Source organism: Telopea speciosissima, chromosome 11 (assembly GCF_018873765.1).
Source record: "Telopea speciosissima isolate NSW1024214 ecotype Mountain lineage chromosome 11, Tspe_v1, whole genome shotgun sequence".
In the NCBI taxonomy this organism is placed as follows: Eukaryota; Viridiplantae; Streptophyta; class Magnoliopsida; order Proteales; family Proteaceae; genus Telopea; species Telopea speciosissima.
In genome coordinates this window covers 55,322,323-55,547,533 of record NC_057926.1, presented here as the reverse complement: position 1 = coordinate 55,547,533, position 225,211 = coordinate 55,322,323, and the positions used below count along the sequence as shown (strand labels likewise).

At 38.9% G+C, this 225,211-nt stretch overlaps 19 protein-coding genes, 2 long non-coding RNA genes and 1 other non-coding gene across 40 annotated transcripts in view; 13 read left to right on the top strand and 9 right to left on the bottom strand.

Moving 5' to 3' along the window:
• Positions 1-14,128: 14,128 nt before the first annotated feature.
• On the bottom strand, positions 14,129-16,779 carry LOC122646678 (receptor protein kinase-like protein ZAR1). Its single transcript, XM_043840269.1, has 2 exons — positions 15,206-16,779; positions 14,129-15,083 (listed from the first exon to the last, which is right to left on the bottom strand). The coding sequence occupies exons 1-2, from the start codon at positions 16,683-16,685 to the stop codon at positions 14,413-14,415; spliced, it is 2,151 nt and encodes a 716-aa protein (XP_043696204.1). The 5' UTR covers positions 16,686-16,779; the 3' UTR covers positions 14,129-14,412.
• Positions 16,780-22,406: 5,627 nt separating this feature from the next.
• Positions 22,407-24,339, bottom strand: LOC122644677. Its single transcript, XR_006330433.1, has 2 exons — positions 24,248-24,339; positions 22,407-22,537 (listed from the first exon to the last, which is right to left on the bottom strand). It is a non-coding gene; the product is annotated as an uncharacterized LOC122644677 (long non-coding RNA).
• Positions 24,340-24,409: 70 nt separating this feature from the next.
• Positions 24,410-26,485, bottom strand: LOC122645527 (protein PLASTID MOVEMENT IMPAIRED 2-like). 2 transcript variants are annotated; one of them, XM_043838838.1, is made up of 4 exons: positions 26,229-26,485; positions 25,369-26,067; positions 24,550-25,323; positions 24,410-24,516 (listed from the first exon to the last, which is right to left on the bottom strand). In XM_043838838.1, exons 1-4 carry the CDS (start codon positions 26,388-26,390, stop codon positions 24,505-24,507), a joined length of 1,647 nt encoding a protein of 548 aa, XP_043694773.1. In that variant the 5' UTR covers positions 26,391-26,485; the 3' UTR covers positions 24,410-24,504. The 2 variants fall into 2 exon arrangements, with proteins under 2 accessions (XP_043694773.1, XP_043694772.1); XM_043838837.1 differs by having other exon boundaries at positions 24,550-26,067.
• A 7,373-nt stretch (positions 26,486-33,858) lies between these two features.
• Positions 33,859-46,886, top strand: LOC122646310 (RAB11-binding protein RELCH homolog). 3 transcript variants are annotated; one of them, XR_006330591.1, is made up of 21 exons: positions 33,859-34,119; positions 37,435-37,587; positions 38,429-38,607; positions 39,300-39,407; positions 40,215-40,385; positions 40,473-41,039; positions 41,155-41,229; positions 41,314-41,442; positions 41,570-41,644; positions 41,745-41,954; positions 42,168-42,320; positions 42,496-42,728; positions 42,874-42,991; positions 43,292-43,424; positions 43,804-44,005; positions 44,131-44,236; positions 44,321-44,461; positions 44,553-44,676; positions 44,817-44,933; positions 45,781-45,912; positions 46,270-46,406. XR_006330591.1 is itself a non-coding variant. In XM_043839840.1 (20 exons), the coding sequence occupies exons 1-20, from the start codon at positions 33,921-33,923 to the stop codon at positions 45,843-45,845; spliced, it is 3,258 nt and encodes a 1,085-aa protein (XP_043695775.1). In that variant the 5' UTR covers positions 33,859-33,920; the 3' UTR covers positions 45,846-45,956. The 3 variants fall into 3 exon arrangements, 2 of the variants coding, with proteins under 2 accessions (XP_043695775.1, XP_043695774.1); XM_043839840.1 differs by lacking the exon at positions 46,270-46,406 and having other exon boundaries at positions 45,781-45,956; XM_043839839.1 differs by lacking the exon at positions 45,781-45,912 and having other exon boundaries at positions 33,861-34,119; positions 46,270-46,886.
• A 1,993-nt stretch (positions 46,887-48,879) lies between these two features.
• On the bottom strand, positions 48,880-48,960 carry TRNAL-CAG. The gene has a single exon. It is a non-coding gene; the product is annotated as a tRNA-Leu (tRNA).
• Positions 48,961-49,999: 1,039 nt separating this feature from the next.
• LOC122645400 lies at positions 50,000-52,946 on the bottom strand. The gene is made up of 3 exons (XM_043838707.1): positions 52,445-52,946; positions 51,592-52,099; positions 50,000-51,491 (listed from the first exon to the last, which is right to left on the bottom strand). Exons 1-3 carry the CDS (start codon positions 52,944-52,946, stop codon positions 50,000-50,002), a joined length of 2,502 nt encoding a protein of 833 aa, XP_043694642.1.
• A 700-nt stretch (positions 52,947-53,646) lies between these two features.
• On the top strand, positions 53,647-65,254 carry LOC122646256 (transcription factor APG-like). Of its 7 annotated transcripts, none has more exons than XM_043839775.1 (5): positions 53,647-54,032; positions 54,117-54,209; positions 54,382-54,447; positions 63,696-63,753; positions 63,848-65,254. In XM_043839775.1, the coding sequence occupies exons 1-4, from the start codon at positions 53,658-53,660 to the stop codon at positions 63,738-63,740; spliced, it is 579 nt and encodes a 192-aa protein (XP_043695710.1). In that variant the 5' UTR covers positions 53,647-53,657; the 3' UTR covers positions 63,741-63,753; positions 63,848-65,254. The 7 variants fall into 7 exon arrangements, with proteins under 7 accessions (XP_043695710.1, XP_043695709.1, XP_043695711.1 ...); XM_043839774.1 differs by having other exon boundaries at positions 63,692-63,753; XM_043839776.1 differs by having other exon boundaries at positions 63,688-63,753.
• Positions 65,255-65,645: 391 nt separating this feature from the next.
• On the bottom strand, positions 65,646-67,264 carry LOC122646255 (reticulon-like protein B9). The gene is made up of 5 exons (XM_043839772.1): positions 67,044-67,264; positions 66,736-66,916; positions 66,259-66,400; positions 66,100-66,169; positions 65,646-66,008 (listed from the first exon to the last, which is right to left on the bottom strand). The coding sequence occupies exons 1-5, from the start codon at positions 67,144-67,146 to the stop codon at positions 65,842-65,844; spliced, it is 663 nt and encodes a 220-aa protein (XP_043695707.1). The 5' UTR covers positions 67,147-67,264; the 3' UTR covers positions 65,646-65,841.
• A 6,601-nt stretch (positions 67,265-73,865) lies between these two features.
• On the top strand, positions 73,866-84,973 carry LOC122646254 (L-Ala-D/L-amino acid epimerase). Of its 5 annotated transcripts, none has more exons than XM_043839770.1 (8): positions 73,866-74,446; positions 74,881-74,991; positions 75,097-75,313; positions 75,633-75,966; positions 76,176-76,237; positions 76,396-76,468; positions 81,697-81,724; positions 84,635-84,973. In XM_043839770.1, coding segments are annotated over exons 1-7 (1,308 nt in total). In that variant the 5' UTR covers positions 73,866-73,936; the 3' UTR covers positions 81,698-81,724; positions 84,635-84,973. The 5 variants fall into 5 exon arrangements, with proteins under 5 accessions (XP_043695705.1, XP_043695706.1, XP_043695703.1 ...); XM_043839771.1 differs by having other exon boundaries at positions 81,694-81,724; XM_043839768.1 differs by having other exon boundaries at positions 81,688-81,724.
• An 8,706-nt stretch (positions 84,974-93,679) lies between these two features.
• LOC122646063 lies at positions 93,680-93,996 on the top strand. The gene is made up of 2 exons (XR_006330556.1): positions 93,680-93,813; positions 93,966-93,996. It is a non-coding gene; the product is annotated as an uncharacterized LOC122646063 (long non-coding RNA).
• A 4,692-nt stretch (positions 93,997-98,688) lies between these two features.
• Positions 98,689-99,004, top strand: LOC122645398 (non-specific lipid-transfer protein 2-like). The gene has a single exon (XM_043838706.1). The coding sequence runs from the start codon at positions 98,689-98,691 to the stop codon at positions 98,998-99,000; it is 312 nt and encodes a 103-aa protein (XP_043694641.1). The 3' UTR covers positions 99,001-99,004.
• Positions 99,005-104,956: 5,952 nt separating this feature from the next.
• Positions 104,957-106,506, top strand: LOC122646062 (putative glutamine amidotransferase GAT1_2.1). The gene is made up of 4 exons (XM_043839532.1): positions 104,957-105,056; positions 105,140-105,873; positions 105,940-106,146; positions 106,257-106,506. The coding sequence occupies exons 1-4, from the start codon at positions 104,963-104,965 to the stop codon at positions 106,488-106,490; spliced, it is 1,269 nt and encodes a 422-aa protein (XP_043695467.1). The 5' UTR covers positions 104,957-104,962; the 3' UTR covers positions 106,491-106,506.
• A 1,925-nt stretch (positions 106,507-108,431) lies between these two features.
• LOC122646060 (kinesin-like protein NACK1) lies at positions 108,432-113,790 on the bottom strand. 2 transcript variants are annotated; one of them, XM_043839526.1, is made up of 14 exons: positions 113,383-113,790; positions 113,179-113,265; positions 112,985-113,085; positions 112,749-112,865; positions 112,577-112,658; positions 112,405-112,472; positions 112,249-112,308; positions 112,041-112,165; positions 110,895-111,093; positions 110,700-110,810; positions 110,524-110,613; positions 109,483-110,436; positions 109,053-109,375; positions 108,432-108,965 (listed from the first exon to the last, which is right to left on the bottom strand). In XM_043839526.1, the coding sequence occupies exons 1-14, from the start codon at positions 113,618-113,620 to the stop codon at positions 108,638-108,640; spliced, it is 2,883 nt and encodes a 960-aa protein (XP_043695461.1). In that variant the 5' UTR covers positions 113,621-113,790; the 3' UTR covers positions 108,432-108,637. The 2 variants fall into 2 exon arrangements, with proteins under 2 accessions (XP_043695461.1, XP_043695462.1); XM_043839527.1 differs by having other exon boundaries at positions 113,179-113,260; positions 113,383-113,586.
• An 8,143-nt stretch (positions 113,791-121,933) lies between these two features.
• LOC122646061 (probable serine/threonine-protein kinase DDB_G0280111) lies at positions 121,934-138,578 on the bottom strand. 3 transcript variants are annotated; one of them, XM_043839528.1, is made up of 6 exons: positions 137,995-138,578; positions 137,661-137,869; positions 123,249-123,540; positions 123,049-123,134; positions 122,874-122,965; positions 121,934-122,609 (listed from the first exon to the last, which is right to left on the bottom strand). In XM_043839528.1, exons 1-6 carry the CDS (start codon positions 138,397-138,399, stop codon positions 122,362-122,364), a joined length of 1,332 nt encoding a protein of 443 aa, XP_043695463.1. In that variant the 5' UTR covers positions 138,400-138,578; the 3' UTR covers positions 121,934-122,361. The 3 variants fall into 3 exon arrangements, with proteins under 3 accessions (XP_043695463.1, XP_043695464.1, XP_043695466.1); XM_043839529.1 differs by having other exon boundaries at positions 123,249-123,504; XM_043839531.1 differs by having other exon boundaries at positions 123,249-123,390.
• Positions 138,579-161,921: 23,343 nt separating this feature from the next.
• Positions 161,922-162,842, top strand: LOC122645397 (LEAF RUST 10 DISEASE-RESISTANCE LOCUS RECEPTOR-LIKE PROTEIN KINASE-like 2.7). Its single transcript, XM_043838705.1, has one exon. The coding sequence runs from the start codon at positions 161,922-161,924 to the stop codon at positions 162,840-162,842; it is 921 nt and encodes a 306-aa protein (XP_043694640.1).
• A 3,455-nt stretch (positions 162,843-166,297) lies between these two features.
• LOC122645396 (LEAF RUST 10 DISEASE-RESISTANCE LOCUS RECEPTOR-LIKE PROTEIN KINASE-like 2.7) lies at positions 166,298-167,257 on the top strand. The gene has a single exon (XM_043838704.1). The coding sequence runs from the start codon at positions 166,298-166,300 to the stop codon at positions 167,255-167,257; it is 960 nt and encodes a 319-aa protein (XP_043694639.1).
• Positions 167,258-168,880: 1,623 nt separating this feature from the next.
• On the top strand, positions 168,881-173,622 carry LOC122645395 (LEAF RUST 10 DISEASE-RESISTANCE LOCUS RECEPTOR-LIKE PROTEIN KINASE-like 1.2). The gene is made up of 3 exons (XM_043838703.1): positions 168,881-170,042; positions 172,012-172,302; positions 172,432-173,622. The coding sequence occupies exons 1-3, from the start codon at positions 169,238-169,240 to the stop codon at positions 173,355-173,357; spliced, it is 2,022 nt and encodes a 673-aa protein (XP_043694638.1). The 5' UTR covers positions 168,881-169,237; the 3' UTR covers positions 173,358-173,622.
• Positions 173,623-178,827: 5,205 nt separating this feature from the next.
• Positions 178,828-189,983, top strand: LOC122645394 (LEAF RUST 10 DISEASE-RESISTANCE LOCUS RECEPTOR-LIKE PROTEIN KINASE-like 1.4). Its single transcript, XM_043838702.1, has 3 exons — positions 178,828-178,865; positions 179,027-179,290; positions 189,019-189,983. The coding sequence occupies exon 3, from the start codon at positions 189,093-189,095 to the stop codon at positions 189,981-189,983; it is 891 nt and encodes a 296-aa protein (XP_043694637.1). The 5' UTR covers positions 178,828-178,865; positions 179,027-179,290; positions 189,019-189,092.
• A 2,303-nt stretch (positions 189,984-192,286) lies between these two features.
• On the top strand, positions 192,287-195,953 carry LOC122645393 (LEAF RUST 10 DISEASE-RESISTANCE LOCUS RECEPTOR-LIKE PROTEIN KINASE-like 1.1). Its single transcript, XM_043838701.1, has 3 exons — positions 192,287-193,049; positions 194,554-194,799; positions 195,121-195,953. The coding sequence occupies exons 1-3, from the start codon at positions 192,287-192,289 to the stop codon at positions 195,951-195,953; spliced, it is 1,842 nt and encodes a 613-aa protein (XP_043694636.1).
• Positions 195,954-197,063: 1,110 nt separating this feature from the next.
• Positions 197,064-200,415, top strand: LOC122645392 (LEAF RUST 10 DISEASE-RESISTANCE LOCUS RECEPTOR-LIKE PROTEIN KINASE-like 1.1). Its single transcript, XM_043838700.1, has 4 exons — positions 197,064-197,925; positions 198,138-198,170; positions 198,632-198,874; positions 199,472-200,415. Exons 1-4 carry the CDS (start codon positions 197,064-197,066, stop codon positions 200,413-200,415), a joined length of 2,082 nt encoding a protein of 693 aa, XP_043694635.1.
• A 12,383-nt stretch (positions 200,416-212,798) lies between these two features.
• Positions 212,799-215,512, top strand: LOC122645390 (LEAF RUST 10 DISEASE-RESISTANCE LOCUS RECEPTOR-LIKE PROTEIN KINASE-like 1.1). Its single transcript, XM_043838699.1, has 3 exons — positions 212,799-213,693; positions 214,124-214,372; positions 214,587-215,512. Exons 1-3 carry the CDS (start codon positions 212,799-212,801, stop codon positions 215,510-215,512), a joined length of 2,070 nt encoding a protein of 689 aa, XP_043694634.1.
• Positions 215,513-220,890: 5,378 nt separating this feature from the next.
• Positions 220,891-225,211, bottom strand: part of LOC122645758 (nicotinamide adenine dinucleotide transporter 1, chloroplastic-like) — a 10,325-nt gene continuing 6,004 nt past the window's right edge. For all 3 annotated transcript variants that reach the window (XM_043839115.1, XM_043839114.1, XM_043839116.1), the window contains 6 exons: positions 224,668-224,716; positions 224,351-224,463; positions 222,229-222,323; positions 221,821-221,909; positions 221,641-221,735; positions 220,891-221,518 (listed from right to left, as the gene is read on the bottom strand). In XM_043839115.1, the coding sequence (XP_043695050.1) occupies positions 221,120-221,518; positions 221,641-221,735; positions 221,821-221,909; positions 222,229-222,323; positions 224,351-224,463; positions 224,668-224,716 (840 nt within the window). In that variant the 3' untranslated portion in view covers positions 220,891-221,119. The remainder of the gene's footprint in view (positions 221,519-221,640; positions 221,736-221,820; positions 221,910-222,228; positions 222,324-224,350; positions 224,464-224,667; positions 224,717-225,211) is intronic.

The window sequence follows — 225,211 nt, the reverse complement described above, 5'->3', positions numbered from 1 at the left end:
CCATGATTTGATGTTTTGTGACTTTGGCCAGTGAGAATAAGTGGGTGTATTTGAACCAAACCCAGAGAGGCAGAGAGAGAGAGAGAGAGAGAGAGAGAGAGAGGCATCTTCCATGGGTTCCTCTGTATATGCGAACAGAACTGTCTTATCGATTGCGTTTCCATAGAAAGGCCAACTAATTGCAATCATGTGATGATGAGGTTGAAATTTTTTTTTTCTTTGCCTCTTTTTGACTCTCTCTCTCTCTCTCTCTCTCTGTAATTTCTTAGGTGGAAAGCATCCAATTAGTTATTAGTCGGTCGTCTTCCACAGTACTACATGACATGTGAACCATATGGTCTTTCTCTTTCTTATTTTCAGACGGTAACTCTCAATTAATTCTGTAGTTATACCTTCATTTGTGGCGTAATTGTTTGCTTACTGTCACTAGAGTCACAAATGAAAATGGCATCCCTTCTCTTTCTTTCATGGAATGACATCTCTACCCCTTATATACGAATCTGTTCTATTGCTCTTGTTAATGGGAGAATCGATATTAACTATCAATATCGGATTTAGATACGGGGATGATATCGATTGATATCGGCCATATTAGATAATTTTACCCTCAAAGATACCGACACCATGGGATATTTTGATAATTATATTCTTATGTCTGTACTACGCACCGATCTAGTATTGATCAAGTAGTAGTATGAATGTAAATCGATATCAATATATATCGGCCATGGCCGAGGCTGATATCTAAAACAATGAGCACAGGAGGGGACGTGGCATGGTTCTTATACAAGTTCCATGTGTCAAGAGGAAAAAAAGTCTCAAGGAAAGGAGAATTGTGAGAGGACAGGATGGCTCTATAATCCAATCCGTTGCCAAAAGAGTAGAGATTTTTTTCACCATGGGTGAATGAGAATCTAGCCATTAGGGTGTATTATTCGGGTATTCCCTCTACCCTCTTATTGTATGAAGTTCGAAATGCCTTTAGATTCATATCCAACCATTGGAATCTGTGGATTAAGAATTCTCTTTTCACAAAATTAAAATACCAAAATCAGAAATAAGAAATAAAAAGAGAGGTTCATTTCAAGGTCATATCACAAGCAATGGAGGCTATTTGATTTATTTCAAATTTTAAGCGATAACCTAATGACTTGGCACCCTTAGGATAAGCCTTCTTGTTGGCATTACCTCAATAACTTAACACTTGAGGGTGAAGCAATCACGTATTGTAGGAGAATTTTATACACGAACGAAAATCATGAACACTTGATGGGATTGAGTCATGCCACTAGTTATTTTCCTTAAAATCGTAATCGCTCCCTTATGATGTAGTAATAAGGGTGCGGTTCTTACAAATTAACCTCTAAGATGAAGCAGCCCCTTGGCTTTTCAATAGTTGTTGCACTCACTTATTTGGTCAGGACAAGACACACTTACGTTGTGCTCAATCCACAAGTGGAATGAAACTTGTAAAACTTTTGAAAACAATAATCTAAAAATTAAAACATAAAGAAAAAATAAATGAGAGAGAAGGAATAGAACACTTTAGAATATCATATCTAAAGTATCAAAGACATTTTCTATTTAGAGAGATTTCCCTTAGAAACACCCATCCAAAGAGGGTTTAAAAAAAGTCACTCTTAGAGAGAGAGAGAAAGAAGACAAAAAAAAAACTAATCGTTTCCAACGTCCAATGCGTTATGGACAATGCATAACAAAACATCACCAACATCGGCTATGTGTTGGACAACACTCATCTGAGTCGGTAAAACTTCATTAGCGTCAGACATAGTGTAAAGTATGTTGGTACGTTCTTGACAAACCCTGACTTAGAGCATACTCTGATTGGTATTCAACATACAAAAACCGACATCGAAAAAACTTTATCCGATATTGGCAAAATTAAAGAGATCTGAATACAAGCTTCACATTAAGAAAAATGACACCATACACACTTAGGCATCGCTTCTCCTCATGATGACTAGCCCGGCTCAATGTCACACATATGAAAATAACCTTGAACCTCCCAAAGACAAAAATGTATAGTGAACCTTTCTTTCATAAAACTCTACATTTGTGACCAATATAAGACTAAAGAGTGAACCTTACTCTATTCTTTTCCATTACCAAAATGTGACTAAAGAGCTCCAACTATTTTACTTTACTAAAAGTAACAGCGGGGAAATCATGAATTCAAAACTTCCAAGAAATAAAAACTAAGAAAATAAAAAAACAATATTTTGAAAAATTTTTTATAATACATTTAGGGAGAAAAAGAATACTACCTGGTCGGCTGGTTATGTATGGTGGATGAGCCTTTCGTTCAGACAAAGGGCCATGTGAAATGACTATCGTGCCTTCATGGAAAGGCAAAAATCCCTGAAAAAGCGACAGTCATTTTACACGACCTTGTATCTGAACGCAAGAACCAAGCACTGCAAACGACCAGATAGCGTTCTCTTTCCCATATATTTAATACAACATTTCTTGAACTATTAATACTCCCACGTAATCCTTAAAGGGGCAAATCTGATTCCTACACATTTGTACCATTGTATAAACTAGCTTGAGGGCGGTCTAAGTTGAGTCTTTTGAGTATGTAGAGCTGGTTTATTTGGATTCAAAACAGTTCATCCAGAGTCAACTAAAATCATCATTGCCTAGGTCAAGCCGTTAGGTCAAGAGTTGCCACCCTTTGATGTCCATTATTAATGGCATCAGTAATAACAACCCAAATGTGGACTAAAGAGCTGGAATGGAAGGAGAGTTCGCTGGATTGTTCAATTCATTAAATTCAGGTTGGTTCAATTTTAAGTTTCAATTATAAATGCAAACCCAAATTCTACCCAAAAAAATAATAATAAATGCAAACCCAAAGATGACCCACTTATTAATTACCTTTTTTGACATCCCAACATCCTTACAACCCAACCTAATTGCACATTCAAAGGAGTAACAAAGAAAGGAGTTTTTTTTTTTTTATGAAAAACAAAGAAAGATCACTAAACAACAGTGTCCATACAAGCACTACGAGCTAAGTTCCTAACCACAGCCCTACTAATTTTACAATTGATAAGATGAAAGGATACACGCTGAGTTAGATCAGAAATTTGCATCAACTTAGGAACTAAGTGCCAAGGCCATTGGCATTTGACTGGAGATGGAAGAGATTTAGTGATCCAGAGATTATCACACCAAATCTCCTTAATCTGCAACCCAATGCAGGCGGCACGACTGAGATAATTAAGTATTGCCACAACATAAGTATCTATATCCTCTGTACAGAGCAACTTCCCTGCATCAAAAAACCTAAATCTGCCGTCAACCAAAAGGAGATAAGCCCACCCCGCCCCTGTCAGTCCAGGCGAACTGAATCCTGCACAGATCAAAATAGGGAAGTCAGAACGAGGTAAAGTAAAAACTGACGGGGTGAGAGAAATACTATCATTAGGGGTACACCCTCGATTGTGTGAAGTTTGGCTGGAAAGCATGGATATGCAAATCAGCCAGCCATTGTGAAACCACCTGTAAAACCTTTGAGGGATTGGGTTGTGAAGACTGTAGAAGTAGCTTATTTCGAGAAGACCATATAAAATAGCAAGTGATGATGAAAGTGCTAAAAAACCATTTTAACAAAAACTTATCAGTACGGAATTGTAAATAGAAAAACTGACAGCACTGGAGTATGTTATCAAAGGCCAGAGAGTCGGTCCACAGCCCCAAAGGTCCAATTGCCCAAAGTTGTTTAACCCAATCATAAGAAAGGAAAAGGTGCCATAGTGATTCAACCCCATTTCCACAGAGGGCACATGTCAAGTCAATCTGGCTCCATTTGGATAAAATATCCTTGGTAGGAAGTCCTGCATTAAGCAAACACCAAAAGAAAGCTTTAAATTTAGGATGAATCGGAAGTTTCCAAAAAAATTTCCACCAGAAAGTCGCATTGTCCGAACTTGTACTAGAGCAAGAATTTAAATGCTTTACAGCAAGCTTAGTAGTGAAACTTCCTGTAGTGGAGTGCAGGCAAAACCATTGGTCAGTAGAATCAGAAAAAGAGATGGATTGAATGAGAGGCACAATAGCTGGAGGAATATGTCGATTGATGAGGTCAAAGTTCCAAGTAGACCCTCTTTAAAATGGCAAACCGTTAGTAATTTAGTATTAGCGAAAATATGATTAGAAGCAGCGTAAGCAAGATTAGCAGAAAGCGAGGGGAGCCACTTATCATACCAGAAAGAGGTAGTGCGTCCATCCCCAATCCGCCTACAAAGCATCTTCTGAAGAATAGGGGTTACCTGCGTGAAGCTATTCCAGGTCCACGAACCCTTCTTGGCCGTTGTTTTAGGATAAAAAAAAACTAGTTTTGGGAAAGTATTTGGCCTTTAAAACCTTGGCCCACAGTGATGAAGGCTCAGTCAGCAATCTCCAACCAAGCTTTGAAAGTAAAGCCTGATTATGATGATCAGCCTTTCTAAAGCCCCAACCCTCCAGTCGCTTTAGGATGACACATCTTGTCCCAAGAGATGAGGGAAGGTTTTCTCTTGGTCCCACAATTTCCTAACCAAAACTGGAGACAAATGGAGTCAATCTTGCAGCAAATTTTGATAGGAAAATGAAAACATTGCATCAAGTAAGCAGGTGTAGAAGCCAAGACTGACTTAATCAGAACTTCTCGCCCAACGAAAGATAAAGATTTGGATTTCCAGAGAGAAAGCTTACCCTGAAGGCGCGCAATCAACCCGTCCAATTCCGCCGTCTTAGATCTCCCATGGAAAAGATTAGAACCTAAGTAACCAGACTTACTAGAAATTTCCTTAATACCCAAAACAGAGGAAAGAGAGGCCCATGTAGAAGCCGACACATTTCTACTAAAATGTAAACCACTCTTAGCATAATTAATCTCTTGGCCCGATAGATCTGCAAAAAGATCCAACACAGCCCTAATCGAAAGCAAATCCTCCTGGGTAGCACGACAAAAGATGAAAATGTCATTCGCAAAAAGAAGGTGAGATATCTCAGGGCCGGATCTAGAGATTTTGACACCCCGAAATAAATCAAGATCTCTATAGACCAAAATTAAGCGGGACAGGACTTCCATGGCCAAAATAAAGAGAAACGGACTTAAAGGACAGCCCTGGCGTAGTCCTCTAGAAGCCAAAAAATAGTCAAAGGGACTACCATGTAATTTAATGGAGAAGGAGGTATTAGAAATTAAAGAGGAAACAAGTTGAATCCAATGATCACCGAAGCCCAAAAAACCAAACAAGGAAGTGAGAAGATTCTACTCGGCCTTGTCATAGGCTTTAGACATATCAATTTTAATGGCAATAAAACCCACCTTTCCTTTGTGTTTCAATTAAGCTTTAGTTTTTCTTCACTCATGGTGAAAGAGGAATCTCTTCATTGATGGCAATCTTTGTGTTTCAATTCATATCTAAGGAACAATGAAGGATACTTCGGATCATGGATCAAGGTATCGGCAGATACAGATCGGGAGTATCGATAAAAAAGTGATGCATTTTTATTTTACACCTAATACGGGTTCAATTCGGATTGATGCAACCCAATTTGTATCATATCAATATCAATATCAATGGTGATTGATACGGCCAACGATGCCGAAACCTATAACCATGTTTTGAACCTCCAACGTATAAGGGGCAGGTAAATTTTGACAATAAAATCGTTGGTGAAGGAAAACATCAATATACCTACAAGCTATCATACTACTATACTATACCAAAGACATATATCCATCCTCCTTTATACATCCTACAAAAGAGCAGACATTTTTGGGCAAAGTAAATGAAACCATAACCATAATAGATGTATGAAACAAACCATAACCATCTAAAACCAACCAATTATTTCAAGTTATTTGATATTAGCTTGTACTATGTTGAGCTCTTCAATTATTACAAAACAACAATAAACCTAGACAATAACTAAAAAGTCATATTCAAAAAATAAAAATCAAATAATCCATATTACTAGTCATGTCAAGATTTTCCATTGCCATACGTAGTGTGTAATAGTATTTTTAGTAGTTTAAGCATTACGGGAAAAAGTAGAGGTTTGGATGGATTGTCAAGAAATAGTAGAGTAATTAATGTTGGATATTCTTAAGGATGGCCATGACCGCTTTTTTCTTTGTTATATGATACTTTTGAATTCATAAAGTCTTTTGATATTGTTTGTATTTTAAAGGAGAACATAAATATTATTGTATCAATCACCTATAAGTGGGTGGGCAAGCAGGGCTAGAATATCTAAGTTGGAGCTTCTATTATTGTGGATGTTAAACAGTTCTTCTTTATTAGCTAGTTTATTTTCTTTTCATAAAAGAAATAATTAAATCGTTGTCTATATTATCTTGATTTTGCCAGAAATTCAAAGTCAAGAGTAGATGCACACCACAATTATTAAAAACAAACAAGGAAAAGTCAAACTAAATTGGTAAAAAAAAAATCCTAAGATGCTCTGAAGTTGGGGAGAAATTCACACATACTCTTACAGAGTTTACAGTGATATTTTTACTCTGGAAAAGAGAATGCCACTCGATTGTATGCATGTCACCCCTATGCTTTGATATAGGATCGCGTAAAATGATCACCGTACCCTTAAAACCTGAGAAATTTCCCGGAGTGTTTGATGCAATCGAATGATTCTCCATTTCACTTTTCAATCAATATGTGGGTTTTCTTTTGAACGATTTATCTCATCTCCCCGTCCTCTTATTGGTGGAACTAGAAATATCAAAATACATTGAGTGATTGATGACTGATAATCATTAATATTAAATTAAGACTTCTTAAGCCATCTGTTTAACAGATAATTGATTTATAGGATTTGATGCCAAGATGTCGTCACCCGAGGAGGTTCGGTTTGGTAGAGAGGGAAAGGGACAGAATGTTTTTTACTGTAATTAATTCTTGTCCTAATGTGTTCTTGAGATTCTTTCCCTTTGGTAGGTGTGGGGCTGGTAGAAGCGTGTTTAAGTGCCTCTTTGCTTTCTGTGATGCTAACGGACAAAAGACTAGGTCAGCGGGTGTGTCTTTTTATTTTGGTTGAAAGGTCAGAGGGTGTCATGGTATTTAAATAAGGGAGTGTTATGGTATTTACATTAACAGAGTGTCTAAATGATAATTCTATAAGTGTACTAAGAATTTGACATCTTCTTTTATTCTAAAAACTATGATTTTTAAAATAATTTAAAAATTATTTATCACTATGTAATTATCAAAAAGGAGAAATGTTTCTTATGTAGTAATGTATTGCCTATGTTGAGGCATAGATGGGAGAAATGAATATCCCGTCCCATGAAAGGTAAAAATGTCTGCCCGCCTGATGCTTTTGTGTACGTTTCCATTGGCCCCTGCTCTCCAGTAAAAAATATTTTCCTTTATCAAAATGTGTCATTGTCCTCATCCCGCCAATTTCTCAAATACACATATAAAATGACTATAACGTACCCTCATTAAAAAAAAATTCATATTATCAAACAAAAAGTAAGGTTACATATAGTATTATGAGAACTACAAAGGTAGGTTTCTTCAGAAGAAAAGCTCCCTAAGATCTCCTATAGCCGGGGAAGTCTGAAATCAAACCACTTATACAAGCGAAAGAATACAAGATATGATATCCCTAACAATTTCATCTTGGAGGTCGACTGATTAGAACTTGTATATATAGCACCGTAAGAGGTGACTACGATCTTAAAGAGAGTGACCGGTGGCATGGCTTAGCCTCAATTCGTGTTTCAAGCTCTCCTATTGTACGTCTATACTTGGTTGCCCCATTCAAAGGTTAAATAGTTAAGATAAAGTTCTATATTTGCAATTTATTTACAATAATATTTTTTAAAAAGAATAAAAATATATTATCCGGTCCTAGAGGTTTCATACTGAATGCAGCGGCTTTCAATTCATCCTCTGATATGGTAGGCAAAGCTCTTTATTCATATTTTCTGTAAACTAAGTTTTGTTTTTTTGATGGTGGGGGCAGAAGTAATCTAATATTTCAAAGTCCGTCTTTGCTTCTTTTTCCATCTGAACTCCATTCTTTGCTTTTTGCCTAAAAAAGTTTATTCCTACTCAAGATAGGAATGAATTTTCTGCTAGGAAAATTAAGATATCCCTAGGGCATTTCGTGATGAGGGAAAGCTGATAAAGATAGTTTCATTGTGTACTAATGTACAGAAAAAAGTATCTGACCTTGATCACATCAAAATGTACAAGATGAACATAGACTTTTTTTAAAGGGAGAGGGGGAGGAGGTTCTTAACTAAAAACTCAAGATACGCATTTCTATGGAGGACTGAACAATGTTTCATATTTTTGAAAGTTTCAAAAGATCGTTGGCATTTTGCACACTCTTGGTCATTTCTGGGGTTTCAAGGTTTACGATGATCATTTTACGTGTCCCTATGTCAAGACGTAGGGGTGACGTGTATTGCACGATCGGATGACGTCCAACTCTGAGACTTTAAATGATTTTATATACCAATTGGGCCTCTCCATTTAATAATTTAAGCTTTTAGATTAGACCATCCAACATCATATCATAACCCATGTTCATTTGTCGTCCTTCCTAATGGTTAATTTAGGTCTTTGTGTCTTCTGAGGTTGGAGGAGATACTAGGGTTACCAAGGCATGCAACACCTCTTTGATGGGTGGACAGGAAAACCATTGCCCTTAATAAAATAACTCTTAGTGTGAAACAGGTATCGTATAGAAATGTGGGAGCTAGGATCTGGTAGGGGTTCTTTTCTTCTCCCATATCATGAGTCGCTATCTATTGGGCCAAAGTTTCCCACAATAAAGGGTAAATTAAGGGTTCATTTCATTGGAACCTGAACCACTATTGTAATATTGTCTCACCATGAAGTCTCTTTCTTACGTTATTCATCTAATTCACACATTTATTATTGGGAAACTTTTCGAAGGTTGAAGGACTGTCTCTTATCTCTAGTATCAGGTTTAGGATATTTGTCCTTCTTCCACTCCCATCTCTTTTTAAAGTAAACATTGTTGTTCTGATAAGTTTTTTCCTTATTTTAGGGATGGGTGGGGTTAACGATTTTAAACTCGAAATCGGAGTTCAATCAGTCCGCAGAATCTATTCTGGATGACCTTTTAAGGGTTTCTTGGAGAGCAGAGAGTAGTTTGGTGATTGGTGAATGTGGGTCATGTACTGCCCAAAGGAGGGCCAAAAGAGAAAGGTAAGTGCACACTCGCAGGATTGTTTCGGGTAGCCGGGTAGGTGTAGAATGGTAAACGTAACCCCTACTCCCACCATCTATGGAATCCAAGAGAGGTGGGTCTCACATCTCTTGGATCATGCGGCTCAGTTCTCGTATGAGAATCTATGCGACTGTGCCAGTCTCAGCAGGTAACCAGCAAATCTTCTCTTCGGTCTCCGCGCTTCATTGGTTGGATCCATTTTCTGACATTCAAGGTGCCCCATCCGAAGCTTTATTTTTCAAAAGAATGTTTCTGACTTTTCAACACAAAAATCATTAATTTTAAGAAGAAAGGCAAGTGTTTTACATTAGTATTTGTATGTTTAAGAATTAGGTAGAGAGGTTTTACAGGATGTCAGATTGGGAAATCAGTCTAACAAGGGGATGGGAGTTGGATTGGTTTAGCAAGGGCTCACATTTTGTCTGAGAAGAGAAGAGAATGTCATATGAACTCTATGGCTCACTATGTGAGAGGGCATGGGAAGAAATCCCTAACTCCATGGTTCTCATCTTCTCTCCCAATCCCACTCCAATCTGGATTAGGATCGGTTCTAGGAGTCCAGTGTTTAGGAGACATCTAACGGTTGAACTGTGTCGCACACATCTTGACATTCATCTAAGAATATGTAATCTCAATGACTGACAGCTCCTTGAAGACGAGCTAAATTCCCACCCCACCCCACCCCACCCCACCCCACCCCACCAATTTCAATCTAGATCTTGCAACCATGGTAATAAGGACCTCGTGGCTTGAGGGAAACTCGATCCCTGTCTTGTGCCCATAAAAATATTAAGCTACTTAGTTCGTTATTGGGATTTGATTTTGTTTTCTTTTATTCTTTCTTTAATAGCAACTGATTACTAAAGTTCATTGTAATGAGTCTCGGGACTTGAAAATTTAAGAATGTGAAAGACAGATTAGTGATCAAAGGGTGGGGACGACGAGGAGTACTCTTGTCTTCGAAGTACCATTCTTTCACTTGATTAAAAACAAAAGCTTTTGTACATGATCATTCGCATAACCGTTGGATGGGGGATGAGATCTATGCTGCACTCCCTCTTAGCTGACCTATGTAGATTCTATATGAGGCGCACAACTCGATTGATACTATGACATTTTTAATATTAGAAACTGGAAAAATACAAATCTGTATTATAACGGTATGTTTTTTGGCAAGATGTATTAGGAAAATAATCGTTTCCAATTCCTTAAATTTGTGCAGTACAGTAGTGTTAGGTGGAGATGTTGATACGTGGCAGCTCAGACATCCAACGGTCCGAGCTCATTGACTTATATTGAGTTCGGACCGTTGGATGTTCGATTTGTTAGGTATCGACATCTCTACCTAGTACTACCGCACTGCACGACTTTAGGAATTGGAGAGGATTAAAATCCATATGTATTATAGCATGTTAATATTGATGAATTGTGTAGCTTGGTGTTTTGATTAGAAAAATTTCTTTGCATTAGGCTTATAGTTCAAACCATTTGTTTATCGTTTTTAAAATTTTAATAAAAATTTACTTTGAAAAAACTCATATGACATAAATCTAAACATAACCTAACAGGACCCTTTGATCCAAAACTTATATAATATTAACTTGATATGGGTTGACACTCACATAACCTGTTAATCAATAGGTACTGTTATGGTTGGGATACTTTGCCACCATCACAGATTTTCCCTTGAGATAGACTCACACAATCATGCTTTAGTTTGGAAATTTTAGAATACTTTTTTACTTTGAAAATTAAATTGCTCCTCCTTTGAAGAATTAATTCGAGAATTCATTCTCAATGGAGGAATGGCCGAATGGGTTCTTTTGATCTGAAATTGCAGTATCAGATGTATTGGTCCGATACGAGATCAAAATTCCATTTTTTAAAATCAAAATACAATATCTGTATCGACTGATTTGTATCAATCAGATATCGATATCGATTGCACTCGAAACCGATACAAATCGACCGATACCTAAAACTGTGTTCCAAAGTCCTACTCTTCTTTTTGGCCTTTAATTCAGTGGAATACAAGTCACAAATATTTGTGGAATGATGCCAATGACTCCACAAGCCACAGGTGATTAAAAATCTTCCATGTTTTTTTTTTTTCTTTTAAATCATTGATCATTTTTTTTAGGGCAAGGGACCCAAAAATCCTCCTCCAAATCTGGCACTAAATCCTCTGATTTTGGTGACAAACATTATCATCATCATCATCCATCGTCCAAAAGGTTACCACTTTAGTTCTTTACTCTTTAGAAACGACTTTGGGGCCAACTTAATTTGCACAGTTGTAGTTCACGGTATTGGATCATGTATCGGCCAGTTTTAAACTGATATTGATATTGAAATGTATCGATTTTATCAGCTGTATTGAGAATTTTTTACCCCGAAAATGATGATTGATTCAATATTGGCTAGGTATCGGTATCCGTGTCAATCAATAACACACATCAATATAGATATGGTCAAATCCGATACTGATTCCTCAAACCATCGCTACTCAATACTCACCATTTCTCGCGTTATGGTCAGGAAGATAAAGGCATCAATTCAAAAAAGGGGGGGGAAAAAACAGAAGAAGATGGTAGGAAGTATGTGGGCTAGATCTCGTTCTAGCACTCACGACCCTTGAATCCTCCAGGTAACAAAATCCTAATTCTAACTTGGAAGAAAAGCAAACAACTGAATCGAATCAAAACTTCAAGATACTTCATTATGTTCAAAACGATCCTTATATAAGAAGGTCGGATTACAAAGGAAAAGAAAACCTAAATAAATCAAGAAACAAATTAATATAGAAAAATAAAATAGGAAACTAAGATTCCTAAGTTGCATGCAAAACTTCAGAGGCTCGGTATAGCCCTTAAACTTGCGAATTTGACCCCAAAACTTGTGGATTAATGAATTAATTCAATAGACAACTTGTAGAGCATTTGTTGACGTTTCTGAAAAAGATATTATGACTCCTATAATTCCACCGGAGTTGATAGTTATAGCTTTCGAAAGTTGCGTTTGCAAATTTGTACTTTCGACATGATCATGTGGACTTCTGTTGGTCCCACCAATCTGGAGATTCTTTAGAAATCTTCTCTAAATCAAAGCGACATAAGGGAAGTGCACTAATGAGGTGTGGTAAATTAGTACAGTACATAAAAGGACAGTGAGATTATTTCATGTGTATTGGCATGCACCCCATGTATGTCCCAATACATGCCTAAAATACTCTGCGGCTCTGCCCACTACTACTACTACTATCTTCTCTCTCCCATAGCCTTGGATTTTTATATCTCTACGTGCAAAGATCTAATCATTTCCCTGATTCAAAAGTGGGGATACAATGTCCAAGATCTCTCCTGAAAAAGGCGGATCGAAAAACAGCTATCCGGGCTAGAAAGAGCCCATTTAGAAACATTATGGGCTAAGCCATTCTCAGTTCGATTGACATGGGCAAAACTACAAAAGGAGAATGAAGATTTCAGGATGCAAATATCCTGCACAATACAAGAATAGAAGGAGGAGTGGGAGAGGGGGAGAGACATTTGATGAGGGAGAGACAATCCGATGATAAAGAGATCGAGCTAATTCCAAACCTGCGAGCAGACAAGAGAGCCAATCAGATTGCCAAAACTTCACCAACCACTGCCGGCGCCAAGGCAAGTTAAAACTTGTCATGTGAGTCGAGGACCTAAAGATCTATCTATCCACAACATTTGGGTGACCTATCGAACTATCATAGTTGACATTTCACATAGAACTACTCTCCTATATGTATATATGTGTAGACAGTGAATTTTTTAAGTTCATATGTTGTCTTGTCATTGAGTCCGTGCCATTATACATTGCCCACATAGACTTTTGCCATATGGAAAGCCCAAATGTTAAAATCCAAGTTACATGGGCAGTGTGTTGGATAAATCCCAGCCACAATGTCCATGCTCATACCAATAAAGCCTATATCCACACACTTTGGTGACCCATATTCAAAATCCATCGATGCAGCCCATATCCATAAAGGCAACCCAAAGTCTAAACCATTTTGGCTGATTCATATCCATATTTAGAGACCAGGATAAAGAACAAAGAGGAGGGAGTTCCCCACCAATCACAAAGAAGGAAAGAAGTGAAGACTATTTCAATATGTAGACCAAAATTCTATCAATCCCAAACCCCTGATAACTATCAGCCTTATCTTAAACCCTAATACGAACCAAAAATCCTCTCCCTATAATGAACAATCCTTCAGCAATTATTATTAATTTATTATCATTTGATCCTTTACATCCCTAAAGGATACATCCCCAAAGGATCCCCTTCAAACTAGGGCTGTAAATAGATAACCAAAAATCCAAATTCGAAAGCTAATTGGACGCTGTACTGTGATTTCAATTTCAGATTTACCCAAAAAAATAAAAAGATTTCAATTTCAGATCAGATATTATGTGATCCATTTAGGTCTGATTATAATAATGATTAAATATAATTTTATAAATATTACATAAAAAAAACAACTTGTCACCAAACTGAAGTTTAAACCTACTTTTAATTGCCACCCTTGTTTTAATCTCACAAGTATTTTAAAAAAATTAAAAAAATATTTAATATTCTAAAAGGGCACTAAAATAAAATTACAATCTTGTTGTAACCAGCCTTGGTTACAACAAGATTTTCCCTCAAAAATTAACAATACAAACAAGTGGGGCAATTAAAGTAGGTTAAAACTTCAGACATCTTGAAGTTTTAACCTAATACAAACCTAATACTCATGAAGATAAACCATGCATGACATCAGATATCACAATCACCCATAACAAAACAAACTAAACTTTGATGGAAACTTATTCCCTCCCAAATCCCCATGTCCCACAAGAGAAAAATTACATTTTTAATCAACAAATAACATACATTATTCATTAACAGAATGACCTGGTTTTTAAGTACCAAACCAGAATTTATTATATCCATATCTATTCAACCAAGTTATGGAAAAGTTATTGTTGTTTCATTTTACTTTCTTTTCTTCAACCAAACAATAGATCAAGTTTTCACTGAGAACTCCAGCCTCATGGGTATCTCACCAGTACTCAATTCTTCTGCTGCTCCTGAATTACAAATTTCAAGATCGTTCATGGAATTGGATTTAATGCGCCAATTGTGCTTTCTTTCTCAATTTGTAGAGGTGGTCAATTTAGCCATAGCATCTGAGACATATCTCATAGAAGGTCTCCTCTCAGGACTGGTCTGAATGCAGGCCAGAGCAATTTTCAGAACTGCAACCATCTCCTCTTCCCTGTCAGATTCTCCAGCCAAAAAGGGGTCCAAGACATCTGATAATGGCTTTTTTTCCTCAATGCAGAGCTGTATCCACCGAACCAGATCCATTTCTGATGTGCCCATTTGGATCACTGATGATCGTCCAGAAATCAATTCCAGTAAAATCACCCCATATGAGTAAACATCCCACTTCTGTGATGGCTTCACCATTTTCATGGCTTCAGGAGCTTGATAACAAGATCCTGAGCTTATGGATGGAGTTGGACTAATTGTAATAACTTCGGATGGTGCACTCTGTTGTTGCATTGGTTTCTCTGAAGACATTCGATTGGATTGCAGTGTTGGAGAGCCTCCAGCTATATTGGCGAGGCGCCCAAGTCCAAAGTCAGCAATTCGAGGCTCCAAGTTCTGTCCAAGTAGTATATTGTTTGGCTTCAGATCGCCATGAACATACTTTTTGGGGCTGAATTCATGTAGATAAGTTAGACCTTTCGCTATTCCTCTCATGATTCTGAGTCTAACAGACCACCTCAGGGGTGTAAACGATGGTATACCAGCCTTCCCTGATAAAATTTGAGAACCCATTACATCATCAATGTTAAAAATGGTCACCAAGATGGAAAAACATTAGCAGCAGATCAAAATAAACAGAAATGAGTGTTAATTTGAGCTTGAGTTGGCTTACCATGAATAGCAGTGGCAAGGTTGCCATTAGGTATGTAATCATAGATGAGTAGCTTCTCATCGACAGACCAGTAATAGGCTCTAAGACTTATAATGTTGGGATGCCTGAGCTTCCCTATCGCTTCTACTTCAGTCTGAAATTCCTTAAACCTTTGAGAACCTCCTTCACCCAATCTCCTCACAGCTAAGGTAATCCCATCTTCAAGCACAACTTTATATACAATGCCAATTCCACTTTTACCCAAAACAAAGGCAGATGCCTTCAGAAGCATATCCAGATCGAAACCCACCTGCGTATCCAGTGGAACAAGATCGTACTGCTCGATATTTTCTGATAAAGTCTCAGATTCATCTTTCCTAAAGCACAACCACTCCTTTCTCCCCTTTGATCCTTTCTCAAAATTATTACCACGGGCATCTTTACCTTTCCCACCATCGCACACTTTTAAGTAACAGTAAGAGAACAACAACCCAATGAGGAAAATTCCAACTACATCACTCACCACAATCGCAATCACGGCACTCTTACTCAGTCCTCTGCTTCTTCCACTCTTACCAGAGCCATTGTCCGGTGTTGTAGATGAGTTATTGGGTATGAAGGGGGACGAAGATGGAGCACCGTCAGCAGTGGTGTCTGAAGAACAGGGGTCCTTCAATGGAGGTCCACAGAGCCCTGAGTTCCCAATGAAGGCCGTAGGTCCTCTGTTCACGAGAGCACCACTCTGAGGTATCGGCCCACTTAGATTGTTGTAAGAAAGATCGATGTAAACCTTCTCCGGAAGATTCCCAAGACTGGATGGTATTGGACCACTGAACAAATTATGAGATAGGTCAACAGTTCCTTGCAAGCTCGAGAGATTACCCATGTCGCTAGGAATGGAACCGCTCAATTTATTGTATGAAAGATTGAGTTTTTCCAGAGCAACCAGAGCAGTACCAAACCCAGATGGCAAAGAACCAGTGAAACTGTTTTGGCTGAGATCGAGAGATCTTAATCTCTTGCATTGAATTAGCGAAGTGGGTAACGACCCATTCAAAAAGTTCTGCGATAAATCTAAATTCTGAAGGTAACTAAGCTTGCCAATATCAGGAGGGATAGACCCAGAAAAAGCATTCCCATAAAGAACCAAACTTTGGAGCCCCTGCGCATTAAACAAACCTACGGGCAAGCTCCCATAGAACTTATTGTTCCTGAGATTGACATGCCGGAGCACAGTGAGGGATTCTAGAGCAGAAGGAAGAAACCCAAGAAGCTTCTTCTTAGGTATGCTAATAGAAACAACTTTACCTTCTGTGCAAGTAATCCCATTCCATGAACACGGGTTGTCATCAGATGAGTTCCAGTTATTCAATGACCTTTCTGGGTCATCACTAACGGACCGTTTGAGTGACAAAAGAGCAACGCCTTCATCATTCAAAGAGCCCACAAGAACAGACGAGTTGCAGAGAAGAAGAAATAACCATACAAGAGTCAGAACCATTACCGCAAATTCTGCGACTCGTGGAGAGAAATGACCGTTGCAGCAAATCCAAAGCACAGGAGAATGAGGAGATGAGGTCTCTTGCAGTGCTTACCTTCCCGACCGAAGAAACTAAAGCAGAGAGAAAGAGAGAGAGAACAAGTAAACAGGTCTTTGAACTCTTGGTTCTTGAGGCTTTGGTAGGAATGAAGGAAAGAAGAGAAGGGTTTAGAGAATGGGAAAGTGGTTCAGCTTGCAGAGCCACGGGAAGAAAGACTATGGAAGTGTACAAAAAGACCAGATGAAAGAATCTCATATTATTACACAGTTAGCAATATCTCGTGATTGAATGATTATTTAGCTTTGCGAATTTATCGTGATTTTGTTATTTGATATTATATGTTGTCGATCACAGAGAGAAGGGAAAGGGTGAGGAACCGGAACCTTTATTCTTCCTCAACCTCAATGGAGAGAACCCACAAAAAAAGTTTCCAAAGCCTTGTGACAGAATGACAGATTGTAAAGGTCCATGGGCCCCCCATGTATGGGTCCAGACTCCAGAGGACTCCACTCCTCATCATTCCCATAACTAAGATCACCATAAAGAAGGGTTGCTGCTAACTTGATTACAGAGCTTCAATCAGACCAAACGGTTGAACCAGAGCAATTGTGAATCGGCCACCCCACTCACAAGAACGAACCAGTTCTGTGTTAATGAAACAAGGGTTCAACCAATGTTATAAGTATTGGTATTGGTGTCCATATCAATCTTACTATCGGTTTCGGACTTGGCTAATATCAATACCGATGTCGATTGGATTGTATCTGGCTGAAATTGGGGACGTAAATTTTAGACCAAACTTATTGGCCATTGCAACAAACTCGTATTAGTATTGTAATGGTACATATTCTCCAACCAGTTGATTTCCCAGAGGAACTTTGTAAATTGGTTAAGGGGGATGTTGATTTCTGTATCTACTATCGGTTGTAACTTCTTTGTTTTTGGCACTTTGGTTGATACGGAATCTGTCCCGTTTTAGTTAGGGGCCTCCCATGTTCTTCTTTAAATATTTTAAAGAGATTTTAGGTGGTTTTTTGTTTTTTTATACATTTATTTTTTTATTTTTTTTATTAATATAATTTATTTATCCAAAAAAAAAAGATTTAAATCACGATATTGAGATTGATATTTATCTTGATCGATATTGATACTGAGATAGATCAAAAGTTGATATGAACTCTATTGAATGGTTTTGCCATCACTTTTTGAAAATGAAAAACTACTTTATACAACATTTTTCCATTAGTATGTATCGATATATTGCATCACACCGATATAAATATTGTATTGGTTTCAGATATTGACGATACTATATATATTAGATACATCTAATAGATATTTGTACTTTGAATTGGATCGAGATCCTCAATGAGGAGATTGCCCAATGAACATTCAACAGTTGGGTTGATTGGGCATGCTGATTGGGCGTATACTAGGATGTGTGTCAACTAATCCAACCGTTAGATACCTCATTGAGCATTAATTGGAGAGGGGTCGGATCCCCTTGAACCCTGGTCCAACTCCAACTGTTGATCTGGATCATGTAGTACAGTACGTTCTGCATGAAAGCCACGTGGACAGAAAAACAAGAAATGAAAGAACATATTAGGTTACCAGTACTGTACATTTGACTCGTTAAACTCACTATCTCGTGAGAAGTTTAAAGCAAAATCCGAGAAATTAGAATAGTTGGGTAAAATTAACATGTGAATGAGAATGCCAAATGGAAGTAGCCGTTTGTAGAGTGGCAGTGTGAACCCCACTTGCTTGGGTACTTTCGTAATAATGATATTGGGTGTGTGAAGAGTGAAGAGTGAAGAGTGTGCCTTCTTGATTAAATAAATACATAGAAGGAGAAAATTGGATTATATCACATAAACAAACCTACTGACACAAAAGTTCTCATTTTCTGGCTTTTGAGATGCTTTGATTCTTTGAATTATATATTGGTCCTATTTTGCCTCATCCAATGCAAATGAAATTTACGGGTATAATCAAAACCTTAAAAGCAGCATTAACTGGATAGAGATCCTCCGTTGGGGTGTCAATCCGTCGGTTTCGGTCGGGTTGGATTGCGTCAAATCTAAGCTGACCCAACGAAGGAATGTTCGATATCAGACTCGATCTGATTCGATATACCATGGTTTTTTTGTTTTTTTAATCTAAATATTCTCTAAGACCCGGACTGGTCTCTAAGATTTTATTAAAATAAAACCAGAGAAATAGAATACACATGGGGGACATATCCACCTTACCTCTTTCCCAAATCAAATAATCAAATAGTTCGCTCAATCGCTCAACAGCTCACACCCACCCCTTACAAAGTGCTCTAGCATCTAATCACCAGCCTCTCAATTACATCTTCGTGTGCAATTTGTCGTAGTTCTTGGGGCAAATGTGGTCACCGATCTAATTCGATATACCATGTTTATATATAAACAAGTCTGGGAAAAACAATATTTTTTTCTAGATTTTCTGACTTGTATCAGTTTTGATCGATCATCGAAATCAATTCACTAGTAAATTAGTTTGGATACATAACTTAAGAAGAATAACAAATAGATTCGAACTATGATATCAATATCTCAACATTCCCTGAATGGTGGGAATATGGAGATTTCTTCCGAAATGCTATGAGGGATGACCACGTACAGCTCAAGTAATTAGTATCACTACAGCTTGTCTTCTCAAGTCCCAACCCTACAGCACGAGCAGAGCGGGCCATCGCCCACCCACGTCAATAATAACTTAGCAAAGAGGTCGGAGGTTGAGACATGGTATCTTCTGCTTTACAACTCATAACTAACTCAATAACTATCTTTTCTTCCGTTAATTGACTTAATTATGCTTTATATATAAAACAGTAGAATAGATACGCATATATAGTTTAAGAAAGAAGGCAGCCTTTCGCTACAGATCATCCACGCAGTTGATAACTTTAGATATATCAAAAACTAAATCCAAGTAGATGGCTGGTACAGAGTCTTCAGACCCTTGGATTTAGGTATCGATATATCAGTATCGGCGATACAACACCAATACATATTGATTGATACGATCAAAAAGCTGATTTGTGTACTGAAATCAGACCGATACAGCCTATCAGTATCAGTCTCGACGGCGAACAATAATGAAGCCAATTTCACCGTGATTAGTGGCGGTGTCAAGTGCACGGATGGGGAGCGGAGCGTACAACACTTGGACTTGGACTTCCACAGTACTCTAACTTGGACAAAGGGGTCGCCCACCACTGTTAAGTTCTTTCTCACTAACTATAACATAAATGGATTTGGTCTTCCTTGATAATATGATGCTTGTTTTGTTAAGACACATTCCTATCGTGGTTTTAGGAACTAGGAGCACAATCGGCCGATCCCAATCCTGATTTTGATCCTGATTCTGATCCTGATTCTAAGGTTTTTTGACTGATTCCAATCAATTCTATCTAGATGGAGATCGATGGAGACTGAATTCATTGCAGATTCCGCTTCCTTTAACCATGATTCCTATGGTTCCATTTGGTTCTTTTGATCCACAAATCCCACATTGTAAGTCTAATTGCAAAGCTTTTAAGTCTTGATGTGCCCCTTAATTGCACTGGTATTTAGAAAATGCTCCCTAAAATTTGACCATCCCTCATCTATATCCCTCCCAAAAATATCAACATTTCCTTCCGTCAATTATACCATGCATGACCTAAGAAAGTAAGGATGGATGGAATGAAATTAAATTCTTAGATCTTATCTTATCTTATCTTATCTAGTCACAAATTAGCAGATTACAGTCTCTAAGAAGTAAGAACCATTCCATAAGCCAGATGGCCATCTCACTGTGTCCACACTCCACAGGTTATGGCAATCTTGGGTCTTTTACGTTAAGATTTTAACTAATCTGGGTTTTGGATTAAGATTTACAATAGGTTCTGTTTGTTTCACAGTACAATAATTTATGGGATATGTTAAAAATCAATACAAATTTATATATATAATAAGAATTAGAGAAGGAAGAAATGCTTTACTCAAATGCAATATAAGAATTGTTAAATATAATTCATTTCAAAGTTCGGGTTTGTTTTCCAAAAATAGTGATACTATCATGAGGTTTCTTGGCACGCATGGAGGACTTCATTCCATCATACTCAAATGTACTTCTTGTTCATCTACAACTCTGAAAATGTCAAATGACAGAAAATTTATAAAATAAATATATAAATAAAATATAAATTATCGTGGTCTGGAGCACCAGATGACGCAAATCATCTATATCTCTCCCTTATTGAATGAAGGTTCGAAAATACCCTCCCAATGTCACTTTTTTTTTACCCCTTCCATGCCCCCTAAGTACCGTGATCTGCTAGACCACAAAATGCCTTCCCTAATTATTTTTTCATAAAATATTTTACGGTGAAACAAATACAGCTTTAATGATAAATGAAACCCCACACTCATCTGGCTTAGAGTTCAATTATTATATATAGGAAACTCTTCTAATTGAAGTACACATGAATTCTAGCATCACCTCTTGCAGTGAAGTTTAGAATTTGTTGGATTAAAGTATGAAGACAACCCCACCCCCCCCCCCCCCCCAAAAAAAAAAAAAAAAACAAAAAAAGAGGAAGGAGAGAGAGTGCCAATAAACCCATGTATCCTTACTTGCGGAGTGGCATACCGGAAAAAAAGGAATGACTTTCTATATCCCCTGTAGAAAATCCCTAGAAAAAGTCAAAGGTCTCCCTGATCTCTTTTCTGCCAAAAAGACTGAAAGAACTATTTCCTACATGTGCACTATTTTTTGCCCTAAAAAAATATGATTTTGCATGATACAAAATTCCAAACTCGCAAACGTCAAATTTGGTTACCCATTTCAAAAGCACAGCCCACCATCAATGGTCTTTCTCCTTTGTTTTTTCAACAGTCACTATTTGAACTTTCAGATTATCACAAGAGCAAGAGGAGAAGCTAAAATCATCGGAATTAAATACATCAATAGATAATGACATGGACAACATGTCAAGTGAATTTGGTCACAAACCTGCCACATTACAGTCATAGAGTGTTGTGGAAAAAGGTTCTTTGCAGAAATCCTATCTCCAAAAAAAAGGAATAACTCTCTCTCTCTCTCTCTCTCTCTCTCTGTGTTTTATCTTTAAGGTGCTACTAAGGCCTCATTACTGATTATCAACAACCACATTATAAAGTCATCCAAAAAAATAAAAAAATGATTATATGACCCGAAGTAAAATCCAAGTACATCAAAAATAACTTCCAGAAAACTGCAACACCAATTGCTTAATGACTTAGTAACTTCAAGCCTCATAAGTGGCAACATCATTGATCCGATGCATGTAATCAGTTTGAGCCAGAGGCCAAGAAGTTGAAAAACTATTGAACAAACTCCAAAATATAAGTGTTCACTAATGCCAAATTTTCATGAGTTGTGTATATAGATAAAAAGCTCATAGTCATAACTGGTAGGTATTTTTTGAACTCTTAACAAATCAAAAGATGATAAATTCATAACCAGCTGTATAGAGACAATGATTTCTTTTATCATTGCCTTGCCTGCAATTGAAGTTGATACAAGCCAAAATTTTCATATCAACAAAAAGGACACCATAGCTGCTACTGGCTATATTTTCCATGTCAAGCATCTGAATGTAATATGGAATCATGCAAATCGAATCCGGATGAAAAATTACATATGTTCATTATTTTGCAAAAAATTGGATATATATACAACCAGATTAACAACATTGTCCACTCACTGATAGAGGAAAATAACGAATGGAATTCAACATGGTTGATGGCAACCACTGTTGGCCAAACAACGTTCCAGGGATCAAACCATGGTTCCCTAGGGAGACCAAGATATTTATTCTTAGGGTTTTGCACGCCCTGGGTTAGCCCATGGTGTCCCATGGGTGCCCCATTTTAATTTTTAGGGTTTCCCATGGTCGCCCATGAGAACCCTGGTGCATCCCTATTAGGGTTTCTCCTTCCCTATTACGTCCCATAAAATTAATTATCACAATAGGGACAGAGAAATTCTTCTCTAGTCCATCACATGGCAAGAGGGATCCATCCCATACTCGAATGCGCAGCGAAAATTAATCAATTCAAGTTTCTTTCGTATCCCATAAATATTAATAATCAATGAACAGAAGGAATTAATAAAGAACTGCTAACCTGGTGAGCCTCAAGTCCTGCTCCTCCAATAGACAGTGGTTCTTCCTCCAATGAACGCTTCAAGCAAACAGATTTGAACCTCCAATGGTGCTACCAAGGTTCTACACGCCAATCCCAGATGCCCTCAAACTCCTCAGCACATATCTAGGGTTTCATAAACCCTAACTCTCAAACACAAGTGAGAGAAGCAAGAAGAAGAAGAGAGATCACAAGAGGGAGAGAGAGAAACCAAAAACGTAGGAGAGAGAGTGTCTGCTCCAAAAACGTGGAGAGCTTCCTCTTTTGCGTTTTTTGGTCCCCTATTTATAATAATAGGGTTTAATTAAATCCTAGATAGATTTAATAGAGCCCTAGTGAGAGTCTGACTCTCTCTCTCTCAGTCTGGCAGTTATGTTTAAACTCAAAGTGCTACACAGGTGAAGAAACAGAATCTAATAGGGAAAGTATTAATTATATTCTTTATTTAATTATTAATGGATAATTACAATTAGCACCAAATCCATTAATTAAATAAAAAGCCAATTAAATTAGCAAATTCCAAATAACTCCCTATATGAAAACAATTTATCATATACAACCCCCCCCACTAATCAACACCATCATTATAGAATCTAGGGCATATACACATGTACTGCCAAACCCCAATCCATAGTACATGTCCATATAAGAGCGTCTGTGCATCCGATCGGTCCCATAAAACTCGATAAAACACTTTATTTGAAATAACTATAAATAATGTATCATTTTATGTAAAATAAATTTTGCAAAACTATTTCCAAAAGCAGTCATTGGATCCAGTTACGATCCGACCATGCATAGACAGTCTCTATCTTGGTGTTCCCCAATCGGGCAGTGGTGACCGTGTTGGATAACTCCTTCACTCACAAAGTGTTCACGTATTCCCAGAACACCGGCTTTGACTTGCTTGAGTCTCAGTCATTGATGAACCAAAGAATGCGATCACACTTTGCAGTGACAGGGTTCCCTCAGGTATAGGGTATCGATGACACATGTCTATCCCTTTCTACATCGGCGGAATACATGAGGGAATCGACAAAGTAGATTCTTCGCCAATGCACACATCAAACATGTGAGCACTCGCATTCGTACCCGACATCACATGTCTAGGCATACCCAATGCGACGACCATATGATAAGGGTGTCCAGCCCAAACCCTAGTTGTGACTACCATTTTAAGTATAACTTACGAACACATAATGCTCAAAAAGTTTATATCGCATGTGACAATATTAAACTAAAATGTATAAATGTTCAATACAAAAGTGAACCGAATTGAACCGGACCAAACTGGGTTTGATGGACACACACTTACAAACACATTATTGCCCAATGGCCTACAGCTTAATACAGAACAATGCAATTCATATTAAATTCTGCAATAACAGATCCCTAGACATAGATTGGACATTTTAAAAAAAAAATTCATGCTGGGGAAAAAAAAAACTTGACTAAGGAACTACCTTCCTGGCTTTGCAGTGTTCCAGAGCTAGGCCTTCTTGGTTTTGCTGCCATTGTCTTAATAGACTTTTGGCAGTGCTTTCTCAAGCTGCATGTTTGTAGCTTCTCGGTGTTACTAATGTTGCCATTCCCAATTGTGTAGTTCATCCTCACTTTATACCTTCACCTTCATTGACTTCTCTGTTCTGTATACCTCTTGCTTTTTCACCGGCATTAACTCTCTGATTTCTCGCTGAGCTGTTTCACAGTTTATCAATATCTCTTTCTCAGAGGCCTTTAGTGCGTCAGTCCATGCCTGAGCTGCCACAATCTTCTTATCTGCAATTTCTTTAGCCCCTTCTGCGCAGCTAGTCAAGTATTCATATTCAAAAGTTGAGATGGTTACTGAAGACTTGTGCTGAGATTCTGAAGCTCTTGCCTTCAAGGTTTTCTCCCTAAGAGCTTTTAATCTCTCAAGAGTGATTGCTTCTGATGCTTTGACTGCTTCAAGCTCCTTCATGGCAGCTTGTAACATGTCCTCTGCTAAGCCATTCTTAGACTCTGTCTCTTGAATTTCTGTTCTGATGCTAGCAGCTTCTTCACTAACAAGTTCTCTCTCCCTATTTGCAGCCTTTGCTTCTGCTTGTAACTGTTGAAGTGTCGCTGAAAGATTGGACACGATTGTTTTTGCCTTCTCTTCAGCAGTAAATGCAGCTTTCAACTTGGATTTGCCCCTAAAGAGTTTAGAATTTAAGCTCCGTAGAAGCAAGTCTGCATTCTCTTCTAATGTCCTCAGCTGAGTACTTTCTTCAGACACATGCTGGAGTTCATCTCGTATTATGTCCATAGAGGCCATTAATTGAAATTCTTCTTCTCTGATTCGTGCTAATTCTTTCTTTGCAGCATCCAATTCTCCAGTAATTGGCTGTAATAACCTTGAAGTTTGTGGTTCCTCTTCCCTTCCTTTATGGACTTCGATATCACCTGATTTTTTATTCTCAACCCTTTCTTTCATTGCCTTAACTAGTTTCAATTCATTTTGTAAGACATCAACATCTGAAATAGTAATGGCCAGTTCGCTCTCCAGTTCCTTTGCATGGTCTAGTTCTTGGGTTGTGTCCTTGATTCTATTTCTGATTCTTTCCAATTTCTCTGAGAAATGAGAGGCCTTTGCTTCTCTTTGGGCTTCAATTGTTCCAAGTTCTTTAACTGCTTCTATCCTAGCTAGCTGAACAAGTATTTGCTCTTCATTGATTTCCTCAATCTCTTTCATTAGTGATTCCACGGTGCTTGAATGCGACTTCAATCTAGAAAACGAGTCTTCAAATTCCTTGTCTGCCAGCAATTTTGCTTCCAGGACAGAATCCCTCTCAAGCTTAAGCTTACTCAATTTTTGTTTTACAAACTCCAATTCCCTCATCACTTGTGCATACTGGTAATCATCTGCTTTTCTGAAAGTGACTGTCAACACATTATCATGTTTTCCTTGCTTCTGCAGCTTTTCAACTTCGCATTTCTGAGCTTTTGCTTTTAAATTTGATTCTTCAATCCTCGAAGTGAGACCCTTCACCCTCATCCTAGCACTGTAGAGCTCAGATTCTGCTTGGTCTTTTACAGATTCGGCTACCATTCTATTCTCATTCAATAGACCAATGTCCCTCTTCGCCAAATGCAGTTCTTTCGCTCTTGAAGTAGATTTCTTCAGTGCAAAAAATTCACAAGTTTATTGGCTCAAGAGACCATTAAACTAAATAAAAATAATGACGGATAGCTTTTGCAAAAGAATGAGCAGCTAAATAGAAATCTATACATTCACCAAAAAATTAAAAAAAAATAGAAATCTATACTACTATTTTGTACCTGTACATCAGAGAATGCCATCTGGGTTTTCTTTCGCTGCGGATTTTCTTCATTCATTCGTTCTGCATACAAACCAACCACTGTTTTACCGGACCCAATTTGCATTCTATCGGTGGCCTCTGCTCTGTCCATTGCATCTCTGTTGTCATATTCAAAGTACATGAATCCTCATTCATAATTCACCCGTTTCATAGATGATAGTATGAATCTAATTCTTTGATTGAAACCGTTTCCATCTTCCAACGCTTAACCCGTAAGGCTCAGGAGAACTAAGAATCAAATTCTTGAGTTTGATTCTCTGTTTTTGAAAGCATATGGGCCTCCCAACTTCCCAACCAAGATTCCAGTTTGGGAGCCGAGGGTTTCTGCTCATTTCAGCGGCATTTTAACCCAAAAAAAAAAAACAGAGGACAAAGTAGAAATTAGCGCGAGGAGGGACAATGCTTACCTTATAATACTTATCAGTTGTGATCTCTTTCCATGCACTGGAGTTAGTACTGTGTTTCCTTTCGTTTATCTTCAACTGGACGACAAGTCTACGTATGAGCAGAAAGGATAACAGAGAGACTGAGACTCTGTGTGTGTCTGAGAGAGAGATACTACAAGAGACAAGGACAGAAGGATCGACATTAATGCGACAACCCCAACAAAAATTTTCATCACTTTTGGCACTGGTAGGATCGATGGTTGTAGAACTTGTAGTAACCAGCAAGTAGCTTCCAAAATTAAGAGACGGAGTAATTGCCACGTCATAAAAATATCTGTGACAGAGATCTTCAACAGACTAACATTACGGTGGCGTAATTGCCACGTCTTTGTATGTTACACCTCATCTCCATGATCGCCCACAGAAGGGCAGGGATGTGTAGGTTATTTTATAGGGACAATTGTTTAGATCTAGATTAAAAAAAGATTTATCCATCCGACGCACTTTAAATTTGTTTTACACGAATTAGTTTTAAGGTAGAAAAGATTTACAAAAATCCCAACCCATTAGAAAAAGTTGAATGAATTTCTTACAATACCCTCAACATCTTTGTAATTTATCAAGTCTCACTCACTCTCTCGCTCTCGACTTTATTGGAATCTTTCATCCTTGACAATTTCTTCGATGACTAAGGAACATTTCTGCATTCTTCTACTACTAGAGTTATCGTATAGTGTTCTGGGTCCAATTGTTTCAATTTTATTCCTACTCCATCTCAAGTCAAATCTCCTCTTATTACTCTCTCTGTTTCTCTTCTTTTCTTCCCTCAGTTTTCCCTTGCTTTTTAAGCCAGTCGAAACCTCTATTTTTTGGTCAACTTTCAGTTCGCTTGAACTATTTATTTTCCTCATCCTAGATACTAAAAGACTAATCTCTCTGAAATTTTAAAATTGATTCTAGTTTTTTAAATATGAAAATACAGAAGAACCATTTTCCATACTGTGTTTCTAAGTTTTTTCTGCAACCAACACATTGCACCATTTTCAACTCTATTAAAATATTATTTTCTGGCCTGGAAGTCATCAAGAGAGCCAGACTATTCTGTTGGTAAAAACTCAGCCTTATTTGATACTGCTTTGAGAAGTTACAATTCTCATTTAATATTCTTGTTTACCGTCCCATCTCTTCTTTTTATTTCTGAGGTCTCTGAAATATTTGGCCATACGTAAATTAGAAAAAGAATTAGTGCAGAGTAGCAAAGCTTTGGAAGACCTCTAAGCCACTGTTGACAGCAAAGTTGTCCCAACTCCAATACCACAGAAGCATCCTCATCTAAACCGATCACTCTTCCCACAGTTCAACTCCAAATCAACATCACGCACGACCTTCCACACCATAGACGAACTCAATTTGAAGCTTTCATCTCCCAAGCCAACCCAATTCAAGAAAGTCGAGCACATCGTTCCGGTGGATTTAACCCAGGGTGCAATCGAGCACGAAGAAGAGAAGGGGAGAGAGAGGCACAATGCTTAATTCGAAAGCAATTCTGATTGAAATAAAAGATCAAAGAGAAGGAAGGCGGGAGTTGTGAAGCGGTTGAATTAAAAATTTGTGAGAGAAGAAGAAGGTGGGTTGTGGGGGTATTTTAGGTTGTTTATTTTAGTTTTTTTTTTTAATTTGACGGGGTTATGTAAATCTTTTCAACATCGTAATTTGTAACTGCAAAACATAATTTATATATTCCAGTTTTGTAAATCTTTTTGTTGTTAAGTAGATCCAGGAAATTTTCCCTATTTTATATCCGAACTGTGTTTGGACTAGGCGTAAAAATACATCACTGCACACGACGGGGAGGCGTTCTTTTCTTCTAATTATATTGGCTCTCCTTTGGTTGTGGTAGGAGCTGGAGGATTCAACCCAGCAAAAACAGGGAGGGGGTGGCTTGGTCTGCATAGGCTGCCCATGTGCCTAGGCACAGCCTGCACTGTGGCACAGAGAACATTCTCCCTATAATTATATAAGACTTATAAGAGACGTTGTGCCTATATCATGTTATTTAGGGAAGTGGTTGTGAGTTGTGACTGAATCCTAGTCTGGATGACCCAGTCAATGACATATGAGACCGAGTCAATTTTTACCCCATGGTTTTGCATTTATCATGTTTTTTATCTGTTTTATATATTTTTTTTTCCTTTGTTTGTTGTTGGACACGCATGCTTGAATAGCCTATTCTCTATTAAAAAAAAAAAAAATTGAATTCAAAAGGAAAATATCCTTTTTTCGGGGATGTTTGAGTTACAGAGTCCTAGGAAAAATCATGGACACAAGTAAGAGTGTCAATCAGTTTAGTACCAGCTTATTGATTCGATTCAAAATGCAATGAATATAAATCATGGGAGGTGGGTTAAACGTGAGGTTATATGCAACACTTGAAATCTTATCCGTTGATTTCTAATGTAAAATCCTAACCGTTCATTATTTTACCTGTAACCGGCTAACCTAAACTCCATCTTCCCTTATATGTATATAAACCCTCAATCTTCCAACCGACAATATACGGTGGAAGGCGGAGGGCGGAGGTCGGAGGTGGGAGGAGTGAACCTTGTTTTCATCGTTTAGCCTGAAGGTTGCCAGATCCAGATCTGTGGGGTGGGGTAGTCGGAATGAAACGATCCGAGAAGGATAGGAAAACCAAACCCCCACCGGAACTCAAAACCCACTCAAACCCTAACAGCAGCAATACCCCCGTCTACATCCCTCTCGGAAAGACCAGGCCTCTGCAAACCAGCCATTCACGTTTCGAGATCAGGAACTGCCCCTGTACTGAATAAAACCCATTTAAACAATACAATGGATCTGGAAGGTAACAAGACAATGTCCACATACGCCCAATAAAAACCTTATAACAACTTCTGAGCTAAAAGGTCGAGTAAAACATTCTTTATTCATTCCATGAAGATGAAGAACTCAAAATGAATACTCACGAACTCCGTCCAAAATCCCAACACGGGAACCCTATTCACTTTAATTCTTTCTTCTTCCTCCTCAGCGGCCCAAAGAAATGCAAATCTCTCCTTCGAGATAGAATGCTGTCATTCTAAGCTCTCATTACCAAAAGAACGTAAAAAGACAAAATGCAATAAAGAATCACTGGAACACAAACTCCATCAACCGTATTCAATGTTCCATCCCAAGCCCCTCGAAATCTTCAATCCTCGCAAATCCAGCCCAATCAGAAAACACCATTTAAAGCCTAAAGAAGGGGAAATTAATGTAGACAACTAATGTCTTTACCTATATTGCGTGAACAATTGAAGGATCGGCCAATAATCTGCCATTTTCAACAAATCTCAGGTCGATTAGCTTCAATCAGAGAGGAGAAACAATGATTGAAGAAGAGCTAAGGGGTTCTGATTCAAAGATATTGCGGATATCGCTTGGCGTAGAATGTTTCTGTATGAAACAAAGAGGAGCCTTCCAGCTTTCGATTAAGGCAACCAGTTCGAGAAGGAGATGAAGCTCCCCACCCAGTTCGAGACTCGGGTGTCTTGGGGTTTCAACAGAGATTTGCAGGACCTAACCCACCACCGGAGAGGATGATTGTTTTCTGATCGGCGAAGAAAGGAAGAGTTGGAAAAAAAAGAAACCTATTGTCACGGTGAGCAGGTTACAACCTTTTTTTTTTCAACGGTTATGATTAAAAAATAAAAAAATAAACGAGTCGTTAAGTTTAGTGTCGTGTTTAAATAAAATACCCATTGCACTGCTACCAGTCACTCATAAATCATAGTGGATATGACATGGTGACGAGAGATGATAGAACGAGAGACCAAGAAATAGAAAGAAAGGGGTTCAGTCTCAATCAATCACTCTCATTCTCCCTCCTTGTTTTAGCTCATAAGAAATAATATAATATGTAATCATGTTTACCGATTTAAAGGTTTTAATCGGTTAATCTGTCTGGAATGGTTTTCTGTTTTAAAATTGAAATCAACCGATTATTAAGACTTTTAAAATTGAAATGAACTGATTTTTGCGGTTTGATTTGATTTTAAATGGACAATTTTGGTTTGTTTATCTATTCCGGTTCATAGTTGACACCTTTATTGCACACTATAGAAAAACAATCTTTTGATGAGGAGATCTTAAGGTAATTTAGGGATATGGAATTATCGGAGGAGGAAGGGAAATGAAAATTTGTTTTCCTAAAGAGACAAAAGAAGTATGAAGTATGAGTGTTTGAGTGATATAGGGCAAATATAGGGAAGTGATTGATTTTCGCAAGTAATTTTTCAGTAATGGGAAATTCACTCAGATAAACGAGTTATATTTTTGAATACTGTAACCAATTGACCAGTAAAATAGGAATTGGACTTAGTCCAAACCTTAGTTAGTAAGTTCAGGAACAGCAATTGAACGGGAACGGATACGTACGGCAATTAAACGGACTAGATGGCAATAATATTTTTCAATAATTCGGTGTAATAAAATGCATACGACAATTATACGATACGCATTTAATACGTGTTTAATATGACTTAGATGGTAATAATACTTTTAAAAAAAACGAACATATATTCATTATGTAAGTTACATAATGTAACATACATTCACCACCTAATGAACAAAATAATAATAGATACACAATGATTTTATCAACTAAAATAAACACAATATAATATGCTTAATTTTTGTATTCTCTCTCTCTCTCTCTCTCTCTCTCTCTCTCTCTCTCATTGATTCAGGGCCACCTAACAAGTGAACCACAAATTACATCAAAGAGAAAGTTGTTCAATCTTCAAAATTTTTAACCATTTGAGTAGTTAATTTATTTCTTTTAAATGGATGGTATAGTTGCAGTAAAATCACACATAGCCTCAACTAATTCGTTCCTTGTAGATGTCCCCAAATCTCTCTCTCTCTCTCTCTCTCTCTCTCTCTCGCTTGCAGGGCTTCAGAGAAGAAAATTCAGGGAAGTATTACTAGCTGAGCTGCCAAGTCTTGAGTCAACCCATGAATAATTTTCGAAAGTAAAATCACAAACTTACACAGTAGCCGAAGGAATACAAACGAAACCCAGATTTTATACAAGGGAAAAAGCATTAAAAAAAGATCCACTAAAAGTGAACATCCAAATCTAGCCTAAAGGGAAAAGAAACATAAATAAGAAAACACTAAAGGGAAAAAGGACAAACCTTCCGAACAGAGACAGAGAAGAAGAGGAGGAACAACCGAACTATAATGAAACGAGAAGAGAAGCTGTTGCCGCCGTCGCCGTCGCCGTTGCCTTGGCCTTCACCGTCGCCGGTGGTGAAGATGATTGGAGATTGGGGTGGGGTGGGGGGGGGGGGCAGCAGGAAGCAGCGGCAGCAGCCCAGTAGAGTTTGTTCGAAGTTCAAAAGAATGGGAAGGGAAAGTGAAACGAACTTGCTTAGGTTAAGTTTAGTTTTATTATTATTATTTTTTTAAGTTTTAAAAAGTATTAAACGCGTATAATATGGTATTATTCGTGTTTAATACTCTAACTTTTAAAAAGCGCATATTTTAATAAAAATACGAAAAAATGCGACAACAAAACTATTTTTGATTTAAACGTTAGGGTTTGCGTATAATACGCGCAGTATATGCAAATTTACTAACTAAGGTCCAAACCAATGAACCATCCTACTCGTTAAAGATATTTGCCCTCCTCACAAGAGAACCAACAACATAAATAAGAGAGATTTTCACTAATAATTAATCCTATCTTTTAGATGAAACGTTAAGATACACATGCCAGTTTTTTTAACCACATATGGCTACAAAGAGAGTACCAACTACCAACTCAATTCAACCAATCTTGGTTGGCCGCTTGGTCCATCCACGAACTGGTTTATTAGGAAAAAACACTTATAAAAATGGAGGAAAATTTTTGTGGGGGGGAAATGTAACGCTCAAGCGTCCAAGGCCAGACTCAATTCAACTCAATTCAACCAATCTTGGTTGGCCGCTTGGTCCATCCACGAACTGGTTTATTAGGAAAAAAACCACTTATAAAAATGGAGAAAATTTTTTGTGGGGGTAATGCAACGCTCAAGCGTCCAAGCCTAGACATAAAGGGGGTGAAATGACTGCCTCATCCCCGTGATGCCAATGTGGTACCAGTTGTTGCTTTATTGAATTTGCTTCATTAATAGGCTCACGATTCGACTTTGATCATTATAGACTGGTACCAAGATCGAGTCCTAGACAAGCGGATCTCATTTTAACAGCCGGCACGATAACAAGGAAAATGGCCCCTTCTTTAGTGAGATTATATGAGCAAATGCTTGAACCAAAATATGTCATTACTATGGGAGCCTGTACTATTACGGGAGGGATGTTCAGTACCGATTCTTATAGTACTGTTCGGGGAGTCGATAAGCTAATTTCTATGGATGGCTATTTGCTGGGTTGCTCACCTAAACCAGAAGCAGCTTTTGATGCTATAACAAAACTTTGTAAGAAGGTATCTCGAGAAATCTATAAAGATAGAATTGAGTGTTCTCATTGGCCCCCCACACAGACACAACATGATGTGAAAAGACCAATGCTACCCCTAGTCCTTTTTGCCTTTCCAGAGGCAGCACCGCCGCACCGGTCTTATCGCTCTAGGCTGTGTTTGGGCGCAGGTACACACTGTCGAGGCATTTAGCGTTCCTTTTCTAATAAATATAGAAATATAAAATTGTCTAATCCTACTCTCACGTGATCGTACTCTCTAGTGCTCCCCGGTTCACAATCAAAGAGGTCTTTAAAATAAGGGAGAGTACAACAGTATATTATCTAGTTCAAGGCATTAAAAATTCTGGATCAACGGTAAAAAACTATAGCTCACTCGATCAGGCGGTCCATTTTAGGGAGAGTAGTCCAATTAAAAAGTACGGGCTCCACCAAAGCAAAATGTCTTTACCCCGCTGCCTCGTTGCTCACTTTTTGGACTCGTGGCACGCGTGTGGATTTCGTCACGCGAATGACTTGGGCCCATTGCAAACGTGGAAAGCCTATACGGGAGAACCAACATGAAATCTGATGTATTCCTTCCTGCTGGCTGCTGCTATGCGAAATCCGAAGCGAAATTGAGGATTTCTCTGTTCACCGCTGGGGTCTGTTTACGTCTTTACGAGTTGCGACGAAGCTCTGCTCCGCCTCCGCCTGCGCCTGTGTTCGAGCACAATTTATTAGAAATGCATCTCTCGACTTCGACGATACATTGATCCGCTGTTTGGGATACGGCGCGCGAATCAATGGACGTGGAGAGAACATCGCTCTGCAACTGTGTCGTCAATTTCCTTCTCGAAGAGAACTACTTGCTGACTGCGTTTGAGCTGCTTCATGAGCTTCTCGAGGACGGACGAGATGCGCAGGCTATCAGGCTCAAGGAGTTCTTCGCAGATATATCTCAGTTCCCGCCGGATCAGATCTCTCGTTTCAACGCTCTCCGAGGTACTAATCCTTTCCGCCATTTCTCCTTCCCGCCTTTTCTCTGCCTTAAAGCTAATGCGGTAGCAATTCAATGTTGAAGTTCTCCCATTCGATCTGGTATAAGTTTAGTTTTTCTCTTTCTTTTTTTGTTCTTCTTACTTTCAAATTTTCCAGTCACTGTTGATTCTTGAATCTCGTCTCTTCCGAGTGTTATTCTTTCAAATTTTATTAAGTGAACACTTCGTTTTTTTTCTTTTACGTCCTCCAATCGGTCTAATTATGAGATCCAACTCTGGATAATGGATGTTACGTGACAGAGTCACCTCTATTTGGCTGCCTGAGATAATGTGTTAGCTATCAGCATCCAAGATCTCATTATTAGTTGAGAGAAATACTGTAGCATTCAGTTGGTTGCCTTGGATGCCAGTATGCAGATATTACCAAAGTTGAATCCGTATGTGCACGGTATTGGAGTGTAATCCGTTATCATGATAATTTATGAAGAATCATGGTCCTCGTCTATTATGGCGCTTTTTTTTTTTTTTTTGCTTAGCATGATGTATTTGGTTAAAATTGAACATAGTGCACTGCACAGGACAGTTGGATTGATGGAATCTAATAGACTGGAAATGCAAGCTTGTTCCTGTCATTGTTTTGTTCTCTTGGCTGGGAGGCTTTCGGCTTTATTAACTTATTTTTATCATTATTAGGGTCACTTTTTTTCAGCCATTTTCTGTTTTATCTCTTATAATCTTTCCAACATACTGTCCTTTTACCTCATTAGTCCTAAAATGAAAAATCACACTTAACTACAAAATTCATTACAAACTGTACGTAAATAAAAATAAGTGAAACTTTCTGCTTGTAAAGAATTGACCTTCTTTTCATATGAAAAGCTTATGAAGTATGAACTAGCAATTTGTTAGAGTTGAGTTGCATATACACTCAAATGCATGCATGAAAGCATATCCAAGTTCTGTGTCATATACGAACAAATGCAATGACTACAAAAAATGTGGTAGGAAATTCATTTTATAGGTTGATGTGCAGTAAAGGGGTTGTAACCATTGGTGTGATGAGATGGTGTTTTCATTGAGAAGCCCATGCATTTAAAGATATATGCACAAAACTACTATTTCGTCAAAAGCATAGATATATTTTACCACCATCACTGCTGCAACAATTTTTGTATGGTTTTCTCTTCAGTTTCCTGCCTGGAAGTAAACAAAAACGAGGACATCAATTTTATGTAGCAAAGTATAACACCTCATAAGTATACAAAAAGTCACCACTAAAGAAGCGTATAAATTAATGAAAACATACATATTTCTTCTGTGGATTAGTATTCCTCTTGAAGAATGACTGCAGTTGAATTTTTACAGATACAAATGTAAGATTGAAGATCAGGATATAGAGAGGTGAGGTGTTACTTAGTAAGAAAGTATCAAGAACTGATATTGGTATCATATCATGTGGATACAGTTACATTAAGCTTGTATAAGCATCAGATTCCTAGATTCACAGTCTCTCTGTTTCAAATCAATATTAGTCCTCTTCCTTAATCAAGTTGTCCAATGCGTACTAAAAAGTAATAAATGGGTTGAAATTTAAGTTTCCTCAACTTGATGAGCATGCATTTGTGTATATTGTTGTATTACCTGGTGCTCTAGTCTTCATTTTGCAAGTTGGAATGGTTTTGCCTGAAAGGAAATGTTGAAGGAAATGAAAAAGAAACATACATGAGAAAGCAGCCACCAAAATTTTTGCAAAATGTGAGAAAGAGGAAATGCATAAGAAACTCCAAAAGAATTGGAAAAGAAACATAAAGGGTGCATCACATAGTTCCAGCATACGTTTGAAAATTTGTAGGAAGCCCAAAAATGACTTGGGTGACTGGTGAGGAAAGACATGAGTGACCCTAAATAGAGGGGAGTGACAGAACATGGTTTCTATTTCCCACACCAAGTAATTAGGGTTATACTTAGTGAGTGGCCCTTGCCTTCCTCCATCTCAGATGATGCTTGGTTGAGTTAAGTTAATACAGCTTGATACTTTTACATGTCAATATTTATCTCTTTCTCTCAACTCAACAAAATAATCCCAACTAAATGCGGTTGACTAGAATCCCATTTCATGATTCAACTCTATTGAAAGTCATACCTGTCCTCAAAAAATATTGTTCTCTTTATTAGTTGATAATTTTTAATGGTTCTGAGCCCTATTAATTTATCACTTGGTTCCATCATCTAGGATCCAACTTTGAGGCTTCTTTGTTCTTTTGGAATGTCATGTTGTACCCTGGATCCTTGGGTTCCCTGTAAAACTTAGGTAACGTAAGAGAATCTCCTGAAGTTATCTGACAAGTGAAAACTTATCAACAAATTCTTACATCTGGCAAGGTAAAACAATATAGCAGGTGTATAGTTACCTGACATGAGATTTTCTTTTATTGGTTCTTTTTATTCCTGAAAATAGTATTTTAGGAGATATAATTTCAATAACACATGCCCGCACTCACATTTTTTCTATTTAGGTTGCTAGTACACGATAAATAGTGGCAGGGGAAGAAAAAGAATACTCTTTTGTGAAATACAGGAAAACAACATGGACTACAATTTTGATTTCAGGATTCGGGCTTTGATAAAACCAATGCTCTTCAAATCAACCAAGAGCGAGAATCCTTTTAACAGAAAATGGAAGAAAGAAATTATATAGATAAACCTGAAATTTTTGTTGGGAAAAGCAATCCTTCGGTGATTAATTGGCAGAATGTGCTTCATGTGCAAGTATTTATTTATTTATTTTTTATGATGGGGGGGGGGGGGGAGAAACATAGCTGACTTATACACATGAAGTCTTCTATCTGGTTTCAAAAATAAATTTATATTCCATCTGCTATAGCATGCGAAGATCCAATTTTTCTCCACCCCCCCCACCTTTCCTTTGATTTTGCTTTTGTAATAGTTGTGTACTTGTGTTATTATGAGGGTGGGCCTTGGTGCAATGGTAAATTTGCTCCGTTTTGACCTAGTGGTCACGGGTTCGAGTCTGGAAACAGCCTCTTTGCGAAAGCAGGGGTAAGGCTGCATACATTATGACCCTCCCCAGACCCTGCAGTTGCGGGAGCCTCGTGCACTGGGTACACCCTTTAATAGTTGTGTTATTATCTCGTTCTTCATCCTTATTTTGCGTTTATGAACTGATGCTGGAAACTTCTGGGTTGTATATGGGGTATTTTCTTACAAATAAATCAATTTATATCTTATTTTTGAATTATGATTAATGACTTTTGAAGCATAACTGGAAAAAAAATCCCCTTTCTTTTTCTGTGACCAGTTGCAGACCCTCAGAGTTTACTAGAAGAGAAAGAGACAGTTGAAGAAAAATTGGCACTGCGTGAATATGAGCTTCGTTTAGCACAAGAAGACATTTTAAGACTGAAGACAGAATTGCAAAAGAGAACTGAATACTCTCCAGATGATTTGAGTGGTATGCCTTCCTTATCTTTCAGTCATTATTATAGTCACTGATGTGCCTTCTTGCATTTCTCCTGTCTTAAGTGTAAAAAATTCTTCCTACATAGCTTGTTTGGTGTTCCATGCTCAATTGAACATGAGAAATTTCAATGCATGTGAACATATACTATCATAAGACGGTTATTTACAAATTGATTGAGGGCTCATAATCATGATTCAATATTTGTCAGTTTCTAGAAGTTTTGGATTTGGGAAAGATTCTAGGAGATTTCATATGAAGTAGAAGGTAATGCTTAATTTCATTGTGTTGTCACAATAGAACAAATTCTGGATTGTTGCTTTTAGTGCTTCCCTTCTTTTCTGTTTGTGGGCTCCTGATACATGACCAGCCCCGAAAAATCATTTGTGGTAAAATCTGCCAAATCATTTGATGCAAAATTAACCAGGGAGAATTATATTTAGAGAGTTATAGAATTAATTTTCACTTAAATGGTTGGTCATTGGAATCTTGGACCTTTAAAATTAGTGGACGTTTTCTTCTTCTTCTTCTTTTTTTTTTTTGGGGGGGGGGGGGGGGAGGTGGATTGTGGTGGCACCATAAATGGATTTTATTATATTGTTAGGATAAGGAAATTTGGTTAGAGAGACAGAGAGAGTTGATTTGAAATGGAATGAAACTTTATGCATCAAACTGACACTGCAAGTCTGCAACTATTACTAGTGTTGTGCTGTAGGAGTTATTATATAAAATCCGTGTTCACTCTGATCAATCAGTCATACTTTCTCATGAATGCTTCTGGTTTCCTTACATATCTAGGCTTATAACTTCTTTCCTTCCTGTTTATATTTTGCAGGGTCTAATATAGATGTTTCTGTGGAAGATGGGCCTACTTTGCAGCAGGGAAAGAGGAATACTTCCTTTTCTGATTTGGGCCCTCTGAAGGACAGTGAGCGTAAAGATGTTAATTGTGCTATAAAGGAATATTTGCTTCTAGCTGGATATCGGCTTACTGCCATGACATTCTATGAAGAGGTAGCTAAGATTATCCCTAGTCTACTCTCTCTCTTTCTCTATATCTCTCTGTCCGTGTCTCTGTGTGTGTCCCTCCCTCCCTCTATCTATGTATATATTTTTGGTTATAGCATGCAACCCCGTATGTATGTGCATGTGTGTGTTATTTTATTGTATCTGTAAAACCTTGGCCTATCTGGTTGGTGGTGACGCATTTAAGCACAGATGATTGCTTCGTGGATAACCAGAAGGCTGTCATTGTTGCCAAGTTTTCCTATATCTGTGTCCAAGTATTTGGCTTAAAGGCCTCAAAGCATCAGGGAAATTTTTCATAGATTTAATGATTATTAATAAAAATATAAAATTTACATGTTAGTTAAAAATATTCTTTTCTATGAGTTTAGTTCTGGTTAGGACCAAATTGCATGACTCGTAATTTCAAACATGACAGCTGCCGTCAGCAATATGCATGCAATAGCTCACTCAAGATATTGTTTTCTGACATGAACATTAAATATTTTTTATCTACAGATTCCTTAAAAGGATTATAAAAGACTGTCATCTTATTAAAAATATGTGTGTTTACTTTGCTTCCCATGCTCTTCAATGTTTACTTTGCTTCCCATGCTCTTCAATGATTTATTCTGGCTGCAAATTCTTGTTTATTTAAAATATTGTGACATCATTACAACTTGTCAATACCTTTCATGCAGGTTGCAGGCAAAGACCTTGATGTTTGGCAGAACACGACCGCTTGTGTACCAGATGCTTTACGCCGTTATTATTATCAATATCTTTTATCCACTCCAGAGGCAGCTGAGGTATTTGTCGAGTCAGAATCGAGTTTTGGCCCTTGCTCATCAATAATTTATTAGATCACATATGGCATGATAAGTTTATTGGAATTATATATCTGAATAGTTTATATGTCTTTTTCATTCATTAGCATTAGGAGCTTTCCACTTTAACCTTAAACTTTGCATCGTTTATGTTTAGAACTTATTTTCAATACCTTGTATGGCACATTCAGCTTGTGGTATCATTATGTTCCTCAAATAATTAATTCATTCATTAAAGTAATCGAAAATCTCTTAACCCCAACTCCACAATTCCAATTGCTTTTTGATCTTTTGACTAACCATTTCTCACAATTTGATTATGTTTGGTCATGTCTCTTTCCAAAACTGTGAGGATCTGAGATCAGGAAATTCATAGTATGTACCTTGAATTTCTATATGTGGCTTACACAATTTAATGAAAAATTAGTCCATCGTTTATATTTTGGAAAAGATTTGTTATTAATAAAAATATGTCACAAGGAGCTTTGTAACTTTCATTTTGGTTTTAGCTATGAAACAATGTAAATGTCTTTATACACTTTAATCCTGTAAATGCATTCAAATAATTAGAACTTAAATTTTATACTAGTGCAATCAGTTTTACATGAGTGATGCTATAGAGGGATCGATTTCCTGGAAATCTGGTTCCTGCCACCTGGAGGGATTGATTGATGTCAGCCAGAAAGAAATTGGGTGCCCACCATTCACTCGACATGCTAGTTATGCTTGATTTGGATAATTTGCTGCATGTACAAATCAAATAAAAGTTTGAGGCTACTTGTACTGCAGGAGAAAATCTCTCTTATTCGAGAAAATGAGTCATTGATCAAAACAATTGAGAAGCTGAATTCTGAAAAGGAGACCTTCCTGAAGAGTAAGGAAGTGGCTGATGGACAAATAATGGCCCTTATGAAGTCGTTAGAAGCTCTGCAGAAGGATCTTAAGGACAGAGAAATTCAGGTAGTCCTCTGTCTGAATTGTTTCCTTTGGACTGCTTAATTATGTCACTTTATTGAAGCATAGGTTTTTGTAATATCTTGTTTGCAGGTTCAAGACTTAAAGCAATCACTGGAGCTTCAAAGAAAGGAACTCAATGACTGCAGAGCTGAAATCACTTCACTGAAAATGCACATCGAAGGATCTAGATCTGGTAGACGTTGGGTATCCGCAGATTTTGAACAGTTGCCATCCCAGTCAGTGAACTATCATGCAGAAATAAAATCTTTGCAATTGGAAATAGAGAACTTAAAAGCAAAGAATTCTGTTACTGAAAATCCTGTACAGCCTATCAATTGTGAGAAAGAATACACAAAGACGGAAGAAAAGGTTGTTGAGATCCATGAAGATGGAGCTGTGCTGTCTCATCCTATGGACTTGGCATGTGGCAAGTCAGATGTTGAAGATGGTGAACATCAGCGAACTCAGACCTCTAAAGAAAATGCAGCTCAGCCTCAGGAAATTTCACAAGAGACAGTACAACTTGCTTCAAATGGTAACTGTACAGTTGAAAAGGATGAGAATATCGACAAAAAATATTCTGAATTACCACCAGATGACAGTGGGATCATCATTAAATTAGATAACCAATTAATCAAGCCTGCTTCTGAAAAGATGGTGAGCTTTTGATGGGACAGAATACATTCCTTAGGAGCATTTTTGGCCTTATCCATTGGTGGCACTTTCACCCACTTGAGTGCCCTCATATTTTTTTTTCCCCCTTTTTTGACAGGGTTTGGAAACTATTCAGATCCTTTCAGATGCCTTGCCTAAAATTGTACCTTATGTTTTGATCAACCATCGTGAGGTTTTTTTCTGAATCTCTTATTAACTTTTCATTCATCTATCCATGTTCTTGGTTTTCCACTGATGATGCTGTTCATACCTACAGGAACTCCTTCCTCTAATAATGTGTGCAATTGAGCGCCATCCAGACAGTAGCACACGTGATTCCTTAACACATACTCTTTTTAATTTAATTAAACGTCCGGATGAACAGCAGAGACAAATTATAATGGATGTAAGTTGACATCTGAAGCCCCAACTATTCTTTTGCCATCTTATATGTAGTGGAACCTGATCCTACCATCTTTCGACATCTTTATGATCTGGACATAATGCTGAATCTTGCTCAAATATTATTTCAGGCCTGCGTAAGCCTTGCTAAGAATGTAGGAGAGATGAGAACTGAATCAGAACTGCTTCCACAGTGTTGGGAACAAGTGAGTTAAATCCATTTTGTGCAAATATGCTTAACTAAGTTTTTCCATCATTTTCTGTCCAAGGATGACAATTTCATATTTACCTTTCCCTTAATTGCAGATAAATCACATGTATGAGGAGCGAAGGCTGCTTGTTGCTGAATCATGTGGGGAGCTTGCAGAATTTGTTCGACCTGAGATTCGTGATTCTCTCATTTTGTCCATTGTTCAACAACTTGTTGAGGATTCTGCAACAGTTGTCCGAGAGGCTGCTTCTCATAACCTGGCGTTGCTGCTTCCACTCTTTCCGAATATGGACAAATATTTCAAGGTCAGCCTCACTAAATATGCTCAGAGGCACTCATGGAGCAGAAAATTGAGTTGGCAGGATTGGCTGCAATGTAAGCTCTAGAACAGGTTTAAAACATGAATCTGGGAATGGAAGAGGAGCTTTTTCCCTAATGATAATATCATGATATTTGTTAAAAATAAGAAAGGATAAGAAAGAAACTTCTCCAAAATTTATTTTTCCCTTGTTGAATAGGTTGAGGAGTTGATGTTCCAACTGGTCTGTGATCCGTCGGGTGTGGTTGTGGAAACTTCACTCAAACAATTAGTTCCATCGGTAATTAATTGGGGGAACAAATTGGACCATATCCAGCAAGTTTTACTTTCTCATGTTGTCGGCTCTGCTCAGGTGTGTTTCCTTCTAACAAGTGCTTACTGACCTCTCTCTCCATTTTGTGTTATATATATGTTCTTTTTTTTCTTGGAGGGGGGAGGGGAGGGGGGAAGGTATTAATGCTTGACTACCTTAGGAACTGGAAATTGTTTCAATCTGAGATTCTGATACTTACTGTCTAACTTGCCAGCGGTGTCCTCCTGTTTCGGGGGTCGAAGATTCTTTGGAGTCGCATCTTCGTGTTTTAGGTGAACGTGAACGCTGGAATGTTGATGTTTTACTGTGCATGCTGACAGAGCTGCTTCCATTTGTGTACCGGAAAGCAATTGAGACATGCCCATTTCCTTCTGTTATTGGTCATCTTGCAACTTCAGAAACAGGGGGTGCATTTTTTTCCACTCCCTTGCTTGAACTGTATGCAGGGTGTGGTTAACTTCTCTGATCCTTCATTTATATATCATTTCTTTTGTCCCAGGTGGAGCAAAACCTTTTAACAATTTAGGTTGAGAGAATGGAATGAAAATCTGACTGCTCCTATTTACTTCTTTTTCTTTTTGGCTCTGGTCAGGAGATATGTGGAGTGGCCTGCATTTGATTGGGTGCATGTTGACTGCTTGCCAGTTTTGATTCAACTTGCCTGCTTGTTACCTCAAAAGGAAGATTATCTAAAAAATCGTATGACAAAGGTAAAAAACCAATTCAGTATTCATTTATGATATTGTCCTTGATTTTCACCAGTTTCTATAGCAAAAACTGTTGAAGCTTCAATTTTGGTTTATTTTGTTGTGGGGTTTAGGTGATGAGGCCTAAATTTATCAAAATTGGGAATATTATTGCAATATTCAGGGATTTTTTGAGGCAGCTGGAGGGGGGGGGGGAAGGACTCATTTGTTTTGGTTTGGGGTGATGAAATAATATATAAAATTTTTAAATATATAGTACCATGCTTTACATAGGTGTTGCTGATGTTGATATTGCTAATGCAGTTTTTGCTGGCTGTATCCGAAAGCTTTGGAGATCATTATTTGACTCACATAATGTTGCCGATTTTCTTGGTAGCAGTTGGGGATACGTATGATTTAAAAAGTTTTCCCCAGACTATCCGGTCAAGAATCAAAGGTAGAGGGATTTCAAATGTGTATAAGAACTTGAGTGGATGGAGTCAAATGTGTGACAATCCATATCCACTGGTGCATGACACGTCAAGTAGGTTTAAAGGGTAAATATTTGGTAAATACACTAGGCTACTGTATGTCTGTATTCCATGTGTGTTTACTGGAACATATTTTCAAGTTAAAAAAAATACACTGCCCAACATTTTTTGATGTGTCATTTGCTTATTGGGAATGGAAAACTGAACTATTCCGCACTAAACTGGATCCAGTCTTCACAGTTACTCACACAGTGATGCTTAACTACAGGTCTAGCTATAAGTTTTCTCATCCAGTCCAGGTAGGTCTTCACTATTATATGGTCACATGGTGTTGCTTAATTGCAGGTTTATGGCCTAAAACTGTGGTGGCTGAGAGGCTTGCGATAATGTGTCTCCTTCCACTTCTCTTGGCGGGCATTCTGGGTGTTCGTAGTAGGCATGAACAATTAGCAGAATACCTAAGAAAACTTTTAGTTCAGGGCCTGATGAAGGAGGATAGGCCCATAAATATGAATGCTGAGATCATTGATGCAGTTCGCTTCCTATGGTTGGTATTTTTGCCATCTGACATTTCATTGTTTGTCAACTCTTTTTTTTTTTTGAGTAAATTTTGGTGAACAGGCTTTTGGCTGTATCTGTCCTTTTGTCTGATAGCTCATTACCTTGATGCAGCACATTTGAAGAACATCATGGCATAGTTTTCAATATTTTATGGGAAATGGTTGTCAGTGCCAATGTAAATATGAAGATAAGTGCTGCCAATCTGCTGAAAGTTCTTGTATGCACAACAACACATCTGGAATAGAAGTTCTCACTTACACCCTATTCATTTATAACACAACTTTGTACACGCTGTGAATAGGTTCCGTATATTGATGCGAAACTTGCATCAACTCATGTTTTGCCTGCCCTTGTCACACTTGGGTCTGATCAAAACCTCAATGTAAAGTATGCAAGTATAGATGCTTTTGGAGCTGTAGCCCAGCATTTAAAAAGTGACATGGTAACCATTTTTTTTATTCTTATTTTGGTTTAATGAATCTTATTGAGCAGTTCCATCCTAGAGTTTTCTTACCAAAATTTTCATCTTTCAGATAATCGATAAAATACGTGTTCAGATGGATGCCTTTCTTGAGGATGGATCCCATGAAGCTACCATTGCTGTTGTTCGTGCATTGGTGGTGGCTGTACCTCATACAACAGACAGACTACGAGATTATATCCTCAAATTCTTCCAATTTAAATAGAACTAATTCCATGTTTTTAATCATTTTATTTTTTGTTCTGGTTCATTTTTAAATTCTGTGAAAATATCTTGATGTTCTCGTCATGAAATTTGTTCCTTTGACATGATGCACATCTTTTATCTAAGATATTTCAACTTTCAGCCATGGCTACAACTGGAAATGATATGATGCGACGCTGTGAGAGGGCTAATGCTTTTTGTGAATCAATTCGTGCTCTAGATGCTACAGGTTTGCTTTTCCCAAGAACTAATACTATACTTTCCTTTTTCCCCCACCCTTTCTTCTAATGCTCAACATCAACTGATTTCAACTATTCATCTGATGATTGTTTTGTGTTGTGCATCTGTGTCCCCCCCCAAAACAACCACCAAACAAAAAAAAAAAAGGCATAGGGCATATTGTATGCCTTTGTTGTAAAATCCATTCCTTAATGTCCAGGTAAGCTACAGTTCCTATAAAATAAATAAAAATGTAAAATCAGACTTTAGCTTTTGTTGAGTCACATCTCTATTACTGAGTCACACTGGTTTCAGCTCTGAGATTTTTTGACGTTAGGTCATAGTTGCCAGGAATTGGTATGAGATACCGGTATGGATACTGGTTCTGCTACTGGTACCTCCACTTAAAAATAGTTTTAGTTACAGTTTATTTGGACATTATATGATACCTTATTGGTACTGTATTGATACTCTAATGGGTATTCAGTATTCTATTTTGCACTTTACTGGTATTTGTTTGATAAGGTTAATGGTACAGAAATAAAAAGATGCAAGATAAGAAATATTAGCATAAGATTAAATCCAAGTACACAATAATGAAACACATCTTCTTAAGTGAGATAATGTCTAACAATGAGGGTGGACCTCGGCGCAACGATAAGGTTGCTCCATTACAACCTAGTGGTCGTGGGTTCAAGTCGGAAAACAGCCTCTCCGCAAAGCTATGCAGGGGTAAGGCTGCGTACATTATGACCCTCCCAGACCCCGCAGTGGTGTGAGCCTCGTGCATTGGGTATGCCCTTTATAATGGCTAACAATATTATTTCAATCCCACATTTGTACATGTTTCGGAAAAGTTTCCAAAACATCCCCGACATGTTATCATATCAGTCCCTCAGGATGGGTATGCTGGCTCAAATAAGATACCGATGCAACCATGGTTGGGATGCAATAGCTGGTCACTGCTTAAGCTTTCTTGATGTCAGCAGGTAACCCCTTTTTCTTGAACCATTTTTTACAATGTCCAATCTGTTCAATGAATAGTTCAAAAACTCGTTCGGTCGAAATTCCGGTAAATTTTGATCATTTTGGCCAGGCCAAAATGAGACCAAAACTTGAGTTTTTGAACTATGGTTCAACGTGACTTTAACTGACCTACCTCCCAATATTATTGGTGAACTCTTCAATGAATCAACTTTCAATCTTTATATGGTGGTTGATTTCTATTGTTGTGACTTTCCATTGGGAAGCTTAATCAACCCCATTGATGCATGTGAACGTGACTGCATTCATTTTTATGTTTATTAGGTGGTTTGTGATGCTAAATTCTTCTTCTACTGGCACAGATATTCCTACAACTAGTGTAAGGGATTTCCTCCTACCAGCAGTACAAAACTTGTTAAAAGAACCTGACACACTTGATCCAGCACATAAAGAAGCCCTTGAAATCATAATGAGGGAAAGATCAGGAGGAACTTTTGAAACATTCAGTAAGGTGATGGGTGCCCATCTTGGAATTGCATCCTCAGTGACCAGTTTCTTTGGTGAAGGAGGGTTGCTTGGAAAGAAAGAGAGTGGAGATCAACCTGCAGAACCAGTTGAGTCTCCAAAGGCGGCCATGCTACAATCCCCACCGGAAGACACAAGGTTCAGACGAATCATGAGAGGAAGTTTCACTGACATGCTTAGGGGGAAAGCCAAGAGTAACGAGGAAGCTCCCCAGAAGCAATCAAGTTAGAATTTACCTCTAACCTTGGTAGTTATCAGAGCTTGTTTACGTTTTTTCATTTCCTTCTATGTTACATTTGGATGGTTCTTTTGATTACTTACTCCAATACAAGGTTTACATGAGCAGAATGCCGAGAATGACAAATTTTTTGTCATATTCATCATATTCATTTTCCTTGAGAATATGAATTAATCATTTTGAATAAATATGGTCTGGCATCTCGTGCATTAGAGTTTTTCAGTATTTGCTTATAGGCCTTATCCAATCTACTTGGTGTTGCCATTTCTTAAGACAATTTTGGATAGATTTCATAGAAATGATGAATCTATTTGGTATTTTGGTATTTGCTTATAGGCCTTATCCAGATCCGGATCTCCGACTCCGATTTTTGAACCCTACTTAGTCATCATAATTCTTTACTGCCTACAATATGGAATAGGTTGTTAGATTTCCCCCACATACAGTTAGCATGTGTTCTCGCAAAAAACAGCTGCAGCTGATCCTGTGGTTGGTACATAGAAATCTACCCACAGGCTATTTTCCAAGCTATTCAGCTTTATACTGTTGAAATTGCCACCCAATTTTGGTTTATGTAGTCATGCGATTGTAAGGTGTCGGCCTAGCAGGTTGGTAAGGACCAAGGACTGTGAGCTACATTCACCCAGGCTCTATTCTTCTACGAAGTATTTTAACAGATTTAAATTGTTTAGAGAGACAAATAACATCCATCATTAAAGGGAAAAACTTCACTTGGCCATTTAAAAAAACTCCCTAACTCACCCGATTTATATTTTATGAGAAGCAAAGATAAATTAATAAAATAAAAAATATATCTACATTGTCTTCTATAGACATAGATAACTTACTCTAGCCATATTTGCTACTATACCCTGTTAGCTACAAATATCATATACTGTTCCTTACAGGTTAAAATTATATTCCATTTTAGACATAATTACAGATATTTTCAAAAGGATATCAAAAAGACCCCAAGGACACCTCTTTGGTTCCCGTGTCAACCAAGTTCGTAGATCATCTTTATCCAGCCACACCTCTATTTGCCTGAATCCTTTAGCCACTGTTTGGAGCGGACCCTGCATGACACTACTTCTTGCCTTTGACGCCAACACATTCCTTCCATGAAAAACCATAATTTAAGGAAACATGGTGAAACTATGGGGGGCCTATTAGGTGTGGGAAAAGAGAGTATCAATGTGGGATCCCCCGATTAGAATGTTACAAGGCACGATAAGGAATCCCCACATAGGCATTGTGGGGTTCTTTTTCCTAAACTGTTATTCTAATAGGAAATAAAAATGTTGGACATGAATATTTGGGGTTGATTTATTTATTTTTTGAAAATTTCAGATTGATTAGATTGTTTCAAATTTTGCTAAATACGAATTCAATGTTGTACTGTGGAGTGAATATGAAGTGAATTTTTTGCTAAATTTCATATGAATGTATGGTGGGGAATATTGCGCAGTTAAAAAGCATCATATAGACAAACTCAGTGTGAATAAATATGAACCGAAACTTTTACTAAATTTCAGATGGATGTATGGTTCGGAATGTTGGGCAGTTTTGAAGCGTCTTATAGATAAACTCAGTGTAGTAGAGATGAAAATGTTGTAATGGATGAGTGGCAAAACTAGGAGGGATAAGGTAATGAATGATCATATTAGAGCTAATTTGAGAGTAGCTCCGATGCATGATAAGCTACGAAAAAATCTTTTGAGGTGGCATGGCCAAGTTTAACAGAGACTTTTGAATACTCTACTACAGAGGAGTGATTTGATTCAGGTTAAACGAATTGAAAGAGTCAATCAACAGAGGCTTTTTGATGTTCCAGTACAAAAGAATGATTTGATTTAAATTGAAGGACCTAATAGAGTCGATCAACAAAGGCTTTTGGATGCTCTAATATGAAGAAATGATTTGATTCAGATTAAAAGAATTGAACGAACCAAAGTTAGACTTAAATGACCCTAGGAAAAGTAAAGAAAGACATGCATAGCTTAGGCCTTGTATTAAATATAACTTCAAATAAAGTTGATTGGAGGACAATGATTTATGCTCTAGTATGAATTTGAGTCACCATGTTATATTTGGATGTCAAGAAAAGAGAAGAAAAGAACGATAATGAGACAAAATCTTGATAATGCAAAATAGCCAAATTCTTATGGTAATGGTAAAGCACTCAAAAGGAGCGGATAGATAAAACAACTGTCAAGAATGGGATTCGAACCCATGCCCTTTCGGACTAGTACCTGAAACTAGCGCGTTAGACCAACTCGGCCATCTTGACTCGATCGTTAAAAATGTCCGTAACATATTTACTGACATATTTTAATAAAATATTTTCGCCCTTTCAAGCTTTTGGGCAGGGGGATAGAAACAATGGACTTGGAAAATCAACCACTGACAACATGAAAAATTCAATTAAAAATTTTCTTCTCCTTCTAACGCTCTCATCATGATTATAATAGTTATTGTCGAATAAGTCAAAAATTAGCTAATTCATAATGGTATCGGTAGAGGCGAGTAGCGATTCCTAGCGGACTCAGATCCTCTGTGGCACGATAGGGCAGGAGCATCCGAGCACACAGCTCAATACACGGGCATTGCATGCCCGGGTGTTCCTGGCCGTTCGATGTTTGTCATCAGATGCTTTGCTGCACCACAAAGGTGTCCCATCCATTCTTAGTTGATCTTAGGCTAGGGAATGGGGGATTGGTTGGATTAGCCGATTCGATTTGATTAAGATCAAATCATCAAAATCCTTACAGGTCTATTTGGGCCAAACAGGTCGATACTAGGTCTTGATATTAGATCGATCGATATGAATAATACTGGGCCGATCCAGATCGAAACAGGTTGATCTGAAGTGGTATTAATGGAGACATAATGGAGACACTGATTACTAAAATCATGGCTCTCATTACTTGAAAATTTAATGTTGTGTACCACACGTGTTTAGTACACGCACAACACTAGTACTAAAAAAAAAAGCCGGAGGAGGGTTGTTAAGGTCTTACATTGTTTTCCTTTAAATAATGGATCTTTATCCTCTTAGGTTTCTGTGTCCGGTATAGTTTATCCGATTCCTTTCATAAGAGGCGAAAATAATCTTCTTACCCCCTGTTCGAACACACTACCCTACCCCAACTCTTATTAGAGGCACTAGAAAACTGTATGGGACAGAGAACCTGAGAGGGACTTCGTTGGTGGCCAATGTATGGATTAAAGTTTCTATTGAATTGGTCGGTTATTGATTCATAATCGTGCTATAATTGGGTTATAATCGGACTTTAAATGTTCAATTTTTTTTATAAAAGGAGCTTATATTATATTACTGAAATAAACTGATTACAATTGGGATACTTCTTTCCCCGAGCATCATTCTGTATCATAACAGAAAGTGCAGAAGTGAGAGAGTCCATAGAAAAAGAAAACTCAACACAAGTGTCCACCAAGCCTGCTAAGTAGTCTGCGCACGAATTTGCCTCACGAACCTGATGAGCAAACGAACAACTAACAAAAGATTCGTGCAATATTCTGATGTTCTCTATCAGCCACCTAACTTCCCATGACAAAGCAAAGGTACCCACAATCATCTTAATGGCCAAAATGGAGTCTGACCGCACCTGCACCCGGGAAAGATTGGAGCTGCTGGCCTTTAAAAGACCTATTTTAATGGCTTGCAGTTCCATATGGACGATGCTAACCTCACGCGCACCACCAGCAATAGCAAACAAAGGGTTCCCTAAATGATCCCGCCCAATTGCATCATAACCCCCACGATCTTGCTTAACCGATCCATCACAGTTGATAGCAACCCAACCAAGGGGAGGAGGCGACCAGACATGATAACTCACTTTTGGGTGAACCAAAGAAACATTAATACCCCAATCACGAAAAAAGGACCGGTTCCACATGCTGTCCATACACACCTTGGGGCAATTTGAGAATGCACCTTGAGTATCTGTAATAATACGTTGAATTACTGACTTCTCATAATTGCTGCAACTTGAAAAAAGCCGTGAATTCCTCTCCTGCCACAGCCTGTAAACTGTGGAAGTAAAGCTGAAGCGCCTGATCCTGCTAGGAATGGAATCACCTGAAGAATGTGTGCCTAACCACTGAAGTTCCTCCTGCCATGAACACATAGGTTCTCTCCTGAAACCATTCAAACTAAGAATGTCCTTCCAAACAACAGCCGAGAAAGCACATTGGAATAGGAGATGATCCAAACAATCCACCCCATTCCGGCATAAGACACAAGAAGTGTCCACCAACATACCCCATTGCGCAAGCAGCCATCGAGTCGTCAACCTACCCAAGCATGCCAACCAAGTAATGAAGGAGAAACGAGGTTGAGAAGAAGGGAACCATACCAAATTACACCATGCCAACTTGTCACTCCTAGTGCGGACTGCATCCCATGCAGATCGAAGGGTAAACAAACCATTAGCTGATGGAGTCCAGATCACTAAATCCTCTTGAAGATGCGAATGTACCTTGGTACCAACTATCTCCTCCCACCGATTAGATATCACAGGGTCATCATTCGGGTTCACCCAAGAATTCCCACTAACCAAGAGCATGCCAACACGATCAAAAAGACTTCGGCCAAGAGCCTCAGCCAACAGAATACACTGCACACCTAGTGGGCCAGCCGGCAGCCACGGATCAGCCCAAACAAGAGTACCATCACTATCCTTGATCAGATGTCGGACACATCCAACTGCAACATCTCGTGTATGAAGAATTTCACGAAATGTAGAAGAACACAAAGCTGGAACAGGGAGGGACCAAATAGAATGTCGTCTCAACCACCTATACTTCACAAAAACAACCCAACAAGATTTTCCTTTAGATGCCACAGTCCATATGACGCATTAAGGAAGCCGTATTCAAATCACGCAGCCGACGTAACCCCAAACCACCCTCGTCTTTCGGACAGCATGCAGCCAACCAAGAGACCTTGTAGGAGCCCACATCTGAACAACCCTTCCAAAGGAACTTGGCCATCATCTTCTCCAAAGTAGCGATAGTCCCACATGGAAGTCTAAAAACACTGAGCCAATAATTGATGGTACCCATAAGAACAGACTGAATGAGGGCTGGCCGTCCAGCAAAAGAGAGAAACTTGGATGACCAGGATCCAATTTTGTCCTGTACTTTAGTAATCAACCCCAAAAAATGAGAACTCTTAAGCCGCTTAGAGGCAAGTGGTACACCCAAATAACGGATCGGGAGTGACCCAGCAGCAATCCCTGTAGCACTCTCAAAAAAAACCTGCACCTCAAGGGGTGTATTTGCAAACAAGATAGAGGACTTCCCACTATTAACAGTAAGACCAGACTGCTTTGAAAAGTCAGATAAAAGCCGCACCAGCTCATTGGCATTAGCTACAGTAGCTTTACCAAAAACAAAAAGATCATCTGCAAAACAAACTGAAGTAATCTTTGGCTTTTCACAGAACTAATGATAACCAAACGATCTTGATCATACAGGGACCTTCAAAGAGTCACAGAAAACCTGTTGAACAATATTGAACAATAAGGGAGACATCAGGCACCCCTGCCTCAAACCCCTGTTCGCAGAAAAACACGGTGATTGGGAACCATTCAAGAAGACCACATAGCCAGGGTTAACAATACAGGTTGCAACCCAATTAATAAAACACGGTGGGAACTTCAATCTGTTTAAGAGAGTGAAGAGAAAGCTCCACTGAACAGAGTCATAAGCCTTCATTAAATCAATTTTTGCAGCAAGCCTTGGCATACCTGCACTAATGTGATAGCCATTCAAGAGCTCTTGACACAAGAGTACATTTTCAGCTATGTATCTCCCCTCCACAAAGGCTGATTGATTATAATCAACCAATTTATTAATCACTAGCTTCATTCTATTAGCCAACAACTTAAAAATAAAACGGTAAACAAGGGAACTCACAACAATAGGGCGGAAATCACTAAAAGTGCTCTGTGTCACACCTTTCGGCACCAGCGTCAGTCTAGAGAGTTTAAGCTGATCCAGAAGATTGAGGTTATCAAAAAAATCCCAAATTGCCCTACAGATATCATCACCAATAATGCTCCAAGTCTTCTTGAAAAAATAAACACCAAAGCCATCCGTTCCAAGGGTACTGTCATCATCAGCTGAGAAAACCACCCCCTTAGTCTCCTTCCTACTAAACTCCTTGGAAAGCAATGCACATTCACTAACATCAAGGGAGCGATCTATAGGAAGATCAAAAGAAGAGCACACAATCTGTGGTGATCCCATAAAGGCAGTCTCAAAATGCCGTGAAGCCTCGAGCCTAATGGACTCAAGGGGCAATGCTTGAGCTTGGCACGTTTAAGAGAGCAATCTCGTGCTTCAATCAGTCCGTTAAGATTAAATCTCCCTGTTCCGACAAATTTTGAAACGCTATTAAACAACACGTGGAAATCAGGTTTTTTTATTTTAATGAAGCAAAAATAGAATCTTTTAAGTAAAAGAGATAAAGGGTTGAAAATTCTCTTCTTTGAATGGCTTGCATGAGACTGTGTTGTCCTTCCTCTCTGCCAGAGGACAAGAAGACGAAAGACAGAGATCAGAATCAGATCGATGAGATTGCGTGATGGTTTCCCAATTTCCAACCTCTTTTAACCTTAATAAGCAAACAGTAGCGACTAGCGATAGCAACTAGCTAGCAGCAGTTAAGTCCCATCGCGTGTCCTCATTCCTTCACCGCTTCTCAACTTTGCTTGTTTCATTGATTGGTTGCTTCGTTTTCGCCGTCCAAGTGTTTGAAGATTTTCATTTACACGTTCTCTGCGCCAACAACTCCCAACTTTACTACTACTACTACTAGTCCCAAGTACCGACCCTCTTGGTCACTTGTGTTCTCTGTTTTTCTTTTTTTGGTTTTTTTCATAAGAACACTCGAGTCACTTCACGTTGTTATTTGCGTTTCTTCTCTCTGGGTTTAATTTCGCTCCTTTGTATAATAACATGAGCCACCTAGTGCCGAATTGGGACCTTTTCACCGCCTCTGAAGAAGAAGATGGTGAGTCCCAGCAACCAGCACCGACTCACCTAGACTTCGCGGTTATCCCTGAGCTTCATTTCCCCGAGCCATCTTCTTGGGTTCAGACTTCCTTCCCTCCTTTTGATTCTTCTGTTGATGATGTTAATAGTTGTTCCGACATTTTCGACGCTTTGTCGGATGTCGAGCTGAACCTGAATTTACCACTGGAGCAGAATAGAGCCACGCTTGCTCCTACTCCTGACTCTTCATGTTTAGCTTTGGATAGAGGGAACTCTTCAAGTGAGAGCAAAGGGAAATCTATCGTCTCCGAGGATCGGGTGCCCCAAATCTTCGGCGAGGTAAAGAGATGTCAATTTTAAGACTTCTATTATGCACTTTTCCTTCGGGTTTGTTTGTGAAGTCATTCAATTTTCCGGGCATAGGAGTTTTTGAGCATATTGGACGTTTTGAAGAGAAAGCAAGCTAGCTCGTGCAAGCGTAACCGGACTGCCGAGGTTCACAACCTGTCTGAGAGGGTGAGGGAACAGAGGGACTACATGATTTTGCTTCTAATAACTGTTTTTCTCTCATATTTGCCCAAAAATAAAATAAAAAAATTAAATAACTGCTTTTCTCTTTCTGCTGGATTTGTTTTAAAGAAGAAGAAATTGGTTTCCTTTCTCCCAAATACTTTTCACTTGTGAGCAGAAGCGGAGGGATCGAATCAATGAGAAGATCAGAACATTGCAGGAACTTATACCCAACTGTAACAAGGTCAGTGAATTTGGATTTTGGACTTGCCTTCTGTTTGAAATTTGAATGCCAATTCCTTTATATCCTTTGTAGCCTGAATTTTCGATAAAAAATGTTATTAATTGCACATATTCCTGGACAGAACCTCCCTGATAATTATGGGTTCCTATGACTTAATCATAGTTGTCAAGGGGCCCCCTTGGTGTCCTGACGGTTTTCTTGGGGTCCAGGCGAATTATTGGTATCCAATCAGGTTTGACACTTATTAATGCTAAATATCATCAAGTAATTGTTATAACAATATTTACTTAAGATATTATTAATAAATAAATAAATACTCCCCTATTTGAATCCAATAAAATTAGTTAAAAAATAAAATTGTAGAAGGATAAAAAGTCAACCACCAATTCAAGAACAAAAACTAGATTTTTCGGTGGTAGGTGAAATTTTCAACTTTCTAGTAGTGGGGTTTTTCTCAAATATAAAAATTCTATAAATCTTATTATACAAAAAAACATCAATAAAAACCAAAATAGCGATAAAATAATCTTTTGATTTGATGTTTAAAAATTTCCATTCAAGGCGTTTAAACAACATTTGTGCACACCAAATTAGATTTTTTGATCAGAAAATACCTCATTCAATACAAATTAGATTTAAACAATCTTGGATTTGTTGGAAAGTTGATTTTGTACTCAACCTAATACAAAAAGTCTCATTAAAAATAAAATCATTTGACTAGTTAAACTTATTAGAGAACAAGAACATTTCTTTAAATCGAGTTGCAGTTTAATTACTTAAAGATAAGATCATATTTTCTAAAAACAATATAAACCAAATGTGAGACTAGGCATACTAGGACAATGATCATTTCCAAGAAAAATATAAACCAAATGTATGCTTTGATTATTTCAAACTTCCAGTAGCTTGCTTCTTGAGTTCTATTGTATTATTTTATGTTGATTTTTGATGACTTGATGTGGCTTAATGTTGATTTTTTATGACATGATATGGATTAATATTGAATTTTGATGATTTGACGTGGCTTAATGTTGATTTTTGATGACTTGATGTGACTTAATGTTGATTTTTGATGACATGATATGGCTTAATATTGAATGTTGATGATTTGATGTGGCTTAATGTTGATTTTTGATGATATATATATATATATGTTGTAGCATACTAAATAATGTCAGAAAAGAGGAGAAATAAAAAATAACACTTGAGTGCCTAGGCGGCGGCGGTGGGGGGGGGGGGGGCTAAATTTAAGCGTTTAGGCATTCTCCACCGCCTTGGGTCACCTTGTTGCCTTGACAATTATGGACCTAATCCATCATCAAATTAATATGTGTTAAGCCTCTACATGTACTAAATTTTGTTACTCAGCAGAAGTTGATGCTATGCTCTTTCTGTCTATAAAATCAAGTATCCCAAAAGTTCCCCTTTGCTAAATGTGTTGACCCAGTCAATGTTAAATCAGTCAAAGTTTCCCACATACTCTCAATTAAGGCTACAGTACACGTAAACCCCCTGGTTGTCCATGAAACTGTGCTGCTATTCGGAATAATGCTTGCTTGGTATGTAAGTTAGAGCTATAATATTTGCTAGAATGAAATTCTATCTTAATTTTTATCAGGTATTGCTGAACTATCAAAGTTGATTTCGAAGATTCTTGAATTAGCTCGGTTTGTATCTAACCTACTGTTTTGGTTTTTGCATCTAGCTGTTTGGAGTTCAGATGCTATTTAATTTTTCTGGATTCATTGGGATGGAGAGCATAATTTCTTAGGGCAAAGGTTTCTTACATGTACACTTAGGAAGCCTTACCTAAACGGCTCTATAAACCTTCCATATGGCAGATCAGATGGGTTTCAAATTTTGTGAACAGGTAGACCCTTGACACCTTTGCTCACATGTCAAGTTTCAGCCCAATCGGAACTGGCCAAATAGAAAAATAAGCTTTGAAAATATATGACTATGGGAGAGTGCACAGTAGTGGTCAGAGTATTGTAGGTGTGCATGATGAGCACATTTATGTGTGAAATCTTAGGGCATAAATCATACATTTTACCACATTGGACAGAGTTACTCGGTGTTTTCTTGTGCTTTTTAGGTTTTAGGTGAATTCTTGAGAAAATGGAAGAGATGATGCTAAAGAAATGTTTTTAAGTTGTTTAAAGGTGTTAATGGCTTGGATGTGTAGCCCATCGAGTCAGCTTCGTAACGGTTCAAACGGCACTTGATTCCGAGTTGAAACGAAGAAGTTAAGGTCGTTTCCGTAACGAAGCGTGAAAATGGTCTATAGGGGTTTATTTGTAATTATTGACAGTCGGCCGGAGATAAAGTGAAGCGAAAGTTCGGATTCTAGGGGCCTTAACGCAATAACCAGAAGTTATATTTCCTGTACCCGAAAGATTCCATTTGGAGGGCTCTGGACAGTCCAACTTCAACTTGAGATATCTTGGGCTCCCGAACTCCAAATTGGACGAAATTTGGGTCTATTTTGGGTGATTTTTCGTAAGGAACACAGTGGTGAGGCCTATATAAGCACCCCATGCTCCACGTTTTCTGAAAGACAGAATGGGTATTTTATTTATTCTTGAAAGAATCATAGTCATCACCCTTACTCTCTCTCTCCTCCAACTTCTCAAGGGTACTTCTGGAATTCTATTTGGGATAGATTTATTTTGAAAGATATTCTCTCACCTATGGAAAGTTGAAAAATCAAAGATGCTTTGATTTTATTTCTTGGAGAAGATATCTACAAAGAAAAGGAAGCACTTGTTAGAATTGGAAGTTTACTTTTCTAGAAATAGAAGGTCTATGCAAACAATTTTCTCTTCTTCTTCTTTCTATTTTTTTCTTTTTTTCTTAGGATTCAATGCATTGTAAAAGAGGAAGGAGAAGAGAATATTCTCTTTTCTTAGGGAATATTTCTCCTACACTTCCCTCTTCTCTCTTCTCCTCTCTTCCTCTTATAAATACCCCTTACCCTCTGGGTTGTAAGGAGTTAGTAGTTTTTTTAGTTCAGTTTTTAGTTAGTTTCTAGTTCAATTTTAATTCAGTTTTTTTGTGTAATTTTTATTTCATTCACTTAGTGAAATTTTCTCTTCTTTTCCTATTTTTGGCTTAAGTTCTTAGTTTTGATTTCATAAGTCTAGTTTAATGGTTGTAATAGTTTTAGTTTAAAGCTTCCTAGTCTAAGTTCCTATGTTGATGACAAGACATGGAGATTTAGAAGAGGAAGCCATGGTGAGTTTATTCAAGTATTCAAGCACATCAAGGTATCTCATTCTCTAAACCCTTAATCTCATTCTCCCTTTCCTCTATCTCTCTCTATCTTCTTCTTCTTCTCCCTCTATTTCTTTTATTTTTTTTATATGGTTGTGGTATGTGGATGCACTTTTATTCCCTTATTTCTTTTTATGTGATTATGAAGTGTGGCTACGTTTTTGTTATTCCTTTCAATTCGCTTTAGTTTGATAGGTTAGATGCTCATGTGTTAGGACGCCAATTTAATCCCTTAATTTTGTTAGATGCTTATGAGTTAGGATGCATTAATTTTCATTAGTTTAATTAGTTTAATTTAACACTTTAATTTGGTCCACTTTGCATTACTTTTAAGTTAATTAAATAGAGTGGCGTATATCTCCTCGTGTTCGACCCGTAGCTACGATTGACCCGTACGCTTGCGGTATTATTTTAACTCAAACAAGTTTTTGGCGCCGTTGCCGGGGAGATTATTGACCACTTTATTTTTCTGATTTTTAAGTAATTCGAAGTGCTTTAGTTTCTTCTCTTTCTCCTCTTCTCTTAAAAAAAAAAAAAAAAAAGGTTTTTGAAAACCTCTTCTTGTTTCTCTCTTCTGTTTCAAATAGTGTGCGCCCAATCTAAAGTCTTTCATATGCCCAAACCCAGCCAATCTTGGTGCCCCTTGATTCGTTGGGTGGTTTGGATTGGCATGTGACTTATCTTTGGAGGTGACCACTCTTGATAACAGGAAAGCGACATAGTGAGAGCGTTGGAAACATAAACGTATAGTAGTCCTCCACCCTACATCAGATTCCATTTGGAGTCGCCCGTAGGTGGCTCGTGAAGACTATACGGGTTCCCTTGCTGTCAACCTATATGGCAACCTTACAGCTTTGGAATCATTGTTTCGATTTCTGAGGGATAGATACACTATCTACCTTGGGCTCCCTCTTGTTTTTAGTATTTTTTTTTCTAGTCTTTTATTTTTCTTTAAATTTTTATTTTTACTTTTATGGGAGACCTCAATTTGGGATAGGTGGTTAGTTTAGAATTATGGCAAATACACTTCCAAATAAGACTTTGGGGGAAAGATGGACCTATGCTAAGGCAACCATGATTTTGGAGGAAATGTTTAAACAGGTTAGGGAAGCCAAAAGTAGTGAGATAGAGAACAATTTTGCACCACCTCAGTACAATTTTGCTCCCCAACCCAACTATGGGTTTTCCAAAAATTTTGATTGGTCACATCCCCAAACAATCCATGTTATGGAAGGACGTCCTAATCTTTATGGGGGTAACTATGGTGAAGAGAATGTGAGTCTTCAATTTCAATACAATTCTTTTGGCACTTACAATCAGGGGTGGAGTGATCATCCCGATTTCTTGTGGAATCAATGGAATAACCAAGCTGGACCACCCAATTTCCAATATCATGGTCAGTTTGGTCCTCCAATGCCCAACCCTCCATTAAATCTCAATGGGCCACCTCTCCTTGAACCATATCACCAACCCCTTGAGTTTCAAAACATGGGTGAGGAGGCCAGACTGAATGAGCTTGAGAAATACATAGACCTTCTCACAACAAGTCAAAATACCATGGAGAAGCAACTCTCTCAACTGATAACCATGTTACAGGAGGAGGAAACGGGTACATTACCTAGTCAGCCTGAACCTCCCCATCCCCAATTTAATGATATTGAAAGTCCACCACCCCAGTTTGAGGTTAATGAGAGTCCTTCCCAACAAGCTGCTTTTCATGATGATTTATTTGTTGAGATTGAGTCTCCTCAAGATATTAGTGAAGCGAGGTTTGATGAGCTACCTGGGGAAGTCCACCTTTTGCCTGAAATTTTTGATTTTAGTGAGCCTAGTGAATTTATTGATTTAGAATCAGATTTTCATGATAACATAGAAAGCCAGGAAATTCGATCTCCCCCTCTCTCTTTGGAAAACTTAGATAATTGTCATTTTGAGGATTCCATTGTCTCACATATTGATTTTTTCAAACCTCCTAGGTTTGACAATTTTATTGAGGAGGACAATGTTAGTCATAATGCCTTTCAAGCATATTTTCATGATCCTTATTTGACAAACCAAGTTATGCAAAGAGCGGATAGTTGTATTGCTAGGATTGATTTGAGTAAACCTCCAATTTTTGATGATTATTTAGATGTGGTTATTCATAATCCTTTTTATGCTTATTGTGATCCGTTTTTGGTTGATTTTTCAAAGAATGATAGGTGTTCTACATTACAAATGGGAGAGAAGGGAAGGATTTATGGCCGAGTTTTATTGCCTTCATTTTCACTGTCCCATAAGGACCGATTTTTCTATTGGATATTTCTCGTTGTGCTTAACTTCCGTATTATTTCTCGTTTTACTAAAATTCATGGTCGAGTGTTTTCTGGTTCGAAAGCTATTTCTCCATTTACTGGCCATGGATTGAGATTTCTATTGCTGCTCCTAGCACTTTTTGTAGAGCTCATGACTCTTTATGATCCTCTTTGTTGATTATATCTGGTAAGCCCCTTCATCTCCTCCCTTGTGCTTATATTTTTTTCTTTTATGCATGCATTGAGGACACTGCATGAATTAAGTGCGGGGGGGGATGTTGGGCTTAATTGGTGAATTTTGATTGTGGCAATAGTTTGGTTTTGTGCATATGCCTCTTTGATTGCAAAACGAGAGAGAGAGGGAATTAGGTGTCCTAGCATACGAAATAATAAAAAATCCCTTTTCAAGGACGGTAGTTGGTTTATATCCGGTGATGGGGATTGAGTTTGAAAATATGAGCGTTATTTCATTTGATGGCTAGATTACTCTATGTGTTTTATGGACCCTTTGATCTTTTGGCTAGTAGTTGAGACCAATTTGTTTGTGGCAAGGCAAGGCATGAAAGTGGAAGTGAATGAAAAAAAAAGAAAAAAAAGAAAAAGAAAAAAAACAAGGAATAGAAAAGAAAGTGGAATTCCTTGGGACTAGACAGGGCACTGTGCCTCATGAAGCAGGGTGACTTGATCGAAATTCCTTGGAAGGAAACTCAAAAAAAAAAAAACTCTTGCATCAATGTCTCAATGTCTTATGGATATATGCAATAAGCGAAGCTACCAAGTATTTGGGTGTCTGGTGTATGCTCCACCATGTCATTCAGAGAACAGTAGTGGAGTAGAAATCGAGTTTGTGGTTGAGAAAAAAAAAAACTTTTGCCTTAATGCCTGAAGAAAAAAAAAGTATGGTCAACATTACTCAATGCCTAAGTCTTTGGTTCCATCGATGCTATGGGGGGTTTACTTGAAGGTGAGTAGTGTTCAGAAAATATGAGGAGATCCCTTGAACTTGATGCATGCTTGTTACTTGAATTGATGTGGGGTAATAAAATTCAAATGTAGGGGAACCTTGGGCTCCTTGATCTTTAGTTGAGCACTTTTTTGGATTATGTGCACTGTCCTACTTATGCCATGATTAAAATTTACATCATTCATTTACAATTGAATTTTGGGTGTATATTCACTGCAAACACTCACGAGACACAACTCGTCCACTAGGGGTAACCTAGGGGTTTAAAGGCTTGTTGCACATGCTAAGTGCAACCGTGATTCCTACGAAAGTGAGTTAGGATTTTCTACATTCTATGTTAGTTTTTGTTTTTGCTTTACTTGAGGACAAGTAACGTTCAAGTGTGGGGGAATCTGATGAGCACATTTATGTGTGAAATCTTAGGGCATAAATCATACATTTTACCACATTGGACAGAGTTACTCGGTGTTTTTTTGTGCTTTTTAGGTTTTAGGTGAATTCTTGAGAAAATGGAAGAGATGATGCTAAAGAAATGTTTTTAAGTTGTTTAAAGGTGTTAATGGCTTGGATGTGTAGCCCATCGAGTCAGCTTCGTAACGGTTCAAACGGCACTTGATTCCGAGTTGAAACGAAGAAGTTACGGCCGTTTCCGTAACGAAGCGTGAAAATGGTCTATAGGGGTTTATTTGCAATTATTGACAGTCGGCCGGAGATAAAGTGAAGCGAAAGTTCGGATTCTAGGGGCCTTAACGCAATAACCAGAAGTTATATTTCCTGTACCCGAAAGATTCCATTTGGAGGGCTCTGGACAGTCCAACTTCAACTTGAGATATCTTGGGCTCCCGAACTCCAAATTGGACGAAATTTGGGTCTATTTTGGGTGATTTTTCGTAAGGAACACAGTGGTGAGGCCTATATAAGCACCCCATGCTCCACGTTTTCTGAAGGACAGAATGGATATTTTATTTATTCTTGAAAGAATCCTAGTCATCACCCTTACTCTCTCTCTCCTCCAACTTCTCAAGGGTACTTCTGGAATTCTATTTGGGATAGATTTATTTTGAAAGATATTCTCTCACCTATGGAAAGTTGAAAAATCAAAGATGCTTTGATTTTATTGCTTGGAGAAGATATCTACAAAGAAAAGGAAGCACTTGTTAGAATTGGAAGTTTACTTTTCTAGAAATAGAAGGTCTATGTAAACAATTTTCTCTTCTTCTTCTTTCTATTTTTTTCTTTTTTCTTAGGATTCAAGGCATTGTAAAAGAGGAAGGAGAAGAGAATATTCTCTTTTCTTAGGGAATATTTCTCCTACACTTCCCTCTTCTCTCTTCTCCTCTCTTCCTCTTATAAATACCCCTTACCCTCTGGGTTGTAAGGAGTTAGTAGTTTTTTTAGTTCAGTTTTTAGTTAGTTTCTAGTTCAATTTTAATTCAGTTTTTTTGTGTAATTTTTATTTCATTCACTTAGTGAAATTTTCTCTTCTTTTCCTATTTTTGGCTTAAGTTCTTAGTTTTGATTTCATAAGTCTAGTTTAATGGTTGTAATAGTTTTAGTTTAAAGCTTCCTAGTCTAAGTTCCTATGTTGATGACAAGACATGGAGATTTAGAAGAGGAAGCCATGGTGAGTTTATTCAAGTATTCAAGCACATCAAGGTATCTCATTCTCTAAACCCTTAATCTCATTCTCCCTTTCCTCTATCTCTCTCTATCTTCTTCTTCTTCTCCCTCTATTTCTTTTATTTTTTTTATATGGTTGTGGTATGTGCATGCACTTTTATTCCCTTATTTCTTTTTATGTGATTATGAAGTGTGGCTACGTTTTTGTTATTCCTTTCAATTCGCTTTAGTTTGATAGGTTAGATGCTCATGTGTTAGGACGCCAATTTAATCCCTTAATTTTGTTAGATGCTTATGAGTTAGGATGCATTAATTTTCATTAGTTTAATTAGTTTAATTTAATACTTTAATTTGGTCCACTTTGCATTACTTTTAAGTTAATTAAATAGAGTGGCGTATATCTCCTCGTGTTCGACCCGTAGCTACGATTGACCCGTACGCTTGCGGTATTATTTTAACTCAAACAGTGCATAAGCATATATGGGGATGCATGCCAATACTTTGACGGTATTTGGTTTAAATTAGTCTCTGAAAGTAAACAGGTGGCTGATCCAGACCATGTCCTCTCTGTCCAGTGGTTGGAAGTGCTATATTGTCAGTCCACATTCCTCAAAATGGTTGACCATTTAAGAAGCCCTTCCAAAACAGAGTTGTGTAAAATGGAATTTTGCCAACCTTTTAATACTGGAAATTACTGCTGGAACGCAGCTGTGTAGATTTATCTTTTTGTTTTTCATCAATTCTATCTGCTCCCTCTATTAAATTTGCTAGTACTTTAAATGGATTTGTGATAACCAGATTCATTATTTTCCCTGTTCTGTTTCAATGCATAAAGAACCATGTGAAAGTTTGCCAACACTAAACAATTCTGTTTTTCACATTGAAAATACACAAACGATGGTATCCCCAAGGCTAGATATGTAAAATATGGTTACATTAGTGAGGCTGTTGCTAAGAGCTTGTGTTTCAGACCCATATAAGCCCTACTCACCTAAGTTTTATCCAACTATGATCTTCAGCTCCCAACGCTTTCCCAAAAGATTGTTAAATGTTATACTGATTACAAACTGAATTTGTGCTGCATTTCAGTCAGACAGAGCTTCAGTGTTGGATCGGACCATTCAATAGCTCAAAGCCCTTAAACTGCAAGTGGAGGTAAGGAAAATCCACCATGTATATCTATTTTTGTTGCTGTGTTATTCTTTTAACTAGGTTTAATGCAATTGCTTTTTGTGCTTCCATTCATCAGATGATGTCGATGGGGGGAGGTAGCCTGAAAGCTCCATATGTTTCACCAGCTGGTGTTCAAAGTGTACATCCGCCCCAGTTTTCTCCATTCATGCCCAGAAGCCTGAACATTGGCACAGGAGGTGGAGTAGGGATGGGTTTTGGAATGGGCATGGTTGGAATGTGTTATCAACCCATGGGTATTCCCCTGATTGCAGTCCCCTCACAGAGTCCCTGTTCACCGGTGACAACAGCTGCAAGTTTGCCACAGACGCCAAGGTCAGGAGTTGTTCCCATTACCCCATTAGTTCCAATGAAGTATATGCCCTTCACAGCTCTTACTTCGACACCAGCTATAGTTACTCCATCCATTTCCCCAGAATGTCCAGCTTTAAAATTGTTCCAAGATGTTAATTCTTCCAACCAAGCACGTTGTAGCTCTCAGAGGATGAAGAGATCTGTTAATTATGTCCAGCAGGTTCCAGTAATTAGCCAGGTTCATTTCAAACTTGAATACTTTAATCAGTTAAAATTGCACATCCTCAAGCTCCTCATATTTATCTTTAATTCCTCCATTAAGTTTGTCAATTATGTGATGCAACAAACATCATTCTCTAATATCCTAGTTGTTGGAGAATAGGTGTTGTGGTGTGTCACATGTTTTTGAATCCCACATAGTGCTGTTTGTTTTTTTTTTTTCTAGAAGTCTACACAAACTGGTTTACATTCTATAAGTCCACCAAGCACCTCTCTCTTTCTTCATTTGGTGATATTTTACAGTACTGCTTCTCTTATTGCTGAGGAGGCAGGTTGTGGCAGCTGCCATTCTCTCTCAATCTGGTTTGGTTTGAACATTTAGGCATTTGAATCTCAACTAATCTTTTTTTTATATGTAATTACTGCATAGGTGGTCTCATATTTAGGATTGACATCCTTGACGCTGTATGTTTTGATTGGTGGCAGGCCAAAAGGGCAAACCTTCATGTTGAAGGCTACCTTCTCGACAGTAACAAGTGAACCATTCAGTCCTGTATCCGTATGATGCGCTATAGAAAATTTGCTAACTTGTAGTTATCAGCAAAGGTCACAAGCAAACTTACAACAATGGGGTCGCAGGATATATTCTTGTTTACCTATCTGAGAAGTAACTCACCAGGTATTATTGTGTATTTTTGTAGTCAGTACCGAGTTCAACCCCCTACTGTAAGTCATGTGAGAGCATTGTTCTCAATTGCATGTTGTGCCTTGTTTTTAGGTATTATCAATTCCATTTTGTTCATCTTTTCCTTAATCAAGACTGCTAAACGTGATCTTTATATTAGCTGAATCATGTCCATGTTGGATTGGAAAGTCAGAATGGACACTTTATGTTGCATGAACAACAGTGTTCATAATTTATTACATAGGCGATGTGGACATCATTTCAGCATCTATACCATTGTTTGGATATAATGTATCAGGTTGTGATTCATACTGGGCTTTATGCATCGCGTGCATCCATCCCTTAGTCCTTACAGAAGTGGAGCCAAGAGTATGCTGTCAAATGATGAGAAGAATATTTTATCACTACGCCTCAAGATTCTCTACGCCCTTGGAATAAAATTCATCTTCCCTTTTGTTTCGAGTTTTCTTCCATTGCGGTCTTCATGGGCATTGTTTTACTTGACACAGAGAAACAAAACACATCATGAAATTTATCTCTGAATACAAAGAAGAGAAAAAAGGGTGGCGGTTGAGGTGGGGTGGAGAAAAAACAGAAATGGCAAATGATTCCAGATTGTTCGTGCCTTGCCTTCCTGCATGTTATGGATGGGCTTGAATTTCCAACCAAGATTGAGGGATTCTTTATTATTGAATAAATATTTATATTAAATTATTAGGAAGTTCCATGGAAATTTGGATCTCTTAACAAAGATTAGAGATCTCATTTTAATCCCACATTAACAACTCTCTTATCTTGAATGAAATTGTTACCCATAATTTTCAACAGATTATCATCGAACATGCATCTCCACTCTATTTGAATTTCTTATTAACCGGACCTCTGGGAATCTTGTTAAGAACTTCCGAGTCAAATTTCTTGTATAATTTTTTCATGTCCTGGTTGCTCTTGCTCACGAGATAATCCACTTCTTGCTCATAGTGCTCATAAAGAGCTGGCAGCGACATCATGCAGAGGAAACCTTGGTACACGCTCAAAAAGTCAGTTCCCGAGTTTCAAGTATAGACGTGAACTGAAGTTGCAGAAATTCAAAGAAAACTATATTTTCTTACCGAAATATACAAGATTCACAGTGCTGAAATAGGCAGTGATGGTTGATAGTATCCAGAGGGTAGCAATGACCTGAGTGCATTTATAGTTGGAATCATGTTATCGAAGTTGTGATTCAAAATAGAAACAGAGTGAAGAGAACAGGAACTAGATTCAGATACCAAAATGAAGAGGCCCAACTCCTTTCCGCATGCAATGTCATAGAGGATTAATATGAACCGGTTGAGCTTCTTGTGGAAGCCTGCAGCTACTTCTTGGAATGCCGACTCCGATAAGACGATTTTAGGTATAGTTGGAGGGTCCCTGAAGAGACAAAGTGGGAATTAGGACAGCTAAACTGAGAACCAAACAAGAGATCTAATCTAATCTCAAAGGCCTCCATAATCCAAAAGCAGTATTTTCAGAGGGGGTGGGTGGGTTCGCATTTCTTGTTGCAGTACTCTTTGGGCTAAATTGAGAAGTCTCTTGTGAGTTGTGAGAATCTAGTGTATTAATTTAGTTGCTTTGGTATTTAAGGATAGTTTCTGCTGGTGCTGTATCGCCACTCATGGCCGGCTATCAGCTTTGGTGCTTGTCACTCAGGGCTGGTGTTCTCAAATAGATGAATCTAATAAAATGAGGTTCGAAAAAGAGGTCACCGGTTGAAGAGCGGGGCGCCGTTGGACCAAATGAAGACAATGAGCATAACAGTGATGAAGATGTGACAGACAAGTGTAAGAAAGTGATACTCGACAATCTCAAAAAGAAACCACATCACTGTGAGCCCAATGAGAAATGCAGCTGATAAGTTCCTGTTCCTCCATAACACCAAATTTGCAACTGCAAAAATCAAACATCATTTTAATAGCAGAACAGTGTTAGGTGATTGCTTTTAATAATTTCCAAGGGGACCTGTGTGGGTTGTTGTAATTTGAAAGAAAGGCCAGAGCAAGTAGTGAAATAATACCTGTTCCTCCCCCAAGGACATCATGTAGTGATCGTTCTCGACCGAAGAGTTTAGTTGTGGACGAGGAAGCCATATCATCATCAGAATAAGCAATGAGAGGCATGTTTGAGATCAGGTAGATTGTGGAATTTGGATTGCAGGTTTTAGCATGGTAGATGTTATATAAGAAGATGGATTCTACGCTTGGGAGCAAAGAAAGTTATAATAGTAGGGAAGAAAGGAATGGCTTGGGCATGGCTTTGAAGCTTACTTCATATGCTCGCCACAATATAAACTAGTTTGTTTAGAATTTATGTCCTCGTTCCGACTCTTCCTCTTTGTTTTTTTTTGGTTTTTCTCCTTAAATTCCCTTTTGTGGGAATCCAAATAGCCAATCACCAAGGTATCCATGAAGGGTAGGACAGCGAGAGATGAAGAGAAACAGAAATCATAGGTTGGGCTAGAGACAGTATCATTGCGTGGTTCGTACTCAATACAAATAATTCTTTGGACATGGGATTACATTGTCCATTATCCAAGACTGCCCAATTTTAGTTTGAGTCACTGATCCCGGAATTGGATTCTTTAGAAATTTTTTTATTTTTTTTGGGTTGAAGATTCTATAGAAATTATAGAACAACCAAGTTTCCATTTGTTGTGTTGGACAATACTAGGGGTGGTTCAGGACCTGCTGGGTGACGAGGGATATTTATTTTGGGTGTTTCTTGTTGTCACCAAAATGAAGAACTTAGACCACGGTTTTCAAATATTGGAATTGGATCGGTTGAATTGCCGATTTGGATCAGAATTGGTGTCGTGATCCATCTCGATTCCGGCCCTAGTTTTGGTTGTTCGGGAGCAGCCGTCTCAAATATTTTTTGGGGGCTGAATTGCTGAGTTTCATATTTTAGGGGCTGGATTGCTGAGTTTCATTTTTTAGGGGTTGATTCTAGGGTTTTTGGGACCACTTCTGATAGATTCCCATCCAATAATTGATTCTGAGTTTAAAATCTTTGTTTAAAATTTATAATTTTTAAAAAATTCTTTAGACCAAGGGTAAAATATTTTACATTTATGTTAGTAGGTACAAAAAGAAATGTTATAATTTATTTTTCACTAAATTTGGCTGCTAACAAGATTCTTCCTTATGTTTTTTGGTTTGACCCAATTCAACTCGAGTAGGACCCGATTTAGTTGAAAGACACTAGCAATCATAGTTCTAAGTATGGGTATCGTATCGTCAGTATTGAGTGATACATATCGATTTTGCTATTCACTGATACCGTGTCGGTAGCACGGTACAGATAAGGGGTAAAATGGTCAGAAAATTCATTTTTAAAGAAGATTTAGGGGTAATTTTGTTCGATCCAGGCCGATACCGTATCAGTATCATATCGAGTTTGTAGGTTACCGACACCCGTTTCGATACCGTGCACTAAAACCATGCTAGCAATACGATGGCTATAACCACCTAAAGAAACGGATGCCCCTTTTTAGTAGCATTCTTCCGTGTTGGAGAAAGGACAGGGAGGGAAAAAATTTTGCTGCTACAAGGCTGGCAGCCAAGGTAATGGAATAATTCACTTTCCCTTTGGATTTATAAATACACTCGTAGGTTTTAATATTTTCTAAAATACCCTTTACGATCCCATTTCCTTGACTGCCAGCTTTGTATTCTTGCTACAAGTGTAGCAGCAAAATTTAGTCTGCCCTATAGGTGTATTCGGCAACAATTCTACTTTGCAAGTGTCTCTTTGCTCAGAATGCTTTTGCAAGTTTATGCCCTCAGGGAGTACTTCTAGGTAAAAAGGCACATTTGATAATTGACAAAAGGGAAGACCAAGAACCATGGTTTGATGTATCTTAACTTAGCTTAAACTTTGAAAAGAGAAACTTGTTTTTTAGAACTTAGAATCGATTCCATCCTGGTACCAATGCCCACAATTATAATGAGGGTAAAGTACATGTACCCCTCTAGAAAGTACCCAATATTCCTCGTATCCCCCTAAGCGATTCAATATTCTGCGTATGACCTCTCAATATTCCATGTACCACCCCTGCTTTACACCGCAAATGCCAGATAGGTCCAATCCGTTAAATACCATACATGCCAAAATTTTGACCATTTTACCCTTTGCTCCATTTTCTTAAATCTAAAAAGACTTAATTACCCTCACTTATTTGTTACCCTAAACTAATTGAAAATGATCATTTTACCCTTTATTTTATTTTTATAAATGAAAAGACCTAATTACCCTCATTTATGTATTACCCTAACCTAATTTGAAAAGACTATTTTACCCCTAAATATTTGTTCCTAAAAACCCCAAAATGTCCTCGTTTTCCCCAAATCATCTTCTTTTACATACCCACCACCACCACCACCACCACCGCCACCCACCATTAACACCATCACCACCATTAAAAATAACAGTCGGTTGGAACAAGTTTGAATCCGAACCGTGATTACGCTCTGCATTTCTCTTTTTCTCACTTTCCCTGCTCGATTCATTCCTAGTTCTCCTCGGGTTTGATTACCATCCTTTCCTTTCTGTTTCGTTCTTGTTTTTTTCCTTGGATTTCTGCTGCAATCATTCTTTGAAGTGGATCACTCTATCTCCTATTTTGGGTGGTAATCTGAGAAAAGGGAAGATAGTTGAAATGTCCCTCATCCTTGGACCATTCAGCTTCAGATTTGGAGGAGTGTTCACAAACAGAGGAGCGACTTACCTTGCTGAGTTTCAGATCGAAACAAAAAGTGGGGTTTTGAGATCAAAGCCAGTAATAAAGGTTGGTTCCATATCCTCTGTTGGGTTTGATTTCAGACTTTGAACCCTCTCTCCACTTGCTGTTTGGGGCACTTGTTATGTGGAGTCCATAGATCTTCCAGTTTGAGACCTCCCCCTAAAATCACAAGTCGATCAAACTCTTGTGGAGTGAGTTCCCTCGCTCGAAAAGACTATCTATTTTCTTTAATGGTGGGTGGCAGTGGCGGTGGTGGTGGTGGGTATGTAAAAGAAGATGATGATTTGGGGAGGATGAGGGCATTTTGGGGTTTTTAGGAACAAATATTTAGAGGTAAAATAGTCTTTTCAAATTAAGTTAGGGTAATACATAAATGAGAGCAATTAGGTCTTTTCATTTATAAAAATAAAAACAAAGGGTAAAATGGTCATTTTCAATTAGTTTAGGGTAACAAATAAATGAGGGTAATTAAGTCTTTTTAGATTTAAGAAAATAGAGCAAAGGGTAAAATGGTCAAAATTTTGGCATTTAACGGTGGTATTTAACGGATTGGATCTATCTGGCATTTGGGGTGTAAAACAGGGGTGGTACATGGAATATTGAGGGGTGGTACGCAGAATATTAAGCCGCTTAGGGGGTACGAGAAATATTAGGTGCATTCTAGGGGGTATGTATACTTTACTCTTATAATAATCACTCAAACTAAAGGTATATGTTGTCTATTTAATCATATAATTAGTAATTTCTTTTCAGTCCAAGTCAATTTAACTATTGTGTATGAATATAACGCTATGGAGCTTTGATGTTATTGAAAGATATCAGTTTGTTAGAAAATTTTAATTTATTGAATAAACAAGGAGAACATCACAATACAAGGTAGTTGTATTGTTGAGATAGGCGGTTAAATTTGACATTTGAATCTATTTAGATAGTTTCCATATCCAATCATCCCAAGACCAAATAATCTCCCTATGCGGCACACGGAGGCTCCATGCAGCAGTCCAATCATCAGAAGTTCAAGACACCAAACCTCAACAGGGTCTACCCCTATTTGTGTTTGGTAGGAGGGAGGGAAGTGGGGCAGGTCATAGGAGAGGAGCAGAATGCTCTATACAGACCGATACACATGCATCGATATTGGAATCGTATTGATTTTTAGGTACAAGCAATACCGATATATATCAACCGATACAACCATACCATAGCTTGACCTCTGCATGAGGGCAATTTGGATCCTCTACTATCGAGCTGCCTGGCAAGACCGTGCTGCCCAGACATGGTGTAATGCGTTTGGGCAGGGGTAAGGCGGACGTTGCGTGCAACATCGTGTCTGGGCAGCACGGTCCTACCGGGCAGCTCGGCTGTAGAGGATTTGGATCCGCATGAGGGCCCGCAGCCAAAAGGAATTAACAAGTTGGACCCATTTCTTTGGGTTTTTATCAAATGCCCCCCTGAAAATACCCATTTGTCCAAATGCCCCCTTACAACTTTTCTAATTGTAAACTCCCCCTACTTTCAAATCAATGTAGCATTTTGATCCAATCCGTTAGTCTGGGACGTTATGTTCAAACGTCTGAACTTTTTTGACCATTTTGCCCTTCATAAGGTAGAATGACCAACTTGCCCTCTCTAACCCTCGACACTGCAACTCATCTTCCAAACCCTAGCTATCTCCACCGTAATCCATGGCCGGAAGAAACCCTCCACCAAATCTAATTTCTTTCAAAAGTCTAACAGTCTGTTGATCACTGCTATCCATTCGCTTTTGGTCATTGTAGAATATATAAATGGGAGATCATCAGAATGTAAACACCATGGCTGCAAATGGAAAAACTTCTGTAGCAGCAAGTGCATACACCATCAATCTTGAAAATTTCAGCAAAAGGCTGAAAACTTTTTATTCTCACTGAAAGGAACATAAAACTGATCGATGGGGCTCCACCGATGTTATAGCAGTCGCAACACCTCCAGCTTTTGAGGATCTAAGGTACCTGAAATCCTCAGCACTGAAGATTTGGTTGGTTGGTTATGTATTCCCGGAGACAATTATGGTTTTCATGAAGAAGCAGATCCATTTCTTAGCTTATGTAGCTAGAAGAAGGTCTCTCTGCTTGAAGTCATTAAAAAATGATCAAAAGAAGCTGTAGGAACAGAAGTTGCCATTCATGTCAAGGCAAGGGGTGATGATGGAACTGCAATAATGGAGGAGATATTCTGCGCTGTCTGTGCTCAGTCAAAATCAGATGGTCATGAATCCCCTGTTGTTGGACAAATCGCAAAGGAGGATCCCGAAGGGATCTGTTAGAGACATGGGCTGAAAAACTAAAGAATAACGAGAAACCCACCACCAAAATCTCCACCGTAATCCATGGCTGGAAGAAACCCACCACCAAATCTAAGCAAGAGGTACAAAAAGGACACAGGAAAACTCAAATTAAAATCATAATAACACAACGACCACAGATATTGGCGAATCCTTACCGATACCGATCAGCAACGCAAGGAACCATTTCAGGACCACATAATATCCTCCTAAAAGGTTTCTCCTGTGTGCCTATGAGATCTCAAATACCAGACAAAAATCAGAATAATAACGCAAAAATTTCGCAACTTAGTAAAAGTTGTCAACACACACATTCTAGGAAGCCTGGAAACTCAACCTGTTCTTCCTTGTAGGCGTAATTCTCGATAACTTCATAGTCCAGGCTCTCGGCACCGTTACCACCACTCGTACTCGTTACCCCTGGCTGTAATAGGTCACCAACAATTCTGTGAGTTGCAGAGTTGAAAACCCCTCTTTACTTTTAGTTATTCTTAAAAACTATTCTGTTCGATCTCCACCGTAACTGAATAATCTGGTATAAGATTTTGGTCGAGGGTAGGGTTTCCATATGTGATTCAAACATCAACGTATCATACCGGACAGACCCTTCTGCTGTGGGTTGCAGAGTTAAAAACCATTGTTGGTTCTGTTTTCCGCCTGTTCTAACTTCAGTAATTTTTTTTATTTAATTCTGGTTGCTGTTTTGGGTTGTGATCTGGCAGATTTCATAGATCTGTGAGGTGATTCCTTCCCTTTAAAATTTCGAATCCATTTGAGATCATATGAGAAAGTTGGCTTTGTCAAATAAAGGCAGTTCTTCCACCTTTGCTTTCAGAAGCTTTTTGTTCATGGAACCAATTCCCTTCTTTCTTTGAAAAAAATTAAATTTGGTGGTGGGTTTCTTTCAGCCATGGATTACGGTGGAGATGTTGGGTAGATGATCCCTGAAACCCTTGGCAGCGGTGGTGCAGACAATTGGGTTTCGGCCATGGATTACGGTGGAGATAGTTAGGGTTTGGAAGATGAGTTGCAAGGTTGAGTGTTAGAGAGGGTAAGTTGGTCATTCTACCCTATTAAGGGTAAAATGGTCAAAAAAGTCCAGACGTTTGAACATAACGTCTCAGACTAACGGATTGGACTAAATGCTACATTGTTTTGAAAGGAAAGGAAGATTACAATTAAAAAAGTTGTAAGGGGCATTTGGACAAATGGGCATTTGACAAAAACCCCATTTCTTTTTGGTCGGTGAAGCTGCAGCCTCCTAGACTCCTAGTCCTTTGGATCGTGATGACAAATTCAAATAAAATAAAGAGTTCAAACAACTGACCCCCGCACCAGCTGTTTTGACCTTTCCATTCCATTGACGACTGAGAAGATCAGGCAAAAGGTAACTGTTTTTAAATTCTAAGGGTGGGGCTGTTAGACACGAGTCGCATCAGAATCAGTAAATACAGAGATTCTAACCCAGCAGTGTATGAGTGTATCAAGCAGATCTAGAGCTGGAGATGAATGAGCTTGTTTTGTTGTTTCTCTCAAACCTATATAATATTGTAATGGTGATTCAGCTCGATTGTGCGAGGTCCTTCCGCTTCGAAGTGGGTAACGGCGTCCACTAGGGAAGGCCAAAACAATTAAAGAAAGAAGCAAAAGAGACGGGGAACTAGGGAAGGGAAACTGTTTGAGAATTTGTGAAAAAAAAATTGGTTTAACAAATGGAGTGAAGGACTGGGGACGCAATAATGGTGGCGGCAGTTGTTTCGCCTATTACACCCAGACAATCTCTCCGCCGCAAACAACAAAAATATCACCAACTCAAACACGCCCAGCTGACGAAGCTTCAACCCAGATGGATCCAATTGGGGTTTCTCTCTACTCTCCCTCTCTGGTCATCTTCTCTTCATTTCCTCTTCACACCATCCCCAGTTTGAGTACATTGAAATCAAAGCCTATTTCGAAGCTCGTTTATTCCTTTAAGACAATGGCCGCGGCGTCGGCGCCGATGACAACGACGACGGAGACGACGATCTTTGGCTTCAAGAACTTGATGGAGACTTTCACCGTCGATGTACACAGAGCAGAAGGAAGGCCCTTGAACGTACCCCTGATATCTCCCTTCACGATTGCCAATTCGAGGCTCGACAAGGTGGAGAATGTGGCCATCAGGGTCGAACTCAATAATGGGTGCGCGGGTTGGGGTGAGGCCCCGATCCTCCCTTTCGTTACCGCCGAGGATCAGCATACGGCGCTTGTAAAGGCTGGCGAGGCCTGCGAGTTCCTTAGTCGGAGTCCCCCGATGACTCTGAGTTTGTTACTCCGCGAGATTGGTGCTCTTCTTCCTGGACACAAATTTGCTTCTGTGAGTTAAAGTCTTATAATTTTATACCGTATGTGTTATTCCCGCACTCTCAGATATTTTTCTAAGTGATGATTAGTTCGCCAATTGTTTATTAATTGTTGCTTTTCTTTTTTGAGATTTTAGTTCATCGGGTTGAAGCTCTTGAATTGATTGTTCTTGGCTAAGTAGTGGCTTCTTAATTCTTCGGATTTAGATGTCAAAGACTGTCCTAATTCTTGGTTTCCCTCTTCCTCCCCCTTTAAGAGGATGGGGGAAGTGGTTTCATGACACTGAATCTTTAACCATCTATCTCCAATTAAACTGGAACGGCATGGAGAAGTCCTCTGACTTTGAGTACATCTAGCCTTCCCTTTTCATAATTATTTGTCACTTTCAAATTATTATATATTTGAAGTGGTTTAATTGCCCTTACTATGTTGTTTCTGTGATTGAAGGTTAGAGCAGGATTTGAGATGGCATTGATTGATGCAGCGGCTAATAGCATTGGTGTACCTCTTTGGAGATTATTTGGCGGGGCATCAAATACCATAACTACTGATATAACGGTTCAATTCCAATCTTAGACACTGCTTATCTACTGGAAAGAATTTTTTTCCATTGGTTCTTCATTGTGTCAGCATTGAGTTTGATTGCCTTGTTCCAACATGCAGATTCCAATTGTTTCCCCGACCGAAGCTTCTAGATTGGCTTCAAACTATCAGAAACAAGGTTTCGGCACCTTGAAGCTTAAGGTAGGGAAAAACCTTAATGCAGACATCGAAACTCTTAAAGCAATACGGTTGGTCCACCCACATTGCTTGTTTATCTTGGATGCTAATGAGGGTTACACTTCCAAGGAAGCTATTGAGGTTCTTGAAAAATTAAATGGTAAGAATCTACGTGGCATGTGCAACCGTTTGGTTTGTAAAGTTGCAAGTTTCGAAACCACAGACCTGGTCTAAAAGCCATTCCTTTCTCCTTACTAATATTCTAACCGTTACTTGCCTTCAAGGAAAAAAATTTGACCTTTGTGATGCAGTGGTGTTATTTACATAGAATGGAATGGCCTTGTCTTTCAAGCTTCCAAGCATCTATTTTTTATTTCCCTTTTTTTCCCATGTCCTGCAGTCTGTTCAGTATGTTGTGGTATTTATATGCCCATGATAGTGAACACTGAACAGTTCCTTTAACTATTACTTTCTGGCAGAAATGGGGGTGACTCCTGTTCTCTTTGAACAACCAGTTCATAAGGATGATTGGGAAGGTCTCAGTCAAGTCAACCGTGTTGCAAAGGAAAAATATGGGATATCTGTAGCTGCAGATGAAAGCTGCCGGAGTTTGTTTGATGTTCAGAAAATTATTGAAGGAGATCTTGCTGATGTCATCAACATAAAACTTGCGAAATTTGGGGTTATGGGAGCCCTTGAAATTATTGAGGTAGTGAGAAGATCAGGCTTGAATCTGATGATTGGTGGCATGGTTGAAACTAGACTTGCTATGGGCTTTGCTGGTCATCTTGCTGCCGGACTTGGCTGCTTCAAGTAGATATTACACTTCTTTCGTAGTCATTCCTTCCTTTGCTTTTTGGTTTTAAATGGTCAATGCCTGTATTGAGTCTCCTTGGGGGGTGTGTGTGTTTGCATTTGTTTGTTTGCTATGTCTCTGGTGCATAAATATGTAGTAGTCCCCTTACTTTTTGTGGTACTTTTTTTCATTTCTTCTCTTTCCTTTTTTGTCCTCCTTTCTGTAGATTTGTTGATCTAGATACACCCCTTCTGTTGTCGGAGGATCCGGTTTTTGGGGGTTATGAAGGTATATTCATCTTAATGCTTTGTGCTTTTTTGTTCTCTAGATTCATGTTTTATGTCAATCTACTGTGTAATTTTTTATTTACTCTACAGATCTACACTTTGTAGTTACCTGTCAACACTTCTAATGATAATGCTTCCTGTTGACATTGTCTTGGCCAGTTTGTGGTGCTGTTTATAACTTCACCAATGCTAGAGGTCATGGCGGTTTCCTTCATTGGGACACTACTGCATGGTGAGTACTTTCTGGTAGTATTTTTCAATCTACTTGTACTTAGGGTGTTTGATGCCTACATGACAATTAAAATAGCAATATAACAAAATATTTTATGCCAATCAAGATCTTTTTCTCTTTTAGAAAGTAGAAACCATTTTTTCCTATAGCGTTGTGCAGTTAATATTGTTGAAGGCAACTAATGGCTAATAATGAGGGTATGGAATTTTATGTTCTTGATTTGTGCTTGTCATCCTGTGGTCATGGAGTCAAGGTGGCGGCAGGCACCTTGGTGCATAGGCATTTGTGTTGGGAACACAATATTGATCAAAGCGTGCCATATTAGATTGGAAGAAATAGGACATGTACAAGCTATAATTTTTTTTTCGTAATATTAAAAAATTATTGGATGATTAAAATTCATCAAAACAAGAAATAAATGATTACAGAGAATGTCCTGTTCAAATCATACCTGGCAGTAGACAATTTCAGATTGGTTTTAAGGCTTCAAGCAGCAACCCATCTGTTTTTAAAATTAAAATAGAAGGAAAGAAAAGGAAAAAAGGAGGGGGGGGGGGGGAGAATAGAAGGAAGAAGTGGGGGAATTCCATCAGAGCACAGCTTCTTTCTCTCCAGACGGGGATACAGTTTCCGTTGTCAGTCTGAACATAGAATTGTCCAACCTGCCAGTTGATCTGCGGTTCAACCCAATAACCCGCTACCCGGTCTCCATAATGGATATTGAGCTAGCTGGGAATTTATAACATGAGGTCCTTTAAGACAAATTTTATAATGGTATAGGACATCCACTATCTATGGTGGTGTCTTAGCTGACAAATTCCCCATTCAACTCTTTTTTCAAGTGAAATAAACCCCCAAGGAAAGAGAAAATATATTTTTCTTTATGACAAACTTCATAGAACACAACCACCAAAAAAAAAGAAAAGACTGGTTGGCTAATGGGTGAGAATCATGTTTAGGCTGGACCAGTGGGGTTTGAGAAGAGATTATCAGGGATGGAATTGCTGGTCAATTTGGGTGTTATGTAGCAGATTGAAGAGCAAAAAAAAGTAAAAATAAAAATAAAAATAGAAAAGAAGATGAAGATGGAAGGAGGATGGAGAAGATATGTAGAAATAGAAAGGAAAAGATTACTCACAGGTACTGGATTTCCGAAAAGTAAATCAATTCATTTAACAAACTTGATAATTCCACACATGAGTACAGATCTATGTTCCATGATTTATTTTTATTCAAATTGAAAAAAATAAAATAAGAAAATACCCTAATAGAACTCTACTTGACTCAAAATGAACAAGCTTTCTAAAATATAAATCCCAAATGAAGTCTGTAACCAATTCCTAAACTTTTAAACTTTCCTATGGCAGCATTATATCATGCGAGATACATGACAATTGTTGAAGACATTGAGCATGGAAATCAATTGGTTGTCTAGCCATGCTTCTCTTGATGCAATCTGAAAATCCCGATTATGGATCTCAAATGCTAGCCGACCCAATGATCAAACTGTAATCAGATCTAAGATAAAGAAAACAACTGTGTTGTTAAGGGAAGAAATCAGATTGATGGAAGGGGAGGGAAGAGAGATGAGATTGATCTTCTTAGGTGGAAGAAGAGAGAAAAAGTGTGGAAGAAGAGAGGAGAAGAGAAGAAATCAGGTGTGAGATACCAATCATACTACTCAATAGCACCAAAAATCTTAAATAAAACTCATATTCTTTACTCAAATCATCTCTAATTGATGGGGGTTTTATTACATGTATAAAGAGCTTATAAAATTTCTAATTTGACCTATAAAAGGACTTCTAATCACTCTACATACTCAATAAAGTAATTAAATTCAAAACAGAACTCTTATCTAGCTATTAGGTATTCTAATCTAACTCACACTCCACTTAACTACTAATCCTGTGTATTAACTTCATCCACATTTTATGGGCTTATAAATTAGGCCCATTTAAACCGAATAAATAGAAGGCCCAACCTATAATATCACTAACTACCCAAAGGTCAATTGCAGCCTATTGGACTGCCACCAACACCTTATGGGCCTCCTAAGCTTTCACATAGGCTTCCATACGGGATTAATGTCTAATCCAACTGCATCACCCCCTTCCCTTCCCCACCCCTTGCCATTGGACCTCATTTGTTTAACTCATAGCCAAGTGGATACCCAAGTACACTGTTAAGCTCATATCAGGGCTGAAGTTTAGCATCAAAGTACGGTCCAGGAGCATTGATTTTCGTGCTTTTCAGCAGTAGCCGTCATGGGGCTGCTTGGTGAATACGCTTCCACATCATAAAAGGACCAACTAATCTAGCCTTAGTTGCCTAGAAAACAAAACTAGCCTAACAGAAGCCTATTGATGATTGTTGGTTGGCTGTCTTATATCAATGTGTTTTGGATGTCCAATACGTGGTGCGATTAAGATTTAGTCCATCTTTCTGTGGGTTGTTTGGAAAGATGTAATATTCACTTTTATAACTCTTTTTGTTGTGTGTGAATAGTTTCTCTGGGTTGGTCTAAGGTTGTGATGGAAACAGGGGGGGGGGGGGAACCTGAGACCTGCCCCCGTCTTGCCCATATTGGTTGGGGTTCGGCATGACCATTACAGTGTTTTGGTTTTTATATGCGAAAAGAAACCCCAGGACCCCACTCCGCCCATCTTGTAGGGCCCCATTGGTTACTTCATGAAATTGATAACCCCCATGCCTAGCAGAGCAGGGTAGGTTAGGGTTGACTGTTTGAGAAATATTTAATAGGACTAGCTAGGTATTAATGAAACCCACCTTGAACTCATCCCTTTTCCATCCCTTGTCAAAGGCTACTTCTAGTATTGATATGCTAAGAAACCCCTTTTGTAGAAACTCTACTCAGTTCAACCAAGCTTTCTCATGACTAAAATGGAGTTGGCTAATTTCTAGACTTTATTCTGAAAAATATTCAGATTTTTTCCCCTAGTCATCATAGTGTTGATAACTTGATATACATGGTTGTGACCCTTAACAGCTCGAACTTTTGGGAGAAGCTGTTGTAACATGATATTTGAGTCAAGAGGTCGGGTGTTCTGTCCCTGTTATGTGTTATTGTGCCCCTACACTTTGTACCCTTGGTGCCATGTGATGGTGTCATGTGCAGAGCCCCATGTGTGCGTGCGGGCCTGCACGTGTTGGGGGGGGGGGTGTTGATGATATGCATTATTGTGGCCCTTACTTAACACTCAAGCTTTGGGGATAAGCGGTTGTAACACAGATATGTTTATTTCAATATTTCAGGGCAGTTGAGGCACCTTTCCAAGAAATTTGATTTACGGAAACCATTTCATCAAGAGGTGCGACTGCCTTTGGTCTTTTAAATCCTTTTACGTCTGAAACTTATTTTTGTGTGTGTGTGTGAGTGCGCGTGTTGGGGTGGGGGAGTATGGTCATTTGAGGCTACCAGTTGTGTAGAAATTTTTTGACAACTGGTAGTCTTTGAATAGCCTGTTTGCTTGCTGGGTCCAAAGAGTCTCATGAACTCCAAAGCCATCAACTCTATTGGGGTCTGTGGCTTCAATTGATGTGGGGGTTGGACTTGCAACCATACTAGGACTTGTTGATTTCTTAATCCTACATGCCTTTGTGACAACAGTTGGGTTGTGGATTTCCTTTATGAATCCTACACAGACAGTTGTCTGGAGAGGGTTTATGGGCAGATTTTAACTCTAAAGTATATTGGTGGTGTCTTCTCGGTCATTTGAGAGGAAGAGGGCATGTTTTCTCTTAGGTTTTGGGCATGGGAAGACAAAAGTCAGCTCTATTTCTCAGACACTGTAAAAGAAAAGAAGGGCATTTTTCATGGTGGTATGAGAAAGAGTCAAAGAGTGTAATTAGGTTACTCGGATCTTAGTTGTTGATGATAGACTGAGAACTTGAGAGAGTTTGGACGGCTGTAGTCCTCTTATTTCTCATATAGAAATGGACTGGATCTCATGTCATGGACATAGGCAACAGATTGGACCATGTATAATCTTGTATTTCTTTGCTTGACATGTTTCTTGGCACTTCTACTACTGTTTTTGGGTTCAGTCACTTGACAATCAATATATTGCTGTGCACAACCACTGCTGACTGTTATTTTAGATCCTGCCTATCGTCGAGCATCTCAAATGAAGGTCATTGTAGGACTCTGAAGATGATGTTGGTTTTCAAGGTTTTGTTTTTCTATTAGTTTGGTTTGGTTCATTTTTTCTGGACTCAATTATTTCCAATAAATAACAATTGATATTGTGATTGTTATATTTATATCTATTTAAGTTTTAACTCATTTGTTAATGTGATTATGGAATTCTCTTCTAATGGAAGAACTTTTTGAGATCTACTCCTAGAACCCATACGTCCACCACTTAAACCATTAGAAGAACCAGAGATTAGGTTGTGCAATATGTTGGGTCAGTGGCATTGAAGGTTCATGGTGATGCTAAAGTTCCAATCCAAACAGGACCTGTTTGTTAATTGGCCAGCTTGGGTTGGTTACAGAGGCCATTCAGGTAAGTGAGTAGGTTTCAGGTTAGCATGTGTTATATTGTGTTGGATGCTGGGTTGAAGACCTATTGTCCAACTCAAAGCCAATAAAAGTATAAATTGGGTTGGTTAAAAATCTCTGTTTTTGACAATCTTTTCTAATCCCAAGTCAAATTGGTCCTGTGAATCCTTTACCGTGCTGTGGAATATTTTAGGGGCCCCAAGGAGTCAAATCTGAGACTTACTAGAGATAGTCATCAAGCAACAGCTACTGCTGATATCATTTACAAGGCCTTAGGGGAGATAAGAATTCAGAAGCAAGGGCAATGGTATGATTCAGGAGCAACAAAATCTGCTTCAACAGCCATATGATATGATAGGCTTGATAGCGTTGATAGAATACACAATTATTTTAATTTAGTTTCTTGTTCTAATGGTGAATGGAGAATTTTCTGTCATTGCCCAAGCTTATAGAATCTTGAAACTCAATTATCAGAATTGAGAACAAGTGCCATTGTTGGTGGTTTTAGAAATTAGACATGTTCCATTGATTATATTGTAAACCTCAAATTGACTTTTTCTTTAACAACATACAGTTTTCAGTTTATTTTTGTTTACTAATAAATTTATCTGCAAATGGACAATTGTTTACCTTAATTTAGGAATTGAAAATAATAACAGGTATTAACTTCTCTTTCTTCTGATAACATGTGCTGCTAAATAAGACAATGGTGGGGCTCCAGTTGAACATTGGTTTCCAACAAACATGGACCGGGCGAAGAACTTACTCTGAAGACCATGGTCTTTGGCTCGACAAATCTTGAAGTGAGATAGACCACGAAATCAGCAACTCTTGATCTTCTTTTCCTAGTGGAACATTTCTTAGACTTGTGAGAATTTCCCAAAATTGGCACATTTTGATGTACCTGTCAAATACACATGTTGATTCATGTCATTGTATGTTGTATGTAAACCCTTATGGGTGTTACTCTATTTGTCCCAGTGTTACTTCTTTACAGCTGTATAGTTAAAAAAAAGTGCTGCTGGCTGTTTTAAAAGTTTCCATTTCTGTGCCTTGCCTATATATGGTATCTCCATCTATCAATCTTCATGACCCGCATCAACTCTTTGGACCGGGGGGGGGGGGGGGAGAAAAGGTCTAGGTCCATTGTCCCCCTCTTTTTGTGGGAAATATCTCTTTTTCATGTCTATGATCATTGTGGGGTGTTCTGGTTCCAACCCGGTTCAACTGCCTTTTTCTGGTCCTGTTTTTAGATCTCAGAAGAGCATTGTAGGAGGCAGAAGAAAAACATTATTAAGAACCCAATTTTCGCAGCAGTAACTGAGCCAAAAAGAGAAAAAGGATTCCTCTACATTACTCTTTTTTGCTTTTGTTGTGGTGTGGAAAACCAAATAATTACAAGAATCTAATCTGTGTCTATCTTATACCAAAAAAAAAAAAAAAAAAAATCTGTGTCTATCTTGGCATTCGAGACCCCCCAAGGTCAAACCCATATCTAGTGGTGGTAATTTCTGGAAAAGGTGAATCCGATATGGGAGTTTCTGGAAAAGGTGAATCCAACACTTTCTAAGAAATCACTTAAACTCACATCAACTGTTTATAGATTCATTACAGATTTGTTCTCCATTGAAAACAATTTGAAGAATGATAGGGTGATGGCATCTTACTAGTGTAGTTTTTGCTCAGTATTGCCAGAGGTTAATGAGTTGCCAACTATTTCGAATAAATAACAATTGGTGTTGTGATTGTCATGTTTCTATCTATTTTTAGTTCATTTGTTAGTGTGATTATGGAATTCTCTTCTAATGTGTGAACACCGGATCAAATTGAGAGGGGGGGGGGGTGAATCAGCTTCCCTTTTTTGACATTTTCTATAAACAACACCGTCGCTTACAGTCCCACCTCGCACCACCAGAATGTGGCCAGGTCTACCAAGACTGTAAACCCACTCTGCAAAACAGGGATTAGTCTCCAACAAAAAACAGTAGGCAGCGAGACAAGATATACGTGGTTCACCTCACAGTATGTGAAGGCTACGTCCACAGAACAATACCCCTCGGGGTTTCGTATATGCCCAATACTCAACTCAAATACAATAAGCCGCCCCTACGGCCAGGATACCCCTTACCCTGCTTCAACCTCTCACCTCAGTGAGGGCAAGGACCTCAATCCCAATACAATAATGGCCTCAGCCTTACAATTAATCAACCCAATAAATAGATTCAATCACAAACCCAACCCAAAACAGATCACACTCTAGGTTCTACCCAATACATTCAAAAATAAGAATTAAACCTAGAACTGAGAAGTAATGGTTTGTGATCACGTTTACCTCAAAGACAAACCTCCAACTCCAAACGAATGCTGTGAGATCTTCAATAGAACGAATCAAGCACTTGAATCCATCGCCAACACCAAATCGAGATTTTTTAGATGATTTCCTTCGCGTCTCTGCTCTTGAACCACGTTAAAATGGTAGAAGACGACCTCTCCTCGAATTCCTTCTTCTCTAGGGCTCCAAAAGTGTGTTTTCGGTCATACTAAGTGAATATATATACTTTCCAATAAATACCCTCTGGACTGATAGTAAGAAAACGCAAGCCCAAAAATTCGCCTCGGGGGTTGCCACCTCTGAACCCCAGCGAGACCATCGGGGACACTGCCCCCGAACCCCGCGCCTACGGCGGAGATACACCCTGCTGACCAACAGAATACTGTATCCACAATCATATGCTGATGACCACCACTGCCAAACCTTGTTGCCAACAATGACAACATTGCCACGAGCACTAACATAATGGAAGAACTTTTTGAGATCTACTTTTGTAACCCATGCGCGCACCACTTGAACCATTAGAAGAACCAGAGATTAGGAGTGTCGATAAGTGGGGTCAATTGTGTTGACTATTCATGTCGACAACTAAGGGTCCAATCCAAGCACGGCCTATTTGTTAATTGGCCATTCAGGTAAGTGAGTAGGTTTCAGGTTAGTGTGGGTTGGGTTGTGTTGGATGCTGGGTTGAAGATCTATTGAACAACTCAAACCCAACTTACTTATCAATTGGGTTTGTTAAAGAAATCTGTGTTTTTTACAATCTTTTCTCACCCTGAGTCAAGTCAGTCATGTGAATCCTTTAACAGGCTGTGGAATGTTGTAGGGACCCCAAGGACTCAAAACTCAGACTTACAAGAGATCACCATCAAGCAGCACCTACTGGTGACATCATTTACAAGGGCTCTAGGGAAAATTAGAATTCAGAAGCAAGGGCAATAGTATGATTCAGGATCAACAAAGTCTGTTTCAAGAGCCATATAGTATGATAGGGTTAATTTAGTTGCATGTTCTAATGGTGAATGGATAATTTTCTTAATCATTTCCCATTCTTATAGAACCTTGAAGAATAAGTGTCATTGTTGGCGGTGTTAGAAAATAGACATGTTCTGTTGGTTATGTTGTAAATTTCAGATTGATTTGTTCTTCATCAACAGTTTTCAGTTTATTAATAAATTATCTACAAATGGACAATTGTTTACTTGAATCTAGGAAATGAAAATAATAACAGGTATTAATTTCTCTTTCTTCTGATAACATGTGCTGTTAAATAAGACAATGGTGGGTCTTCACTCTCCAGTGAACATAGTTTTCCAGCAAACAAGGAACTGGGCAAAGAACTTTTTCTGAAGACCATGGTCATTGGTTCGACAAATCCTGAAGTGAGATGGCCAAAGAGATCAGCAACTCTTGATCTTCTTTTCTGAGTGGCACATTTTTAAGCCTTGTTGGCATTTCCCAAAAATTGTCACAATTGGATGTACCTGTCAAATACCAATGTTGATTCATGTCATTGTGTATTCTAGGTAGACCCACCCCAAGTTAAATTGGTTTGGGTATAGATCTATTTGTCTCACTGTGACTTCTTTACAGCTGTATAGATAATAGTAATTTCTCCATGTTCAGTGCTGCTGGCTGTTTTTGAAAATTTCCTTTCTTGTGCCTCTCCTATATTTGGTATCCCTATTCAACAATGAGCATGACCAGGTAGGTATAGAGAGATCTCCCCTTAAAGGGAGATGGTACTGATTAGGAAGGGGAGAAAAGGGAGTCATGTACAAGTTCTGGCAGTTTTTTCAGTAACATCATGGGTTAAGCAGTGAGGGTGATAGCTAATCATGTTTTTTTTTTTTTTTTTTTTTAATGTGGTAAAAGATTCCAACCTGAATCCTTTACATTTGAAATGGTGTAATGTAATATTATAAGTTAAAATAAAAATAAAAATAAATTAGAAATTCTCCTAATCATTACCCACCATAATTGCATATCGAATTTAAAAACTTACTAATATAGTGAGGGTGAGACCTAAGTAAGTTTTATTTCACTCCTCAATCAAGTTAATTTCTTGGGGTGAAATTCTCAATCAAGTTAATTAGATTTCAGTAAAAATGTTTGCCAAAAGATAAAATTAACTTAGCTTTTCAACTTCTCTCCAAAATTTAGCAATTTCCTGTCATACCATGGATCTTTTTTCGCTACAAATTCTTTACATGGTATTTTTTCTATTATTTTATATGAGGCACCTTTTTGAGCCAGACCAAACCACAAAATTTGGGCGAGAAGGCACATGAAAATTTTCCTCAAAGTAAAATTTTCTATTTTTTCAATGTTTTATTTTATTTTATTTTACTTTAAAACAAACAATGGAAACCTTATTTTATTCCTTACCCTTTTACATGAAACGAACAAAGCCTTAAAAGAAAAGAATTCCTTGCTTCCCAAATAGACTAACATAAAATGAAGAAAAGACACATAATATTACTGGCAAAGGAATCTGTTGGAATTTTTCAAAATATTGATGTGGACTTTTAGTCTCACATCGGCTATGAAAGGAAAACTCATTGGGTTTATATGTGTTAGTAGTTAGTAGTTATTATTATCATATGTAATGTTAGAAGAGATTGTATGGTGCACTTGCGAGCGAGGACGGTAACCGTCCGAACACGTACGCGTGTGCGTGCGTGTGGCGCAATGTGGCGCACTTTGAACGTGCGCATCGTCGCAGTATGTCGCCTTAATCTTTTCGGGATCGACGGTGTCTGATCAAAGGGTGCTTAGGATCGATCCGACCGTTGGATCGGTGGCTGATCAAAGAGGGAGTGCAACCCTTGGTTTAACATTGACCCCAAGAGTTGCAGCCCACACGAACAGCCAAGGGAGCCCAGCCCAATAGTCATGACCTGTCAGGTCAAGCCATATGAGACAATGGGTGTGACCCATCCGAACAGGCCTTGTGGGCCTATAAATGGGCCACGAATTCTCTCAGTCTATATATCAAAAAAAATCTCTGATAGCTTCACAGTGTTACTGTCTCTGCAACCACAGTGTTACTGTCTCTGCAACCAGTAACAGTCCGCCTGATTTATCTTGGGAGGCAGGTTTGCTGCAACCCTTTGCAGGATTAGGAGGGTGCAAAAACTGTCTTAAAGACAGAACGATTTCGTTCGACTCAGGCCATCTTTCTGTCCTCTCCTTTTTTGTTCAGATTTCTAACAGAATCCCATCAGGTGGATCTGTCGAATAATCCCACTGTTCAAAGACAAAATTGAACACACTTTCGTCAACTGTAATGGCTAAAGAAGAAAGAAAGTTTCCTCCCACCCATAGCGGACGGTTCACCCACCATCTTAGGATTCACAAACCTCTCCTTTGGTTTTAGTATGTTCCAAAATACCCTCCCGGTATCCTTTCCTGCCCTCTCCTGCCCTGCGATCCCATTCACTGTGGGTGGAAGGAAACTCAGTCCAAGAAGAAATATTTTAGCATAATCACAAAAAAGCAAAAAGAGCATTGGTTATAGTTACAAGAATCTTACCACATACATGGCACAAAGGGTCAAGATTAGGAAGAAAATGAGACAAACACTTTTTGACTGGAACTTCATCCTTAATTTTTTTTTTTCAAACAAGCATGTTTAACCTAATTCCAGACTTATTGCAATTGCAGAATCACTCAAACGACTATAACCCATTTCAACCCAGCATTAGCTGATTGTGATTAATTTCAAACATAGATTTGGAATATAGACCAACATCATTTTTTTTTTTGGGGGGCGGGGGGAGGGGAAAAGGGGTCTTTGCTAGCTCCATTTTCCCCTCTTTGTTGTGGGATTTGTTTTTCGTCTATGGTCATTGTGGAGGTGTTTGGGTTCCAACCCTGTTCAGCTGCCTTAGTAAGAGCAGGAGTGTTCTTATTCACACTAGTATTCATGCCTGCTATGGCTACTAGGTTGGAGAAGAATCAGAAGAGCATTGTAACAGGCAAGAGAAAAACTTTGAGAACCCAATTTCCTCAGCAGTATCTGAGCCAAAAAAAAAAGGAAAGAAAAGGATTCCTTTGCATTTCCCTTTTTTGCTTTTGTTGTGCAATGTGGAAAACCAAATGATTACAGTTATCTAAGCAGTGTCTATATTGGCATGCGAGATCCCTCCAAGTCAAACCCATATCTATTGGGAGACTTTCTGGGCATGACACATTTGCCAATATTTGTTAGGTAAATCATGCTCTCCAGGATCTAATCTTCAAGGCTTTTCCTTAATGATTATGCCATTGCTTTTGCACTGTAGATTTTATGTGTTTAAGGTGAATCCAACATTGTTAAAGAAATAAATTGTACTAAAGTATGGTCAGATTAGATTAATCACATTGACTGTTTTTAGATTTATTACTGCTTTATTTTCCATTGAAAACATTATGAAGAATGATAGGTTCATGACATCTAATAAGTGTAGTTTTTGCTTAGTATTTCCAGAGGTTAGTGAGTTGCCAACTTGGATGCACAAAGAGGGAAAGCTTTAATCATTTCTTCCTAAGTTAAAAAATGCATGCTCTCGGCTTATCATTATAAGCACACTCAGTCACTCACAGCAAGTAAACCCACCGAATTTTGGATTATATGAGCCCTAGTGGGGTTGCTTTTATCTACTATGATATTATCTTTGTTCTTTGACTAATGAAAGTTTTAGCCTGAGAGTACTGGTGGATCATGTTCATGGCTTTAACAAAAAATAAGATTATTAGGGTTGTTTAGAAATGAGATAGTGAAACTATAATTACAAGACACGCTATTGAATGATGTGTTCACATCTCTTTGGCTAACTACAAAAAATGAAAACAAACAGAGGATTTAAAATGATAGCCAGCCCCACCACAATTTGACTGGGAGCATCAGGTAATAGTTGAACTTGGTATGAGCCTCAACCTGCTATGTTCTCTTCTCCATTTTCTGCTCCCCATTATTTTACCTCTCATGTGATTAGATTGGTTAACACTGCATCGCTGAGCCTAATTCTTACTGTCTTATTTTTCCTACCCAACAAAAAAAGAGGAAAAATGCTCTGTTCAACTAGATAAAAATGTTTCTTCTCCAAAAAAAAAAAAGAAAAATTTACTCTATTAGCTTTCAGAAGGCCGATATTGTTATAGATTAAGTTTTCCTTCACCTCATCTCTTCACCATTGGTGAATTAACCTTATGATTGGACTATGTGAAGGGTGATTGCCATCTTTAACTCCCGCCTTCTATTGTTATTCTGTTATTATAGTTTTGATAATAGATGTGATGTTAGAAAAATTAAAAGCAGAAATAGAAGAAATTCCAGGGGATGAGTTGAATCATAGCTTCAACCATGCCCATCTGTTCTTCTTGGCTGTTCAGAATAAAGGTAGGAAGAAAAAATGCTGTTTGTTTGCTAGGGTAACAGGCTTAGGTTTTTAATATACTAGGTTTCACCCAGTAGTAGATGAATCTCTTTTTACTCTCTTCATCCCTTTCAACGAATAAGAACAAAAATTCCATCATTGAGTCGATTCTTAAATTTGACTCTTTTGTGTTTTGTTTTTTTGTGCCAGGGCTCACCATTCAACAAATGCTTGCAGGCAAAATAGAGACTACTACATCACAGGACCAGGAGGAAAGGTGTTTTGATGCAGCCCTGGACTTGGACCATGAAGAAGCCGCCACCTCACACCTTAAGGTTCTTCGAAAATCGGTTCGGGTCAAGGAGAGGCATGCCAAGCAAGGCCAGCCCCTGCAGGGATAGTCCATCCATGCCGTATCTTCCCAATAACTTTAAGGAAAGAAGTTGCACCTAAAAGAGGGAAGATTTGGACCAATTTGGTATCAGAGCCTAGGATTGCGAGAGTGGAAGATTGTAATGGCGCCCCGACAAGCTACCCGTACAGTCCCCGTCGAGGATATCAATGCAAGGGAAAAAAACTTGCGCCTGTAGCAAGAAATTGCTGTTCTGCAACATGAGAATGAGGCTTTGAGAAATGAATCGAGACGTCCGAATCCGAATGAAGAGACGACCAATCCTGACTCACCTTCATCCAACGATGCACAACCTATCCTGGAGAGGAGGCCTCACTAGAACGGGAACCAACATAGAGGAGAGCAAGTAGTTGTGATGTCGCCCAGGCATAGAGGTGGTCGTACAACTCCCGTGGAGGATATCAACACAAGTGAAATTTATACGACAACGGATGATGCTATAGATGAACGAATCATTGTTCAGGTTGATTTCAGCAAACCCCCAATTTTCGATGAGTACCAAGATGAGTACATCGATGAACACGGTGGTTTCGAAAGTCTTGAACCAAATTACGTTTCGAAAGCACAACATTTCTGCCCGCATTACAGTGAGGTCACGACCCATGATCCCCTCACGTTTCAATGGTTCGACATTGCCAGTACATATGATGATCCGTATTTGGCATTTATCAATGTCACATCTCTATCTCAATTTGTTCAAAATATGAGCGTTACCAAAAATCCATATTTGAACATGTCATTCATTCGAGCCATGAGCACCTCATTTGATATCACTGTCAAATCTGAAGTTGATATGCAAATTTTGTTTAATTCAATTGGAGACTACAACAATGAATTTGCTTGGTTCCAATTTGATCCAGGTGGACAACGAATACCATTGATTTGGGCAAGAGTTCGGGGACGAACTCTTTTTCAACCTGGAGAGAATGATCCAGCTCTGGACTTGGATCGTGAAGAAGCCGCCACCTCACACCCTAAGGTTCTTCGAAAATCGGTTCGGGTCAAGGAGAGGCATGTCAGGCAAGGCTAGCCCCTGCAGGGATAGTCCATCCATTCCTTATCTTCCCAATAATTTTAAGGAAAGAAGTTGCACCTAAAAAAGGGAAGATTTGGACTAATTTGGGATTATCTCAGTTTCTCAATAAATAATGCCTAAATAAATAAAGGATCAATCAGCTAGCTAGTATATTGGGTTGATTGAAAATTTGATTGAAGATTGGATTGAAGAGTGGATTTCTGATTGAGAGTATATTGGATTGATTAAAGAGAAGATTGGATTCTGATTGAAGTATTTTGGCTGATTGGAGATTCTGATTGAAGTATTTTTGGATGATTGAAGATTAGAGATTGTAATCTTTTTTTTCTTTTCTTTTCTTCCTTATTCATACTCAGCTCTAAGTCTATATATGTAATCCTCCATGATTGAATGAAGGTAGATTATGAGGTTTAATGAAATTGCTCAGTTGAGTATTTGGAACTCTCAATTGGAGTTTCCGTTGCAATTTTAATTTTCTTGTTCGATTGATCAACTCCCGGTCACATAGGGAACGTGATTTTAACTCTCCCGATCCATAGCTTTCAATGAGGCTGCACCATGTTTATAACACTACCCATTTTGCTATATTATGGGTTTGATGATTTACAGTTCTAGGTGTGAATGACATTTGAGGTCAAATGAAACCAAGCATTTCTCTCTCTCTCTCTCTCCCTACTTGTTATGTAGGAAATGAACTCGCCTCACTGAGGTTTCCAATAAATGGTCCACATGAAAGAGTCTGGTTTATAATTTTCTCAGTTCTGCTGTCACCAAAGCAGGGTTCAAACCAAGAAGTTGAGTAAGGCTTTTGGAAATGGGAAACTATTGGTGAAAAGCTAGCCAAATTAAATTGGCAAACCAATTATGTCTGCATTTTAATATTGATGCAGTAGAAAGTATGGGGTTAGATGTTGTTCTAGCGCTAACAAACTCTCAAATCCACAATGTTAAGAAACCCTAATTCTAACGAGAAAGAAGAGAAAATAAAACGAATTTTGGTTATGAACTTCAAGTTCTCTTTATTTTGTCGAAAAAGAACTTTATATAAATAAAGAAAAGAGAACCATAAGTAACACTGAAAACAAAATAAAGTAGGAAACTAATATTCCTTATCGAACACAAAACTTCGGAAGCCTAGATCACCTCTTAAACGTGTGAATTCGATCCTCAAATCTATTATTGAATAGGTTGAAGAGCATTGGTTGTCGTTTGAATGTTGATATTATAGCTCCCGTAACTTCACCCGAGTCAAAAGTTATGGTCTTTAGAAACTGTACTGACAAATTAGTACTTTCGGCCTAATCGGATGAACTTCGATCTATCGATCCAACTGATCCAAAAATTCTTCAGCAATCTTCACTGCGTCAAATGTGATACAAGTGTAGTGTGATTATCATTCCACCTGTGAATACCAAGTAATTGGAATTGTGTTTGCTATTACTAAACTTCAAGCCAAAATCCCAACTCTAATTAGGAGTAATTCAGAGAAGGAAACATGCAAGATGAGGAAATACCCCAGATTTCAAACTTAGTCCAACCCATTCAAAACTTGTTCAAAGTAGGGAGAACCATGGCTTTGGAGGTAGTGCAGATAAAGCTATGATGAAGACTAGTGATCTTAACATCACATCACCGAAAGACATAGTGAGGAAAGGATTGAGTTGATGCTTGCCATTTGTGAGAAAGAACCAAGGAGTGATATGATAAAGTTTCATGCTTTGGTTTGTTGATCACACCTAATTACCCCATTCCGAAAAATTGCGGAAAGACTCCTCCCAAGTCTCCATTGATACTGATTGGGAGCGGCTCAGTGGGCCATTATGATTGACCATGCAAATAAGCATGCTTCTCGTTTCTCACCATGACCAGTAACTCATGAGCTTAATATGCTATCTATGTGGTAAACCACATGTCACAGGAGCATCTCTATCCCTCTCTCTTCAAATTTTATCAAATACCCAGATCCTCTAAAGCTCCATATTTTTGCTTCTCTCTCTAGCTTTGGATCCAAATTTTATCAAATACCCAGTTCCTTTTGAAGCTCCATGTTTTAGTCTCTTTCTCTCTCTCTCTCTCTCTGATCTTTGGAACCAAATTTTATCAAATACCCAACTCCACTGAAGTTCCATGTTTTAGCTTTAGCTTTATATCCTTGTGATTGGATGATTGGGGATGAATGGGTGGGCCAAAGCCAAACATCATCCTCATCTTCCAATTAGAAAGAGAGAGAGTTTGAAGAAGAAATATGGCTCTAAGAGGGGCCTCATGTAAGAAGGCACTTCTTGATCTTAGGAACAGTGTCTAGGGTTACTCTTACTGCCGACACTTAAGGACTATAATGGATGGGTACAGGAGTTCATCCCCATATTACCAACAAGGAGTATGTTTCATTCTTCACATCTCTGAGGCAGGGGTTTCAAAATCCAATCTGAATTGGTTGAACCATCCACACAGACCGGATTGGAACCATTCGTACAGACTGTATTGAACTGAAAAAAACTTTCATTGGGCCGTCTCAAAATGGGTTTTTTAGAGACCAGTAAAAAACCGAAGCAATCGAAAAACCCCAATCAAAGCTATGAATCGAACTGAACCCAAAACCAAACCAATAAAAAAATCGGTAAGAAAATGAGAAAAGCAAGACTGATAAAAACCCAGACCAAAACCAAACTTCAGCTTAATGGTTTGATTTTGATTTGGCATAGTACTAATCTGAGACCGATTCAGCCCCCGATCAAAACCGGACTGAACAGACCTTTTTGACACCCTTATCACTGAGGTGTGGTACTATGAATCTATGATAAACATGGAGCTCATCCCTTAGCCTCATTCACTAATTTGGACTCTATTGGGAATCATGGCTGATGACCCTACCTCCTCGATTTGATGCTAAAAAGCTAACTATTCAAGACTAAAGTTAATTCATTTCAAGATCATCTTTTATCATGAGGACGACATGTATTTCAATTCTCCTGCACATTGGGCTTTGCTCTTCCAGAGGTTTTCAAGTCTATAAATAGAGAAGGAAGCCTCTCCCCTTCTACACCCATCTTCTTAGCCTCTCTTGTATTCACCTTCCCCAGCCATCTCTATTTGTTCTCCCTGAACAAAGAAACAAGACGAAGATGAAGGTGTCTTCCATTGCAGTGTGTGTCGTGCTCGTGCTGTTTCTAGCTGAAGCCCAGGTCTCAATGGCCGTTACTTGCAAGGCAACAGAATTGGCTGCATGTGCATCTGCTATCATGTCTGCAACTCCTCCATCTAAGCTGTGTTGCAGCAAGATTAAGGAGCAGAAGCCATGTCTGTGCAACTATCTTAAGGACCCTAACCTTAAGAAGTTCGTCAGCTCCCCCAACGCAAGGAAGGTAGCCAACACATGCGGTACTCCATTCCCCTCATGCTAGACCCAAACGTCTCCAATTCGATTGGTCATCCACACCATATCTAGTTCTGGGATTCCTAGTAATTAGTCATCTACTACCATAATAGATTTGCAAGGGTTCTATCAGATCTCTAATGTAGTTCTATTAGTACTTCATTAAGACTATTACTGTTTGTATTCACTTCAGGGTCATGGAGAGTATTTGCTACTTCAGTTCAGTATTTTCTTCTGTTATATATATATTGTTCTTGCTCTTGGGTCATCATATCCTCTGTTTTTCCTCTGTTTTTATTTACTAGTTTTTTTTTTATTTATGAGAAAAAGCATAAGTTATATTACCATTACCATAACCGCATGTACATCATACAAAAAAGGTTTGGAGTGAGATTTGGATCTAACTGATGTCAGAGTATAAGATCTTAAGGCTCCAGTCCATTGTTTATTTGCTAGTTGTAGTGAAGGTGGGTTTGTCATTTTGTCCCCCAATGAGATGTTTACTAGTATAATATAAGGAAAAAAGAACTCTGTCCGGGAGTCTACGCACTATGCCCAGACAGAGACATAAAAGAGGGGGGAGGGGCGAAATGATCGCTCTACCCCCCATGAAATGCGAAAATGTCACCCTTGTTGATTCTTTCACGTGTGCCCCATTGACCCGTTGGTGCAGTGGCTACACTCCCCAATAGAGAACACATTGCCATAATATAAACAAAGAGGATGTTTGGAAAAGTCTACTTCAAAATCTGGAATTCTGCTCCTTTGATTTGAGTCAGTTTTCTCTTATGATTTGTTTTGATGGGTCAGGACAATTTGATGCCTGATCACGGTAAGAAATGCTTGTGGTTGTGGAAACTCCTTATTTGAAGGTATTGAGGAAATAACCCGTTTGGAACTAATAAAAGAGAAGAATAATTAAGATGGGTTGCCCATTTTTATTGAGGAAACAAACCGTTTGGAACTAATTAAAGAGAGAGAATAATTAAGACGGGTTGCCCCATTTTTCGGTTCATCTATAACTTTTGCTGTGTTTGCTTTGCATTTTCGGAGTAGATTCTGGGTTTAGAATTCAATATGAAATGAGAAAATAAAGAACTGGATTTCCGAATGTGTTCTACATTCCAGAATCTATTCGGAGAATACATACCAAACACCAGAATCCATATAACGAATAACATGACCTTACTTCATCGGAGATTTCTCAGGCGATGAAGTCCAGAACTTGTGAAGACCAGAGTTGCTCCTCTGCTCAAGAATATGCAGGAAAGAGAGTTACATGGGTTAGTGGCAGTGCAATACTATTACTGCCATTACATCAACTTGCAGTTGTAGAATTACTAGATTGAATCAACACTCTCCACAATTGAGTGGAGCAAACTTATGTTGTGTTTGGTTGCATTCCCAGAATGCATCATGGGCCTATACTCAGAATGTAGATCAAACATTACCTAGCCTATGTTTGGATGTCAAGAAAAGAAAAGGAAAAAATCCAGTAAAATTTGAATTTGTGGAGAGAGATAAACACAGTTTTTTTTTTTTGGGTAAATTATAGATCGCCCCGTGGTTTTTGAATAAACTCAAATCACACTCTGGTTTAGATCTCAAAATGACAAATTAGTCCCTAACATTAGTTTTATGCTGTTAAGTGATGATGTCAGCCACTTAGATAAATTTAAATCCCTAAATTACTCTTGACCAATGTTGAAGATGAAAGAAGGGTAGTATTGTAAATTTAATTCTAATGTTTTAGTACAAAGGTAAAATAGTCCTTTCACACCAATAACTAACAGCAGACTAACACAGTTACTGTAGAGAGGGACATTTGAGTTTTTTAAAAATCAAGGAGTGATCTGAGTTTCGATTGAAAACCGAAGGGTGATCTGTAATTCACCCTTTTTTTTTTGTTTGGTAGAAAAATAAACACATAGATCAATCATTGCATCATCTTGATTTTTTTTTTTTTTTTTTTTTTCTCATTATGGTTTCTCTTTTCTTTTTTTGACTTCCAAACAGCCTAAAAGATGGATGGATAAAAGATACCTGCGGAGAGCATTTTGATTTAAAAAAAAAAAAAAAGACCCAACCTATGTCACTCTCTCCCTCCCCTTTGGAAATAACTCCCATGCCCCTTTCCATCCTACCCTCCCATTGGTGTACACTGCTAGCTTGCAACAAGTAGGCATAAGTACTTTTTAAAATTACTAATTCTTATGGACCACAAGGAGATTATCACACGGATCAACCCAGAGAATTGCAAAGACTGGAAACGGGAGCTATTCAGTTTATTTTTTTTTATTTTTAATATTAAACAGCTTCAACAACAACTCATGGTATATAATTTTGGGGAGAGGGTTGGATATGCTAGCAGCGTACATCAATCACATGATTGAACACAAGAGGGCAAGGGGGACTTTTCCAAAAGGGAGGAGAGAGGATGACACATGATGGGGCATCCTGGCCACGAGCCCAGTCTTTTCCCATAATTTTGTGTGTTTGCAGATATATTATCCATAGGCCCATCAATAAAATCGCTCCCCCTAAAAATCAAGGGGATGAGAAAAGTGGTTGGCCCAAATTCTTAAAACACATTGGCAACTAGAAATGACTACTGTTAGAACCATGGTTTGAGGTATCGGATCGGATCGATTGATTTTGGCTGGATTGGATCGGTATCGGCCAAGATTGATACCGATCCGATCCAACTGTACGAACAAGTGTAAAAATGTAAAAAAATTAAAAAAAAAATTTTATTATAAAAAAAATAGGGATAAAAGTGTCATATTTGCCTAAGTTTGGGCGATCCCGATCCGATCCAACCGATAGTGAGATCACGAACCATGGTTAGAACTGGGCCGACCGTATCTCATTCCTATATGTCAACATTGTGCTAGCCCTACCCAAGGCCCAGGCCAACACAGGCTTCAAACTAACAAGTTTTAGCAGATCATTTTGTGGTCTTGTATTCTCTCATTGTCATGTTGTGACCTAAAAGTAGGGTTGTCAAAACTTAGCATCAACCGAACCAAAACCAATATGAGCTTATTGGATTAAGTTTTGAGATGAAGTTTTGTGACATTGAAAATCAAATTAGATCGCATTGAAACCGATAAGATACCAAACAAACTAAAATTTTGGACCAAAATAACCCGATAGCAGCCCAAAATTCCTGAAAAAAAAAGCACATTTTTTCCATATTAATAAATATATTTACATGGTAAACCGAAACCAAACCCATAATAAGAGAAACAGATAGGAACCTGAAACCAAACCAAAACCCAATGCACCCTTATTGGATCATGTTTTGAACTCGTTCTCATTCATTCTCACACCAAAATCAGTCCAAATCGATCGAATGACACCCCAATCTAAAAGCAAGGAGTTTGTACTTTCCTCTCATACACTCTCTTGTAACTCTTCACTCACTAAATATGCAGCTCTCTTCTCTCTCCTTAATAAATATATCATTTTGCTTTTATTATTGGCATGGCATGTTAGATGGTAATATAAAGTTATAAACAGATCGATGCCTCTCCGGCTCTCCCTGAAATATTGTGGTAGATAAGGGTGTCAAACCCAAAACCAAACAGTCAAACCAACCGATCCCAATCAAAAAATTCAAGTCAAAATGAACCGATTCCTTACCAGACCGGCTTTGGTTTGGGATGTTAAGGAACCAAATGAAAATTGGACTGCACTCTGCAGTGGACTGACAAAAAAATGCACCAAGTATGGAAAAAAAAAATTTTCTTTTTCTCATAATTATGTATATAATATATATGGTAAACTGAACTCAAACTAGAGAGTTCGATATCAAACCATGATAGCCGGATAAGAGAAAACTGATATAAACCAAACCCAAATTGGATCGAAACTGAACCTTCTCTTATTGCCTGGCTTTGGTTTCACTCATCCTCAGCCTCAAATTAATTCAGCCCTGGCCAAAACTGGATGAAACGGACTGTTTGACACCTCTAGTACTGTTGGATTAGAAATCTTACAGAGAGCTATATCAGAGGACTTTGTTTGTTTTGATGTGGAAGGAGATAACTAGGAGGTGATAAATTATTTGCAGCATGGGGTTTCAACAACACCTCTTATCCTCAAACCTATTCTAGAGGACACTTTATATTTAAAGTCTTTCTTGTTCGTACCAAAGGAGTTTAATAGCCTATCTGACTCTTGGCAGGAAGGGCTTTGTCGTGACATGTGTAAAATGGTTTGGCCCATTTTCGATCTATGGATCTAAGACCACTGTAATCATTTATTCATGAGGCTTTCACGTCTTTTTGAATAAATTCGTTTTCAACCCAAGAAAAACAAAAAAGGTAATGAATCTTACAGGGGAAACTTATGGTGCATGTGAAGGAGCTGAAGAAGTCCACAGAAGGTATAGGCCAATGTAACTTTTAGATCTACAAATAAAGATGTCTTGGAAGCATCATTTCATTAATTCTCAGAGGGGAGTATCAAGCGAGCGAATCACTCTCTTATCTTCTCTCTCCTTATCCTTCCTTTTATGTTGCTAAATCATTAATCCCATAAATCCTTACAGTTGTAAACGGCATCTAAATCATGTATATATATATATATATATCTCCTCAATCGATACACGATTCTTCCAAATCAATATTATTCTCACCTTATCAGAGAAAGAGATCAAAAAGTTTTCATATATATATATATATATATATATATTGACAGCAGGAAATTAAGGTTTCTATTATGGCTCTCCCGATCGATCTCTTGTTGGTCATTTTGACGCGCCATTACGGAGGAATATGCAAAAGTTTATACATGGCTAAACTAAACAAGGAAAGAGAATAAGATCGATCTGTACAAAGGAAGGATTACAGAATAAGAAGGGTTTTTTTTTTATTTTTTATTTATTTACTTGGTAAAACAATTAGATGATGATGATGATGATGGATGCTATTGAAGGAATAGCAAATTACGTGCATCAATGTTCCACGCAATACATTAATAGTGGAGATTTAATTTTATCTCATTGGCCAGGTCTCTGAGAGATCTATATAAATGGAGGAATCCAAGCTATATGAACCCATCATCATCAGCCTCCTTCTTCCTTGATCTCCCCTGTTCCGTTCCATCTCTGTCGTCTCTGATCAGTTGGCCATAGTTCTGTTCTGCTCTGTTCTGTTCTGTTGGGTGGGTGAAGATGATGATGATGAAGAAGGTCTGTAACTCTGCAAAAATGTGCGTAGTAATGCTTCTGATGATGATGATGCTGCTTTTGGGAGAAGCAAGTTTGTCGATGACAGCAGTTAGTTGCAATGCGATAGAGCTGTCTCCTTGTTTACAAGCAATGACCTCCAACTCTCCTCCATCTGAGACTTGCTGCAACAAGTTGAAGGAACAAAAGCCCTGCCTTTGCCAGTATGTGAAGGACCCTAATTTGCACAAGTACATAAACTCTCCCAATGCCAAGAAGGTTGGCCGTACCTGTGGGGTCCCCATCCCCAGTTGCTAGAACCTCCCAATTAACAACATCAACATCAACATCAACATCAACATGAACATGGGAGGGAGATCGTTCCATCGAGCTGCTGTCCCACCATTCTACTATAGCTATATATATAATAATATGACGTTTGAGTGGGGTCATGGATGGCTATCACTCACTTGATACTTTTTTCCCAGTTCTAGCTACTCAGTAAATTGTTCTCAAGGAATAAGGCGAGAGTACTCTATGTTACTCAAATAAGACTTTTTCCATTAAACTTTTGCTTCCATCTATGCGTTGTGGTTTGGGAGAAAGAACGGGTTCATGAATCATGGTTTAATTGTTTTTTCCGGAATGATTGGCCGATTCCATCAAAATTGACCATCTTTTATCTCAATCATGGCCGATTCTTAACTCCCATTTCAGGCTCCGACCCATTCTGCTCTGCTGATGGCGGTCATCGCTTAAACACTGCACTGGTATAAGATCGTAACAATCTTAGGTTAAGGCTATCCCCACCAACATTAGAATTCAATTAGCTAGTGTCTTACCAGTTACCAATAGAGTGTAGGCTCTCAAGAGATTATGGGTTGGATTTTTTTCCTATCTTAACCTTATGCCATAAGGCACCCCTTCCCCCCTCCCATCCATTACCCCTCTCACTTATAGTTGTAGTTAAGGTCCCAATGGGCTTGGATAAGTAAAAGTCCATTACGGAGCCGATGTAGGATTAACCCTCACATGGCTGATAAGAGATTGTAAATCCATGGAAGAGAGGAAAATGAACAAACAAAAAATAGAGACAAGAAAGAAAGAGAGAAGAACCAAATTAGGGAGTGGTATTATAGATCATTATATCGAATTCGCCCTTTCTTACAATAGGGAGTGATATTTTTTGTCTAAAGAGGGCTAAAATGGTAGTACAAAAATCAATGATATTAGTTTTCATAGCTGTCAGTATCTGATGATACCTTCGGTCATATTTTATTGGTGACAATTAACCTACTATAACCATACATGGTGAAGTGGAAAATTCTCTATGAGAATAACTAGTATTAGGGTGAGGGTTTCATATGACAGCCCATGTGCAATTTGGGGGCCTGAGGTAGTTTGGTTCCAAGTGAGAGGCAACCGTCTGTCTTATTTTTACCATTTAATAGGGGAGAATGGGTATTAATGAAAACAAAATAAATATATGATTGATTTTGAGATGTACGTTCACCTACACGTACGTGCAGATAATCCATTCTCTGAGACCAATTAAAGAGGAAGGATTTCGAAGCATACATGGGGGGGGGTTTAATGGAAAGAGAGAGCGTAGGCCCTATAGTGATTTGTCAGGGTCGTGTAAAGAAATCCACACGATTGCATCGTGAGATTCATTTTCCCTTAGTATTAGTAATCATTATAGTTAAAGCTTTTGATGAAGATATGAGAAATTGTTGAATACATATGTGGGTATAATGGAATATTCCACGCAAGCACATTATTGATTGTTGGATGGAATAGGAAGCATCTCAATTGTTCAATCCATCGTCATTGCATCACCCATGATCCACCGTCACTACATCTAAGTGAGAGAGAGAGAGGTCGAGATGCTTCCCACTTTGTCCTACAGTCAATAAAGTACTAGCGTGGGAGATTCCATTTATACTCCATCAGTGTGGTGATCGTACTCCCTAAAAACATACTAGATCCAAAATAATGAACAGGAGCAGGTTTTTTAGTCTTGCAATTCTACTTTCTAGACTATCACACAAATATCTACAACAGTTAAAATTTTATGGATAGTGTATAGATTTTGTACTTAAGCTTAGCTGGTGTAACTCTTCATACTTCGAGTGGGTATGTGTGTCTTCCACTGAACTTCCCACTTTGTGTTAGAGAGAGAGGTTTAGAGAGAGAGAGGTTGTAGGTGCCCGTGGAAGGAATTCTAGATGCACCGTACGTACCATTTAGTGGGAGGCCAAAGTTTCCATATTGATGGCAAGAAAGGTTTCTAGTGTGGCCCTCTAGCCCTTGTTAATTTGACACGTAATTAAAGTTGTGAGTATATCAATTGAAAAAGATGTGAGAAGTGCTCCATGATATAAAGGTTAACATCACCCGTCTCTGGTAAAATAAGGTATCAAAAGTTTGCTCTCTATAATTTTAGCACTATTGCTAGCTAAATTACTCACAACTTAGAGCCCATTTAGATTATTAATAGTTTGTGTTGTTGACGTCATCTCATGTCATGAATCACAAAATTAATAGATAATTGTTAAAACAAATATCAAGAAACACGAACAAATAAAACAGAGCAAACAAAGATGACACAAGTGGTTCACACATCAATGTCATGTGCTACCTCGATGGGTTAAGCTAAAGATGATTCATTATGTAAATGAAAGAAGATTACAGGAGATCTCTCAAGAACATTAAAACGGCAGTAAAAACTCTCACCCAAAAACCCTAACTTGAAAATCCCCAAAATCTCACTTGTTTCATTTACTTACACAACAAAACACGAAAAACATATACATACACCTTCAAACGGATCGACCCATCGGGTCAGGTTGTACTATACTGCAGGGACTTCACCCCCACACCACTTGGGCCTATAGGCCCAAATCCTCCACTACCATCACAGACCTAAGAACAAATTTCATTCGAATCGCCATAAAAAATGTTGGAGCTGGTCAATCTTCGAAACCGATCGAAGAATTCAAGACACACATAACAATAACTAAAATCAGTCATAATGAGTAGCGAGTGAGCTTAATTAAAAACTTAAACCCAGTTTACCAGACCAAACTACTGCTCAATGATCGATCGCAGATGGATCAAATCAAACGGGTGGGTTTGAATTGTCACCATTACTACTTGTGGCCGGGGTTCGATCAATTCCAAGTTTAATTTCTTCTTAAACTTTTGGTTGCTGGTGAAGTCTTCTTTTCCTATTCTAAACTACAATACTAATCAACCAGCTGCAGGTCACAGGTTTACGGAACAGTGAAGGCATTCCATGAACTAGAAAGTTTAATTAATTTCTAGCAGCTACTAACCATTAGCCATGTGGGTGAGTGACTATTATTAGCATTTCTGAGAAACAAATTGGATTAGAGAACAGAGAGTGATGCCCCTATTCTACCTACTACCCTCATCACCTATTATTTTCATTTAAGATTAGAGAGATGATAATGTTGAAGTAATAACAAGTAGTGACTTGCATTAATGCCCCACGCAATACATATATCCATGATTAGGCGCATTAGCTAGCTAACTCAATTCGTATTACACTTGAAGATATTTTAAGTTGAGAGAAACAAATTAACCTCCCTAAAGAAGATTGTTGCTAGAAGAACCAAAACACTAATAGTTTAGTGGGTCTTTTTAAGGTCTATAAATATTGAATGAATCCAAGCCCAATTAACCCATCAAGCTTCTTCCCTTAGTCTATATATCTCTGTTTCTCATCCATTGCTTTTGTTTATAGCTGATCTGTTGGGTGAAGATGATGAAGAAGGTCCCTAATAACTATGCACTAGTAGTGTGTGTAATGGTTATGATGCTGCTTCTGGGAGAAGCGAGTATGTCGATGGCAGCAACTTGCAATGCGGTGGAGCTGGCTCCTTGTTACTCTGCAATAACTTCCGATACTCCCCCATCACAGAAATGCTGCGACAAGTTGAAGGAACAGAAGCCATGCCTTTGCCAGTATATGAAGGACCCTAATTACCAGAAGCTCATCAATTCTTCCAATGCCAAGAAGGTTGGCAGCTCCTGTGGAGTTGCCTGGCCTAGTTGCTAGATCCAACATGGCAGAGGTGCATGGTGGACTGATCTGCTATGCTATATATATCATATCATTATGTGCTTGTATGAGTCTGGATCGATGGGTTGGTTACTTAAGAGTCTTTTATCTGCTCTGAAATATTTAGTAATAGTAATGGTTATGTTTCTGAAGGAGAGTTTATGTACATCAAATAAGAGTGAAGGGTGAATTGACTTAATCATGTTGAGTCATGGTTCTGATCACTTAATACTACTTTTTCTCACTCCTCCTAGTAAACTGTTCTGAAGGTGAGTCGATGTACTCAAATATAAGATGTTTTCCAGTATTAATAATAACAATATCTACTTCTTTCCTTCAGTCTACTATCATTTAGATACTCTCTAGACCTACCATTGTAGACAAATTTTTGCCATTTTGGAGTTTTTATCTACAGATACCCATCAATGTCCAATGTGTTCCCCCTTTGAAGAGGAGAATAATGAGCAAATTTGCGCTCAATTCTGTGGAGAAAAAGAGGGGAGGGGGAAAGATGAAAGGAGAGAATGGATCATTTAATTTGCACATACATGCAGGTAAGCGTACATCTGAGAACCAATCACATGTATCTTTTGTTTCCATAAATACCCCTCCTTCCCTTTGTATCTTGTCCTCAAAACCAAGGATAGGATTTTGGGTTATGACATAATTTCTCTTGTACAACTAAATTAAACAAGAGGAAAGAATTTAGTTGAAATTAACACTGAAAAAGCATTGGCTTGGTTTGGAACAACAGGTTGGTTTGGATTTTGTGTGAGACCCCATTTAAATTAATCCTCATTAGAAAGTCCTTGATTGGGTGGGTTAGCGGATGTGGGAAAGAAGGCCTCTAGAGAAAGACCAAACTAGAACACCTCACACCAGGCTTGGTATTTTGGGGAATTGGGAAGCCAACCATGCAGTATGATTTGGTCAAATTAGCGAACATGCACGACCTTTCCAATTTGCTACAGTGTTAACAATCTTATTATTATTGATCACTTCATTTCTACTGATTCAGTTAAAATTCTGTTCACTGTATCGTAATTATAGAACAGATTAAATTGGTCCAGTATGGATCGAGTCGTATCGGGAGCCTTATCATCGATTCAAGATAAAAAAATATTAGTCCTCCACCCGTCTTATTCACATATAACAAAAATATGGATTTAGTAGGTTAAAGGGTAGAGATAACAACTGCATGAAAGTGGTTAATTAGGGGTCCAATCAAGTTCTGAAGCTACCCTTGCGCAGACTCCAGAGTCCAGACACAGAATCGCCTTGGAGCTCCTGAAAAATCGACCTTTATATGGGGGCAAGGCAGTTATTTATTGGCACACCCCAAGGCGGTTCTGTGTCTTGACCATGCTAAGCTCAGGACCCGGTAGTATTTCAATGCAGATCGTCTACGGTCCAACTGCCCGTAGCAACCTGGGGGGGGTGCGATGGGTCGCATGTGCAATGACCGCCTTACCCCCTACCCAACACCTTGCCCAAGTGGAGGTAAGGCGGTCATTGCACACACAGTCTTATTACGTCGCACAGGCTGCTACGCGCAGCTGGGGCCGTAGGAGTATTTATATACAAAATCCAATTCATTATTTGATATTGCAAAAAACCCTAAAATTAGAAGGTCCACATCAGCATATTGTCAAGTTTGATTGGTCATACAAGAGAACAACTCCCTCGGGGTATACAAAGCTGAAATACCCGGCCAATCCCTGCGACAGTGCTACACTGCTACCACTTCTAAGTCCAAGTAATACTCCAAGTCCCAAGCCCCGTGGAGAAGTTGAGAATACGCGGCGCCTGGGCCGTCGTGCACCTGTACGTACTGAAGATAGAGCCTGTCCTAGTCATACCTGACTCACATAGCTATTGTTGTAATCCCTGCATGCACCAGGTAGGAAGGAGGCCAATAGTCCAACACAACCATGGAGTCCGGCATGAAGGAAGAGCAAGAAGAAGAAAAAGAGGAGATAAGAAAGGCAAAGCCAGTATTTATGGAGATGTCGATAAGATTTTGTGTTAAGCATTCACATTTATTAGTAAGCACAGCCTAGCATTAGTATCATTCACATATAAAAAGCCAAGCCATAGCCTCTGTGTCCTTTGTGTTTGTTGTGTAAACACTAAAATCAGGCATTTTATATATCGTTCTCTCCCAGTTCCTGTTAATTGTGACAGACACAAGCAATGGCTTCCTCCGACGATCTCTCCTCTATACTTCCAAGGGTCCTCATCGTCTCCCGACGAACCGTTCGGAAGAACAAGTTCGTTGATTTTGTGGGTTCGTTCCAATTCTTAATAAATCTTCTCCATTTCGTCTTCTTTTTTTATTTCGATCCTTAAAAATTTTGGGTCTTTTTTCAGGTGAATATCATCTCGATCTCATCGTTAGTTATGGAGCGGTGCCAGTAATTGTCCCCAGGGTCGCCGGAGTTCATACCCTGCTGGACAGCTTTGAGCCAATCCATGGAGTTCTACTCTGTGAGGGCGAAGACATCGACCCTTCACTCTACGATGCCGAGATTTCTGGGCTTTCGCCTGAGGAATTAGAAGAGATTAGGAGATTGCATGTGAGCGATACATCCATCGATCGAGAGAAAGACACCATAGAATTGAGACTCGCCAAGCTCTGTCTCGAAAGAAACATACCTTACTTGGGAATCTGCAGGGGTTCACAGATCCTCAACGTTGCTTGTGGGGGTTCCCTTTATCAAGACATTGAGAAAGAACTCTCCAAGAATTTCCCAGAAGAACAGAGAACGGTTCACATTGACTATGACAACTATGACGGGCATCGTCACAATGTGAAGGTGGTGGAGGAAACCCCATTGCATGCATGGTTCAAAGATTCTCTGGAGGAACAAGGGAAGATGGAGATTTGGGTTAACAGCTACCATCATCAAGGTGTCAAGAGATTAGCCCAAAGGTTTGTTCCAATGGCTTTCTCTCCAGATGGTTTGATTGAAGGGTTCTATGATCCTGATGCTTATAATCCTCATGAGGGTAAATTCATAATGGGACTCCAATTCCATCCAGAGCGTATGAGACATCCGGTGTCGGATGAATTCGATTACCCTGGTTGTCCATCAGCATATCAGGTAAGACTCAGTTGGTAATGGTGTCTATGGGGGGGTTTTGTGATGTTAAAATTGATTATTGTGCAGGAATTTGTGAGGGCAGTAATTGCTTACCAAAAGAAACTGAATAGCTCAGTAAGAATACCAAAAGGTCTAAAGCTTGACAAAGTGATGGAAAAGAAAAGAAGCATTATAGTTCGAAGTTTCTCAATTGCCAAAGAGATGTACATTACAGGGCGTGAGATGCCTCCAGATCATAAGTGTGACCTTGAAGCTGGAGCTGAATTCCTCCAGGTATGTATGGTATCATACCAGCTCTGCTCTCTCTGTTTCTCCTTGTTATTAATTCTGTTTCTTTATGATTTGCTTGACATTATTTGTTTGGTTAATGTTACTGTTTTCAGTCAAATAAGGCTTTGAGTACACAACAAGAGAAGAGGTTGAAACAGATGGGTGCAACAGTTAGGAATGCTCATATGTATCTAGAGAGATTGAAGTTGAATGAGGAGAGGGAGAAGGTAGCCAGGAATGTGATGGGGAAGATGTCAATAGAGCAGTTGTCAGATCTCACGTCCTTTTACCAAATGATGGGGACAATTTGTTCTGAGGTTTTAGAGAAAAAGGTCCTTCTCAATTAGATTAATTAATTATCTTTTTTTTCCCCTCCTTTTGTGCAGGAGTTTTAAGGAAAGGACATAGTTTGTATTTTTTTTTTGTTCTCTTCTAGGGTTTTGTAAAATTTGGAGATTAGAATAATTGATTGCCATGCCTTTTTTTTTTTTTTTTTTTTGTTGTCATTATTCCAATTGAAAAAGTAAGGCTATCAATTATTCCAATTTCCAAATTATTAGTTTGGGAAGGAGGCTGGACCATTCTCGTACGCCAGATGCCCACACAAATGGAATGCACTCACTCTCTTGGATTCTACCTGTGCGGCATCTAGAATGATTCTCCTACAAGAACCTTAACCATTCTCTTTGGAAAGGGGGCTGTTGTGACATTAGGAATGGGGTTGATGTGAGGGAGAGTTTAGAAGATTATATAAAAGAGAAAGGTAAACATAGTTAATGCAGACCTGAAGCATTTTTTTTTAGGGTGTGGGTTGTGTGGGGGGAGGGGGGGGATAGGGCTCATCTGTGGCATGGCAGGGTGTCCGGCGCACCATCAGACGGCCCTGCTGACCCGGGGCACGCAGCCCAAAATAAGGGTGGTGTATGGGGCTGCGTGCCCAGGGCAGCAGGGCCGTCTGATGTGTGTTAGACGCCCTACCGCACCACAGGGGATCCGGGTTGGGGGGACTGAAAAAACATCCAAAGCTAAGTGGGCTTAATAAGGTTATCTATATTTATGAAATACTGGTTGTTACTATAGCCTCATTTTGAGGCATTTCCATGCTAGTCAACACTGGCTTATGGAAATTATTAATCAACTTGAATAACAATAATTATCTTCACATTATTTCCTCACAAATTGTAGAAAAACATCAAAAAAAAAAAAAGTAAGAGAAAAAAATTGCAAAAGTGGTCTAAAATTGTGTAGTTTTACTTGGAACAATATATTTTCAATTCAACTCAGCCTTATCCCTACTAAATGGAGTCGGCTAAATGGATTCTTACCCTCCTCCAATCAAATCTATTCTAAGTCATACTTGATACAAACCTAAAGTACGATTATTTTTTATTTTGTCTTTGTGGGGAGAGTTGGGTTCCTCCATTGGTAGTGATTAATTTTGTTTTTGGTAAAAAGATAGTCTATTTAAAAGAGCGAGATACACTCCCATCTTCAAAGAGGTAAGGATCGGATAAAGGCCAATTTGTCTCCCTCTCCAAGGACAAGACCCTCCTAGCAAGAACATCAACAATAGCATTTCCAACTCTTGGAATAAATAAAAAAAAAACAAGACTTAAAAGCAGCCTTGAAGATACATGATATCTTCTACAATTGGGCGAATTAATACAAAGAAAAGAGTTGATGCTAATTGCAAGTCCAAATTACTTCTTAGTTACCACTCTCAATGATTAGATTATCAATCCCCTCAAAAATAGCTTCAAGCATTCCTTGCTTAACTGCCAATGCCTCATTAAAAATTACATCACATGTATTGCAAGGCTCAAATACTGCGATGCAGCGACCTTGGTAGTGATTAATTGGTTCTCTCACTAGAATTACAGTTTCCATTTAGCAGACAAGTTGGCTCTTAAATTTTGTTGCAAGTCAAAGCAAACATGTGAAGAAGTGTTTTTCCCACCCTAAGCAGGATCCAGATCCTCTCCAATGAGAAGTCGCCCAATGAGGCATTCAACGGCTGGGCTGGCTGACACATTCTGGTGCGAGTCCAGCCAGCCCAGCCACTGGATGCTCATTGGGCGAGATCTCCTCATTGGAGAGGATCTCGATCCCCCTAAGCAAGAACATATTGAAAATTTTTGTACTGCTAAAAACCGGAGAAAGTATTAATTACAAGGGAAGTCATACAGTTAAAATAAGGTATTAAACGTGACAAGAAGACAAATCTTAAAGATTACCTGCCTATCAAAGAATCTAATGAATCAGAGTTTAATATTTCCTGCGGCAAATAATTTTTGAATAAAACATAATCCTATAAAGGATAAAATCAAATACCATCATGGATAAAAACTGGAGGGAAGATATGCAGAAGTCGACCAACCCGAATGGCAAACTCCTGCTTTTTGTACAAGGTAATGAATGAATAAAGTGATCTGCACAATTATTGTGTACTTAATATCTCTTACAAAGATGATGAAAGATCTAATGAAGGTGGTTCCTACAAGTGCAAAAGATTTGAGATTGGATTCCAGCCCAGAATCCATGGTCTCTTGTCAGCTGGAACCACGAAATTGAGCTCAAACATCTCCTTTGATACGTTCCCACCTTCACAGAATCCTACGAGCTTTGCGACTAACTCAGCACTTTCTTCTACATGCTTGGCATCATTAGGATCTACCCATAACTTATTTACAAGTTGTAGCTTCCTCTGCTTTCCATCAAGTGGGACGTCCCATTTTATATACAATGCATCTCGTTCCTCTGCAGTCAATCGTGTGATCACCCTCTTAGCAAGGAACTCCCTTTCACGCTTTAATGCTCTGACACTGCATAATCGGGAAAAATGAGGCAATTCAGAAATTCTGCTGCTTATGTGCTAAAAGGGTTTGAAGGGTATTTAGGTGGTGTTGTACCTGGAGGATAGAGAGATGGTAGGCTCATCTCCAAAGTGAGCTGGGCTTGCATTCCCAAGCTCTGCGAAGTGCTGCTGCAACCAAGTCAAGCGACGGAGTTCAACCTCCAAATAAATTTGATCTGCAGGGTCACCCTTGAATAATAAGTAGAACTGAGTCCTACGTATGATTGACACATGACATATATCCCACAACTGAATAATTTGCATCCTTTGCTCCTGAAAAGCGAGATGCCATGAGACAGGGGGCTCTTGTAGCTCAGATGCATTCTCATCATTCTCCATGACGTATCCAGCAGTTTCATTTGCTTCTAGTTCCAACACCTAATCACATCATTATAGCAAGAAAGAATTAGAGGAAATGCTCTAATTAAGGGAATGTAATACCAGTAGTAACAGAGAACCGTAGTAGTTTAAGGGTCAGTACTGACCTGGCAAACAAGCAACTGCTTCTGGTACTGAAGCTTGGCCACACGTTCTTTCAGCTCTGTAACATATGCCCTTATGCTTCTCACATTCTCCTCAGCTGCATTCTGGAACATCTTTTGCATTTTTCGCATGTTTACAGAACTCGAACGTTGATAGCAGGGGGTTCCTTCCCTTGATGATATATCTCCACCATCTTCACTCTTCGTTGGAGTCACTTTCTCGGGTTCAGGTAAAGTCCCACTAGATACAATGTTATTGTTCTCTGGAGCTTTGTTCTCCATCTCAGATTCTAATATCATCCGAGATGATGACCGAGGTGAGCATGAAGATCTTATGAGATTTTGTAGGTTGGCACTGTTACTTGTAGCCAAAGGAAGCATTTTCTTCTTCTTTGACTGACTCTTGGATTTTGGAGTAACCTCGCTATTGGATTGTTGAATTTTACTTGGGAGAGACATTACCAACTTGTCAATAGACTTCTGAACATTTTCAAGCTGCTCCTCAAGAATAGCAATGGTGCTTCCCTGTGAATGAAGCTTGGTGATCTCTTCTTTGAGGTTGGCACTGACACTCTTGTTAGCAGCAACAACTTCTCCCACTTCTACTTGTTTTACTGTGGACCTCACAGCACACATTTCCCTTATTTCAGCTTGCAGCTTGGCAATAGTCTCTGCTGCATCTTGATTACCTAATCTGTGACAAGCAACCTCCTTTTGTAGAACTTCCAGGGCCCGGTTTGCTTCGTCTCCAAGCTGCTCCTGGAGCTGCTCAAGCTTCCGAATTTCATGCATAAGTGTGAAGGGAGCAGTTGAAGATTGCCTCATGGTCTGCCTTCCCAGTGGGTTTCTTGTTCTATCACCATGAGCAGACTCCTTTCCATCAAGTTTTGGCGATACTGAACCAGAAAAGGTGAGGCACTTGACTACTGGGCGGGGCGATTCAAATGGGTTCAGAACCTGAATTGAATATGCAAATAAAAATAGATAAGTGCATGAGAGAGAGAGAGAGAGAGCGACAGACACACACACACACAACATTCTTACCGGCTGCTCCTGCACTTTCCTACGCAATTCATCTGCTTGAGTTTGAGCAAGATCTCTTTGACGCTTCAGTTCTTCAATTTCCATCTCCATCTACACATAATCAATGATAAGAAAATATTTTTTACGGATAAAGAAGTCCTGAAACCAAAATCCAAACTAGAAGTTACAGAGTATACCTGCAGAATTTTCATATCTTTTTCATTGGATGGGTCAGGGGTGCGAAGCTCTGCCTCAAGTCTGGCTACTTCTTTTTGCAACTGTTTCACCAGTTGTTTCTCTGAGACAACCTGATTAAATGGAATATGAGTTCCAAATGTCTCAAAAGCAGTCATCAGAAGAAGTCCTAGGACAGAGAAAACAAGAACCAGTACCATGTTTACTTGGGCAGTATTAGTGACTTCCTTTGCACGGGTCGCAAAGGAGAGAGTATTCCGAGATTGTTCCACATGACTCAATGCTGGGCTCAATGTACAGATGATAGCAGTACGCGCATTTCCACCAAGAGAGTGCTGCAATATGCGTGTCAGCTTTGAATCTCGATAAGGTATATGACCACTCCTTTTTCCAACACTGCAATGTGAAACAATCCATTGTCATCAAAAGGAAAACAAGAATATGCCCCAACAAAATCTTTAAAAACAAGAGGGATACTTATAGACCAGAAACTCGTTTAAAATAAAATCCAGCCAACTGAAAAGCATTGTAGCTGACACTTTCTTGTCCTACTCAGCATGTTTCCATGCTCAGAAAAAATTAAACCTTTTTCAGGTTATGCACCTGATATTTCTCGCTCAAAGCAGCCCTTTTTATTATAGATGATCAAGTAAACATAACATGACAAAGAAATGATATAATTCTCTTCAGCTTCTTTTCCTACCATATTTATTGGATTTGTTCGTGACTTCCCCAAAATATTCTTAATGCTTCTATTATTTAGAGTGGTGATTCATTTGGCACTAACTACATAACATCCCTGTGGACTACTGGGTTGCACTGGACAGTTAATCATCCAAAGGGGAGGAAAAAATGTATATTTATGGCTTCTGCAGATGGAGAATATAGGGTTTAAGTTGTAAAAATCAAGGTATTACCATATGACTTAATAGTTTTTTAGAACAGTTATGTGGCTATTCAATGACATTATAATGAATTTAATGCATACAAGGTGTTTTTCCTTTAGTTTTTCATTTCATTATTGTATGCTCAATTTTGTTGCTGCAAAGATTTTTTACCAGTCCCAAAGTTCTTTCATAAGGACAAAAGTTGACAAATTGCATGGCTAATCGAAACAGGGCATGTATCTAAGAAGCTTAGGGGTTTGACTGAGAACATATCATTCTCTAATTTCTCATTTCAAGAAACAAATCATGTCATTGGTTCTAGTTGACCACATGCATTACAGACCAGCATTCCAAAATGAAGATACAGTCCAAAAAAACTAAATAATCAAAGCCATCTTTAGATTACTTAGATAAACCACTAGTCAACAGATAAAATAGTTATCTATAAGTTCTGACCTGAGCTTTCTGATTACAGTTGTGAGAGTCATCAAGCTAAGGTTGATATGGCACCCTTCCCTGAGCCTAGCACCATCTGCGTGAGTCTGTGAAGCTCTTTCACTTCCAGCAAGATCTACAAAGTTCTGCATTTGTGACAGCAATTAAAATCAACTAAGTAGGGTTATCTTCATAATATCTGGGACAAACAAAGTAGATGAGTTTATACCAGGCTTGCAACAAAAGACCTCACACAACCTGAATTCTCGCGGAGTGTACTCTCTATGGTCTGGAATGACAACAAAAATTAATGATAACGAAATGATCCTCACACAACTAAAAGATCAAATTACAAGAACAAAGATGAATCCCAAACTAAGCTCACCAGCCTTATTATCTGGTGTGATCTTGAGCTAGTATCATTTAGCGCGGTTTCGCCAACCTGCCTTTGAGCTGTCAAACACATGCAAAATATCAATTAAGAAAGTTGGATTCTACTCTAATCAAATTTTGGACAACATGTAATACCAGCTACCATTGAAGATTTCACTTCTTACCTTCACAAATGCTGATCAAATGTCTTAAGTGCTGATCACTATTTGCCGTCTCTTCTACCAACTTCTCAACGACAGTTCCTTTCTGTATGTATACAGGAGGATTGAAACAAATGCAACTGAGAAATAAAATAAAATTCATAATGAAAAAGAGCAAACTTTGCATAGGGAATACCTCTGGATCATCCAAAAGCTTAAGATTACGACCAGAGTCTAGATTTAACAGGTCCCTCACATTCTCATTATAAATTTCCAGTCCAGAAATCTTTATTGCAAAATCTCTCTCTGGAGTCTGTAGAGGCCCAGAAAGAACATATATCAGCTAGGCAAATCCGGTCACACTGAAACTGTTAAAAATTATGTTTAAACTTTCAACTTTGACAACAAATAAAAATTTCAGTTGAAGCATACATTTGAAATGTGATCATATATATCATTTACTGCCTTCTCCGTTATTCCTCTCATTGTGTAAGTCTTTCCACTACTGGTTTGCCCATAAGCAAATATGGTTGCTGCAAGGGAGGAGAGATTAACAAACTGTTACAAACTTGAACCATAAGTAGAGACAGAAGGCCTAAAATCCAAATATTTATAGATATTTATACCATTTATGCCCATTAATGCAGACAAAGCAACATTCTTCACTCCTTCGTAGACTGTCTCAGTCAAACAAGCAGGACCAAAGACCTTATCTAACAGAAGAGAAGCATCATCCTTCAGTGTTTCAGGAATCACAGAAACCAAACCGAACAAATCTCTTATGCTATCACTAGGAATTGGAAATCTCAAGACATATTTCATATTCATACCGAAGGTATAGGAGGCTGTTGCAACTGACCGCTCCTGAGGTGGTGACTTGAATATGATAGTATGATCATCAATGCATTCCCATGCTACTTGATCTTTAAGTGACTGTTCTCGTTTGCTTAATGGCCGTAACCGTACTGTTACAACAATCTTTTCTTCCTTAGCTTTGGACTCACCTGGTGTAGATACTGGTGTCCTGTCTATCTTTGAAGACGGTGTAGCTGGAGTTCGAATTGTCATATTGGTTGATTTGATTTATGTATTGAGATACCTCGACACGGAGGTACTTAGAGGAAGAACAGATAAGAAAACAGTTCAGGGCTCTCTGCGGAAAGGCTAGAGCAATTGATCTTTCCCCAAATGAATGTAATTATTGAATTTTCAATGCCTAGAGGAGGCTGAAATTTTATCTGCTAAAACCAATTACTAGTAAGCACTTCACATTTAGCTGAACAAAACTGTGAAATAAAAAAAATTGCATTCGACATGAAAGATTTCAGATAAGGAACGAATTAAATACATAAATCATTTGAATGCTTATGCTCTGAAGTTAAATTAATATCATTAAAGAACACAATTCTTTTGGCAGCTCAGAGTAAAGTGCTAAAGACATAGGGGAAGAAATTCATAGAAAATGATCAAAATAAATCATCCAAATTTATAAGAACCAGGTAGAGAATTGTGAACTCTTGCTTTTACATTCTTCGGTTAAACAAAGCAGGACAGGACTACTGCTACTTAGCAGAGACAATAGATTCAACTTTTTTCTTTTATATTATCTCAGAAAGCATCCGGAAGTTCCAGATAAAGAGTTGAGGTACTCGGATAGCATCCTTGTGATTCAAAGAAAAAGGGATGTCTAGCCAAATTTCAAGGACCTACTAAAACATTCAATGGAGATATTCAAGTATGATCTATTCGAATTTATTGAATATCTTAACTATCACTATTCAAATTTGGCAACCAGGTTTCTCTCCAAAAGTCCGAGAGAGAGAGATTTTCAGCAAAGTAATTGTGTTTTCTCCTTCTTCCTTCTCCCAAGGATCTGAATTGGTTGCAAATTCAACTGAAACTAACATAACAGAGAGAAAAAGAAAAAAAAAACATTTTTTCGTTCTTTTCAACAAAGAAACAGAGAGACACGAAATATCTAACTAACTACTCTGTAACTGAATCATAAAAGGAAACTCAGAAAACAAAATTTTCTCGATTTTCAACTCATTTTAAGCAACAAGTTCCACCTGAAAGATCAGAAAGGGAGGCAAGGGGGAAAAACAGAGAAAAGAAAGTACTCACTGAAATCCCAAAGAAGCAAAGTCTCTGAAACTGCTCCACTCCTCTATCAAGAACTTGGGATTGAACGACGCACGAACAACCAAACCAAAAAAATGACGATATCTTAGGAATACTGACAACTAATTGGAGTTTATAAGATCTAAACGGACCGAGAAAATACGTGAAGAGTGAGAATGAGAGAGGGGGTGAGAGGAGCGTTACAACTCACAAGAGCCTTGATTTCTAGGGTTTTTAAGAGCTTTCATGAATAAAGAGGAAAAAGCGAAAGAAATGCGAGGTTGCCCAATCATTTTTAATTCAGGTCCCCAACGGCTAGTTCATTCGAGTTCCGGTTTCTCGCCAATTTCTCGGTTATTATCGGGAATAGAAAACCCTCAATTTATCGGCCTTCATGTCCAGAATTCCAGATTCCAGAAACAAGTTTTACACTTTTACCTGGGTCCCTTAAACAGTAGAAAAATATTAGTATCACAACGACTTGTGATTTCCAAAACATCACATGACAGAATTACCCATCATGATAATACCGTAAAAGATTCTAGATAACAGGGGTAGATATGTATTTTGGACCCTCATTCTTCCTCCTCCGTCCTTCCCAATTGAAATTGAATCATCTCCTCCGATCCTTCCATTATTCTCTCCATTCAGGACCTTCAGGCCCCAACAACTACAACAATTTAGCGACCTTTAATGGTGGCTGCCAACTACACCGACGGTAGCAGCGCTCGCAATGAGACCAGGAGCCTCTCTTTCTTCATTCTCCCTCTATTTGTGTATCGTCCGGCGGTTATCTCTGTTTGCAAGTTCGACAGGAGCAATACCAGCAGCCTCTCCTTAGATCTCCAAACTTTTCTTCCATCTATTTTCAATCGACGATGGTGATGATTCCATAACTCGGGCAACATGGTCAAGTTTTAAGTTTTTGACTCATAAGGTCACTCCAAGAAGCCAAAAAAAAAAAGCAACAAATTTAGTTGGAAGATTAGAGCTGAAAATCATGAGCTATGGTAACTCAAGAAGTGGGGAGTCTATGTAATGTTCTCACCATATGTGGGTATGGATTAGTGGATAGGTGTTGACTGATGGATTTGATTGGATGAATCCCTATATAAGGGGTGGTCTCCTTAATGGGTTGAAGTTTCAATTAACCCATTCTAATAATATAAAATATGATTATTATATATGAACCCATTAATAATTTCATCATGGAGAGGCATCAGTTGTTCTCTATTTCAGAGTTGGTTGCTGTTCCCAGTCTATATAATGGTAACAATGCTTATTACTTGTTAACCTTAGCAGTTGTATAGAGAATTGAGTAGACAAGATCAATACTGAGACGAACCTACAGTGAAAATTCGTCACCAAAGGCTATGGACACGGGTGCAAATTTCTTGTCAAATATCATGTAATTTTATGTTCAATGATTCGTCATGTGATTGGGTAAATTTAATACTAACAGTCTAATCCATAAATCTAAGCTTCTTCCCAGCTACTTGAGTGGGGAGTTTTTAGTCTACTCAAACTGCATTAGTGCACATATTCCATTCTTTAATTAATGGGTAATTTATACATACCACCCCTGAGGTTTAACAAAAGGATAATTTTACCCCCTAGTTTTAAAAAATTTTGCATACCCCCTGAGGTTTGCAAACAGTAATAAATAAATCCATTCCGTCAATTCATGACTAACAGTTGTTAAAAATAAGAGATGAACTGACAAAATTACCTTTGCTAAAAAGAAAAAAAAACCTGCAACTCATCTTCCATCTTCCATTTTCCATTGGGGAAGATGAGTTGCAAGTTTCAAAACCCTTTCAACTCTTAAGAAATTTAGGATTTCAAATTAGGAAAAAATCTCAAATGGTAATAGAACTTGGGCATTCTCCAGAAACCCCTTCACCAAATTTTTGTTCAACCTGTTCAACCACCATGATCAAGGGTTTTGAAACAATTTAAAACCCTATCATTTGGGAGGGCATGCATTTTTGGGGTTAGGACGACGAACAGAGTCACGACCTCAGCGAAGAAGACAACATCCATTAGTTAGGGTTCAATTTGGTTTAGGGAGTAAGAGAGTTTAGAGTTCAAAAGTAGGAGAAATCGTGGATCAGTTCGGTGGAGGAGATTAGGCTTTAGGGAGGAAGAGAGCTCTCCTAACCCAAACCCTCTCTGTTCTTCTGATCACTTCTCATCATCCTCTACCAGAAGCCGCAGCTTCGGACCCCTGAATTACTATCAAATTACACACGTCTTCTTTTTTCTTTGAGGTTAGGTTTCAGAATACTTCTTCTTCTCCCTTTTGATTTTGTCAAATTCTAATTGAATTATAATCTTGCAGGATATCAAACCTCTGTTTTACTTAAAAAATGTTGGCATTAGATTTCATGTTTTGTCAGGTATGTTGTGATGGAATTAGAATCGATTAATATCTTTTTGGATTATGAAATTGATTTTTTTAAAAAAATTAGTGTTTCTTCTTCTTCGTCTTGATCGAAGAAACTCTTTCACAGTTTGTCTCCGAATCCATGGCTACAACGAATTGTGGCGATACAAAAATATCCGGAGACTGCCGAGACGGCTCAGAAGCGTTGGTTCTTAAGATGAATGCTATTGCCGCAATCCTCACCGCCGGTATTATTGGTGTCGCAACTCGTCTCGCTGGAAAGAAATTTAAATTCCTATGCACAAATGGGGATTTATTCGTTGTCGCAAAGGCTTTGGCATAAGAGAACTCCAACAAACTCAAATCAGTTTCAGAAGTACCACCTAAGACAAGAAAATTCCCCAAAATAGGAGTGCTGATAGTATATTTTCAAATCAGGGTACCGCAAGGGGCAATATGACAACCAAAACTGGGGGGCCATTAGGTGTTGATCTTCAACAATCCAACAAGAAAACCTCATACACACAAAATATATCAGCAGAAAACTCCATGTGCGGAGAGGAGATAACATCATAATTAAATCCTTGTTTTCAAATTGATGCAATGGCCGGACACCACCATGAAAACCCTAAAAGAGACTCTCAAAACATGGGAGAGATGAAACCCAGAAGATGAAGATGAAGAACAATTGAAGAAGATAAAGAGGTTTGAAACCTGCAACTCATCTTCCCCAAATCGATTGGGGAAGATGAGTTGCAGGTTTTTTTTTTTTTTTTTTTTTTTTGTAAGGATAATCTTGTCAGTTTACTTCTTATTTTTAACACTGTTAGTCATGAATTGACGGAATGGATTTATATGTTATTGTTTGCAAACCTCAGGGTATACAGAATTTTTCAAAATTGGAGGATAAAATTATCCTTTCGTCAAACCTCAAAGGTGATATGTGTAAATTACCCTTAATTAATTGCAACTAGCTTAATTTCTGCAGTTCTCCAGTCACTATCAACATGGAAGACATGTATCTCTTTTCTACCAATAAAAATTCAAGAATATTTTTTTTTTCCCTTTCACCCATCACTCAAACCATGCACATTGCAACGTTAAAAAATAAATAAATAAAACAACCACAACTCAAGAATACAAATCGTCAACATCTACAATGAGATTAGATAGATTTCATCATTAATGGAGAATAAGGTTATAAGTTCTCTTTCTCTTGCCTCTCAGTTTATGCACAATTCCTTCTCAACCCTAATGTTAAGACCCAGCTACCAATAAAAAGTCAAGAACATTTTTTCTCTTTCCACCCATCACTCAAACTTGAGTTCCAAGCAAGGTGAATGTATCGGTCTACTGGATCAGCTAGAATCAGACCATATCGGATGTGGTTTCAAAAATGTTCCACTTTTTGATCGATCACCCAATCTATATCAATAGTACCGTATTGGCATCGAACTCTAACGACATCTATATTTATCGATCAATACATTAATATGATACCAATACTTGGAACCTTGCAATCCAATCATTTGATCCCCTTTAGAGCCAAAATTTTGACCCTCGTTGATGAACCCTCTTGAATCCTATGCAATTACCCACCTTTTGTCCTCATCTTTCACATCCCTCAATTAGCCCTTTTTTTAGTTTTTATTTTTTATTTGTGGGGAGGGGGTGTTCCAATGTGCGCCTACAACTATGGTGGTCTGAAGGGGCACCCAAGGGGGATGAGGGAGATCAAGAAAGGGTGGTGCCTCGGCTAGACACCAAATGTGCAGGAGGGGATTCAAACCTGAGTACAAGCTTCTACCAAACTTCAACAAGCAAGACGATTGTCGACCACACATTTAGTCTTTAATTCTTTCGTAATGATTAATCACATTTTTTTTACTAAAAAAGGAGCTGTTAATTAACAAGATAAATTAGTATATACATCCACATCAAGTATTACCCTTTGTCGTTCCACCAGTCCTTCTGGCCAAAAGATTGGCCACATAAATAACTAATTTTATTTTTTTTTCAAGAATAATTACAGACTGAAAAGAGGAAATAAAGATTGGGAACATCATATAAAAGGTAAAAAATAGTTTCAAAACCATTTAGCTTGACAGATAGACAACCAAACACCACATCTTGACAGTTAGTCCAAACAATGACTTCTTCCCATTCTTACTCTTGTGCTGCTTCTAATCCCTATTGGATTCCTCGAAATTCCAAATCCTGAGCGCAGCTCGAGCTAAACGATTGGAGTTCCCTTCATTCCCTTCCAGCCATCCCCATCATTCTCAGAAGTTTTAATTAAAAAAATAAATAAGTAGATAAAAAAATAAAAAAAAAACATACCTTTTGAGATGGGATCAATTTTGTTAGCTCTTACCCTTACCGGGACTGGACTACATCACACATTTATGGAACCAACAGCCACACATTACATCATACCTGTCCAATAAAATTGTAATTTTTTTCATAAATCTTTTTATTTTGTCAACATAAATCTAAGCTATACCAACAATTTGTTGGGTTCACAACCCCCCCCTTTTTTTTTTAGTTGGTGCAAGGAACCAACTAGAGGGCTAGAGGCTATACAATGTACTCACAGAGGCATCAAGAAAGGACCTAGAGAGACTTCTTCGAAAACAAGAGTAGATAATTTCTGTGACCAAATATGACATAAACGGGTTTAATCCACTGACCAAGTCTACAAGCATTTTCCTAAGGGAGCAGTGCCAACCACCAGAGCGAGCCTTGGATTGGTGTGGGTTTTCCTTCACACCTTCTGTTATGTTCTGGACATGTGGACAATTAGTCATTAGGCATGTGCCTAAATCCAATGGATATGTCGTCTAAATCATTTCACTATTGTCCAACACACACTGTTGGTCATGGGACATCTTTGCCTCAAGGAATTGAGGGGTTGAGAGATATCCTCGATATCATATCAGTGTATCAGCCGATATTTATTCATATTAGTCGGACATGATAGAGACATAGATCAGCCTTGTAAAAAATTGTATTTTCTTAATCAAAAAAAGTGACCTGATCTGAAATCAACCCAAAACGTATCAATATCAGTTGACCCATACCATCACCCACTAATACCTTGATTTAAAACCTTGGGTAGGGAGGAGGGGCAGTACGTTTAAGATTTATTATGGCCACAGATTTGTTAGCTAGAAAACATGAGAAGTAGATTTCTTAATATTTAAGAGGACAACAATAATACATGTCAATGTAACCGATGTGAACAATAAGAACGCCCCCAGCTTTAGCTAAAAGGGAACCTATCATATCATACATTTTAAAAGCACGAGATCCGGTCGAATGGACTATAATAGATAATCCTACCGAGTGACCTTGAAAGAGAGTTGTTATTATGCTCATGTCTGATTTCTGATTTCAAGCGTTCAAATAGCCCAAATTTACGTTAAGCATTTCAAACTAATCTGGGCATCATGGGAATGGCATCCTCCATGAAAATCTTTGAATATCCATTTCTATTGGACTACAAAATAAACTAACTTTCACCCAGAGAGGGCACTGGTTCTAAGTATTGGCATCGTACAACCAATATATTAGCCAAAATATTTCTATATTGGTGGAGTTTTATACCACTACAAATAGGGAATATCATCCAAAAAGTGAATCAATTTTGCAATTACACCTGACATTAGGCCAATACGCCATGGATCAGTATAGGTATCATATCAATATTGACAACTGAGACCAATACACACCTCATTACGGAATTAAATGAACCTCAAATTCACAATTTTAAGAAATTCACAATCCAATTGGCATCCCAACATGAAAATTAAAAAGATAAATCATAGTTGCCTTCAACTTATGCTCATGTAATGTTATTGACCTATTGCCCATTTCAAGGAATAACAGTGAAGCACTAGTAGCAGAACAACGACATTGCAATCAGTTCCAGTTGATACGCTCACATTGCCAGAAACAGCAAACAAGCATATATACAAATTGGAACTCGAGAGAATGGTGACAACCAGAAAAAGGAAACTGTCAAGGTAGATACCCTCGGTGCTCCATGGTCAACTTGCCCATGGAATGCAGATCCAGGCCAGTGAGGACTGACCCAAAGAGATCATCCTTACCAATGCTAAGGGTCACCCTAATGCTTGTCACAGAGATGTTCGTTGGACATACTTGACATATGAGCATGAGCGAACTCTCGAATTGGTAAAAGTTTACTCCCTGAGCCAGTCCACAACCAACCGAGGCTCCGGTCTATTCACACCACAATCAGTAGCACAATTGGTAAAAGTAAACTCCCTGAACCAGTCCACAACCCACCGAGGCTCTGGTCTATTTACCCCATAATCAGTAGAAGTTACTAAAAATAACACTATCACAGAATGGAGCCAATAGGCATGGAAGTACACAAGTATACATATAAATTGTACACATACAATAGAACTAAATGAACACAAAAATCTTTCAGGCTCGCTCTGAAAGTAAAATCATGAAGTACAATCAGCACAAAAATACCAATTTTAATCGAAAATTTTTCTTTTGCACAGTTTTGCCTGAAAAAAAAAGAGGCCCAGTGATACTAGACACCATAAAGCAGAGGCTAAACATATGAATAAGCATAACAATAGAAAGAGCCACTATGTATCTAAATATCAGTTTCATTAACTTCTAAATTTCTCAACACAAAGTTTCACTAATTTCCTTCTTTTGGGTGGTCATCGAACACAAGTTAGTCTTCAAGAGATACCAAACAAAAGGCAACTCAAATTCAGCCCTCTTACACATCATAACTTCAAAATCCCGTTGAAAGTTATCCTAAGATTAAAAAAAAGCATTGTAAAAGTTCAAAATTACCAGGACAAATTAAAAAGGCCTGTATTTCCCATAATATACTTATAATAAATATTATATTATATATATGTATAAGAAAGCAAGCAGGAAGAAACTCACCCAACCGCCAACTTAACATGCCAAACCATTTCTTTTTAAACCTTGTCTACCTCAGCTAGCACAGCTTGTCTTTTTAACTGCACTTACTTTCTTGAGTCTTATTAAGCTCTCCTTCCATGGCATAAACACTCACATGTATCCTCTTCTTTTTTTTTTAAATTTTACTTTCCATCCTCACAGTTTTTTTCTTTTTTCCCTCGATCACAAAGATAACAGGAAAACAACCTGAGCAATCCATAAGAGGGTTGCCATCTAGATTTTTGCAACAGTAACCATTGGTTTACCGTTGAATTAACCATGGAATAGGTTGGGCCTTCTGGAATGGAAGAGACAATGTGGCTATAGCATATTTTTGTTTCAACTACAGCATGTGCCTGCCATGTGAAGCAAAGAACTGAAAGTCTGGGTGACTGACTTGAAGCAGCCTTAACCAGTTGTCTGCAGCCTGCAAGAGTGAGTTAGCCAGTTGACGCTCACATCCACCATTAGGAGTCCACATTGACCCCTTGAACTTATATGAGGCCAAGCCAAAAACAGGTAAGGAAATCTTGGGGACACCTTCCATCCCATTAGGGTAGGTAACAACAGGAGCCTGTCCACTTCCAGCACCTACAAGAAGTCAAAATGGATAAATCAAATTAACTGAACAAGCCAATGGATAATATGAACGTATGAAGAGTATTCTGCTATCCAACCAAATTTAAAAATACATAAACTATGCCAAATGAATGAAGAATTTTCAAAATTAAACAAGGACATTTACTGTATGCGGTAGAAAATGTTTTCTCAAGTCATATTGGTATGTCTTCCCTGCCACTTGAATACACAAAAACAGATTGCCTTAGAAGAATGGAATAAAGAGTTCAATCTTACCTCGAATAGGTGTAGAAAGAGAATGGAATGTCAAAAAGCAAGCATCCAGATCTCTTAAGGTTGGTCCTGTGGGTATCCTGTATATTGGATACCTAAAACAAATCAAGCAAAATCAATGAGTCAACGATGCCTACTATGAAACAAGTAGATGTTATGGGCTAACAGAAAATCTTACCATGCCACAGAGACCCAACTGGCTGGAAGCAAATCATAACTTCTGAGTGTCTTTAGTTCAGGAAATCGGCATGCAAGATCTGAGATCTGTGACATCAGAGAGGCAACAGTAAGGTACTGTCAGCAGGCAAGGCCATCCTTAATGGAAAGCAACAAATAAGAAAGCAAGGCAGGGAGGCATATAAAGAAGAAACAACTTACCTTGTCAGCCAAAGGTTCTCGACTGTAAGGAGGATCCTGTTCAAAAAACTCAAAAAGCAAGCTACCTTGTGAATTCCCAGCTTCACCATCATCACTAGAAGAGCCTTCTTGTGTACAAATGTGCTTGTCTAACAAAGACAACCTGTCCATACGAAGAGGGACCTCACTGATTAGATGGTGACGATTCAAAAGCTCCCTTGAGGATTTCATGCCCCTTTCAAGTTCACAATCACTACTTCCATCACTACTTGAATCTCTATAATAATCACCATCAGTGTCCTCCCCAGGTCGCCTATAGCATAAGAGAACATCAAACAAAGACACCCATACAGCATATAAAAAAGAAATCAGAGCCAAATACCTAAAATAGGATCAGAGTTAACAGAGGAATCAGATCCACCTAAAAGACTTAAGATCACAAAAAAGAGGTCCTACCACTGAATTTTAACCATCAACTTATTCTATGATTATATTTCTTAAGATTTTTAAAACTCCTTAAAGCATTTTTGCAGAGACTTGAGACAAAATACTTAATATTGAGATTGTGAGTAAGAATTGAATAAAAGAAATCGATATTGAACTTCTAATGATGCTTGATAGATAAGCTAGGTCCTTATAGTATAGTGTTCTGATTTCAGAAAGCCAGCAAAATGAAGACACGATGTGTTACATGTACAAATGGGGTGTAGTTACGTGGTGGGTGGAAGTAGTTATGTAGTTGTTTGAAGTAGAAGTCCTACTTCTAGTGGGGTGCGGTTACAAAGGAGTCATGTAAACATGGGAGGGAAGGTAGTTGTGTAACCTCTGTAAGTATCTTGTAAGCCTATTTATAGGATGATAATAAGAGAACCCGAACCCAGAAGAATTGGAATGGAAACAAATTACTCCAACGATTAGAGAGGTTGCCTTCCACCATTAAGCCAGACGTCACATCGTCAATAAAGCCAATATTATTCCTAATTTTTCTCTTGTTATTCCTTCAATATCTCTTCCTTATCTATATACATTATCTTAAATCCCTATTTCCCCTCTAATTTCTCTTTTTCCAAGAGGTACGTATCACAATGACTTCAGAGTTAGGGATTTCTGAAAGCCAGCAAAGGTGTGGTCTTTCATATCTTTTTGGTTGCAGTAAAAGTAAGAAACTATAGATGGAGCCAAAGTAATCTATCACAAGGCAATGATGTAGAAACACCCCAAGATCCAAAACCAGCGGCCTGGATTTGCTCCCATTAGTTTAGATGATGCAGTAGCACTTGACTGTTTGGACCAGCATGACCGAGTTTGAAAACCCAAAGCAAGACATAACTGGTCCAACCCTGGTTTTGGTCCAGCAGGGGTTGGAAGTAGTTTACTTTAATCTTATGTCTTTCATTTTCTTATGTTTGCTTTGGATAGGATACGTAGGAGATAAATAGATAGAATTTGGTTGCAAGTTATTTTCAGTTTTAGAGTCTAGTAGAAATTTGCTTTTTTCTTTATATCCTTGCATGTATCCAACAAGATGGACAGAATTGAATAAAAAATTAATTGGATTGTGCTCAATGTGTGACTGAAGCGTGATTGTGCGTGTTTGACCCTTCTTCCCTCTTGCCACTCTTAGTTCCTTCTTAGATTGCTCCAAATTCTCTACTGGCCCTCCACCACAGTTGCAAAGGCCTGGACAGCTAAGTACCATCCAATTTGGAAGCCCAGGCCAAGGAAAACCAGGCCTAAATTTTAATCTCAGCTCTCAGCAAGGGTAGTTTAGTCATTGAAGAGTAATGGGGGGTTAATATTGCAATAATAGCTAAGGCCATATAACTCAACCCACTAAAATAAAAACCCCAAAGGCCAAAGGCCCAACATATATTTAACCCAGCCCAAGGTTTAATTCCACCAAACAGGCCCACTTTTCTGATTTATCTGCATCAACAGCTGAGTCAGTTTGCTTTTCAACATTTTATTTAGTTTCAGTTTGCGCCCAGTGTCCAACTGTCTAAGTGTGAATTGAAATTGGTATGGTCAGTAGCCATATATTTGTAAGCACCCCCTCCCTAATCAAATGCACAGTTGAATTTAAAGAACAATTTTCAGTTTCACGTGCTGCTGCGCCTCTGGTCGTGCAACTAGTTTTTTCTCTTTCCTCTTGGCTAATCTAAGTCTCTCTATCAAGTGCACTCTCTCCAAACTTGATGCAGATAAATCACATAAATGGGATTATCCAAGTGGAAATAATCTTTGGGTTGGGTTTTATACATGTTGGGCCTTTAGTCCCAATAGATTTCATTGTAATAGACCACATTAATGGGCCTAAAAATAAGGTAAGACTTCGAAATGCAGCATTTACTTTATTACTTAGTTAAAGTGAGTCATAGTTAGAATAGGAGTTGTTTTAAGTCTTTTATTTGTCAATAAAGTAGGTATCTAGTTTGACTAGTAGTTCGTTTAGGCCAATTCTAGTCAGGTTAGGAATCGGATTTTGAGAGTTTATATAGAATCTATATAGCCGGTCATTCAGGCACACAATTTTATGAAATAAAGATATTCAGTTTTTTGAATTTAGGCTCTGTTGATTCATTGCTTACTGTTGTGGATTTCAGTGTTGTAACTTGGTAGAAATCCAAGTAAAAACTAAAGTGGATTCCTTGGTGGAATAGTGAATTCTCTTCACTGGTTTTTAGTGGACTCCAAAACCACAGGTTAGATAGATTCCTGCCCTATTATCCTATCTGTTCTTCAATCTTTTCTTTTTTACTATTTTTTCTTTATCATCCAAGTAATTTCATGTCTGAAATTTTTTAACCAAATTACATGCGGATATATTGTTTTATGAGAATTTTCAGTTTTTAGATTAGCTTTGATCTTAAGTTCTAAATAATAGATCACTTGCCAACAAAAATCAGATCAGATCTGATTCCAAGTTGTTTCATTATTCTTAGATTTAACTTCAGATTTAAAAGCCCCAAACTTCAAGTCAATTTTGGTTTTCCTAGTTAAAATCAAATTCAGCTTATTTTCAATGCTGACCTATTTGGCTGATTCTGATCTCAGTTTATTGCTATATCGTCTGATTGAATCTCACTCAACTCAATTTTGAACTCTTAAAATTTCCTCAACAGTTCTGCAGTTTTTGGGATTCCTAGTTCCAGTAGGATTACTCTTATAATTCAAGATCCAACGGTCAGAATTGAATCAAACTTTACAGGCACCTTCTATTTACTAAATTAACTCTTTCTCTCTCTACACCCATCGATAGTTATCTCACTCTTCCTCAATCGGTATCAGCCACGACCAATATTTTAAACCATGCTCCTCTTTAGCCATTCTTGTCTTTTAAAATGAAAATAAAAGGGGGAATGAGATACAATGGCACTCCTTTCCAACAATTAAACTCAGCATCACTAATCACACAACCAAAAGTTCATTTCTTACAGCAGCAAACTGTACAAGAAAACATAATACAACACTCCCCCTCAAGTTGGTGCATAGATATCACACATGCCCAACTTGCAAACAATAGGATGAAACACCTCACTACTAAGACCTTTAGTAAAAACATCAGCCAGTTGTTCATTGCTAGGAACAATAGGCACAGAGATAAGACCCGAATCCAGTTTTTCTCTGATAAAGTGACGATCAATCTCCACGTGTTTCATCCGATCATGCTGGACTGGGTTGTGAGCAATGTTGATGGCAGATTTGCTATCACAATAAAGCATCATAGGAAGTGTAACGGAGACAGCCAAATCGATGAGAAGACCCTAAAGCCATAGAAGTTCGCAAATGCTATGGGCCATAGCACGGAACTCTTCTTCGGCACTAGACCGAGCTACAACAGCTTGCCTCTTACTCCTCATAGTGACGAGATTACCACCAGCGGAGGTAACATAACCTGTGGTAGACCTCCGATCATCAGGGGAACTTGCCCAATCAGCATCCGTGAAAGCCTCAACTTGAAGAAGATCATGAGAAAAGAAAATGGAATGACCTGGGGCAAACTTCAAGTAACGAAGAATAAGCACTGCTTCCATGTGGGTGGAGTAAGGATCATGCATGTATTGGCTGACGAAACTAACGGCATAAGCAATGTTGGGGCAAGTATGAGAAATGTAAATCAACCCCCACCAGTCTCGGGCATCGTCCCTTATCAACGGGATCACCTTCCTTGCTAACCAGATGATAATTAGCATCAATAGGAGTATCGGCCGGCATGCATCCCAATATACCAGTCTCTGAAAGAAGATCGAGCACATACTTCCGCTGAGACAGGTAGATGCCACTAGAGGACCTACCAACTTCAATGCCAAGAAAATAACTAAGCTGTCCAAGATCCTTAATCTCGAATTCCTTGCCTAAATAATTCTTGAGGCAAGAAATTTCTTCAATGTCGTCACTGGTGACGACAATGTCATCAACGTACATAATCAAAAGAGCAATCTTTCCACCTGATGCTTGATAAACAATGTATCGTCAGCATTGCTTTGAGAATAGCCTGCTGCCTACTATCCTTCACCACCTCTTCAGCGGGAGCCTTCTTCCGCAGTCTCCCCACGAACAGGAACAAAAGGTTGCGGTACATCAGGTGCAAGTGGTGGCACATCTTCCACTGTGAAAGAAGGCTCCCGCTGAAGAGGTGGCGAAGGATAGTAGGCAGCAGACTCATGAAAAATTGAAACCCATAGTTACAAACCAGCGCCTTGATGGAGGGTGAAAACACTGGTAGCCCTTTTGAGTGGCAGAGTATATCCCAAGAAATACACCGAAGGCCACGAGGGATAAATTTCCCATAAGAATGATGGTCACGAGCATAACAAACACAGCCAAAAATTTTGGGAGCAACCTGATACGCAGCAAAGCCTTGGAGAACATCTAGAACAGAGCGGAAGCCAAGGACCCGAGACGGCATTCCATTGATCAGAAAGGCTGCAGTAAGAACCGTGTCACTCCAATATTGAGGAGGAACATGCATCTCAAACATGAGAGATTGAGCAACCTCTAGCAGATGACAATTCTTCCTTTCAACAATGCCATTTTGAGCTAGAGTATCGACACAATTGGTTTGATGGAGAATCCCATGGGAAGCAAGGTAAAACTGAAAAGAGCCATCGAAGTATTCACGGCCATTGTCACTTCGAAGAATTTTTAACAGTAGCAGCAAATTGAGTCTGAACCATACGATGGAAGTGTTGAAAGCAAGGCAAAACCTCCCCCCTTGGTGTGCATCACATAAACCCAAATTGTCCTAGAGTGGCAATCGATGAAAGTAACAAACCATCAAAGACCAATTACAAATATACAACGGGAAGGAACCCAAATATCAGAGTGTATTAAGGAAAAAGGAGTGGCACTAGAAAAAGAATAACTAGTTCGAGTTTGTTTGGTCAAAACACATGCCCCACAAAAAAAAAAACTAACTCGAATTACAATGCTTGAAAGAAGGAATAATCCTAACTAAAGTCCCTAAAGGTGGATGTCCCAAACGACAGTGCCACTATAGTAACTCAGAAACGGGAGGAGACAAAGAAGATGTCTGAAGAGCCTGACTAGAGAAAGAAGAAAAGCCATCATCAAGCAAATACAAACCATCTCGCACTCTACCAGAGTTAATCATTGCTCCTGTCACCAAATCCTAAAAAACACAATGAAAAGGAAAAAAAGTGATTCACAATTTAGACTGGAAGTAAGACTACTAATGGACAATAAATTAGTTGGAAAGGTGAGAACATGTAAAACAGAAGAAAGGGACAAAGTAGGAGAACACCGAACAGAACCTTTCCCAAAAAATGAAGAATATGTCCCATCGGCTAAACAAATCCTACCTTTACTAGAGCAAGGGGCATACTAAAAGAAAAGGTTGGAAGAACCTATCATGTGATTTGATGCCCCAGAGTCGATAATCCACAGGGTTGTGGGAACAGATGCACTATGACCACAAAAAGGGGTACCTGAATTGGCAAGGTTGGAATCAACAGTAGCAACAACGGAGGCTGAAGTAGCAGATGCAGGTGGAGGTGGCTCCATCCTAGTCAGAAGATGCCGGTATGCAAGAAGCTTAGCTGATGATAGAGAAGACCCGGCTGGTGTGGAGTCAGAGACCTCAGTATGTTTGGCCTGACTGGAATTGCCCTGGTTAGCCTGGCTGGAGATACCACAACCTTGACCACGGCCACGATCAGAAGCATCAATAGGATGGCCATGGAGTTTCCAGCAGAATTCTTTGGTGTAACGCTCCTTACTGCAGTAGTCACACTTCACAAGTGCCTTGGTAGAGGAGCTGCTAGACCGTGGGGTATAACCTCAGGACTGAGAGCTGAAAACAAGAGCTGACCGCTCTAGAGGGGCTGAAACCGGTTGTGGTAACATAGTAGTACAACAGCTGTCGTTAAGCTGAATCTAGAATAAGCCTACTCCAAAGTGGGGAAGGGGTCACAACTCAAAACGTGAACACGGAGCTGATCGTACTCAAAATTTAAGCCTGCCAAAAAATCATAAACCCAGATCTTGTCTTCCTGTTTCCTGAAGTTGGCGACATTCGTTGCTGTAGTGGGCTGAAACTCATAAAAATCCAACTCCTGCCACAGAACGTAACTCGGAATAATACTGTGATAAAGTCAGCTCCTTTTGCTTCAGTTCATGAACCTTCTTGCGGAGTTCGAAAACCTGAGCATCATTCCTAACTTGGGAATAAGTGTCTTGGGCAACCTTCCATATCTTAGCAGCGGAATCCAATAGAAGGTAGCCTCAAGCAATCTGGGGCTGCATAGAATTAATAAGAAATGCCATAACCAGGGAATTTCCACACTCCCATTTATCAACAGCCAAACAATCAGTAGTAGGCCTCTTGGTACCTCCAGTAAGGTACTTGTAATAACCACGGGATTTGATAGATAGGCAGCAAGAACGGGACCACATCAGATAATTAGTGCCATCGAGCTTGACAGAACTCAGTGGGAAGGAAAGAAATTTTCCTGGAGTTAATCGTTCCGTCCCAGTGGATGCAATAGAGAAATTAGAGGTGTCTGGCATGGTGGTAGCCACAAAGAGAATCAAAAGAAAAAATAACAGCAACCAGAGAGCAATCCCTGGAGAAATCGAGCAGGTGTAGAAACCTGAAAAATCGACTTTTAGGGTATGAACCCTGCAAAATCGATGAAGCAGGGATTGGTCCCTGTGAAAAAGTAGCAAAACAGGGTTGGCCCCGAGTAGAATCGACAAGCAGTGATGGTCCTGAGATGAAACAAGAAGCTAGAAAAAAACCTAGAGCAAAATCATGTAGCAGGGTTTCTCCATAGAAAATCAGCAACAGGGTTGGCCCTGAAAATCAGATAATCAGACTAGATGAAGAAAAGTAGGGATTGACCCTGAGAATCACCAATAAATAAGCAGGGATTGGCCCTGAAAAATCAACATACAGGGTTGGCCCTGTAGATCGAGAAATAAAAGCCCAAGAGAATATTGCAAAAAACTGGTAAAACCTCTCAAATCATGCGAAAAATCCCGGATAGATCTAGAATCTTGAGAGGCATCTTCAAGAGGAGAGAAAGGCTCTCGGTGGACTAGGAAGAACAACCAAGAGCTAGGAGAAGGGTGGTGGTGGTGGGAGATGCAAACCGAGAGAGGAGAGAGACTGTTTTTTGTGATGATGGAGGCACAAAAATCGAGAAGGAGAAAGAGAGCTGCGGTTAGGGTTTCAGAACCGATCTTCTACTCTGATACCATGTTGGTTTGGTGAATATGACTTATAATATGGAGGAGAACAATCTAGAATGAGTACAAGACCAAAATACCCATATATGACAATTCTACTCTTGTACCCATATACAGCCTCAAATGTCATATTCCTAATGTCCTTGTTTTCAATCTCCTGACCCATTACCAGCTTCTAGACACTGTAAAAAACTTCAAACTTTTAGAAAAAATATACCTTCCCAGAATGGAAAGAAAATATATTCCCAGACTGAAATTTTCATCGGCAACCATAACAAAATTTCTAACATAAAAAAATGACTAAAAAATATTCAAGCTACACCAGGCTATCTAGAAAACTAATCAAATAAACTTCTTTAAAAGAAACAAAATTACAGACCTTATATATCAAAAAAAAATAAAATTTTAAACCAATAAAATAGTTGGGGACCTTGAGCACTAATATGACAAGAAGGAAGCAAAATAAATGTGAGAAGATTGGGTTTTTCAAGGTCCGAAGAAACCATTCCACCTCCACATTGTCCATCCTTCACCGTTAGTAACAATCCAAAAGAGTTTCCACAATAACGAGGGGACACATACCTATCCTAACTATCATAATAAACTAAATCAATTCCATTCATTCAATCATATGGAGACTGGGCCTCTTGCAATATATTTACAACTAACCTGGACCATGATTGGACAAAATTAGACTTAAAAAATGGAAAACAAAGAAAAACAAAACAGAGATAAATTAGGAAACTCTATATGTGCCATTGAGTGACCTGGACACTAGATAGAAAGAACCAAAACAGAAAAGGACTTTAAAATCTCCCATCCCATCCACAGGACCACAGACTATGGGAGTAATCTAATCTTACAGGAAACTTAATAATAAAGAAACAACCTATGCTAACTAGGAAACTATACTCAATTGTAATCAACTGCTTGGGGGTTGCCTTATTTGACACAACCACTTAATCTAAAATGAAACAATAAATAAAATGACCCAATGGACCCCACTTCTGGTCGGGAGACTAAGTTCCTGAAAATCAGGAATTCGAATAATCACAAGCAGTAATACATCTTCAAATGGGTCCCACAAGGAAACCAGAAAATTCCAAATGCAAGGTTGGTCACGTTTCACTGTTCACCCGAACAGTAAATTTGTTCTATAATAAACCAAATCAAACTGAAAAGGCTCAAGTCGTGACCAAATCAGCCTAATCCAACCAAACCAAACTGGTCCTGTATTACTCCCTCCTTGTTTGAAAAAACTTACCCTTGAATGTTGTAGAACAGGAGGATCTTCTACACACAATCAGCAACCATTTTCCTTAACCAACGAAACTAACGATCAAACTACGAGCCAAAGATACAAAATCAACAATAACAAGTCTGTTGTTGAAATCAGCATGTGGAAGCACGAATTTGACAGGTTCGATCAAAAGATCAACAAGTCTATGTTCTTCCACGGGTGTTTTCTTCAACGAAAACTGGAGCCATTTGGTCTTCCAATGTTGGTGGCTCGTCTTCTGGCTCTTCCACCCTCGAATGAAGATTCCATACAATCGAATGTGGCCAACAATAAATTCTTAAATTTGTTCCATTGTCACTGAGTCTGTTCGAGATTCGCTTCAACCTTTCGCCAGTTCTCTTGCACGACTTGAAATTGTTGGCAGATAGCAAACAAGAGAGTAGGATCTATGGTATCTACAGCAAGGTTTGGCTCTGCTACCAAGTTGATGTAAATCGAAGAGATGGATCTACTGGAGCCACTTGGTCTTCCAACGCCGGTGGCTAGTCTTTTTATTCTTTCACCCATTGCTCCAATGGCCAGGTTTGGCTTTGATACCAAGTTAATGCAGATCGGAAGATGGATCTGCTCGTGGTAGGCCATGAATAGTAGTTTTAGAAGAAAGATGAGGAGAGAGAGGCAACAATCTCACTATAACAATAAACAAAATCAATTCCAATCATTCAATCGTATGGAGGCTGGGCTGGTTACTATATATCTATAACTAACCTTGACCCCAATTGGACAAAATCAGAATTAAAAAAGGAAAATAAAGAAAAACAAAACAAAGATAAATTAGGAAACTCCATGTGTGCCATTGGAGTGACTTGGACAGACTTGGCCACTAAATAAAAGGAACCAAAACAGGAAAGGATTATAAAATCCTCCATCCACAGACTATGGGAGTAATCTAATCTATCTAAGAAACTTAATAATAAACCTGTGCTAACCAGGAAACTAAACTCAATTAGGGATGTAAACGGAGAGAATTTCAAGCAGATACACCAATATCCGAATTTGTATCAGATTCCTATCCGAATTCGATCTGATATCCTATGGACATGTCATTTGAGTATCTAAATTTGTATCCACAAAGGAATCGGATATCCGAATTCGAATCCGATAATATCTAATCACACTTTAATCTAAAAATGAAAGTAGTATAAAAATAATGCACAATAACTTCTACTCAATGAGAATGTAAATAAACATACTATATATAATCCATACAAAACTTAAGTTCTTAAATAACTAGATAATATTAAGTTATAATTCGAGTGAATATTATCGAAGCGTATACAACAATAGCAGATTGATGGTCAAGGACATGTGCCTCACTACGCAGAACTGTAAGAAAGGAGAGCTTATTTGCCATAGAATAAGGTGGCGGAGCTCAAAAGGAGATGCATTGAAACCATTTACTGATAAAGTGGTCAAATCAAGATAGCAAAGTGGGACTTTGAGAGAGATGTTCTTTGGTGTATGTTTTTTGTTGATGATATTGTTTTGGTAAATGCGACAAAAAGCGAGGGATTAACACCAAGTTGGAGTTATGGAGATCAACCTTGGAATTAAAAGGTTTTATGACAAGTATAACGAAGACAGAGTATATGATGTGCAACTTTAGATACACTAGGACGGATAATGGGGTGGTGAAAATTGATGAGAGGAAGGTTCGCTAACTGATTATTTTAGGTAGCTGGCTCAATCATAAATAAAGAATGCAATATAAAGGATGACGTTTCATAGAGAATTAAAATAGGATCGATGAAGTGGAGAGGTGCGTCTAGAGTGTTGTGTGATCGAGGTATTCCTTTAAAACTTAAAGGAAATTTTTATAGGACAATCATACGACCGGCTTTGATGTATGGAACGGAATGTTTGGCAGTTAAGAAGCACCATATAGATAAACTCAGGGTAGAGGAGATGAGGATATTTGATGCAGTTAAACGTTGGATTAACTAAGAATTCTTTATAATTTCCTTTTTCTTATTTTATTCATGTTATTAGAATCGTAGGAAGGTAAGAGTCTAGGTTTATTTGAAAATTTTTTCTGTTTTAGATTAGACAGAGTTAGGGTCAAGTTATGATTTCAGTTTCAAAATAGGATTAGGACTTTTATTTTATAAAGGGCATGTAACCCACGATGCAGTTAGTTTTTTGAATGAATGAAAATTTGAGTTGAATAGTTGATACCGTGGCTGCTTCCTACTTCCTCTGCGATTCTGGATTTTTCTCCATTCTGTAACCCTACTTCCTCTTCTTCAGTTCTTCTCTAATCAGATTGATATTCTAGGGTTTGAATCATACCATAAAACAAGTTAAACCTTAGAGATTCTTTCCCTAACTCCGTCCTTGTTGAGAAAACTCTCCGCTGAAATCAATCGGAGCCTGCAACCACCGCTGATTCTAAGTTTCAGAAATATGTATTCCAAGCAACATCTGATTTCCATAACAGCAGTGGTTTGTATCGATCCAGCAGGCCTAGGCGACAACAAATCTGGAGTTCTGAGGCTGTTTGAGACAGATCTTTTATGCTGCCGTGACTCTTTGGTTCCAAAGGTTCAAGAAAACCTAAATCGTAGTGAATTATGTTTTTAATCCCCTTTTTTTGACTTTCCGTTTTTGTCCCTCTATACTTCTAGTATTCCCATATATCCTTATTTTGTTTTTTACTTCCCATTCGGTCCCCATACAAAAAAAATAAAGACCTTTGTGTCCTAATCCATGTCCGCCATCCTAAGTAACCCTTAAAATTTCTGGTTATTTACAATTGTGCCACTATATTTTAGGATTTGAGCTATTTATTAATCAGGTGGCCCCATAAGCAACCCAATTCGGGTTTTGGAACCCCAGATCCACATCAATGTTGAGATGGATGAGTGGCAAAACTAAGAAGGATAAAGTAAGCAATGATCATACTAGAGCTGATTTGGGAGTAGTTCCGATACATGATAAGCTACGAGAAAGTCGTTTGAGGTGGTATGTCCATGTTCAACAGAGGCCTTTTGATGCTCCAGTACGAACGAGTGATTTGATTCAGATTGAAGAAACTAAAAGAGCCAAGAGTAGACCTAAAATGACCTTAGGAGAAGTGGCGAGGAAAGACATGCATAGCTTAGGCCTTGTATCAAGTATGGCCTCGAATAGAGCTGATTGGAGGGCAAGGATCCATGTAGCCGACCCCATTTAGTTGGGATAAATTTGAATTGTTGTATACATCAATAGCAGAATCCGTATCCGATTACCGTTCAGATATCAAAAGCTATCCAAAATTCATAACCGATTATCTGAATAAATATCCAAATAATCGGATATGAATTCGTATCAAATCCAGATTTTTGACCATACATTTACATCTCTAATCTCAATCATAACCAACAGCTTGGGAGTTTCCTTAGCTGACATACTACTTAATCTAAAAAGAAATAATAAATAAAATAACCAAATGTACCCCACATCTGGACTGGAGATTAGGTTCCTGAAAATCAGGAGCTCAAATAATGGTAAGCTGTAAAACCGCTTCAAATGGATCCTACAAATCCTGATTTCGGAAACCAGAAAATTCCACACAAATGGGTGGTCAAGTGTTACTGTTCATGTGAACAGTAAACAGGTTCTGCAGGAAACTAAATCAAACCGAAAAGGTTAAAATCTTGGACAAAACCAGCCTAAATCAACCAAATCTAACTGGTCCTGCATTAAAAAGAGAATCCTGGAATTTTGGAAAATAGGAAAGAGAGCACCCTTTTCCTTTGGAAAAACAGAGACCACATATGGCCACAGAATACTAAATAGGAGATGCTTTCTAGAAAAAGGCATACCCAGTGCATGAGGCTCCCGCCACTGCGGGGTCTGGGGAGGGTCATAATGTACACAGCCTTAACACTGCTTGCTACAGAGAGGCTGTTTCCAAACTCGAACCCGTGACCACTTGGTCACAATGGAGTAACCTTTACCGTTGTACCAAGGCCCACCCTCTAGATGCTTTCTAGAAAGAAGTGAAAATAAATACCACATACAAATACAATTTTTAACATAAGACCTACGAACTTCTATCTGCAAACAATACAGTCACCCGTATAGCAAGAGGCACCTGCACCTCTCTTCAGTCTGGGTCTCCACCCCTCCCCCTATTATTGTTTCCTCCTTCAATTTTGACGCCAGAAGGTGTACACTTTCTTGTAATTCTCTTAATTGGGTAATAAATATCAGTTCTTGTTGTGTCAAAAAAGATATCTGCAACAATAAAGTAATATAGATGATAGATAAACTAAAATCTTACATTCTTAAGTTCAAAGAAGATATAATTTTAGATCATAAATACTCCTAACGAGGGCAAAATTAACGATCACAATGACCACATCACCATTCCACATGGCAGAATGAGATGATCCACCTTGATAATCCAGACTATCTTTTCAGGCAGACAGAGAGGGGAGAGAGAGAGAGAGAGAAAAAAAATAAAAGAAACATTCGACGCTAACATACTTTCCAAGTATTTAAATATCATTTAATGGATGAAAATGGAAAATTTTATAATCCCGGTCCATGCATTATTATTTTTAATTCATTCAATTTGAATTGTTATTTTCTCCATCACAATTACTGTGAATAGACGTCCACAATAATTAGCCCGGGACAGTATATTGTGAAAATGGATGTATATCCAAAAAAGGACCGCATCTAAAATCTAGCCAAGTTCTGATTGGGTAGCAATGGTGGTAGTTCCCCAGAGCCCCCGCTGAATTGAGTTTTACCCTCCTAACAAATGAGAAGAGTAATTTCCTTGCCAACTCAGAAAGGGTTTCTCATGAAAAATCGAGGTAACTAGCTCCCAAACAACCAGAATAAAAAGCTTGTGCTATCAAAGAAAAAAAACTAATTTTTGGGCCAGTTAAAGAGCAAAGAGAGAGCAAAATCCACCTCACTTCACATCAAAGGAAGCTAGAGATGCACTCACACACTAGCACTATGATTCTCTTATGTCAATGATACTATCTTACAGTAGCTTTTCTCACATCAAACAAAATTTCAAATACAGAACCATACCCCAGTTTCCACAACAAGGGCAGGTAATTACATATTGGCCGGCAAAATAACAGAAAAAGAAAAACACAACATGAACTGACCAAGCATCAATTGAAAAATATACTTGACGGAACCAACATTGCATATAAAAGAAACAAAAAACAAGCCATTCTAATCAATACTTCAGATAATAAAAACATATTGCAACAACATGCAGTAAAAAAAAACATCAGGTGTGAAATAAAATGAAACGCTACCCAACTATTCCTTATGTATTCATCAAAGCTTAAAATGTTCTACCAAAAAAAAAAATCAAAGCTTAAAATGCATTAAGTTGATAAGTTATGGCTCGCCTGGGGGGGGGGGGGGGAGATAAATAGATATAAACGAACATCTGAGAACATAATTAGTACCTCGACTTAGCAGACGACCTTGAGTCACCATATATTTGGATGCCGGACAAGTACGGGACATAATATTGAATGACACAATCACTGCCGTTCAGTATCAAAGGTACACCTGCGCCATATGCACTCCATTCCTTAAAAGATTCCCATAGATCACCGAGGGTGAAGAAAGGTTGGAATTCGACATCGCAAGTCCTCCACCCTCGCATCCTTGTCTACAAACAAAATTATAATAATAAATAAATAAATGGGAACCAAAAATTGAAAAGAAAGTCAAAAGTAACTTTAGTTCGCAAAAAGAAAACATAGAGAAACTGAGATCAAGATCGAATAAATTAACCTTAGAGAGGTACTGCGCAGGAACAGATGGTGTTGTTGACTCCAGGAAACGATCGAGATTACTCGGAGAAGCAATAATTGATTCTGAAGCCGGCATAGCAATAGGCTTCGATGTCTCTTCAGATACCGCTCGGTTCTCCGGCTCTCTGTTGTCTGAAACTACGGCCTTGCCCTTCGTTACCACCGCCGTGTTCACAGTTCCACTACTCCTAGTTCTATGAACCTGTTGTTGTTGTTGTTGTTGTGGTTGTGGTTGTGGTTGTGGTTGTGGTTGTGGTTGCTGCTGTTGTTGCTGCTGCTGTTGCTGTTGCTGTTGATGATGATGATGGTTCCTCCTGGCTTTCACCGGATTGTAAAATCGATCCTCCCCATGAGCACGCCCGAACTGCAATCCCGTCCCCAACATCTCCACAGAGAAAACCTTAATTTACCTCTTTGAAACCAAAATCAACTAAAGATTCCGGAAAAAGCCAATTGGGACGAATCCACAAGACCAAACCCGCTGAACTTCCGACTCTGGTCAATAATCGGAAGATCAATCAGAATCTCACAATCTATTAGGAAAAGCTGAAGAAGACCAGTGAGGTGGGGGGAGGGGGGGTAGGACAACGGAAGAACAAGATCGGTCTTTTAAACCTAACTGGAACCTTTAGATCTGACGAAAATGAGAAATGAACAGTATCTTCTTCGCCGTAAACAGAAGTTACAGTCTTAAAGACAAAGACGGCAACGGAGAGATGGAAGAATGAGAAGCGGAGACGAGAAGGGAAGAGCAATGAAAAGATGGACTAAATGCGAAGAAGCCAAGAAGCGAAGAAGAAGATTAATTAGTTTTCGGTGTTTTCATTAAGCAGAATTATTAGTGAGAAAAATAAAGAGCAAAAATCTTCATTAGTACTCCTTAAGCATGATGTGGGTCGAAGGAGTCCTGTGATTGGCTAAATTTTTAGTATTAGGATTTACCGGGTTACAGATGGAAGGAATATTCGACACGTGGTAAGAATGGTAAGAATGTACACGTGTATGGATAGGATTTAAAGGACTGAAAAAGTTTTTATATTAAGATTTTTTCTGCAGAGGGCCAGAGGCCTAGTCGTGGAAGTGGAAGGCCTTCCCTCGTGGGTTGTTGGACTTTTTGGTTCCAGTCACTCAGAGAAGTCCAAACACTTGCAGTGATGGGCAAAATAACTGATCAGTCATCGGTGGTGGGTCTAGGGTTTTTCAGAGACGCAAAGGCCACAACCGGTCGGTCTAATCGAACCAAAAACAGCCCGTGGTCAGTTGGTCCACCCAATTTATCCTAGCAATCAATACCAAATGAACCAAGACAGACAAATGCATGTAATGGTTCAATCGGTTCAGTTTCAATATGCATAGACCGAGAACTAACCAAAACTGAATAATTTTCATAACTTCAGATTGAAACCAGGACCTAACCAAAACTGAATACTTTTCGTAACTTCAAATTGAAACCGAAATAAATTGGTTCGTTTCTTATTCAATTTTCTATATTCGGTATCATCTAATGGTTCAATCGGTTCAGTTTCAATATGCATAGACCGAGAACTAACCAAAACTGAATAATTTTCATAACTTCAGATTGAAACCAGGACCTAACCAAAACTGAATACTTTTCGTAACTTCAAATTGAAACCGAAATAAATTCGTTCGTTTCTTATTCAATTTTCTATATTCGGTATCATCTCGTTCATATCCACTATTATAGGTACTGATATCGGTGGTCATATTAGTCAATACTGACCCCAATGTGATACAGATCAGGTGCAAATTCAAAAAAGAGTCACTTTTTGATCGATATTTTTAATTTGTTTCAGTATTGGGTAGCAACGATGATACTGATACGTATTGGTCAATACGCCGATACAATCCCAATACTTCGAACCATGTTTTGTATATGGTCTTACTAATTCGGTGCACTTCTTCTATTGGTACAAGACATAGGATTGTCTCATGAAGAATCAATGCATGAAAGAGGTAACAAGAAAAACTGCAGAAGAGAAGTGAGGAGACTCAAATAGTGGTGGAAGAAACTAAATGATAATTGAAATCTTAAAACTCGTGTTTTAGCTTTTTAGGGTTTAGCACAGTTTAGATTGTTTTTTTGATATAGGGCCGGTTACATTTCATCAATTCTTTTAAACATACAGTTTTTAAACTAAATTGAGTCAAATCCAACTGAATAAATTTTCAATTCCAAAACCAAAATCAAATCGATATTTTTTTTCGATTTGATTCTAAACAGCTGGTTTCAGTTTCAGCTTCAGTTCTAAATTGACACCCTTAAATGCATATATGAGGACATCATAGGCACCTGACAGATCCACTTCCATTGAAGTTGGACGAGCATAAATGAGAAGATAGCTGAGTAGGTGAGGCTATAAAAAACTAAAACTTGAATTTGAAAGAGTCCTGAAATCTAATCCAGTTTTCCAATCAAAAGCATGAACAGCCCAGTTTGAAGCGGATCATAGCCCAGTTTGCAAATTTGACTATTGATTGGCTTTTTAACTTGTTCTTAACATTAATTTTCAAGAAGCCATGTCACGCTCCCATTGCTGCTGATCTAATCTTTCTCGTCCATGTTTCACCAGATCCCAATATGTTCATCAGTGAGAATCTTAGTAGTTTTTGCATGTTAAAGTCTTAACAATCTACTAAATGCTTTTTCAACGACTTAACTAGATCCCTAGAAGATAATGATAATTAATCCTGAAAGAGGATCTTTTAGTTGATTTCTTAAAGGATTCAAGAATCCAAAAGAGACTTCTGCAATTGGGTCCTTTAGATTTTATGTTCCCCCCTTAAGATTTTTAAGATAACAATTGTTTCATTACAAGCTCTGATCGGCTGCCCAGCGATTTAAGGTTCACATTCCATCTTTTTTTGTGCTCTCTTACTTTTGATGGGACTCAAGTAGAACTCATTATTAAAAATTAACCATTAAGATTGGCTGTCTAACTTCTCATAAACTTGGAGTTTTATCCTCTCACTGCACTTCACTTGAGAATTCAACCGGTCACCTAACACTTGAGAAGATAAAAAGACGTCATTACTCATGTTTTTATGATTGGATTCTTATAAAGATCCAATAAACCTTCCTTTCTCCCCTTCACCCGAAATTTTTAATTAATAAACCTTGCATATTATATCCACCGTACTCAATCTCCTCAGTTTAAATTCACATAATCGTAGAAGTCTTTTGGATCTCAATGACATTAATCTATGATCCAATTCGTACTTAAGTTAGGACATGTAACGTTGGCCAATCCTGATAAATTTCAATCCGATCTGAATTAGAATCGGTAATAACTGATACGGATCCCAATTCCAGATTTTTAAACCTTAGGTGAGGGAGAGATAAAGGCAGAGGAAACGAATACCATAAAGTCTCAAGTCATGATTTGGCTTATTTCCACTCTTTTATGTGGAAAGTAGATTCATTAATTCTGGATGGACCATTTTGATGATGGTCTTCTATTTATTGTTGTGGTTGTTCACATTAGGAATTCTCCAACATACTTTCAATTAAAGGCCTTTTAGTCTACTAAATTTGGTCTTAGGTAACATTTTAGACTACAACCATGATAAACAATGGAAATTGAAAACTTCAGGCATTGTCGAGTTGCATATGGAGTTATGGACTTCATAGGATGAACTTTCCAAGACATCAATTTGGTTCACCTAATTCAACATAAAACTATGGATTAAGTTTCCCTTAGGAGGAAGAATTACTTATCCACTGGTGATGTAACCCTATGATTGGACTTTAGGTTCATTATTTACTCTCACACCCTATTGTTAATGGTCACAAATACACCTCTTGGGTTCAACCGGAGGGTTTAGATGTCTGTAATGATGAGATTCTTCCTTCACCCACACCCTATCATTCATGGTCACTACGCATCTTAGGTTCAATAAGAGATTTTAGATGTCTATAATGACAAGACTCTTCCTTCACCGTTGGTTAAAAAAAAAACTCGATCCTAGAACTTTCTCTCCACCTAACACACTCTAAAGCAACCCAAGTAGGATAATGACCTTATTACCACCAAAAAAAAAGAGTAGGATAATGACCTTAATTATATTTCAAATGGATTATTGTTGGCTTAAAACTCAAATGATCTAATGATTCTATTTGGTTGTTTGCTTTTCAAACTATTAGAAAATGCTCGATGCTGGCTTATGTCTAATAGCGTTCCCAATGTAAAATCAAGGGTAAGACAAATTGTCACAACTATGCATTTTAAGATATAAGATTGGTATGATCCTCTAATAACATGCTTTTTCTAGTGCAATGTTTTAACCACATCAAAATGTTGGACAAATTTCCCCTCTTAAAGGGGCTCTATCCTGATATACTGGCATGGGAAATGAATTAACTCTTGAGGATTGCACCTTAATTTATGGCTCTTAAAGACATAAGTTAACCCATGTATAAAAGCTAAAATGAAAATCTATTTGGTGTGCGTTTTGCTATATTTAGAGATGGTTCGTGCAAGTTCTTGGAAATGATAAGAAGTTTGATAATATAGAATTTATTTCAATCGTTTAACCTTTGAATGAAACAACCACGGACAATAGGAGAGTTTGATACACGAACAAGATCACAAACATTTGATGGGGTTTAGTTGTGCCACCAATCACCGTCCTTAAAATTATAGTCATCCCCCTACGCAGGTTCTTGCAAATCAACTTCCAAAATGAAACAACTTTCAAAGCCTTAGAGATGTTGTTGCACTCGATCACTTACTGGGCCACATTGGGACACACTTAGATTGTGCTCAATCAACCAAAGGAATAGAATATAAAGAACTCTAAAAACTGTAAGCAAATGGCAAGAGAGAGAGAGAGAGAGAGAGCACTAAAAATAATGTCTAATGTTCCTCTATATATAGAGGACAAATGTCCCTTGGAAGCATGTCAAAAAGGGCCTAAAATATGTGTCTCTCTAAGAGAGAAAACACAGAAAATTAATTGTTTCTAGTGTCCAATGAATTTATAGATGACGTGCAATGCGAAATCTTCGATGCCAATAAAACTCTGTTCAAAGTTAGATAGAACATATTGATGCACAAGCATGTGTGAAAACAAACTCCAAAACCCTAGAGAGAGAAGAGAGCATAGTGAGTCTCTCTTTCAAGCAACCCAACCCTTGTATTGTTAGAGTTTTATTAAAGTGGGCTTAATTAATTATAGAGTTAGTAGTTTTGTGAGAGTCTAAACCGATTTGGTTCGTCACTAATAGAGATAGACCAATGCTATTCATTGTAGAAGTGAACTAGGGTTGGGACAGTATTATAAGTACTATGGTCTTGGATCTCTGCAGTCTATGTTTAGCATTCCTCTCTTCTTCTCAAAAAGAAGAGAAACAAGGATTGACAAAAGGTTGTAGAAGACTTAGATCAAAGTTGCGATCGTTGAGTATTTGAAAGGGTTTTTCTTGATTATTCATCACCAACATACGACGGTGCAAGGTATGCCCAATCTTTTCTCTATGAATTATTATATCGTGTTCTGGGTTCACTGTATGGCTAATGATCGGCATTTCATCCCAAAGATTCTTTTCTAACATGTACTTCCCATTATATAATATATACCTTAGTCTACTCTCTTCCATAATTTATACGAGACTAAACATTTCCCACTACTTTACTTTACAAAATATAATTTGAGAAGGTCAATGGTTCAAACATTGTGGAAAACCAAAAGAGATATTTTTGGGAGAAAGATCGCCACCTGATCCCGCCAGACACGTCGCCCCTGCGCCCTGACACAGGGGTGTGCGAATTGACTGCCGTACCCTGGTCATTTTCGGGGTTTCGGGGATGCGGCAGTTATTTCGCGCGCCCTTGTATTAGGGCGTAGGAACAACGTGGATTGCGCGACCAGGTGGAGTTCTCTTTCCCTACTTTAAAAATTCTTTTCATTTGATACAACACAGGTTCAATCGTTTAGTGGATCAGTTAGTTCACTGTTCAAAAAGTAAAGTGAAATATTTCTGAAGTTGATAAATAATCTTTAATGATTTAATCTTCTAAATAAAACTGCTACTTAGTTTGGAACACTACAACAATAATCTTTTTTCAGTATTATTATCACTAACCGCATAGAGAGAAATACTAAATCCACTTCTTAAAGACTACAAGAATTTAGAGAAAATAACCACCTAATGAAGAATACTAAACCCGAGAAGAAATTACACTTATTTGCTTTGTCACCTTCAACTAGAGGTTTTTGTAAAATATTGTTCTGTGGCAATTTTGGGGTGGAAGAGTTGCTAACAATACTACAATTATTCTATATTAGTATCTGTTGTACAAGAATTTTTGTTGGAGAGAATTCTTGTTACAAACACAATTCTTAAACTGTTGTAGAAGATTGAAAAATGCAAAAAATGATGGAACCAAAGAAATACAGAAAACCAGCCTTGGAATACTACATTCTCTTTATTGATTATTACAGAAAAATTGTCCCCCCTCATGAGGGGTTCGCCCAGTATTTATATAGTCAGTGGAGATCTGCAGTAGCCCATTCTTCGTTAGCCGTGGTCTTTTCTCATTGCACGGTTTTTTGGTGCTTTCGTTCGGGATGTGGTCCCCCTTCATCTCCGGGATTCCAGGTCCACGTGGGAGTTTTCTCCCAAGGGGGCCTATAACCGCACAACTATTACGCGCGTGGGACTTTGTAGGCGTGCCTTACAAGTCACATCTCCTCTCGAGTCCACGTGTACGTTCATGATTTCAAGTGGAAAGTATGGTGTAACAGAATCCATCATTTTTGTTCATTGTACTTAACTTCTTTTGTTGCTAATAAAAAAAAAAAGTTTAATAACATTTTTTTGGGGGTGGAGGGATAGCAAAATAAAAAAAGGACCCCTGTTAAGCCACCTTTTAATGGAGTTTCCTATGGTATTATGGGTGTCACAAAAGAGCTTGGATCTAAAAGCATCATTTTGTAAAAGTGATTCTTCCTAAACTGCTATCACCAACCATTCTTACTACCCATTTCCTTCATAATTAGGTTTGAACCTTTTTAAATATTTTATCCCTTGTAATGTGCAAGAAATTCAAATCATCTTTTACATTGTAACTAGTGATGACAATATAGACCATCTGCAGGAATCTGGATCAGCTACCCTCATGGGGACGAGTGGGGACAGATCTGACCCCTCCATGGGGTGTGGATCCCACACCCTAGAGGCGGGTCCCATACTCCCATAGAGGGTTCAGATCTGTCTCCACCCGTCTCCATGTGGATAGCAGATCTGAACTCCATCTGGAGGACTCATATCATTTAAGGGTTATGCCCCCCAATGTACTTGATCTTTAATTTTTTTAAATTATAGTAGCTTGGTTATTACCATATAGTTTTAGCTTTCTTTGATCAAATGAACACCCATTGAGAGAGAGAGAGAATAGCCAACTAATGGCATTCATGAGTTTCCTGGGCATTCTTTCTTTTGAAACTCTGAAATGTGGCCTCTATTCAATATTGCTGCTACAAACAATGCAAATCAATCTAAACATATATTTCAAATCTTTAATTATTTATGGGAAAATTACACTGCCACCCCCTGAGGTTTGCCATAAATACAATGCAACCCCCTGTGTTTTCAAAATATATACTTTGACCCCCTGAGTTTAGGGTATTTGTTACACTCAGCCCCACTCCGTTAGAGTATTCCAGTTAGTTGCTGACGTGTTGGCCATTGATACCTTAAAATGACAAATATACCCTTGATAGGGTGTAAGCTTACCATTTTGCCCATAGGGCAGCCCAAACTTCAAACCCCCCTCCCCTGCTATTCGAATCAAGGTTTAGGGTTCCGACGATCTACCTCAGGCCATCTTCAAGTCCATCACGGCCTTGCTGTGGCAATCTGCTGAGGCCATCACCGACGACCTGCCTCAGTCCTCTCTCGATCTCTTTGCTCCTCTTCCTCTTCTTCTCTCTTTTTCTCTCTACTCTTGAACGACTTCTATTCTCTTCTCGTTTTACTTTCTCCGATATGAAGCGGTACAATAGCATAGGAGAAAGACAAAAACCAGTTCAGATGCCGCCAGCAGCCAACCCAGTACCATTGGCTGATAAAGCTCTGATGGCTTCAACGATGCCTATCCCGGCAGCGCAGATGCCGTTGGAGACGTTCGCAAGAGACTCCATTATCGCGTGGTTCAGGGGAGAATTCACGGCGGCCAACACCATTATCGATGCTCTTTGTAACCACTTGACTCAACTTGATGGACTCGATGGCCATGGTGCTGAGTACGAACCGGTGTTGGCCACGATCCATAGGAGGCGATTGAATTGGATCTCGATCCTTCAGATGCAGAAATACTACTCTATAGCAGACGTCGCTTTGGAGCTTAAGAAAGTCGCGGCCAAGAAAAAGATAGAGAGAGAGGGAGGAGAAAAGAAGAAAATTGAGGAAGTCAAGGTTTTTTTTTTTATCATAAAAGGTAAGAAACTAGCAAAGATGGCAATGGTAGTGTTCAGGTCGTGAATGGAGAATCTAGGGAGGAAATGAAGGAGAGTGAAGGTGAAGCAGTTGATGAGGTGGTGGAAGAAGTTTCGTCCGTTGACGATCAAGAACAGCTCCAAGTTTGTATGATTTTTTGCTCGCTTCTTCGATTAGTTGTTTCCGACCTTCATTTGAGGATTTTTTTTTTTTTCTCTTTTTAATATTCTCCTGGTTAGCTAAGACTTCTTTCCCACTTTCTTTTTCTTTGGTTTCATTCCTTGTTATCTCTTCTGCAATTGGTCCAGAGTTTCAACTTGGGCTTGGCTATCATCTTTCCTTCCTCATTCCCCCCTTCTAAAAATCCATATTTGCTGAATCTGGGAGAATCATGAAAATAAGAATTCCATCATCCGTGTGATTTCATGCTCTTTTCTTTCTTACGGAGGGCTATCGATCATTATATAGAAAATTTATATTGGGGTTTTAACTTGATTTAATAGTTTTTTTGTCCCCCATCGTTCAATCTAATTGAAATTTGGGTCCCCAAGTCACAACGTTTCTCTTTTTCGTATACTCTCCCTTGTGATTCAAGGCTATTTGGGTTGCTTTCCTTTTTTTTCCTGGTAAAACATAATTGAAGCAAATATAAAGGAATTAAACATGCAAGAGGGTGGCTTTCTCTAGGGAGAAATGGCCACGAATTTCCCTTTCATATGGGGTTATTGGAAGAGGGTAGAGGATGGTAGACGGAGATTGCAGTGGTGGTGGGGCGGTGGTTGAGGAAGAAGAAGAGGAAGAAATAGTGGTGGGTCCCATTACGGTAGAAAAATAAAAAATTAAAATATGATTGATTGAAGGGCAAAATTATCATCTAAATTTTATAGTTAACACCATTCATTGAGGGATCCATTCAAGGGATGCGGCTGTATAATTTAGAAACACAGGGGGTCACTCTGTATTTAATACAAACCTCAGGGGGTGGCATTGTATTTCTCCCATTATTTATTTAGGGTTTGTGGGAGCTAGGGGAAACTCTACTATAACTACTTCATAAACATATTGACACAATGACGTGCATTTCTATTTTAGGGTATATAATTAATTAGGGATATCAATACAAATCCAACTGTTTTTTTTTTTTTTTTCCGCATAAGAGAAGTATGTTATTAGAACAGGAGACAACTAAAAATGTTTTTATGTGACCAGGATCCATTGCAATGGTATTATAACTCATAGCTGCAGCATATGCATCCTACCCATAAACAAGACATGAATGCATTTGAGTGACATAGTCCTTTATTTAGGGGTATAAATGAATAGCCGAAATCCGTTTCCATATCCATGTCCGTATCCGTTTAGTATTATCCGAATCCGTCCAAAAACTAAACGGATGCAGATACGGATAGCTCTAAAAGTTTTATTTATATATAAACGGATAAAATATCCGATTCGTATTCGTGTCCATATCCGTTTAGCACTATCCGAATCTATCTGAAAGGTAATCGGATGTGGATGCGGACATAGAACTATCCGAACCGAATCCGATCCGTTTACATCCCTACCTTTATTTGTCCAACTAAAGATGAAATCAAGGATCAAAATATTTTATTTTTCACTTTTGTGTTTTTCCTTTGTTTATTTTTGGTGAGTCTTTCCCATTTAGGAATCAATCACAAATTGATTGGGCAATTATAAGGATGTTTATTCTTGTTTCTTGTGACTGTAATTGTGTGCATCTGGCATGGATTCGCTCACTATGCATTGCTTTTCTTTTTTCCTAAAGGATTTTGCAATAAAAAGTTTTTTCATTCAACTAATTATTTTCCCCATGGGTTCGTGAATTGACTTTCCAAAGCAGGTGTAACTGTTGAGTTCTAATGTTTTATACTGGCGAACTCAATGGAGTTAATTATGGCGATCCTGCTACTTTGAAAAAATATGCTAGACGTGTTCAATTGGGTGAAAATTTTGAATTAGATCGTGTTACTTTGAAATCCGATGGTGTAATTTTCTTCACTTTTGAATGAAGGTGTTAGACCACATTTAATTTCCAGGTCTTTTCAATAAGCACCAATCTTCTTAATGATTTTAAATTACGAGGAAATTAAATCAACATGTTTTTAATCTTAGGCAAAGAATATTCTAGGGTATTTGGTCATTTGAAATCTGTGTATTGATGACAATCTGATATTAAACGGATGGTATTTGTTATATTTTAGGTGTACTAATCTACCTATAATTAGATAAGCTTAATATATATGGGTTGATATATGCCATTATTTTTCTCATTTTTATTTGCACTAGAGTACATACATATGGCTTATTCTTGAATATTTCAAAAGAACCAACACCCAAATCCCTAAATTTGCAAGGGGACCTTTCAATCAAACATGAAACTTAAAACATATATTAATATGTGCTTTGATATATAAATTCTTCCTCTAAAATTAGGTGTTTTAAAATAAATGAAATAACAAATTTTCTCTTGACTCATGTGATGTTGACAAAAAGAACTAGTAATAGGTCCCATCAAAACGAAACATATATTGATGTACACCATTGAATGGAACTTTCCAACTTCTATACAAGACCTATCAAATGGTTTGCCAATTTATTATATTTACTATTCAGCTATCCTATTTTATTAAAAAAAATACAAGTATATTGTTTGGACGAGGGAATAATATAGAAACCACATTACATAGGAATGAGGGGTAGCATCTAGAGGTTAATTGCATAAATCGGGGGGTTGTGGTTCCATGTTAATAATACTTGTTATAGTAGTTTTACATGTAACGTCATAATTAAAAGATTTTTTTTTGGATAAACGCCATAAAAGATACTTTCTCTTGCCTCTATCGTAGCATTAATATCATGTAGGTATTATGTAGATAAGTGGTAGAGGATTTCCATTTGGCAAAAAGAAAAAGGTAGATGAATACTACATTCGGGGAAAAACCCATTAAAATTGGGAGCTTCCAAAACTAAATAAACGAACTGAATTTCATTCCAGTGATGTCAAATCCATCTTCCCCAAATCTTGTAGGGTTTGAAAAAGAGGAAGATGAGTTGGGCTTTCTTCTTGGGATTCATGAGGAAAATAATAACTGCTCAAACTGAAGTGTTTGGTGCTACCGTTCCATGATGGGAGTTTGTGAAATGGGCGGCATTTTCTTGTAGCTTCTTTGATTAATTCCATTGTAATTATTGATATTTGTCTCTATGAAATCTATTTTATGGACATCTAGATTTTTGGTACAGTTGTAGTAGCACTGTAAGAGGTCATTGATGCTTTTCTACTCTGGTTCTGCTAGGCCATTTGCTGTCCACTCCATAGCATTTGGTTTGTTCACATTTTCCCCTTCCTGTACCAGAATCTAACCCATTTCTGGATGCCCCCCGCAGACAGCAACATGAAGAGATGTTTGGCCATCTTTATCTGTTGAGTTTACATCGACTCCGTGTCTGGTGAGATCATGAACTGTATCTATTTCTCCATTCTCTGTACCTTCCAGGATTCTGTTTCCCCTAATTGAATGGATTAATCTCCATGTGGTGGATAATCTTCTTGATATTCAACTTGTGAACTAACTCCTTGATGTCCTGTGTGGCTGTGTCCAGCCATTCTTTGAGGATCATCCCTGGATCTGTATGTGGGTCTACACACTCTAGCCTTTCCAGCCCTTGAGTTTCTGGAAGAAAATGGGGTGTAGAACAGATTAGCTTTCTAGCTATCCAAGAAGAAAGCCCAACTCATCTTCCCCTTTTTCAAACCCTAAAAGATTTGGAGAAGATGGATTTGACATCGCTGGAATGGGATTAAGTTCGTTTATTTAGTTCTGGAAGCTCCCAATTTTAATGGGTTTTTCCTTGAATGTATGTATAGATATGGTGATGGTTATAGATATAGACTTTCTTATTATCTAATTGTTAGTATTTGGATACTTGCAATTCATCTTCCCCAATTGATTTGGGGAAGATGAATTGCAAGTTTTTTTTTTTTTGTTTCTTGCAAAAGCAATTTCGACAATTCACATCGTATTTGTAATGGTGTTAGTCATAAACGACGGAATTGCTTATTTGTTACCGTTTCAAAACCTCAGGGTACACAGAATTTTCCAAACCTGGGTAAAAATTATTCTTTCGTCAAACCTCGGGTGGTATGTATAAATTACCTTTATTTTTTATTTATATAAAAGGGACAAATGAATATCATTTTCCTTAAGAGGTGGTAAAACTTTTCTTTTAATTTTCTCCTAATATAGAAGTTATGGTTAATTTTTAGGACTGAGTTTTCCTTAAGCCATGATGAAGGAGACCGACGGTCATCATTGCACTAGGATGGGTGCTAGGGAATAGTGAAGAATATTTTGGACCTCCAATAAATAAGGAGAATAAAGATTTTGGGTGTTTCCGTCACCATGGGTGAATGAACGTAGGACATGCCGATGGTCATCATTGCACATGGGCATGACACATGCCTATGTGTGATAATAATAAGTAGGATAAAAAAAAATTGTGTTGCGCAACAACATCCACTATACGGGTCTCTCTCTCGTAGCGATTAGGGTTTTTTTGTTTCGCCGCTGTTAACACATTTCCGCTGCCATTTGTGTTCTCTCTGCCTTTGTGTGTGTCTTAGCCACCGCCTCTGTGCGTGTCTCTCCACCTCCTCGTCAGCTTCTCCGCCATGATTATTGAACTCGCCAAAGACGAAGATTCCGATGAGGATGACGATGTCGACGATGGCACACCTGCTTGGGGATGTCGATCATTGTCGTCCCTGTGGCCATCTCCTTTCCAGCCTGTTCCCATCTCCAAGTCCCTCGTCTCCCTGGTATTCTCCGCTGTGTCGCTTCCTCTCTGTGGGTTTGTCTCTGTTACCGCCTGAGCACCTTGTGCGAAGGGCAGTGGTGGAATCTGTTGCCGCCTGAGCACCTTGTGCGAAAGGCACAAACCAATGGCTTCAAAAGGGGGAAACGTCAGATCCATCTTCTTTCCATCTCCCTCCACCTACCCTTGCATCCACACCCTACTCCCACCTTGGCTATCATTGCCGATACCGTCAACCCTATCCCTACTCCCACCTTAGCTTAGAAATTTTCATCGTTGCTCAATTATCCCTCATGGATGTTTGAAGGTTTATATAGTAATTGGCAATTCAATTTTGGCTGTTTTAAGAAACTAAAGGGACCGTTTGGCAACGTTTTGTTTCTACTATTTCTTTGCCAGTAACGTTACCAGAACACAAATGGAACAGAAAAACCGTTTGATAAATCCGTTTTGTTTCAAGTGTCTTTCATAACAAAAATCAAAATTTATAACAATTTATACCCAAAAAAAAAGGTTTTTGACATAACAACTATTTGTTGTTATTACCATTTTGTGACCCAATGCCAAAAATTGTTACCCGACAAATCACTCTCGCTCATCTCTCGCTCGAACAAAACAAAGGGAAAGGGGTAAAGGAAAACCCTGGAACTCTGAAGGGAGAAGGGAGACAATCTGAAGGGAGAAGGGATTTTTCTGCACCAACCTGCAACTCTCTCTCTCTCTCGCTCATCTCTCTCTAGCTCGGAGATGAAAACACTGTGAAATGCTCCCCCCTTGCTCCGGCAGCCCCAACCGCTGCCTACATCTCTGTTTCTCAGCCAGACCCTCCCTCTCCCTGTCCGTCTACTTCCCACGTTGACCCATCCACCCTTGTTGTTGACCAATCTACCCCTATTGAAAAACCCTGGTCCTCCCTTTTCTCCGGCAGAACCTTTGCTAAACCTGTTGGACATCCTCTCCATTTTGTCCCTCCCACCTCTGCTAAACCTGTGTCACTCTCTGTTTGTGAACTATAAGGCTGATCTTTTCTCCCATTTTGTCTCAGAAATTGGTACAGTGACCTGCTGTAAGCCCTCTGCTGGTAGATCGAGGAAGTTCAACAACCGAAAGGTAAGGATTTCATAGGGTTTTTTATGAAATTGTTAAGGGCTTTGTGGAATTTCATTTTGAGAATATTTCAGTCCTCCCTATTCTCTTATTTTGTGAATTTTTTTTTTCTTTTTTTTTTTTTTTTTTTTTTTTTTTTTTTACTGTGTCACTCTCTTCTTTTTTTTTTTTTTCACTTTGAAAAGTCTAACATTGCTGTTGCTGGGAGGTTGAACCTTGAAGTTTGATTTGTTATAAAGTGAGAAAAACATAAGCAAACAATACTATTAACTGCTTTTGCCTGCCTATTCTCTACTACTGTTTTGTTGGAAAAGGAAGATTATGTAATTCGAAAGCCTACTAATTCCTTTTCGGTATTGCATCTTGAATACCTGTTCTTTGTTTCTCTCTCTTTTCAATGAAATTGTGGTTGCTTTATAAACAATTAGCTTCTTTCTATAAAACTTGTTGTCAATGTTTTTATGTGTGTGGCATGCTTCTCATACTCATTGAGCATGATAACCTTGAGGGAGACAAAGAGATTACATTCACATTGCGCATGCATACTTATAGGGTTAGAATCTTGAATGTTTGTGTACACATTATCAGAAAATAGCAATTGGTGTTGCCATAGTGGCATGGATTACATGTATGGAAGAGTGTTGGCACCAATGCCTATGCTTATCTATTACCTGGAAAATAGCAGTTGGTGTTGCCATAGTGGCATCGGTTATGTCTTATCTGTATGGAAGACGGTTGCCACTAATGCCCAAGCATATCTTTGTTGTTGCTAAAGATGATTTTGTCTGTCATTTGATAAATTTAATTGCTTGAATGCTTCAAAAAAATTAAGATAATGTGCAGAAGTTGGATCCTTGCTTAGCAGATTTTTTTGCCATTTGTATTTAGATGATATTCTTAAAGCCCAGGGCAGATTGCTTGAACTCAGGCCATTTGTATTTAGATGATATTCTTAAACCCCAGAATCTGTTCCCAAAATGCATACCAAACACTGCAAACAAATCCCAGCGAACTCATGGTGAAAAATATAAGTAAGGGGAGTTAGAGCAAATGGGTTGGGAAGTGTGGTTTGGTGGGGGTCAAAGTGGGCAGTTGGCCAATCTGTTTTTAAGTCCCACCTTACAAAAGCCACAAGTGGCCTAGTATTGCACTGTGAGTGTATAGCAAGTATTCCGTTCTCCTGTCTAGCAATAAGAATCTGATTCAATTATCCTCTTCTTTGCCATCCCATATCCATAATTTGGGACTGAGGAACATTTACACTGGAAGTCTTATTGGGGGGAAAAGAGAAAGAAGAAGATTGAATCCATGGCAAAGAGGAGAGGGGCTGAGATTGAAAATACGCAATAGTTAGCTTTTCTGATGAACACATTCATCACTATGACACATAGCAAATATCTTTCTGATTCCAAAGTTAGCTTTTGGAGGTCATTGGATGACTTCTTTTTTATAATAAGATCTAATTCTATTGTTAGGAGAAGGGACAGCAGAACTAGCCGATGATTTTTGCTATTGAAAGTTATATTGCTGCTGCGATGTTCTGTGTGAAGCCGGACAGACTGGTGAGATACTGGTCAAGGCCTTGGATGGGAATCCAGGTCATATCACTTTTTTCCTGGTTCTGAAACTGAGGTGTGCATATCTGCTTTGCTCCAAGTTTTTTTTTTTTTTTGGTGAAGTGCTTCGCTGCAAGTTGAATACTATTGTGTTGATTTTGATGACATACTTCAAACTTATCCTAATAATTAATATTTGCTTGATGACAGACAGTCTTGACTTATCGAACAAAATATGATGAGCAGAATGAGATACTTTGGTAGGATCAGTAGCTATCATGGATAGATCTTATCATATCAGATCTCATGAAGAAAAGCTGCAAGCTTTGAGAATGATGGATGGTTAGACAGACAGATAGAGAAAGATTTAATTAGTAAAACATTAATGGACAAGCTATAACACAACTGGATATCATATAAGAAAATTGAACCACTTGGGATCCTTTGAGCAACATTTGTTTCAATTTGAGAAGATATTTCAAGCCCTCTCCTGTATTGTGACACGATTCATTGAGTGACTGTGAGAGAGAGAGAGAGAGAGAGAGAGAGAGAGAGATGTTTGTTTTCCCTTTTGTCTCTCTGATGGTTTCAGGTTCTAGTTTAGTTCTTCTTACACTTGTCTCTGTTATTGTTTATTTCAGATTATTAATCCAAAATGGACCAGTTACAGTGTTACACTCACCACATAGTCTCTGTCTCAAGTCTCAACTATCATCACAAAACCAAACCCATCTCTTTCTCTTTAACTCTAGTGATGTCAATCAGTCAAAGAAGAAGAGAAATTATTTTAAAGAACTCTTCAACATTTCTTTAACTCTAGTGCTGCCTTATACTATGCATCATATTGAATAAATTATCATTTTAAAGAATAACCACCACTTTGGTGATTATTCGAATGTCTTGAATTAGGCAAACCACAAAAAATGGATTTGGGACTTAGGAGGGTGCATGATGAAGGGGTACCTCCAGCCTTATGAAAGGGAGGTGCATGTTGGCTACTTGTGATTTTTTGAAGGTCAATGACTTTATTATCATTTTGGAGAAGGCATACACTAGAGAACATATATTGGGGATGGAGAAGGCAACATTGGGCAGGCTTGAATGGAGATTGACATTTCCAACACCTCATGTCTTCCTTGTCAGATTTATGAAGGCTGTTGGGTCTGATCAGGAGGTAATAAGTCCTTACTTTTTCCTCTGCTCTGAGTTCATTTTAACCAATACATGTGAGAACATTAGAAAGGGTTGTGGCAAGGTCTCAATTGGATATTATCATTGAAGCATGGTCTCATATTTACGTGTAAATTTCAAACTTTACTTGTTGGGTCTTTAGCTCAAATTGGTAGAACACTTGGAACATGAAGATGTGTCAAGCATGTTCCAAGGGGATGGTGGTTCGAATCCACCATGATCCATTTTATTCAACTGTTCATAGAAGACAATCATGAGCATCATACAATGTTAGCTCCTTTGAGGTTTTTTTTTTTTTTTTTGTTGATAGTTTGAATGAATTTTGTTGTTTCTTTGGTTTTGAAGATGCAACAATGAATGAGACATTTTCTATTTGTATTCTTTAAAACTTTTGTATGTTTAATCGATTCATAAACTTTTGTAATTTATAGTGTTAATGACATTTTTGTAATTTATAGTAACCTATTAGTGGATCTCTGTCTTTTTTTTTTTTTTTTTTTAATATATACTTTATTTAGATTTTTAATAAATTTTAATGTCCTACCATCCATGATTTTATATGTATTTTAGTAAAATGGTAATTTTGTATTTTATATTAATCAATACAACACTGTTACACAAACAGGTTTTATCAAACTCCTTTCAGTATTAATAGTATTCTGGATACGTTTCTAGAACAGGTTTATCAAACACCTTTCAGGAAGCCAGTAACGTTATTCTGGTAACAGTAATACCAAAATACGTTTTTAGTCAGAAACGGCACAGAAATACTAGTAACGTTGTCAAATGGTACCTTTAGTTCCACAGTTGAAAATACACGCATAAAAATCCTTCCATGATAACTTTTATGGTAAAGATAGAACCCAAGACTTAACTAGAGATTAATACATAAAGGATACCTTTCCACCTTTCCACCTTTCCACCTTTCCAACAACTGTCATATTACCCTCCAAAATAATTAAGGCACAACTACTACGAACTTACATATATTCATCGAAGAGCATCTAAAGAATATCCTACAAGATTCATTGAATGTATATCTTAACAAGCTAATTTCTTGTAAATCACTTCTTGTGCAAATTAGCAACATTGCCGCTCATCACGAATCATACTCGAGTTTGATTGAGAAAACATGAAATTGAATTAAGGGTGACAATTATTGATGTGATAATTCTAAAGTTGCATTCTACAATAGAATTCAGAGCCCATATATAGAGTACAATAAAATAAAATAGAAACAAAAAGAGCCTTCACATCTTCAACTTCAATAAACACCGTTGCTTCTAGAGGAAGAACCTGGTGTACGTGGTTCAAGAATATAGCTAGGTGAGGAGTTACTGTCTATCGATCTTAACTTGGAGATGATGATAACCAGCTATTAACGCTTGAGTGAGAGAGCATAGCGGACAGCTAAGGCCTCTCTTTATATTCCAAAGTAATGAGGGACCCTATTGTATTCTTTAGTAAAATAGAATATAAAGAATATTTACCGCATATACGTAGTCAGAAGGCATGTGTCAGCCACGCGCCTTTGTCTCTTTTTTCCTACTTTTTTAGTGTCATCTAACATAGACAAGACCAAATTGACATTAAAAAGTTTCTTTCCTCATATACGTTAGTTATCTTTTTCAATTTCTCTAGACTGTATTTAGCATAAGAAATGAACTGTTAGGTTACTCGGGGCTAAAATTTTGTAATATGACAAATCTTTAAGATCCGTCATAAAAAATGGGGACACTTTTAGGGCAGTTGGTTTGAGGCTAATAAAGTAAAGTACGTCTAGTATTAGAAAGTTTCAGAGTTTGAGATCTCCTGTTCCTCATCTAATCTAGAATTACTCTCGCCACTTCTGTCAAATAAAAAAAAAGTTACTAATATATGTAAAAATATATATATATAATTAAATTTGATTATGAAATTTAACATATGATTAAATTAAATCATTTTTAAAAGTTCAATATAATGGCCAAATTTACTTAAAGTAATAGGTCAAAGGTCGAATCAAACTCTAGCAATACGGATAGTGATGTTTATATTGGTCTGTTATTGCGCTGTTTCGATCTAGTATCGTATAGGATTAAAAAAAAGATCATTTAATTATCAGTTGATGATACCACCAATCGGCAATCGATATTGATATCAATCTACAAGAATCCTGATAAATATACAATAATATGATGCATACGATACTAATACCTTGATCCATGGATTTAGACGTGGTGCGACTAGACGTGTAGTTTAAATCAAGTATGTGTATGAACCATGCAGTTCAAAGAAACTGGGTTTTGAAAATTGAATTAGTATACAACTCTCATTTTATAATTCAAATTGGGTTATTCAAACCAGGCAACCCAACAATCATACAAGACACCCCCAAAAGGGGAAAAAAGAAAATCAAAAAATAAATAAATATAATAAAATAAGGGAAAATAAAAAAATAGTAGTCTGGAGTCCAGACTCTGGATTGGTTAATTTGCGCTTACCACTTTGGACACGTTCATTTGCTGTGACATAAGTGATTATGTGAAGCCCTTTCGGCTTTCGCTGAGAAAATGTATTATTAAGAAAGAATTAATTAAAATCCAAGACAAAGAAGAATGAATAACTTCAAAGAATTAAATCACAGCTGAGCAATCCATTAATTATTTGATCAACTACACCAAAACTTGTTAATTTGTCTCTCTCTTCCTTCGTAATATTCCCTCCCCATCGATCATATCCATCCCTCTCTCTGAGCTCTGCTGGCTTCTGAGGCCTCAGCCCTGCAGCAGCAGCCATCATGCCTCAACAACCTATCCACCTTTTCCTTCTGCTCCACCTCTTCCTCCACCTACTCTTTATTAACAAATCCAATTGCGTTGCCCATCTGAACTCATCCTCCCGCCTCTGCAATTCAACTCATGACTGCGGCAACGGCGTTATCATCCACTACCCATTCTGGCACCTAAACAATAGAACCTCCAAACTCTACTGTGGTTACCCTGGCTTCGGCCTCTCCTGCTTCGACATCAAACCCCGCATCAAAATCTCTAACAATTACTACTATGTCTCAAACATCAACTACTCCTCTGAAACCTTCACCGCCGTGGACACCGATGTTGTGAATCAAGCATGTCCAAGGCCAACCAAAAACGTTTCCCTCTCTTCCATTCCTAATCTAGTCTACACTCAATTGGATCTCAACCTCACTATCTTCTTCAATTGCACTTCCTACCCTCATCAAACAACCTCTCAGTTGTCTCCCCTCTCGTGCCTCTCGTCTGGTTCTAAACAGTCTTACGTGTTCATGGAGGGAGAGAATCTGGGTGGTGGGTTCGATTGGTATCTCAATTGTGAGGTCAGCGTGGTGGTGCCGGTAAACAACAACATCTCAGGTAATCTGACGGTGACGGGACTGAGCACTGGTTATGCCGGCGCTGTACAATCTGGGTTTCAATTGAATTGGGGAATCGAGAGAAGCTGTGTTGAGTGCGAGGATTCCTATGGGCGTTGTGGGTATAATGTGACGGCCGACGAGTTTCTCTGCTTTTGCTCCGGTGGAGTGTATGGAAGCCCCACTTGCCCCCGACCCCGAGGTTCGTTTCCTCAATACATTACTTCTCTATTCTCTGTTTTAAATGGTAGCTAGGAAGACTTTGTTTCTCTCAACCGTAGGATTGAAATCAAATAAGACAGATACCAATTCATTCCAATCAGCTGGCTGTTGATAACTACTTGCAATATAAAAGCCCACGCATAATCTATTTCTTACCTCCCTATAATTTATTTGGATAACTACTATAATGCTTTAATTTAATTTATTGTATTATTTTTACTGGTTTTTTAGTGTTATATTTTCTTAATCATGGGAAGGGCATTCTATGATTATGTTCACCTAATCATTAGCTTTAACATGATTGATATTTAAGATGGGCGCATTAGATTAGTGACACCTGAGGATTCCTGTACCAAGCAATTGCGCTAGTAGTTGTCTTTGCATGACAAAATATAATTTTAAAAATTTAGAACCATGGAAGAGTGTAAAGTTGTTGTCAAAGTACTATAGACGCATATATATGAAATCTATATTAATACATGAGAGGGTATTTGATTGAAATAACTAGATTCTTAAATTAGACATGGGATTAATCCAAATAATAATCTCTATGTGACCATATAGGAAAAGAATCCTATAATAGGTGTAGAAAACTTTTTTGTTTTCCTGATTTTGTAAGCTAGCTAGGGGATCTGAACCGAGGTGTGGTTTTTTATTTTTTTGAATTTTTTTTTTCACCAATGAATTTTATTTTGCACTTGGTATTGCACCTCCACTACTACCACTACTATTAGCGGTATGGGCCTTCATTGCTTTTGCCACCCATCCTAAACGTGGTACCCATGACCCATATTTTTTCTTTGGTTATTTTCTAATTAATATGTATGTATGTGCTTGAATTTGTGATTACCAGGACCACCAGGAGTAGGAGACTCTTTCATGTCTTTTGCTTCACTTACGTACCCCACCTAGACACGTACAGTTGAGATTCGGATAGTTCTTTCTAGACAAAGTTTTTTCTTCACCCACCGTTCATCCACATTTCTATGGCCATTATTATTCTCTCTCATATTATGGAGGTTCGATATATCCTTCATTGTTTCTTTATGTATTCATCAAAGCCCAACGATGATCATTAGTGAAGAAATTTCTCGTTCATTATGGATTAAGGAAACCTTTGTGGATTATAGTTTGACACCTTGGACAATGTAGGTTTCAACATGTACTAGGATTAGTAATAAAATCTCTATTGATTCTTGGGCCGGCTTATGATTTGTTCACTACTTTTTTTTTGTTAAAAAAAAATTAACCCAATGATTTTAGGATTTTAGTTGACTTCATATACCAGTTGGACTTGTCCACCCATTAGCTTAAGTTTTTAGATTGGATACTTCAACATTATTCTGCCTACAGTCTATAGAGACTTCTTTTGAAGATTTAAAGTTTAACACAAGTTTTTGAGTTAGATACTTCAATATGATTCGGTTTAACTTGTAATTTTCCTATAGGGTTCCGACCCTTCTCGCGTAGTATTCATACGCTAGGCGATCTATTAGAGCTTGATAGCTCTAGGCAGCTATATAGTCGATATTAAGGATAGAATTTGAACTTAATAGTACTCATGCTTGGTTTTAGTGCTGAGAGATTGACGCAGTAGGAAACTGGGAGGTGAGATCTCGATCTAACGCCGACGAACCTTGAATCCACAAGTAGAGATAAAAATAGAAGCTTCTTCTATTCAAGATCAAAATTGATTACAAATGAAAATTGGAAACCCTTATATAGAGAGAGGCTTGTTAACAGAAGAAGAAAACAAAAATTTGAAACTCAAAACTTCGGGGGGCCAGTTTTGCCTTCGAAATGTGCGAAAACACCCTATAACCAAAAGAGCTCGATGAGATCTTCGATTTGATAAATAATTCATCCTATATCGCTTAATACCTCTGAGCAGTTTGGGTGGACTTCTACAAGTCCAACCGGCTCAAGAACTCATTGGATATCTCTTCTACATCAGAGACCAGTTCAGTCTCTAGCTTAGGACCTTAGGTCCAATGTTGAAGTGGGCTTGGGCTTATTTTGGTTGGTCCAAAATAACTCAGATTCTTTTTAACATAACTTCCAAGTTTTTTGATCAGGTGGACTGATGATTGTGGGGTTATAAGTGGCCTTGATGTTCCACCTAGTGACTTAAATCAATCACATGTGATATGAACCATTATATATGTTTTTTTTTTAATAATTTTTATTGAACTCATTTTTCAATATTTTTCAAGAACCCATGAAAACATTGTAGAAGATAGATAATTTGATATTTTAGTTATGATTATATGAAGATGTGGACACCATATCCACCACATATAGGTCCTCCCTAGAGAATTGCCAAGTGATAGTAATTGAGGGTGTGATGGAATAGATTCTTTGTACTGGGATGATTTAAAATTGTGTGATGTTTCTTTCCATATTTCTTATTAAAAAATATTTTCCTTTTAATACCATTACCATTACTATCATCATCATTTTTACTATCACCATACCAATTATTATGATGTTAGTCTAAAGTACACTTAATCAATCAGAGTCTAAGCGAGTTTGGTTCCTTAGCACGTACCAACAGTGACTATACATGTGAGAGCAAACCATCTGTCTTACTTTTACCATTTACAAGGGGAAGAAGGGTTTTTATGAAACAAAATTATAATATCATTTCATTAAAAAAAAAATAAAATATCATTGGCTCTGAGATATACGGTCACCAGTTGGTACGTGTAGATGATCCATTCTCAGCCTAAGCAATAGTGATAATAAATGAAGTATAGTAATTGTGGAAGGCTGCTGGTCCTAATACAAATCAAAACTTGACTTAGTCAAATTTGGGAGCAGCCAATCTATTTGGACTGTTTAGATTTCAAATCTCAAGGAGGAGTTGTTGTTGGATATAAGTAGTCCAAATTACACCTCTTGTGCTTGTGGGTTTTATTTTATTTTTACGGTCCCTTCTTATATTTTAAATTGATTTTTTTTTAAAATCTTCAAGTTGGACCTTTATTCTTCTTTATCGGCTAAAAAGTCCACACAAGTTTGTATTTGAGGAAGTCATTCATCTAATAAGCTAAGTACTACTAGTCCGTAACTCCGGTCTTTCTTTGGTTCCAATAATGTCTTCTTCTATGATCAGTACCTGGTTAGTTCAATCCTTCGCTCAAAAGAATCAATTTCTTCTCAAAATGAAATCCAAAACAATCCTCCCCTCTGATCAACCTCAGTTCTTCTTCGTCATCTACCTCGTCTTCCTCATCATCATCGTTCCTATATCTGTGTGTTGGGGTGAAGAAGATGGATACTCAGACTGCAAAGGCACGTTTGACTGTGGAGACATTAAGGGAGTTGGATATCCTTTCTGGGGAAGCTCTCGACCAGAATACTGTGGCGTTCCCGGTATGGAGCTCAAGTGTTCTACCGATACTAACTCAGCGACCATAGAGATGAATCGTACAACTTACCGGGTTTTGAGTATCGATAGTTGGTCGGCAAGGACTTTGAGGATCGCTCGAATGGATTTCAGTAATGGAATCTGTGGGCAGCAACAAAACACCACCATCGATTTCAATCTCTTCAATTACACAAACAATGATGTCAACTTGACCTTGTTCTATGGTTGCTCCTCCTCATACGTGCCATTCGGAACTGCAACTCCTTCCATAGTTACTTGCAATAATGGATATGGCGTTCCAACTGGTGCGGTCTACTTCAACATCACAAGGGGAGGAGTGGGATCAGATCCAATCGAGACATGCCAAACAAGCGTGGTGGTTACAGTCCTTGGAACAACAGAGCCGGGCCTGGGCACATCAGCATCGGGTCCCACTATCACCGATGCGATAAACCAAGGGTTTGAGGTGGAATGGACTGCGGATGTGATCAACAGCTGTGTAACTTGCAGGGGATCTGGTGGGAGTTGTGGCTATAACTGGACTTCATACCAACCCATTTGTTTCCACCAGTCGAGTAAGTTCTCTCTCCTTTACCATAAGGTAGCCATAAATTTTGTTTCGGTAGCCATGAAATATGTGAATATATCAGTCATTTTGTTAGGGAAATTTTGGTCTAAATCTGAGTTCCAAAGAAAAACTAAAAACTCGGAATGAAATTGATAACTAGGCTTTTGTTTCTCTCTCTCTCTCACAGGTCAAGTGGGTTTGGTTCCCATTTATTTAATCTCCATATCACAATGAGGAATAAGATAAAACTAGTAGTAAAGAACCATTAGAAAGTGAATATAGCTTTTAGAATTCTGACGTTTCATAGGTATTTACTAAAATTAGTGGGTTGCACCAATAAGAGACTGTCGATGTTGGAAGTGCAAGTTTAACTAAGTAGAACACAAAGTGAGCTTCACTTGATAGAGTGGGTTAGCATTTAGGCAGGGCAGGGCAGGGCAGGGCAGGGCAGGGTAGTATATCATTATATTGGGCATTGACTTTCCATATTTTTCTCTAATCCAGCCATCGTTAGTAGCCAATGGAGAGAGATTTTTAGTGTTCTTTCTTCCTTAGACCTAGTAATCTTGATGGTGAAGCCTTTGTCATACCATCTTTCTTCTTCCTTGTTTCAGTATCAATCTCGATCTGTTACTTGTTCTACTAAACTATAACCTTAGAATTCCAGCGTCTCACAGTGAAGGTAATTCATCCATCAAGTTGTACTGGGTTGGTCCATTTGTTTTCTGATTTTTTTTGGAGATACAAGGATGGGGTCGAAGGATCAAAATCCAAACTATGCAAGCTTTCCTCCACTCTCCTCCCCTGAAAAGCGTTGGGCTCCTCTGTGTGTGTTGGACTGCGTGTCTGAACATACATGACCGTATAATGATACGCTACACACTGTGTCAGAGGACCCCAATCCTCCCCTAAAAACACTATTTTATCGGTCAAAGTATTCAAGGAAAGTGGCCTTGGTTTCTCCGACCCTCTACTTTGGAGTCATCTGTGAGATGTGAGTGTCAAGCCAAAAGGCCACCATGAGAACTTTAATAATTCTTATATTTTTTTAATTTGTTTGAATATAATTACGTGCTTTTGTTTTATTGGAAAGAGAACGCCATCTGATCACGTTTGATGGGTGGCCTTTGCGGTCAGACACAATTTTTTGCAAAATGATCATTGCATCTTCAGGGATTTTTGCCTTTTCATTCATGAAAATACAATTGTCATTTTGCACAATACTATGTTTAGATGCAGGGACTACATGCTGCACGCGACCAAGTAGAATTCTTCTCCTTTATTTTATAATCACAAAATAAAACATCGAGATTTTCTTCACCTATGGTAAAGAGAAATCTAAACCCTTTGATCCATATAAGGAAGAGTATTATAATAATAATATATTGTGAAAATTAATGATAACATAAAAGTCTAATGACAAGATTATATCACCATTAGAGAGGAAATTGTCTCTTCTCCACCCGGAAGGATAAACTTGATGCTAAATATAAAACCCAATTAATTAGTTATTTAATATTAAAAGTCCATAACATATGAATCACACGAGCCGGAGTCTATATATTCTCCATCACGAGTCAAATCTCATAAAATAAACAATCTGAATCAAAGTCATCAATTGGACCAATACTCTTTAATTAGTTCCTTCTAATTAGAAAGAAATCTGTTCTCATGCTTTTTTCTCTATTTCATCTCCAATTGTACCTATACTTTCAATTCTTTCTTAGAAAATATCTACTCTCTTGCCATCTCTCTATCACATCTCATTATCAATCTCCTGTAACATTAATGTTTAGTATCTAGCTCATGTGGTTGGCTCATGGACTTGGTCAAGATCAAATTCTTTTGAGATCGAACATCTTTGATCACAGAACTATTATATATTCTTTAACCTCTCTGTGGGTCCCTTGTATGGCTCCTAATGGAAAAAAAGAAAAAATAAATAAGTATCTTAGATAGCCTCTTATCCTAGTAAAACTAACATATTTTGTCCTTCAAAATTAATTCGAGGATACTTTAATTTGTATCTTGTTCTTAGCAGCTTCTTTTGTAAGGTAAATGATCCATTATATCTTTGTCCTTAATTAGAGGAGGTCCAAGTATATCCATGTGTTTCCTATTCTTGAAAATTCAATTTGATTAATCTAACCAGATAGGTGAAGGAGTTTCCAGATTAGACTTTAGAGTCTTTATACGACACTTATTTTACAATTTCAATTATGCTCGAGGACAAAAGTTCCTTCACCCTAAAGTCAGTCTCGGTGTACTTTTCATCAAGTCAATGCATGATGGTCAATTGGGGATATTTCTTTTATTAATTTTTTTTTAATGTTAATCCAAGGTTTAAAGAGCCAAATCTAGCCCGGTTGATATATTCTGATCTGATTTAGATTTGGATTGATCGGAATCAGATGATCTCTCCCTTAATCCTAGTTTTTAAAAGGGGATTGGCCAAGTCAGAACGACCCCGAATAATCCAAATCCACCAATTCGATAATAGGATCATGATTTTGGAGTGTCAAAATCTAACCCAAATCGACTAAAATCGATGTGAGCTTATTGGATCATATTTTGGGCTGGGGTTTTATGACACTGAAACCAAATCGGACTGTACTAAAACCAATAAGATATTGAATCGAACTTACAAAACGGACTGAAACTGAAATAATCCAATACATAACAGTCCAAAATTCATTTAAAAAAAAAAAAAAACACATTTTTCCATACTAACATAAAAAAAACAAATAGTAAATCAAACCGGTAATAAACTGATAAGAAAAGTCGATAGAACTCAAACCCAAACCAAAAAAACGTAATAAAACTGATGCACCCTTATTGGATCATGTTTTAGAATCACTCATTCTCACACTGAAACCGATACAAACCAACCGATTGACACCCCTACCTTTAGTTATTAAGTTTCAACAATCAGTGAATCAGTGATTGAGGGCATGAGATATCCCTACACACAAAGAGAGGTGTTGGTTGAAGCAATTAACACGTGACTTGGTTGCTTTTTTGTCTTTGATTTTTGGATGCTTTTAGCTTATATTCTAGATGCTTTTTCCCTTAAATGAAGTTATATATGATAACCCTCCAACCCCAGCCCTAAAGTGGGCTGTGCATGAAATCACTTCCCTTATAGAGAAGACTTGAAGGAATTCATAGGTAGGATTCAAATAGAATTTTCTAGGTTGAAGGTCCGTAGGCACATCATGTATATATCTACAATTGCACAACCAACATATATTTTTAAGACAATTAGCTCTTAAACGAAGGAAGTTTAGTCATCTACTACTCTTACTATTCCAAATGGAAGACGCAATTTCTTCATCCGAGAGGTTTCCGGGAACTACCAAAAGTCATTCATATCTTTCTGCTAACTTGGTCCAAAGGCCATGCATGTAGTCATAGAAAAGTAACTTAAATGGATTGTGTACATAAGTTGAGGTCATTTATCGATCCCAAACTCCTCCTCCTCCTCCTGAACATATTCTCTATAATTTGAGCTCCATCTAAAGTCTCTCTTCTCTTCATTAGTTTTTGAGTATTGAGAGAGTATTATTGATCCAGTTTCCTTCCTCCTTATGTATATTCCTCAGATGTTGTTCTTCCCATTGATCATCGCCATCTTCATCTTCTTCCCCTTCTCATCATCCTTACCTGAATATGACTATAGATATTCAAACTGCACACCCTCGCAGTTCAAGTGTGGAAATATCCCACAAATGATCAAATACCCTTTCAATGCAAATACAAGACGAGATTACTGTGGGTACCCAGAATTTGATCTTCAATGCGTGGGAAACCAGAAAGCTACGATTACGATTGAAACACAAGACTACCGTGTTCTTGATATCATTACTGATAACCGAACCATGAAGATCGTCAAGAATGGTTTATCTGAAGATTCAATTTGCACTTCCGGCGGCGGCGGAGGAGTCCTTGTAAACACCACCTTCAATTACACCATCTTCAATTATGCTTCTGGTTACATCAATTTGACTCTATTCTTCGGTTGCGCTTCCAACTCCTCCGTCATGGTTAATGGAAATCCGAAACCAGTTAAAGTGGGTGATGTTACTTGCAGCGTCAATAATGGGGAGGGTAGTAGTGGCTTAGTTCCATTTACAGTCGGATTCGATGAAGTCCAAGCAGAAGAACTTTCCATGAAAGGAGGCTGCAACAGAATTGTCATCGTTCCTGTTCATGAAACGAATGTAGAGGAGATTCTATATAATTCGTCAGCTCTTGGCACAATTCTTGTTGGGGGTTTCGTGTTGCAGTGGTTTGCCATCGTTGATGGAGACTGTGCGATGTGCATGGAATCGGGTGGGACATGTGGTTATAACACCACTTTGGGCAAACCTACTTGCTTTTGCACCGATCAAGCTTACGATACTATGTGTCCCCAACCCCAAGGTACGTATTACTACGTCCACCTCTTCGTCTCATTTGCTTCCTATTCTTCTTCTTATATACATACTATCTCAGCAATCCTCATTCCTCGCCATGGTTTTAAGAATCGGGAATTGATCGATTCGGATCAAAATCAGCTGTGATCGATCCTGATTTCCACCAATCCGACACCACCGCTGATTCACACCCAAAGACCTTCTTACATATTGATATATATGTCTGTATTGGTTGTATTCTATACCTATAATTGGTCCATACGGATCACCCGATACAATAAGTATATGATTGTTTTTTTTTTGTTAAATGAAAAAAAAAAATGGTGAATTGATACACATTAAGGATCCATTATGCTATCAGTAACAGTTTCATCGACGATCAATATCAATCATGATACGGTGAACTAAATCCCTGCTTGTAGATGTCAAATAGAAAGATGTATGATAAGAGATTTATATGATAACGTATTAAATAATAAGAAGAAGAAGGTTCTTTGAGCAAATGGCATAGGGACAGCGAAACGGGAATTTGTACATGGGAAGGTCGAAGGTTCTTATTTCATTGAGTAGAGTGATACATGTAGTTGGCTCAGAGAATCTTTTCCCTAATTAGTATCATTGATATATTTATGTGTGCCTCCCCTCTTTGGATTATCTGCAAGAAATAGAAGTTAAGAATTTAGAACGGTGGGAGTTAGCCGTTCTTGGATTCTCATATTATAAGAAGATAGATTTCAAATTGAAAAACCATCCATTGGATTGGAGCCGCCGTGATTGAAGGAGAAGTGTTTTTTGACTTTGTGAAAGTGGGAAGCGATCTACCTACCTCAGCTCCTCAACAGTCAATACCAATAACCTATTAAGTACGTAAATTTCAATATTTGTTCAGGTAGGGTTAACTTACTTCCACACCTATTAATTTGTCTTTGCTTGTAAGATCACCGCCGAACTAGCTGGCCTTCGTCTTGTCCCAGGGTAGGATTTTTATGAATCGGGATCGCATTCGGCTCGTCGATCCTTAAATGAAAATAATGTTAGGACATATTTTGACCGATTATAACTGATTTTACACCGATTCCGAATCTCAATTCTAAGTTTATAATCTCTGTATTGTCGTCATCTCTTCATCTAATTCCCTTTTGAATATGCAAGAGGCATTCTTGGTAATCAAAAGTCTCAATTCATCATTAATACTTGCCGTCCATGTCTCTTTGAGAAAGCAGAAGACGTTTCTTCTATTTCCCCCTCCCCCTCCCTAAGTCAACACCCTTCGGTTCAACAAAGCAAAACAGATCAAAGTTCAAACTACCAGAATTGCCCCTGTTTCACTACATATTTTCCCAGTTGCCCTAACTTGCATGGCAAGGGAAACACCATTTTAAAGAGTCAAGACTCAAAGAGTACAAACATTGCTTTCTCCTAGTGGGCTGGTCCTCCCCTATATAACCACTTTGAACCCATATAAAGAAAAAAAAGATTATTCCAATTGGATGGTCCATGCTCAAACATCTGTTACAAAAGATGATTCCTTTGAAGCTTTGATTAAGTCTAGTTTATTTTTCTTTTTCTTTTTAGACATATTCTCATATTTGACTATATAGAAGATGTAGAATTCCTTCTCCACTGATGATGCGATCTTATGATTGGATTTTGGATTCATAGTTAACTTCGATTCTCCATTTATTCATGGTCACAAATACCCCTATCTCGTGAGTTCAATTAAACGATTTAAAAGCCTATGGTGAAAAGATTCTTCCTTCACCATGGGTCCATATATATGCTTGAAACTGAGCTGTTGCTTCCAGATGCACCATTATAAATATATATATAGATAGATGCTTTTGTCTTTTGTTAGTTGGGAGGGAACTTTTCCCAATTTCTCTACTCTAGATCTCCAATCAATGGAGACATACCTGAAATTAGTTCAAACCAGAGGAACAAAGGGAAGCTAAAAATTAAAATAAGATGGTGTCACGAAGTCAAACTCGCACCAACCCACAAAGGAGCAATCGCCAATTCACCATTCAACAATGATTCCTCTCCTCGTTTTCCTTACATCTCCCCCCCATCTAATTTCCTCTCTTCTTACGCTCTCCTCCCCTGTTTTCTTTGATCCCTTCTTCCCAAATGAGTTACTCTTTCAGTGACAGGAATTTCTTCCCTGAATTGATGAATACCACCCTCTTCCTCCTTCTTCTCCTTCTCTTCAGTGCCGTAATTCAAGAAGCCAAATCAGTAGACCCAAAATTCGAAGCTTGCGAGCCTCAGAGCTGTGGCCATGGTCCAAACATAAGTTTTCCTTTCTGGATTCCTCTTGTGCATAAAAACTACTGCGGCAACCCAGGTTACGAGATAACCTGCTTGGACAATGAACCAACCCTCCTGATTACCGACGAAAACTACCTCATCAGAGACATCTTCTATGCTAACCACTCGCTTCTGATGGTGAACAGCGAAGCAGAGTCCAACAGTTGCCCTGTTCCTCTGCATAATTTTACCCTCAACAATACTCCTTTCGAGTTCGGTCACACACCCTCTAATCTCTTATTCTTCTATAACTGCACAAAACCCATCTCCTCAGAGTATCAATTCCCTGTTAATTGTTCGACCAATGTTACTGGGAATCATTCGTTCGCCTTGTTTGAAAACGATTTGGGATGGCCGTACCTGAATTATACTTTTCACACCTGCAAGTCTACAGTGAGTGCACCCGTAGACATGACTGGTATGAGTTCAAAGGATTTGGTAGGGACGAGCTACTCGGATTTGTTAAGTAGAGGGTTTATGTTGGAATGGACTGAGAGTAGTAATTGCAGTAAATGCGACGCAAGCGGTGGTCGCTGTGGATATTACAAGAAACAGTTCTTGTGCCTTTGCCCCAATGGATCCAATGGCCAAAGCTGCACAGGTAAGTCCTCATCCACCATTCCCAATTCTTCTTTCTCTTGAGTATATATTTTTTTCGATTAATCTATCAAACTTTTTTTTTTAACATTTTGCTTTTATTGTTTCTTTGCATTAATCCATCTTAGCATCCATTGGAGGTTTTTGATTGATATGTCAAAGGAGGGCAGATTACCTGCCTTAGTGGTCCATTTATTCTATTCTCTGTAGGGGTCCCTAAAAAAATGCAGGATCTTGCCATCTGTATATTTAGCATATATCCAACGGTCAGGATCTTCTGTCATTCCAATACTTAGGTGATTAGACACTGTTCAAAGTTGAATAAAATGAGAACAGAATCAGATAATTCAAACTTATTCATCAACTGGTTAGGTAAAGCCTAGTTAGAGGATATTATTTAATTATAACTCATCAGTCCTTTTCATTTCATTGCATCCTTCTTTTTTAAGTCTTTTTTTTTATCCCCATTTTTTGGTGTTGTTCATTTGTGAGAAGATGACAGAAAAGAATGGCTTCGATGAGAAGTTTTATGACTGGAAAGTTGAAGGTCAAATTTGAAATATGTAGGATATTATATATTGAATAGCTTGGACGGTTCTGTCTCTATGGGACTTGTGGGGACATATATATATATATATAATATAGTCTTAGTTGTATATTAAATTTTCTCAGATATGGTCTCTGCCTTAGGTTGGACGGCTGTGACTTTCCCAACAGCCGTAATTCTTTTTTTTTAAAAATTTTTTTGGCTAGAAAGAACAGCTGTAAGTCTTACGAAACGAAACCAAGTCAAAGCAAATCTCTTGATTCCCTCCCTACTATGAACCATGCTCCATACGGCTCTCTTTCTCTCTTCAAAATGTATGAGCAGACTTGGATTAAAATCCTCTACAATGTGGGTATCTTGTGATATAGTGCAGTGCGGGCCTAAGAGCTCGACACATGAAAAAAGCTTTATCCAATGATGCGAATTCGATTCAAGGTAGTTTTTTTTTCTTTCTTCTTGAGCTCGGTACCGTTGGATGTCGTATCATCCACGTGTCAAGCTTTCAGGCCCATACTGCAGTGCACCAGAAGATTAGGACACTGTAGATAATTTATTTTTCCGAGCAGACCTATTCGTGTTGGGCAAGCCATCTTCAATGTGGTTTCTAAGAAAATCGATATCCGTCCATCCATTGGCCAATACCATATTGATGTAACAGTCTATGGTAAGGGTAAAATGGTCCAAAATTCAATTTATTTTTTTTAAAAATGAGACAGAACCGTTTGATACGGGCCTATCGACAGAGACCAATACCAACACCAATACCAATACGGATATTTAAAACCATGATCCTCACCATGCTTAGTGGATATGATTTACCTATTATTTCTATAAGTTATTCTTGGTGTAACCAAGCTTGATTACAGTAGAACTTTTTTCAATTTTGTTTTAATCCCCACATGCTGATTTAGAACATATTAAAACAAAGGTTACATAGATCATTTTACCAAGCTATACTTAAATAAAGTAGTTTGTATTTTAATGGGAATGAGGGGCATTATGGTAAAATTCATGAACAAGCAAGTCTAGCTCAATTTTTTTTTTTTTCAATCACTGATGAGATTGAGATTTTTTGTGAGAGATCCACATTCAGAGTTGATTATTCAAACTGATAATCTGTTCGTTCTCATGATTTTGTGGCAGAGAACACCCTACCTTGGCCAGCGATTCTTGGAATAGGTAACACTCGTCTTGTAGTTTCAATATTTGAATTTAATGTTCGAACTCATTGTTATAATTCTAAGAATGGATTTTTTTTTTTCCTATTATTTTGGACTTAGACTGTGTTTGGTATGTATTTTCGGGATAGATTCTAGGTTTACAATGCATTCTGAAACGAAAAAATAAAAAAGAATCAGTTTTCAGAATACATTCTAATAGATCCAAAATCTATTCCGGCCAATTGCTAAAGACTCCTTTATTGATCATTCTATTTCATTATCTTTCTTAGTCTTTGGCTGTCTTGCTGGGGTAATCCTTTTATCATGCCTGTTCTTCGTCATCTACCGACGACGCCATCCCAAGGAAGGCCTCTTCACTCCATTCAAAAGCAAAAGCACCTCTGTTTCTACAACTTCTCTCTCTAGAAAATTCACTTCCAAATCCTCCTTGAAGGACATTGAAAAGGGCAGCACCTACTTCGGAGTTCATGTCTTCAATTATGCTGAACTTGAAGAAGCAACTAACAACTTCAATTCTAGTAAAGAACTTGGAGATGGTGGCTTTGGCACTGTATACTATGGTGAGTAAGAAGCTAGAAACAACATCTTTTATTGTGTTTTTATGGCTAGCTAGGCTTTATATATTTCACCCTTCTTCGATCACCACCTTAATTAATGGAGCATCATTTTCTTCCAATTTTCTTGTCCAGGCAAACTCAAGGATGGTCGTGAGGTTGCAGTTAAGCGCCTTTATGAAAACAACTACAGACGAGTTGAACAATTCATGAATGAAGTTGAGATCCTTACTCGTTTACGCCATCAAAACCTTGTCAAGCTCTATGGTTGCACCTCACGACATAGCCGTGAACTCCTCCTTGTTTATGAGTTCATTCCTAATGGTACTGTGGCTGATCATCTTCATGGTAATAGATCAGAAGCTGGGTCAGTCACTTGGCCTACCCGGATGAGCATTGCCATAGAGACAGCAAGTGCACTGGCTTTCCTCCATGCTTCTGATGTTATACACCGTGATGTGAAAACTACCAACATTCTCCTTGACAGCAATTTTGGTGTTAAAGTTGCAGATTTCGGGCTCTCCCGTCTCTTCCCCACAGATGTTACCCATGTCTCCACTGCACCACAGGGGACTCCAGGGTATGTAGACCCTGAGTATCATCAATGCTACCAGCTTACAGACAAGAGTGATGTATATAGCTTTGGTGTGGTCTTGATTGAGCTCATATCATCAAAGCCTGCTGTAGATATCAATAGGCATCATAATGAGATTAATTTGGCTAACATGGCTATCAACAAGATCCAAAATCAAGCATTGCATGAGTTGGTTGATCCATCTCTTGGGTTTGAATCAGATAATGCAGTAAAGATGATGACAACATCAGTGGCAGAGTTGGCATTTCGTTGTCTGCAACTTGAGAAGGAATTGAGGCCTTCCATGGATGAGGTGTTGGAGACTTTGAAGGGAATTGAGAAGGAAGACTACAAAGTGGAGAAGGCAAAGTTAGTTATTCAGACAGACAAAATAGGGTTGTTGAAGACTATTGATCCACCATTTTCGCCGGATTCCGTTACCGATAAGTGGGTCAGCCTGTCCACTACACCTAATACCAGTGCCTAGGTTTGATTCCCCTTCACATTATGCATTCAAGATTTCCAAGTACATGGGAAGAGTATGTTGTACTGTCATAATCAGATTCAAATTAGTTAGATTGTAATTTAGCTTCTTTTCGTCATCGATCTGCCTGTATTTTTATTACAATAGTAACATCACTGGTAGCAGTATTATGGCTTGGGGGCATTGTACATAGTACTTAAAAGGAGTATATGTGCCATTCCTGATTACTTTGATGTGCAGAAAATTTTGTTGAAGTGTTTTCTGATCACAGGAAGGATTTTTCTGCCTTTTTCTTTTGTAAACAACCGAAAACTGTTTTGCTTTTTCAGTCATGTGGCATAGTTTTCCAAAACAGATACAGGCATACATACATACATAACTACATGCTTGAGAATTGAGACATCAAAATGCATTCACTCTTGACCAAAAGTTATTAGGTGCTTGGAATTTAAGAAACAGAAAATATTAAAGAATGCTTACAGAGAAATAATTTTTGAAGGGAAACAGATGGGCACACTGCCGATATACCATAAGCTAGTGTCCGTTGCATCTATCTTTCTCTTCCCCCTTTTGACATGATGAGTTCCCTGCCCCACTATATGATGCTTATCCAACACTCCCATTGGTACTACACAAGGGCTATGAGCCTATCCCTCTCACCTTTTTAAAATATGTAACTACGAAAAACATTATTCTTTCAAAATGAAGCATAGAACATAGCCCTTCAAAGGGGTGGGGGAGGAATCCCTACATAGCTAGGCTTTCTTCTAGATAGGTCATTTGGCACTAATATTTGAATTATATAATTCATTTGACACTAAAACCTTGTGTTGTATTTGAAACGAATTTAAGATTCAAAAAATGTGTTCGTATGTTTTGATTTACAAAAGGTTTTTGATTCTCCACAAATGTGTTTCAAAAGTAGTCTGTACATTTTTTAGCTGGTGGAAGATAGACAACAGATAGGCGGTTGACCAACCATCATCTAGCTATAGTCCAGATGAAGTTTCCCAAGAGCATTACTGTTACTAATACAGTAGGAAGTATGGGGGCTAGATCTTGTTATAGCACTCACGACCCTCGAATCCTCAAGGTAAAGAAAATCCTAATTTCAATGGGAAGAAGAGCATACAAAGAAATTTCGTCCATAAACTTTAAGATAATTTATATTGTTCAAAACGACCCTTATATAGGGAGGTCGGATTACAAAAGAATAGGAAACCTAAATAAAACAGGAAACAAACAAATATAGAAAAAATAAAATAGGAAACTAAGATTTCTAAATTGCACCCAAAACTTTAGAGGCTCAGTAGACCCCTTAAACAATAGAGATTTGACCCCGAAACTTCACTTTTGATGAAATTGGTCAGCCTGTAGAGAATTGGCTGATGTTTCGAAAGGTTTTATGGCTCTCGTAACTCTACCCGAGTCAAAAGTTACAACATCTATTGGAATGGCTTAGAGGGGTTGTTACATCTTGAAGAACAATTCACAAAGACCCGGTTCGTATCATTGGGGCATCTAAAATCTTAAGGAGAGTGATCGATGGGGCTAGTGGCTCGACTCAACCCCATCACTCATGTTTTCAGATTTTGATGCATTTATCCAAAAAAAAAAAAAAAAAAGATTTTGATGCCATGTATGTAATGTATGCCTGATGTCGTCTACAATGATTTGTCTATGGTACAGATAAGTATGGTACTAAGTTGTTGTTGTTGCTCCCCTATGTTAATTTTGAGAAACTTTCAATCACGTCCCTATGGTTACCCAAACTCCCTACTTAAAAGTTTTTTTTCTTCTAATTATCTAAAAAAAGAGCAAACCCTCACCTCTCTTTCTCCCCTATAAATTTAAAATCCCTAAAGTATCCTTGCTCCCCTTCCCTCCCCTCCTAGCACCCATTCCCACAACCTCTCTTCGACATCTCCCTCGCCCTCCATTTTGCCACCACTTCTCACCCATTCCTTCCCCTCTACCATGAGCCACCCCTGCCCTAGGGGTGTCAAAAGTTGGCCCGTATTGGTAGGCATTGATAAATTGCTGAATCAACCGGTTGACGTCCTAGACTAGCCCGATTGGATACTAACCGTATCGGGCTCAAGCACCGATAGATTGATAATTGAGCGTTCTCCGTGCAAGGTGGTGGGCCAACGATTGCCCGATTGGAACCGATCAAATTTTGTGAAAGACTGATTTGGCGGGTTTGTTTCGATAGACAAGAGTGGGATACCTGGATGTTTATAATTTGATTAGCCAGTTGAAACCCTTTTAACTTGCTTATAACCCGTTTTGGGACCGTTATAGCCCATTTAAGGACCATTTATAGACCAATTAGTCAATAAGGTCCATTACAGCTTGGTAGCTGACCAACCAAAAAGAAACATGTGCCTACCCTGACTTATGAAGCTTGATTACCTCAAAAGGCGGAAACAATCCAGGGCCTTAAAATGGTGTGGACCAATTAGATCCGAAGGAAATTGACAGGGCCTGGCCGATTGACACCCATACCCTCTCCGAAGTCTGATCCGGATCTGTCCTAAATCGATTAGGATCAGTGAGGAATTAATCAGAATCGGCCCAAAGTTACCCTAACCCTAGCTTTTGAAATGGGATCGGCCAGAATCGGGTCCGGTCGCAAGGGATTCCGATTCAAGCCTGCCGATCTGATCCCTATTTTTAAAGTCCTGCTCCCGGCGGCCCCTAAAACCTGAGCTGCTCTCGATCGAAAACTCCTCAGAAATCTGAGGTCCTCATACCATAAAATATCAGGCTTGGCCTTGGTTGGCTGCATCGACCCTCGTTGTATGATGTCCCTTGGAAGGGTTTCTGTCATCGACTCCGACAAAAATGTGTTGCCGATGTGGGTGCACTGTTGGAATCCCCAGCGAAATTGACGATACCAAGTGCAAACGCAGCGGTGTCCTCCACTGGGTCATCATCAGCGCCATAGGTTTCTGCAAATCCTTCAATCCCCTCAACGTCTCCATCGGCGACATGAAATTGCTCGTCAGCATCTTCGACTCCATCTCCTCTGGTGGTATTTTCCTCTCGCTTACCACTATTGCCAGCAACTATCCAATCCTTTCCTGGGTCTGGATCCTGGTTATGTCGCCATGTTCGAGTTCTCAAACGCGTGGAAGATGCGTTTCAGCTCCGAGAAGGTAGAAATGGCAGCTTCGAAGAGTCGATCGAATCGGTCCGATTCGAATCGTTTGGGGATCGGATCGTCGGAGTTGCTTTTGCCTTTAAAGGGTAAGTGTTCAGAAAAAATTAAACAGGAATGTTTTATGCTGTTCACACTCTCATCACTAATAAGGCATAGTTGAGCTTTAGAATTACTATACATCTGAATTAAATCAAGTTCAACAGGTAAAAATAGAGCACAAAAAAACTTAGTTGAGGTTGAGGGGATAAAAAGGACATGGCCAAGAAAATTTTAATGTAGTTATGGTTACCGTACCTTTCTCGGATAGATGTTATTAGAATCCTTTCACCTGGAAATAACTCTGAAAGCAATCAATATTTCCATCGTTGAATCTGATTTAGAGCAGATGAACAAATTGGGGGAGTAGGCGTCCAAAGAGCGAAGATATGCTATTTTGGGAACTGGAGAGAAGAGCATTGCCCAAGTCTCCGTCCATGACTTCACCCTCTACTGCTACTTCTGGTTTTCTAAGTCCACGTTGGGTTTTTTGTTTTGAGGCGGGGGATCAAGACCGGAGTCTCCCTCCATCCATGGCTCCATTACTACCAAATTTCCACCACATACAATCGACGCGTTTTTCCTTTTCTCTGTCTCTGTCTGTCTGCACCTTCTTTCACTCCACTCTATAATTCAAACTTTTAACTGTTAGTTCCATCTAATCACTCAGGTAAGTCCAATAGCAAATGAAATAAATCGTATTAAAAAGAGTAGACGAGCAGTATACTTTTTCACTACGTACCAATTCGTAATCAATGCTCCATTACAAGAATAATATTAAGCTCTATCTACTGTTTCTCACCAAGAAAACCTTCCACCCCAAGCGAGACGTTTCATGCAAGCCCAAGGCTGCTGATGACTTTTCAAAGTAACGTAACGTTAGCCAAATCCAAATGGATGAGATATTGTTTTTTAGAGAAGACTGGAAAATCTAGTCTTGCTGGTCAACTGGAAAGGTGTGGAGGAAATTTCTGCTTGGATGATTATTGATCATTTCATTCATGTCCGTCGATTTCAGGTAGGAAAACCCACATCCAAGCATTTAGCTATCCACTGAACAGCCTCCATATTGTTTTTGTTATTCTTATTGGTCCGAGTCAGTCAGTCAGTCAGTCAGTAAATTGGCGCGTCTGACTCCTGACCACCGGCAGTGGTAATAGAAAAGAAATATTATTAGATTACTAACAACAACAACAACAACATAGCAGGAGGAGGAGGAGTGAGTGAGTGAGTTTGTAGGTAGGATGGGTTCTCCCTCAATATTGTCTTCATCCCATGCCTCTTCCTTTCTTCTTTCTTCTTTCCCTTTCTTCTTCTTCTTCTTCTTACTTGTGTCCTCGCAGCTTTCACTCGGATCAGCAGCTGAAGATAACGTGTTGTTCCAACGCTGTACTCCCTTCCGCTACAATTGTGGGGTACACAACTTCGGTTACCCCTTCTCCAATGCATCTATGGTGGACTGCGGGTTAGCCATCATCGATTGTGTTGACAACTCAACAGCATTTGTCAAGTCTGACGATGAAAATCCACACCGGTTTGAGGTGTTTAACAGCATCGGCAATGACCACGATGATGAGACGATGGTAATTCATGACACAAAATTCACGCACCTCATACAATCGTACAGCTGCTATAACCTCTACAATTTCGCTCTCCCACCCATTTCCGGTCGTCATCTTTCCTTCAACCTGATCGACTCCATTAATTTTACCTTTCGAATATGCCCTCCTCCTCCTACTACCACCCACGACATACCACAACACGATAATGGTCTCATGGGTGGTTACATACACTGCGGAGACACTGGTCTGCACTTTTCCTCCACCTTATATCCTCCTATTGTGGAACCTCCTCCATCTGCATCTCCTCCTCCTCCTGCTGGCACTCAAGGCGCTGATCACTGCAAAGTGGTCAAGTTTCCCGTGGATGCGCGGCAGCGCCAGTTCCTTGGGGATACTGAAGGACTTTTGCTGTGGTTGTCTGCTGGGTTTCGTCTTCAATGGAACCTTCCCAAATTATGCCCTCATTGTGATGAACATGGTACCCACTGTCTGTATAGCGAACAGAAGGAAGAAAATTACTTTTGTGCGGTTCCGAATCACGGTAATTATATATATATGAATTTCCACAAGTCCTTTCAGTTGAATTTAATTTTACTATATATTTCTGAACATGCTAAGAGTTTCTATGAATTTATTTACTTATTATGATTTATCTCAAATCATCAATATTGATGCTTAAACTAATGCTATGATGTCATTTTTGGGTTTTTGTGGCAGGGAATACGGAGAAGAAGAGAATTATAATAGGTATTAATTGCATGATTTATTGTGTTGCTTAATCGATTAGATTTCACAATACATTTATTGTGTTGCTTAATTGATTAGATTTCTTTTCTCTTTGAATTATGGAGTTTGAATTTCTGTTGGGGTCAATCAAAAAATCTCTGAGTTCTGTCCTCCATTTTCAGGCGTCATCTCAGGAGTTGGGGGGATCCTCCTAATATGCTTAGTTTTCTTCCTCATCTACTACCAACGCCGACGGAAGGGAGCCGTCTTTGCCCTTTTCAAGACTAGAAGCTCGTCTCCATCTTTATCCCCACTCTCTGCAAGCATCCCTTCCTATCCCCACTATGGAGTCCCCGTCTTCACCTACGAAGAACTCGAAGAAGCCACTAACAACTTCGATTCCAATCAAGAACTCGGTGATGGAGGCTTCGGCACCGTATACTATGGTAAGCACTATGCAAGAACAGCGCGAGTCATCCTTCCCCTGTCTTCTTCACATAAATAGGAAATTAAATTTTATGCGCCCCTGTTGTCCAACTTCCGTAAACAGGGAAGCTACGGGACGGGAGAGAGGTTGCAGTGAAGCGTCTCTATGAGAACAATTGTAAACGCGTCGAGCAGTTCATGAATGAAATTGGAATCCTCGCCCGTTTGCGTCATCAGAACCTCGTCACCCTCTATGGCTGCACTTCACGCCACAGCCGCGAACTCCTACTCGTTTACGAATTCATCCCCAATGGAACCGTTGCTGATCATCTCCACGGAGACAGAGCAGAGTCTCGTTCGCTTCCATGGCCTACCCGTATCAGCATCGCTATAGAGACAGCCCAAGCACTCTCATACCTCCACGCTTCTGGTATCATACACCGTGACGTGAAGACTAACAACATCCTCCTATGCAAAAATTTCCAAGTCAAAGTTGCAGATTTCGGGTTGTCACGTCTCTTCCCAAACGATGTCACCCACGTCTCCACTGCTCCACAGGGTACTCCAGGCTACGTTGATCCAGAGTATGACCAGTGCTACAGGCTTACAGAAAAGAGCGATGTGTACAGCTTTGGGGTGGTGTTGATTGAGCTCATATCATCAAAGCCTGCTGTAGATATCACTAGGCATCGTTATGAGATTAATTTGGCTGACTTAGCGATCAACAAGATTCAGAGTCGAGCTGTGCACGAGCTGGTCGACCCTTGTCTCGGATATGAAACTGATGTTGCAGTAAGGGAGATGACAACATCGGTGGCGGCTTTAGCGTTTAGGTGTCTCCAATATGAGATGGAGTTGAGGCCTTCCATGGATGAGGTATTGGAGGTGTTGAGGGGAATAGAGAGTAAGGACTACAAGAATGTGGCGGATGGAGAAGAAGGGGCAGAGGTGATCTATATTCCCATGAACTATACAGTAGAAGAGCCCACGAAGTATAATAATACTCCGCCTCAGCCGGTGGTTCCACCTAATTAGTTGGCTGGTCCATTCAAAGACTCCATATTCCATAACCATTGGGTACTCGAGTTTGGCATCAATTTCATTCTCTTGTTGGGCGTTTATGACATTGTGCCATTTGGTGTAAAGCTACTATCAAGAAAAAAAAAAAAAAATAAAAAGAAATTTGGTGTAAGTTTCCCTCTCGTCTTTTTGTTTTTTTTTTTTTGGGTGTAGAAAGAGGGATATTCATTCATGCATGCCCAACGCCTAGCAAAAGAATACAAAATACATAAAAAAGATAAAGAACATGATAAACACAAGGTATAGATATATAGTATTCAAAACCAATGAGTGTAAATTGATCCAATCTCACATGTCATTGGCTGGGTCATACAAACTAGGGGTTGAGTTACAGCCACTTCCCTAGATAACAGGCTGTACACAGCTAATTTTAAGCGCATGCACATACGTGTCAAAAGAGGAAGCCCCATACGTGCCGATCAGTTCAACGCCACACTGCCCACGCGTGCTGACATGCTACCACAACCTACTTTCAAACAGACTTGCCGGATTGGCAAAGGTCTGCTGGATCGACGAGTGGAGCTTCGATTGACGACAAGAAAACCACCAGAATCGCTGCCACAACCTACTTTCGAATAGATTTGCAAGGATTTGTTGGATCCGCGAGTGAAGCTTCATCCGACGACAGGAGAGATTTGATGAAGATTGGACGGGAGCTGGAGCTTCGGAGCCGACGATAACCTCGATGCCACTAGCACCTGAGTCAGCATCACCTGCAAACACACAAACAAAGAACAAAGAAAGACCTCATTTGATTGAGAGCCCCTCGGTGTTGTCCACATAGAGCCCATAAATTGAAACATAAAATTGGAGCACATAAACTGCAATTGTTTGCCGACGATGGCAAAAAAACCTAATCAACCACAGAACGAGGAGCTTCAGGGAAGGGAAAGGGGGAGGGCAAAAAGAATTGGCAGTGACAACCATTGTGGGAGCAGGGCGGAAGGGGTGCGGGCGCAGATGGAGGTGGAGCAAGACAGAAAGCGGGCATGTACAAAGGGAGGTGGAGCAAGCCGGCAGGTGGGGGGGGGGGGCACAGAGGGCGTTGAAACAGAGTGGAAGGTGGGGCGGTGATGATTCATGAACGAGGGGATGGCAGGTTTGTTGTCATCGTTATCATCGTTGTCGTCGTTGTCGGCATCATCTCCGGTAGCGGTTCCAAGGGTCATGGCAGAAGAAGTGGAAGAGGAGATGGGAAGTAAGGATTACACACACTAACGGTGGAAAAACCTAACATGCACAGCGGCAGAAAAAACAAACCCTAAGCAAACGGAAAAACCTAACACGTAAACATGTATGGTCTTGACATTAAGATGTGGCCTTGTTTCCCTCTCGTCTTCATATACCGTATAATTTATAGTTAACTTGTCTTATACAAACTAAGTGGTGTTTGAGGTGGCATGAACATGTTCAATGGGAGGCCTTCGGATGCCCCACTTTGGAGGAATGACTTGATTCAAATTGAAGGTACTTATAAAAGAACAAGGGGCAAGTCTAAAATGACCCTTGGGGAAGTAATGAGGAAAGACATGCATAGTTTGAATCTTCTCTGAAGTATGATGTCGAATAAAGTTTATTGGAGGGCGATGATACATGTAGCAGACCCCAGTTAATTTGTAATTATTGTGTTGTGTTCATTTTTTTTAGTTAATATTAATATTTTGTCTTCTCAAGGATCCTTGTAGAGGAGCCCATTTAGTTGGATTAAGGTTGGACGGTGCACCACACCACTTGAGAGTGGGTTTTTATCCTCTCAAGTGTGGTGCATTGTTCGATGCACATTTAGGTGCACCAAAATTGAGAAGATAAAGATCCATTTGTTGTTGTAAGATGTTGCTATCTGGTCATGTAGTGTCTGCACTAGTGCAGGGTCAATAAGAGCCTTGAACTGAATGGGATTTTTTAGTTCATTAGGGGTTGAGTGGTAATTTTGTACGATCCAACGTACAGGTTTAGGAACCATAGGATCCAGCTCCTCTCAAGCGAGCCCATCGCCCAGGGAGTGCCCAGTGAGGCATCCAATGGCTAGGTTGGCTGGATGTGCATCGGGCCCACATAGGCACACATCACGACACTGGGCACTCAGTGGACGGGGCACGCTCGCTAGAGAATTCTTTTTCAGCGGAAGAGCAGAACTCTTTTCAGCCCTCTTCCATTGTCTTTTTTATTTTCTCTCGGCAAATCGAGACTAACAATTCATAACTAAGACATGAAAACCATCTTCTAGAAATCAAAGCTCTCAAATAAATTAATACAACAAACACATTCAAAATTGTACTGAAAAAATGTTTGCCCTTCTCGAGAACATGTTTCTATGTTACTTTCAGATTATCTAATTAATTTTTATTTCTTCATTTAGGTGAGGATGAAAATTCAAAGCGCAGATAAGAATTACAGAACTTAATTTGGGTTTTCACTTTAAAGCAAGTTTCTCCCAAACCAAAAGGAACACATTACCTTTATTAATTTGAAAACGATAACATAGAGCAAGGAGACAATTCGAAAATGATAAACCATTATTGGCAGTGCCTCATACACCATACCTTACATTGTACAACAACCATCCTCTATGTTTAAGAAATCTTTTGACAAAAATAAATGTGTGTGTGTGTGTGTAAGAAACCAATGTTTGTAAAAAATCTTTTTCTTACATTTGGATTCCTAGCTACCAGCCTAGAAATTGGATGCGAAGAAACCCCATCAAGCTAATTCACATCTCACAAGCAAAATGTACTAGGAAACGCTGTAACAAAACCAAGTGTGAAGTTCCCAGACATTGAGAGGGGAGGGAAGAATCAATGCTAACCAAACTTTTCTTTCTGGATTAGATGGACAATTCTTTCATTGGTAGTAGTTCTAGACACATGCATATTCAACAGCATATCTACTCCTCTTCCCAGCAACATAAAACACAATAGGAAAATGAGTCTACCGAACGTGCTCAACCACCCTACACACAAGCACTTCTATGCAAAAGAGATATCCACAGTACACAATTAGTTTACGTGGTTCGACAATGTGCCTACATCCACAGACTGCTCACTGGGCTAATCTCAGTAACTCCTCACTGAGATTTACAGATTGCCTTCCACTGAGGTCTTATCAGATGCCTGTGTCTTTATACTCCTTAGAAAACAGAACAATACAAAACAAGAATAAAAAGGGTTTATAGAATACCCTACGATTCACCAATGTCAACTGTGACAATTTATCAAACATTTAGCATGCCCACAGTGACTTACAAATTATCCCTCACCCAAACACATTCAATGTCACACAATCTCACTCTTCTAGACAATACATCTAACACATTGAGGACAAGAGAAAAATAACTCACTTGGGCTTCGTCAAGTGCATTCCACTCCTGCCAGAAGCTTAGAACATCAAGGAAGTCTCCACTTCGATTTCAACACCAAATCAATGCATAATGGAGAAAATCCGACTTCTGGGTGCAAATATCTTCTTCTGGAGTTACCAAAGAGTTTTGCAGAGAGCACCAGCGTCTTCCTGTCAAAAAATTAATTGAAATCAACATCTCACAAGCCTAATTCGGAGTTATATAGCCTCCAGAAAGCCCTAGAGAAGTTCGGCCAATAACCAGGCTTAAAAAAGAATCTTTTAAGATTCCTACACATCGATGGAACACGAAGAAAATGCGTTTTAAAATGCCTGTAATAATAGCCGCACGATTGTCATCAGATATCACGGTTGAGACATGGTCGTTAGATGAAGATTCTGATCCACCCAATCGGATGAGGCCACGACAATGCAACTAGCACTACTTAAATGTACTCAAAATGCATGTGGGGGGGGGGGGAACTGGGGAGGGGGGAAGGTAACGAATCGACATCCTCTACTTCCTCCTGCCCCTACTTCCATGTGCGCCCTACACACAACGAGGCGGGCAAAGACTGCCTTATCCCCGTTCAGGCAAGGCGCTCGGGCATGGGTAAGGCGGTCTTTGCGTGCCCTATTGTGTGTAGGGCGCACACAAAAGTAGGTGCAGGCGGGAGTAGAGGATCCGGACTCGGAAAGTAACAACCAGGAGAAGACTTGTACTTGAGACCTTCTGGTGAAAGCATGTGCTTAACAAATCTAAAATGTCTAATCTCAGCCATAGATCAGACTTTGGATTGATCAATACAAATCATTGGATCTCCATTTGATCACATTCAACTCCCATCTACAGCAATGATACTAGCCAATCAGATAGAAAGATTTAGGAAAAATTACAGTGCGACCCCCTGTGTTTCCAAATTATACAGCTATACCCCCTCAGTTTTGATGATTTGTTACAGTCTGCCCCATTCCGTTATATCATTCCCGTTATGTTGTACGGAGATAGTAATTCATGACCTAAAATGACTAATTTACCCTGTTACTCGAACTAAGGAGCTTCCCTCCCCGTTCTGGTTCTCTGCAACTTCAGAAGAGGGTGATGTATACAGGGAGGGTTCATCGCCACCCCATTCCTGCTACACGATTTGAGAAGTGTGCGACCACCGTAGAGACGTGAATCCATCTTTGAGAACTGCGACGTTGGAAAGCCATCATCGAGATCTGCAACCTACGACGACAACCTACGCCGAAGGTCACTCTAGTAGGTAGGAGCAACTCCACACACTCTGATCAAGTTCTGATGGTCAGATCTGGAGTTTTAATATTTAGGTTCCCGCAATATTAATAGGAGGGATTAATAATTGGTTTCATCGAACTCAGCTTCATATACCTCCTAGGCTCTCTTTTCTTGCTGTAATGGTTGCATCTCTTCCTGCCTTGGAGGCTCAAAGGGTTCAACACCACAAGCACCCCACATGAGATTCTCATCTAAAAACCCAAACCCGGATGGAATTATTGGAGATGAGGAGATGGGTATACTCTGATCAATAGAAGATCGACTAGCAAAATCAAAAGAAACCTGCAAGTTTTGGCCTTTAACATTCCAAGCAAGATTGGGATTTTGGTGTTCATAGGAGGGATTAATAATTGTCATGGTTTCATGAAATGGAGTATGAATTTGAGTAGAAGCAGTATATGCAAAAGATGGATGAGGAGGAGGGAGGAGGTGGTGGTGGTGGCAATGTGATAAAAAGTGAACTTGTGTTCATTGGTCCATCTCTCATTTATGAATTTACTGAGAAAATTGAAGTGGGTTCTTGGTAGATATGAAGATTATTGCATGCATTGTTATTTTTATTGTTGATAAACTGATAAGAAGGGAGGAGATTGTGAGTTTTTGGATCCAATCCTTGTGCAATCAGCTTTTTCTTAATGCATGAGTTCCAGAAATTCTTCACCTCATTATCTGTTCTTCTTGGTAGATGCTTAGCTATCTGGGCCCATCTGTGAAAAATAAATAAATTAAGGAACTTCATCTGATGAGAAATCGGAAATGCTGAGAAATTTGATGGGTTGGGATTTTAAAGAATTTGATCACACAAACAAACCTGTTGCCTAGAATTCTATGAACATCAGTGATGGTTCTTTCTTCTTGTTCAGAAAAAGAACCCCTTTTCAGCTCTGGTCTTAGGTAGTTAATCCATCTCAGTCTGCAACTCTTTCCACACCTTGCAGCCCTGCAACCTCAAATCAATTAAACCCCTTAATTTATTAGAGCTAGTTAGAAGAAAATTATTAACTAACTAGATAGCTAGAGATGATCGAGAGAAGTTTATTTCTCTAGTTTTGAGTTTTGACCTGCTTGTTTTGGAACAGATTTTTTTAGGGTTAATAGCACATGACTGAGAGAAACGAAAAAAAATCGGAGAGAGTAAGCATAGAGGGAGAATAGATGAGAGAGAAAAATAGATGTATACCTGTACGATGGAGTTGTAGTTCACCAATGGGTATGGAGGCAACTTCACATTTGGATTTGCAGGTCAGCGATGGAGTTGCAGTTGCATGTCAGTGATGGATTTGCAGGCCAGCGATGGAGGCAACTTCACATTTGGGGAAGAAAACGGTAAAAGGGTTTGGGTTATAATCTTACATCAGGGTAAAGATGGAATTTCCACTAAGTTTAAACAACATAATAGACGAGGGCAAAATTGGTATATAAAATATATAAGTTAACACCATCCATTTATCGTCAACTGAGGAGGTGTAGTTGTATAATTTGAAAACACAGGGGATTGTGCTGTAATTTATACAAACCTTAGGGGATGGCACTGTAATTTACCCAAAGATTTATAATCTAAATTCAAATCCAATCTTGGCGATTCAAACCCTTACGCGTTATGTGCCAAAAAAAAAAAAAAAAAAAACCCCTTACGCGTTTGTAAAAACGAGTGGCTATTATAGCCACGTGGTAAACCCATCTGCGACATGGCACATATTCCACCTGCCATAATTTGACACGTTCTTTCCATCCCTATGGTTGGATTACCCAGTAGACCCCAGAACTCAAAAAATAGAAAAATCTCAAAAAATTCAAGGGGAGGTGAAGATAAAGACCGACGTCTCCATCTATGGCTCCACCACTACCAATTTTCGACATTACAATCCACGCGTTTTTCCTTTTCTTGTGTCGTCTGCACCTTCTTTCACTCCACCATATAATAATTCAGACTTTTGACTGTTACTTCCATCTAATCACTCAGCTTAGTCCAACAGCGAATGAAATCAACCGTATTAAAAAGAGTATATGAGACGTATAATTTTTCACTACCAGTTCCTAATTATTAATCCTCCATTACAAGAATAATAAGCTCTACCTACTGTTCCTCACCAAGAAAATGTCCCACCTCAGGCAGGCGAGACGTTTCAGACAAGAAGCCCAAGGCTGCTGATGACTTTTCAATGTAACGTTAGCCAAGTCCAAATGGATGAGAAGAGATATTATTTTGTAGAGAGAAGACTCGAGAGTCTTAAGTCTTGGTGGTCAACTGGAAAGGTGTGGAGGAAACTTCTGCTCTGCTGGGACGATTGATCATTCATGGCGCGTCAAGTGGTCCTTCCTTCATCTTGGCAGTGGCGATGGTTAGAATATTGGACTAGTAGTAACCAACAACATAACAGGATTACATACGTAGTTTGTGGGATGATCACGCTGATGATGATCTTGGTTTTCAATCGATTGTAAATTAAGCGGTAGTAGTAGTAGTAGTACTATGTAGGATCGATGGGTTCTCCTTCATTAATATTGTTTTCCCATATGCATGCTTCGTTTGTTCGGCTTGCTTTTCCTTTCGTCTTCTTCTTCTTTCTAATTGTGTCGCAGCTTTCACTCGGATCATCAGTTGATGAAGAAGAATACCTTTTGATCCAACGTTGTGCTCCCTTCCGCTCCAATTGTGGGAAATTGAACATCAGTTACCCCTTCTCCATACACCCAAAGGAAGAATGTGGGTTAGGCGTTATCCATTGTTTTGACAACTCAACACAACTATTTATCAACTCTACTACAAAAGATCCAGAGGAGGACAGTTTGGAGGTTAAAAACATCCACTACAAGGAAAAGATGATTTTCATTCATGACCAAAATTTCTCAGAACTCATAGAACAGAACAGGTGCGATGAACTCTACAGCTTCACCATCCCACGAATTTCCGGGAATCTTACCTTCCAACTGAAAACCCCCTTTCTTTACTTTGGAATATGCAAGGCCAATCTTAGTATCTCCGAAACAGAAAAAGATGAAGGTCACGAATATTCGGGTGTCAAACGCTGCGGAGCCTATGATCTTCATTTCTCATCCAGTTTCGATTTCCTGAAAACTCCATCTCCATCTTCGTCTGCCTGCAAAATGATTGAGTTTCCCGTGGATTTTTCTGGGAAGGATCCCGGCCTCTTGAATCGGTTGTCTGACGGGTTTCGTCTTCAATGGGAACTTCCCCTTGACTGTAAAGGGTGTGAAGGTACACCCTGTCTCGAACAGATACAGAACAAAGGACGTTTCTTTTGTACGGCCACGAATCACGGTGATCAAAATCCACAAAATGGTACTGTAGAACGAACTGTAGAAAGTTATTTCTTTTTCTGAATGGTCGTTAGTTTGATTCTTTTTTTCATCATGATATAAATCATGGGGATTTTGGTTGTCGACTTAAGACTGCAGTTTTTGCTTATTATGATTATATAACTCCAATCATCAATGATGCCTAAACTAGTGGCATATTTTTTATTTATTTTGGTTGCAGGAAACAAGAGTAACTACAAGGACAAGGCAAAAACGAAAATTAAAATAGGTTTTATTATCTGTATCTGTGTTAATGGATTATCCTTAATTTCCTCTCTCTTTGAATTATGAAGTTCGAATTGGTGTCAATCAAATAATCTCTGAGCTCTGTCCTCCATTTTCAGGCGTCACATTAGGAGTTGGGGGTATCGTCCTAATATGCTTAGTTTTCTTCCTCATATATTACCGCCGCCGGAAGGGAGCCCTCTTTCCCCTTTTCAAGACCAGAAGCTTGTCTCCTTCTTTAACCCCACTCTCTGCAAGCATCGCTTCCTATTCTCACTACGGAGTCCCTGTCTTCACCTACGAAGAGCTCGAAGAAGCAACTAATAATTTCAATTCCAATCAAGAACTCGGCGATGGAGGATTTGGCACTGTATACTATGGTAAGCACTATGCAAGAACAGCGCGAGTCATCCTTCCCCTGTCTTCTTCCCATGATATATTGGAAATTTGATGAACCCACCCCCTGTTTTCAACTTGCGCAAACAGGGAAGCTACGGGACGGGCGAGAGGTTGCAGTGAAACGCCTCTATGAGAACAGTTGCAAGCGCGTCGAGCAGTTCATGAATGAAATCGGAATCCTTGCCCGTTTGCGTCACCAGAACCTCGTCACGCTCTACGGCTGCACTTCACGTCACAGCCGTGAACTCCTTCTCGTATACGAATTCATCTCCAACGGAACCGTCGCCGATCATCTCCACGGTGACAGAGCAGAGTCTGGTTCACTCCCATGGCCTACCCGTATGAGCATCGCCATAGAGACGGCTCAAGCACTCTCATACCTCCACGCTTCTGATATCATACACCGTGACGTGAAGACTAACAACATCCTCCTATGCAAAAATTTCCATGTCAAAGTTGCAGATTTCGGGTTGTCCCGTCTTTACCCAAACGATGTCACCCACGTCTCCACTGCTCCACAGGGTACTCCAGGCTACGTTGATCCAGAGTATCGCCAGTGCTACAGGCTTACAGAAAAGAGCGATGTGTACAGCTTTGGGGTGGTTTTGATTGAGCTCATATCATCAAAACCTGCTGTAGATATCACTAGGGATTATCATGATATTAATTTGGCTAATTTAGCAATCAAAAAGATTCAGAATCGAGCTGTGCACGAGCTGGTCGACCCATGTCTCGGATATGACACTGATGTTACAGTGAAGGGGAAGATGACATCGGTGGCGGCTTTAGCTTTTAGGTGTCTGCAAAAAGAGAAGGAGTTGAGGCCTTCCATGGATGAGGTGTTGGAGGTGTTGAAAGGAATAGAGAGTGAGGACTACAAGAATGCGATGGATGGGGGACAAGGGTCAGCAGAGGTAATCGATATTCCCATGGATTATGCAGTAGAAGGGCCCTCCAAGAATAAGAATAATAATAATACACCGCCGCCACCGCTGCGGACACCACCGGCGGCTCCACCCAATTCTTTCAACGATAAGGGAGTGAGCAATTAGTTGGCCGGTCCATTCAAAGACTCCATAACCGTTGTGTACACGAGTTTGGCATAAATTTCGTTCTCTCTTCAGTTTTCATTTAGTCTGTAAAAGTTGGAGAAATTAATCAGAACAGAGTCCCTCTTGATTAGCTTATCACGATGACTCAAATCATTTTCCACATGGTAGATACAATGGGAGCCTAAATTTACCTTGCTTATATGTTAAATTTTATGCTTAACAGAGTTTGCCAAAATGGCAAAAGTTGAGGTTTGGAAATCAGGACAGTACCAAATTTGAGAAAACAGAACAGTAGAAAATAACAAAAAGAAATAAGAATATAAATCACAATAACAAATCCTATTATGGTGACGATGTGCCTCTACCATTGTTAAGAGAGGAGATGAATGAGATGGTATATCTTGCAGAGGATCCAAATTGGTTGCGGAGATTACATGGATGAGAATAATATGAATAATGGAGCAAGTTATCTAGGGTTTCACTTGACAAAGAAGTTTCCAATATTGAGGATTTGAGCTAGATTTCCTTATTTCTTAATCCTTAAGACGGTTACAGAGCAGCGGTAGGGGAAGTGATAGGAGTATGGGACTAAAGTGATAATTGACTCAATACTTTAACATTTGAAAAGGAGAACAAATATTCCACGTGAAAACCAAAAGTATCAAATTTGATAAAAGATTTTAATGAGTTACAATTATGATTATAAAAGCTCCATGTGATAGAGGACCCACAAATAATCTCAATGGAAAAATTTTAATTCAGAGTAAGTCATGCTGCTCAAACTATGAGATAAAGTTTTAGATAAATTATTAAAATACCATTAAATGGAGATGAATATAAAATATAAAATAACATCTTTTACAAATTTAGCTATTTCCTTTACTCATTTTAAGTTGAAATTGTGCCCATGAAATGCTTGTTAGATCCTCTAGCACATGAATTAACAACCCATGTATTGCCACATGGTACATAATGAAGTGTTATACTTCACAAGGCAAAGGCATAAAGGAAACCCTTTTTAAAATTAGGCCAAGAAAAAAATCCCCCCCACCCCCACAAAATTAAACTAACTCTTAACGTATGTCCATCCACATCCCCTCACTTGGCCCTATGCTGATGCAGGGTCCAAGTGACCAAACAACTTTCTTCTTCCTTTAAACTTAATTACATTTCTTCTCTTCCTTTCGGTGGTGTAGCAGCGGTTTCTTCGGAGTATAGTCCTCAACTATAATAATTGAAACCAGATCACCTGCCCAAACATATACTTTACGTATGTTTAGGTGATGACATGTGTATCACCCATGGTTATAGTCTATGCTAGTGACACAAGTATCGGTCGCCATTGATACATAGCCAATATCAGTCCATAAGGGGCCTCATTTTAGTAAAAGCCATTTTTGTTTACTAAAAAAAACCTACTTTTTGACTGTATTGGTATTGATCAGTCCGCACTATTCGTCTGTCAACCTAAGAAATAAATACATGAAAGAGAAAAAACAATACACTTATCATTCAAAATCGGATTTTCATCCTCCCAAGGCTCCACACTGAATAATAAAAACATGAAAAGCGGCGTTTTCTTTTATTTTTCTTAAATGTTGGGTTCGCGGACGGTTGGATTCTCAAGTGTAATGTAGATCCAGATCCTCTATTGTCGAGCTGCCCAACAAGATCGAGCTGCTAAGATACAGCGAGACGCACAATGACCGCCATATCCCTGCCCGAGCACCTTGTCCGAGTTGAGGTAAGGCGATCATTGTACATCTCACCGTGTCTTGACAACACGGTCTTACCGGGCAGCTGGACAGCAGAGGATCCAAATTGCAGTGCACGGCACTTTAGAGGATAAATTTCCCCGAAGATCGCCAAAGAGTCCAGAGTCCAGACTATCAAGAGTCAAGTCTTCTCGGTCAATTGAAACCAGTAGGTGGTGACATATAATATCCCCATTTTCTATTATATCTGTTTCAGGTAGGACCCACACAAATGTTTCCAACTTGTAAGTTTCTAGTCAAAGTCAATTGACGTGTCAAGCGGGTTCGAACCGTTGAAAGGATTCCAAGGAAATGAATGTACAATTTGGTGACTTAACTTGTGAGAACCAAGCAAAAGGATAGACTTTAAAAAGAGGGAAAAGATTTTGGAGATTCCCAACAACTTGATTTGTTTTGAGTTTTATTAGTGCGTCCGGGATGATGATGATGATGATGATGAGGAGGAGGGGTTCTAACAAGATCTGTACTTTGCCCTTCAATGCCTTGTTAGTTTTTGCCTTTCTCTTCTTCTTCGAACTTCTTCTATTAATGCACCTTCCTCTTCTCTCAGCTAGAGCAGATCAATTCTCAGATTATAATCATTGTACTCCGTACCAGCAATTCTGCGGAAACTTAAGCATCAGTTATCCCTTCTTCAACAGCTCGAACTGGCATTGCGGACTCGAAGTCATTCGCTGTATAAATGATTCCACACCAGTAATTATCCATATCGGGGAGGAATATGCTGAAAGTACATATGAGGTTCGAAGCATCGATTACACCACCAAGACCATATTAGTTCGTGATCGGAGGTTCACCCGAGACTGGCACAGCGACAATGACAAATGCAATGCCCTCTTCAACAATTATACTATGCCACCCATTTTCAGTTATCTTTCAGCTCAAGTGATAAGCCCAAACCTTACACTAAGAGTATGCAGGCCTCATCCAGAAGTAAATGATGATGATTCTCATCATGTTGGTGGTGTCCCCCACCGCAAGGAAGTCTGCAAAGTTGAGGTGATACCTGCAGATGTAGCAGATGTACCTCCACCTCGACCACCCAGTTCCCGCCATCACTCTCATCCATATGATGATCACTGCAAACTGGTTCATCTTCCCGTGGATGTGCAACCTTCCAAATTCCATGGCCCGGTTGATCCTGTCTCGCAATTGCTCACTGTTGGGTTTCGTCTTCGATGGAGCTTTCCCCAACTATGTCATCAGTGTGACAAGAATGGAACAGTCTGTGTGCACGGCTATCAAAATGTGATTTGCTCCAATCCAAAGGGTAGAAGGAATCAAGAAAAAGGTAAACTGCTGGATGAGGACTCTTATTTTGCAAGGCAAATTAATTAAGCATGTTTTGAATGATTCTTTGATCACTCACTAATATATTTTGCCCTCATCAATTAATTACAACTTTGATTTGTGTACGTAGACTTGTGGGGTTCTGTTTATGTCATTACTTAATGTATCTTCTAGTCTTAATGTCCAAACTAATTGATAAATGTTGTGTTTTATGTTGACACATGATGCAGGGCACAAGATCCAAACAAAGATTATTGTAATAGGTAATTTATTCTCCATTATGTGACTTTCAAACTACCCTTATTCCAACTAGTGGTGCAACCGGGCCGGGCTCAACTGGGTTTTTTTTAAACAACACAGCCCAGCCCAGGCCCAGTCCAGCACTGCCTGCCTTGATTAACCTTAGTAGCCTATATGTATGGAATTTTTCTCCTCTCAGGTTCTCTGCCCGGTCAGGTTCATAGGTTCCTCTCATAGGGAGGACAGAAATGACGACTTCGCCCCACCCGATCAGTGTGTTCAGACAGGGGGTGAGGTCGTCATTTCTGACCCCCTATGAGAGGAACCTACAAACCTGACCGGACAGGGAACTTGAGAGGAGTTAAGTCCATATGTATGATGTATAATTATATATATTATATATGGGAAAAAGAAAAATCACAATGTCAGCTCAAAAATGAAATTACACACCCCCATATATCACTGTTCTTGTTAGGGGGTGATATGTCATAAATGCCCTTTATGTCCTTTCCCCTTTTATTTATGACATAAATATCCCTCACATGAATAGTGATATGCGAGAAGATCTACAATTTCACTTTTGAGTTGGCGTTGTGGCTTTCCCTCTCTGATCCCATTATATATTTATATAAGTATTAAATTTTAGGCCAAATGTTCCCTGTGTTGGGGACGTAGTATGCGCCAAGACACATGGGCATGGGTGAAATAACCACCACGCCCCCCTGAATGGCCGCTCCATGTGTTTGAACGCAGCAGCCTACACTCCCAAGTAAAGACATAAAATCACCCTAAATTTTATTATAATAGTTGCTGAAAAGATATAAGCTTACCTTTTTGTCCATTTTGGATAACATATTTTTTCTTTCAATAAGGGTAAAAGCCTATACATATATATTTGGAAATACAAGGTTAGACAAGCTCAGACTAAGGTTCAGCCCAGGCCCGGTCCAGCCTAACCTCGAGCCTAGAAATCTCAGCCCTGGGGTTTATAAACTTGGGATTGCAACTTAGTGCATGGTATCGGCGCTAATATGAATCCACCAATACTGATACAGATCGGCTGTATCCGGATCAAACTGTGTTGACCCTCAAAAAACCAATATAGAGGGGTTTTTTTTTTTTTTTTTTTTTTTTGGGGGGGGGAGGTGGTGGGACCATTTTGCCCTCTCCGTTTCCGTGAGTTTTGGCCAGGAATCGTGGCCGAAACGAACACGGCGGATCCGGTCTCAATACCATTTCTAAGTATTCTCCTCATCCATTCTCAGGTATTCCCACAGGAGTTGCGGCAGGAATCCTCTTGACAAGCTTATTTTTCATCATGTTCTACAAATACCGGACTACACGTAAACTTGGCGGAGTCCGAAGGTTAATCTCCTTGAAGACAGACCTAGAAAAGGGGAGCACCCAGTTTGGAGTTCCCATCTTCTCCTACGCTGAGCTCGAAGAAGCCACCAATAATTTCAGTTCTGATAATGAACTTGGAGATGGTGGCTTTGGTACTGTATACCACGGTAAGAAAGAAGAAACCTCGGTGGCCATGTCAACGCAAGGCAATCCTTTCCTTCAATCTAATGAATTTTTTAATTTATTGTTGAGAGATGTTACAAGTTATACATGTATAATCCCACATCAGCTATATGGGCTTTAAATATGTCTTAAAATAATATTATTTGGTCACTTGATCACCTAAAGCCTTAATCTTTTAGGTTAGACCCCAATTCCCCAATTCAAAGCAAAATGGTATTTCGTGGGTTATCTTACTTTATTTAATATATATATTATTATGTCTTACCATTTGATTTGATTGATGATTATCCTTAATTTACAATCAGGAAATCTTCCAGACGGACGAGTTGTTGCAATCAAGCGGCTTTACCGTTACAACTCCAAGCATGTTGAGAGGTTCATGAATGAAATCGAGATCCTCACTCGTTTGCGGCATCAAAACCTTGTGACTCTTTACGGGTGCACTTCATACCGTAGCCGTGAACTCCTCCTTGTTTATGAGTTCATTCCAAATGGTACTGTTGCTGATCATCTCCATGGTGATAGAAGGAAGGTTGGATCACTCCCATGGCCTGTCCGAATGAGCATTGCCATGGAGACTGCAACTACACTCTCCTACCTCCACGCATCTGATATCATACACCGTGATGTGAAAACAAGCAATATCCTCCTTGACAATCATTTCCATGTCAAAGTGGCAGATTTTGGGTTATGCCGTCTGTTCCCTACTGATGCTTCCCATGTCTCCACTGCTCCTCAAGGGACTCCAGGTTATGTTGATCCCGAGTATCACCGTTCCTACCAGCTTACGGACAAGAGTGATGTTTATAGCTTTGGGGTGATCTTGATTGAACTCATATCATCACAACCAGCTGTTGATATCAGTAGGCATCGAGATGAGATTAATTTGGCAAACATGGCAATGAACAAGATACAAAATGGAGATTTGAAAGAGTTGGTTGACCCATGCCTTGGGTTTGAATCGGATTCCACAACAAGGAGGATTGTAACCGTGGTTGCAGAGTTAGCATTTCGTTGTCTCCAACATGAGCAAGAATTGAGGCCTTCCATGGACGAGGTATTCGAGATTTTAACTGCAACTTGGGTTGATCAGGAGGAATACAAGGTGGATAACACAGAGGTGATGGACATATTCTAACTTCACCCGATTAAGGCCGGGATTAATACTAACAAATTGATTAGTTAGCCGGCCAACTATGCCAAGTACACCAGTTAATTTTCCTTCTTATCGGATCCCTTAGCCTCTACGTACTTGTTTGAAACGTATAGCTAAATATTTTTTTTTTTTTTTTGGGTGAATCGTATATAGCTAAATTATTGTATATGAAATAAGTGCCAAATTTATAATTTTTAATCCAAGCATCGTGCCTACCTCATGTGTCTTTAGAGTATTTAATTAATTATTCTATGAAGTCGATCATTCCGGTGAAAAATTATTGGTAATCTATATTTTCTGTCGTGCATTGTTATTCTTTTTTATATATGTGTGCACGGCATGTAGTAGTGTTAGCAGGTTGTAAAGTTCACCTTGAATCATCGATTGGTTGGTTCGACCAAAACCAAAACCAAAACCGATCGGTTCAATCTTGCTAATTAAATCGATTAATAACAGTTTATTGGTTTGGTTTTGAATTGGGGTTTATGGAATTAGTAAAATTAAAAATCGATTGGGAGTGGCTGAATGCACAATCGTAACTGAAACTGATCAAACCCAGTAAAAACTTGAAACTAGACCAATAGTAGCCCCTGATAAGAAACCGATCGAAGAATAAGGTTTTTCCCATTAATTTTCTTATCTACATATATATATATATATATATATATATAAAACCCAAAATCGAAACGAACCAAATCCAATAATGGACCGACTACAAATTGATAAGAAACTGACAGTTTGGTTTAAGATTGACTCAATATATAACAGACTGAACCCGATTCAACCTGACTGAAACCAGACCGAACCTATCATCAATTAATTGACTTTGAAGTAGCTAGGACCCAAATACAATAGTTTCTACTTTCAATATATATCATTCCAAGTCAACTAACGGGTCGTCGTGAAAACCATGATCTACTTTCTTAATTAAGGCTCTTTCTAGCTAGCTAATGGGGGTAGGTCGTTCCTTGTTTTGTATTTTTTGTTTTTTCTACCAAAGAAAAAGAAAAAGCTCTTGTTTAATGGCCGGATTTTAATTAGCTTTGGTTTTAGAATTGGGTTTTGAGTTAGTATAGTGCAGCAAGGGCGAGGATGATGGGTGGTGATTGTTCTATCTGTTTTCCCTTCATCAATGCCGCCTTGTTTGTTAATAATCTTAATGTTGCCTTAATTCCCCTGTTCCTAATTCGAATATTCCTCCAGCTTCCTATTATTATCTCAGCAGCTACAGAAGATGAACAGTTCTCATATTGTTGTGGTCAGGCCCAATTCTGCGGGAACTTAAACATCAGTTATCCCTTCTTCAACGACAACTGGGGCTGTGGATTAGAACGCCTTCATTGCATAAATGTTTCCATTCCAGTGATCAATTCCTGGGATGATCAGAATTGTGTTAATAATAATATGTATGAGGTTCATAGCATCGACTACACCAACAAGACCTTATTAGCTCATTACCTGAGGTTCACCCAAGCAGACTTGCTCAACGACAATGAGAGATGCAAGTTCCTCTTCAACAATTTTACAACTATGGGGCCAACCTTTTTCCATCATCTTTCAGCTCAAGTGATAAGCCCCAATCTTACACTAAGAGTATGCATTAATGGCTCTCCTAACACAGATTATTGCAAAGTTGAGGCAATACCAGCTGATGTAACAACAGCAGATGCACCTGCGCCACTTCCACCAAGTAGTACTACTCTCGATAATAATCAAAGCTCTCCACCATATGACTGCAAATTGGTTCATCTTCCAGTGGATGTGGTACCTACCACATTCCAATATGGGCCGGTTGATCATGTCTCACAATTATTCACTGTTGGGTTTCGTCTTCGTTGGATCCTTCCCCAACTATGTAATCAGTGTGAAGAGAATGGAACCTTCTGTGTCAGCTACGACGATGAAAGCTTTTTTTGTTCCAATCCAAAAGATAGAATATGGAATTCAGATCAAGGTAACAGCTGATCATCATCAAGACTCGATCTTATAGATTAATTATATACCCTTTTCTTCATCATTCTTTGATCCCTTTTTTTGGCCCTCATCAATATCAACTGTGGTTTGTGTGTATGGGTAGACTTTTGGATTCTGTTTATTATGTCATCAGTTTATCTTCTAATCTTAAATGTCTAAACTAAGAGATGTAATTTCTGTTGACTGATGCAGGGAAGAAGACCCAATCGAAGATTATTGGAATAGGTAATTTATTCTCCATTATTATGTGACTTGAAACTCAAAACATAACTTCAAATTAACAACCCTTATTCCAACTGTGTGAGGTCACAGACAATAATCCATGTTCTATCATCAAAGAATGCGAATTCGACCTAGAATACATACCAAATACAACTTACATATTCTCCCTTTTCTCTTTTACTCTTTGATTAGTTGATCAAAAGATTAGTATTTCAATGTTTCTTCCCCACCCTGTTTTTGATGTATCAACTTTTAATTAGTTGCCCCCCTCCCCCACCCCCACCCTCACCCTCACCCTCACCCTTACCGTCGGCTTTATGTTGTATTTTGCTCTTGTGCCATAATATATTTTTCATTCAAAAAAAAAAGTTGATTGAAACTCACACTGCCGGCCAGAGTAGATCACATCTATAACATAGAAGGTTAATGAAAAATTTCAAAGTATTCTCCTCATCCATTCTCAGGTATTCCCGTAGGAGTTGCAGCAGGAATCCTTTTGACAAGCATATTTTTCTACATAATCTACAAATACCGGACTGAACATAACCGTGGAGTACTCCGCACTTTCTCCTTGAAGACAGACCTTGGAAAGGGCAGCAGCCACTTTGGAATCCCCATCTTCTCCTACGCTGAGCTCGAAGAAGCCACTAATAATTTCAGTTCAGTTAATGTACTCGGAGATGGTGGCTCTGCTACTGTATACCATGGTACGTTAGAAATTAAGAAGAAACCTCCAATGTTATTCCTTTCCTTCTCCCTAGTGAAATTTATGTGAAAATTATTCTTTAGAGACTGGTAGAAGTTATAGAGTTATAGACCTGCATCTGTAATTAGGGACCTTAGCTGTGTCTTAACGTATTATGAGACCGGAGCATGTTCTTGTACAAGTAACCATCCACGGCCCTCCAGGGCCATTCACATGGATCGAATCCACTCCTCTTGGGTTACAACAGTGGATTCCATGTGAGTTGTCCTGAAGGGCCAAGGACGGTATTTATACAACGACATGATTCACGCCCACATTTTATTGGGTCATCTCCACATTCCATCTTTAAGATGTATGTTCAGGTGTATATTGAAGATACAAATGAGTTGGGAGTATATATATATTGATCGAGATGTACTTAGCAGTTATAGAGGTATAGTCCCACATCAGTTATCTAGCTAGTCAACCGGGACCTTGCTGGATGCATGTGTCTTAATATACTATTGGGTCATCGATCTCCACCTAATCTCTTAGTATTTTGTTGGTTAACTATTACGTCTAGCCATTTGATGGATTGTCGTCCTTAATTCACAAACAGGTAAGCTCCAAGATGGACGTGTGGTTGCAATCAAGAGGCTTTACAATAACAACTACAAACATGTTGAGAGGTTCATGAATGAAATCGAGATCCTCACTTGTTTGCGCCATCGAAACCTTGTCACTCTTCATGGGTGCACTTCATATCGCAGCCAAGAACTCCTCCTTGTTTATGAGTTCATTCCAAACGGCACTGTCGCTGATCATCTCCATGGTGATAGAAGGAAGGTTGGATCACTCCCATGGCCCGTCCGCATGAGTATAGCCATAGAGACTGCAAGTGCACTCTCCTACCTCCACGCTTCTGATATCATACACCGTGATGTGAAAACAAGCAATATCCTCCTTGACAATCATTTCCATGTCAAAGTTGCAGATTTTGGGCTATGCCGTCTGTTCCCTACTGATGCTTCCTACGTCTCCACTGCTCCTCAAGGGACTCCAGGTTATGTTGATCCCGAGTATCACCGATCCTACCAGCTTACGGACAAGAGTGATGTTTATAGCTTTGGGGTGGTCTTGATTGAGCTCATATCATCTAAGCCCGCTATAGATACCAGTAGGCATCGAGATGAGATTAATTTGGCAAACATGGCAATGAAAAAGATCCAAAAAGGAGCTTTGCAAGAGTTGGTTGACCCATGCCTTGGGTTTGAATCGGATCACGCAACAAGGAGGATTGTAACATTGGTTGCAGAGTTAGCATTTCGTTGTCTCCAACATGAGAAGGAATTGAGACCTTCTATGGACGAGGTATTGGAAATTTTAATGGTGACTAGGGGTGAGGAGTACAAGGTGGATAACCCAATTAAGGTGATGGACATTAATCTAGCAAGTTATGATGATGAACAGCTGCCCAAGAACATACCACCGCCACCAGCTTCACCCGATTATGGGACTCAGAAATTAATTAGCCCGTCAACTACGCCGAGTACCAATGGTTAAGGGTGTGTATGGCAATGATTTTATTTCAAAAAACTGGTTTTGAGTTAGAAACAAATTTTCTGTTTCTGGATTTTTATAGTAATTCTTTACCAACAAAGGTTGTATGATAAACCTAGAAACAAACTGTTTCTGCTGTTATAGAAAAAAGAAACATGTATTGAATGTCATATTAACAAAACAGTTTTATCTTTTATTTTTACCAAATTTACCTTATTTTCATTGACACATATGTTTGAAACATATATTTTAACCACATAAGAATGATTAGTCTACTATGTTGACAAAACTTGTTATAATACTAATTAAGTTCCTCCTAATATTCAAACTTCCCCGTAAGAAAAAAAAAAAGTCATTACATATCTCTTTGACTTGGTAAAAAGAGGTATATAATAGCAATAGAAACAAGGGAAAATTTTATGGACACCCCCTATAAGTTTATTGTATATCACGGACACCCCAAAATTATCAAAATATGACAGACACCCCTTATAATATGACTTTATTTCAACTTAGTCCACTCCGTTAGGTCTGCGCAGTTAAATCAATGTTAACTCTTTTTCAATGACGAAAATACCCTTGCCACAGGATGAACTTCCCATAATACCCTTAAGGGTAAAACCCCAAATACAAACCATTCTCTTCATCGTTGGAGACTTGCAACTCAGAGGGAGGCGACCATCACGCGCCATCGACAACCTACACTCTCCCTCCTCCTCCACCTGCGACAAACTCATACCAAATATATTGACAGATAGATAAACATACTCTAGAGAGAGAGAGAGAGAGAGAGAATATGGTTTTGTTCGGGAGGCATCAGAGGAAGCTCAGAAAGAGAGAGAAAGAGGTGTAGAGATGGAGGAGGATCGGGAGGAGGAAGACAAGTTCAATTAATAGTCGGGGGAAGAGGAGTTGGGTTCAAGTCTTACCCGGGAAAGAGTGGCCACGGCCAAGCAGTTCATTGAGAACCACTACCGGTCGCATATGAAGAACATACAAGACCGCAAGTAGAGGTAAACAGAAATAAAAAAAGTGGAAAACTTTAAGCGATTCTTCTTTGGGAGTTTAGCTTGATGGATAAGAGTCGAAAAGTTGAGTTGAGCTCTTCTTCTTCTTGGTACCTTCTAATCTACCCCTGATAAACCCAAAATCACACCAACCAATCAGAGGCTACCACGTGCCTGGCCCAAGGAGGAGGACCATATCGGGGCCAAGAGAAGACCAAGCGCAGGCGCCAACCACCGACACCCATAGGCGCGAACCCCCTAGGGCGTGGCCACCCTTGGGCACCGTCACCATCTACAAGACATGCACCGTCTCCAGGACTCTAGGCCATCGCCTACCAGTCACGTAGTCTAGACGGACTCATATACCAGGAACCTCATCTACCACGTAGATGGGTCTATCCATCAAGGATACCAAGTCTATCATGACACTACGGGAATACAACTACCAAGTCTATCATGACACTACGTCTCACGGGAAGACAACTACCAAGTCTATCATGACACTACGTCTCATGGGAAGACAACCAATCAAGGATGAGCTCTGCTACTCAGGGACTCTATCAACTACGAAGACTACTCACCATCAACTGGGACTCTCCACACCGCCACACCCCACTATAAAAGGGAAGGTACTCTACTCCATAAAATCATCTTGAATGTTATTCATTCATCTGTTTGCTCAGGAGATCTAATTTTGGCATCAGAGAGTCCTAGGCCGGAACCACACCGGTTCTCCATTGTCACCCTTAGTCCTTTTGCAGGTTACGACACTCAAAGGGACTGTCGGACGATTTCTTGACGCAACAGATTGGCGCCGTCTGTGGGAATGATGCTAGCCATCGTACCTACTAGCTTGTTTCCATAATTACTCAATGGCACCACGGGGTAAGAAGACCGCTCCCTCCACCAACAATGTTGCGAGGGAGGGGAACGGATCACCTCCTTCAGTGAGTTCGCATCGCAGAGCCAATAACCCTGTCTCTCAGGAGAGGGAGGTCCCAGGTAACCATCGAAACCCTAGGTCGCCAAGATCGAATGACTACTAAGGTCAATAGACCATACGCATCAACAACGAGGAACAGTACGCGAAGAAGATGAGAATTTAACCTTAAGTAGCAAGGGAAAGACGTCACAATATGTACAATCCAAAGTGCTGAATCCAGAGGTCCGACAAAAAAAAAAAAAAATTTGCCACGGCCAAGGGCCGTAGACAACAGACCATGGACAAGGACGAGGTTCAAAGTCCAAGGATGAAGTTCGCGAGGAGTCAAGGTCAAGGTTCAAGTAAAGGTGTGTCTATGGCCAAAGACCAAGGAACAACAAATATTTTATATACCAGAGAAGACAGGCATAGACCAATGGAGAGGAGCACAGAACCGAATCAAACGAGCGTCACAGCCGTGGACCAGAGACGATGAACGCGGAACCCAGATGGGTGCGACAACCGCCAAGGGCCGCGGACAGCGGACGAAGGGCCATGAGCGAACATACCTAAAAAGAAAAAAAAGACCAAGGGTCCACGCCCAAAAAGCCATGGGCGCAGACTCTTGAGTGAGAGCAAAGGTAGGAGAGAGAAGAGAGAAAAGAAAGATCGAAAAAAAAAAAACAAAGCAACCAAGGGTCCACGCCCAAAAAGCCATGGGCGTGGACTCTTGAGTGAGAGCAAAGGTAGGAGAGAGAAGAGACAGAAAGGGGGCGCCAATCGAAGAGAGGGAGATAAAATTAAAAAAAAATAAGTCCAACATTGATTGCCGCCCAAAACCAAAGGACAAGAGAGAGAGAAGAGAGAGAAGAGAGAGAAGAGAGAAAAGGTAACAGAAAAAGTAAGAGAGGAGAAGAGAAGAAGAGAAGAAGAGAAGAAGAGAGAAAAAGTAGGAGAGAGAAACGAAAGAGAAAGAGGAACAAATAGAAGAATCCACACCAGGCACCGACCGCGGAGGATGGGCATCACGGGCGCGGATCATCGAATGGGCGTCAATGGGCCTGAATCTAATGAGCGTCTTCGGGCGCGGACCAAATCGAATGAGCGTCGCCCTAGCGTGGATCGAGTCGAACGAGCGTCAACAGGCGCGGATTGAATCGAATGAGAGTCATCGGGAGTCGATTGAGTCAAACGAGCATCATGAGCGCAAATCACATCGAACAAGCGTCACAGGCGAGAATCACATCGAACGAGCGTCAACGGGCGCGAATCAAATCGAATGAGCGTCGCCTGGTGTGGATCGAGTCGAACGAGCGTCACATACGTAGATCACATCGAACGAGCATCAACGGGCGCGGATCAAATCAACTGAGCTTCGCCGGGCGTGGATCGAGTCGAACGAACGTCATGGGCACGGATCACATCGAGCGAGCGTCAAGACAGGAGCCAAGAAGTGCGGAGGTAAGCCACAAGGATAGGCAAGCCATCAAAGCGAAGCTAATGGCCAAGAGAGATCAAGCAAGCATGCAGAAGGCATCATGATTCATTGCCTCCCAAAAGCAAACACTTGGGGGCACCAAAAAGCAAAGACCAAGTTCAAAAAAGGTTCGAGGCCAGCAGAACCGTAAGTTGGCCATAGACGAGGTTCGAGGATCGAGGTCCAAGGTCCAAGGTCGAAGTTCGTGAGGGTTCGAGGTCCGAGATCTGAGGTCAAAGTTCATGAGGGTTCGAGGTCAAGGTTTGAGCAAAGATGTGTCTGTGGCCAAAGACCAATTCTAGTCAATATCAACCAAAAAGAAAGGGGGCCACGGCCAAGGGCCGTTGGCGACAGGCCATGGGCAGGGACAAGGTTCGAGGTTCAAGGTTCGAGGTTCAAGGATCGAGGATCGAGGTCTGAGGTCAAAGGTCGGAGTTCGCAAAGGTTCGAGGTTGAGGTTCGAGCAAAGATGTGTCTGTGGCCAAAGACCAATTCAAGTAAAAAAAAAGGGGAAGTACGAGACGTCATATTTGTCAAGAGTTCGAGGTTTAGAGGCAGAGTCTGAGAAGTTCGTGGAGTAGGAGATGGTTCGAATACCAAGGCACAATGCCACCAAGGCGTAATGCCACCAAGGTCCGTTGGCCACCAAGGTTCGTAGACCACCAAGGCACAATGCCACCAAGGTCTGTTGGCCAGACCACGAAGGTGTAATGGCACCAAGGTCCATTGGCCACCAAGATCCGTAGACCACCAAGGCGTAATGCCACCAAGGCCCGTTGGCCACCAAGGTCCAAAGACCACCAAGGCACAATGCCACCAAGGACCGTTGGCCACCAAGGTCCGTAGACCACCAAGGAGTAATGCCAACAAGGCCTGTTGGCCACCAAGGTCCGCAGACCACCAAGGCGCAGTGCCACTAAGGTCCATAGGCCACCAAGGTCCTTAGACCACCAAGGCGCAATGCCACCAAGGTCCGTTGACCATCAAGGCACAATACTACTAAGGTCCATAGACTACCAAGGAGCATTGCCACCAAGGTCCGTTGACCACCAAGGCACAATGCCAATAGACCACCAAGGCGCAATGACACCAAGGTCCATAGACCATCAAGCACAACGCCAGTAAGGTCCATAGACCACCAAGGTTCGACAACCGCCAAGGGTCAAAGCAAAAATGCAAAGTCTACTCTCTTGGACAATCTGACCCAAGAGAGTGGGGGGTAAATGATAAACCCAAAATCACACCAACCAATTAGAGGCTACCACGTGCCTGGTCCAAGGAGGAGGACCATATCGGGGCCAAGAGAAGACCAAGCGCAGGCGCCGACCACCGACACCCACAGACGCGAACCTCCTTGGGTGCGGCAACCCTTGGGCGCTAACCCCCTTGGGCGACAACTCCCTTGAGCACGAACCCTTATGTGCACGCATGGATTGAGGCACGGGTACCGGGCCGACGTAGATCAGAGTACCACTGTCACCATCTACAAGACACGCACTGTCTCTAGGACTCTAAGCCACCGCCTACCAATCACGTAGTTTGGACGGACTCATACACCAGGAACCTCATCTACCACGTAGATGGGTCTATCCATCAAGGATACCAAGTCTATCATGACACTACAGGAAAGACAAATACCAAGTCTATCATGACACTACGTCTCACGGGAAGACAACTACCAAGTCTATCATGACACTACGTCTCACGAGAAGACAACTATCAAATCTATCATGACCCTACGTCTCTTGGGAAGACAACCAATCAAGGATGAGCCTTGCTACTCAGGGACTCTATCAACTACGAAGATTACTCACCATCAACCGGGACTCTCCACACCGCCACACTCCACTATAAAAGGGAAGGTACTCTACCCCATAAAATCATCTTGAATGCTATTCATTCATCTGTTTGCTTAGGAGATCTAACTTTGGCATCGGAGAGTCCTAGGCCGGAACCACACCGGTTCTCCATTGTCACCTTTTGTCCTTTTGCAGGTTACGGCACTCGAAAGGACCGTCGAACGATTTCTTGATGCAACAACCCCTTCTCCATTATTCCCTTCTTCTTCCTTGCGTTTTTTTCCATTCTCACTAGCGATATTCGGTTTTCCTAACGACTTTCAGCAATTTCAGGTCTTTGTAACTGATCGGTTTGTTCCCAAGTTTCATATTTGGCTTTTTTTTTTGTTTAGCTCTCTTGAAATCTGTCTTTGTTTGTCTATTATTAAATCAATTCATATGCAGATTATGTAGCTTGCTTTCTTTTCTGGGTTTTTTTTTTTTCTTCTTCTTCTTCTGCAATTGGCCTTTGTACCATCTAAACCTTGCTTAAAAAATAGTTTATGTCCTGGACCTTGTTAAAAGGCTAAGGTAGTTCTGCCTCTGAAGTCCCAAACCATATTAATACTGTTAGAGTGAGTTAAGATTCATTCTTTTGATAAGGTTCACCGCTGAATTTCTGTTTTGATTGTGGGTTGAAGATGACATTGTTAACTAAAATTATGAATATGCCCTTGACCACACTTGATTGTCGCTGGAGCTGGAGTTGGTGCAGGTGATGGGCCTAGGAATGGTTTTGCAGCAATTCTCCAAAGGTACAAACAGGGAAGCAGATGCTCCAACAGTAAAAATAGGGAAAAAGATGGAATGAGAGGTTATTATTTAAATAACTAATGAGGTTAAAATGAACATTTCAACTTTGGATGCTAACTATGCTTAATGACAATGGAAAGATTGATAGTTTGATAGTTTTTGAGGTGTCCATGATATACGATAAACTTATAAAGGGTGTCCGTGAAATTTTCCCTAGAAACAATTACACGCCACATGATTTTAGACATTTTAAAATAATTTGATGCACCTAAACGGCTAAACTTGCAGTGTTATGAGATTTGAAGGCAAGTTTTGGCCTGAAAATAATCAAATGACTAAAATACCCTTTAAAAATAAAAGAGAGGTTTACACATGGCAAGGCATAGACATGCATCCAAATTCCAAACACATGGGAATAGTGCAAAAACATGCTAAATATGGTTCCAGACTCGTATCAATTTGTGTGAAAACCTCTAATTAAGCATATTTTTCACAATAAATATAAAAATAAATAGAAAAAGACTCAAAAAAATTTTAAATTACCCTTGGAGCGTGGGAGGGTCTTAACTCAGTGTGTATGCACCCTTGGATTTCCATAGCTGCTGTCGGGACCAATCGAAGGCCTCCTTGAATGAAGGTGCTCCAAATGGCCAAGTTTGTAAACCAAGGGTATTTTAGGAATTTAAAAAGTAATTGGGACGTGGGTATGAATGTGAGAGACGGTGCATTTTAAAGAGGGGGTGAACGGCTGATTTTTATCACCTACGGTTCCCCTGCTCGGTACGGTTCCCTAGTGTCTCTAATAAAAGGGGGTGGATCCCACCCGGGCAGTGTGTTCGGTCAAGGGGTGGAATGGTCATTTCAGCACCCCTTATGAGAGAAACCGCACAACCATACCGATCAGCAAACCTCAGGAGATAAAGGTCCATTAAGGGCTTCACGCAAGATTTGTTGGACCTTTTCAAACCTTCAAATGGGAGGGGCTATTATTTATAGCCTTGGCTTGTTTAACAAATGTCTGAATGGCCCCTATGTAGGCCTGTAAACGGATCGGATTCGGCTCGGATACGGATCGGATGTAATCGGATTCGGATATTTCCTGATCGAATACGGATACCTCTAAACAGATTCGGATGGATTCGGATGCGGATCGAATTCGGATTTTTGACCATCCGTTTACACCTCTGCCTTGTGTAACCCGAACCTTCCTCCCCCTAGTGGATACAATTCACTCTCAATCCATAGTTTTAGATCATGATTCTCTTTTCCTCATATTTTAGAACCTGTTGAATCTTCAAAAACCCTCAAGATCGTTATTTACTTAATTTTTTATAATTAAGTATTAGGATTCAGATTTTTATCGAAGTATTCAAATTTTTTTCCGGATATCTCTAATCGAATACGGATGCCCCTAAACAGATATGGATGCGGATCGAATTTGGATTTTCGATTATCCATTTACAGCCCTACCCCTATGGCATAGGGCTAGGCTCAAGATAGGGGTTGATGCAGGCTTGGCGCACACGGCGTGCAACGACGAGATGAGAGCAGGTGGCTGCATGATGCGTACGGGTGTGGGAGCAGGTGGGCTGCGTGGCGTGATGGGATGGGAGCAAGTGGGGCCGCGGCGCACTTGCATGCACGGGTGTGGGCGCATGGGAAAGCTGGGGCTGGGCTTGGCCTTGGCCTAGCCCTGGCTAGGTCAACTTGGGTCAGGCTGGCTCAGGTTGACCCGAAAATGTGTGTTTCTTTTTTTAAATTTTTTATGAGGTTCTAATTTAAGGGTACCGAATTAAAGTGCCAATAACTTTCAAACTATATAGTTGATTTTGACGCATCACATAATACCATGAAGTTCTCTTCGAGTAATTTTCATCTGTACAGCGGTTACGGCGAATTTTGCCAAAAGAGTCACAAAATTTGAGAAATCCGCAAAAATGATGTTTCACATCAATTGAAGTCCAAACAATATTGGATTTAAATAAAATTTTGCATGTGAGCTTAATGGCCTGCTAAGACTGTCAAAAGATTTTCAGTCCAATTCAAGTGGTTCAGATACTTAAGTACTAGAGGCAAAACAGTCATTTTTGCAATGGTGGCAGATTTGGATGAAACTTTGAGCATAGGTAAAAAATGATTAAATAAGGCTATCCTTTAGAGTCTTGAATTTATCTAGAAAGTTTGGGTGTAGAAATAAGTCAGGGGTAATTAATATTTTTTTCATTCGGTTGCCCTACGAATTCTTGACTCTATGAAGTTTGGGTGTAGAAATAGGTCAGGGGTAATTAATATTTTTTCCATTCGATTGCCCCACGAATTCTTGACTCTATCTAGGAAGTTTGGGTGTAGAAATAGGTTAGGGGTAATTAATATTTTTTCTATTCTGTTGCCCCACGATTGAACTAGGCCTTGATAATCATCGTTGAGATGTTCTCTCACAGTGTCAGAAATGCAATGTCTATATTTCCCGACGCTATCTTGAGTGAAATTTTCTTGCACTGATCGGCCGTCTCACCTGGTTGGTCAATTGGCCCAAGTTTTCAACTAGCGTCTTCTTTGCCCCATTTGCAGATTTCTTTCTTAAATCACAATTTCCCCCCCCCCCCCAACCAATTCGACTCCTCTATTTCCGTCTGCCTCTATTGTCATGTGCGCCTCACACGTGGAATATATCGCCTTATCCTTGCATGAGCGCCTTGCCCGAGCGGGGGTAAGGCGGTACTTTTCATCGCGCTTGAGTGTGGGGGCGCACAATAGTACTAGTTAGGCGAAAGTAAAGGAGTCGAATCCCTCCCCACCCCCCACCCCCCACCCCACCCCACCAACTGGAAAGCTTATATTTCCTGCCTAAACGTATTTAGATGCTTAGAGGTCTAATATCTCTCTATTTCCCTTGCTTTTTGGTAGTATTGCTACTGCATATTACATTTATTTCTTAATTTTGCAATACGCCTCAACCATAGGATCAATAGGGATAAAGTGTTTCTTTTCTTTAAATATGTAAGGGTTATGGACGTTTGATCTCAGTTGGTTAATGAATTGAATTGCACCGAACTCTATTTGAAGTTTAGAAGCGCTTTCCCCTTGATCCTTGAAGCTCTCATTTCATTCTTCTTCTTTTATGAGTTCTTTGATTGCATACATATACATTTTAGGGGAAAAGAATGTTATTTGATCATGTACGGCATGCGGCTCTTATGTCTAAACACAAGGCCTGTAAAAGGACCGTTGCATCATCATGGAAAAGCGAAAAAATTCCATGAATGCGACGGTCATTTCATGCAATTTTGTGTCTAGGTACAGAAACCAAGCACCGCACACGACCAGGTAGTATTGTCTTTCCCAATGTTTTATTATAAATTATTGACTTTAGATATTCATCGACTAGCTTTGAAATTGGGTTTCGATTCATGTCCCTAGGTCCAGATGGGTTTGATCAGAGTTTAGGCCGCTTGTGGACCTATTTTACAGGCGCGGTTGAGGTTTGATAAAAATGTTATTTTGCATGGATGCATGGAGATGTGGTTGCTAGGCCACCATAATGAAGTGTGGGGGGGAGGGAAGGGGGGGATATAATGGTTTCTCGATCAAAGGTGTTGCGTAGAGATGTGGTTGCTGGGAGCCTGGGACCACTATAATTTAAGTGAATTGTGGGGATAGTTTCTCGATCAAATCTGTTGCGTAGAGATGTGGTTGTTCGGAGTCGGATCACTATAATTAAAAGGAAATTTTTTTAATGAAATTAGTAAAGAGTACTAAATAGTCAAACCACTATGATTGGATCCTTGCATTGCTTATTCTCGAGGATGAGTCACATGGTGCTCTACTGCAGTTTAGTTCTTTTTGTTTTTGTTTTAAGGAAAATGGTTTCTGTGAGGGAGCATGGGCGTATGTGTTTAGACACATGGGGGAATGACTGCCTCATCCCATAAAATGCGAAGATGATGCTTTTATTTATGCTTTCATGTGTGCGATCATTGGCTCCCGTGTGTGTGCGAGAGCCACGTTCCCCAATTGAAGTATACTTCCTCATTCTTTTAATCTATTTCTTCTCTTTTCTATCCTAATTCAAGATCGATTTTTAACCTAGTAAAAGACCAAGAATATTTTTTTCTTGTTTTTCATTCTATTCTATTCTCTTTGTTATTATCATTAATTTCTTGACAAACAAACACAGCCTTAATTGTTAAGAACAACACAACTTAATAGGTATATCCGTATATCCAATAGAATCTCATGACTTAGTGTCTTCACACAAAGGATAAAATTTTCTAAAAACTATAAGGGAGAGGGTTGGGCACGCTGCCTGCTTTCGAGGGCATGACAAAGAGGAGGGAGAGAGAGTGACACAAGCTGGGCACCCCAGCAGCGTGTCCAGCTTTTTCCCAAACTATAAATAGGTAGTAGAAGAAATGAGTAAAAAAAAAAAAAAAAAAAAAACCTATGCATATATTATTCTCTCACTCCTTTGCCACTTTTTTCTCTCCTTCCCCACACATCCCATTCTCTCTCCCGCTGTTATGATTTGAGAGTTAGGGTTTTGACACCTAATAAAAAGTATTGAGAGAGATATTAACTATTGGTCACTTGCAAAGGTTGTATGAGTAGTTGCTCTTTCATGGGGTTTATCAATTGTTCAAGTAGTGTTGTATTCCTTTAGAGAATCTATGCTTGTAGATTAACAGGTAACCTTAAGTCCTATGTGGTAGAATGAAATACTCTTAACGATAAAGGAGGCATGATTCTTGGATTAAAAATTCTAAATTTGACACCTATTTCCAACACGATGAGAAACTACCGTTTCTCCTCGACTCCCCATGTACAATAATTAAGCTATACGTTCCAAGCAAGCACAAGGCTAAGGGTGTTAATTGATTCATGTTGTAATTGACATAAACCGAAATCACATTGATTATTAATCAGCTCCAATTTCCCAAATCAATATCGATTACTAAGTGGTTTCGATTAATCGATTTTGTACTCGGATCTGGTTATACAGCTTGTTATCAGTTTGTTTTGGTCTGTTGCTGGATTTTTGTTATATGGTCCGTAATCAATTTACCGTTTTTTTTTTATTTACAATTGATTTTATTCGGTTTAATGATTTCATTTTTTACTCGTGTTTATTCGGAGTGTATTTGGTTTAATGATTTATTAGGTTTAATCAACTCTAAAATAATTAGAATTAATGGTTTATTGATTCAAAACTAAAACTCAATTGATAACTTCTTTTAAAATAGATGTTTTATGATGTTTGAAAAAATAACAACTCTTTGTGATAGTTTACCATCTTATAATTCATAAAACCAAAATAGAATCGAGTAAACATCTGGCCTCATGTTAGGACCTCGGTCTCCTAATCTCCTCCTCCTCCTCCTTCATTACCCCAACTGTTTGATGTATCATCATTTTTATTTGTTAGTTGTTTTCACTTTCGTTGCTTTTCAAATATCATCTTTGATTGCTTATTTTAATCTTGTCAAGGGTCTCCTTTGATCTTTGGCTTTGATTTGTCTTCAATTGACTGGTCAAAGAGTCAAATCTTTTCAAATCAAAACTAAAATTTGATAAGGTGCATTCTAAGATGAGGATGAGACGTCTCAATTTGAGTTGGACAAAATTTTGCTGAAGAATATTTTTTGTCATGTAGTGGGTTTTTTTTTTTTTCCTTAAATGCGTGCGTGCAATTTTTTTTAAAAGGAACAGAAAATCAAGTTTTCCTATTATTTCCCTTATGTTTACATGTAAACCCAAAACTGGATTGGACCGAAGCAAAAGTAGTTTGATTACAAATCGATAAAAATTGGACAAGAACCAAAACCAAAATAAAAAACTTCCGTAACAGTTTGGTTTAAAATTGGCCCAATAACAAGTTGAAATCAATTCAATTATCAAATCGAAACCAAAACTTCTTTAATAGTTTTGGTTTAAGATTGATCCATTAACAGATCAATTCAATGACCAAACCGAACTAATCAATTGACTTCAAAATAGGAGACAAATTCAATAATGGGAAAAAGTTTTTTGTAGGGGAGTGTGGCTTACACCAACACTCCCATGTGTCTATTATCTCTCTCCTCCTCATGTGAAAAGACATTTTTGCCTTTTATTTTAAGGAGGTGAGAGATAGACACATGAGAGTACTAGCATAAACCACACTTCGTACAGAAAACTGCTTCTCAATAATAATTATTGTCCTAGTCAACCGACGGGTTGTGGAACCCATGATCTAATCTCATAAGGGATTTTTTTAAGGGGAAGAGGACAGACTTGACTTTTTTTCTTTCTATACAAAAGCTTGTTTTTATTTATTTATGAATCTTTCCATCTTCTTTAGTTGCCATTTTTTTCTTTTTATTACCTATTAAAGAGGAAAGGATAGCTCGTTTATGGATTGTAGCTTTACAATTGGTGTATTGGGAGTTGTTATAGTTGTGCAAAGGATGGGTGGTGGTGCTATCTTTTTCCCCTTCAATGCCTTGTTTGTTAATGTTGCCTTTCCCCTGTTGTTGCTTGTAAAATTGCAGCTTTCTCTTGTTTATCTTATCCCAGCTAGAGCAGATCATCAGTCCTCGTATTATTGTGGTCAGAACCAATTCTGCGGAGAGTTAAACATCAGTTATCCCTTCTTCAACGACAACTGGGGATGTGGATTAGAACGCCTTCATTGTTTAAATGTTTCCACTCCAGTGATCCATGCCGGGGCGGATAATGATGTAAGTAATATGTTTGAGGTTCATAAAGTTGACTACACCAACAACACCGTTTTAACTCGTTACAGGAAATTCACCCAAGATTTGCTCACCGACAACGACAAATGCCACTTCCTCTTCAACAATTTTACAACTATTCCACCCATTTTCCATCATCTTTTAACTCAAGTCATAAGCCCCAATCTTACACTAAGAGTATGCATTAATAAGCTCCATGATCATCATCATCAAGAAGGATTAATAAATGATTGCAAAGTGGAGGCACTGCAGCTGGTGCCAGCTCCTCCACCCGCCACTATTCTCGATTATCAAAATACCTCTTCTTCTTCTTCTTCTTCTTCTTCTTCTTCCTATGACTGCAAACTGGTTCATCTTCCCGTAGATCCGCTACCTTCCACATTCCAATATGGCCCGATTGATCCTATCTCCCAATTATTCATTGGTGGGTTTCGTCTTCGCTGGATCCTTCCCCAAATATGTCATCACTGTGAAAAGAATGGAACCTTCTGTGTCCGCTATGACGATGAAACTGTGTTTTGTTCCAATCCAAAAACATGGAATCCAGATACAGGTAAATGAAAACGTACTACTCTTACATTATATTATTTGAACCCTTTTAATTTCTTCTTCTTCTTCTTCTTCTTCTTCATTCTTTGATCCCTTTATTGCCCTGATCGATGATCAATAATATATATATATAACTTCGGTTTGTGTTGATGGGTAGACATGTGGGAGCTGAGGGGGGTGGTTAATTTATGATATGTTTATGTCATATAAATTAGTTTTTCTTCTTCTACTCATATATAATTAATGTCTAAACTAAAAGATCGATGTAATTTATGTTGAGTGATGCAGGTAACAAGACCGAAACCAAGATTATTGGAATAGGTAAATTTAGGAGGATTCTCCATTATTATGCATGCATGTTACAATTGAAACTAGCTAGACAAGTTAAATTTCTCTAACTAAGTATTTTCCTCTTCCGATCCATTCTCGATCAGGTATTCCCGCAGGAGTTGCGGCAGGAATCCTTTTGACAACCTTTTTATTCTTCATAGTCTACAAATACCGGACGGATCAATATAACCATGGATCAGTATCCCACAGATTCTCCTTGAAGACAGACCTTGAAAAGGGCAGCTCCCACTATGGAGTCCCCATCTTCTCCTGTGCTGAGCTCGAAGAAGCCACCAATCATTTCAGTTCTGTTAATGAACTCGGAGATGGTGCCTCTGGTACTGTATACCATGGTACGTACGTACGTACGTACGTATAGTAAGTAATAAACAAAGAAATCTCGTCCCATTTTTATTAATTTCCAAAGCGCCTATCCTTAATTTCTTTCTCCCTACTGAAATTTATGTGAAATTTAATTTATTGTTGAGAGATTGTTAATTAGGTATGTTGTGCCATTTGATTGAATATTGAGGATTGCCCTTAATTAATTTACAATTAACTAACCAGGTAAACTCCGAGATGGACGAGTTGTTGCAATCAAGCGGCTTTACCGTTACAACTCCAAGCATGTTGAGAGGTTCATGAATGAAATCGAGATCCTCACTCGTTTGCGCCATCAAAACCTTGTTACTCTTTATGGGTGCACTTCATACCACAGCCACGAACTCCTCCTTGTTTATGAATTCATTCCCAATGGCACTGTTGCTGATCATCTCCATGGTGATACAAGGAAGGTTGGATCACTCCCATGGCCTGTCCGCATGAGCATTGCTCTACAAACTGCAACTGCACTCTCCTACCTCCACACTTCTGATATCATACACCGTGATGTCAAAACCAGCAATATCCTCCTTGACAACCATTTCCAAGTGAAAGTTGCAGATTTCGGGCTATGCCGTATGTTCCCTAATGATGCCTCCCATGTCTCCACTGCTCCTCAAGGGACTCCCGGTTACGTTGACCCCGAGTATCACCAATGCTATCAGCTTACAGACAAGAGTGATGTTTATAGCTTTGGTGTGGTCTTGATTGAGCTCATTTCATCTAAGCCCGCTGTAGATATCACTAGACATCGAGATGAAATTAATTTGGCAAACATGGCAATGAACAAGATCCAAAATGGAGCTTTGCAAGAATTGGTTGATCCATGCCTTGTGGGGTTTGAATCGGATTCCACAAGAAGGAAGATTGTTACATTGGTCGCAGAGTTAGCATTTCGTTGTCTCCAACATGAGAAGGAATTGAGACCTTCCATGGACAAGGTATTGGAAATTTTAATGGGAATTGGGGGTGAGGACATTAATCTACCAAGTTATAATGATGAACATCTGCCGGCCAAGAATATGAATATACCAGCACTACCACCAGCTTCACCGGATTTGGGGACTCAGAAATTAATTAGCCCGTTAACTATGCCAAGTACTAGTGGTTAAGTAAATTTCCTTCTTGTCATTGTACCACTTCATATATAGATTTTTTTTGTTTCTTATTGGGCTTGGGCTTGGGCTTGGGCTTGGGCTTGGGAGGGAGTGGGGACAGTACAGAAAATAAGAGATGGGGCTACACAAGACAATACAATGTAGCTTAATTGCCCTCTAATGTCTCTAAATCACAATGTTAGATGCACCTGTGGATGAGAAGTCTAATTCTAATCGAATCTAAATTTTCAACTATCCATTATTTAAATTTCTACGTACGTACGCCTAAAGCTTATTAGAACCAAGCCAAGTTAGGCCCGAATTCGAATCTGCCTAATCCATTAATCCAGTTATGTAAAACTTTAAATAAATCTCTTGTTTTAATAAAATTTACACACTATTATCTAGAACTTTAACAGAAGCTAAAATAAATTATCATTAAAAGGTACGTGTCTCTAAACTAGCCTGGGCCTTCTCCTTAGGGCCAAATGGGGTGGGAAATTACAAATTTCCCAAAAGTATGGCATTTTGGGTTGGAATTTTGAGTAAATAATTACATATTGGTCAGAATTTCTTGTGGGGCTTATGTGGTTGACAGTTTCTCCCACCCCACTCCTTCGTAAAGTCCTATCAATTTGATGGGACTAGGGGTATCAATTGATCGGGTAGGTCAATCTCAGTTGGGTTAGGCCGAGCTGGAGGCCTAATCAAGCTTAACGATTTTGAAGCCCTGCATCGTGCCCGATCGTTTATCTAATTGGATTTACATTGGATAGGCATGGTACGTTTTTCATTTTATTGATCAGACTCTGATTTTAATTAGACTTTAATTGGATTAAATGCATGTTTAAGTGTAAATGGATTATGATTAAAAACATGTCTTAACGTGTCTATGCCACAAATCCTCCAACCCCAACCATTTGGCCGTGGTTAAGGTTCAATTAACCTATCTTTTTCTCCCTTTTTATATTAAAATCATATCTTAACAAATAACAAGAGACACCCCAAAGGCCCAAACATACTATTATTTGAAACCTGAGTTACCCTAACCCAACGTAAAAGAAAATTACCTCAAATATAATTTACCCTAGTCACTAAATTTCGAAAGAGCCAATAATGAATGCCAAGTGTAATTAAAGGCCGTAGATGGATGGGAAAGTTAAGGCACGGAGAGAGCATCAGTGGCCCACCGGAACTCTAACCAAAGAAGAGTTAAAGACAGGATTCCGTATTCCACTCCCATTTCTATTTATAAAGCAAAGGAAGAAACCATTACTTATATTCTCTCTCTCTCTAAAGTCTAAACTCGAAGCCCGGAGGAGTAAAGAACAGTGAAGGAATCCATTAATCAATCCATGGAGGGGAAGAAAAACTATAGATGTCCTTTCCTCTCCCAGAAGCAAACCCACCAAAAACTATCTCTCCCACATTAATACCTGTGAGCGAAAGTGCGAGAGCAAGAGTAATCGGAAACCTTCACACGCCAAAAAGAAAGAGATCCAGGAATGGCAACATTGCAAAAATTCAAGCTGCTGGCGACACAGTGCGCCATCGCCGGAAGCCCAACACGAAGCCCAACCACCAGCCCAGTCATCCATCTCCGTCGTCGTAAATCCCTGCGAATGCTTCTCAGCCGTAGTGGCGGTGGCGGACGACGGTTGCGTCGGGAGGAATCGCCGGATCGGCAAGCAATCGTCACCCATTCACATCCACCGGAGAAGAGGAAGGAATTGCTGAGCCGCACCCTTAAGGATTTATTCATTTCCTCCCCTCCGCTACAAGAAAATCCCAACAAGGCCACTACGGAGAAGATCACTAAAGCTATTGTGGAATCTTTCCCCTCGTCGATCATCAATCGGGGAAATGGCAGCGCGGATCGGCGCTTAACTGTCGGCTCACCCAGACCGTTGTCGGTGGTTTATCGGTATCGGCTGCTGAGGAGAGCATGGCGACCCGTACTTGTTGCCATTCCCGAGTCCAACGAAACAATCTAATACAGCCACTGACTGACCTGCTAATTTTGCTTCTCTCTCGTTATGGGTTCTGAAAATGTATTAATTTGAAGGTGAAAATTGATTTTGTTAATCTGCTCCGGGTGCGAGGGATTGTGGGATTGAGAGATGACCAATCTTGTAAAAGAGAGACGGGAAAAACAAAAAGGGGAATGAGAGGAGGATTCAGAACAGAGATTTGGAAGATCTCGGGATGTGGCTTGTTTGTGTTTATGGGTATGAATAGACCCACCAATTTTTATTTTTATTTTTTTCTTTTTAGTGTGTCAAAAACCCAAGTTGCGTTGCTAGTTGCTTGGGTCAAATTGGGTGGGAACTGAGGAGGGAAGCTGTAGTGGTGCTCTGAAGATGATGTACATATGATGATATGATTTGATGCAATTTGTGGGTTTTTGAACTTTTCTTGAGAGAAGATCTTTCGAATTTGGAAGTGGGTCTTTGGTCATCTAAGGCAGACAAGACCAAGCGAGAAAGGTGGAGTGGGAGACAATGGCCTCTTTTTTTTTTCCGAAAGGAAAAGATATAAATACAAGAAAAAGCTATCTCTAGCAGTTCCTTTTGTTCCTACTCTGTGAATGCATCATTTTGTGATTTCTTTCGTTGCTTGAAAGAGAGCGAAAGAGACTGAACATACTGTTCATTACTGGACATGATGATTTGAGTTTTATGGTTCTAAACGTATTGTACCAAATACTTTACAGTTTAACCCTCCCATGAGTCGTCCCTTGGAAAATCAAAACACAGAAGCTTTCAATCAATTGGGCCTCCCAATATGGAAAGATTTCTTTTTTTCAGCATATCCTCCATACCCTCTAGATTCAAGACCCAGTTCACCTATGGTTGTAATTTGTGTATATGTGATGAACAGAGAAAATGTCAGAAAAGAGGAAAAGAACCATTTTTACTGTCAAAGACTTTAAAACACATACCTGTAGTGACACCCCAGCTTTGTAATGGCGTTGGACCCTCTCCTGGGACCCAACCAGTATGATCTATAATAGACACGATTCTCAGTGTCTCGGACGATGGACGAGGGCCCCCTCATTTATTCTTGGAAAATAACGTCGATGACCTACAAAATGATGATAGAAGGTCAACACATTAGCATTCAAGTGAGTTTATGGAGTTTTAAAAATTGGAGGCGGATAGAGAGCACCACTTTTATGGAGGAGGCCAGCTCTGTACTCTTTACATGGGCAATGGCCACTTCTTCCGATGGGTTTCTGTGGATCTCACCACTTCGCATAGTATGAAGAGCTCTCTCCAGATTTTTTGCTCCCCTGACCTGACCCTGAGAGGAAATCTCTTGGCATTTTCAGACTTTTTTATGAATACAACTCATCAGTAAGAGTAACTGCTAATTAATTTCTTACATTCTTTCAGCTATTCTGTAGAGAGGGGGCCAAAAACAAAAAAACAGGGAACACAAAATGAGAAAAAAAAATATGAACTAAACCTGAAAAATAATTGTTGTCATTAAGCATTACTTTACACCACTGTCTCACTAAATCCAAATCATTTCAAATTTAATAGAAGAAAAGGAACGATATGTAGATTGTAGTACAGTGTTCAGTAAATTCCTTTTTAAGTTGGATTAAATTTCACTTCCCTTTCCTTTATTTCCTTTGCAACCAGACAAGCTGCAGTAGCGTGTTACAAGTTCATTCAAACAAAGCTAATGAGCCTCACCCGTACACGCTTAAAAACCAACAGTTGGTGCCAAAATATGATATTAGTGTGATCTTATCTTAAAACCGAGAATATATTCTGAGAATTCAAACCAAACACAGCCTATGTAAAAGCAGATTGGCAAAATCAAGCAAGTCTAAGGCTGCATTTGGTATGCATTCTAGGTTGATTTCATATTCACAGATGATAAAAACAACTATTTTTACTATCTGAAAAAACAAAATCGAAGGACATTTATGATACTTAAATCATCAAGGACTCAGGAAAGAATAACTTTGTAAAGAAAATTAAACTATGGAACAACACATTTATAGGAAAAATGAATGTTGAATACGACTTACAAGAACCATACTAAAATAAAAAAGACTTACAGGGACCATAGTAACATTAGTGTCTGTGGCAAAGAGAGAGGAAGAAGCATTGACCAACATTAATGAAATAGGCCGTGGATATGAAGCTAATGCCGAATTCCCTCCACTCATAAAAACCAAAGGAAGCCCTTTTTTCAAATAAATAAAAGAAAGCACATAGAAACAACCGCACCCAAGCTTCTCTTTCCAGTTGTATTGTTCTTTCTTCATGTGGTGTTATATCCTATTTGATGACCAACAATAATGTACTAACATTCCCAACATCTGATTCTTACTCTAGATCATATATGCACATTGTCACTCCTCTCATTTTATTCTTACCCATTCCTTTCTTTCTTTTCAGTGGGTTTTGTTATTCTCTGCCCTCAATTTGTTTATACAGAAGAGGAAGTGGATAAGAAATTTTAGGAAAGTATAAAGAACATTTTATTGTTCAGAAAATTTCATCGTTTTTACTTTAATAGGTAAAAGGAAGGGGCGTTTGTCCTTCACCACAACATACGAGATATTCCTTCTTCACCAAGGGGAGTAATGGGATGAAATGGGTGTCATACATGAGAGAGTTATTTTTGGAATTCCTCCTATACGTAAAAGTAATAATGACCTAAATTTTTTACCAAAATAATGACCTAAATTTGTGGATTTTCCTTCTTCTATGGTAGAGGAAAACTTCCTTTTAAAAGGACCCAATTCTCTTTCTCCGATAGTGAAGAGAATCTCATCAACCATGGGACCTGACCTTGTGATAGAACTTAGAGAAAGGAATTTTCAACTTCTTATAAAAGGGGTGGGAGTTAATGATGAACCAAAAGTCCAATCATAGTGTTACATTCTCATTTCACCATTGGTGGTTTTTTTTTCCCAATGGGAAACATTAATGATGAACCAAGAGTCCAATCATAGTGTCACACATTACCTCGGGGTGAGCGGTATGCTACCCTTGTGCTCAGATACGAGGGTGAGTGAAATGACCGTGGTGCTCCCAAAAATTCCACCTTTCTGTGGGGGCATGACAATCATTTCATCCACCCATGTCTGGGCACAGGGGCAGCACACCGGACGCACTCAGGTAGCATTCTTCTCCTTAAAAAAAAAAAAAAAAAAAGTATAAAATTTTGGCAATGCGTACTGACTACCCTCCAACAATTTTACCCTTTTGCCCCAAGAAGGGTGTGAATAATAGTATTTTATCCTTTTCTCGAAAAGCGAAATCCCTCAAGTCCTCATGGAAATGAATCAACCTTCACTACTATTTTGGTAAATCTGTAAGCATGCACCTAAGCAATTTCACAGAAAGATTGTTTTGACATTTGACATGCACTTGAGAAAAGAAGCCCGGATTCATTAGTAAAACAAAATTGATTTCTAAGCAATACTTGCTTATCCAACCATATAACTCTCACTACGGGTACACAAAAAATATCTTAATTAGGAATTTCCACCAACGAAAGAAAGAGAAAGAAGGTGACTAAATAAATGATGCATACATTTTTATTTTCTTGCACATTTTGAAATGATTCCCCTTAGTGGTAAATTGGAAGGGGGAAGAATCAGTGTCTTGCTGTTAGTTGTTCCTTGCTCCCTGAAGGCATTGAGGTGGTTCTTTTATTAGATTGAATTTGTGAAGCTCGGAGCATTCCGTCATCATTCTTTTCTCTGGATCCTCCATTTTCTTGCTTGGGGTTGACATGACCACCTGATTTTGGTTGGCCTTGTGTATACTTCTGCTCAGGAGGTAGAACACGCCGTAAAAATCTCTGGATCATCTCATAACTAGTAAAAGTAATAACAGCAGCGGGGGTTGTTCTCAACAGATTAGTGGCACAGCCCCGGTAAAAACCAGGGACACCTTCCTTTCGAAAGATCTTTTTGATGCAGTCCACAACACCTGCATACTTGATCTCAGCATTGTGGGCTTGCCCTTGCTCTTGCAGCTTCGCACGCACAACCTGATTGTATGGTAATTACAGGTTGAAACATAAAGACACAACCAAGAAGTGATACAATTTGTTAGGCGAATGATCACCCATACTAATCACATGTTGTTTAAGAAACTCTACAAATAACATACCTCATGAGGATAAGTCATTGTGGAGGCAAGTATTTTAGCTATTGAAGAAGCAATGGCAACACGTCCGGGACTCAGTTTATCAACGGTAGTGTCATCTGAGAAGTTTTAACTACCATGATCAGTAACAATGCAGTCCAACAAACAACTCTAGATACTACATCCAGAAAGTATCGTAGTTACCCCTTCTTGCTAAATAAGACTTGATCTTTTCATATGCTGGAAACTGGATGGCGACATGGCTTACCCCCACTAATGAAGGCAAAACACCACTGCTTTACCACATGAAAATAGCATCATGATACTGAAAGTACGGAATCTAAACATTTATCTGGGATGGAGTAGACAACTTAGACAATAGGACTCTACTTCTCCAGCTTCCAAGTTAACACAGTATGAACATGACATAGCTTCTGAGTTAACTTGATTCAGAAGCTACGATGAGCACGAGTCACAGAGTTCGAAAGAGTCAAATATGAAAATTAGAACAAGGCATCTGAAACGATGCATCATCTTTATTGGAACCTTTGCAAGTTGGATCCCAAAAAGTGAATCTTTCTTTCAAATATAAATAGTAAAGAAACAACTGACCTATACAACCCTCGGATTCCCTCTTCATGCACAATCCTTCTTAAAGCAGAAAATACGCTATTGTAAGGCACCACATCTGATCTCATTCCCTGCGTCTGAAAAATGAAGCAAAACAAATGAATTTGAAGAAAATAACAAAACCATTATAAGAAACAAAGAAAGTTAATCCCTATTGCTGCTACCAGTGCATCTGTAGTCAAACATATCTTTTCTGGCCACATCACATTACATTGCACAAAATAGCAAAGACAAGACTTACATTAAATACATGAAACTATTCATACCAAGTCATATTGAACATACAAGGTACATGAAAAAACTTCCAATGTCCAAACCTTACAGTGTGATAGATTTCTACACTTTATTTCTGAGAATCGGCAGAGGAAGATGGGAGATTGCACATGATGATAAGCTTAAGAAAGATGAGAATGGATGTATCTTCAGGAATTCCAATGGTCAATAATCTCCATTTCCCAAATAAATATACAATTGAAGGGAAAAATCATCTCATGGAACACAACCATGGAGTTGATATAAAAATAGGAAGTCAGAGTCTCATTCCAAACCCGGTCAGAGAACCAGTATCAGAGTATCTAGCAATGGAAAAAAAAAAAAAAAAACCGTTGCAATTCAGAATGGGACACAGAAGGAATTAGACCATGAACTGCATCAATCATACATGTTCATTGGAACCAAAGTATGAAGTAAAAAGCACATCATCACAAGACATTAAAATCCTGTCAGGAAACCTGATAATTGCTTTCATAATGAAATGTTAATTCACAGAAACCATAGGGAATTTGATACCTAGGACATCATGAGAGACCAGCCCAAAAAAAAAAGGGTGTATTCATAAAAGCACTGAAGCCTTTAGGCTCCTTGATATCAGGGATATTCCACAACTAGTAAGAAACAAGTGATAAATCCATGGCTTAAGATATGTAAAACTGCAGAGGAAAAAGGAGCAGGAAGTCTCTTAACATTGAGCACAGGTGGAAGAGTACAAAAAGAGTACACTTATACATGCTAGTTACTTGTCAAAATGCCGGTGGATACTGGGATTAAACTGTCCCGAATTTACAAAGTTATAGTTAGGTTGTTTGAACCAGCACCATAAAACAAATCCTAATGTAACCATCATCAACAAGGAGTATATTAATCCAAAATGCGAACAATTAAAAACCATTTCCACAGATGCAGACAATCTGAACTTACAGCAGAATGCTACAAAGAAATCTTGAAACCATTCCCAGGTATAGTTGAACATATGCAATATTTTCTGTTAACACTTACAGAGCATTTCAATATTCTCTTTTTTACTGTCATTGTGTCTCCGCAAACAAAAGCAAAGGATATATGATAAAATATCGCCGCCTAGCCATTGATTACTTTTATTTTGACAATATTTAAACTTAAACATAGAAGGCTCCTTTCTTTTGTTTGGGGGGATGCTTTCAATTAAAAAAAATGATGTTTTTCCTGCTTTATCCTAAATAGCATGTGGGATTACTGATGGAAAACAGACTGCATAAACAATGATGGGAAGAGATCCTTTGGACACACTGTTCCTTCTTTTAACTTTTCAATGTCAGCAATTGATTACATCAATGAAAACTAGGTCGTTACTGTCACTGACAGGGATAGTAAAAGCCAGACAGGCCCTTTGGCCAGTTAGAACTTCTGTGGAAGCAAGGTTCTCAACCAGGTAGTCACCATTCCTGAACCTGGCCTCATCTCTTTATCCCAGTTTTCCCATTCCTTTATATAGTTTTACGGTGGATCCATGGTGCATTAAACAATCAAATATGATGATGCCTCACCCCCTTTATCTCCGAGGCCTCATCTTTGAACTTATGATTGGGCATCATGGGAACAAGGAACTTTGCCTGTTGTTCTTGATCATCCAAACTAAATCATGAAAAAAAATTAATACCACAAAAAAAATGCTGCTTCCACAACCACCTGACCAAACATTTTATTAAAATGTTTCTGATTTAAGTGATTAGAAGGAAAACTTTCAGAACTTCAGAGTGCTTAAGCGATTAAAGATATGGCTGCAGTCAGGTGAATTTGTAAGATATTATTATCATTTATTCAACAAATATAATAATATCTGACATACTTGGAGTCTAGTCTTGACAACCCACAATGGATTGGTCACAATGGCTGTGGCAGCTCCAGCGCCTGAAGCAGCTACAATACTTGCACCAAGTGTAAGTTGTTCATTCTGATCCACTGCATCAACCCAATTTGATATTTGTTACACAAAACCAACAGGATTCAATGGAGGTTCATAACTTGCAAATAATTAAGCTTAAGCAAGAACATAATACGTCTCAAGAAAACTCGACTCAACTAAGCCTTCTCCCAACAATAAATCTCCACTAAAAAAAAAAATTAAGAAACAGTTTGCTAAGGAAACAAACTTGAAGAACCAACCGTGTGAATGAAGTAGGCCCTTGAGGTGCTCATAAACTGTGAAATAAACCTACATAAGGAAATTAGGACTTTATTACTCAAGAGGGTCATACAAAAATACGCTTCCTTAAAAGAAGCATCATTTATTAGAAATCAAGCTCCGGATGTAATTATTTATAAAAAATAAAAAGAAGAAACCAAAAAATAAAATGCATACTTACATTTATTTGTTATAAGCAAGACAAGATATAGAAATCTAAGGATGACACTAACATATTTGTCGTAAATCACGTTAGTTCAGGAAATTTAAAGAAAGTAAAATAAAATAAGAGGAAGTTTCAGCAGTATGTATCTCAAACTCGAATACCTAGGTAACTGCCTTCTACAGGACCTAGGTTTCAACATCATGCTTTTTCGCTTTGATGACTCCATGAATAGTTAAATCATCTGTAAACTTTTAATAAAAAGAACAGTTGAAGATTAGAAACATAAGGGGGAAAATGCTTGTCAGATTAATATTGCAACCCCATAACCCATGCACCCCCACTTATAGCCCATCAAAGCA

Excerpts from the sequence above, each read along its gene's own strand:
- LOC122646678 (XM_043840269.1), bottom strand. The coding sequence starts at position 16,685 with ATGGTTCTGACTCTTGTATGGTTATTTCTTCTTCTCTGCAACTCGTCT. Across the intron at positions 15,084-15,205 it reads CCTTGCCACTGCTATTCATG|GGAAGGCTGGTATACCATCG; the intron begins GTAAGCCAACTC and ends AAATTTTATCAG.
- LOC122645527 (XM_043838837.1), bottom strand. The coding sequence starts at position 26,390 with ATGTACTTTGAATATGACAACAGAGATGCAATGGACAGAGCAGAGGCC. Across the intron at positions 26,068-26,228 it reads TGGCATTCTCTGATGTACAG|AAATCTACTTCAAGAGCGAA; the intron begins GTACAAAATAGT and ends TTTGCACTGAAG.
- LOC122646310 (XM_043839839.1), top strand. The coding sequence starts at position 33,921 with ATGGACGTGGAGAGAACATCGCTCTGCAACTGTGTCGTCAATTTCCTT. Across the intron at positions 40,386-40,472 it reads TTAAGGACAGAGAAATTCAG|GTTCAAGACTTAAAGCAATC; the intron begins GTAGTCCTCTGT and ends TCTTGTTTGCAG. Across the intron at positions 42,321-42,495 it reads ATGTTGTCGGCTCTGCTCAG|CGGTGTCCTCCTGTTTCGGG; the intron begins GTGTGTTTCCTT and ends CTAACTTGCCAG.
- LOC122645400 (XM_043838707.1), bottom strand. The coding sequence starts at position 52,946 with ATGGGATCACCACAGATTGTGTGCTCTTCTTTTGATCTTCCTATAGAT. Across the intron at positions 52,100-52,444 it reads TGGCTATCACATTAGTGCAG|ATGATCTTTTTGTTTTTGGT; the intron begins GTATGCCAAGGC and ends TTTGTTTTGCAG. Across the intron at positions 51,492-51,591 it reads AAAGACGAGGGTGGTTTGGG|GTGGTTGAGACGACATTCTA; the intron begins GTTACGTCGGCT and ends TGTGAAGTATAG.
- LOC122646256 (XM_043839773.1), top strand. The coding sequence starts at position 53,658 with ATGAGCCACCTAGTGCCGAATTGGGACCTTTTCACCGCCTCTGAAGAA. Across the intron at positions 54,033-54,116 it reads TGCCCCAAATCTTCGGCGAG|GAGTTTTTGAGCATATTGGA; the intron begins GTAAAGAGATGT and ends TTCCGGGCATAG. Across the intron at positions 54,448-63,665 it reads TTATACCCAACTGTAACAAG|CTGAATTTGTGCTGCATTTC; the intron begins GTCAGTGAATTT and ends ACTGATTACAAA.
- LOC122646255 (XM_043839772.1), bottom strand. The coding sequence starts at position 67,146 with ATGCCTCTCATTGCTTATTCTGATGATGATATGGCTTCCTCGTCCACA. Across the intron at positions 66,917-67,043 it reads TGTCCTTGGGGGAGGAACAG|TTGCAAATTTGGTGTTATGG; the intron begins GTATTATTTCAC and ends TGATTTTTGCAG. Across the intron at positions 66,009-66,099 it reads TGTGAATCTTGTATATTTCG|GTTTCCTCTGCATGATGTCG; the intron begins GTAAGAAAATAT and ends GCGTGTACCAAG.
- LOC122646254 (XM_043839767.1), top strand. The coding sequence starts at position 73,937 with ATGGATCCAATTGGGGTTTCTCTCTACTCTCCCTCTCTGGTCATCTTC. Across the intron at positions 75,314-75,632 it reads GGTTCTTGAAAAATTAAATG|AAATGGGGGTGACTCCTGTT; the intron begins GTAAGAATCTAC and ends ACTTTCTGGCAG. Across the intron at positions 75,967-76,175 it reads GCCGGACTTGGCTGCTTCAA|ATTTGTTGATCTAGATACAC; the intron begins GTAGATATTACA and ends TCCTTTCTGTAG.
- LOC122645398 (XM_043838706.1), top strand. The coding sequence starts at position 98,689 with ATGATGATGATGAAGAAGGTCTGTAACTCTGCAAAAATGTGCGTAGTA.
- LOC122646062 (XM_043839532.1), top strand. The coding sequence starts at position 104,963 with ATGGCTTCCTCCGACGATCTCTCCTCTATACTTCCAAGGGTCCTCATC. Across the intron at positions 105,057-105,139 it reads CAAGTTCGTTGATTTTGTGG|GTGAATATCATCTCGATCTC; the intron begins GTTCGTTCCAAT and ends GTCTTTTTTCAG. Across the intron at positions 105,874-105,939 it reads GTTGTCCATCAGCATATCAG|GAATTTGTGAGGGCAGTAAT; the intron begins GTAAGACTCAGT and ends ATTATTGTGCAG.
- LOC122646060 (XM_043839526.1), bottom strand. The coding sequence starts at position 113,620 with ATGACAATTCGAACTCCAGCTACACCGTCTTCAAAGATAGACAGGACA. Across the intron at positions 112,309-112,404 it reads CACACCAGATAATAAGGCTG|ACCATAGAGAGTACACTCCG; the intron begins GTGAGCTTAGTT and ends TTGTCATTCCAG. Across the intron at positions 110,614-110,699 it reads AAGATATGAAAATTCTGCAG|ATGGAGATGGAAATTGAAGA; the intron begins GTATACTCTGTA and ends GATTATGTGTAG.
- LOC122646061 (XM_043839528.1), bottom strand. The coding sequence starts at position 138,399 with ATGTTGGGGACGGGATTGCAGTTCGGGCGTGCTCATGGGGAGGATCGA. Across the intron at positions 123,541-137,660 it reads AGGTCGTCTGCTAAGTCGAG|GCGACCTGGGGAGGACACTG; the intron begins GTACTAATTATG and ends CTTATGCTATAG. Across the intron at positions 122,610-122,873 it reads TCTTTCTACACCTATTCGAG|GTGCTGGAAGTGGACAGGCT; the intron begins GTAAGATTGAAC and ends GACTTCTTGTAG.
- LOC122645397 (XM_043838705.1), top strand. The coding sequence starts at position 161,922 with ATGAAATCCAAAACAATCCTCCCCTCTGATCAACCTCAGTTCTTCTTC.
- LOC122645396 (XM_043838704.1), top strand. The coding sequence starts at position 166,298 with ATGTTGTTCTTCCCATTGATCATCGCCATCTTCATCTTCTTCCCCTTC.
- LOC122645395 (XM_043838703.1), top strand. The coding sequence starts at position 169,238 with ATGAGTTACTCTTTCAGTGACAGGAATTTCTTCCCTGAATTGATGAAT. Across the intron at positions 170,043-172,011 it reads GTCCTCATCCACCATTCCCA|TCTTTGGCTGTCTTGCTGGG; the intron begins ATTCTTCTTTCT and ends TATCTTTCTTAG. Across the intron at positions 172,303-172,431 it reads CTTTGGCACTGTATACTATG|GCAAACTCAAGGATGGTCGT; the intron begins GTGAGTAAGAAG and ends TTTCTTGTCCAG.
- LOC122645394 (XM_043838702.1), top strand. The coding sequence starts at position 189,093 with ATGAATGAAATCGGAATCCTTGCCCGTTTGCGTCACCAGAACCTCGTC.
- LOC122645393 (XM_043838701.1), top strand. The coding sequence starts at position 192,287 with ATGCACCTTCCTCTTCTCTCAGCTAGAGCAGATCAATTCTCAGATTAT. Across the intron at positions 193,050-194,553 it reads TAGAAGGAATCAAGAAAAAG|GTATTCCCACAGGAGTTGCG; the intron begins GTAAACTGCTGG and ends ATCCATTCTCAG. Across the intron at positions 194,800-195,120 it reads CTTTGGTACTGTATACCACG|GAAATCTTCCAGACGGACGA; the intron begins GTAAGAAAGAAG and ends ATTTACAATCAG.
- LOC122645392 (XM_043838700.1), top strand. The coding sequence starts at position 197,064 with ATGATGGGTGGTGATTGTTCTATCTGTTTTCCCTTCATCAATGCCGCC. Across the intron at positions 197,926-198,137 it reads AATATGGAATTCAGATCAAG|GGAAGAAGACCCAATCGAAG; the intron begins GTAACAGCTGAT and ends TGACTGATGCAG. Across the intron at positions 198,875-199,471 it reads CTCTGCTACTGTATACCATG|GTAAGCTCCAAGATGGACGT; the intron begins GTACGTTAGAAA and ends ATTCACAAACAG.
- LOC122645390 (XM_043838699.1), top strand. The coding sequence starts at position 212,799 with ATGGATTGTAGCTTTACAATTGGTGTATTGGGAGTTGTTATAGTTGTG. Across the intron at positions 213,694-214,123 it reads AACATGGAATCCAGATACAG|GTATTCCCGCAGGAGTTGCG; the intron begins GTAAATGAAAAC and ends ATTCTCGATCAG. Across the intron at positions 214,373-214,586 it reads CTCTGGTACTGTATACCATG|GTAAACTCCGAGATGGACGA; the intron begins GTACGTACGTAC and ends TTAACTAACCAG.